Below are 243,793 nucleotides of genomic sequence, written 5' to 3'. Positions count from 1 at the left end.
GATGGCGATGCCAATGCGGGAACATACACCATGCGGCGCGCGAGCCTTTTAGCTTTTGTTTGTAATGAAAATTGACATGTCCTTCGCCGAATTGCTGCACTGACAGCCGTTTCAGGAGCAGCCTACAGTTCCCTCCTTTACCATTCTCCCCTCTCCATATCCTGTTGTAGTTTGCTTTTGTTTGCGAGCACCGGCTCTTTGTCTCGCGATGTTCATTTGTCCCGAGGTCTAGGCACAAAATGAAAACAAAAAAAAAAAAAAACAAGAAACCAAACAGAACAAGAATATGGGCTGCCAGCCCATAGGTAGGTAGCCGAGTTGGAGTGTTGGCTGACTGGCTGACTGGTAGGTGCTTTTGTGATGAAGATGTATCGGCTTGTTTTCATTCTACCCGAACTTGTGTTCTGTAAATGTTGATGAATTAAAAATCAGCAAAGTGGCGGCGTAAAGGGATATATGCGGCAACTAAAGAATGATGCGCTCTTTCTTTTCTTTACTTTTCTTTTCTTTTCTTCTATATTTTTTCCTCACCCTCCCTTCATTTTCATGCTCTCGCATAAGACAAACAACACTCAACTGCCAGAGTTGGGTTCTTCCATCTACAAAAACACATCAAAAATGGGTTAACAAATCAAATGTATAAATTCTTTGGATCGTTTAAGCTAAGCGCAAAACTTTGTAGAAAAATATGCGATAATTAGTTAGTTTGAACGATTAGAATTTCTAGTGCATTTTCATTAAAAACAATTTTTGCCTTGCAGTGTAAAGTTTTCCCTTATGCATTTTAGCCTTCCATTTGCCCAACTACTCGCACTTGCCTCTTTTGGTTTTTGGTTTTCTTTTTTTGTTCCCCATGCTCCCGAAAGTCGTTCGTTCATTGTGCTTGGCTCTTAGCACTATTATCTTCATGTAAAGTTATCTTATAGTCACATCTTTCTTTCGTTCATTCCATCTTTTTCTTTTACTCTTTTTCTTGCTTTTCCATGCTTTTCATTCTTTCATCTGCTTCTTCTTGGCCACTGCCTGGGACAGTTTTCTTAATTGCTTGGCCGCGTAATTAATTTAATTTAGGAAACTTAAATCTGAACCCCAAGACCAAGCTATGTCATTGCTGCTGCTTCTGTCCTTGTCGCTGCATAATTAAAACAAAGCGTCCATCGCAAGTCTCTAATGAACTTTTATTAAAGTAAAGTGAAAAAAAAAACCAAAAAAAATCACAAAAAAATCACCAAAACGCCAAAAAAGAAATATCCAAAAATAAAATAAAAATAAAAGAAAAAGAGAAATTAATATGCCAATTTTTGCAACTTTTTTCTTGTTCAAAAAATAAAAACAAAAAAAAAAAAAAATACAGAAAAGAGAAGAAAAGTTTTATTACACGCTTCAGTTAACAAAGTCTGCTATTGATTTCCTCTCCTGGCTAGGTACGAACCAAAATATAAAAAAAAAAAAAAAACACAAAAACAAAAAAGGTTTTTAATAAAAATTAATTGAAAAGGAAATGTGTACTTGCTGCGAGGAGAGCGCGCAGAGCGGGCGGAGTGGAGTGAAGTGCCTGGAGTGGAGGTGCGGAAATGTCTGCAAAGTTTGATTTTGGGTCGAATGACGATGATGAAGATGATGATGAAATCAAAACGCAACTGGAAGTGGAATTGAGCGTAAGGAAGCTATTAAACTGATTAATTAGATGGTTTTATTTTTTTACTCTGATTCTCCTTTATAGAAAATATTGGATGGATAACGGAACAAATGCAAATGAAAGGAAACCAAAAAGTAAGTTAATCAATTTGTGTCATTTAAAAAGACAATTTTTATGACAATCAATGACCACACAATGTTTGACAACAAAAAAAATAAGCTTTATATTTCACATTATAAAATAAATTATTTGTCTGCCGATTCAAAGATTATCCATCTCATTGCCATACATAATCATTGCAATAATTAAAGATTATCAAATAAGACAAATTGGGAAACTTAAATTATAAATTCTTTGGAGGAACATCTCATAGAATTGGGAATTTGAAACTTGTAAGCCAGACATTTCTTTAGTTTCAGTTAATTCTTAGTTAGTTATTTTTCTTCGTTTTAACTCATTCTAAAATTTTAGTCTAATGACTCCAAAAAACAGACCAAAATTGAATACATGAATGATTCACAAAGGAATTTCGTCACCTAAACCGAAAGAAAATGCTTCATAAATTACCCAAATCAATATATAAATTTTAATAAAATATTTCTAGTTCTTGTTAAAACAAAGAACAACAACAATGTCAAAGTAATTAGTGAAAGAAATCATATGTACATAAATTTTTGCATTAGAATCTTTTGATGTGCAGCATTTGGTACATACATACATACATAAATTCCATACGCTTCTAAAGCGCATAACTAGAAAAAAGTGCTTACAAGTCCTCTTACTTTTAGCTAGTCCCATTTCACCTGAGTACACTGGCAGTTTCCTTTGCCGATTTTATGTTCTTGTTAGTCGTGTTATTCTTGTTGTTGTCAATCTTCCGCTAAATCCTTTGCCACCATTTGTCGCAGCACTCAGATCAAATTGTCTTGCCATTTCCCTTCGCTTCTTTTCCCATTCTCCTCTCTATGACTCCTCCTCTTTTCTATCGCTCTCTTTCAGCTCTTTTATCAAAAATTAATATGACGAACTACTCAGACAGAGCTGTGTCTGTGCTTTATGCTTTATGGAAAAGCACTACAAAGAGCATAAGGATTTTGCTGTCGCCATATTTTTACTATACTCTTGTTATGCTTAAGTCCATTTACTTAGTTACGCTTTACGTTAAAACTGCGAAGTACTCATCAATAGTTTATCGAGGGTCTTAGAAGTTTATTAACTAATACTTTAACTAAATTGAATCTAAGTCAATAATTCTTGCTCAAGATTCAATTTACACTTTGTAATTTAAAAGTGTAAAGAATTTTTAAATTTTTGTTATTAAATTCTGTAAGGGTATTAAAAATTCAGCAAATTTTGATATTCTGAAGTAATATTGTCCTAATGCTAGGGTTTTTTTTTTGTATTTTGCTTGTTTGCGCATAAAGATGCGACATCCGTATGATAGAATAGAATGAGAAAGAGACAGAGAACAAGACCGAAAAAAGAAAGGATAGAAAGGGAAAGGTTCATATTCACATATTCATTTATGCATTGGCCCATTGGCCCTCCCGCCCCCTTTCATAGACAATGGCAAATGCATTTGCCATTCTTACATAGAGAAACAGAGACAATCATATATACTGTTCTCATTAAGTCAGAGAACTTGTAGCACTCAGTGAGTGAGACGCCTTGTCAAGTCAGCGTAATGAAGCGATAAGCTGCTGACATATTGCCAAGTGCAACCTCAATCCATACACAAACCGATCTAAGCCCATTCACCCACTCATCCATCTATCCATCCATCCATCCATCCACCTTCCTTGCACATATTCTGCCAGCATATTCACTCCCGGCAATTACCACGCAAACAACAATAACACTTTTGCCATGCAGAAATCAACGTCAAAGTTCAACTGTTTGCAAATAATTTGGCAAAAATCGTTTGTTCTCCTTTGTCAGTGTGTGTGTGTGTGTGTCTGTATATGTGCATAGTTCATCTGCAGCTGCATTGTTTGACATACAAACACATAGATACTTCTACACACACACACACACACAGAGACAAACACAACCGCACACAGAGTCTTATCGTCGACTTCAAAAATACCATTCGCGTTTTGCCTTCTTGTCGGAGGTTCTCTTCAATTTTTTGTTCCACCATTCTCATCTCATCTCTTTCTCTCCCCACCCCCCTTGACACTCTACCACCATGGCACGCTAAGCATTTTGACTATGGCATATTTTACAATCGTACAAAAAAAAAAAACCGCTCCACCCAAACGAAACGAAAAACGGAAAACTACATATAGCCAAAGCAAAAGGCTGTGTCAGTGGCATAGAAATATGAATGGAGGAGTAAAATACATGGCAAGGCAATGGAAGAGGAGATGTGGTACCAAAGTCTGCCAGTGTCACCAACTAGAAAATACTCTAATCAGATCATTATATTTTGTGCATTTGACTAGGAAGAGTAAAGAAGTGTTGCCTCACTCGAGACACCGACCATTAGAGGCAGGAAAAGGCTGGAAAAATAAATATAGGATTAATTCTCCCATGGTTATCCTCTTAACCAATTCTTAACGCTCTCCCTCGGATATTTTGCCAGGAAACATTTTTTGATTGGCTTATACTTTCGGGGATCGATCATTTCATTAGCCCTCTTTAGTTTTAAAAAATTAGGTTGAGGACAAAACAAACTTAAAACTTTTATTTTAAGAATTTATGCTTTTTATAAGCATTTATTTTAGAATGTTCAGAAAATTTTATAAAATTAGATTATTGGCATTTAAAATATGTGTCTAAAAATTACCTTTAGGTGGTTTTAGAAGATTTGTCTTGGCTAGTTTGGATATTAAACAAAATGAATTAACTAATGAGATAATATTATGGAAATTCAGTTAAAACTTATAATCTATTGTACTTATTTATATAATCCTATATGCTTTTTTTGGGGCTGGCGATAGAGTATAGGAAGAAGGTGGTGAAGACACAAAGAGAGGGGAGAGGGTTGGGCGAAGGGAAAATGTTTTTCACTTCAACATCGTTGCGATGCGTTGTGATGCGATGCGACTCGACTTGGCATTTTTGCATGAAATTTGTGCCGCGCTTTCTATCGGAGGCTGCATTACCTCGCCCCGGCAGTCTGCCTTCAACTACCTACATACATATGTACGTACATATATAGATACATACATATGTACATACATCGACCTGCTACGCTTGATCCTTGTGCTACTGCAGCTTGTTTATGGCATTGGCATGTATGACAGTTGCATTGCATTCAATCAATATGCACGCACATTCAGACACACACACACGCACACCCACACACACACACATAGACATACTCATCATATGTCAGGGGAGTCAGAATCAGAAATCAGTAGGAGATGCAACTGGAGCTGCTAGAACCTAGAACCTAGGCACTCAAAATATGGAAAGGGAGCTGGATTCGATGTCGCCTTCAATGGGCTGACTTCCTTTCTTCTTTCCATCCATCGTTTCTCTCTTTCTATGCATTTTGTAGTCGGAACTGATATTGGATGTATTTGGATGGGACATTGCATTGCATTGGCATGCACTGCATTTCCATTGTACTGTTCGGACTCGTTTCGTTTCCTTTCCTCTAGTGCCTCGTCTTAGCCATTCTTGTTTCTCGTATCTAGCAAGAATTTATCAATATGCATTGCGTATGCCTTACGATTTTGCATTCTTTTGATGGGTGATCCAGCGGGACAAAGTACAGGGAGGTAGCGGCGATAGCGGGTAGAATGTTATGAGTATATGGCCTGCTTTTGCTTAACATCTCTCCTTTTGCTAGTTATTAATTTTTTGCAGTTGTTGTAGCTTTATGTTGTGTTGTGTGTTGTTGCCCTCCCATTTCGTGTTAAAGAACGTTTAAAAAATATCCCGCCCCAAACTTGTTTTTCTTGCTGTATTTTTTTTCCTAAGAAACAACTGTTAGGGTCCTTGTCCATTCTTATTGTGGTAGGACTAGGTACTTGACGACGCTTTTGCCCCCTTGTGTGTGTGTGTGTGTGTATGAGTGTGTCTCGCATTACTTTGGCTTACATTTTGTCGCTTTCTCACCCTTGACAGGGAATCTTTGTAATAAAAATAACACTCGAAATGCCAGCCAAGACCTCTTACCACTTCTCTCCTTCCGAAAAACCCCACTCAAGGTCAAGGTGAAGTGTGGAAAATTCCGTTTGCAACAGTTGGATTCTCAAGAAAGACAACACACACCGATAACGAAGAAAGTAAAAAAATACGTCATGAAATGAATCCGTGGGAATTGGAATTTAATTTGAAATGGGATTAACCAAACCACAACAAAATAAACAACTGGCCAAAATGGCATTCATAAAAAATAATACAAAACGTTTTACGATTTATAAATGAAAAGAAAAAAAATTATGGCCATAAATGAAAAAAAACAAAAATTGTAAATATAAAAACCTTTAAATTTTAAAAGATTTAAAGACTTAATATCTATATCTTTCTGTTGAGAATTTCTTTTTAATCGTTTCCGATTAGCTTAAAATTAAAAGCAAAAAGGCAATTAAACTGAGGCACTATTTAAATTCATTGAATTGTTACAGAATTGGCTGACATTTTAGAAATTTTGCCACATTCTATCATTTGTAGTGCCTATAGATTCAGTTGCCTACACATTTTTGTCATAGAATATTTTATGTTTCTGCTGTTTGTCACTTTTCTTACTCTTCAGCGATCATAACTACAACACACTGCGGCATATTTTTATGACCCAATGAAATGGATTTCCCTTGAAAGGGTTTTATGCCAAATCCCATGTAAGTAACTAAGTCCTGCTGCAACACTTGGTAAATGCAATCAATCTTTGATGATAAAAGCATGCAGCAAAGGCGAAAGGTAATAATTTAAGCATATCCAAACAACTACCTTATCCCCTCCACGGCACTTTTACACTACCCACGTCGGTAACATAACCCTTAGCTCTCATCAGGTCTTGGCTAACACTCTATACACCCAAAACCATTGCTCTCCCTATCTCTCTCTCGAATGCTCCCTCTCTCTAATCTTGCACTTTTGCTCCTTTAGCTATGGCTTGGCTACAAAATGGCATACTGATGCATCCTGGCGATATGAGAAGATAAGTGCTGTAGCAGCCGTTGGAAGCCCCAAGAACAATACTTTTATGCCTTTTGAATCTTTGGACCAGAAGCCGTAATAAATTGTTTTTGCATAAAAATTTTCTACAGAGAAAAATGGGTTGACAGGTGAGAGTGAGAGAGAGAGACAGAGGCAGAGACAGAGACAGAGAGGGAGAAAACGAAAGAGACAGGTGGTGGAGCAATGTAAAAGAAATGCATATAAAAATTCTGCACCTTTGCCACGATTGCATATTTATCATTTCAAGCTGCCATAGAGATGGGGGCGTTGGTAGGGGCGTAACTGAAGCCATAGTCATAGCCATAGCTGGGGCTCTCTTCGGCTTAGAATGGGTTTGCACAACATCTATGCAAAGGTTTTCAAACAAAAGCCACGCATGAATTGTCAACACTCCTCGGCATCCCCGGCAAAATGCCAATGCATTCAACAGCCATGCCATCAAGTGAGGCTGTCATTTACATATATTGTATACATCTTCTATAAAATATATATACATATATATACATACATGTCTGCATACAATCAAATGTATAACAAAATATACGTGTTTTGGATGCAGATATATATGTATATCTGTGGTAACTACTCTATAGATAAGTTTGTATGTGTATGCCATAGTAAAATCAATGCTATATAATACAAGTATGCTGCGTTTGCAGTTACAATTTTCCACACATTTGCCATTTGGCATTTGCTACTCGTTATTGTTAATATACTTGTCAGATCAAGCAAGGCATTAACAATATTCAAAAGGATTTGATAATATAACAATAACAATAATACAGAAAACTTGCTCTGAATATTTATACATTTTGTTAAAAATTCATATTCTTACGATGTTTTATAGTGTTTTTATATAAATATATCTAAAATGTTAATTTTATATATCTTTGTAAAATGATTTATTAAGAAAACATCCGAAAAAGGTGAAAGCAAAAATTAGACAAATATATAAACAAATGCGATTTATTAAAATTAGATAATCAAGCCCCTCTCTCGTGAGACAGATCCTATCAATTCTTTATTTTGCATCTGCATAATTAATAAACAACAAAAAAACAAAAAATAACTAAAAATCTATTAAATAAATAAAAACTTAAAGAAATTAACATTTTGCCATGCCTGTAAAACAGTTAAAAGAAATAAGGAAATAAGAAATAAATCCTGATCTCTTGACGCATATTAAGCCATTTAAACATTTTTGCTTTCTTCTTTTTATTATCATTAATTGTGATTCTAAAAAAAAACCGTTAAGACTTCGATAAATTCTTTATGCCTAGCTTTCTTTTATAGAGTATTTGCAGTTGTGCATAGATTTTTGTAATATTTTTCTGACAATTTTCCAAACTAGTTGTCATGACACGAGAGACAAAAGCAACGCACGCCTGATAAAACAATTTCAATTTGTTTGCACATGCATTTTGCACTGTTAATAGTTTATTATGTGATATTATTATTATTTTGTATTATTATTTTGTTACACATGTACACAATATTGGCATTGTACGTACTATGCTAGACATATAATCAACTGTGCATCTCTGTGTGTGTTCTTCCATATAAGTATTTGTGTTACATATATGTACCAATACACACCATTGTCCTCATTGTTGGCTTCATAAAATTGTCTTTAATTATAATTACGATGATGATATAACAATGAATATAGACAAAGAGCATTACTCAACCATTGAATCCAGTTTGAGTGAGTGACATTCAAAACTGCCAACAACTGATTATATAAGAATATAATTATGCATGGAATGCAGATAGATAACAATTGTAATTCGGTTTGTATTTGTGGGCGTGCATGTGTGTGTGTGTGTGTGCATTGATATTGAATTAGTTGCTTTGAGCACTTTTGAAATTATTATTTATCTTAAGATATACATACGTATGTGTAATAATATTTCAGCCAGGCAAAAGGACGAGAACAATAATAATTCGCTGACTAAATTAAATTGAAATGAGGAAATATTACAAATGATTAATTTCCTTTTAGCATAATATATATAGATATTGATTTATTTATGAGATTTTTTTTTTGTTTTCAAACTAAATATTTTAAAAATAAAATTTTAGAAAGCGAGTGTTGAATATCTTAATTTAATAACTGATTTAACAGAGTCTTTCTATAAACGCATAAAGTAAATTAATTTAGATTAAATTTGTAAACCATTTGTCCTTTTCAATTTCTTTAGCATACTTATTTGGGCTTACTAGTTCTATAACTCAACAGGTGATTAATTTTTCATGGCAACCCTTTTTTGGTAGCATTAATATAGCATACTTATTTGGGTTTTCCTTTATAGAACTATGTAGTGCATTGCAGCTGAATTGTGATTAAAGTGAACTATTGAACAGCGGCAAAATATACTCTGTTGCATAAATTGGCCTCGGCTGTTTGAAAAACGAATGAATAGCAGGCCAGCCTTTTGGGCTTAAGTCATAAGTATGCACTTTCGCTACAGATGGCTATTGAATCGCCCAATGGTTCACATGTTGCTATACTTTTTGCGTTCTCTTTCATTCAAATCGCCATTAAAGTCTTTATACGTTGCTTATTTTTTGGCATGGAGCACGTACAATTGGTACAATAGAATGCGAATTTCGAATGCTTTCCTAATATAAGCTCAATGCCAAAAATTTTTTCTCTGTAAGTATGTGTGTGTGTGCTTGTGTGAGTATGCTGAACAACAACTACAACCCCAAGCTCTACCTGAACTAGCAGCGAAATGTTAGCACGCCTTTTTCCGCTTGCAATTTTCCGTACGTCATGCAATTTTACGGGCATCTAAGCAAGCGGCAACAAATTTTCTGACCTTCCTGGGGGAGGCCTCACGCTTAGGGGTATCGGCGGCAGCATCTCTTTTTGGTTTGGGGTTTTCTTTTTTTTCATTCCCTTTCTTTTTTTTTTTTGTAAAATTTTCATTTTGCAATACGAAATTGATTTGGTCAGCAGTTTGTTAGTGTTGGTTTTGTTGCATTTTCCAATGAAATATATTTGGCCTTTTGGGTTAAAGGGAAAACGAGAGTGCGATAGAGAGAGAGAGAGACAGAGAGGGAGGGAGAAAGAGAGAAAATGTAAGACAGAAAGAGCAAACGAGTGAGAGAGAGATATAGAGTTTGGGCTGTGGCTTATCTTTGACCATGATTTTAATTACAATTGGGCCCTAAACTCACCAGTACTCACACACAGGCATCTGCCCACATATGTAGGTTACATATGTATGTATATCATATATCATAAGGTAATGGTGTGGTAGGCGTGGCTGACCAAGTTCTGTGGCAATTATTTACATCTCGCTTGATCCATTGTTCAACTAAAAGTTCTCCTTAAATAATTGACAATTGTGCAAGTGTGCGAGCGAAAGAGAAAGAGAGTGAGAGTGTGCGAGTGAGCGGGAAGAGAATTCAATATTCGGTTTGCTAGCGTTTGCAATTTTATTATTTATTATTTGAAAATGTTGCAATTTTCAAGTCTCTGAAATGTTGTTGACTAGCCTCAAATATTTAAATTTTGCTTCAAGTTGTCTGCATCTTTTCTATGCCACATTGCCTTCACCTCCCACATATTCACTTCTCTCTCTACCTTTAATTCTCTTTCCTGCCACTCTTCCTGCCTTTCCCTAACTCTATATACATACATACATATATATATATATGTATGTATATATATATATATATATCGTTTCCTGTGGCGCTTGTTGAAAATTGAAGAATGTGGCAAATGGCATAAAATTGCTTCCTGCTAACCAAAACCAAACCAAAAAAAAAAAAAAAAACATGGCAATAATTTAGTGCAGATGCTTGGCCTTTTGCTTTTACCTCTTATTGCTCTTATTGCTAGTGGTTGGCATTGAGTTTTTTCCTCTATGGGGTGGTAGATTGAAGAGTTTCTAATATCTCAGCATCTCAGAGATGTGTTCATTTAGAATTTATTTGAAACGCTTAACACAACTGCATATGTATTTATGTGATAAATAGTCTTCTATGAACAAGACTCACAGCCAATTTTTTAAATAGTGATTTTCGTATAATTGATTTAACACTGACACCAATTTCGAGCATTTATATGACTTGTATAGCATACATTTCTGGGCACAAGAGTATCCCTAAGACAGTTTTCAATTTTATGTAGCATACTTATTCGGGTTTTCGATCTTAGAATCAAATTGTTCACATAAGTTATAAATTTTCTTTAAAGTAAATAATAGTATTAAAACTTGTCAATAAATTTACAATTTATATACCAAAAGCTAGCCAAAACAACCAACTAAAAATCGTCAAGATATGTATTACTGATTATTATTATATTAGTTATGTTTCAAAAGTTTAAACAAAACCGTTGTGAACTTTGTTTCTCTTGCTACCTTCGTTTTGTGTGTGTGTGTGTGTGTTGGTTTTTTGTTAATACGATTGCTTTGAATGGAATTCCAACAGCATTTTTGGTAACGCATTTCATTTGTGTGGCATGTGTTTGGCATTAAGTTTTCCCACCTCTCGTTTGCCCCCTCTCTCTTTCTGCCCTCACCCACTCTGTCACACATATTTTTCCACTCTCTTTTATGCTGTTGGCTCTTTTGTTGCTCTGCTTGTTGTCTAACCCAGTTTCTTTTTTTGCTGTTGCTGTTGCTGTTCCTGTTGCTGTGCAATTGTGCAATATAAATGGATATATCGATCATATAAACAATTTCCATGCTTTCGATTTAAATCCCGCCTATGCATATTTTTTATTTGCCCCACTGATGTCGACAGTTTTTCCTCATGTTACTACTATTCATTTTGTTGTATGTGTGTTTGTGTGTGTGCTGGTGGCGTTGTTCTAGCACTGTCCTTATGCTGAGCCCTGGGTGAGGTTCCACACTCTCAGCACTCACTCTCTCTCTACTTCCACCTCAATCAATAAACAAACAAATCTGCATATTGCCCATCTATATAAAGATATAAAAGACAGTGTTTATTGCCTATGAAAGGTAATTTCTACATTGTAACAAATAAATTCTATTTTGTTGAGTTTCAAAATTCATGTGATTAGAGCTATTCATACAGATTATTTATATATTTGTAGTACTTCTGCCTGTTTGCCATTTATATATTTTATTTAATGTTGTTGGCAATTTATGTTTCGTTAACTTTGTTGATATTTCTAACAGAGTTTCGCATCTGTTTTAAAACCAAGCAGTTGTTGCTTACCTCAGTCAGATTAATTCACTTTTTAGGTACTTTATGCAGCTTTTGACTTGCCTCAGGCAATGAAAGGAAATCAAGCGATTAGCTTGACTTTTCTATACTCTAAACGGAAATCAAATTACTATTAAAGTTCCCACTACCACATAAGCAGTTTTAAAGCAGATTAAAGCTAATTAAAACCTAAGCAGTTTTGGGATTGAGTCTAACCGAGTGCCAGTAGTCTTTAAGAATTTGTCCTTACGGTTCTCAAAGTCGTTGAGTTGTCACCTACAAGTCTCTTTAGAAAAGCTCTTCTTCTTGGAAATCATAGTAAAACTTTGTGGGCATATCCGTTCAGTTTAATGTGTCTATACTGTAATACAATTGAAATTGAGCTTCCTGGTCGGCCCTTGTTTGCATTTTTACCTTGCCGTTTTGTCGCATTAAATAAACAAAAGAAGAGCAAAAAGAAAACTAACCAGAGAGGAAGAGAAGGAGATGAGGGAAAGCTAGACTAACTTTGAATGTTCTATTGATTCTATACCCTTGCCATCTAGTCATATTAGAACACTGAGTAGACAGTTAAGATTTAAATATCTTTTTTTGAAGTATTCGGACTTAATCAACGAAGAAGAAATGTAAAATTGGCATTGAAATTTGTGGTGAACTATAATTATCTAAATGTCCATAACTTACTACATACTGATCTTTGATTAGTATCAATTGGCATTGGCAATATGCCCACTCCTTGCAAGCGTATGGGAAAAACGAAAAAAAATTGTAATAAAAAAATTTGTTTGCCTTACTGGGGGCAGGCACCATTCGGCTTTATGTTCAGTTTTTTGGTTTTTTGGTCATTTTGTTTTGTTGATTTTCTATTTTTCTATTGCATTGCATAAAATCTGAAACGCTTACCTACAATTTTTGTTCCCTGGTTCTTTCTCCCTCTCTCTCTCTCTCTCTCTGTCTCTCTTTCTGTTTTGTTTTTGTTGTTTTGTTTGTTCATAGCTTCGGGGGTCTTTTTGGTCACTTTGTCTACTAGTGGGTCTCTTTGTGGGTGTATTTGCTTGAGGCGTGGCCAAGTGGGAGACCAAAAGGTATGAGTAAAGACCAAAGAGAAAAGGGGTAAAGGGTTTGTAATTTTGCTAGTCATACGAAAAGTTTTTTTTGCCAATTTGTTGCATTTTGTTGACAATTTTTGTGACATGGGAACGATGAGGACGACCCGCATATAGATACATACATAGTATTGTGGAAATATATAGCTATATCTATATATGTCTAACTCTCTCTTTTATTTGTTAGGGTTAGTTTCACTTTTGTTGCTGTTGTTTTTTTTTTTTTTTTTTTGAAAGGCCAAATCATTGCCTGCAGTTGTTGACTTTGAGTAGCCGTAAAAGTTCAGTTCAGTTGAGTTGAGTTTTTTTTCTCCCCTTTTTTCAAGTATACTAAACAGTTGGGCGTAGGTAGGAAAACGATATGTACATATATATATTTATATATATGTTATGCATGAATAGTTTGGGAGGTTTTGGTTTTTAAGGACACAACAATTTCAACTTTTTCAGTGGGTGTGCATGTGTGTGTGCCAAAATGCAGGTCAGTTAGTCAGTAGTAGGACGGACAGTTGCAAAGGACATTTTGTCAAACTTTTTGATTAAGACATCAATTTTTTTCCGTTTTTTTTATTTTTGTTGACTTCATAATTTATAAAAGAAAGCTTACAAGTTTTACTAGGACAAATGGCAAATGGTTATTTATTTTTTTTTTATAAGATTTAATTTGAAGGCAAAAGGTTAATAATAAAAAAATAGATTGGAATTTATCCAAAGCAATCAAATAAATCGCAGTGGTCACTCTTTTCTTTAGTTTTAGTTAACAGATAGATTGGTTAAAGTCAGAACAAATGTTTTTTAACTCGTATAAGTAAAAAAGGACTCGCCCTTTTTTTACATTGTTGGTTAACAGATGGAAATGAAAAAAAGAAGGATATTCATAGCAGGAGAAAAATTAATTCGAGAAAAGTGAAAATAATAAGAATTTAAGAAAAGCTCTAAATAATGAGTTTTTCTTTAAAAGAACGATTTGGTAAACGATCATCGGGAACTCTAAAATCAAAAGAATCTCTTATAATTTTCGTAAATTCCTTTCAATTTAATACTTTTTTTAGTTGAAATTTTTGTAATGTTTTCTTTATTCTCCGGTTTTTGTTCTTTAATGGGTCATAGAAGAAAACGTTCAAAGGTCGTTTTTTTTTGTTTATTGCGTTTCATTTGCTTCTCAATTCGTTTTTAATCCCTGGGCTTAGTCGTATACACATACATACATACATACATACATACATACATATATATCAAATCACTTGATCTGCTTGCTTTTGGTTTTTTGTCATCACCGAAATCCTTGTCAAGCCCCAGCTGACAATATCGTAAGCCCATGTAAGCTTCTTCTTCGTGTTCAATAAAAAACAACAACAATAACAACAAAAACGATACGAAAAACTTTACACAAACTTTCGAATTTGGCCTAAAGGGCGACCAGGCTCAGAGACTTTGGCTACGGCACCACTTACGAAGGAACTTGTTGTCAGTTTCGCACGCAGTTTAGGCCAAGTCGTTGACGATGGATGGCGATACTGCACAATGAAAAGGACATGCATGACTATGTCCTGTTTCTGCTTCTTTCACCATTCTCTTTCTCGTCCGCATTTTGTCTCTGTGTGTGTGTGTGTGTGTGTCTGTCTGTTTTTGTGTGTGTACAGTTGGCATTAACATAATTCATATTTTGTATGTATTTGCATAATAATAAAGCTGCTGATGTGCCAGAATCAGCCAGAAGCAGCCACAGCGTCTCATCTACTTATATGGCCTTTTGGCTGTCTCGACCAGTCTCACCACCAAGCTTCAAAAATGCTACTGCCATAGCTCCTGCTTCTGCTCCTGCTCCCAGATTGCTATCCTCTTCTACTGCTACTACTACTTCTTCTGCTGTTGACAAATGGAACACATTTGGGCTACACCCAGAAAAACATTGAAGCTAACGAAAACCAAACCAAAACGCAGAGATTTATACAAGAAAAGAATGGACACACACACACACATGGTCGAGGGAAAGACACACACGAGTGGTAAGAGGCGGAGAGGTTGAGGGTGTATACTCCGCCCTCATAAATGCATGAATACTTATGGATATTTCCCAGTACATCACAAACTGTGCTCTAGTCGTTGTAGTGCAGGCAACGTATGAGGGGGGGACTTGAAAAGGAAAGCCGGGGCAGGGCAGGGCAGGGCAGGGCAGGGCGGAGAGGCATTGTCATGTTTCTCGCTTGTACTTGGTATTGCACTGACATCTGGGGGACATAATTCGTTGACGTACACACACACACACACACACACACACACACATACACACACCCGCACATACCCATCCCACATACATGTACATATGTATATAGTATAACAAGCTTTCTACAGTTATATATCTTGTTTTGCGGATACCCAAGCAGCATTTTGCTTTGCACTCTCGTCCTCTTTATACCCCCCGTCAACAACCGCCTCTTTCCTACACACCCCCTCTTATCCCTCCCATTTTCGAGCTTTGGTTTGTTTATGTCAAATCTGCATTAAGTTTTTATACTAAAAGATATTAAAAAAAAAAAAATAAATAAATATATAACGAAAGAGAGGCTAAGAGAGGGAACAACATCAACAACAAACACAGAAAGAAAAAAAAACGACTGAAGCACTACAAATGTGGCCAGACAATTTAAAATTTTATTTCTTTGACAGATTTTATAGAATACATTTATATACATTGCAGTTTATAAATGTTTGTATACATTAGAAAACATCTGCCAGTTATTTAAATCTGTATTATATTTCTATCACCCATTGTCAGAGCTCTTATTTCGATTTAATCCGATTATTTTCAAGTTTTCTATTCGATTTTTTTAGCCATAAACTATTTAAATAGTGTGATAAATTACTTTAAGATAAACACTTGAGTTATTCACAAACTGGAAGAATATATTACAAAAAGCCAACGATAAAAGTGATTTTGTAATTAGTTTTGTTTTAATTTTGCTCTCGCTCTTAACAAAAATCTTGAATATTCTCTAAACATGTTTGGATTTTCATAGAGTTCCGCATTTTGTCCTTCTTGCTGTCGGTTATTACGAATTTTATGTTAGTTTTATAATTGTTATTTCTAACTTCCAAAAAACAATCAAAAATGAAGCAAGTAAGTCGACTCGTCGACTCGGGTATACCATACACCAGGTGAAACAAATTTTTTTAAATTTCGAAAACCAAATGTACATATGTATGTCTATTAAATTGTTTTTACATGTTTCATAGTATGTGCTATCTCGCTCACTCTACGAACACACGAGCACTCTAGCGCCGCTACTAGCCAACGGCCAATTCTGGCCTTGTGGACCGCGTAGTAAAATACGTTCATACGCATATTTTGCATGTTTCTAGTCCGATTTCAATAAAATTTGGTAGTTTTGTAGAAATAGATAAGATTAATTAGTCTGCCGAATTTGAATGCGATAGTCAAAAAACTACAGGAGAAAATCGGTTTTTTCTTAATTATGGAGGCGGAAGTGGGCGTGGCAAAATATGAAAATATATATACTCTGCGCGAATACTAAGCCAGTATACATACTAAATTTGGTGACTTTAGCTTTGTTTGTTTTTGATAAAATCAGTTTTGTTTGATTTGCGGGGGCGGAAGTGGGCGTGGCAAAATTTTTAAATAGCCAGTTTCTGCGCGTCTATTAAACTAGTCTGCATACCAAATTTGATGTCGGTAGCTGTCATAGTTTTTAAGAAAATCAGTTTTATGTAAATTCCGGGGGCGGAAGGGGGCGTGGCAAAAAGTTTAAACAATTAGTTTCTGCGCGCCAACTAAACGAGTATATAAACCAAATTTGATGTGTCTAGCTGTTATACTTTTTAAGAAAAACAGTTTTATGTGATTCCTGGGGGCGTAAGGGGGCGTGGCCGAAATTCCAATTAACTCTGAACATGTGCATACTACACGAGTATACATACCAAATTTGGTGGCTCTAGCTCTTATAGTCTCCGAGATCTGCGTGTTCATACGGACGGACGGACGGACGGACGGACGGACGGACGGACGGACGGACAGACGGACATGGCTAGATCGACTCGGCTATTCATCCTGATCAAGAATATATATACTTTATAGGGTCGGAGAAGCTTCCTTCTGCCTGTTACATACATTTTGGCGACTTTAATATACCATTTCACCCTATGGGTGTATGGTATAAAAAGGACCTTAAAGAACTTTAGTTGGAGTTTGTATGCACTCTTAAATTTCTTGTTAGATTTTTCTAAATTTTTGAAAAGTAATCTGCCATTCAAAAAATGGGCCAAACTTCTAAACAACTAATCAATATTAAAGATAATTTTGCTCTTCACTTAACATTCTTGCTAACACTTGCTAAGGTCTTACAATCAATTTGTTTTTTTCCGCCTAAAAAAAAAAAAAAAGTAAAAAAAAAATAAAAGAGGAACAAAAAATTAATCACGTTCATCCACCATCTCCCGAAAAAACCAAAAACAAAAATGAAGCAAAGTTCAGTTCACCTGACAATTTGCACGTATCCCCGAAGAGAATTTTGTCTGTCTGGCTGGGTTGTTTGCTCGCTGAAGCGTTAAAATGCCATCATTAAAAATCAATGTTTAAAGATTTATGAGCTTAACAAAGTGTTAATTACAAAAAACGAAAACAACAACACAACGAACAGAATAACAGAGAAAGGAAGTAAAAGACAAGTTGACTAAAAGGTTGAAAGGTTGAAGGGTTGTCGTCGTCGTTGCTGCCGCTGTCGATGACACAACAAATAGCTTTGCAATGAGCTATGAGAAACCCTCCGCACTTACTTGACCCATCGACCTTTATCAGTTATTTTCACGTTTTCGGTTACCCTCCCCTTCCCCATCCGCTTCGTCTAGCAAAGCACAACCAAAATAAATGTGTAAACAGAATTTAATAATATTTGCACAAAATAATTGAATAGTTTTTTAATAATTAAACAATTGGCAATTTGTTTTGTATACACAAAAGGCAAATGATTGAGATTCAATCTAAAATCGATAAATGGCCTCCTAAATAAAGTCGTCACTGCTTTTAATAAAAAAAAAACAACAACATAAAGCAAATAGTCAGTAGAATATTAAATAACTAAATTCTTATTAAAATATATTCATTTCTTATCTGTGCATTTTTTTATAATCTTAATTGGAAATTAATCAGAATTCGATGACCTCTTAAATTTAACTTCTCCAATTTAATCGTACAAATAAATTTCTATATAACTTTCAAACCATTGGCTACCTATCTGATTGATATCTAACTTATTGAACTAACATTCTCTTAGTTTTTATTCTTCAGTCTTTAAATGAGGAAAATTTAAATTGAAAAGTCTTTCTTTACTTGTTTAATTTCCCAGAGGAATGATCAAGTATCCAAAAAAAAAAAAGTTTTCGATCAAACGACTTTGCATAGAGACTAAAAAAAACAATTTAGCAAAATGACAATTTACACTTGTGTTTTTTCCCCAACCTATTAAAATAGAAAGAAAATAAAAGGTTTGCCATGCCCTTGAGTATGTAAGACTTTAAGTCAAACTAGAAATATTGCCGATGAATAGCAACAGCAACAACAAAAACTCTTCTCGCAATGTAACTTTTAATCAGACCACAACAAAACACGCAAAACAAAAAAAAACTTATAAAACTAGACGTCAAAATGTAAGAAACAAGAAAAGTGCCATGACTTTTAGATACTCTGCAAGTCAAATACAAAATTTAAAAATTTGGATGTCCTTATAGTAGGACCAATTCGAATAAAATCCTTTTATGTTGACCAGACCTGATAAACCATATTAACTAGCCATAAACCTAAATAAACCATATTAACTAGCCCATTATAAATCAAAAACACTTCTCTTGACTTGTCCATGAGTCTAATGATAAGTGTAAAGGAAAACTTCAAGGCGTTCTAAAACAACAACAACAATGACAAGAAGAGAACAATTTTCACATACATTTAATAAATATAAAAAAACATAAAATGCCTTTTATTTTTGCTCTTCTTTCTTTATGTTTTTTATTTTTAAAGCCAAAAAAAAAAGGAGGTGAAGACATACCGTAATGTTTCTCTCATTCTGCTGACAACGTTTTCATAATTCGAAGCAGAGAAGCAAAAAGCAAAAAGAAAGCGAAAAAATAGTAAAGAAACAAAAAAGAAAATAAAAGAAAATCAACAACATAACCGAAAAAAAAAACATTTACGTTAAAAAGATGGCAGGCTGAGCTGTATTCTCTCTCTGTCACTCCCTCTATAATCTAGGGCCTTGTTGGAGGTGGGGTAGATGGAAGGTGGGAATGGGACCAGTGACACACACGTGAGGTTTCAGCAGGGACAAAAATACAATATATAGTTTCCTTTTTGGGCTATATATGTTCTCTCTCTCTCCCGGTGTGTGTGCGTATGTGTGTGAAGGACGAGTCACACATATGCACACACACACACACACATATGGATGTATATAAGCAAACGCACGCAAAAGCCTTAAATATGCTACAACTGCTAAAGAAGCCATAAAGCAGCAGCAACAACAACAACAACAGCAACTTAAATAACGCAAAGGTGACGACGACAACGACGTCGACGAGGACAACATCTACTACTACGACTATGGCTATGACTACAAAGCACAAAAACCGAGAAAGACCAAACGTCGACATGGCCCAAAAGGCGTTGAAAACAAAAAATTTTGGTTTTTCCTTTTCGCCCTACAACATATGATTGAATGAATCTTTGACGCCCTACCTGATGTCCTTTGCGGCTTGAAACACTTTTAAGTTGCAGGGGAAATACTTAGTGAGGGGCAAATTTTAACAATTCTGTCAAAATACAGGACAGTAAGGGGATACTTTACTTTCCCCTAGTTGAATTTACTGTTAGATTGCTCCTTTTTGCTGAATATGGGTTTGTGTCTTGGCTTTACAAGGACCAAGGACTCGCATTGGATTGGAAGTTTTATTTAAGGGGTAAGTGGAAATGTTTAAATATTGGGATTTTCTTTTGAGTCCTTTTCCCCAAGCTTATACAAGTTAAGGGGCCTTAAACAATTAAATTGCAGTTTTGGGAGACTTTCTAAACAATGTTTCTGACTTGAGAAATTAATTTTTAACTAAAAATGTACTTTAAATAGCAAATAGAAACTGCTTAAAAATTCTTCAAAATTAATAGTTTATAAGCACAAAATTCTCATCCTTTTCAGGTTTTAATTCACAGATCTTTAGACCAATTTTACAAATAGACTGAATTTTATGTTGAAAGTTAGACTCGAAGGTCTAAACTATTACCTAAACTATTAACTTATGAAATTGTTTAAAGTTATAGTAAATCGACAATGATATTTGTTGTTTTCAAAAACAAAGTCAAAAATTTACTTGTCTTATCGAACGTGGTTAAAGCCTAAACAAAATTAAGAATTTCCCCGTTTACACTTCTACAAATTGTTTATTACCAGAATTAATCCATCATATAATCATATATTTCCAATGGTATTTACGAATTTTATCAGTCAGAACCAGAATTTAATAATAACGGAAAAAAACAGCGAATAAACTCGAATCTGGTTAATCTGGTAACACAACCAATTTAACGGAATCAAATAACGGGTAGCTAAATATACTACGATATGGGGAAACCCGAATATTCCGTTATTTGAATTTACTGTTAGATTGCTCCGTTTTGCTGAACGGAATCAAAGGCTTTGCTAAAGTCAGTATATATTACATCAGTTTGCTTACCATTTTTGAACCCCTTGATAATTTTTGATGTAAATTCTAAAAGGTTAGTGGTTGTAGATCTACGTTTCACAAACCCATGTTGGGATGGCGATATATATTTTCATATTTTGCCACGCCCACTTCCGCCTCCATAATTAAGAAAAAACCGATTTCCTCCTGTAGTTTTTTGACCATCGGATTCAAATTCGGCAGACTAATTAATCTTATCTATTTCTACAAAACTACCAAATTTTATTGAAATCGGACTAGAAACATGCAAAATATGCGTATGAACGTATTTTACTAAGCGGTCCACAAGTGCTGTGTTTGTAGAGTCAGCGAGGTAGCACATAGTATGAAGCATGTAAAAACAATTTAAGAGACATATGTACATTTGGTTTTCGAAATTTAAAAAAATTTGTTTCACCTGGTGTATGGTATACCCGAGTCGACGAGTCGACTTACTTGCTTCATTTTTTTTGTTTTTGTGTTCGTTCCAATTTCGAAAGTGTAAATTATACCCAAAATTTGCAAATGATTCATAAAAGAATAGCTATCTAAAGTCGTTATTATAATAGCCTTAAATTAATGGCTTGCGCCTGGAAACCTTATGAAACTTTAGTTAAAAAACATGTGCAAAAAATAAAAATATGATTATTAATCTATCCATTTAGACAGTTAATAGTGGATTACTTTCGATTGTTATCCCTTTCTAACCAAAACATTCTCATTTATAACAGAAGTTTTAAAATTTAAAATTTATTTTTTACACCACCTTGACAAGCCAAGAAATGTCCTTTTTTAAATTTAGGTTCAAAGATGCGGTAATAGTCCTAAGGGTGCGAGTAATTTTGAATATCGTATATTATGGCAACTTTTATGGTTAATTAAGCCATCTATGGAATGTTTCAAATCCTATTGTTTTTTTATAGTTTTAAAAATTGACTTACGCCATCTATGGAATGTTTCACACATCCTTTTGTGAATTTATCTAATGTTTTGTTTCTTTAAATATAACAAGTAAATTTAAAATCGTTTCAAAGCTTCTTTAGCGGCTTGGTTTACTTTAACGTAAGCTTTAAGTATGATTCATCGTAAATGTTCACCACAAGAATAAGCGGTAAATTTAAAAACAAAAACCAAAAACTCACTTTTTTGATATGCACGAAAAAAAGAATTAGTTTTCACTTTCGTTTCTTTCCTCGAGAAACCCACACAAATGAAATGCCTGATTGTTTTTTATCCTTCCTTCTTTAGTGTTTTCTTTCGTAAGGCTGCGCCGTATCTTTTCATCCTTTGCTTGTTTAAATATATTAGTATTCAGATTATCAAAATCTAGATCGAGAAAGATACTATAAAGATTCCGTTGAGGTAATAGGCATTCAGGTATCGAGTAACCCAAAGCCAACAGATGTTGACAACGATATTATCTACCTGGAACGCAATAAAATTAAATCTATATATAAAATGACCTGGATAAATTCCCCTTTTAAAGGGTATATAAGAAGTTTAATCTGTTTGTCGATCTGTCAATCAGTTGCAAGTACTTCAACATGCCACGTCGACCGTCGTATTCTCGTTTTATATTTGAAACAACGGAAACTACACGAACATTTCGCCATCAGCGCTATATAAATGATTTTTGTGTGGATTGTGATACCTGTGTGAGTGTTGTACATGCCCATGAACCCTACAGTCATCACTGGCTAACTGGATCAATGGGGGCGAATGTCATATCGCTGAGCCTTGAGGAAAAATTACTTTTGAAACGCATTGAGCGGGAACGCGTTGAAACGTTTCTACTATGCGATGAGAGTGCAGTGTGTCGAACAAATGATTTTCTACTTGAAGCTGGCATGGATGCAGTGCCCCAATTGTTACGCTTTCTCAATTATGAAGCATCCCGACTGGAAGTGATTGTTGGTTTCTATGTGAATGTCATCAGGCAGCGCATGTATTTTGAAAGCAGTGCCATTTATATTGATCATTACTTGGATATCGAGGAAACAGTGGATATGCTGTTCTCTATGCTGCTTGAGAAAATCAGCAATTATGTTTATCTACACCATCGTGTACCTCTGGAGGCTTGTGTGATCAAGAGAATGAAATTAATAGTCAAACGACATTCAAGCGAAAATTTTAATAGTAAAGCAGATTTACCACTTCAATATCGCCTCAAGCACGATGGCAGTGGACCTTCACTTGCCAAAAAAAAGTCAATAGATCACACATTTCTTCTGGATAGTTTTTTAAACTATCATGGTCAGAGATTTGGAAATTTTCCTGCATCGCTGCAAGTAAATCTTTATTGCTTTCGCACTTGTGCCAGTTCCAAGGAGCTTTATGCTGTACCCTACTTGCTGCGTGGCCAAGATACCAATAAGACGCCCACATATATCATTCAGACCGATGTGACTGGTGAATTTCGTGGCTTGCATGAGATAAGAAATGTACGGAAATTTCTAAAGACCGATTTGCAGGATCGGATCATTGAGTGTCGACAATGTAAGGCCCATTTCGCGGATCGTGTTCAATTTGCTTTGCATAGAAAAATCGATTGTGGGCGTAGCTTTATGGCCTGGCAATTAGGTGATGTCGATGGACCAACTAAATCAGCTGGCATAGAGCTACATGAGAATTGTTTGCCAATGCCAAAGAAATACTTTAAATACGCATGGTTTGGCCTAATTAATGGAAACTAAACGAAGGAATTATTAAAATAAAAAGTTTTTAAAGCAACATTAAGTAAATCTTTTTAATATAGAATAAACAACTGGGGCTTATCTTAATTTCAACTGGGAAAGATCTTTCATGGGGATTCCCAAAATGTTTTGCCACGAAAATCATTTAAATGTGTTAACATTTAACGTAAACGGTCACTCTAGAACTTCTGTTAATTTTAACAGCATCATTTGCGAGCCCTGTAAATGGACATGCAAAGAAAAAAAACAACAACACAAAGCGGAACAGACGAAAACAAAAAGAAATAGTTAAACCGGTAGGGTAAAATGAATCCTTTGGATAAAATACACGCCTTGGACGAGATTGAAAAGGAGATAATTCTATGCATGCAAAGTGCAGGTAATTATCGAATATACAATTGAATGACCCATAATAAAAGAGACTTTTCCACACGAACCAGGCCAAGCGCTGCAAGAGTTGGGCAAAGAGAAGTCCTCACAGAAAAATGCCGAAACGCAATCACAACAATTCCTGAAGAGCCTATCCAGCGTTGAATCCAAATTATCGGAACAGATTAACTATCTCACTCAAGTGTCGACGGGTCAGCCGCACGAGGGTTCCGGCTATGCATCGGCCAAGGTGCTCCAAATGGCCTGGCATCGCATTCAACATGCTCGTTCCCGTGTACGTGAACTGGAGGAAACCAAGGCAAAGCATTCGCATGCCGCGCGGCAGCAGCAGAAGCGTCAACAGGAGCATGCCGCTGCCCAACAGCAGCAGCAACAACAACAACAGCAGCAACAACAACAGGCTGCTGCAGCTGCCGCACAACAGCAGCAGCAACAACAACAGCAACAGGCTGGAATTGGACTTGGAGCCGGCAGCAACAGCGGTGTAGGCGGCACGAGCATGGACACTAGCGGGGGAGTAGGAGGAGGAGGCGGTGGTTCTGTGGGTGGTACTGGAAGTGGGAGCGATGGCGCTAATAGCATGGCAACCAATTAAAAAATAAATATAAATTTAGATATAAGTATTCCTAAAAAAAATCGAAGTAATAAAGAAATGGCGCACAATAGAAGTAAATTGAATTGAAATATCCTCTCCGACACAAGCCAGATCCACAAGCGGAGGATTTTTTGTTATCCACAGAACATTCCAAAAGTGAGTTCTTATGCTGCTAATTGCCTTCTTATACTTCCAACTTAAAAATGATGGCTATAGAAAAAACTAATTTTAATCCTCTACATTATGAATTAGCTATGTATAAGTCTATTACAGAATTCTTATTTAGACACATGAGAAATAAAAATTAAGAATGAGTGAGATGGCACTATGGATTTCGATGGTGAAATTTTCTTAATATATGTATATATGTAGGTACCAACTTAATTAGATCAGACAACACATTTAGTGTCAACTCGGATCAACATCAACATTATTGTTATTATTGCTTTGACTTCCAATACCAAAAAAGTCCTTCTCACATACATATCGAACACATTGCAATAGAATATTACGCTCATGCCTTATATCTGATTCTAACAATTTTGATAGCATTGTTGTATGTCTATATAGCTGTTTGGCTCGTTTATAATTTAAGCCACTATGGCGCTTGGTTTTATTTGGTATTGGGATAAATTGTTTAACTAAAGGCTTACTTGTTGAAGGTTTTGAGTCCCGATCACATTGAGATTTTTGTATAACTTGCTGATTCTCGTCACATTTGGTAATTACAAGACGTTCAATAGGCACTTCATCGGGTCCTTCATCATCATCATCATCAGTTGAAGGGGGAAGATGACTTTCATCTTTAGCCTCTAAATTGGCTATTTGCGTAACTTCTAAAACTCCATTTTCTTCTGTCAATGGCGTGGAGGATGTCGCAGCCTTTTTATCTGACAAAGGAGCAGAGTTTTGCTCTATGCCTTCCAATTCAACAACAACAACGTCTTTAACTTCTACGACTTTTTCATCACTCAATGGAGTTATGGTATTGGTATCCATTTCATCTTTACTTCCATCCTCAACTTCCTCCTGATCTTCATCGCTATCTGAGCCATACATGCCCAAAAGATTGCTTAATGCATTGTTTTCCGCCGATTTCTTATCTTTAACATGCTTATAATCTAACATTCCTGATGTACCACGAAACTTTTCCACAACTGATGTTGGTGCGTCCTTTTCCTCTTCCTCCAACTTTTTTGCAGAAGGCTGATCCGTTTCAACTTTTGGTTTCTTATGTTGCTGCTTTGATTTGAAAGAATTTTGTTTATGTTTTCTCTTATTTCCTTGAGCCAGTGGTGCTGTGGTTCTTGTTCGCTTACGATCTTCGATTTTACCAAAACGAGACTTTGAGGCCTCCAAACGTTCACCGCGTTTCAAACGCTGCTCTTTGGCCCGCTTGGCCAGCTCCACATTGGCTGTGGTTGGGAATCTAATGACAAGAAAGTACGTATACTACATTTGTTAATGAAATGCTGCCTTGTCTGGTTTACCGTTTACGCCGTTCCGCACGCCAGGCGGCTATATCCTCGGGTGTCCATACTTTTTTCACTTTTTGATATAATCCCGTTATGTGATTACTTTCTATATGACACTCTAGTATGTTTGACAAGGCCGAGAAATCACAATCCTCTGCAGGGCAAGTCTCATGTTGCTGCAAATGTCGTTTCATATCTTGACTGTTGGCCAATTCCATGTCACAATTGTTGCACGACTCCGGACGAGGTGGCGAATTGTAAACCGGTGGCGTTTCAATGGCGACCTGGATGGAAAGGAAGCGTTAATAAAAGGAGAGCGTAAAGGCACAGATTCTCCTCTAACACCCACCCACCTGTGCCTTTGATATCCCTTCGTTCAGATACTTTGCTGGCACTGTGCTGCCCCGTGCTCCATACATTGGTGGCGGTTGCTTATTGCGCGGCAGCAAAGTCATGCCACATGGTGTCAAATAGTGCATCGATGTTTTATTTGGTCCATTTTGTGGTTGTCTATTAAAATTCGGCGAGGGTAACGCGAATTCTGGAGCTCCTTTCTCTGCCATTTTTAAGAACAAGCATGTGCGCGAACACTTTGAGCCATTTGGAACTGGCAAAACAAAAAAAGACAAACTAGTTCTTTTCCAAAATCATAGACACTAGTTCATTTGCGGAACTATCCAGATCAGCAAGCCCTATTAGCTGTGAAAATATAAAATGAACTGGTTCAAATACCAGCCAAGCGTTTTTTATGACATTTTTGTTCGGGACTTTCAGTCACACTGAAGAATAGTTAAACAAAAAAAAAAACAGAAACGATTAAATTTCAACGTTAAACGGAGAAAAAAATTATTAAAATAGGTCTAACTAAGAAAAAAATGCAAAGCGTTTTGAATTCCGTAAAAGGCACAGCATTAAATGTTGCAGAATATTTGACGCCTGTCTTAAAGGTGAGCGAGAGTGAGAGAGATGATTTGTTGTTTTGCTATTATAATTCTTGTTGTTGTCATTCGCTGTCAGAGATGAGCAACCCGAAGTAATCATGTGAACAGTCACTGTAATTGTGATGTCTATGATATATAATAATCTTATAAGCTTATTTGCTCAATCAATGTGACTAATCACAGTAATTTATTGCTGCTCATATCTGCCTTGGTTAATCGTCTGCTGTTTTTTTTTTTTTTTGTGGGTGGGGGGGTGTGTCAATTGGCGCCCGTCTGACGCGAGACAGTTTTCACTTAAACTAATCAATTTTCCCTTGCTTTTATGTTTTCTTTGTTCGAAATAGGAATCCAAATTCCGTGAAACTGGCGTCTTGACACCCGAGGAATTTGTAGCAGCTGGTGACCATTTGGTCCATCATTGTCCCACCTGGCAATGGGCAGCTGGCGATGAGACTAAAACGAAACCATACTTACCAAAGGGTAAAACATAGCACACACACACACATACAAACTAAAATTATCACTAATTTAATTAAATAAAAAAAAAAAAAGATAAACAATTTCTGATAACTCGCAATGTTCCATGCTATCGGCGATGCAAACAAATGGAATATGTCGGCGAGGAAACTCTCGTGGAGGAGGAATCTGGCGATGGTGGCTGGGTGGAGACACATCAATTGAACGATGATGGCACCACACAATTGGATGAGAAAATCTGTGAATTAACATTGGAGGAGTCCAAGGTAAGTAAATCTCGATGAGCCTCAATTTGACCATAATCTCTCAATATTTTTTCCCTCAGGACGATATGCATATACCGGATAGCGATAATATTGGTAATATGGAAGATGTCGATGCTGATGGAAATGACAACAATGCGGATGATGATGATGATGATAACGAGGCCATTGATATGGATGATTTTGAAGAGAGTGGCATGTTGGATCTTGTAGATCCCGCTGTGGCCACCACTACACGTAAAATTGATGCCCATGATAGTAAATCCTCCAACTCCAATCCAAATGAAGCTACTGGCGATAGCGTAGGCAATGGTAGTGATTCTGTTCTACATACACGTACCTATGATTTGCATATTACCTATGATAAATATTATCAAACGCCACGCCTTTGGGTTGTCGGCTATGATGAGCAACGCAAACCATTGACCGTTGAGCAGATGTATGAAGATGTATCACAGGATCATGCCAAGAAGACTGTTACCATGGAATCGCATCCACATTTACCAGGCCCAAATATGGCATCGGTTCATCCATGCCGGCATGCTGATATTATGAAAAAGATTATTCAAACTGTCGAAGAGGGCGGCGGCGAGTTGGGCGTGCATTTATATTTGATAATCTTTTTAAAATTCGTTCAAACTGTAATACCAACCATCGAATATGATTTTACGCAGAATTTCAATATGTCATAAAGCAAAAACAAAATCGCTTTCCAAAAAAACCGATGCAATACTTCATACATACATTATTCAAGAATAAAGTTTTGAATCAAGCACAAGAAAAACACAAAAAAAAAAAACCAAAAAAATTATTACTCTATCTTCTTCTCGCTCATTCGTTTTAGAAGATTGTGCAACAATTTAACTTAAGAAAAAGGAAAAGCAACTATTTTACTAGGCAAATATTAAAATTTAGAAAGGGGATGGACAATTTATACTTAATTTCTTAATCATACATTTGATTTGAAGTCCTAGAATTAAAAATTAAAAGAAATTTATCTAAAATTCAAAAGAGATTATTCATTTTTGTGTTCTAGTTTGTGGCAGCTGCTTCCCCTGTCCTTATCTGGCTATGTCCTTATCAGTAGTAGTGTGAAATTTATCCAATTCTATAACTTACTCAATTATTTGTTTTTCTCAAACAACTTTGAATCAGAATCAAGGATTTTAGATTTTTTTTTTTTTTTTTGAATGTTTCGTTTTATAATTACTTTTTATTTCACGGTTGTTGGTTGGTTGGTTGCATCTCTGAGATGAAATTTTTATATGTTAACATAATAATAATAAACATAATAAATCAATTAATTCATTAATTATGCATGTAGTTGTTGTTGTTTGTTTGTTTTGTTTTGTTTTTTTTTTTTTAGGTAGTTTTGTTTCTAGTTAAATGATGTTTTTGTTTTACTTCTTTCTTGCTCTTTCTTTTGTTTTCAACAATTTATCAAACTTAAAGTGTGTGTGTGTGTGTAATGTGTGTGTATGTGTGTGTTGCTTGCTTAGGTTAATTTATATAACTGTTAATCCTTCTTCATTTTCCATTCATTCATTCATATATATATTTGTATATATATACATACATATATGTGTGGATATATATATATATATATATTGTATATATATATATAGATTTAGCTTAAGAATTAAAATCACTTTTCATTTGCAATAACAGGTTCACATCGTAATCAATTTTACAATAAACATACCTAACGCCTTCTTCTAACGTTCATATGCATATATCTATGTATATATACATACATATATGTATATATAAAAAAAAAATTATTCGTTATCCACAATCGTTTCCATTATCCCCGACGGAACTACCTTTCAGTATTGCTTCATCGGGGGGAAACTCCACCTATGTCGGGGTTCGAACTCGAAAACAACAGAATTGTAGTTTTAGTAGGTTTCCATTGAGCCACCGACTAGGCACATATATGTATATATGTCTCTGTGTGTGTGGGTGTGTTTATGTACAACAAAGTCTTAGACCTATGTACAAACAATCACCCACACACACATATACACAATCATATTTTAAATATATATATATATATATACACAGATATATGCAACCTTCTTCTTCTTCACTCTTGTTTTTAAACATCTTAAACCATTTTGCCTAAATCTAAAATCATTCTCAACTTTTTTTCCCCCTCTTTTTTTTTTTTTTTTTTTTTTTTTGCATTGTTTAAATCATTTTTAACATTTTGCTTGTGGTTTTTTGTTTTCTTGTTTTGTTTGCTGTTGTTGTTTTTATAAATTTTACAATACATACAGAATTAGTTATAGATTTATACAAACTAGAAACCTAAATACATATTATATATATACCTAGGCCAATCCTACACACACGCCGCTGCCATTTAAACTCGATTTGTTGGGTTGGTTTACTCTGTACTCTACATTTTCTGTTTTGTTTTGCTTTTTCCCTACCTCTTTCGCTTTCGTTTCGTTAATGTTTTTGTATTTCTCTTGTGGTTTTTGTATATTTTGTTTTTGGAAATAACATTCATTAAAATTTAATTTTGCTGCTGACTTTGAATTTAAATGTACTTTTTGCTTTACTTCTTTGTTGCTGTGGTTGTTGTAATTCATTTAAATATATATATATATATATATATATGCAATTTGAGTGTGTGATTATATATATATATATATTTGTTTGTTTGTTGCTTTCATTTTGAATTTTTCTTCTTTCTTTGCTTTTTATTCGTTTGTTACTTTATTGCATTTTGTTTTGGAAATAATTTGTTGTTAATTTTATAAGGTACGTTTTGTTTCAAGCGCAATGCCCAGCCAACAATTGGGGCAAAATCTGATGACGAAAGTTCTCTCGATCGGTGTGAGTGCATGTGTGTTTAATATAATGTTTTTATATCCTTTTTTTGTTTTGTTTTTGTTTTTATGCCATATTCGATTGAAGTATTTTTGTATGCTTTAACTTTCGTTCTCTCGTTTTCTTTGTCTCTTTCTGCCCCAATTCTTGACTTGGCATCCAAAAAAAAAAAAAAAAAAAAAAAAAAAATAGTTTCACATTCATTCATTCATTCTTCATTTCATATTGTTAGAGTAAAATTTGTTGTGATTTTCTTTCTTCTCATATATACACACATATATATATACATATGCATATTTTGGTTGTATTAATCATTCAAAGTGTACATTTATTCGGATTCGGTTCTTCGGTTTTTTTCTTCTTCTTTTAGTTGGTTTTTTGTTTTCCACTTGAAATTTACAAACAATTTTTATTTTATTTAAAGTTTTGCAGCTAAATATAATTAAATATATATTTATATTCATTATATTCATATGCATGTATAGGCTATAATATAATTAATTAATCATTTATTTTTATAATTTCTTTTTTTTTTTTTTTGTTTTTTGTTTTAATAAATTTTTTTTTTTTTGCTTTGCTTGTTGTTGTTGTTGTAGGTAGTTGTTTGCATTGTTTTTTAAACATTTACTTAAAATAACAAACAAATTATGATTATTTAATTAATTATTTTATAATGAACACCTAAAACTTTTCTTTGCTTAACATGCGCTTTTCACTATACATTAACTGTGTTTTACAAAGATATATACTACATATATATATATCTATATATATACGTATAGATAAGAGTTGAGGCAATACAAAAAAAAGGATAAAAATTGTCACACAGTTTAAAAAAAAAAACAAAAAAAAAAACCATATAATTACTAATTTAAAATAAACAAAGGAATTAAATTTACACACAAGTTGAAAAATGTTGCTTAAAAAATTACACCAATTTACATAAAGAACACATACACATACATATATATATGTTTATATATATAATTATATCTCTTTATATAAGTATATATAAAAATAAAATTTGTTACAATCTTTCTTATATTCCTTTTTGTTTATATATATATATGTATATATATATATGTATATAGTTTAACTTGTTTAGTGCTAAAAATAGAAAAAAAAATTGCTTTATCATCAGAGAAAAGGATCTAAAAACTAAACACGAATATTTAACTTAGGACAAAAAAATTGTTTCCTTTTTGTTTTGCTTTTTTAAAACTAATTAGTAAACATAATAATAATAATTAACATTGATTCAACAAATGTGTATGTGTATTTGTGTGTGTGTGTGTGTGTTTGTAGTGGTGTGTGATAGTTTGGTGGTGTATTGGTTGTGTTGGTAGTGATGATGCATTTTTTTTTTGTTTTCATTTACAATTTTTTAGAACTCTTCCTTCTTCGATAACTTTCGATCTTTGTTTATCATTTTCGCATAGCAATTAAAACTTTTGGTTTTGCCTTTTTGCTTCGTTTCTTACAATTTGTTGTTTTGTTATTTACATTTGCATAAATTGTTTAAGTATTTGCATTATAATATTATATGTATATATATTTCTGAATTGCTGCTGGTTGGTTGGTTGGTTTTCTTTTTGTTGCCATCTTTCCTTCTCTCACTCTCACTCTCTCTCTTACACCTTGCGTTTGGCATGCAACATCTCCATGAGCAGCGTCTGGGTTGGCGCACTGCCGGCACAATGCTTCGAATAGAGGTGCTCCTCGCCGCGGGCGGCCATGGCATGGATTTCCGGTAGTATATTCACTAGCCTACTGAATTTGTCCTGCAAGAAGATACAGAGAAGAAAACCATACATTAAAATCAAATCAATTATGGACAAGGTATAAAACGTAAAGGAAAGAAATATCGAAAAGGCTTTGACTTTTGATCTAGTAAATTGCAAATTGATAAATATTGCAATGAACTTGAAAACAATTGAAATTTTGCTCAAAAAGCCATTACATTTTTTAATAGTATCTCATATCTCAATTATTTGAGATCATAAAGAAAACTCTAAAGTACTTCAACAGAACAAAGCCTTTATAAGATCATGAGCTATTAAAATGAAATGCAATAGCTTTAGGTTTGCTTTAAAAAACTCAAGTTACACCTCAATTACATTTCTTTCTGGTATTGTTAAGTTAATCCTATTATAGATACTTACATTAACTGAAGGATAACATGTTAGCGTATAGTCCAAAAGGGCCGCTTGCACATTATCGTGTCCCTCTGAGACTGTCTTCTTATTGACAATACCTCGAACATCTAAGAGGATTGAAGAGAATTTGCATTTTACTCGTGTTGCTGGTTCATCAATTAGTTGAGGATAAAAAACTACTCACTTGGATTCAATAGAATTAGGAATTTCATGCATACATAATCGCCCATATCGAATTTCAAGTCTTGCAATTTATTTTGCAGCTCATTGAAATAATCACTCAATTGTGGTACACCCAATAGGCCAAGACTTAATAGATTAAAAACTTGGCCATTGTTCAATTGCGTCTCATCGGGCAGACCATTATGAATGCGATGATGCAGATGATCGAGCACTAACATATCCGACCAGGAGTGTTGTAAAAGCTTCATTTGATCATCCACCTAAGGGAATAATGAGAGAAAATAAGATATCGTTAGTTAAAAAATTTTAAAGAATGCCTTAAAAAATATTAAAAAGTGTGTTAGTTTTTAAGATTTGTTGTTGGTAATAGATACATTTTGGCCTCATAGTCGTTGTAGATACACAATATGGTCTAAGTGGGTATAGGTAAAGCCTAGCTTGGATGGGACGATGACGATGTCGATGTCTTGTTTTGGGATTACAACATGTATATATGTATATGCTCTCTCTCTCAGTCTCGATTTCAGTCTCAGTTTCGCTCTCTGCTTCTGTGTCCACATTTTTTTGGGTTTTTTAGTTTTTGGTTTTGTCTCTTTATGGCACTCTTTTGTTCCACTGTATTGAGAGATTGGTTGGGTATGGGTGAGACTCACGCTCAGTTGCGTCATTTGAATGAGAGTGACTATTATGACCGACGACGACGACGACGATGACGACGACGTTGGCAGCGACGCAAACGCAGACGCAGACGAATGCGACGACGACAATGATGGTGATGACGATGACGGCGTCTGACTGGTTCAGCTTTGCTGGCTAAGTAGGTCAGACACACACACACACACCAAATGAAATCGAAATTCAATGCAGATTTGAACACACATATAGACTAGTGTGTGTGCGCTCTGCTAACGTCGCTGCTGGCTGCTCTGCTCTGCTTGCTAGAGGTTTACATAACCATTCATGGCGGCGCAGACTTGGCCCCTAGCTTAAAAACTGGTTTTTCGAAAATGTTTTAAACACTATGTGCTTGTTGTTGTTGCTTTTTTGGGGGTTTTTTTTTTTTTTGGTTTGGTTTGCTGATTTTGTTTTTTGGGTTGATTTTTGTTTGAGTAGTTGTTGGTGTACCTTCAAATCCTTAAAGAAAACGGTATTTCTTGCCCAATCGACTTGTGAGAACAAATTCTGATCGAGCACTTTGCACATTAGCTCAAAGAGATCCACTTCAACTTGATTGTAAGTTTGCTTCTGCAGTAGGGCAAACAATTGCGTTTGCCATTCCCGATCATCGATGGATTGCACAAATTCACGTATCATGGGAGAGACTCTGCGAATTAAAAACAATTAAATTGATTTTGTATTTGCCTTTTTTTTTTTAATTCCATCTCATTTTAACTCACCTCAATGGCTCAATAAGCGCATCAGCTGTACTCGATGGATGTGTGCCGGAATCGAAACTTTATGGGCAAGCGAAAGAATATTGAAAAAGATAATAAGAAAGAGAAAGGAAGTCATAAAATCTGTTGTACAAAATACAAGTTGATAATTTCAAAATGATAGAAACCAAATTATGTGACACTTTGTGGCTTAATAATAATCAGTCTATAACTTTAATTTAACTATACTTTGGCCTTATTTAAGCTAGTCATCCAAATCTATTTGTACATCTTTAGATAATCTTTTCAAAGTCTTTTATATTAATTTTTGTAGTAAAAATGCGAAATTCGAGATATTTGCCCCCTAAAGTATGCAATAAACTGTCGTTAATTGGCATTTTCCTTTAAAAAAAATAACTTTTCGCATGTTTTGTAGATAAATGAAATAATCTTCGTTATGTGCACTATTTATAGACACTTTTGTGTTGTTTTTATGCCTATTGCATACTTTAGGGGGCACCCTTTCAAAAGTCCTTCCTAATAGGGATTCCTTGACTTCCTTCATTGCATTCTTTTTTTCGTCTGTGAGCAATGCTAACTGAAAATTTAACTTTTTCATAATCTCCTTCAACATTATTATAAATAAATGAATTTGAGGCAAAATAAACCTATTCCATTTGAGGATTTGCCATCTAAGTAAAGATTATGCTGTTTGATTTCCATTTTTTACTTATAGAGGAAACGACATTTATCTTAATGATTGTTTGTATTAAATCTGAGAAATTGTAAACTTTCACAAATAAATACTAAAACAGATGAAATACCCATTTTGAATCACATTTGTCAGATATTTTGTTTTTGAATAAATTTTCGATTTGTTTTTGATATCGAATTTTGAGTTTGCCGCTTTGGTTTTGGCATTTGAAGTTTTTTTCATTTTGATTTCATTTTTTTGGATGGGTAAATACCACAATTTCGATTCGGCTGTATTCTGCAGAGATCCTATTCCAGCTTCATGGCAATTGGTACCATTGCCACCGTTGCCGCTACCATTACGATGCAGGCCATCGCCGGAGTTGTTGCCGCCGCCGCCCGCATTGTTGCCACCACTGCCGCCGCCTCCTCCGCCGCCGCTGCCGTTGCCACCGGCTGAGCCGGTACCCGTGCTGCTGGTATTCTGATTGTTGTTATTGTTGCCGCTACCATTGCCATTGCCCAGAGAATTGCCACCGTTGCCATTGACGTTGCCATTACCGCCGCCATTGCCAGCATTCATGGGCGTGGCTATCACACCGCCGCCTGTACTCGCGTTCACTTGTCCCAATGCAATGGCAATGGGGCTGGGCGATGAGTCGGGCGATTGTGTAAGTGAGGATACCTACAATAACAAGAAACACAAAGGTGACAAACAATTCCATATGGAACTAAGTAAAGAGAATCCATGACTAAGCGCAGCAACTCTCTTACCTGAGGTATTTGTATTTCCTGCTTAATGTTCATATTTGGATATGCTTGCTGATAGCCTGGCGAGAGTGGTGAGGGTTTAATATCCGTACCCATGGAACTGCGCAAAGCTTGTAGAGCCAATTGCCTTTGTCGCATCACTTGCAATTTTCGCGCCCGATCTCGTTTATACATGGGTCCAAATTTGTTTCGACCGCCACGCATGCGATCAGCACGTACAGCTAAAAAAAAGGAAGAGTGAGCGAGAGAGAGATTAAAAAACAATGCAATTTTTCTTCAAGTATTTAGACAAAGTCAATCTATGTATATTAATAGAAAATACAAGTCAATCTGGTACTCTAAATGTACACAATAATTACAGGCACTTTAAAGGTGTTAAACTAGAGATCTTATCAACCTAAAAATTTGATAATTACTTTCAAAAGACAAGAGATAACTTTTGTTTGCATTCAGCAAGAGATTGCCTTCACTTTAAAAGGTTTTCATAAAGTGTGTGTGTTCGGAAATTCATTATGTAAGACTACACGGGGATTGAAAGCACTGCATTGCTTTAATCAGTGTTGGCTAGTTGAAGAATCAGTATTGCAAATGTTATCTAAATTAATCATTAGAAACCTATTCTGCAGTATTGTAAAATTCAAGAAATTCTAACTTAAAAATACATCCTGAGTTTCTAAAACTGAATCGAATTGCATTTTTTGATGCCAGTATTGCCAGCATTTCCCCAACCAGTGTTGCAAAATCAAGTAGCTAAAGAACCAGTGTTGCTAATATATCTTTAAATTGCAATGCATCTACTTAATTAAGCTAATGTCTCTGCCTTCTAGGGAAAGATTACAATCGAAATGTATAATTTAAATACCTATTAGAATATGAGTAAATAATGATAACCTAAAACTTTGTAAAGGATTTAACTTTGAGTGATTAGAAAATAAAAATTGAATGCACCCCAATGAGAATTAGACTTAGTGCCAAGTATTGGAAAAGCACAATCAAATACAAAATAGATGTGTTTGTGTGTGTGTGTGTGCGCGCGTGTGGGTGGCTGTGTGTGTGTTTGTGTTTTCAACTGACCCATAATTTTGCAAATGTGATGGGAATGGCGAGAGGTTAGGGGTAGGGAGGGGGAAGCAAAAAAAAAAAAAAAACCAAAAAGTAATACCCATTATAGTTACCCACAACCATCCATACAATGACAAAAACAAAAGCAAAAATACACACAGTCACACACGCATACAGAGAAATATATTGCGCATACGCCGCATCAAAACAAAAACTGTATTACATACATACATGTGCACCTACTATTACACACACACATACACATTACACGGACAGCGGAACACAACACACAACTAACTGAAACGCAATAAAAATGCGCTTCTTATGGCGCAGCACAGCAATCGCAAAAAAAAAAAAATACGAACAAGAAAAGCAACAACATTGGCGGGCGATAGAAAGAGAAAGCAACAGCAAAAAAAAAAGAGCGAGGGTTTGAGACGCAGATAGAGAGACAAGGCACGAGAGGGTTATAGGGGTTAGTCACAGAGAGATAGGGATGCAGAAAATGCATGTATCTACATGTAATCAGATCGATATTCATATTTGACCAAGTAAATGATGCAGTTTTTTGTTTCTTGTAGTTGTTTCTATCAAAGAAGACCTCCTCCAACATTCTAAACATTTGGTTAACTTCAATTCCTAGACATGAAACATGGAAATTGCTTTATCCTTTTTCATCTAATCAATACAATTGTATAATTTGATTCTGTTATTTTTTCTGTCAATCGATTAGCCTTCGATTTCTGCATGCTTCTGCTTTTAATAGATCAATAATTTTGTTTTACTTAATGAACTTTTTTCTTGGTATTAAATTAATTGTTTATTCTGATCGGATTTCGAATAAATAATAATAATTGATTGAAGAAAAAGATAATATCAATTAAAAATCGCAACTAAAACTGCTTAATGTTATTTGTCAAGATTGATCGATTGTTGATCGTTGATACGATTCAAACTGCTACAAATCCTTGGATACAAATCGTAGATATAGTTAAGAGGTGCTTGGGTAGGGAAGAGAGATAGGAAACACAATCCTATAGAATTGCAGTTTGTCTCAGATATCAGAAATAGAAATATGGGAGAGGACCGATTTGCAAGTTTTGATTTGATTTGACAACAAGAGCAACAGAAGTCATACAAAACCAAAGAAAGAGGTAAAATGTTAAAGGGGGATGCGGGGATATGCTCTGCCTAAGGGTGGGCAGAAAGAAAAGCAGTGTAACCGGCAGGTGGCGCGTCCTATAAAATGTGCATTTGAAATGCAATTTTTGTTTTTGACTCTGCTGCTGCATCGACGCTGACGACGCGTCGTTGGCTGCTGCTGCTGCTGCTTCTGTTCGTTGAACAAGTAACTGTAATTTAGGTCAAGCGTATTGTTTACAAATAATCAACATGCCACTCTCTATATATACGCTAGTGTGTGTGTGTGTGTGTGCTTGCCTGTGTCTATGTGAGTGTTTGCCGCTGTGCTCTCAAATGTTTGCTCTCTTTCACTTTACTCTCTCCTTCTCTCTTGTGGGTATGTCTGCTCATTATGCTGCTGCTGCTTGGCAACTTCGAAAAGAGCTTTCTATTACGACATTTCTTTGGCGCGAGCTCTCTCTCTCTCTCTATCACTCTATCTCTTCCTCTCTAATGCTCTCTCTCATTTGTCCCCATCTCTGTCTTTCACTTGGAAAAGAGGCGCTGTTAGACAACTTTGCTGAGTGGAGTAGGTCAAGGACAGTGTGTGCGATGAAAACTGGGACAACATGGGCATTGTTGTTGCCAGCCAACAAGCGAGCCAGCCAGCCAGCCAGCCAGCAGTCGGCCAACTCTCCCAAAAAAAAAAGGAAAAGAAAAGAAAAGGAAAAAACTCTCTCTCACTCACTCTTGCTATGGGAAAGTTGTTTGTACTTGTGTCTGTGCGTGTATGTGTGTGTGTGGTAAATTTACTTACAACACACATTTTGGTTTTTATTTTTTCTTCCTCCTTCTTCTTCTACTTTCCGGCTTAAGGCAATTTATGTTAGGCAAGTCAAAGGCAATGGCAAAGTCAAATAATATTAGGTTATTATCGATCTATTTGGATATGTAGATAGGAAATTAATTTCCATAAAGTGTTTACTTTTTATTTTTTTTGCTTTCTTTTTGTTAATACCCTGCATTTTAAGAGATTTATAATGGACAAATAAAAAACAAGGTATTATTAAACTGATACCCTGTAATTGAAGAGTAAAGTCAATGGTTATATGCTTCACGTTTGAAAACTCAATGGTAATTAACCTTAAATAACTATTAATGCCATTGACACCCTGTATATAGTCCAGTTGGTTTGCTCTTGTTAATACCCTGTAAACATTCATTTACTGAAATGGCAAGTTTTCTTGTATCTTTATTGAACAGGATCAATATCAGTCGAGCATTTTGCAGGACTCAAGAAAATTGACTATGCTTAACCCTTACCCCAGACAGTATAGTATAGGGTATTCTTAAATCGACTTGAATCAATTGTTTGATCAAAGCTCAATTTAACCCTACACCAAAATGCCGCCGCTTACATAATTTCCTTGGTTGACATTGTTGGTATATGTATGTATGTATTTTTTTATTTTATTTATTTATTTAGTTTTTGTTGTTCACTTTCAAAATGTTTTGTGATGTTGTTTTTTTCTGCTTTTTACATTTTCACTTTTTTTTTTTTTTTTTTTGGTAGTTTGCGGGGTTAAGTGGTTCACAATACGAACGAAAAGTGAAGAGTTTCATTTCTCACACCCAAATGGCCGGGAAATCAATAAAATGTATGAAAGAGAAGACTTGACTTGGACGCGTTGTTGTTATTTTTAAGCATTTGCATATAAATGTAGGTCAATGGTGCGTATGAGTAATTTTTTCCTTGTTTTTTTTTAGTTTTATTCAATTTTTTTTTCGAAAGATAACAAAGTTAGCCAACGCAGTAAAGAAAGAAAATTGAATCGCATTCGAATAAAAAAAGAAAATTTTTGTGGGAAACACACAAAATTTAATCAATTTTTTTTCAATAAATATTTAAGGACTTTGGTTATTAAAAATTCTTTGTAAACGACAACTGTTAGCAGTTGTGCCGCCTTCCCCTCAGACTTTTGACCATCAACCAACATTGAAATTGAAAATTTCGTTAAGTCATTACGTATACGTCATGTGATCCAATCAACATGGGCTACTTTTTTTCACATTTAAAATTTAAGTAGAATATAAAACTCGAAAAAATTTATTATAATCAATGGGAAATTTAAATGTTTGTTAAATCAGAAAGTTAATAGATAACAAATAGACAAACAAAATGATTTGCATATTACGTATACGTCAAGTGGTCAATCTAATATTTAAATTATATACCCACATTTATAACAAACATTTCAAACAACTCGAATGGAATCGAATGAAATTTCATGGTAATTAAATTGAAAAGTATGTCAAACAGTAAAAGAAGTATTTTGAAATTTTATCAAATTTAGTTTTATTATCCTTTTTGTTTTTTTTTTAAATGTATTAAGCCGAAACTTGTGAAATATACTTTATGAAATGAATTGAATTAAATGTTATAAAACGATAGAGAAAGGCACAGTTCCAAAGGCTGATTTCTGTATTATTGAAAAGAAGAAAGAACAAGAATTCTTTCAGTTTAGAGAAGATTAGAAGCCAATAAGTATCAGATATTGATCATGAATCTATATAAGAAGAGCGAAAGGGAGGGAGATCATTTCTCTACTAGCTGTGACTTTCTGCTCTACACTCTGCTATTAAGGCTAAAAGAATTCATGTAATAAAGATTATCTTATAAAATTGTTACACCTTTGAACAAGTGTGTATGCTGTTGGCCTCATTGTTGCAACATTCATTTCTGAAAATGATTCACAATAAAATAGTTGGCGAGTTTTAATACAATCCTGACTTATTTCCACTTTAAAGCCATGCCAAGTCAGTCAGTCAGCCAGCCAGCCAGCCAGCCAGCCAGTTAGCCAGATTTCTCAATACCTCTCAAAAGAGAGACATTACCACATTTTTCGTTTTACTGTTGTTGCTGGCTGCTAGTTGTTGTCGTTGTTGTTGTTGTTATTATTATTATTGTTGCTGTTGCTGTGTGCCCCAAATAATCTACCAATTTCAATTTGTAATACGCTTAAGTGTAATTTAAAATCCCTATTGTTAAGTCCGTCCACAAGCTGCACAGCAGCAGCAGCAGCAGTCGTAATCCAAAACCAAGTAAACTATGGTAACAACATATGGTCATACACACACTCACTCACACACACACACATCTAAATATAGATATATGGCGAGTGTGAGTCATTGGAGGGTTTAAGCCCAAAAAAATAAATAAATGTTTCAAGCTGACAAAAACTAAAACTAAAATAAAGCTTGGAAGACTCAAAAATACCCAAAAAAAAAAAAAAAAAAAAAAAAATGTACTAGACGAACTGACGAAAGCGTTAAGAGATTTCAACACACACACGCACACACAATGCTTACAGATGTTTCACAGAGAGAGGAGGGTGTGTGTAAAAGAGATGAACAAACGGAAGAAGGAGATGGAATGCAAACGGAACGACTAAACGAGGCGAAAATGTTCGTAATAATTCAGTGAGTGTTAAAAATACGAAAAAAAAAAAAAAAAAAAATGCCAAACACAAAAATAAAGCCAAATGGCGACAAGCAACTTCTCTACATGTTGCATTGATTACACACAGAGGCACACATACAATCGCATTCGCACTATAGCGGCACTGGCTCTGGGCACATGTATTTCTCCCGCTTTTCTCTCTCTCTCTCTCTCTCTCAGTCTCTGTTTCTCTGTGTGTATCACGTGCACTTATACACAGATACTTTAGAATCTAGGTCATGAGCGCAAGAGATGGCACTATAGGCCAAGTCCATAAAAGCGGAAATGAGATGGCAATACATTGATATATCCACACACACACACAAACATAGCGAGAGAGACTCACCGACACATGGCATACAGTTTGGTTTTTTTTTTTCCTGCTCAAGTATGCGTTGCATGACAGACAGAGAGAGCTAAATACAGAGAGACAGAAGGAGCAACAGAGCGAGAGTAACAAAATAAGAGAGAGAGAGAGAGAGAGAGAGCGATTTGTGTAAGTGTCGGTGAGCAAAAAAAAACCAAAGCAAACCAAAAAACACAAAAAAATGAAGAAAAACCATCATACACCGATTTTTTCTTCTTCTTCTCCTCTTATTTCCAAATACTCTCGTCGTAAATTTGATGGAAATTGCTATTGGGTCGGTCATGTGGAGCTCTCGGGGATATAGCGGAAGCATTATAATCAAATATCAAATTGCCAAAAAATAACTAGATATAGAATAACAAATTGATTTATAGCATGTAAATGTTACAAATAAAATAAAGTACATACATAATATGTATGTAGAATAACTAACATTTTAATTGTATATTTGAAAATTTAGCTACATACATATATGTATTATCTTTTGGTTTGTTTTAAATATATAAATGAGACCTACTTTTAGATAATCTTAACAAATCCATTTTAAAGAAAATGTTATACATATTTATACATTAAGATATTTAAAGTATTAACAAATCCATTAAAATAGGAAAGAAATTTCAATCCAAACAATTTACTTTAACCATTAATGTCCATATGCGACACCTAGCGGCGATTAAGCTTCTATAGGATATAAAAGTTATATGAAGTTTCCTTTGAAGCTGCTCTGATGGAACTCTAGAGGGCACACATCCTCCGAGAAATCCTTTCTCTGATAACTACTGTAATCCCTTAAAGAGGAAACTACAAAGTTCTCTATATTAGTTTTCTTTATAATTTTGAAACAGTTTTACTGTCCTGATATACCCTTTAAAAACTTTTTTTTTTATACACAGGGTATGAAAATCATATGAAACATTTACTTGGCCCCATTATGGAGACTGTTATCACAATATTTTGTTGTTTCTTTTTTTCTTCAATATTTCATATTTTTCCTATTTTCTGTTTCCATTTAGTTATTTGTAGAGATTACAATAACATATTATTTACAAACTTTTCACACTTTGCATAATAAATTTAACAAATTGCAGTTCAAAAACTAAGACAAAAATAACTTATTACAAAATTTAACCAATGTTTAAGAAAGAGCACGTCAAACATGAGCACACACACAAACACACACACTCATACACCGAAAGAGGGAGAGAGCCATAAACTTACAAAGCTAAGCTCAATTTGGTTTAGCTTTCGCTCTTGCTTCTCTCCGCTCTCCGCGTTGTGTGTCTCTCACTTTCTGCCATGCGGCCGCATTTTTGTATTTTTGTTTTTCAATTTAAAAAAAAAAAAAAAAAAAATTTTGCGGCCCGCCAACTGTCAGCGCCATACGCAATACCCCCATATCCTACTCCTCCTTACAGTTCTTTAACAAGAGGCCAACCCCCAAAGCAAAGGCAACTTGCACTCGCTCCCCAAACACTCTCTCACTCTCTGACCATGCACGCCTCTTGTTCGCTGCTGCTGCTCTGAATTCATTTTTAGAGCGCGACTTGTGGGTGAAATAGCAGCAACAGCAGCAAGACAGGGACAGGGTGAGGGGGAGCGTTGACGCGGAGGGCGTATGGAATTCATTTAGGGGCCGCCGGTGCATGCTGCACCGACTCTATAAATGTTGATGGCAAGAATGAATGGGCGAGAGGAGGAAGCAGAAGGAGAGGCAATATGCATGAGTATATAGCTCTTTCTTGTCTCTATATGTATGTATGTAGTAAAAGGCGGCATGTACATACTTGTTTGTGGGGCAAGAGGACCTCCCCTTCCCACCCCACCACTAACCCTTCCTTGACACCTCCCTCCTTACCATCTATAAGCTCATTTCACTCTCCATCTCTCTCCCACCCACCTTACACACACAGTTTGCCAAACGCGAAAGCAAAAGTTGGTTTATTACACAAAAAACCAACAACAAAAAAAAGCGAGAGTTGAATATAAGAGTATATAAGGTAAAAACAAAAAAAAAAAAAAAAAAACGTTTTCAAGATGAAAATTAATTATGCAAGTTATAAGGTTAAGGCAAAAACCCAAATATAATAATAATAAAAGGTAATACCCAAAGGAAAATAGGTCCTTAACACAAAATAAGTTCAAAGAGCAAAAAAGCAAGAGGAATTGGGTTACTTGGGTGGGGCAGGAGGGGTGGGACTGTCAATTAAAATGAGAAGCATGCAATTATGATATATATGTACATATATATAATCCTGGTTAAAGTATTATCTTTTGTGGATCACCCGATTATCATTAATGTTGATTATATTCAATTTATCACTCATTTTAGCAAGTTCAGTCAGAGATAAGATCTGTTAATAACTATTTAAATTAAGGTCCAATCACAAGCTTCTATAAGGAAATGGCAAGACAAAGATCTAAGATTGATTAATTTCTTGCCTTTTGGGGGCAGATTGAAGGAATAAATAAAATTATATAGGTAATACTAACATAATAAAGAAATTCATAAACATATTGATTCCGATTTATCAATTGATTTCCGGCTACAAACAAAAGTTTAATTTTTCTAATCTTAATCAATTGTTCATGACAAATCTGAATGAAACATAAGTGTATTTTATTCATAGCTTTTGTATATCAACAGGAAGAGTAAAAAAAAAGTATATGGAGAAACAGTTAACAAAAAAAGAAAAGAAACAGCACAAACAAACAAAGAGAAGAAAGAAGAGACGATGTGAATAAAATATAAGAAACCTTGTCCCGTATATAAACAAAAAAACAAAAAAAAAGAATAATAATAATTGTTGACACATCACGAGAGTCAGCAGAAGCAGCAGCAACAAAAACAACAACAGCAACCTGACAACGTCAATAAAATAATAATAATAATAAAAGTAATAAACAGAAGAAGGCAAAATAAACTCAAACTCGAAAATGTTATGTTGTCTCCCTCTCTCTGTGTGTGTGTGTGTGTGTATAGGTATTTCATATTGGGCTAGGTCGGGAATGAACATTTTGCTTTTTTCTCTTTTGTGTTTAATATAATAATTGGGGTCAAGAGAAATGAGAGAACCTGATATAAATATTTTATAAATTTACATAATCTTTTTTTTTTTTTTTCTTCTTTTGCCTAATTATTACACTTACTATAAGAAATACACTTGGGGTCGCTACACACACACACACACACACACACACACACACAAAAGCAAAGTTTCATATACATATATTTCCCTAAAGCATTTTGAAAGGTTTTTTGTTAGTTTGAGCTTCGAGTTGTTGTTGTTGCGCATTTATAAATAATAAGGAATATCGATTTAATTTCTGCTTTATTTTTATTTATTTCTTTTTTGCCTGCAATCGCCAAACAAGAGAGAATATATATGTATATATGTAAATCGACAGAACAAAAAAAAAGGGGTCATGGTTGAGGCTGCCAAAATACAGAGTGTATAAAATGTTGGCACATAACGTCAAAATGCACAAAAAAAAAACGTTGATGGAACAACAACAAGGTGGTAAATAAATCTATCTGTCTACTATATATACTATATGCATGTATAATCAAATTTGAACTCGTTTCGAAACAACTCGACAATTATTGAAAACTATATAGACGAAAAGAAGATCCAACAAGAGTTGGAAGAGTTAGTCTCGACTTGTAAGTCAAGGTTAACAAGTTAATGTGTTGCTCCTTCAGAGGCCAGATTTCAGCTCTTATGTGATAATATATAGTACTATAACTAAACAATGACCCAATTCATATCATTATCTTTTTGCAGGTTTACTCCAATTTCAATCTCTTCAAAAACAGAAAATCAGCTCATTTTCTTCATTTCATATCAATTAAGTGAGAAAAGGACACTTATATAGTATTCTATGTAGCCTTTCCAATGAGTGGTGACTTTTTGTTAAAAAGTTTCAGATTACTCTCTGCCAAACCAAATAAACCCTAATAATTCCAATGTTTACTTGTTATTGCCAACATATTACTCATACGCACCATGGTACGTGCCTTTATATATGGCTAATTGTAGTTAGACTAAACTAGAAACTGGAAAATGTCTAGAAAATTATCCAATGTTGCATGGAATGCTCATTAAAAATAGTAGTAAAAACAAAGTAGCAAATGAAACAAAAACAAATAAACAATCATTTCTGTTTTTTCGATTCTCTGTTGATCTGCGCATTGCATTGCATATTAAAAAGCCCCTCCCCACCATCACTCTTTCTATGTTTTCCCCCCTTTCCCCCGCCTCAAGCCACCACCATACACCATTGCCAGGGTCAACGAATATTCATCATAAAAACAAAAAAAAAAAAGCAAAAAACACTTGTACGCAAAATGTTGTAAACAACACATTTGAGGGTCAATGATGATGATGACAATAATAATGATTAGGATGGAGCGAGGAGTGGGGGCAGGGGCAGTAAAAGCAGCTTGAAGGATACCTAGAAGTTTCGATATTGTGAATATAATAATCTATTACCGACAACAATTCAATTCGTTGGCAGTAACAAGTGCTTTAAAAACGTTTTTCTTCTAGCAAGAAGATTAAGAAAAAAAAATAAAACTTATTGGAACATGGACTAAAACTCTTGTCTATAATGTAGCAAAGCTGTTTGCTTTTACTATGTCAAAACTATAATCGTCCTACAGTTTCCTCTCTACGGACTTAACCCTAACTGTCTTCAAAATGAATGAAATGAATATGTTCTTTCTGGGGAATCTATGACAAACTTATCACTATTAAAAATAATGTAATTAAATTTTGATTTAGTTGTACTCACCCTCCAGTTTCATGCCCACTTCAAGGCATTTTTGGAAACGACAGTATGGACATCGTTTCCGTTGCGTTTTATCAATGTGACAGGATCGTTCGGCCACACAGGTGTAGACTTTTTTATTTTGTACCGTTCGCTTGAAGAAACCTTTGCAGGACTCACAGGTTAGCAAACCATAATGATAGCCGCTGACTTTATCGCCGCATACGGGGCATAATTCTTCAAAGAGATGCTTGAAATCGATGGCTTCACCGGATGCATTATGTCCACCGCTGCTGCCACCATGACCACCGGAGGCCGATGCTGAGGTACCACCATGTGGATGATGTCCACCACCACCACCATTGTTGCCATTGCCGGCCGATGGATTTGAGGAGGAATTGCCACCACCACCATTACCGGGTGTGGAATTTTGTGGTCCTCCCATATGAGAGGAATTATTTGATTGTGGTAAGAGCATATAGCCACCGCCACCAGTTGAACTTCCTGAACCGGAGCTGCCATTTAAGAGATTGGCACCACCTCCACCACCACCGCTTTGTTGCGAGTGTGAGGATGTGGTATCTTGATAGCCTGTTGGGAATATATACTGTGAATCAAAATTGTATATATACGAATAGGATTGGGATGTGAATTGATTGTTGTTGTTGTTGTTGTTGTTATTATTGGCATTATTTGATAGATTCTGTTGCTGGTAATGTTGTTGCTGCTGCTGCTGATGTGCTCCTCCTCCTCCACTATTGCCGCCGCCGCCGCCTCCTCCTCCTCCTCCACCTCCTCCTCCTCCTCCACCTCCTCCTCCTCCTCCACCACTGCCACCTCCAGTCAGCTGCAACGTATAGGCGCTATAATCATCATCATTGTTATCATTATTGCTGCCCTGTTGTTGCTGTTGTTGTTGCTGCTGCTGTTGCTGCTGCTGCTGTTGTTGAGTTGCTGCTGCCAATGCTGGACTGGAGGGCTGCTGATGCTCCAATTGCATACTAAATGGCGACATACTCAACGACGAGATGAACTGAACTGTCGCCTGTTGTTGTTGGGGATCCATTTCTAATAACATTTCATGGAATTTCGATATGGAATTCGTTTTTGCAGGTTTGCTTTTTGTTAAATTTACTTTTTTTTATTATTATTTAATGTAATGTGTTTTTTCTTTTCTCTTGGACGGCGGTAATTTAACCAAACCAAACGAAACACAAAAAAAATTAGATTAGAAAACAAAACAAAAATTATTAATAATAATTTTTAGTTGCAAGTTTTGTTTTCTTGTACTTTTCTTTTGTTCTTTTGCTTTGCCTTCGTGTTGTTATTGTTTGTGCTTAGTTTTTCAGAGTTTTATTGTTTTGTTTTGTTTTTTGGAGATTTGTTTTAAATTTGCTCATAAAATAGATTTAGTTTATAACTTTGATTTTGGTTTGGATTGAGTTTATACGGTGGTCTGGCCTTTGCACTTAATTGTTGTTGCTGTTGGTGTTGTTGTTGTTGCTGCTGCGGTTTTTGTTGCTGTTGCTGTTGTTGTTCTTGTTGTTGATGTTGCTGTTGTATGTGCATCAACATTTTTAAGGCGAATTTACAGGCAAATGTTCGACATTTGCTAAGATTATTTTTTTTTAATTTTCTTTCTTTAGCAATTTAATTTTAATTAATTACAAAATTGTTTTTGTTTTTTCCTCTTGTTTTTTTTAGAGCAGTTTTCTCTAAAAAAAAATTTGTTTAATTTTATTTTTTAAGATCTTTTTTCTTTTAAACATTTTCTTTGGGAAAATGTTATTCATTTTTGGAATAGATTCTTGTAGAATTGATTATTTTATGGTTTATTTTTATACGTTCAAAACATAATTTTATTAAATTTTGTTTACTTTTAGAAAGTGCGAATAACTGTTTAAGATATATATATATATATGTATATATTTTTAAACTTTAGAAGTTTTGTTATCGAAAAATGAGTTTTCTTTTAGAAAACGTTTTTCTTTATATATTGATTTTTATTTATTTTTAAAAGTTTTCCCCTTTGAAATGGAGTGATGTGGTTTTTTGTTTGTTGTTTTGTATTTGTTCTTTATAAGAAATTATTAATTTTCATATCATAAGGTTTTAGTTTATCAACTTGGTTTTGGGTTTAACACACTTTTTGTTGTTGTTATTATTGTTGCTTTAAAACAAGAAAACAATTTTTGAAACTTTTCTTGATTTTGGGTTTTGTTGCTTTTTGTTGTAGTTGTAGTTGTTGTTGTTGAGGGAATAGAAAGGACAGGGGTAAGTCACAATATTTATATGATTTGGTTTTTTGTTTTATTTTAGATCTTTTTAAGATTTATTTTTATGTTTAGATATTTTTTGTTTTGTTTTGTTGTGTTTGTTAAATTTTAGAAATTGCATATGAATTTGAAGATATATATACACATATGTATATATATATATATTTATTATGTATATCCGGTTGACACTTTATTTTGTAATTCGTAATTCGATTTTCTTGTATTTTTGCAGGTACTTTGACGAGGTGAGTGAAGATATAATATACATTTATTTATATATATATATATTTAGAGATGTAGATTTATATAGAGACAGCAAAAAAAGGATGTTTCTTTTGTTTGTTTATTTTGTTTCTTGCTTTTTGTTTATAGCCTGTTTAGAGGTAGGGCTTTTTCCTATATACAAAGAGAGAGAGAGAGAGAGAGAATGATATATATATATATATTATATATCAATTTTTTGGATTTTGTCCGTTTTATTGATGATGTTGTTGTTGCAGTTGTTTGTTTGTTGTTGTCGTTTTGTTTGTAACACGTATACGAATTGCATATATCTTTTTATAACTTTATATATGTATATATTTGATGTTGTTGTTGTTGGTGTTTTGATTTTTGTTAATTTACACAGTAAATTGGGGTCACAACAACATTTATTGCAATTTATTTGTTGTCTTTCAACAAAAAAAAAAAAACAACAAAAACCAAAAAAAAAATCCCACAAAAAAAAATTTAGTTGCAAAGAATAAAGAACGAGGAATAACCAAAAACGAAGACGAGAATCATCTCATTTACACATTTATAGATCTAGATCGAGATCTATCTATATCTATATATATGTATACATATATACATATATATGTACATAAGTTGTTTATATATAACACAAATCTAACGCAGCAAGAGAACATAATCCTTGGGCTGTTCTGCTGGTTAATTTACGGATATGTGTTAGATATAATATATATAATTATATATATACATATATATGTGTATATGTATATTGTATGTTTTTTATATATGTATAAGGCCAGTTGCAGCAAGTTGCAGCAATTCTTATTTTCTTAATTCTTTTACTTTACAACAAACAAAAATGTAAAAAAAATATATATATATATTATTATTAACACACGCACAATTGTGATGATTCGTTGTTGTTGTTGTTGTTGTTGTTGCTGTTGTTGCTGTATGTATGCTATTGATGTGTGTGTTTATATTTTGTAGGTGTAACTACTTTTGCTTTTGGTGTTTAACGTTTTTTTTTTTTTTGGCTTTATTATTTTTTTGTGTTTTTTTTTTTTTTTCAGATATATAGTTTTAATTTGCTATGCGAAAAACACGACCAACATCAACCACGTATCTCGATTGACTAAAAACGCCAAGTAAAACGCCGAGGATACCGCAATACACTAAAAGTCGCTGCCAACGGCAACTGAGCAGCTGGCAGAGTAAGTAGCAACAGCAGCAGAAGCAGCGAACGAACGTCAGCAGAAGAGCACTCTCGCTCTCAATTGCATGAGCCCCCGCCGTCGCTGCTGCCGTGCCGCCCTTTACCAATACAAAAAACTACACTACATGAAAACTCACTCTCACTCTTCAATATGCCTTCTTCTCTCTGTTGTGCTCAGCGAGCAGGCAGCACCAGTTTCACTTTCAATAATAACAAGAGAGCGTCGATGTGCAGGCGGCGAACAGAGAGCAAAAGAGAGACATACAGTGCGAGGGAGCGCTGCGCGTTTAAAGCTCTCTTTTGACTGTGGCTTGACTTAGTGGCCCCCTTTTTTTTTTCTACTGTAGTTGTAGTAGTTGTTGGTGTTGGTGTTGTTTCGCTTTTGTTGAAAGCGAAAGTGAAACTTTTTGGCTTAGCTTTGAGCCACTGTTCCTACTGTGTGTGTTGTTGGTCGGTTGCTGTTGCTGTTGCTGTTGCCGTTGCCATTGCTGCTGCTGCCACAAGTCAATTCTTTCAGAGGAAATAAATATTATGAAAAACCTTTTGTAACTGGGAATTTTGTTGTTGTATTTTTTGTTTTCTGTTGTCTGTTGTCTTCTTCTTTAGTTTGCCAAGTTGGCGGCTCTGCTGCGACGCTGACGCTGCTGCAGCTGCTTGGTTTAGTTTTTGTTTTTGTTTTTGTATATCTTCTTTGTGTGTGTGTGTGTGTGTATGTTTGTGTGTTGCTGTTGCTTTTTTGTTGCTTGGTCTCAATTAGTTGTTGTTATTGTCGTTGTTGCATTTGTTCATGACACGGTTTTCATGTGGCGTGTTTTCGTTTCCTATTTCTTTGGTGTCTTTTGTTGTTGTTGTTATTGGTTTCTGTGTGTGTTTGCTTTTTTTCTTTTCCCTTTTCTTCTTCATCTTCTTCTTACCATACCCTACACAGCCCCCTTAAGTCCCTTGCAAAGCATATTAAGATGTAACAGGTGAGTTAGAAGAGAATCCATTTTCCATCTATCATACGCACTGTTGGCCGCTAAGAAATCTCTTCTCTCCTCCTCACCCCCCTAGAAATCAGCCATCTTCTGATTATCTTAGGGTCGGTCGCATCTAATCTTTGTCAATATTGAACTACAATTACTACGAAAATATTATTGTCTCCTTGGCTATTTTTATTTATTGTTGCTTGCTTTTTGTGCCGTCTGTTAGTTTAAGCTGGCAAAATTTTTCATTAACTTATTAACTTGCATGACTAACGGATTTATGACCATTATTATGTTTGTAATTTTCATATAAAAACTCATTTGAAATTTTAATTACATTTCATGGCTATTTCTTAGCATCAAATATACATAATGGAAAATAAAAATATTAAGTATACGCAACGTATAACTTTTTTTTAAGGTACATACTTAATATTTTTTTGGAAAATTTCTTCCATTTGATGTCAAATTTAGATAACGATTTGATTTAATTTAAAATACTTTGGCTTTTGCTAATTTTACTTTTATATTTCTCATTTATTTAATTTTATTTGTTTTGTTTTTTTTTTTTTGAGAATATGTATCTTGGATTCATTCCTTTTGATGCCTTACCCCACCCATGTCATTTTGACCCCCGTAGTTTCTTTTACTTTTCATTTCATATTGTTCCATTCATATATTATGTCTTGGAATTTGCATTGCTTTAAATTTTCGCTAGTTATTTTCGCTCTTTATCAATTTTGCTTTAGGTCCAATCAGTTTCTACAACGTATGCGTAATATATTACCCTTAATTACTCGGAACAAAAAAAAAAAAAACAACAAAGAAGACAAAAAATGGCCATTAAATAGCTTTAACATGCAGGCAACCGCAAGAGACGCCATAAAGCAGCAGCGGCAACAGCAGCCAAATAAGGATGTCCAAAAACGAAAGAAAAATGAATGGAAATGGAAGAGACAAGAGACCCTAAAAAATGGAAAAAAAACGGGCAAACATAAGATTACATAAGATCGAGATCCCCCACCGAAAGGAGTATAAAATAATATATAAAATCGGGGCCTGACAACGACAACGACGAAAAACTTTCACTCAGTTTTGCCTCCTTAACTAACCAAAAACGGAACTAAAGAAGCCAAAAACAACAACAACCATCGATGACACCCATTAAAATGCAACGTATTTCAGTTTTTTTTTTTTTTTTTGTGGGCAGTTCATGAATCACAAAAATGCCGCAAAATATTGCTACATTTTCGATGGCAGCGAAACAAGAAGAAGTTGACTGCTGACTGCTGACTGCTGTTGCCTGTTGATGGATGAGAAAGGGGGAAAAACCCGAAATGCAGTTACAAAAATGGAAATCACTTTTGTGAGAAGAAGATGCACGTGAAAAAAAAAAGTGAAACACGTTTTTGGTTGTGTGTGCCCACCTTCGCGTCATCATGTATAAGTAGGTAGAGGTAGGCAGATTGGATGTGGATTACAACATTTCAACGCTCAATTACCCTGAAAAGAAAAGATGACGACTCCTCTTCTCTGGGCTTGATGATTTTTTTTTTACCTCACTACAAGCACACACACTCTCTCTTTCTCTCTCTCTCACTCTCACTCTCTGTCTCTCTTGGCATCACACTCTCTGTGTTTGGTGTGTGTCTTTCTTAATATTGAAGAAGCACTCTTATGAAATCTATAGCCAACGCACTTCCCATTGTTTCTCATTTCCTGCCTTCATGAGTGTCTGTTTTCCTCCCACCTCAACATCCACCGCCCCGCCGTCGCCAACATTAGGCGAAACCAAAAGTAAATATGATTTGATATGTAGAAGAGTGTTGATCTTTAAATACCCTACATTGTTTAAACAGAAGTGAGTAATGCATTTTGAATTAATTAAAAATTAATTTAAAATTAATTAATTAATTAAAAAAACTAAAGAATGGCTTATATTTAGGTACTGTTAGATTAAACTTGTCTTGTATCTACTTTATTAGTTTTTGTTAAGTAGAAGATCGACAGTTGTCTTTTGGGTACTCATCGATACCACATTCCACATCATTGAACTTTGGAAATTGAAAAAAATTGGACTAAATGATAAAAGAAGATTCAATACACAAGGGTATTAAGTGTGAAAATCCTCCAAATGTGGCCTCTTTGTAGATTTGAGTAGGAAAGGTCATTCGAAATTCTCAAATAAAGTTATTGATCAAGAGAAAGAAACTGTAATCTCAATATACCCTTTGTTTTCACACCGTTTGCCGTTCAAATTGTGAGGGTATTCCAAAATGTTCGTGACCGTAGCCAACAAGACTTTTGGGATATCTGGTCAGGTAATGACAAAACACCCAAGAGATACAGACACACACACACACACACACACACACACACATGCATACAGAGAAGACAAATTTCACTCTCACTCTCAGTTAAACGAAAAAAAGAAAAAAAAAAACGCAAACAGGTTTCGAGACCTACTTCTGCATCAGCCTTAGCTAGCTACAGCTTCCACTTCGCTACTCCATTTAAATGCCTGTGCCACAATTTCTGTATGTGTGTGTGTGTGTGTGTGTGTGTGTAACTGTGTGTTGCCCAAAAGATCTGTTAACTTTTTGGGTTCCCTCGTTGTTGTTTTTGGGTTTTTGGTTCTCGTTTTCGTTTTGGTTTGGTTTCGCTTTTGCGTTTACCTTTTTGACTTGTGCGCATGCGCAATGACTTTTTCGACAGTTGTTTGTCAATCGGTTGGCAGGCAGTCAGCAACAGCAACAGCAATAGCAACAACAACCACACAAATGAATAAAACGAAATAACAAAAAGCCTCTGGTACAGGTCACAAAAGTTGACAAAACGTTGAGTGTTCAACAAATACAAAGAGAAAAAAACATAACATTTTAAGCCTTTCAGTAAAAGGAACCAGGATACCTTGGACCTAAATATTAATCTTAATTATTATTCAATCATCAAATCAAATATCTTTGCAGTTTTTCCTTTTTAAATCGGTTTTTAATTTGTATATAAGATCGAATATAATGGAAGTTATGTGTATATAAATTGTTGCTAAAAAAATCATTGACTTCTAAACAATAATAACTAACTTTACTATTTCTTTTCCTTGGTTTGACTTTAAATTGTTTTGTTAACTATAACTAAGCTAAATATTTAATAATGATAATAAAAAATATATATATATTTTTTAATTTTCCAATTTTTGACTAGATTTGTTTCTCATTTTCTCAAAAATTTCTTTAATTTTCATTCCCTTTGAGACATTTGACAATTTTGTCTGCTGATTGAAATGACGTGCCTCTGCACTGACGCCGTTGAAGTTGCCGTTGCCGTTGCCACTGATCGTCATTGTCCCTAAGTACCCCTTAACCCTCCTTTGCTCCCCTTACAGTGCACTTTGCTGCTGCTGCTGCTGGCACAAATGTTAAACCAAAGGCGACAACGACGATGAAGAGAAGAAGTAGAAGCAACAACAAAAAAAAAAAAAAAAAAACTCAACTTTGGACTGTATCTGGTATTCTGTTTTTGGGGACTTGGCACAACAAAAAAACAACAGAAAAACAGAAAGAAAAAAGAAACGACAGCACAAGGCACATGGCAATGTCCACGGCACACACAGTGTGTCCAAATTATTGTTGTTGCTGTTGTTGTTGTTGTTGATGGACATTTGATTTGCCGCCGCTTGGCCCAGGCTTAATTTCATAATAAAACATTAAAACGTATAAAATTTACTTGGAACGTGCAGAGAATAAATGCAACAGCAGCAGCAGCAACAACAACAATTGCAACAAGTCTCTCCTTCTCTCCCTCTCTCTCTATCTGTTTGTCTCCAGTACCAATTGTTTATTGTTATTGTTGTTGTTGCCTGGTCACTGGTTGGTCACTCGTCACTGGGAATCAGATTTGGTTTCAGTTGAAGTTTTTTGTTATTTTGTTGCTGTTGTTGTTGCTGGCTGGTGTTATTGTTGGGTCAGTCGAAGGTTTTGTTTATTTATTTTTGTTCAAAATTGTTGCTTTTGGTATGTTTTTTATTTTTCGTTTTTTTTCTCTATTTTTTACGCAATCCACAGTTAATTTTTATGTTTTGTGTGCTGCGGCTTAATTCTGGATGTTTGGCTTTTGGTTTTGGTTTTTTTTTTAAGTATTTTAATTTATGTGCCGATTGCCAAATGTTACTTGACTTTAGGTACGTACACACACACACACACACACAGTGATACATATGTATATAGTAGTCAGTAGAGTAAAAAACATTTAAGTCTTTCGTAAGTTGAGGTTTTTTTTTTTTTTTGGTCATATGTTAGAGGTTGACTGAATGGTCGGGTCAGCCAACAGTTGAATGAATGACTAAGTGGCTATATACATATATACATATGTATATGCCTATGTATTTGGCAAACAGAGAAGGGCTAAGAGCAATGTTCATAATAAGGTGCGAAAACAAGTAGTAATAATAATATTTGCATTTGCACTTAACTTTACTTAATAACTTTACATCCCTTCCAAAGAAGCTCTCAAATGTAAATGAATACAAATCATGACAATCAATTTGATTTCGTAAAGAGAATTCAACTAAAGTGATTAAACTGAACTTTATCCTTATATTTTCTTATAAATAAAACTTTAAATGTATGTGAATGTATTCTATACGAACCTAGGAAAATACCCTTTATGGGGCACTGCAAACCAAACAATCTAAACTCTAACCTCTTTAAAAGGTTCGAAAAAATCGACCTTTAAATATTATTTTAAGGGCTCACATAAAAATTCGTAAAAAGCTTGTGCTGAAGGCTCCTCGCAGCATCTGAAGAGGCGCTTCTCATCTTTTTTTTAACGATCGAACTGCTAAACAAGCACTACTATAAAAACAAACCTGTAACATATAAAATTATATTAAATAATTCCTTAGAAGAGGATTTAACCAATAAATTAATATTAAAAAGCAATTAGCATACCATTTGCTTTTGCCTTTGACCTAGTTTTTAAGTTGGCAAGTTCTTTCCATTAATTTAATAAATTATTTAACCGTTGATCCCATAACTAAGTAAACCTAAGGAACCTATTTATAGGTATATTTACTTATTTTCTTGTAGTTATTATCTAAAATTACAAGATCCTTTAACTATTTAAGAAAAGTTTACAGGAACTTTCAATAGTTTTTTAAATTGATAATTCTCGCCCAAGTCAACTCGAAAGGAGTTTCGATATCCTTTTTTTTTTTGGCAAATTCCGATAGCTTTTAACTGAGGCGAGGTAGTTTTCGAATGTTATTGAGGATGCTATTCCCATGTTTGTTAATTGCTCAGGTGAGATGAGAGATGATCTCATCTTTGCATTATTCTCCATGCAGTGTGTGTGTGTGTGCATCGTCGAATTGGCCACCCGCAAACAATTTTCAAATGAGGCAGGTCACTTATTTTTTACGTTTTTTTTTTTTTTTGACGAAACGCACAAAGCACACAAAACGCAGAAAGAGGCAGCGACTGCGACAGCGACATAAAATGGTGAAGGAGGGGGAGGAGGAGATGGAGAAGGCACAGAAAACGCGCCTTGATTGGCGTCGCTGCCGCCGCCTGTCAGTTGTCGTCATCGAAGCAAAACAAAAACAAAAAGAGAGAGAAACAAAAAAAACAAACACACATACAAAACAGAAGCTAAATTTAGAAAATACAAAAACAATTTTTTTTCATACATTTATTTATTTTTTTTTTTTGTTTTTGTTTTGTTGTATTTTAAATTTTTTCTTCTTCTTATTTCAACCGCAAAAAGACACCTAAAAACATGGAAAAAAAACCGAAAAAAAAAACTGAAAACTCGTCTTAACCTGAAACGAAACCTTGTAACATTTTTCCCCAGCTTGGCGACGACAGCGGCGCTGCTTTTAATTGACAAGCCGGCAAAGGCAGCAGCGCGCGCGTTTATAGAGAGGGCGGCGGCAGCGGTGTCGAGAGCAGGCAACAGCAGAAGAGAGAGAGAGAAGCCAGTCACTCTCTTTCGTTCAGGTTGTTTTTTTGATCACTTTTGCTTTCAATATGAAATAATCGAGACAACGTAACGAATGCCGCTGCGGTCGCTGCTGCTGTTGCTGCCGCCCGCCTTCTATGAACAAGTTTCGCCCACAAGTTTTACTCTCTCACAGACACACAACACACACACATACTCTCTCTTGCAGAAACTGCCGCTCTCTGGCTTAAGCTCTCTATCTCTCGCTCTCTCTCTCTGTCATCATTGAATAATGTAATAAGTGAAAGTGTCTTGTTGTGTGTGTGACGACGACGACGACTACATCATAGCAGTAGCAGCGACGTCGTCGTCGACGTTGTCGTTGCTGCTGCGCTGTTTCTGTTGACCTACTTTTTTGTTGTACAGATTCAGGTCTATGTTAGAGAGATTAATTTCGATTTCGTTTCCACAGTATTTTTTTTTCTTCTTTATATTCGTGAGGCCTATATGCTCTGCTGCTGCTGCTGCTACTGCTGCTAGTAGGCATGGCATCTTTGTTGTTGCCTATGCCTATGGCCCATGTTTCTGCGTGTTTGCCTCTCTGTGCGTGTGCTAATAAAACTATGTGTGGGTGTCGGTGTGTTGGGCGGAGTAAGGGGCAAGGGAATGAGCCAGGGAAATGGTGAATTGGGTGGTTTATAGTATTTTAAGAGAGTTAGAGGGGGTCGATCTATGTTCATTGTAATGGAAAACTGTTGCCATGTTGGTGTAGGTTGGTCACATTGTGTGGTTTGGTGTGTGTGTATGTTGTTGATTTTCTTGTTGTTGCGACTCCAACTGTGTTGGTCTTAGGATAGGTTGGTTCCGCACTCTATTTCTTTACAAACATATGTACATATACACATATATATTTTTCTCTCTCTATTTTTATACATTTCTGCTTTTTGCCACTGCGCGCCGCTTGTGTTTTCATGTTAATAGGTCAATGGGAAATTTAGTGGGGCGTGTGATGATGATGATGATGAAGATGATGATGTTGATGATGATGTAGATGATGATGATGATGTTGGGCCTATAAAAATGTGTGTACGCATTTGTTTTGTATATATAACCCACATATACATATGTATGTATGTACATACATACATACTTATGTATAGGTTTGTATGTATCTTGATATTAATTATATGTATGGTTGGATTTAAGGCTTAAGTTTGCTTGGACCCATAAATATATGGTTATTTCTCTTTCTTCTTTTTTGTATATTAACATCTGGCATATTTCTGTCGCTTTAAGCTGGATAAGACTTAAGTTATCACAAAATGTAAAAAAAAAAAAAAATAAATAAATTAATGAATCATAAGTAGGTACATACATACATTTATGTATGTATATGTATGAAGATTGCTGTTACATAAAAAGCTCCCAAGCAAAATGTATCAAAGTTGAGAAGAAAAAAATCACTCATACCACATGTTGACCCACAGAGCCTATAAAGCCAATCTTTATGTCAATACCTTAATAGGTGGCAGGGCGACGGGGATTTCATTTGAGGCAGAAGTTTTAAATTTTTGAACCCAACATTGCGTATACATATGTACGTAATATTTATAAAGTATGCCTCAAGCTCTTGATGCTCAGAACGTTCAAATTTGGAATCTTTGAAGTAAAATTGTTTATATTGAAACCTACCACAATATAAAATTTGAAATGGAAATTTATTAAATTGCATGATCCGTAGAGATCGTATATACCATATCTTTGACCTGTTTTCTATATATGCACATATGTATGCATATTCTTAATTATCATTATCATTGTTATCAGTTTTCTTGTTTCTTTCTTTTTTTTTTTTTTTGTTTGTGTTGCCATCTTTTTAATGAGTACACACAAAGAGGGTAAGAAAAGGGAAGAGAGATGAAAGAACGCTTGTTGATTGACAAATGAAGTCAGTTGCCGTCTCTCGTCATAAACCCCAATCTCAATTAAATTAAATTAACTAAAGACGAATCTATATGTATGTATGTATGTATGTATACACGAAAGTATGACAAAAATATCGCCAACAATGCACAATTAAATAAAATACAACAAAAATATTTTATTTTATATATATATATATATATTATTATAAATAAAGAAAAGAAGAAGCAGAGACCCAAACGAAACGATGACAACGTAAAATGAGCAAACACAATATACAACAAAGAGTGAGAGAGAGGGAAAGAGAGAGACAGAGAGGGAGAAACAACGGCGATTACAACAAAACGTGAAATGAAAACGCTACAAAATGATGAGTTGATGATGATGAGGTAGCTGGAGGAGAGAAGAAAAAAGGGTAGAAGGCGGGGGAGCAAACGGCAGGCGGGGGAGGAGAGCACATGAGCACGGGGAAGCGGTCGGCGGTGGCGTCGGCGGCAGCGACAGCGTTTTCTCTGCGCGCTGACGTCGCCGCGCACACACGTTAACGCTGCACAAAATATTATTCAAAAAACCTTGACACACTTTTGTATGCCGCACACACACACACACATACACATAGCAGAGAGAAGCACACACACACACACACAAACGTAGAAGCAAGCACAGCTACACAATTCGCCCAGGGACGGATTCGACCGCAATTCGCCGTCGCTTGCCCCGCATCGTGCCGACCGACCAACTGACGAACGGACTGTCGGACCGATGCCTGCCTTCGCCTAGTCCGCCGCTCGAGGAGGTCAGCTTAATGTAGATTTGTATAATTGTCTATATATATACACACACACACATACATATATAGATATGTATTTGTATGCATGCTGGTAGGTGAGTGTTTGTTTATGTATGTGTGTGTGTGTGTGTGCGCCTTATTTTGTATACATTGAGTGCAAACTGCAAAATGCAGTCAACGTCGACGATGCGCAATAAATTTGATTTCAAACTAAATTATATTAATTAACGCACTTTTTGGTTTTGTTTCATACACATTTTGAATTAATTTTTCTTTATTTTTTTATTTTGTTTTTTTTTTTTTTTTTTTGCTTGTGTTGTTTTTGTGTGCGTAATGAGGTCAGGCCACATGTTTGTAGATCGCTTGTCGGTCTGTCAAGCCAATATCATATCAATATAAAGCACAGGTGCGGCCCCTCCTCCTCCAACACCGACACCATCCTTCTCCCCATTCTGTTTAACCGCTGACGATTTGCGGTTTCTTAATAGTCGTGATCTTAATACACTGTATGTATGTATCTATTCATGGTGTCAGAGAGAGAAAGAGAGCTTGCCATTATGATCACTTAATCTACATATAAGAAACGCCCAAAATGATTTCCTCAGGTCTTCTACAACGAAAATTTGAGAAAAGGTCAATTTCCTTCTTATTCGAAAGAGAGAGTGAGAGAGAGGGAGGAAAAGAAGAAGAAAATTATATGCGAAAAGGATCAGTGACGGATCCTGTTTGTCAATTTCCTTCCACCAACAACAAAGTTTAACCAATTAATCTGTAGAAATATTGATTTTAAAGATCAATTTCGATTTATGTACATATGTACATATTTGAAAATGAATCCTTTTCATCTGCACTTGCCCCAAATAATTATCTTGAAAATCAGGACATTAATTTAAGCCAAAGGAGAGCAAAGATATATGTATGTATGTAAATATTTAAAATTAGATTATCTAAAATATAAAGTTCTTTTTTGATTGTTCCTTTTTTTTGAATCTCCTTACTCCCACCCATCATACAAAAGCCTTTCCCTTTCAACATTGACAGAAATGCACAAGCACAGACAGGCATTGAAATGTCGCTTTCCTCTTCATTTCTTTTGTGTGTGTTGGACTGTTCGATAATCGGCTGTCGATAATGTTATTCCAGTTTTTCTTCTTCTTTTGTATTGTGTGTGTGTGTGTGTGTTTTTTTTTTCGCAAAATATACAAAATAAACTTGTACATATACATACATACATATGTATGTATGTATGTGTATACAGTAGGAGAACTGCAATTCACTTAACTGAAACAACAACGTCTCACGCGCACTTCGACAAAGACGCTGCTGCTGCTGCTATGCGGCTGCTGCGCAGTTACTGCGCTGCTTAGCCATCGGTTGCAGTTGACGAAGACGAAGCTTGAAACTAGGTCACGAGGCCACAAAAACAATTGCAGTTGGTATAAGAGAGAATGAGGATGAAGTGAGGGCGGCAGTGTGGTGGGGTTATGGGGGGTAGTAAAGGTGGTGGTGATGGTGGGGTGTGGCAGCTTTTGGGGGATGGCAGAGTTGAGAAAAAAAGACAAGATGGGGGTGTTCGAGGGGGCTGCATAAAATGCATTGCTGCCCGTTTTTAGCTGCGTATTTTGGATTATGATGGTCGTCGGAAAGAGAGAAAGAGGGAGAGGGAGAGGGAGGTAGGCAGAGATGGTTGGTGTTTCATTTTTTCGTTGGGTGGGTCAGGGTGTCTTTATTTTTATTTTTTTTTTTTTTTACGCCGAGGAAGACACACAAACCCAACGGAAGGGAGAATGTAAGAGAGAGAGAGAGAGAAAGAGAGTGAGTGTGCGAGCAAGAGAGTTCCTGATGCGTAGAAAGAAATGTGTTGCCGGAGGGAGGACCAAGGGAGTGGGCGAGGAATTCAGCGAGGAGGCTGAATGGATTCTGCTCTAAAGGATTTAGGTCGGCACAAACAACGCAACTTGCCTAATTACAATAAAAACAACAATAAACCGTTAAAAAAAAAGTAATAATTTATTTTTGTTATCGTTTCATAATGAATTTTTTTGTTGAATAAACTTTTATGAAAATCCCTATTTATTTTAATTTTCATTTCTTCCTTTTGTGCTCTCCTCTCTTACTTGCTCTTACGATTTAAAGTTTCAGTTGGGTTAGGTCAGGTAGGTTTTGGGGTTAGGTTAGGTTAGGTTCTTGTTAAGGGGGAAGGGGCAAAGGGTAAGATGAAGTAAGAAACATTAAACATGCGCAGAATGACACAAATAAACAATAAAGATGCAGATAATGTGAGAATAAAAGACACAGATGTAAAAATAATTATGCAGATAATGCAAATGTGAGGAACAAAAATGATAGATAACACCAGAATAGAGAAGAGATGCAAAGAATGACACTAAAAATGAAATTCATATGTATCCCAACTCCAACTGAACCTAAAAACCGTATAAAAATCCGTAATTCTACAATTTTAAGAGTTAAATTCTCCTTGTAGAAAGGACTCAATGGTTGCCAAGACTTACATATATCTCTCTATCCGCCTCACTCTATCTTTCACTTGGGACACTCTTACAGAAATCAAATCAATTAACTAATAAAAAATGACACCAAATTTAAAAAAAAACTCAAGAAAATAGTAGAAAACTAAATCAACCAAAAAATACATCATAATTACGTTTCGATTTGTATTTTTTTGGCTCGCTCAGCATTGGAATTTCAGCGATTTGTTGTGCCAAAAACCCAAAAACAAAAGAAAAAAAAAACATTAAGAAGAAGAAAAAATATTATTAAAACCGCAGCAAAAAAAAAAAAAAAAAAAAAAAAAACAAATCAGAGTCTTACATATATAAAATATTGCAGAGAGCCACCATTCAAAATGTTAATATGTATTCGTTTCTTTCTTCTTCTTTATATACCCTGTACCCAAATTATGGTCTAAAGAAGAGTTTAAGAATTTGTTAAATTAATTCATTTAATTTTATTAATTTTCTAAAACTAAACATAAGTTGTGCTTCTAAGTTTGGTTCTATTTCTATTTGAATAAGTTAACAATTTTTTATTTAATAAATAATAAATTTAATTTAATTAATCTTAGACTTGGGGGAAGGTAAGACTTTTAAAATTCACTTTGACTTTTGGTTTTTTCTTCTATGATATTAAATATTTAAAAAAAATGGCACATAAAAAGTCAACTAATTATGATTGTTTTAACATTAGCAGTTGTTATGTTTTTATTTATTTGAATTTTAATGGAAATTGCTTTTTTTATTTATATTTATGTATTTTGCATTTCTTTTCGCTTGACCTAACTTTGTAGGTAAAGATTTAATTGGCAATATGTTTTTATTTTTTAATCGAATATCTTAATTTTTAATTTCTGAGTGATTTTTGACCCACATTTCCTTATTGCAGGGTATTTAAAAGTCGTTTCTATCAACTAATAATAAAAAAATTTTATGTGTTTTGGTTTTGGGTTTTTGGTTTTTAATTTTTTTTATTTTGCTGTTTTTGTTTCTTTAATTATGGTTTGAAGTCCCAAGGTGGCTGCAATCCAAATTCAACAGCCAACTCATGTCTGCCTAATTGGTTAGATTTTTCCTTTTTGTTGTTGCTGCTGCTGCTTGCCAGTGACTAACAACAATTAACATTAAACATATAAATAAATTTAGTGTTTGACCAAAATGTGAAGACAATGTACAATACAAGAGAGACAAGTTAACATACACACAAAAAAAAAAAAAAAAAACCGCAACAAAAAATGAATAAAATATAAATAAAAAGATAAACAAAAAGAAAAAATTCATACATACATAATGTTTAGATGCAAAGATAAAAGACCAGAGAGAAGAAGATGCAAAAGGCAGAGTGGGTAACCCAACCATCGTAATGCTTTAAAGTTATGTAGTATGTATTGTAATTTTTAGCTATTTGTATATGCGGGTTGGCTGACTAACTGACTGACTGACTGGCTGGCTGGCTGACTGGCTGTCTCCCAAATGGCAAATCAAACTTAACTTGTTATACACACACACACACACACACAGACACAGACACACAATTAAAATCATTTACCAAACATTTTAAACAAAAAAAAAAAAAAAACAAAAAACCGGACTAACTGCAAATTTCTGTAATCTTTTGACTATAATCCCAATCGATTTGAATTAGATTTTCAACTGATTGACTACTACACCCTAACAAAAAGTCCAAAAATTGAAATTGGAACTAAATCAATGTTTATTTCCAAATGGTTTGTAATCAAGGGAAAAATTTGTTACACATTAAGTATCCGCCATGTTGTTAGACTTTTTAACATTAAAATTTCTATCTCTTTTTCAATAAGGAATAATTAAAAATTTAATGTTTATTCATGTCATCTATAAGAATTTTAATTCTTATTATCTTTAGTTTTGAAAAACAACAAAAAATTAAAAATTTTCTTTTATACTATAATTATAGAAAATATTAATGCAATAAAAAAGTTAAGAAAAAAAAATTGAATGAATTTGGAAACAGCAAGAAAAACATAATGAAAAATAGCAAGGCAAATTGTGGTATTCTCTTTGATATTTTCTTGATTGAAAAATTCCTTTACATTATCCATGCCACACAAAAAACAACAACAGAACGAAAAATAAAAGTGAATAAACAAATCACAAAATACCAAAAAACAAAAAATTAAAAGACTCAAAAACGATTAATATGCCAAAAACAAAAATAAACAAAAAAAAAAATAAAGAAACTATTTTAAAACCAACAACAACAACAAATTTTGCACTAAAAGTTTCGTAAAAGAATCAGAGACAGAAGAAAAAAAGAAATCAGACCAGACAAAAAAAAAAAAAAAAACTATATGGAAGCAAAATCTCAAGAAACGCAGCCAACAACAACAACAACAGCAACGAGAGCTAAAAATTTGCTACGTCTGTCTGGCTCAGCTGACGTCTCTGTTGGCGTTGACGCCGACGTTGTCGTCGGCAGCGGCCCGTTGTTAGATATGGTGACCCACTAACCTACTTTTCGCTTTGAAAACGCTCAAGCTTTTTTACGTACAAACATACACATTATATACATATATATATATGTAGGTTTTTTTCTTTACTGCTTCTCTTTTTTTGTTTTTTCTTTTTGATTAAAATTATATAAACAAAGTGGAAATATTCAACAACGCAATCGACACAGAAACAAAAAAAATAATGAAAATGAAGACAAAAAGAGCCAAGAGAGCTCAAATACGCTGCGAGAAATAGAGAGAGAGAGAGAGAGAGAGAGAGGTGGGGCGATGAGAGGGGGGATAGGGGGAGTAGTAAGAAAGACAAAGCGAGAGAGAAGCTTTTTTTTTGTTTTTGGACTGCCTCAATGAGAGGAGATTCCCACACACGCACTAAAATTGTGTGACTACTACCCAACCCGCCCTCGTTCCCTCCACCCCCTCTCGCACGCATTCCCAGCCCCCACACCCTTCATTTCACCATCATCATCCAACAACAACAACAACAAAACTATTCAATATTGAACCTAACCCAACAAAAAATGCTGAAAACGAAACAAAACCGAAAAAAAAAGAAGAGAAGAAACAAAAAAGAAAAAGAAAAAAGCTCACGCACATTGTATACTTTTTTTTTGGCAGCTTTATTTCTTTTTTGTTTTTTCTTTTTCTATACCCTTTGAATACCAAGGGGGTGTCGACAAGGAGGTACATAAATTGGAGTGAATGAAATGTTTCTAGCATTTATTTTTAGTTTATTTTCTCCTGTTAATGTCCTTTTAATCATTTTCATTCATATTTCCCTTAGCTATTAATGGTTACCGCAATCCCAAGCAGTTGACAAGCAGTGGTTTCTCACGAATTCCATGAAGCAGTTGAAACAGTAAAGTGTAAAAGCAGTTAAAGCAGTTCGTATACTAAAAGTCCTTCTAACATGAGAGAGATCAAGGCGGTTGAACATTTTACAGGGTATTCTCAATGTCGACACCTAAACTCATTGATTTTTCCCATTGGCTGATTGTGCGTACAGCACAGTAACAACAAATACCACTACAATGGGCCCAAAAAGTCTCTCAATTTCGTTTCGTTTAGCTTATTCACGATCGTTTGCGCAATTTTGCTCATTCATCGCACGCACTTTCGGTTTTTTTTTTTTTTTTTTTCGTTATCTTTTTTGTTTTTTGGGTTGGTTTTTTTTTTTTTTTTTTTTGTTTCTCGCCCTCCTCCACCTCCCGGGCCACTCTTTGTTTTTTTGGAGGGTTTTTGTTTTTGTTAATTTTGAAATAAATTTTGGTTTTATTTTGCTTGTTGCTCGATTGTACGTTTTTCCAATCGAATTTCATCAATTTACGTTAAGTTTTGTATGTTTATTTCATGTGGTTTCCTTTTTTGGGGGAAAGTCAACACACAGAAATGGAAAAGAAAAGTAAAGGGGAAAAAAATTGTGTCCGATTTGGCCATATGGTTGACTATATTCATGTATGACCTCATTTTAGGAGTTCAGTGGAGCAAATGATGTGATCATATTTAAGGCAATTTAATAGTCCTTTGGTGGAGATTTGCTATCCAAATTTGAGTGACACTTAAGTGTAACATTTGGCTTTCATTTTTAAAAAGAAAAAAATTGGAGACCCTACAAAAAAATGTTTAATTTGATGTTCAACAAAATATCAAGCAAATGTACTTTAAGGTCCTAGGTATCCTGTTTCGTCAACACTGGCCCTTAATGTGTTAGCATAAAGGATTCCCAAAATAAAACAGTTTAAGTGTTAAACTGTTTCGGTAACGAAAATCGATTTGAATAAACAAATTACTTTCAGCTCTTTCAGGACGTTCTTTTTAAATTAATTTAAATTCTTTATTAAAGGCCAGTAGGCGCCAGGGTTATCATGTGGTTAGTATTGTGAGTCATTAATGTATATTTATGTATATATTTCTTTAATCGTAAGTTCTTTAATTTTTTATTGTATATGGTAATTACATATATATTCTCTTATATTTCATTCTGTGTAAGTATTATGGTCCTTTTGTCGACCATTTCAATTGAATGTTAACTTACTAACATGTATGCAAACATAATTATACATATATACATAGGTATACATACATTCATATATGTATGTATAAACTTTATAACATCGGCAAAGCAACAACGCGACCCATGGCCCCCATAGAGCCAAGTGGATTGGCTTGGCTTGACTTCACTCAACTCAACTCGACACGACTCGACTCGACTCTTGACTCACACACACACACACACACACACACACATACACACTGTGACTTGACTGACTTGGCTCTGACTGTTTGGTAATCAAATCTAGGTGGTGACCCAAATTGCATTGACCTAGTTCAGGCAAGGCGGTCATCAGATCCCCCTTATCCACCACCCTCATCTCTCAACCAAACAAAACCAACCAACCACCCAACCAACCAACCACCCACCCACCCACATACACGCGCACAATTAATATGTGCTATCTATATACAACAACGTCCTTTGAGATCATATGCAGCAACTTGAGTAAACTGAAAATTAATTGAAAGCAAGAAAAGTCCAACAAACTAAACTAAAGAACAACTATTTTAGCATAGTTATATCAATCTCATAAAAGGCCTAAACAAATCATAAACCCGCAAAATATCATGTTTTTCCCTCCTCCAAACTGAACGACAGACAGTTGAGATTATGATGACGATGATAAGACAACAAAACTTAATAAGCAAAAGATGAATGCTTTAATCATGAAATGGCACAAAAGTCAATTTTAAATAATTTTTTTATTTTTGAGAAAGGAAAATGTGGGGAAAAACCAATCAGCAATAAAGAAATAACAACAAAAATTGACATATAATATATTGTTTGTGTCTCTGGTTTTTGTTTTCCTAATTAACCATTTTAATTGATCATAAAATGTTAATTAAATAGCCGGAAGACAACAACAAACAAATATGTATATAATCTCGACTCAACATTCCTATAATGAAAAACAATCACACTGTCATTGCAAATTTTAAAAACATTATTATTTTTTGTTTCTTTTTCTTCTTTTAATGAAAAACCTATACACAATAGTTTCGAAAATCTAGGTAAAATGTTAATGTCAAGATTGACAATTAACTTTGACATAATTACAAAAATTTAATATCCATTAAAAGTTTTAGGATTTTAATTCATTTAAATTCAATGAGATTTTTTGTTCAACATGGCAAAATTTATAAGACACATTAATGTAAAAAAAAAACAAAATGATGCTTTTAATATTTTTAATTGTCATTTGATTGTCCCAGAATATAATTTTAGTGATCTTACAGAGATTGAGAGAAGGTCAAAAAATAATCGAGTTTTTTGTTCTGTGTTTAAGTTGAAAATCTTTAAGGTAATATTTCGATAATTATGGCCAAGAATGAAGTTTTTAAGGAACGTAGGTTAAGAATTATGTTTTCAAATCGGTTCCCGTTATGATCTTCTACATTACTGATGCCTAATTTTTGTTTTATAGCCCAGTATTAAGTTCCCTGTAGATGTGTTAGTGTGAAGGATTGTAAACACACAAAAGTTACATCCTTTTCCCAGTCAGAAATCAATCAAAAGGGTACGATGAGGCATCACAGCACTTAACATTTAACAGTTACCCCCGAAAAAATGCCAACAATAATATAGTTTGTATTTATATTCATGACAAAATTTGCCAGTGCTTAAGGCATACAAAGGTATTCAATTGTTCAACAAATAATTTCTATTTGATGTAAAAAAAAAAAAAAAGTGCACAAATTATTTCATAATTCTCGGTTTTTCTTTTCTTTCTGTTGAATGTTAAGCTACTGAAAGACCTTTGGGCAAAACATAAAAATGATTACAGCAAATAATAAAACTTAAAAGCAAAATGGAAAAAAAAAAATTAATTTACACCCAAAACAAAAAAAAAAAAAAATACTCAAGTCAAGTTGACTTGACGACGCAACTCGAGTTGTACCTCTAAATATTATGAGGCTGTGTGTTGAAAAGTGATGCAACATTTGGTTGTTTTTATTGTTGTTATTTAAATAATTTTTTTTCTTTCTTTATTTTTATAATATTGCTTACAATTTTTATTTGCTATGTGTGAGAGAGAGCGAGTGCAAACAAGTGCCGAATAAACGCACGAGCAAAGAAACGAAGTTGAAAATATTTTGCCGTGCGACGCGCGTGTCTCACACACACACACACTAACAGAGAGAGAGAGAGAGAGAGAGAAGCGGCCATGTTGTTGGGGCCAAAGCTGACCCACTTTGGGCCTCTACTATATTTGCATGGCCTACTGCACTTGGCCAAGTTTTTGTCTCACTTGCACGCACAGCCGAAAATACAATGAGCAAGCGAGCAAGTGCGAGAGATAACACACAAAAAAAAAAAAAAAAAAAAAACAACCAACAATAATAAAACACATATTTCTTTTTCGTTTCGTTTTCAGTTTTTTTTTTTCCTTGTTTTTGTTAATAATACGTATTAAAGAAACAACAAAAACAAATGCGATTAGTTGTACTAGGGATTTTTGTATTTTGTTTTATTGTCTTTTGATAAGCACAGCCCGAAAGGTGAGCAAAAGGCAACGAAATATACCTAAATGAGTCTTATCGAATTGGCTATACTCTTTCCAAGTATTAAAGTCAATTAAATCGGATATTAATCAACCCAATTAATAGGAATAAACCTGTCAAATTGTAAACTATATCTACATAGTTGTGATTCCCAACTAGTTTTGGCATTGGATAAAGATTAACACAAATAAAATACTTAAATAATTAGCTGATGAAAGAACTTGTTTTAAATGCTTTAGATCCAGCTCGAACTTTTCATCTGATTTCGCGTAATTTTCATTATTTGTGTAAAAAACCATTTCAAATTTTCATTTTTCGCTTAAAATAATCCTAAATACTAAAACAAACTATTTAAATAAATACTGAAAAGAAAATATTTCAAAAGGAATACAAATTTCTATATGCTAACATTATCCAATTTGGATCCCTCAATCTATTCAGCCACAAGTCTTTTACTAGTTTAGAAACATAAAATAAAACAGTTTTGAATAGGGATTTCGGAGAGAAGGAAAATAACCCAATCTTCATTCGTTGAATTCAAAATATTAACTCATTTTATTAACAAAAGTATAGAGTTTATATAGGGAATCTTAGGCTCTAGGAGGTAACAATTGTTCTTAAAATATCTTATTCTAATGACCTACGTTTTTCGGGGGTTGAAAATTGTTTATATTTCATGCTCAGCGTCGGTTACTTGATACTCCGCCGCTGTTACAATCTTAAGTGTTTTCCACAGAGTGTGGATGCATGTTTTTGTTTTTGGAATTAAGCAATAATTGTCATAGGAATCTTTATGACTTATTTTTCTTGTGTGTTTTGTGTATTTCTTTGTTCAATCTGATTTGGTGAAGCCATTTCAGATGAACACGATGTTTATTCTTAAACAAGTTTATTAATTTCGAATCTGAATTTCCAATAATTTCCCACTATAAAAGGATTACACTCCTTTATGAGGGTTTTTTAGTATATTATAAAATAGTTTTCTAGTTTAAAGTTTTTCTTCTTTCAATTATTCCCAAATATTATAAGGACTTTAGAAGTCGTTATTTTCATTTAAAACAATTTATTTAAGAATTGTTTTCCACTAAAAAGTACTTTTCAAACCCATTGCTGACATTGAAATACCCATTTTCTTCAGTTAGAGCATAGGTACAATTTTTTGGTTTGTTTTCTTAAACACGTAAATATAAATGTATGACAAAAATTACTCATACGCAGCATTGTACAAATTTTGCATGGCTTTAGGTTAGCTAGTTGGCTGCCGTTGCTGTTGCTGCTGCCGTTGCTCTTGTCGCAATAATTAGTTGGGAAATTTAGATCATGGCAGCCATATAACATTGTAATAATTGCCAGCCAGTCAGTCAGTCAGTCAGTCAAAAAAAAAAAAAAAAAAAAACTACAAAATATATAGAAGCAGAAACAGACATTGAAACCATGCCTGTCTCCCTCCCTCAATACCACATTATATTACACCCGGACCGCCCCTCCCCCCCTTTCGTCTCTTCTTCTTGCTTGGTTCCTCTCCTTAGCCGACAACATTATATATATATATGTATTTATATTATATATATTTGTTGTTGCTTTTCACGTGCACTTACATAATCGTTTTAAATGTATGCTTGTGTGTGTGCATGTGTATGTAAGTTTGTCTCTGTGGTGTGTGTGTGTACGTACATATCGCATACAAATTGCGTAAATTTTTTTTTGTTTTTTTCTTCTTTCTGGTGCGTTCATTTTTGAAATCAATTTTTATTTTATTTTTCAAGGGGCGGAGGGAAAAAGTAGAGAGCAAAAGCAGGGTAAAAGGAGGAGGCGGGTAGAGACTATGTTGTAAAAGATTTTTGGCACTCAATTTGTTTATTGTGCAAATGCGTTTTCTCTGTGTTGTTGTTGCTGTTGTTGCTTTGTTTCAAATTGTATGTGAATATTATGAGGATGGATGGAAATGGAAATAGGTATGGTTATGGAGGGAGGGGGATTAACTCGCATTCGATTTGATAATCAGTTTCTTACGGATTAAAGTGGAAAATTGAAAATTGCAAATTATACAACCTTATAAAAGAGTACACGAATAGGAATAAACTGGGCAAGAGTTGAAGTCAAAGTTCAAGATTACGAGGAAAAAAAGATCGGTTAAAGGCAATTCTCCTCAGTGTTCTCATCATTTGTTATCTTTTTCTTTCCTTTTATTTCGCTTCCCTCTCTAAGGACTTGCACTTCCACTTACAAAAGACTCACCCCAACTTTCAGCTATCAATTCTCTTTTTGCTCAAATGTTTTTGATCTTAACTGTCAAATTCAAGAATGCCAAGAAAATCAAGTTAAATCGAATTCTTTTATTCAAACAAACTTAAAATTCACAATTCAATTTAATTTTCTTATTTCTTAATTTTTCGAAGCTTATCATCGTGATGTTTATAGATCGATTTAAGGAACATACACAAATTACAAAATGTATCAAAAATTTCCTTGCGAAACTGGTAATTTTCCAACATAAAATTTAGGTTTTCGATTTCTCTCTTAATTTACTTAAGATTGAAGTCATACAAAATCGGGAACTAAATATTTCAAAATGAAAATAAAAATGTCTTCAAAAAGACTTTTTCTTTTATGTTTTGATTAGTTTTAGGAAAGACATTGCGTAAATTCATTCTTGGAAGTGAAGAGTCCTTTTTCAAAGTATAAACTAAACTTTTTGGCAAATCTTTCAACATAATCTACGGTTCGTAAACTTTCGATAACAAAAAGAAGAAACAAAAAATATATGACATAAGTTCTAAGTACTTATTTAAAAGAGTTTATAAATAAAGAAATGGATAAATTTCTATATCCAACAAGAATCCGTCACGTATTTATATGTTCTTCTCATGTCAAAGCCTTTTTTGTATTGCCCTTTTTGTTTTTTTATGCCAAGATGACGAGTATAAACAAAGTCATAAATTATTGTAAATAAACTCTCCCAATTTCACCCGAAAAAACTTGGACCTGCCTTAACAATTCCAATCAGACAACAAAAAAAAAACCAAATGTAAATAAAATATCAACAAAAATACGAAAGAATACGAGAAAAAAAAAAAAAAATTAAATAAAACAGGAATGCAATTTCAGCAATATTTTCCCTGTAATGGATCAAGCAAATTAAAAGTCTGTGGGCGATAAGGTGGGTAATAAATGGCAGCACCCGCCCCGCCCACACTCGTCTCTGCTGCTGCTGCTGTTGCCTGATGGGCGGGCAACTCTCATTGAAAAGTTATCAGCCAGGCATCAGCATGCGTGACGCAGCAGCAGAGCAGTTGCGTCGCTGTTGGCGTCGTTCTATTTACCTAAACTGCACACACACAAGTTGTTCTTGTTTTGCTTGTTTTGGGCGACAAACTGACAACGCCAACGACAACGACAACAACTACGACGACGACGACAGAAGAAGCTTTAGCGCAGAAAAAAGCTCACATTAGGCTGCTATTCTTTTTGCCGTTGTTGTTCTTGCTGTTGCTTATTGTTGTTGTGGTTGTTGCTGTTGCTGTATCTGTTTCCTTGTAGTTTGCATTTACGCTTGCACACAGAGCTTTTTTCTGTATCTTTATTTACTTTACGCTATTATCTTTTCGCCCAAAACAGAGAGAGGGAGAGAAAGAGCGACGGCGAGAGAGCAAAAACGAGAGGATCGCTTCTGCTGCTGTTATTTGCTTTTGCAGCGCAACGGGCGGCAATGTGGCGCCTCAACTATGCACGCGCAAAACTCTTATAGACACACACACACACACACATTTATATGCATAAGCTGCAAAAGCTCTCCCATAAAACGAAATGAAGTAAGGGTAAATTACTGCGTCGACTACATTATACCATGCAACGAAACAAATAAGTATTTAAAATAAGACTGAATAAAGTTGTTAGAGTAAATTCTTCTTCGAAACATCAGTTAAGATTTTCAAATTTAGTCAATCTAACTAGTATACTCTCTAAGATATCAGTTGCTATATCGATAAGTCCTTTTGCCTGTTACATACAATTGAGTGATTTTAAAATACCTTTTCTCTAGGGTATTGCATGGTATAAAAAGCTTTCAATGCGTGAGGGTTTTCTAGTTAGTTGTGTGTGCTCAAGTGTGTTTGTGTTTGTGAGTGTGTGTGTGTGTGTGCGTGGATGGGTGCAAAACATTTTTAACTTTTTTTTTATAGGCACATTTGTACAGATATATGTATGTATATTATTGTATTTGTATGTGTGTATATATGGATGGCGAAAAATTCTAGTTCGACTTTGACGATTATTGAATCAGCTACAGTATTTCAAAAATATGAAAGAAAAGCTTTTATTTAAATTGATCTTTTCAAGCCCTTGATGAGTAAAATCAAAATTTTTATGGCTCTTGAAAAATATTTAAAGGTTTTAGCCCAGATTATTGACATTTGATTCAGTTGCAGAATTGTAAACCAAGGGATAAGACGATACTTATATAATTTCATTTTAAAATTATAAAAATACAGACGAATGATGGTAACAAGAATAATAGATGATTACAAAGATAATGCAGTTAGTGTAAGATGTTAGTCGAATTGATGATACGTTCAGGGATACAGACATTCCTTTGACATGTGACATTTCTAATATAAATCATAAAATTGATAATATTTCAACATTAAGCTAATTTATTGCCACTTCTTAAGTCAACTATTGTTAATCAGAGAACATATAAATATCATTTATAACAAGCCTCTAAATTGGCTTTCAAATCTAAGCCATATTGTGATCTTGACTCATCCAGTTATATTGATATAGATTTGGAAATGAAAATCACAACAATGCTCAAACAAATGATTTGTATAAAGAATTTATATGAAAAATCATATATGTAATATTGGTATTAACTTTATATAGGGATAAAAAATTCAGGTTAAGTGAATAGTTATTTATACATCTGTATACTTATATGTATGTATTTGTATGTAATTCTCTTCTCTTCACTATCTAAGAGTAGCGGCATTTATTTAGTTGTTATATGTGTACACATGACGTATGCGTAATATAAAACAAAAACATTCTCATCATTACGTATACGCCAAGAGTGATAAGTGAAAACACACAACCTTATTAGCAGATAAGAAGAAACGAAGCGAAACGAAACGAAAAAAGAGTTTGGACAATTTGTTACAGCGCAAAAAAATAAAAACAAAACTAAACAAAAACACCAAATCAAGCAAAAGAATGAAAACCATCAACAAAAAAAAAAAAAAAAAAAGGAAAACAAAACAAAGCATCAAAACAGAAAAAAAAAACTGGACAAAATACTATAGAAAAAGAATAGAAAAAACAAAAACAGACAAATAAAACGTGTTACGTATTGAGCAATTACAAGTTGCAGATATTTTATTGTTGACTACGACTTTGGTATACCCTTTGGGCATTGTATAAAAGAACCAATCAGCTAGTGGGTCTAGATGGAAATCAAGGGAGCTTGGTAATCGGTTTTTGCACTTGTTTTTATGATAATGCCATTCTATCCGACTCAATTTGATCAATTAAAAAGTCCAGCGAGATCTAAGCGAGTTCTTTTGAGAAACAAGAGACAAGCAGGGTGGTCAGAAAACAAGTTAGTTGTTCAAACTGTTTTCTGTTTACCAATTCCATGCTTGGGATCTGGGAATCCACACACATCTACATACTTCTCAACTATTATAAACAACAGCTTACATAAAGGGGCACACAACAAGAGATGAAGAGTAGAGCAAAAAGGGAGAGATAAAAAAAATTAATTGTTCTAAAAATTAATAAAATTGAATTAAATTAAATGACGCACCAGCCGCTGAAACTTTAACTGTCAATAAATCAAACAAATAAACAAGATGCAAAAAATATATACAATATAAATGTATTTGTATATATATATATATATATAAATAATGCATAAATGTAACTAGGTCAGGGTATATACACACACACATAAGAGGAAAATCAATGTGCGCTCTCTCTCTCTATCTTTCTCTCTCTCTGTTTCCCCATCAATTGTAGAGCTGTCGCTATCTCCGTCTCGTCCATTGGCTGAAAATTGCAATTGCAAATGCAAATGCATAAACAGAATGCAAAAAAAAAAAAAAAACAAAAAGCGCAAAAAGGAAAAATAAAATTAGTACAAAAGCAGCAACAACATCAACTCTCTGCCCAGAAATATGTAGCACAGGGTCAACTGGCGACCCATTAGCACAGTTTTTCCACTCAGAAACTCAGACGAAGAACGAGACAGAGATGGAGACAGATAGAAAGACAGAGAGAGCAAGAGACATGTTGGAGACGCCCGCCCCAGACACTGAGACTCATTCTCAATGGCATATTCAATTCGCTTTTGATTCAACTTTAAGGTTAACAGCAATCAAAATGTAATACTATTAAAAATAATAATGCAACATGCTACTACTACAACAACAACTACAACTACACAGACTAAACTAAAATGCAAATCATACAAATTGAAAATGCAAAAAAAAAAAAAAAAAAAAACAAAAACAAACAAACCAACATATAAAATTTAGTTCAAGTTTCAGTTTAATCGATGAGAGCAGAGAATTTAATTTAAGATTATAACGGTTAAACGGTTATTTGAAATAAAATTTATCGATTTAATAATCAATTATCAAAAATGTCACTATTCAAAAAGAAAGAAAAAAGTCTTGGAAAGACAAATTTCTATAACTATCTTCCCCAAGTTCTCAGGAAGACTAAAATGTCATCTGAAGCATTTTCTTTTTGAATTGTTTAACACTGACAATCATGGATAGAAATGGGAAATTAATCGATTGTCACTGATCCCTAATAGAAATCTAAAGAAATTTGTGTACAATCAAATAGAAATTCCAAAGAAAAGTTTGCATAACCATTTCCAAGTTCTTTTTCTTAGTCAAACTGAATAATAAATGCATCAAATATGTATGTAGAGTTATCCCAATTGAAACTCTTTCTTCCACTTTGATGAAATAAAATAATGTCACCAACACTATACCTAAGACTGGAATACTTTCGATAACTTTTCCGGATAGCAGATGACGAACATTGTATATGAATCATATGTCGGCTATCAGCTATGGAATATTGAATTAAACCATGATTATTTGCCTTTATTAGAACGTCATTAGTAACTTAAATTATAACTGAAAGTACCAACTAAAGACTGGTATAACAATAAGATAATCGATTACCTTTTGGTGACTAATTATAGCATCATATGATGACTAACAAGAAGGGAAAAATTATCAATGTGCCCTTTTTTTTATTGTACAATTTTTAGGATTATAGATTGTTCGAATATTTCGTGACATTGTTTATTTCTTTTATCTCTTATTATTTTCTCATTGAAATAATAGTAATTTTGGTATTTGTTGTTTTAAATTAAAAGTTTAACAAATCCAATTAGACAGCAATTAGCAATTAATTGAAATTAAAATGAGACAACAACAACAATACGACTACAAAATAAAGAGAACTTGAAACAAATAAAAATCCCTCACATTCTATTTATCCTCCAGTTTGGTCATTCACTTTTCTATTTTATTTTAAGTTCTTTTGTTTCAATTCTCACCAAGTTCTTTACTATAACACACAATGGCAAACCGCAAATTTGTAATTGAACACACACCTAGCCATACACACACACACACATTATTTTGGGTTTAGTCAAGCGATCAGAAATCTTGTAAATGCAATCAAGGATGGAATACTGAATATCAAATTGGTTAAATTCGACCGCCCTTCGCCTTTGGAAAAACGCGTTGAAACGAAACAAATGAACAATAATAATACTTGGCTTCTAATGGAAAGCAATTACCAATCATAAGGTGGAGTAGACGAGGAACAATCGAAGGCGGTGTGGCTAGTTAAGGCTGATAAAAAAAAAGGGCGGTGGGGCGATGGAACGTTGAGGCGGCGGCGGGGATTCATTCTAACATTTTGTTTGTTTGCAAATTGTTTAACTAAGTGGGCATAGTAATTGGGTTATTAGTTGTCTCTCAACCTTAATGACTGTGAAGTTCCTCCGCTTTACTTCAATCATTTAATGCCCTATGCAATCAATATAGGCTAAAACTATGAAAAATCAGGCAACAAATTTTTGATCTTCAAATGGGACATCCCTTTCCTATTAACTTTCTATCTTAATTGACCTTTAGAAAATGCTTGCAATAAGCTCCATTGCATATACATATATACTTATATGTATGTATATTAGGCATATTCCAGTCTAAATGAACAATTTGAATAGCTTATAAAACGTTTTTTAAAATTTAATTTCCCATTTTAATAGCCAATTGTTCTTAACATTTTATTTCTTACATTTTACAGACAAATGCTCTTTAAAAACTATTTCCAAGGCTAAAATAAAATACTAAAAAATGCTTTTTAACCTTATATCTTAAAGTCAATAGTAAACTGATAGTATTCAGATTTATTTTTCTGCATAAAAACTTTAGACATAACTGCAGATAATAAAATAATCCTTAATTAATCAATATTAAGTACTACCATAGTTAGAATTAAGTATAGTTGGATCGTTTTTAGAGTTTTTGTGAGCTTGCCCAGCTAAGTAAACTATAAAGATAGAAACCCTAACACCGAATCTATTTATAATATTAATTTAAAGAGAAATAAGTAAAATGACATTGCTCAAAGATTTACTTTGGTCTCAGGGTCTCGTTTTATCGGCTTATAATATCATACTTAGGACATAATAAATGTGACAATGTTTCCCAATAAAGACAGATAATATAATGTTTGAGTAAAACAATTATACGTAGTCATTTATACGTAGAAAGCATAACGAACCTATAAATTTAGAAGTTCACATTCTTTTTGACAAAAAAAAAAAACCTTATTCTCTGACTTCTTTTGAAGTTTACTTGGAGTTTTTACGATTTTTAATTTAAAATAAAACATGTCAATGTGTTTTTTGTTTTGTCACAAATAATAAGCTTAAGACATTAATAAATTAAATGAAAAAAAACTGTTCACTGCATACTTTTGGGCGCCTACCAAAAGGACAACCTTTTAAAGATAAGGGCTTTAAGCAAAATGCGCCATGTAGAAGAATTATCCAAACATTTTTAAATACCTGGCCAATGGCAAACAGTTAAAGAAAAAGCAAGACTAAACAACAACAAAATCCCCATTCAAAGTCAAATCAAAGCTGGAAAGAAAGTAAAGTAGAAACGAAATACTAACCAGCATATATGTATGTATCCTCTCGTCGATATTAGCATTGGGAAGGTCAGACATAATTTGCATATATATTTTTTTTTTATTTCAAACGACCTTAGAAGCAAAACGCACAGCAAGGACGAAGACAGGATAATGCAATATACATACATATATGAATGTCGTGGTCCTTGAGTTGGTTGTAACCTTTAAACAAATAAATTAGAAGAACCTTGCAACACACACACACACACATACACACAGCGAAAATCTATAGTCGTCCAATGTCATGCCCCAATTTGCGTCGTTATTGACCTCGTTTGCTATATAAAATGCAACAAGCTGGCTGACTTTGACCCATTTTAAATCCTTTGAGGTGCGCATAGACGACGACGACGACGGCGACAGCAACAACAACAACGGCAACAGCAGCGACGCTTCGTTGCAATCTATGTCAATGTCAGCCGGCAAAGCGCGACGCTGCTGCAAGTGGGCGGCGGCGGCAAATAAAATCAACTGAGGCAGAACACACACACACACACACACACGAATAGAGAAAGAGCGAGAGAAGGAGAGTAAGTGAGTTAGCAAACAAGAAAGAGAGAGAGAACTTGTCTCGCTTGTGTTGATGCACACAATGACCTTCAAATTTCTATGCAATTTCGCTTTTTTTTTGCTTTTGCTGTTGTTGTTTTTGTTTTTGTTCGTTGTTGTATACGCCATCCTTGTGCCCAATCTCCAATATTAGAAAACAAGCAGCAACGGCAGCGGCCACTGCAACAACAATAACAACAACTGCAACATCAGCGGCGGCAACATGAGCTCTTGACCTAAATTCTAACGCCTAAACGCCAAGACCTTGCTCCATATTTCTTGCCTCTTTCGAAGGATGAATGTAACTAAGCTGCACTTTTAGGTATGCACACACACACACACATACAGAGAGCCATGCCACATAATTGAAGTGTGGCATTGAAGGTTGCACATAAAATATATCTACTTAAACAGCAGCAACGAAAAAACCAAACAGGGCAGAGGAGGAGGGTGACGTTGTGGGGACTGCTAACTGACATTGCTGAATGTCAGCAAATTTTTTATGGTGTGTGTGTGTGTGTGTTTTTTTAAGTTTCTTTTTATTTTTGTGCATTTTATTTTTGCATATATGACTCAGCAATTTATGGAACTGCAACTGCAACTGCATCATCAACAACATCATGATCTATCTGTCTGTTCTGTTGATTGTTGCCTGCCTGGCCCGCTGCTTGACAGACAAACAAATTGACTAACTGACTGACTGACGGACAAACAGACAGTCATCATGTGTTTTGCTTTTTTTCTTACTGTTTTACATTTGTATACTCTAAGAGTTTGACATAATATCACTAAACATTCTTAGCCATAATTCAAAATTACTTCCAAGTTTATTGCTACCAAAGTTGCGGTTTTCAATCATCGATAACGATTATTAACAAGAGAGATAGATTAAAAAACTAAATGGTTTATTTATCTAAATACAAGTGAATAAAAATATACAAATTTAATGTTTAATGTGTATCGAAAACGTTTATGACTCCTTATGTTTTAGAAAAATAAAAGTTGCCTAATTAAAAACCAATAGAGAAAATAAATTTTTGTGTTTTCTGCACTATTTTTTAAAGATTTAAGTTTATCGACAACGATTATTAGGGGTTTATTTTTTTTAATAATTAATTTTCAGTTAAAAAGAAATGGGAGAATAAAATTTCTTTCTTAATTATCGATAACGATTATTAGAAAGCTATATATTTTTGACTCTTAATTTCATAATCATAAATGTATTTTATGATTGAAAAATGTTAATTTGATATTAAATTGATAATTACACTATCAATCACATATAAAAGTGTATATAATTTGTCGATTCGGTAAATGGATTCCTCCACCCAACTATGCATATATAGTTTCTTGTTCATTTAGCATTCCAACAGAGACAGATAGAACCTCCCCGAAAGTAGGTTAGTTGAATTTTTTGTTGTTTCGTTTTTTTTTTTTCTCCTCTTTTTTTATGTGTTTGCTTTTTTATAGACATTTTAAATGGATTTTTATGGCTGCATCCGATGACGACGACGACGACAACGACGCCGACGACATGAGGCACATATGTACAGAAAAACTAAAGAGGAATACACTATAAAGTGGTGATGATGGTGGGTGGGTGGATAGGTGGAAGAAAGGAGGGAAGGGCTAGGAATACGAATGATGCTGTTGATTTTCTTTATATCGAGGAGACAACCGAGTTGCACTTAGCAATGCACTTGGCGCTTGCAACGATTGAAGACGATCAAGAACCATGAACAAGACATCAATTTGATGTCTAGCAAATGTAAATAATGCTTTAATTATAGATCAAATATTTATATAGATGACAAATTTATTATCATCGTTCGAATTGTGTTATTGACTCGAACAAAATAAATTGAGGTAAATAGAAAAAAGTAGAGAGTTTCAAGTTTCTCGGACCTGAGCCATAAAGTAATCTTTTGTTTATATTTTTCAAATTGAACCAATATAAGTAAATGGTCTGGTAATTGAATATAAAACCAAAGCAAAGAAACGTTTTAAGGAAATATGTATTTATGAGCTTTAAAACTTATGTAGCCTTATCCATTATTTCGATAGATACCACAAATCAATGGCAATCGATAATTCATTATTTCGATTTCGTTTATCACGACATGAAATATACATATATAAATATTTCTATATTATATGTTTTCAATGCATTATTTTTGCTTTTAATGTTACACGATTTGTAATTATTGTTTTGTTTATACTTATTAATTTTTTATCATTATTTATAAAAAAAAAATGCATTAAAATTGGTTAAAATTTCATTTTTGCAACATTATTGCAAATGTTTTTTCTATATAAATTTATTTTATTTGTATTTTTTTATGGCACTCCTTTTATTTTGAACTCCTTTTCAATTGGTATTAGTTTTGATATTTTTATTTATTTGAATATTTTTCTTCAACACGATTCAATTGATTTTCCACGAAAACGGTTTTTTTTTTTCATTCGATTTCTTAATTTGTTCTTTGAAATATCATAGCTTTTTTGTTTTAGTTTTCTTTTTTCTGTCGTTTTAGTTATTGATAAAGTCGTCGTAGTTTATATTTATTTTTGTTTTAATTATTGAGAAACAACAATTCAATCAATTCAATCCCAAAAGAAAGTATAATAATTGCGATTACTTACCTCCTTGATCATCGATTTCTAAGCCGAATTCATCTTCCGACATGGATTCCTCATCGGAGCTAAGATTAGAGCCCGAACCACCACCAGAACCGCCGCCAATGCTATGTGAACCACTTTGTGGCAATTGTTGTTGTTGTTGTTGTGATGATGTTGCTCCTGCTTCTGCTGATGTTGTTGTTGTGGTTGCTGTGGCAATTGCAATTGGTGTTGTTGGTCTGGCTTTCCCCGCTGCTGAGGGGGCAGCAGCAACAGGACATGAACTGGCTGCCAATTCCTCAATGCTGTGTAATGAGCAACGCATTTGTTGATTTTGACTTCTATTCAAATTATTGTTGGCAGTGTTTGTTGTTGCTGTTGTTGTTGATGGTAAAGATGTTGCTAATAACGCTGATGCTGTTGTTGGTGGTGGTGGTGGTTGCAGTTGTGCTGCTGATGCGCCTGTTGCATTTATTGTTATTGCTGTTGTTGTTGTTGTTGTTATTTGATTATCATCTTTTGGCTGCTCAAAATCTAATAACTGCGCTGTTGTTGATGTTAGAAAATTTGTATTTGTATGAACCACTTCCATAGGTTTCAATTGATGATATTCTATTGATGGTCCTGCAATTGCAATTGTTGATGCCAGAGCTGAAGGAACTTGTTGTTGTTGTTGTTGTTGCTGCTGTTGGTGATGCTGCTGTTGCAATTGTTGCTTTTGTATTAGAGCTGGATCAATGCCAGTTAAAGCCTCACTCGTTGATGATTGTGATTGTTGACGTGTTTGTGGAAATAATAGATTGGCAAATGAAGGCATTGGAACAGATTCCAATATAACAGCAGAACCACTAGTAGATCCTACTGCACCGCCACTTGCACCACCACCACCACCAGCAACAACGATAGTTGATGAGGTGGCAATTACTTTGTTATCAACATTATTATTATTTGTATTATTATTATTATTATTTAATGACATATTATTATTACTATTACTATGAGGATTTGGACTGGCAAACATTCTTTCACATAGGCCACTCAATGAGATGCCACCATCTTCCAATTGACTCCCATCTATAGAGTTGGAGAAATTTTCGGTTGTTCCATTAACATTATCCTTTTGATGATGTTGTTGTTGTTGTTGATGCTGCTGCTGATGTTGCTGATGATGCTGATAAAATGGCATTAATGTTGGTGCATTGCCAGCAGCCAACATTTGATCTTTATGATGATGGGGCATCAATTGTTGTTGTTGTTGCTGTTGCTGGGCATAATTACTGGCATTATTGCTGCTGCTGCTGCTACTCTCCGCCAGCAAGGGCACATTAAAGCTATCCATTTTCTATATAGTTTTTATTTTTTTTTTTTTAATTATTTGTGTTTTTGTACAATTCGTTGTGATGCGTAGTTTGTAGTTTCCGTAATGGGCAGGTAACTGTAGTAGTTTTGTAATATATCTTTTTGTAAAACTCTGCAAATAAAATTGGATAAGATACAGGGAAAATGAAAGAAGAAGAGAAATTTATTAGCAAAAAAGTTGTCATTGAATTGTTAAGGTCAAGTTCTAGGCCATTAAAAGTCAATTTAGCTGCTAGTAGAAGACATCTAGAGCAGTAGGTCAAGGTCAAATATGGCATGGAGTCATGTAAACAGGAAAATAAACGAAATTGGGTCAGGGTCAAGCTTAGGTCAAGGTCAACGATTTATTTCTTTATTTTTTAGCTATTACATTACATTTCAACTACATCACAGCTTTTGTCTATACATACATATGTACATATGTATTTATTTTTATATTTTTATCTAACCATCCTAATTATCGACTTTACCCTTTTCAAAGTTGTGGAAAAGTTTTTTAGGGAGAGTTATTTATTCTAAATGTATAATCATACATATGTACACTCATGATGAATATAATAGGTACACCCTTTAAAATTTAATTTAAATTTGCACAACTTTTTTTCTATTACCTTAATCACCAAAATTTAAATGCACATTTCTTTATTGTACATTTGTGTATTCTTTACCTTAATTTGGAAATGAAAAGTTATTTTATTCAAAAGTTACAACAAAAATATGAAATTTCAGAATTTCGTGCTTGATGAAAATAATAGGTACACTTTAATTGACTAAGTTTTATTTTTTTTTTTTTGGTTTTCAAATCACTGAAAATCTATTTTTGTTTCATTATCTGATTAATATGGAATGTATCCACCTTATTTTTACCATTACTTTTCCCATCCGGTTGGGCATATTCCTAACCAAAGCTTGTCAGGACTCTATCGATATCTTCTTCGACGCACTCCCACAATTGTCGATTGTTGCCACTTTTTTCTGTTCGAGACTGATCCTATAGCTCACCCCACAAGTTATCGATGAGATTCAGATCACGAGACTAACTGGGTCAAGAGAAAACCACTCCTAACCTAGGAAATTCGGACACTTTCCAGTCCTTGAGAGCCATTGGATCCAAAATGGACAATGATATTAATGTTTTTCCAATTAGGATATGACTACAAATGGCTAATCTATCAGTTCGTATCGAAAGAAGGGTTCCTTTGATGCGAACCAAAGATTTGATCATGTAGCAAAGATTTCTTAACGACTACTTCACATGGGCAGCATCTGAAGTTCAAAAAAACCTGCATAATATCCTTCTTAGCAACGAAACTAAAATTTATCTTTTCGGAAATGACTGTTCCTAACATTTAAGGCGCCCTATAACCAAAAACTTTGATCACCGCTACAGTGGTGCATGGTGTTAAAAATATTATAGTGTGGGGTTGTTTGTCTTGGTCAGAACACTATCCAACATTCCTAATATCTGACATGATGGGAGCAGCTGACTATAGGGATGTCCTGGAAAATATTATGCTAGCATATTTAGAGGAAAAAAAGTCCCTGTGGTGGGTTTATCAACAGGATAACGACGTAAAACACACCTCAAAAATTTTAAAAACTTGGTTAGAGGTCAATATAGTGGTCGTTCTCACCTAGCCCACTTAGTCCCTGGATCTGAATCTCATCGATAACTTGTGGGGTGAGCTATAGGATCAGTCTCGAACAGAAAAAAGTGGCAACAACCGACAATTGTGGGAGTGCGTCGAAGAAGACTTCGACAGAGTCCTGCCAAGCTTTGATTAAGAGTATTCCCAGTCGGATGAGAAAAGTAACGGCAAAATTAAGGTGGATACATTCCATATTAATCAGATAATGAAACAAAAATAGATTTTCAGTGATTTAAAAACCAAAAAAAAAAAAAATAAAACTTAGTCAATTAAAGTGTACCTATTATTTTCATCAAGCACGAAATTCTGAAATTTCATATTTTTTGTTGTAACTTTTGAATAAAATAATTTTTCTTTTCCAAATTATGGTGAACAATACACAAATGTTCAATAAACAAATGTGCATTTAAATTTTGGTGATTAAGGTAAAAGAAAAAAAGTTGTGCTAATTTAAAGTCAAAAAAAATTAATTTTAAGGGGTGTACCTATTATATTCATCATGAGTGTACATATGTACATATATGCATCTTATTGACTAAAAACTCTCTCAGATAAATGTCATAAGTGTCCCCAACAATAATAACTTAGAAAATCTGTACAAATCTTTTTGGAAAAGGTTTGGAATGCAAATTATGATATATTTCGGAGTTTGTGTAGTCAACTTACATATGTACATACATATATGGGATAATGATAGATCCATAATATCTATAAAATATTAGATTTTAGGGAACACTCATTAAACAACAGTTGAAAGTATCAAATGTTTTACTTTTCTGTAATTATTTTATATGTATTTAAAGTTAAGAAATAATTTTTAGGAAAGATTTAGTGAGATTTACTTGGAATTGAAATTTATTGTCCACCCAGAGAAGCTTTCATTGTAATAGGAGTTCCCTTATTTCTATATTCTAACTTTAATTTAGGAACAATAAAAAGTCCCTCAAGTCTCGTATAACCTGGTTATGAGCTTCATTAGCATATAAATATTTTTTTAGAACAAAGAAACGCACAAGAAACTATTCCTTCCCAGATCTTTCCAACTTAAACTTAACCAAAAAAGCTTTTCGATTAAGTTTCCTTCTCTCTCTCTCTTTATCTCGCTTTAGATCACTAAAATTTGTGTTCCAATTATCATAGAAGATCTGAACATATCCTGTTTTCTCACATTGCTGAACAATCTGAACGAGTGCCAACTTTTTCCCCCCTTTACACATTTATACGGGCGTATCTGTGTGTGTCTGTATCTATGTATGTATGTATGTATGTGTGTGTCATGATGTTTCGTTATAAAGGGCTGACTGGTTGGGCCTGGCGGGTCATCATTAAATTTACTTCACTCGAAAACTTTAATTAACTTCATTCAACTTCAATTCCAACCCCAAGGAAAGAAGAGAGAGAGAGAGACATCGACAGGGATCTTAATGCATAGTGGTAAATTTTTAAAAAGTTTTTGGCGTAAATTAAATTTGAAGCCCTTTCGTTAGTAACTTCGTTAATACTTTACAATTAAGAAATTATCATAGAAATGGAAAATATTTATTAATAAATAAAAGTATTTCACTTTTTTTAATTTTAAAGTGATAGCATTCAAACGATATCTAGGTAATGTCTTTTTTGCCAGTAACTGGTCACTGTGCGACGCTCAAAAGCTCAACCAACTAGACAAAAGACTTGGTTATTGGGATGGCAGCAGAACCAACAGAGGACGGTCGAAGGGAGGTTGGGGGTTAGGGGAGAAAGAGACGCAGGAGTTTTACCTTTCATGCAGTAAGCAGCAGCCAGACGATGTTGTTGTTGTTGCTGTTTTTGTTGGAGTTGTTGCGCATGCGTAGCCGGTGGCAGAATTCCAAGACGAACTGGAAGTTAATTCTCTTCTCTCTCTCTCTTGTTCGGTGTACGAAAAACCAGTTGGAAGCGAAAGCAAAAGTGCTATTATGTTGTGGTTGTTGTTCTGTTGATTTTCTTCTTCCAATTTGTTGCTGTTGTTGTTGTTGTCGCTGTTTTGTCTGTCGCTTGTCTCTTCTTATTTTGTTGTGCTTTGCTTAGAATTCGCAAAATATATATATACAAAAAAATACAACAAGAATTTTGCGTGTTGTGTTGTTGTTGGTTTTGTTTTTATTGTGTGATTCATAATGTTGAGATGATCTTGCTCTCTCTCCGTCTCGCTCTCTCAACGACAACGACAACAACACCAACAACGCCTGCAGCAACAGTTTCCGCCTGTGCTAGCAGCTGCGACGACGAAAGCTTTTTCAGCATAATATATTGTTGTTGTTGTGTGTGTTTTTTGTTGTTGTATTTTTTTTTTTGCTTATTTCCTCTCTCTCTCACTCACTCACTCGCGCGCGCTCTCCTTGTCGTCGTCGTTCCCCGTTCTACACAAACACAGACGCACACACATTGAGACACACAGATATAAACGTTGATGCCGAACGCATTTGCGATTTTTTTATACTTTATATTTTTTTTTGTTTTTGTATTTATTATTATTTTGTGTATTCGCTTTTGTGGTGTTCTTTCGCGCACAAACACACACACTCACAAAACCATATACTTCTATATTTATAGGGGGCAGAGAGAAAGAAACAGAAGAGAATTTAAAAAAAAAAATTGATTGCAAATTGTATTTTTTGTACATTTCTGTTTTTTTTTTCTCTCTTTTTTTATTGTTGTTGGTTTGCTTGGTTTGTTTCTCTGCGATTCTTATTCGCCGACTTTTGCTTCTTGCTCTTCTTCTTCCTTAGCAGCACTCACGTCGCACGCGCGCAACAAGCTAAAAGCTCTTCCTATAAATTGCAATTCCTCTATTACACACACACACACACACAAACATGTGTACATACATATATATGGGGGAGCGCACACAAACACATTTACTTTACAAATGTTGAGATATGGTGCGTTGTAGGCAGATGGTTTGGGTGGCGCGGTGGGTGAGGTGAGGTGAGGTGTGTGTGGTGCGAACTTAACTTGTTGTTGCTTGCTCTAATTCTCTATGACACAACAAAAAGGCGCAGCAGCGGCAACGGCAGCAGCACGACCAGCACCAAGCAGCAGAGGTGGTAATGGCAGCAATTTTGTCGTATTTCAATTTCATCCAGAGGAAAAATTGCACATTTCTTTTTTTTCTTTTGATAATTTTTAGGTTTGCAGCATTCGCATTCTCATTCCCGTTATGATGCCATACACATATAGACACGAACACACATACGCATACACACACACCCACACACACGACGAAATTGTTATTGGGTTCTCTTCTTCTGGGTTCTTTTGGGATTCACTTTCGCTTTTTTGTTAAAGTTGTTGGTTATTCTTTCCCTTTCCCTTTTCTTGCCTTTTTTCTATTATTTGTATTTTACACTCTTTCTTTTTGTGTTGATTTGATGTGTAAGGGGGAAAAACTATGCACGGGAGCCGCTCTACACAAACGCACGGCGGAAAAAAAAATTAGGTCTGTAGGCCAACGCAAACGGGAACACAGTAAAGAGTAGCAAAAGTTGTTGGCGTAGGTAGAAGAAGACGAGAAAAGCCCGCACATACACACGAACATCACACACACACACTGCCATACACTGGCATACACGCCGCAATGGGATAGTGGGATAGGGCAACGCAGGCATGGCGGGGCCAAGGACAGGGCAAGCAAATTATTCTTGGCCTTTAAACGTATTTGATGAACAAGGACGGCAATCATATGGCAAAGCACAAACGTACACACAAACATCACACACATGTGCAAACTAGAAACCAGATGGCACCTCTGTGCAGCTTCAATCCCCCCAGGTGGCAGCTGTGAGCGCTTTGAAAAGCCAAGCGCCAAGCGACACCAAGCGACATTACCGCAAAAGAACAGAACACAGAGTTGTCATTGCGAAACAAGAACAAACGGAAATTGCGACAACTCTAATGCTTCTGGGGGGCGTAATTCGAAAATAAAAAATGATTTTCGATTTTCCATGTATTAAAAGTTTAAAAACTTACAAATACAAAACATGTTCCAGTGCAAACATCTTTTAAATAACAAGTTTCTAGAACAGAATTTGAGGAATTTTAAATTAATTAATAACAACAATCATGTTAATTAAATTGCCAAAAAGTAATTTTTCCTTTATTTTGTTTTTTTTTCAATCATTTCTCTTTTTTCGATTTTGTTGGTTTTTTTTTGTTTTGTTGTTTTTAGTTTTGCACAAAAACTTACGTACGAATATTATATAGAAAATTACAAACCTATCTGAAAATTGATTTACATAATATTTTATATTTTTGTATACATATACATATATATATATATTAAGTATATATATACATATAGATATATTCATAGATAGACATAAATGTATATCTATATATATGCATGCAAGTGTATATAATCTACTATATTATATTAAATGTTAATAATTTCATTTAAAAATACATAATACATAAATACGCCTTTCTTGTTGTTTCTTTTTTATTTTTGTTTTGTTTTAGTATAATATTACAAATATTGATTTTTTGTTGTTTTTTTTTTTTTTTACTAAGATTTTTTTTTCGTTTCTTTTTGTTGCTTTTAAAAACCATAGATTACACATTATTCCTAAATATATATATATATAGACTTGTTGTTTTTTGTTTTAGTGTAGTTGTTTTTGTTTTTTGTTTAAATTAGCTGCTGCTTGTGGCTGGCATTTAAATTGTTGTTAATATTTTCTTTTACGTTTCGTTTTTCTAAATTGCAGCCGTTCCCTTAATTGTTAAAATTTTTTTTAAATAATCCTTTTATCCATTTATCAGTTTTTTGTTTTTTTTTTTTCCTTTCTTTTGTTTTATTGGATGGGGGTGCTGGCCCCTTTTTGGGGGGCCGCCAATGCAATCAATATACATATACATATACATATATATCATTTGTTTCTCTCAATTCTCTAGATTTTTCTCACTTTTCACTTACCATTTTCGTTTTCTTTTTTTTTTTTTTTGAGTGTGTATAGCACCTTTTTATCACTTTGCATTAGCTCTAATTTTATATAAAAAATTTTCCTTTTCCGTTTTTTTTTTTTTTTTGCATAAAAAGTACTTTGTCTTCCAAAGACAAAGACATTTAACTAGCTTTTTAGTTAGTTACTCTCTCTCTCTCTCTCTCTCTCTTTCTCTCAGTTTTCTTTCCCTTTATATATATATGTACATATATATGCATATATATGTCTGTGTATATATGCATGTATATATAATCTACTTATTTTCTATATTCGTACTAATAGTTAATTTAGTTTTAGAGCGACATACATATACATATACATATATAATATATACATATATTTTTCTCTGTATCTCGATTTTGCTTGCTGTTTTTTTTTGTTTGTTTTTCGACTCTTGTTTTCTGTTTTTTGTTTTTTTGTTTGTTTGAGGCGCTGCTTTAAAATTTCATTAAAATGGTTTTAACGCCTAATAAGTTCTTGACACTGTCGTTGTATTTGATTAGCACAACCTTGGAGGAGCTAAACATATTCAGCTTCTCGCCGGCACATAGCAATTGCAGGCAGGTGGCCTTCTCAAGAAAGTCATCGATCTTGAATTCCCGCAGTAGTTGCTTTTGTGTATTTGTGTTGTTGTTGTTACTGTTACTGTTGTTGTTGCTGTTGTTATTGTTGCTATTGCTATTGTTGTTGTTGTTGTTGTGGGCCAAAGCATTGTTGTTGTTACTATTATTATTGTTGTTGGTCGGACAAAGCTATACAGCATACATGATAAAGAAAGAGAAAAAGAATATATTAATATACTAGAATTAATCAATTGATTATAAAATATATATGTATAAATAATAACAAATTATGGTCAAATAATAAGAACTTAACTTATTTTCTATATACTTCTTTTCTTTTATTTTTAAACCCTTTGTTGTCTTTTCTATTATACCTTTACCTTTCTCTTTTTTATGGTGTTTTCTATACTTTTGTCAATATAAACAACAATTATCATTTACTTAAATAACTTTTTTTTCCCTTTTGCATAATTTTTCTATAAGATTTTCATTTGTTAATTTAACATTGTTCTTGCAACTTTATTTATATTATTTATCTAATTATTGTTTCTACTATGAAGCTAGCCTTAGTTTAAAAATGATCTATCAGATACAATACAGAAAATACATAATATCAAAGAATGGCCCTAAAAGGAAATTGTCTTGGAATTTCTTAGCTCAAATAACTATGATGTATTCATATATGTATAGTAGGAATATTCTCTTGTAAAGAAATAGCTAAAACACAGAAAGGCTAAACTGAAAAAGTTTCCAAATTTTTGTCTAAAAACAATGTTTATCACGAGGATACGTTTCTGATCGATAAAACATTCTGAAAATACTTTAATGTACTCTTAATGGCATACTTTAGGGTGCCATTTCGCAGGTAGAGATTCCCCAGTGCTTCCATTTGATATATTTTGTTGCTTTCTATTCTAAAATTTAATTTAGTTTTTGTTTCATATTTGTTGTCTCTTTCAGTTTTGGTTAACTAATTGATTTGTTTTACGATAACTTAAATCAGTTTTTGATATGATCTATTGCAAGTAAATTTGAGAATCTTATCTAGTTAAGTTATATCCTGTGTCGCTAGCTCGCTGGCTCACCTTATTAAGCAGCGTATCCTTTGATTTGACTTTAAGTAAATTGCACAAATCATTTAATAGTACCCATTTATCACTGCCCTCATCTTTGAGCAAGTACAGTGGTGGCAAGGGCACATCGGCCTCTTCAAATTCAAAAATATCACCATTCAATTCATCGTTATCATTATCATCCATTGTTTCGCCATCCTCATGAGGATGGAGATGGCGTTGTTGTTGATGTTGCTGCTGATCGCGATGATCATCATTGCCATTGCCGTTATCATTAATATTGTTGTCGTTGTCGTCGTTGTTGCTGTTACTGTTGTTGTTGTTATTGTTGTCATTGTTGTCGTCGTCAGCGTCGGCGTTGTCGTTGTCGTCATCATCTTCCATTTCCATTTTAACCTCATTCTTGACATTCACAACATTTGTTACTACCACATTATTCTCAACATTTGCATCATTGTTTTTATTATTATTGCTATCTTCCTCGGTACCGGGCTCCAATTTCACCATCATTGTTGTTAATGTTGTTGTCAGTGTTGCCGTTGTTGTTGTTGATGATGATGATGATGTCGTTGTTGTTGTTGTCATCGTTGTTGTCGTTGTCTGTGTCGTTGTCGTTTCGGTTTTAGCTGTTGTTGCTGTTGCAGTCTTTGTTGCACTTGTTTCCCCATTCTGTTTTAGCATTGCTGCTGCTGCTGTTGTCGTCGTCTTCACATCTGCTTTACTCTCCTTCTTCTTATCCTCATTTTCCTTTGTTTTCCTCATTTTGGTAGACATTAATCCATTACGCACATTAACCTTTCTTTCTCTACGTAGAGCTCTGCTCATATCACAAGATGTGTTCGGTACATTATCGAATATATCATAACCATATTCCTTAGCATCTGAAAACATAACAAAAGAGGATGAAATATTTCCATTTAAGAAAGAAAAAACTTCCATTCACTTACCAAATATCTCCCAGGGTCCCTGAAAACGCATCGGTTTGATGTCAGCGGCAGCACTTTGTGCATCGCTGAGATGGGCTCGCAAAATGCCACGCATCAACTTGCTTGAAGCTAACATTAGCGGAGTTTGACCTAAATAATAGAAAACAAAATGAAACCAATTAGTTGATTATAAACCATGGAGAATAAGGGATGGGACAGGGAGAGGCCAAATGAGCTGCATAACTGTAACCGAAACCATAAGCCAAAAATTAAGTTTACTGCATCATTTAATATTCGAGAGTATGTTAAATTAATTTCAACACAAATTTGGCGTATCGAATGTTTAAAACAAATTCACGCATCGTCTTCTTCAATACCCTACATGCAATGTGGGAATGGAAAACTCACATAAGATCAAATTCTTAAATTACGGTTTACTTTCTAGAAACTGAAAATAAAATATCAAACGACTATCGTTTTCGAAGTGTATTTTAAAGTAAATCGCTTTTGGTATTGGTAAATCTGATTAAAATATTAAAGTATGTTTTTTTTTTTACTTCATTTAGTTGTAATTCTCAACTGGTTGTAGCGTTGAAGATTTGGTCATTTGCCATTGCAATTGGGAACATCTTTAACTATGTAAGTAAGATAAACTCTAAGACGTCTTAAACACAAGGTTTAATACAGTTTCAAGTCTAGACTGAAAATATATTTGAACTTTGTTGGGCTAGAAATAGATTTCAACTTTCACATTTTGGCCAGTTAGAATTTTGATTTCGTTTACACACACTATCTATTTTTCACCAACTATACCTCACCTGAGTACGTTGCCAGCAACGGATCAGCTCCATAGGACAACAATAGACGTACAACCTCTTCGTGATCATTCTCGATGGCGCCATGCAATGGCCTAATGCCCGATTGTGCGGCCTCCGAATGATTGGCACCAAATTGTAATAAAATTCTAGCAATTTCCAGCCAACCCTGCGTGCAGGCCTCATGCAATGGTGTATAGCCGGCATTATCCTTCTGATCGGGATTCATACTCATACGATCTAGGCAATAGACCACAACATCTATGAGTCCTTGACGGGCGGCTTTATGCATGGTGCTCTGTCCCACACCTTTATTGAGTACCCATTTCTGTATCTCACGACATACATCCATTTCAGTCTTAACCTTGAGAGGCAAATGTGAACTACTGCCAGCAATTGTGCTGTCCGTATCATCGAGCCGTTCATCGGCGGCACTTTGAGTCGATTGCTGTTCCGAGGTATTTAGATTTGTAGATTGCATATGATTATGTTGGAGCGGAGATGATATATTTAGCTGTTGCTGCTGCTGCTGATGATGATGGTGATGGTGATGGTGTTGCTGTTGTAAATGATGTTGTTGGTGGTTGTTGTGGTGATGATTATGATTGTGGTGATGTTGCTGCTGGGATTGTTGTTGTGTGGTCTGTGGACGTTTCTTTTTACGTATATAATCGAAACCAGAGCTTCCCTTACGCCGTAAATACTTTCGCTTGCTATGCGGTGGAACTGCTGCAGCAGTTGCATTAGCCATTGCCGTGGCTGGTAGCTCGGTAACAGCTCGTCGTGCCAATTTATTATTATTAGCACTTACAATACGATTCATTTGATCGAGAAATTCTTCATATTTTTGATAACTTATCGTTGTATCATCATCGTCATCATCTCCCGCACCGCCGCCTACGCCCTTATCTTGACCCTGGCCACGTTCGGGTGGTGCCGAAGCTGGACGTTCCGGTCCGACAAATATTTCACGTATAATCTCACGACGTTGTTGCATCTTTGATTCCGTGCGAGTTTTACTCGACAAAACTTTGGTATCGAAAATGCTAAAATGTCGCCGACTTAGATCATCGATATTATTTGTGGACGATGCTGATCCAGCTCCTCCTCCTCCTCCTGCCACATCCTGTTGTTGGGGCTGTTCATAGAGGGAATTGGAGGCAGAGGTTTGTGATAGATCACTATGCACTTGCAAATGATTATGAGACGATGATGCTGGCGCTGAGACTGATGACTTTGTGGCATTGTTATTAGTTGTGGTTGTTGTTGCTGTTGTTGTTGTTGTCGTCGTCTTCTTTTGACTACCATTCGTCACCCGCAAGTGTAGGACATCAATTATGGATTTCGGTGTGGAACTCTCTTGCTGTTTGCTTGCGGCCTTCGTCTTGGGACGTCCGCCACGATTCTTAAAGCAAGCCAACTCTTGACCCAGATCACGTTGCTCTAAATCGGGCAATGAGCTGGCCACTTTATTCAACTTATTGATGGAGATCAAACGATGTGGAATTTTTAAAGCTAATTTATAGCGATATTCTTCAAGAAATAATTGCTGCTGTGGTGAGGTTTTCGTGGCATTTGTTTGTTTTCCACTGGCACCTGCTGCACCACCGGCTGCCCCCTTGCCACCCTTAAGTTTCGAACGTCCTCCATTCATTAGCTGCTGGCCAAGGTCCTGTTGTTTGTTCCTTAAACGTGTGACCATCATTTCTTTTTTACTATCTACCACTTTACGTACGTATTTACGTTTGATTTTCGTTGTGGAATTGCGTATGATTTTATCATTACGCAACACTTTACTATTGGCCAGCTGCAGTTCGAGTTCCTTTTTACGTTTCGAACGGGTCATTGTGTTGAGATTATGACCAATGCGATTTTTAATCGAATTGGTTGTACGTTGCTGTTGTTGTGGTTTATTATTAGATGATGAACCTCCAGTTGCAGCTGCAGTTACTCCGGCTCCTGTTCCTGTTACTCCTTTAGATGATTTCTTTTCATTCTCCTCATCCTCCCCTTCCACCTCCTCATCCTCGTCATCGTCGTCGTCATCGTCGTGGTGGTTGTCATCTTCTTCTGAACTACTACTACTACTATTGGATTCCTCCTCACTTTTACGTTTTGTCAAAGACTTTGGCGTGCTAGTGACTTTAGTTGTTGCCGCTTTGAGAGCAGGAGTAGTTGGTATTGGAGTCGCTATGGTATTAGTTGCCATCATTGTTGCAGTCTTTAGTTTTGTTTTCTCCTCACTGGACTTGCCACCGCTTACTTTCTCCTTCTCTTTTATTGATTTCACCTGCCCTCGTCGCTGCTGCTGTTGCTGCTGCTTTGACTCCTTCTCTCCATCTTCATCTGGTTCACTGCTTTGTGTTTGTTTTTCGCTACGTTGCTCATTGACTATGGCTTGCTTTCTGGGTCTACCTTTACGCATTAGCGGTTTCTTTTGCCGGGCTGTCTTACGTTTATGCAATTCGGTGGTATCACTTTCCGAACTGCTCGTATGTCCTGCCGCCGAGACGAGACGTGCTGCAATACGTTTCTCTTGTTGCAAGCGTTTCTTTTCGCGCTCCATTTTACTTAGCTTCTTTTGGGCAGCAGCAGCGGCACCGCCACCACCACCACCCATCGATGAGGAGATGCCATTTGTTGTGGTTGTCAATTGGGTGGTGGTGGTTGTTGTTGCCGCTGATTCGGGATCTGCCGCTGCTCCTGCTGGTGGCAGAGTGGGCAATAGGGGTTGTCTTTTCAATATTCTTGCCACTGGTAAATCATCTTCACTTAATTCCAATTTAATTGTGGCTACCACAGCAGTGGATGGAACTGGTGATACTGCTCCTGGTACTGCTGATGGTGGGCCTTTAGTTAAACAACTATTGAGCTGCTCAACAAGATTATTACAGGTACTGCCCCAATCCAAAAGGCTATTGCTATTAAAGCTCGTTGTTGGTGGATCCAATTCCAAACCCAATTCTGTAATAGCTGTCATTGATTGTGGTGGTGCAGTCACTATTGTTGTTGGCTGCGATGCTGCCACTGGTGGTGTTAATGGGGGAGCTGGTTCCAACTTAATTTGTATATTATTGGTTATTTGATTGGGCGGCATCACCGACGTTGATGTGGTGCTATTGGTGGTGGAACTAACCAAAACAGGTGGATTAAAGGTGAACCCCTTGAGCTCAGCCTTAGTTCGTATGCGTTGCTCTACCTTTATCATTGGTTGACTGGAGCTTGGCATTGGTGGTGGTGATAATGATAATGACGACGATGTGGTTGGCATTATTATGTCCACTTCACGTTTAAGCATTTCACGTTCTCGTTTGGCGGCCAGCGCCTGCTCATTGATGGCTATCACTGGTACAGAGGCGGCAACAATTGTTGCTGGTGGTGGTAGTGGTGGTGCTGCTGATGGTTGTGATGCTGTTGCTGGTGCAATAACAACTATTTTTGATGGTGTAAGTGCTGGCGGTGGTGTCGTTGTTGCCGTTGTTGCTGCTTCCAATTTGGCCAATTTAGCTGCTGCCTGATTATATTCCTGCAGATGACGTTTTCTACCCAAATAATTGGGATTACTGCTATTATGGAGACCAGGACCAGGACTCGGGGTAGTCGATAGCGATGATGTGGCCGATGAGGAAGTTGTGGGCAGAGGTATAATGATGGGTGAGGTTGATATTGAGGGTTTGTTGGTTGGCATTGTTGTTGTTGTGGTCTCAACAATTGCTGGCTGCACAGCTGGTTGTGATGGTGTGGGCCTCTTGGCATAGGGATTCGTTTCCAAAACACTGGGACGCATTTGTTGAACAGTTTTGATAACCAACGCCGGAGCTGCTGGATTTTGTCGTATAACATGTGTTGTATGACTTGTTGGTGGCGGTGGTGGTGGTGCTGCAGTTCTTGTGGCTGCCGAGAAATTCGGTGTTATATCGAATCGTGGTAAACCCAAGCCACCACCGATACCACCACTTAAACTCGTTGAGGCAGCAGCAGCAGCAATTGTTGGAGGTCTCTGGTATTTGTATTCCGTTGAATCTGCCGTCTGTTTAACAGTACGCATTGACAGATCCAATGGTGAATGTAGAGCAGGTGCAGGAGCAGAAGCTGATGGTCCAGAAGCTGTAGCTGAAGGCGCCTGTATGACAGGCAAAGTGGCTGCAGCTGCTGCTGATCTTGTTGGTGGCGGTGGCGGTGGTGCATTTCTTAACGATGTTTCCATATTCAAAGTTTTCTTAATTATCTGTAGATTCAATTCTTGTTCGCTTGCCGTATTCCTTTTCAGCATATCATTGATCAAAGCACGATAGTTGGGCTTAGTTGCTGAAGTGGATTTCTTACTCGAGACTTGAGACGATGTTGATGGCGGCGGCGGCCCAGCACCACCACTCGATGGCTGACAGCAGATATCTGGACCATGTGGATAGACTTGCACTTGAGTGGAATAATTGCTGGCACTACTCGGCGCTGGTGATGGTGATGGTGGCACTGCTGTCATCGATGTCATTGGACCTTGTTGTGGTGGTGTCGGTGAAGCTATGGCTCCAGCCGCTGGCGAGGGTGTACCATGATGATAGGAATAGGTATATGCTGCAGCTGTTGTTGAACCACCTCCTCCTCCTCCACCTGGACCTCCTGCTGTATCATGTTGCTGTATCAATTTGCCATATTTTGTGGGATAACCATGCGGCGTAACCGATGATGAATTGATATCGTGATGCATCTCCTTATTATTTGTATCAGAATTTGGCGGGTTATTGTACGGATTGTGATAGAGCGAGGATCTGGTGGTTAATTGGGGTAAACTTGGTGTATGATGATGTTCCGGTTCTAGCTTCACATAGGCAGCAGTCGCACCCCCCACCACCACCACTAACAATTGATGGCGGCGGCGGCGGCTTGGCGGGTTTCGTTGTATAATAATGCGATGAATTGATTGACCTTCCCGCATATGGACCAGCAGCAGGCGGACCTGCAGCACGTGCATATTCTAAACTTGGACCAGGTTCACGTACATATTTCTCTATGGCCTGATTGACAGCCGTCTGGAACATGGGCATATATAGACTCTGATGTTGTGTCGGTGTGGCAGCTCTTGCACTACGCAACGGCTCGGTTGGCGTCTCATAATGCGATGGACATTTGCGTCCATAATTTGGACTTGGCTGCTGTTGCTCATGCGGTTGACTGGGATTCACCACCACATGCTCGACATGATCATAGCTACGTGACGACAATGTGGTGGATGAGGCCGCAGTTGGCTGCGAGGCTGATGGCGGTAATGCTGAAGCTGTGGCTGGAACTGATGACGCTGCTCCGGCTCCTGGTGGTGGTGGTGGTGCATAGCTGAGCACTTTGGCTGCAGCAGGTACTGAGTATTTCATATCCTCATAATAGCGATTGCTATTGCTTGGACGTGGTGGCAGAGGTGGTGCTGGTGGTGGCGGCGCTGGTGGTAGAGCAGCTGTGGCTTTGCCATAACCACCACCATATCTCTGCTCATCAGCTGGTGGCCAGTAAGCTGTACTATGAGGTGGTTGGGGTGGCTGTTGTTGCTGCTGCTGTTGTTGTTGTTGTGTGGGTGGTGGATACATTGCGGCAACGCCATGATATTGATGCTGTCGTGGCGCTGGCGCTGGTGGCGGTGTCTTATAGGATGACCAATGTGTTGGTTCAAGTTTTTTATTAACCGCCGCCGTTAAATCTCGATTGGAGGTATAATATTGTAAATGCGGATCACCTGAACCACCACCACCACCACTACCACTACCACCACCAACAGCAGCAGAAGATGGAGTAGCTGGTGAAGATGATGCCACCATTGTGCTTGAGCTGGCTTGAGCAGCACCTGTCGGTGGCTGAACAGATGCTGCTCCTGATCCTCCTGTTGGCATTATATTACGATGAGTTGTCATATACATGGCCAGATTTCGACGATCCTCAGCTGTATGAGAATGCGTATTATAATTGGCGGAGGAGGAACTGGAGGAATTGGAGCTACTTGGAGCATGTTGCTGATGATGATGCAATTGCTGATAGTGTTGCTGCTGCTGCGGTGGTGGCGGTGGATGATGCTGCTGGTGGTGATGTGGTTGCTGCTGCTGCTGGTGTTGATGATGTTGTTGTTGGTGATGATGATGCGGATGTGGTGAATGCGTTTGATGGTGATGGTGGTGTTGTTGTTGCTGCTGTTGCTGCTGGTGGTGGTGGTGCTGCTGCTGCTGTTGCTGCTGGTGATGGTGGTGTGACAATTGCTGATGTGACTGCGGCAAGGGCGCTGCCGTATGATGATGTGTTTGATATTCGTGATGTCTGTTCGGATCCATTTTGATCTGTAATCAAAGAAAAACAGAAAATGAATCACAAAAGTTTCTACAGAATTCTAAAGTTGGACTTAATCAAGAGATAAATGTTTAACATAAATATTACTCAGACCTTAACCCACATATACATTGGTTCACAGTTTATTCGATTCACTTTAAATTATATAAATTATGTCATGTAAATAAATATATATACTTGCAAAAAATACAAAATAAATAAAGTTTTTTTAGGTATTTCGAAATTTTGAGCAGTTTCTGCCCAATTTTCCTTTATATTCTTTTCCCTGGATCTGTTTTTGGTGCTAGTTTTTCTCATTTTAATATACATACATGTGTGTGTGTATGTACATTAATGACTAAATGAAAACGTTTAAAAATCATTTCAAAATTGGTTTATACTTGTATACGATTTTGTATAAGGATCAAGTTTAGTGTTGCATTTCTTAGGACATCCGATATTCTAAGGATATTTCCCCATTGTATCATTGCTAATGCCAAACTTATTGGTAAATGGAAATGGAAAATTATATCCTGGGATATTTCAAAGACGTTTTAAACCTTGCTTCAATGAAATATTACTCGAGCTCAACTGGCCTAAAGTCTCTTAATGATTTCGTAGTATTTTTATCAATATGGAAAAACACTTGAATGTTTTCTCTATTTATGTATGCAAAACCTATAAATGTAAAACAGAAATTCACTTGAATTTTTAACGTTGACTTTGCCTTCAAATTGAATAAATATTATTCTCAGGAAAAATCTGTGGAATTTCGTGCATTTATTACAAGAACCCAAAAACCCGAGAAAATGGGGAGAGTGAAAGGGAAAATGGAAATTCTCTATACTAATATACAAATTAAATTTCTGCGAAATTGTAACTATGTAAATTTTATTAACATGCGCACACAACAACAAACAAATGATATAGATTAGACAGTTTAATGGAAATTGCTGACTATTTGTAATAAATATAACAACAATTTTCTTGTCTTATACATAAATAGATTTCGAATTAAACGTTTTAAACAAATTAACAAACATATTTTTTACAGTATCTCTCTTTCTCTCTACTTTGTCTCCCACTGACATTGTATAGACAAAATGACAATTAACAATGTCGAAACACGCCCACAAAAAAAAAAAAACAACAACAAAAACAAAACAAAATCTAAAAATATATATTTCAGAATGAATAACAAATGACAGATAGACAAACGGATAGTCTAAGCAGTTTTGTAAGCAAAATGAAAAAGTTTTGGTTTTTTTTTCACACAAAAATAAATAACTACATATATTTTTGTTTTTACTTTTTGTTGTTAGTTTTGTGTTCTCTATCGCATTTTGCGTTTTGATTTGTTTATATTAGAAATTAGATTGCCGAGGCCTTGCCTTGAAGCGGGTATTCTCACTAATGTTTTTTTTTTTTTTTTTATCTACGCTGATTATTTATAAATGCCTTTTGCTTTTGTTTTTATCAGCAACACGTGAGAATAGTTTTTATTTTCTCTTTCAAATACGTTTTTATTAATAGTTGCAATAACAACAGCAACAACAATAAAACATAGACGCAAAGAAAGGCCGGGCCCATTTTTTTTAATACATATGTATATGTATGTATGTATGTATAAAGCCAAATAATCCAATCAGATCATTATCAATATGCCAATTTATTATAACTACAACTTTATAATAAATACTTTTTGAATTTTTATGATTTATATATCATATTTTATATCAATACATATAGAATTAAGTCATATTAAAAACCAAAATTTAACAAAATTGAAATTTTTAATACAATAATAATAATAATAGGGACATTTATTTCAACAACCTAATTAATTTTAATCTTTCGTATGAGCAGGCTGGAGGTAATTTGTAGGAAAAAGAAAAAATTACCATAATAGTTTATAATATTTTAGAATTTTACATCCTTTAATTTCAATAACAAATGTAAATACTCAACGAATTAATGATATACATATGTATATAAGTAAATCAATTTTTTGGCTATGTATTCTCCTATAACTAACAGATGCAATAATTGAATTGAAATACATATATGAAAACATCGAAAAATCTCCTGTAGAGCACCAAAAGAAGAAAAGTGTTGAAATATTCACAAATACATCGCAACATTACAAGAACGTTTCCCAAGGCAAAACGACAACAACTAACACCTATCGAACACCTATTGAAATTTACCAGAATCAGACTGTGACACACAAATATAACCCACAGCCATATCCTTAACAAATCCCCTCCTCCAATATGTACACACTGCAACGCACCAATCAACATTTCTCATTTACATACATACTTATTGATTGCCCGTTATTCCAACAGGAGAGATCAAAATTTCTTAAATCAACAATAAAAGAAATAACTATTGAATTCCTAAATGCTACCAATATCTACCATCTAATTTAGCCATATGGTCAATACAAATGTAAATGTAAATAATAATATTAATTCTAGTTTAATTTAATTTAATTTAATGTTAAACATACACACAATAAGCCTAAGGCCTTAGTTGCTATAGCTTACTTTCTCAAGTTATGTGAAACTTATAATTTCGGGCAAATTTCTTAATAATAATAATTTTCACAAATCGCCAAATTCCACCTAGAATTTTATAAAATTTCTAGTCATAAGTATTTGATCCCTCGTTCTAATTAAAGTAGACATTATTCAGCTAAATTTCTAAACACTCCAATGTAGAGACATGGTCCCTCTTTATAAGCTGCAAATTATCAATTTCGAAGCCTTCAATTTACACACATAAATCATATTTTAAGCATACAAAGGAAGAGTCATTCTGAAGTATGAATGAAAGCTCAAAATGGCAATTACTGTATTAATTCTTTTTCTTAATATTTTACCAATTCTTTTTACCTTTCTTTTGATAAGGGTAACAAATTGTTTAAGAAAACACTCTTCAGATATTTTATTTGCCTATTTCATTGTTGAATAATAAAAAAAAACTTTAAAATTGACATAAAAACTAAAATGAATTGCAATTAATTGAATCTCTTCATTCCGAAAAAGTATGTGAATCACATGAGTCTTTGCGGAGTAAGGGTATAAAGGGTAGCTAAATAATTGGGCATTATTTTCTTGGCTTATATGTATCAGTTTGTTGCTGAGCGCTAAAATGTGTTGCTTTTTTTCACATTTCTTAAATTTAAATACGTATCAAAATATAAAAGAAACAAAATACAAAAAAAATGTGTGAACACGCGCCTTGACTTTCATGGCTTATCTCATGCACCTTCTCTCTCTCTCTCCCGTTCTTTTTCTTTCAGTTTTTTCTTTCTTTTTTTTTTTTTTTTTTTTGTTGTGAATAACATATGGTTGAAATTTCAAACTTAACACGAGCTCCGGCTAAAAAAACCGCAATGGAAATGTTAAGAATTTGAGAACTTCGTTCTCTTATCTCGCATATAAACGTGGAACAATTTGTAGCTACATGAATATATATTAAATCTATAAGCATATCCATATATGTACATATGTATGTTTGTATATGTATATGCTCATGTATGTATGTATGCACTTTGAAGCATTACAAATCTTATAAAGAACAAAAATTGTAATATTTGCTTAAAATATTTCCTCATTTTGGTTCTCATTTTTGGGTTTTTTGATTCATGATTCACTTTTTCTCTCTTTCTCTGCGTCTGTCTTTCTCGCTTTTTGGTTCATTGGAAAGTCGATTTATTTTTATGCATGTTCTGTGTCTTTAGAAAGTCGTTGAACTGTTTGTATTTTGCTGTTGTTATTGTTGTTAATATTGCTAAGTGTTCTCCTTTTTTTGTTTTAACAATTTCATCAGTTATTGCAAATACGAAAAGACATTGAACGATAACATTGACCCAGAAATAGAAATCGATGAATGAACGAATGAATGCCACACACTTCTATTCCATTTTACCCCATTACATGTTTCTAGGCTTTAGATTTATTCCTATTATATGTATTTACATATGTATGTATGTGTATTTCCTTTTCTTTATAGTTTGATCTTTTTATTCTTTTCTACTGTTGGTTCTTTTCTTTTATTCTCTTTATTTTCATTTAAAAAGGTAAATGTAATAAATTCTAATATTAATGTCAAAAAGAATACAAAAAACCAAAAAGTTTACCTTAAACTATAAAGATATGGTAACCAAATCGTAACAAGTCTACCAGAATTTATCAAGGAAACGTATATACTTAAGTTAAACAAAAAAGAAAGTTTAATTTATAAAGAATGAAATCAAAACGAAACGACAACTACAAAACTTTATCGCTTTTGGTTTGCTTTAATTGTGAAATTAATCCTTAATACAAAGTTCTTTTTAGTGAGTCATTAATATTACTAAATTTAATCATAAAGAATTGGAGCAAAACTGAAAAAAAAAGTAAAGTTAGAAGCTAACAAAATTTCAATTTCTATTTATTTATACAAATATACATACATATATAAATGTATATGTATGTACATGCAAAGGTTGTGAATAATTTGATAAATTTTTGTTTTGTTTTGAGATATTTGAGGTTAATAAACTTAAATTACGATTAACAGACTAATTTTTGCCATGTTAGTCATTAAATTTTCACGTGAAACCAAAATTGTTTTCCCTTTGCGTGTTTATTTTTTGTTTTTATTCAACTATTTGGTGTTTCCTATTCAAGAAGAGTATATTAACTAAGTCATCAATTTGGCTTATGGCCAATAGATTAAATATAGAATAGGTTTCATTAGAAAACAAACGTGTTTTAGTTATTAATATTTAGAAGAGATCTTAAAAAGAAGAATGAAATAATGCAGTATAGGTAATAAAGATATGCAGAAAATGGCTTGGGAAATCCACAGGATACGTTTGGGCGATAAAGAAGAGTATCAAAACGGCAAATGTTCTTACAAACACAAAACAAACAAGTGACAAAGATGTATATATAAACAGAATAGACTAGATTCAGCAAAGATTAAAAAGATAAATGATGATGGGAGCAGGTGAAAAAAGCTAACAAATAAATACTTTTTTACAAACTTACTTATTAAAAAAATTACAAAATCTTATTTAATGTTTGAACATAAAAAACTATCTAAATATTAAATTTGTTAGACTTAAACTTGTTGACCGATTGTTCTTATGTACATATATATAACAGAAGACCGATCCAGCTAATTTGTATATACTTTATCTCCTAATTAAATGGACTCTGCTTTTCAGATTGATCAAGAATACATATATTTACAGTTGGACCCCAAATATCCCATTAGCCGGAATGAAATTGAGTGTGTTCCTTTGTCTCGATTAACCGTGATAACATCTAATTTCCGAGTTAGAAAACGAAAAAGTTTTCTTTTTTAAATTAGCACAATGAAATCGGGATTTTCCCGCTTTGGGTCAATATATTTTGCCGGTTAATTGGAGTCCAATTGTATTTTAAAAAGCCAGAAAATTCATCTTCTCTGCTTTACAACAATTGTAAACAATTTTTAAACACACTACTATTCGCTTGGAATAGTTGACAAACTATGCGAAATTCAAATAATTAAAACTATTCTATTTAGATAGTAAAAGGCAACAAATCAATTTACTTTAAGAAGACTCTTTCAAGCGAAGACAAGAACTTAGCTCCCCCATAGTTTTTTAATTGCTAACTGCATTTTTCCCAAGAAATACGACCTTGGTTTATTGTTGTTGTTGTTTTTGTGTTTTTTTTTTTTGTGCTTTTATGACAAGACTTTTGAGTAAAGTATGAAAAAAAAAAAAAACACCAAGAAAGAGAAGAAATAAAGAAATGATCCGCAAATCATATAGAAATAACAATAACAAATAATCAACTGGCAATGATTGCTGTTTATATTGTTGTTGTTTTTGTTGTTGGTGGTGCTTTAGCGCTTATTTAGCATTTAAATTTGGCATTTGTTGTTTTATAATTTCTCATTTGGCAAAAGTTCGTTGTGCTCTTACATACTCAACGACGCCGACGACGACGACGACAACGACAATGGCAATACGAATGGGCATTGGGATTGGAGATTGGGGAACTGGGTGGGAGGGAGGTATGGAATGGATGCGGTATTCGCCTTCACATTTGCTTTTTGCTTTTGCTTTCGTATTTCAGTTTAGTTCGCGTTTTTCATTTTCGTTTGTGTATTTATATCATTTGCAATAACAAAAACGAAAAAAAAAAAAAAAAAAATAGCAACAAACATATCAAATAAAAATGCGTCACAAATTTATTTGCACTTTTGTTTTTGTTGTTGTTGTTGTGGAGGGTGGAGAAGCATTGGATGCCATTGGCTGGGTGGCAGCAGAAGGAAAGGAAGGGAAGTCATCATTATATTAGCCTTGACCTCCACAATCTATGGAAGAAGAGAAGGAGGAGGAGGAGAGCAGACTGATGGGGTCCCCAAAAATACAGCCTGTGCAAATTGTTTTTAGGAATAAATATTTATATGTACATATGTATATGTATATTTAGACATATATGTATGTATATATATATTTGTTCTTGCTTTGCCATGGAAAAGTTAATTGAAATTTAGTAGATACTTTTTTTTTTTTTTTGGGGTCACTTCACTTGATTGTGTAGAAAGTGGTTTTTTTTTTTTTTACTCTCTATCTCGAATTCGACACAAAAGTCTATATATATGTACATATATGGAAAGTGGGCTAGGTTAAATAAATAGATAATAGATTATATTATTTATCTTTACACTTTGAGTTGTGTGTTTGCTAATTGATAAGACAACATTCACAAATGTGATGTAAAACAATCAGAGAGATATAGTATACATATACTTATATTATATACCTCATGTTAAGCTGATCAAGTAGAAAACGTTTCCCTTTATACCTATATAAAATATTTATTGGTATAATTTATATGTATTTATTTAACGGTGGCAAATTGACTTTGTTTTATTTAATTTTTTTTATATTTAGTAACTATACTAAGAGGTTCTTAAGCTCTACTACTACTTTGCTAATACTGAAATGTTGTTAAAACTATTTAAAATATACTAAAAGCTTCTTAAGTAAAACAGGCTGATAAAAATTAAGATCCAGATAACAATTTTTCAAAGGATTGTAGTGACCTGTATGTGGAAACCGAAATTCAAAGTTTCGTTGTGTTAAGAAAAACTATTTAGTAGTTTTAACTTGATTACACTATGTGACAGCATTTCACATTTCAGTGATCTTTAAAAGAAATCACATTTTCAGCTGAAATTTCTGTGTGACAAATGTTTTTGTTGATTTAGGCGTAATTTAAACTCGGAAAGTTTTCTTGTTATTATTATAACATCGAAAAACAAAGAAGGAATGCCAATCAATAATATCGAATAGATAAACATTTAATTCTCGATTAAACAGCATTTTCTTTTTCTCACACACATTTCTTGGAATCGATCGTATTACACACATTTCGAGGTCTGTAGTTTATAATTTGATACAAACATTTAGACTCTCTTTAGATGGAGAAATTGCATTTGCAGCATTTTATCTGTTTGGCTTTCTTCTCACATTTCCGTTGGCCTCTTTTTTGTATCATGATTTGCTTTGGTATATGTAGATTGATTTACAATTGAATTCAATTGTTTTTTTGCTGTTTATCAATTTATTATTATTTAACACTTATTTGACTTCATTTATTTCCTCTTTTCTCAAATGTTCTTTTCTGCTTTAATTTTATCATGTAATCCAAACGTTTGTTAATCTTGATGTAATCTTGTTTCTATATGTGATTTGTTCCGATGTTAACTGTATTTAAGAAACAAAAATGCGGGCAATGAAAAATGTTGTAACGATGCAAAAACTAAACTAAAAACAGGCAAAAAACTAAAAAAAAAAAAAAAAAGAAAAGAAACAAGAAAAATGAACTCGAAATGAGCGCGAAAAGATCCAAACCAGATGATGATGATGATCATGATAATGATGATGATGACGAAGCCCCAAACGATCGTTGAATGTTTCGCCTTTGGGGGCCAACGGCATACGAATGTGATGTGAATTGCCGTCGACTTGGTCGGTCGTCGTCGTCGTCTCGAATCGTTTATGTATATCTTGTATTTGTATTTGTATCTGTATCATTTAGTTGTATCTGTGAACTGTATTTGTATCTGTATCCGTAGAATTTATGTTGTAATACACACAAAAAAACAAAAAAAAAAAAGTGCGCGTCGAGACGAAACGGACAGATGTTAGTATGCTCTTTTTTTTCTTTCTATCTTTCTTGGTTGGTTTCTTTCTTTCTTTCTTTCTCTCTCCCGCTAAGATGATGACAAAATCAACAACAACAACAACAACAAAATTGGTACACTTAATCCCTCATACATATATCGTATAGTTTCGTCCAATACCCTTTAATAACAAATTCATTTCTCTGACCTCAACTCTGTTGACTTTGTCAAGTTTTGTGTGTTTTCGCCCCGCCATGAAATTTTAATGGCCTTGAAATAGAAAAAAAAATGGTTCATAGTTAATTTTTAATATATAAGAAACTCTACTCATTCAACGGAAAAAAAAAACCTATGGAAGACCAATGACATATCCGTCGACATTAACTTGTTGACGACTTCTGGGAAATACTGAAAAAAATTGGAATTCTCCAACTGACGAAAGCATATTGGAAAATTTGTTATGAATATTGGAAAAAATAACTATTTTATGATGATTTCTTGGAGAATACTTATTGATAATAACAACAAACTGTATTAACACACCCTTAGCTGGCCAAAGCGACTAGGCCTATGGCTGTTGAGTTTATTCCTTCTTTTTTTTTGTGTATTTGGGACAATTAATGCTAATAAATTGAAATATTTACAGTCAAGAATCCGAATTATGAAATGAGGCGAGTTATATATTTCCCATGATCAATTTGAATGCTCTTGAACTTCAAACAGATCTCTATTGGTGAGAGATTAATTCGTAAAAGTATTTTTGAGTGATAACAACTCAAGTTTCACGAGGTCTTCTCTAAAATAAACTTTAAAGCTAATAGAATTTACTAAAGAGATGATAGCTTAGATTGACCGAATGTTTGTGTATATATATTTACATTTTTAATGGTATACTTGAAACATTTTTGTATGTAGTTTAGTGGACAGTCCTCCTGTTCTATATAGAAATTGATATACCCTTGATATCAGGCTAATGCCTTTTTTTTATAGGGTATAATAAAAAAAAAAAAAAAACAACAACCAAACGAAGCGGGACAATTTAAGATAACAATGTCAACGACTGTGTGTGAGTTGTGTATGTACAGTATCCCCTAACTTCCCCCCCCATGCCTCTTCTCGACCACTTCATCACCTTTTCGTTGTTGCTGTTCTCCTCGTTGCCCCCTTTAATCATGCAACTAAAGTAATGTGAACACACACGTTCAATATCAAACGACAAATTTTTGTTGTTGTTTTTGTTGTTGCTGTTAATTTTATTTCAATTTATTAGCATTCTTATACATATATTATTGTTGTTGTTGGATAATTTTTTCATTCCCGCCTTTTTTGCTGTTGTAGTTGTTGTTGTTTGTAAGTTGTAATTTGTCGTACAAAATGATTTAATTGCCACAAATTATGAATTGTGAAATGTTGTTTTAAAAGAAATAAAGGCAAAAAAAAAAAAAACAGAGAGCAGCCAAAAGGAAGCAACTCAATAAAAAACAAAACGAAAAGAGTAAAAGAAAGAAAAAAGGTAGAGACCGAGACACAGACACAGAGAGAGATAGGAGGAGTGACCTGAATAGCCAGGCATTTCAATTGTTCAAAGTCGTCTTGGAGAAAGTTTTTGCTCGTTGTTTCGTTGCGACTATGTTATAATACACAAGAAGTCAAAGAAAAAGAAGATGAAGAAGCGGCGAAAGGAGTTACAAATAAGAAAAAAACCAGAGGGCCGGGGCTAACTTCGACCGCGTCAAAGTTTGTATACCCTTGCAACCTTTTGGTAACTCTTTCCTTACCTATTAGCCATCAATGTGGAAGAACGTTTTATCTAAAAAGGCTTATGTTTGCGAAAGAATGGCCTACAATCATAGGAAATAACGAAGATATTAATCAAAGTCACTGTTTTCCACCGATCGTTCCTATGGGAGCTATATGATATAGTCACCCGATCTTTATCAAATTCGACACAGTCATTAACAGATATATTAAATTAGGAAACGTTTAATTTAAAAACAATCACGTTAAAAGTAACGAAGTTATTTACAAAAGTCACTGTTTTCGCCCGATCGTTCCTATGGGAGCTATATGATATAGTCACCCGATCTTGATCAAACTTGGCACAGTCATTAACAGATATATTAAACTAAGAAGTGTTTAATTTGAAAGCAATCGCGTTAAAAGTAACGAAGTTATTTACAAAAGTCACTGTTTTGGACCGATCGTTCCTATAGGAGCTATATGATATAGTCACCCGATCTTGATCAAATTTGGCACAGTAGTTTATAGGCGTAATAATCTCTCTAATATAAAGTTTCACGATAAGAACATAGAAAATAACGAAGTTATTGAGAAAAGTCACTGTTCGTGACTTTGGGGTTTGTATGGGAGCTATATGATATAGTGGTCCGATCCGGCTGAATCCGAGATATACAACGCCTGCAGTATATACAAGCCTACGTGCAAAATTTCAGCACTGTAGCTCTTACGGTCTAGGAGGAGTTTGCGTTGATCCAGACGGACGGACGGACGGACGGACGGACGGACGGACGGACATGGCTAGTTGAACTCGTCTCGTCGTGCTGATCAAGAATATATATACTTTGTATGGTCGGAGATGCTTCGTTCTATGCGTTGCACACTTCTGACCAAAATTAATATACCCTTTTTGCAAGGGTATAAAAAAAACACCAATGCCAATACAAATCATTCAATAAAATTGCATGTTTTTTTTTTGTTTTTTTAACAAGAACCTGCAAATATAATCCAGTTAAGAAAATGGCCAAACGAGTTCCCTAATAATAATTTCGACACACTTTAAAGATTCAAGCAAATCCGTTTATTTTTGCAATACGATTTTGGCCCGAATCATTTGGAATCAGTTGCTAAAAGAACTTGAAATTTTGTCCTTAAAATCACTTCACAAATCAAATTTCCAACACTAAACACTAAGAAAGTACAATTTATTGAATTAATCATCGGATGAGGATTAGGGTTATTAAGGATTACCAGTTATACCTCAGCATTTACTTGAATGTCTTAAGGGGTAAATTTTTCCTTCAAATAAATATTTGAGTATGTCCTAAATGAATCTTGTCTCTATATCAGTCCGATAATTAGATAGCGATAAGAGATCATTTTTTGAATTGTTTTTTTAGTATCTTATCCCATATAATCATCCATTCAATCAAGACTTTTTTGTGAGAGTTTTCTTTTGATATGTTGACACATTTAATTTTAGCAGATTGCTTGATATACATTTGGGCTATGTTGGGTTAAAATGTCACACAAATATCTATTTGAAGGTTTAATAGGTTTTCCAAGAACCTAGAAAAGATTTGAGATTTTGTCGTAGGGTCGCTGATCATTTACCCAAGTAAGTTTTCATGTTTCCGGTTTGTGGGTTTTGTAATAATCACGTTTTGCATTTCATTTAAAAAACAGCAAGGTGTCGTCGGTAGAGGGGGGAGGGGGCCGATGATTCTCCCCCATTCACTTGGGTTTTTTTGTTTTTCAGCTACCTCATTTCACCTATCACAACATAAAGTTTTCCTCACATGGAGCAACCGTTTTTCTCTTTCTTTTTTTTTCTTTTCCTTTTTGAAGTGCGACTATGAAACTTACATGAGATCTGGTTTTGGGGGCCCTTTTTGCCAACAAATTTGTTTACATAGTTTATTTTTAGTGTACACACACACACACACACACGCACACACTCACAAATAGAGCCCACAAGTTTTTTGTTTAAACCATTTGCTGACTAGGCAAAAAAACAAAACAAACTTCCTCACATTTCGTTGTCATATTTAAATTTTCTGTTGTTTGTTGATTCTCAAATAAAAGCAATCTATGCATTATAATTTATCATCTATTGAAATGAATCATTGTCAAAAGGAGGGATGAGGATGAAAAAAATGATAAAAAAAGATGACTTTCTGGCAAAGATCTAATTATTTGCTTAATTATTCAAATGTTTTCAAAAGGGGAGCTAAAATTGTTTACTCAATGTTATTTCTGTTAAATTTTTTTTAAAGCGGCGCAATCACAGAGCTATCTATCAAGGCTCTTTCCCTTCTTTCCCAGATAACTGAACTATAGGTATAACTATTTATGATATTTATGTTATTAATAAATGCGAATGACCCTTCAAAAGGACAAATGTACAAAAAATAAAAATATCTAAAGAGAATCAAAAAAAAAAAAAAACTTCATAAATCCGTTCCTGCTTTTAAATGTTTTTGACATCAATTTCTAATAAATTCTTTAAGTTTGTAGTTGCTAAAGTTTTAAATTCAAAGTTGTTCATATGTATATATTTATTTAATTTCTTGTACTCCGTTATAATTATTCGTTTAGAACTTTTAATAATCTATGTTTTTAGAGTGTTTCTAAGATGAAATATACAATTTGACAAATGTTTTTGAGTATTATTATACAAAAATCTAATTGTTCCATACACCAAGTTGTCGAACTTTTTGTTCTAATCTAATTTGAAGTAAATATGTTTATAAACTTACTTCTTATAAGATTAATTTTAAGCAAATTTGCAAAATTTTTATCAAAGAATTAAGAGACAAACTAATAGAGATGGATAGATCTTTCATTCAAGTTAAGATGTTTTCTTTTCTTATGTTTCTTTTTTTTTTTTTGCAAATGGACATTTGACTAACCAGTTAACCAGCTGGACTGAATACCACATAAATATTTCTATGGATTTTAATTTGAAATTAACATTTTTTCTTTCTTTCTTTCTTTTTTTTATATACCTATATATATTTTACACCTAAAACCGAATAACTGAACGCTCATTTCTCATATAACTAGATTCTCATAAAATAAAAAAGAATAATTTTCACAACCTTCACTCCTCTTCACAACACATCAAACAAAATGATAATTCTCACACACAAATACACACACACAGACACACAACATACACACACACACACATCTTTCAGGCAAATCTTGCTGCTCTCTGTGTGTTTGTTTCGAAACAAACCGGTTAAATGCTTTAACAAAAAAAAAAATAATAAAAAAGGGGGACGATATTGTGATATAGCCGATTAGAAAATACCCTACCCTAATCTAAACGGTTATAGGGTATCTGGTGCTTCAATTTGAAGAGGCTTTTGCTTTAAAACAAGACTTTTTATCATTTAATAAATATTCTTTAGAGTGTTTTCTTTTTTAATTGAATATGATTTTTAATCTTAATATACTCTAACTGGATAAAGGGTATTAAAAACAGAAACCGTTTAAGCGTACAATGGGGCGTAGAGAGATACGGGAAAAAGGTAGTTAGTTGTAGGAAGCAAGCAACGAAGAAGCAGGTAAGGGGGCAAGGGTAAGAGGAAGAGGTAGGGGGAAAGGCGGGTGGTGGTTGACTGACTACAACTACAACTAAATAATTATCAACCTCAACTCAATTTCCACCAATACACACACACACACACAGAGAGAGAGAGAGAAGGAGAGACAGACATTGATACATTAGTTTTTTTTTTTCAAACATTTTTTGTTTTGTTTTTGGGTTATCAATTTCACATTTGATTGAATATAGATTAAACCATAGGTTAGTGCTTGTTGAGTAATTTATACATTTTTTTTGTATTTATTTATTTTTGGCATTGTGTATAGAAAGGAACAGGGAGAGAAAAAAAACATAAAATTGATAATGGAATCAATTCGATTTTCAATTGACCCCCAAGCAAAACGTGACTTCTGAATGGTCAATTAATTGGCTTGGCATTTTTTTTTATTTTTCCCCCAAGAATTTCAGAAATTTAATAATACCTAACTGTCCGATTATTATAATTATAAGTAAATGAAATACTTCACATTTTTGTTAATAATTAAGAATCATATAAAAGAGAGATCAAAAGAGATTTGAAAATCTATGTAACTGTTTTGTAAATCCCAAGTTGAACTAAATTAAATATGAAAATTGTTTACACAAAAACTTTATTCTATAAGTAATTGAATGGTATATGTATTTATTTGTAATATTTAATTTTATTTGTCTTATTTCATTGAAATTCATTTGCTTAATTACGAAATAATGATTCATCGAAAAGTTCTTTTTTCTTTTGTGTATTAATATGAATGATGTATTATCTAATCAGTAATTAACTTTACTTGACCTATAAACTTGCAATAATAATTCGATATTTCATTTATAAGTGGTTTATAAGTAAATTCATTTATGTGTACCTATAAAAAATTACAATATTAACCAGATGTTGAGCTTACATCATGATGATAATGATGGTGATTACACACTTGTTGATTTTTTATTGCTAAAATATGATTTCGATGTGTTTTTTTCCAAAAATTCCATTTGGAAGTATGTACATATACAAACTGATTAGAATAAATATGTATTTAGTGATTCTGATTGGATACGAGAAACAGATTTAAATAGACAACTGAGTTTTTAGATCTATATGGAATATAGTAGGTACTAATTCTATGATTTAAATTGTATGAGATCCGATTTTGCATATTTATCTAAACTTTTAGCCGTATTTATTATATTTTCTTCTTTTGCCTGCACAAATTGTCTCTCTGACCTTGCAGCTAAACTTGACTAGGATTAGAAAGTAAGACTCATTTGATTTCCATCAGGGCAGAATGTTGAAGTCCTTTTGAAGAGACAAGGTGAATACAAATTTGAAATGAGAACTTTTATTACTTGGAACGATAACTCATATATTTTCGAATACCAGTTGGAGTTTAACTTGGTTTACGTTTACGAATCAGTTGAACTCAATTCTTTTGCTTTTCGTTTGATTAAAAAATACCAGGAACTTTCTTTTCAAGGTCTCGTTTCATTCGTTTAAGCATCAAATGAATACAACTTTAAGAGTTATTTGCTTAATTAATGTATTCATGCACCGCTCTATAATCAACATCGATCCTATACACAATATGCTGTAGTTGGACTTAGTAGCTAGTTCTAATTGGATCAACATTTTATCTTATTTCACATAAATGAATATAATTCAAGTTGCTTAGAATATATAAAGTCTAGCTTTGGAAAAAACATTCATATTGCCGGCTTATAAAAATGATTTTTAATTTTTCTTTAAATATTTTCAAAAAAGTGGGACAAAACACAAAGGAATTTCAATAAGATAATAATAATAGAGGTCATTGCATTTATTTTTTCTATATATCGGAAAATCATTCAATTTCATATAAATAAATAGAATTTGTCGGTTTTAAAAATATTTAAAGTTAAAATAATAAATAGAAATTGATGAAATAAATTCTCTTCCAACAATAACATACAAAAATTCTATTTAATTTAGTCAATTTCAAGTACAATAACTAAACAAATCTAAATTTTAAACAAGTAGTTAAAACTATTCCCACGCTCTAGAGATCTTAGTACCGTTAGGTATTTAACTTTTATTTGTTCTGAAATTTAAATTAAAATCTGTTTAGCACATGTTGCTGCATTGACAAATCTTTGACCTAATTAAAGTTTCAAATTTCTATTTTATTCGTAAAAAATGTTAACTAAAGGGATGAAGAAGTAGAAGAGTGTGTGGGGGCAGACAGCAGCTGTTATCAATATTAAACAACAGCTGAAAAAGTAACTGTAAATAAGCCACCTGTAGCCATTTCGCAAGCCACCAAAAAGAAGAAAAAAAACCATAAAAAAAAAACAGAACACAAAAAAATACAAGAAAAAAAGGCGTTTATTCTATGTAGCTCTGTTTCACTCTATATACCATCATTCCCTCTCACTCTCTTTCACCCACACACATGAATACACACACACACATACACAGAGTGATACGCACAGACACACGCACACAGGCACCGCTTAATTAAAGCTCAAAAACGCAAAACGTGTTTAACATTTTTGAATTTTTTCGGTTATGTATTTTTTTTTTTGTTTTTACATACCTCAAAATATTTGTGAATAAAAAATTAAACAGCAATGTTGTTTTTGTTGTTGTCCGTTGATTATGATGTGAAGCAGTAGGAAGGATGATGGGCAGAAGGAGGATTACGGGGGGCGGCGGTGGTGAGCCCTTGAAACTCAATTGCTGGTGCTGCTGCTAACTCCTCTGCTCCGTTTTAGAGTAGGGACACCCACGCTATGATTGCTTCTTCTTCTTCTACTACTGCTGCGTATTTCTTTCTCTCTCTTCCTTCTGACTTGTTTTTGGGTTGGTTGTTTTGTTGTTTTTTTCCTGTTGTTTGTGTGTGTGTGTGTGTGTGTGTACTTTTTTCTCTCACTTTGACGTCGATGAAAACTTTTACTGTTAGTCGTGCGTAGTTGCTGTTGTGGTTGTTGCTGCTGCTGTTGTTGTTGTTGTTGTTGTAATTCCTTTTAGCATTGCTTTTCACTTTAACTTGACTTGATTTTTTTTATTCACTCACTCACACACATACATATACGCAAAAAAATGGGGAGACGCTTTGTATGTATGTATTTATATGTATAAAAAACCAGTATTTTGCCTTCTTTCACTTATTAAACAAAAAAAAACACAACATAACACAAACACAAACAAAAAAATAAAAAAGAAATTGTTGAATAACGGTTTCTTTTTTTCTTTCTTTTTATTTCTTCTTTTTTTCTCTTTTTTTTTTGAATTTCACTTTGTTGGCAGAGCAGCCGCTGTCGCCGCCGCCATGGGAAACCTGTCCAGCAACAAGAGAGTCTCAATGTTGCCGCAACAATGTTGCCAAAATGAACATACAATAATTTTCTTTTTTGTGGTTTTCCGTTTCGGAAAACTTTTTGTAAACTTTTTCTCTGTTTTTGTTGCTGCTGATCCTTCACTTGTTTTTGTTGCCTTTAATATTTTTTACATTTTATTTTTAAATGAAAAGCAAACACAACACAGAGAAGATACAGATATATAGATAAATATGTATATATATATATATATCTGTGTCCGTGTGTGTGTGTGTTTGTTTGTCTGTGTACGACGCAAAAATTGTTTTAATCCAAAAATGTATAAAGTTGTTGCTGCTGCTGCTGTAGTTGTTGTTGTTGTTGCTTTTGAATGTTCATTGCCACACACACAACAACAAAAACGTTGTTGCTTTTGCTGTTGCTGCCACTGCTGACGTCGGCGGCGACGCTCATGATTTCGTTTCAAGGCAACTTCATTTCTTTACTTTATTTGACTTTTTTTCAATTTTTCTTGTGAGACTTGGCTACTTGCCTCCTCCCCCGCCGCCAGCCACAAGCGACGAGCGTCGTCCCAATCAAACGAAACAAAGAAAAATTTCACTTGTCTCCTCTTTTAGTGAGTTGTTGTTGTTGTTAGGGTGAGAAGGATGATGATGTCGACGCGGGGTGTTGGGGGACGGGGAATCCGGTGGTGGTGGAGTGCAGGGGGCCACAGCAACAAATTCTCAAGCGAGAGAGAAAAACGCAAATTATAATTTCAATTTAAATTCATTTTTTTTGCTGGTCGTTTTTGTTTGACACAAATCACACTCGACACTTGGACAACAAAAAAAAAAGTTTTCTTTTTTAGATTTCTTGTTGTTGTTGGCCTACTTTGTGTGTGGGGAATTTTTTTTGTTGGTTTTGCGTTTGCTGCTTCTCGTTTCGTTTCTTTTTTCGTTTTCTTTCTTTCACACGCGCCGTTGTTGTTTCTCGTTCTCTTCTCGTCTGTCTTTACGTAAATAGAAATTCTTATAGCACTTTGTTTTCTTTATGTGTGTTGGTGTGTGTGTGTATACGTTGCAATATATTATATTTTTATATACATTAATTTCTTCTTTTTCTATGTTAAATGTAGTTTGTATTTCAATTTCAACAAAAACCGACACACAGCGTGAAAAACCAAAACAAGAAAATCCGCAAAAACAACATCCGCGCTCTCTCTTCTCTCAAATGCAACAACAACCACAAGGCCGAATTCGCCCGAGCCATAAAAAAAATTGTATATTCGCTGTAAAAATTGACTATTCGCCGTAACTATTTGACCATTCGCCGTAACTCTTTGCCCATTCGCAGTAACTTTTTCGACATTCGCCGTAAAAAAAATTGATCGCTGTGAACCATATGTTATCTCCCACTTCGCCGCGGCTCTGTTCAATTCGACCGAGCCATAAAAAATTGAATGTTCGCCGTAAATAATTTAACATTCGCTGCTAAAAATTGAAAATTCGCCGTAGGTATTTATCATTCGCCGCAAAAAAACGGTCGAACATCGAGCAATTGATGCCAACTCATACCGATGATCTGGCAACCATCGAACTTGCCGAGGCGGTTTGACGCACAACAGTGTTGCCAATGTGTTTTGGAAAAAAAAATCGATAGACTTGCAAGCATTTTATCGAGCGTAGCACCCTACGATATTTTTGCGTTACATCTGTGTATCTCTCACTAGACCAGCTGTTGAGTCGCGTCTTTTTATCGAATATCTAAAATTATTAGGCGGGAGAGACAACGCCGCCAGTTTATTGGAATTAAATTTAAATTTAACGATACAAAACAATTTCCTAAAAAGATGGACCAACCAGTGCAAGCTAAAAGGTATTGTGGCCTGGGCAATCATGAACTTACTGCGCCATACACAACGATAGAGGATAGCTCAATGTTTAAATTTGCCAAACGACTCAATGTGGAAATGCGGCCCAGCACTTTAATCTGCGGCAACTGTTTGGAATTATTGAAGAAAGTGTACAAAACAAAAGTCAAAAACGCCGTCCGCCATCGTAATCAGCGGCAAAAAACAAGCGGCAATAGTATCTCAGATGTTAGCTCCAGTCAAAAGGCAGGGACGTCTTCGGAATCGTCTCAGAGTCAATCCCTTATGCACGCCCCAGGGCCTGAGAGCAATGTGAATATGCGAAAGCGTCGTGTGGATGAGGAGCCCTCGAGCACAACTACTACGACAATAGATCCCAGGGGACATACAGCCTCAACAAGTGCAGCAGCCTTGGCTTTGGCATCATTAAAAGCTGCTGCCCAGCAGCAACAACAACAACAACATCCGCCTCCTACTGTAGCTGAATTAATGAGCCAATCTAGTGTCACTAGCACGGACGACGACGAACCCTTATTGAGTTTAAACGCTGTTAATGGAACCAGATTACCTCACATTCAGCCTATTCCAAAGCGACGACAGATCCAGTTAACTGGACCACATTTGGACATATATTTGGCTGGCACCACCGGCGGCTAAGCCATTGAATCGAAAGACCATTTTAGAAAACTTAATTCATATAGATGACTTTTAAAACGTAATTTGACAACCTCTTTGACTTTGTTCAAGATTTTGGAGAGAGCTTTATGTACTGACTATGTGAATTTGTTTTAAGGCAGGAATCTTTATTGGAATCCGAATTTTGGTTTCCCCTTTTCAAATTATGCTGGATAATAATTTATTAATTTTGTGCTACGTCTTAATTTAAATTTCACTATTATTTTTTTGTTGTTTAAAAAAAAATTTGACTTGTCAATGGGATTGCCGTACAAATATAGAAAAATTTATATAGATTTTGTGATTTTCGAATGGAAATCGTTAACTGAATGCATAATAGTAGGTTAATATTATGATGTAAAAGTTAATAAAGTTCCAATTACGGCAATACAAGAATAATACCCATTCATGCAATTTTTGAACTGATTTTTAACTTCAAATTCTTGTTTTCCAACTATGTAGGTATACGGAAAAGAAAGAGATATCAAGCTTGCATGAAAGTGACAGAGAGAGAAAGTTACCTGCTTTCTCCAAGACATCTTTGATATCCTATTATTCACTTTTAAACAAACCATCTTGACATTATATTTAAAGGATAAACTTCATTTTCCTACAAATTCAAAGCCAAGCCACATATATATGGAAGTTTTTTATTTGACTCTAAGCAATTATTGTTTATATTTAAGGCAATGTTGAGGTCTTGTTGTTGGCATAACGTAATTTGTTTTCAATTTAATGTTAATACGTATAATTTGGAATAAAAATTAGCTATTTAAAAGTTCAATTTCAATAAATTGCATAAATTTAATAATGAAAATTTAAAGGCAACTTCACAAATTGCAATATCCAAGTTAGGTTTTTAATCTATTCCTCCTTTTGGTAGAGATAAAAACGAGCATCATCGGGCTAAAAAAAGGATGTGAGATGTGTGAAAAATTTGACAAATTGTAGATGCAGGGAAGGTATTATGCTAACCGAGCGGAACCAACGGGAAGAGGGTCTGAATATCCATTTGGACAAAAAGCCCATATCGGAGCGTGGTGCGATGGCATGCATATGAAGATGTCTCACTGTGATGAATGGCGGCAAGTGGAATCCAAACAGAGCCTCATTCATGTCAACTCCTTGCTGAGCCAATAGCTGCCGCAGTCCCTCCTCCATGCGTGTGACTTGAAAGAAATTGAAGGTGATAAGATTAGAATTATCTCTTGGAGTCATTATCCACAATATAAAGGCAGCTTACCCAATCGCTCATGGGATTTGGTGAGCGTGTTGAGGCTTTCGTAATGCAATTTTGGCACTGCGAGATAATGGAATTTCGCTGCAGGTTTTATATCCTTAAATATAACATATTCATCAGTTTCAACTTCCAACTTGGTATCTGGCACTTTGCCGTTGGCTATATCACAGAATAGGCATGACTGCGACATGGCTAAAAAAATTATGGAATTTCTCTTATTTCCCAAAATTAAATTTTATTTCTAAAATTTTTTATCGAAACGAATTTAATTCACATTTTTAAATGTCAAAAAGGTATAATTTACAAAAGTACAAAGTACTCAACTGACAACAACAAGAACAACATTGTAAACAGCTGTTTGCCACTAGCAAATGTGCTCGCAAATGATAATGTTAGTTTTTAACAGACTCACTGTGAGGCATTCTGTTATTAACAGACTCACATTGAGACGACCAGTCAGTTAACATATTTCTTTTATTTATATATTTTTTTTTTTTTAGTTTGTTGACTATTTGCTATAAAAACAAATGTAACTGCGTTGCAAGCGCTTTAGTTGACAAAATTTTTTTGCCGCTTCAACAGCAAACGCCAAGCAAACAACATACACACACACACACACCTTAAAAAAATAAAACAACAAATCACCGATAAAAAATAAATTTCAAGTGCTCTTAAGATTTAAAACGCTCCAAATTCTGGTTATCCATAAGATACAAGAAAAACAAGTGCAAAAATGGCTTCACGAGATGCCGCATCGAATCAATTAATTGACTACAAAAATTCCCAAACGGTAAGTGTGCGTAGGGACGAGGCACTTTGTCTAATGTGGGAGGGGGGGTCAAGGCAAAAGGGGCAAAGAGCGTGCCGGGCCCCAAAAAAAAAAAAAAAAAAAACAAAGCAAAACAATCAACAACAACAACTAACAAAAAAGAGAAAGGCAAAAAGGAAAGAAAAGAGAGAAACAAATTATATTTCAGATACAGAGTTTGCTTTGTTATATATTTTTAAATTTATCCACATATATGATATGTATCTGCCGAATAAAGTGTAATGCAACTGAAGTTAAAAGGCTCAAAGTTCAAGTGGATTTAGCTATCTCTCTCTCAATCTGCTTCTTTTTTTGTATTAACCTTTCTCTTGGATTTGTACTAAAATCTTATCACCAAAATATAAAACTGTTAGCTTACTGATAAGAGTCGAACTTTGTTGCACAATTTTTGAATTTAGAATTCGAATTTGGTCAATCGTCGTGTGAACCTTAATCTAACTACATACATATGGACATATGTATGTATATGTATATATACATTCATTCTTGATGATCTTATCGACACTTGAAAAAAAAAAAGAAAAAACAAAATGATCAAGTTAAAATTTCATTACCCATTACCCATGTATGTATAAGTATATAGAATCTTGATTAGGTCTTGATTGAAATTTGCTGATTTTCTGGTTTTTGTATTCCATTTCTTTTTCAGTTTTTGCTTTTTGTTAATTATTCTTCATGCTTTTGTGTGCTAATTTATTTGCACTTTCGTTTTCATTCTCACGATTTGTGTTTTTATTTTTTTTTTTTTCGAAATTGCATTTTGTTATTTGCAAAAATCTATATTATATATCGGTTTGTGCAAATCCAAATAGATTTCACCACATAAATAGCTATTTGTTCTTCTTCTTCTTTTTTTTCAAATGTCTATATATTGGGTATACATATTAACGAATCTTTCATAATTTTGTTTAAACACTTTTTGTGCTTATTAACGAATCGTGTTTTCAATGAAGCATTTCACAATATTTTGATGCAATTTATCAGGGAATTTTTTCGAAACTTAATATTTCGCTTTAATATTTTTTCAAATATTTTCATAGCGAAATTCAAATAGAATGGTTTTTTCTTTTCAGTTTTCAAATAAATCTAATTTAGGCATTTTAAAATTTTCAGTAGTTAAAAGATATAGAATGAAAAATATGTCAAAAATGGAATTGAAAATTCCAATCCTTAAACAATCTAATTTTTTAAAATCTACAAAGTATTTAGTATCCTGATTACTAGATTGATAGAATCCTTTCATTGATATCAATGCAAAATATTGGGATTCGAGTTGAAAAAAGTTTTTAATCCCTATGAACTATATCTCTAATTTAAGTCCGTTTGATGGTATTTTGAGTCTGTTGGATTAATTAATCTTCTGTTTTTGATAAATTTGAAATATATTTTAAACTACGAATAGAATTTTTTGACATTTGTATTTTTTTGAGGGAATGGAGTGATCAGTTTGATTCAGCCCATTTTGTGAAAATTCTCAAAATCAAATCTCAATATTTCTAAGAATAATTCGGAATGTGCTTACTTTCTGAGACAAGGACCTATTTAATCTTTCAATATTTCTGAATTTTTTAAAACCAAAATGCTTGTTTTGAATTATGTTCCTTGTCCCTTGAGTATTTCAGAATCATATTTTGAATTGCTCTAAGCCAAGAGCCTTTGAAGTCTTTCGAATATTTCTAAGTCAAAAGCCCGATTGTTTTGTGAGTTAGTGTAAATGATTTCAGGTAGTTGGTATTTAATTTCCTTCTCAATTTAATAAACATAAAATTCGGAAACTAAATGAGCATATCGAAATACTTATGGCTCTTCTTATCTTTTGAAATTTACGTGCATTTAACTAAAACGAGTAGATATAAAACTGAAATTGCTTCTTGGCAATAAAAATACATTTAAGAACTTGACAAAGTGTTTTTAATTTTATTTTTAAATACCTTTAAAGTTTGTAAATTAAATTACCCTATCGATACCATTTGGTTTCACTCCATTTCATATTCTACGACTATATAATTTTACTCAAATTGTTTTCTGGCAATGAAAAATGATTTAAAGACATGAAAAAGTGTTTGATTTGAGTTTTGGTTTAGGCAGTGTTAATTTTCACAAATATTACTTAGATTTTGAGACTTGACACATCTTAACAAGTTGAATAGATGGTGTAACTGACCTTGTGGGTGATCCAATGGATCACGTAAACTAAGAGAAGAAGTTTAACTTCAAATGACTCAAACTAAACAAATTATTGTAATGGCTGGGTGGGCTTGGGCCGAAAGCACTTTGATGAATTGGCAATTTTGATAAGTGAATTGGGGCAAATAGATTATCATATGTGTATAGTGTGTATTGTATATGTATATATATATAGGATGATGGGGGAATTTATTTATTACTGACGTCTTATCGCGTACATTTTATCTGACAACAATGTGGGAGTGTGTTTTGTATTGGCCCATGACTTGTAGGAAAAACAGAAGAGAAATTTCCAGTATACATATATTTCATATTTTCAACTATGTTAGTCAGTTCCGCATGATTTGGCTCTAATTGAATCTAACTAACTAACTGACTCTAATTAAAATCGAACAAAACAACAAAAAACTTTAGTTTTATAATGTTTAACCAAGGCTTCATTTCGTCATTTCGTTGACTTCGACTTTGATTCAAGTGTTGTTTGTGTGTGTGTGTGTTGCTCATTGAAGTCAATAAACTCAGGTGAACCTTTAGGCCTCATAGTTGTCAGTGTGTGTGTGTGAGAGTGTTGCATAAACTGGTTGCACGATCCAAACTCGTTCAACAGGCAGTTCGTACAAATAAAACTGCAACAGGCGTGGCAAGCCAATCGCAACTCTCTTTGGCTCTTATGTCATTCAAAATCAATCTATATACAAGCATATTATGTGAGAATATGTTTTTGGATATATCAGATTTCGCCCCTGATTTGCCCCTACTCCACCTTCACCACCTGACATCATCGCCGTCTCTGGCCAATTGCCGGGTTGTGCAGTTCGTGACCTTGTTTTGGTTGGTTAATAATAAAACATTGCAATTTTATAATTGCAGGAATGTTTTTATTTCAAATTTTTGTGAATGTGCTGCAATCTTTGTTTTCGTATAATTCTGTTCTGTTTCTTTGTTGTATGTATGTAAACATATAAAAGTGATTCAAAATAAACAACTCAACTTAATTTTTAAGTTTTAATGAGCTAACATTTGATGTGATCCTCTTTATGTTCCCTTCTTTTGGGGGTGTGAGCAATGGAATTACTTTTTTTTTTATGGATACAGTCGTCAAATGTCTGTAAATACTTAAGCCAGAATTTCAATCATACTTGGAAGTTGTTTTTTTTTTTTTTTTTTTTCCTTACAGTTATAACATTTGAAAATTCCAAAAATCTCTTTTAACTACTTTGTACTTTAATCTTAGATACATCTAATCTCTTTACCTAATCAGTTCGCTTGAAAACTTTCATTTTGATTAATGAATCAATGTACTAAAAGTTTAGCAATTTAATGTTGACTGTACTAAAAATCAAAGGGTGACAAAACTAAAAAGAAAACCCTATTGACCAATACGATTTCCTTCAAAAATTTGTGTTTAACTTTTACACTAACATTTTATTGTTTTTAGTACAGTTATTACAGTTGGTCTTAATTTGAAACCAAAATCCATTTATTATTATAGTTTGTTAACTAAAACGTTTCATTTTGAAATTATTTTAGCAAGGAATTATTCAATTGTAGGAAAACATGATTTAATTAATATTTTTAATTGGTATTTATTAAAGATTAGATCAAAATATTATCTTTCTAACTAAAACAATTCAATTTTATGTTGAAATCTTATAACAAGGAATAATTTCTAATTTTAAATGCTAAAAATTGGTCAATAATGTTCTATTTAGTACAATATTAAAGAGTTTTTTTTATTTTTAATGAAATGTTGTTCTAAAATATGACTCATTTTACATTTTTAGTACTTGATCTAAATACAGAAGGCAATCGTTAACGTTTATTCAAACCGCTTGCTAACTAAAACAATTTTAATATATGTATATATTGGGAATATTGTTGAAAAAATTTAATAATTTAGCATGTTTATTACTTCATCTAAAACTTTTCATCTGTCTGCCTTTTATACTTTGTATTCTTTGGAGATCTATATACTTCAGGTTAATATCTTTTAGGCTGATAAACCCATAAGGTACATATATATATATATATATATGTAAACATTTATGATGACAACACCTCATTTACATTTTGTTCCTTCTGTTTTTGCTTTGTCTCTCATCTCTCCGTCAACATGATTGCAATTAAATGGAATGTTCCCCTCTGTCCTCTTGTTTGTTGCCAAGTTCTTGGTCTTGCATGGCGTCTTATCAAGAACTCGGTAGGAGGATAGATAGATAGAGGACTGTTTTTTTTTTAAATTGGCATTATCTAGCCATATACATATATGCATATATGTACATGCATATATGTATCAATGTGTGTGTGTGTGTTGCCCTCTTAAGTGGCCCCACCACATTGTGTTGTTGTTTGTTGTTGATATTGTTTTGATGTCTCAAAGTGCAAACAATTGTGATTGCAAATCACAAGAGACAAGAACAAAACTTGAAAGTAAAAGCAAATTGTTTTTTGGGAAAGAAGAAAAATGTTTGAAAAACCTTAACCAAAAGTCTTCTTTTGATCATGGATAGAATCAAACAAATCATCTATAAAAAGGTGTATCATATTAGTTTTCCGTCAATTAAAGGAAATCTTCCGGCATTTAAGCTATTTCACAATTATTGCAACCGATTTGATACTATATATATGTACATCGTACCACTAACTTATCAGTATTCTCTTGGTGCCCAGAATCTCCTCTTTCTGTGAGTCGTTTACTAAATACGTACGCACACCTCGCAAATGCAATAGCTAATATTTGAAGTGAAATGATTATTACATCAAACAGCAGAGATCTCCAGAATATACTATATTCTGTTATTGTGTATTGCGATTAGTTTTATCACAAAGATAAATTTCAGATGAAATTGTGAAAAGTTTTTAGTCATCAATTACAAAGTAAAGGAGAAGCAACAAAAAGCGGAAGACTAACAAAATGGATCAACAAGTGAGAGAATTGTTGAATACAAAATAGAAGCAGAAAGCCCTAAGCTATTGGAGAAATACTAAGGATTGGGATAACAAGAGTCATAATGATGATGAAAAGTTACAAAAACAAATATTTAGATTTAAAAATAATAATAAACTTGATAAACATATTTAAGGATAACTTGAGAAAGGGATCAAAAAAATAATATCAGTCGTTCAGCCTTGGAAAGTTTTGTAAGAAACAAACTACAACTTAATACAGAAAATAGACAAAAGGGAAAGAAAGATATGATAATAGGACAATAAAACGAAACGGAAGAAAAAAATTATTAAATAAATAGAAGAAACAAGAAGGATATAATTAGAAAATAAATAAATAATGAAATAGAAATAAAAGATAGAAATATACATAAATATAGATAGGAAATTGAAGAAGAAAAAGTATAGAAATACAGAAGTAACCAAAAAGAGAATAAAGAGAAAAGATGAGAGAAGAATTGAAAAGTAAAAAGAAAGGAGAATTAGATTAGAAAAGGAAATTTACGAAGATTGGGGAAAACTAATTGGATAGAATAGTAATCAAAAAGTAGAATAGGAAAAAATAATGGGAGCAGAAAGAAAAGAAGAACAAAAGGATGAAAAAGAGAAGAGAGGAGGAGAAAAAGAATAGAATAAGAATAAAAAGAATATACAAAGAACAAAAGTAGAATAAAACAAGAATAGAAAAAGAAGAGAAGAACAGAAGCAGAATAGAAGAAAAATAGAAGGAAATTATAAGTAGTATAGAAAAATAATAGAAAAATACTATTATTCAATAAAATAGAATGACAGAAAAAAAGAGAAAAATAATAGATAAATGCTATAGAATACTTTTATATATAAAAAAGGGTATTACAAAGACAAAAGAAGAAGAAAATAAAAATAAGGAAAAATATGAAATGAAGAAGTAGGAATAATGAAATATGAATGCTAGAAGAATAATCGATAGAAATAGGTAAAGTAAAAGAATTAAAAAGCAGAAGCAACAGTCGAAGGAATAGAAAGTGAATAGAGAAAAACAGAGTAATCAGTAATGATAATAGAAACGTGATAAAACGAGTTAACAAATTAAAGACAATTAGATAAAGAATTGAATACAAGAATACACAAGGATTAGCATTAACTGAAGAATCAACAATGTAAAAGATAAAGCAACAAAATATGACAAAGGATGAAAGAAAGAAAGAACTGGAAAACTTACCAAGAAATAAAAGAAAGTAAAAGTTAAATAGAATAAGTAGAATAGCTAAAGTGAACGAGAATTACGGAATTTATGGAAAACTTAGACCCCCACCTGAGAACGTGGGGTGATAAGAGGTTTCATTTGTTTTTAGCCGGTTCTATAATCTTTATGTTTATGTTTGTTGTTTTACTTTTTGCAACTATAAATAAATATTGTTGTGTGATTGTTGTTTTTGCTGTGTGTTTTAAAAGAAAGTGAATTTCGATTAGATTAGATGACATTTTGAACTTGAAACGTTTATATAATCGAAAGTTTTTTTTTTTTTTTGTTTTTACAGGTGGCACCGGGAGCAATTACCACTGGAAATGGTGCACCAATTGGCATTAAGGATGCCACACAATCGGTTGGACCACGTGGCCCCCTGCTACTGCAGGATGTCAATTTCCTGGATGAGATGTCTCACTTTGATCGCGAAAGGATACCCGAACGTGTGGTCCATGCCAAGGGTGCTGGAGCTTTTGGTTATTTTGAAGTGACGCACGATATTTCGCAATATTGTGCCGCCAAGATATTCGATAAGGTTAAGAAGCGTACCCCATTGGCTGTGCGTTTCTCGACGGTGGGCGGTGAGAGTGGTTCGGCTGATACGGCCCGCGATCCTCGAGGATTTGCCATTAAGTTCTATACGGAGGATGGTGTTTGGGATTTGGTTGGCAATAATACACCAATTTTCTTTATTCGCGATCCCATACTGTTTCCCAGTTTTATACACACCCAGAAACGTAATCCGCAAACGCATTTGAAGGATCCGGACATGTTTTGGGATTTCCTCACCTTGCGCCCGGAGTCGACGCATCAGGTTTGCTTCCTGTTCGGTGATCGTGGCACTCCCGATGGCTATTGTCACATGAATGGCTATGGTTCGCATACATTTAAGCTTGTGAATGCCAAGGGCGAGCCAATCTATGCAAAATTCCATTTCAAAACGGATCAGGGCATCAAGAATCTGGATGTTAAGGCTGCCGAACAATTGGCATCGAGTGATCCAGATTATAGCATACGTGATTTGTATAATCGCATCAAGAACTGCAAATTCCCCAGCTGGTCCATGTATATCCAAGTGATGACCTTCGAGCAGGCCAAGAAATTCAAATATAATCCATTCGATTTGACCAAGGTCTGGTCGCAAAAGGAATATCCTCTAATGCCAGTGGGTAAAATGGTATTGGATCGTAATCCCAAGAACTATTTCGCCGAAGTCGAACAAATTGCATTCAGTCCGGCTCACATGGTGCCTGGCATTGAACCATCACCCGATAAGATGTTGCAGGGACGTCTATTCTCCTACTCGGATACGCATCGTCATCGTTTGGGACCCAACTACTTGCAGATTCCTGTAAATTGTCCATATCGTGTCAAGATTGCCAATTTCCAACGTGATGGACCCATGAATGTGACCGATAATCAGGATGGAGCACCCAATTATTTCCCCAATTCATTCAACGGTCCCGAAGAATGTCCCCGGGCACGTGCCCTATCCACCTGCTGTCCCGTTTCCGGTGATGTCTATCGCTTTAGCAGCGGCAATACCGAGGATAACTATGGTCAGGTCACTGATTTCTGGGTCCACACACTCGACAAGTGTGCCAAGAAGCGTCTTGTGCAAAACATTGCCGATCATCTGAGCAATGCCAGTCAATTCTTGCAGGAACGTGCTGTCAAGAATTTCACTCTAGTTCATGCCGATTTCGGACGCATGTTAACCGAGGCCCTCAATCTGGCCAAATCCTCCAAATTCTAAAGACAAGAATAAAAATCGAAAAAAGAAAAATGGGTGGCTATAAGGATATCCAATCACACACACACACACAGACACACACTATATTTAGCCGACTTCCCTGCTCCATCTGCTTTGAATGGTTAAATGGATGGATAACTTCTTGACCAATGTGCATCATCATCTTCATCTTTATCATTTCCATCTTTACATCATCTCTCGGCTACTTTGGTTGCGGGCATTGTTTTCTTTTCTTTTTTTTTTTTGCACTTTGCACTTTTTGTTTGTCAAAATTAATTATTTGTAATAAAAAAAAAAATATACAAAATAAATTTGTACTCTATTTAATAAATTTATTGTTTTAATATCTATGAGGCAAAAGTAAGAATTGTTAGTGGCCTTCCGTCAGTTAGCAAAAAAAAAATAAAGTATACGCCAAGTGTGACAGCTAAACTGTTCAATTTTTTACGAGAACTGTCAAAATAATGTAAGTATGTAAATGATAAAGATGAAGTTAAAGAAAATTGGAGGAAAAATCTGAAAACATTATGAATCCACAAAGATATTTAAAAACTAAATGATCATTTTGAAAAGACTTCCAAGTGTTCTGTGTAGCAGTCTGTGGTTTATATTTTTATGCAAAATTATTAAATTTTTAGGCAAAAATGTTGCCAATTTTATTTATAAATTTTATTTTTATAAAGTTTTACTCATTGACCGCAAAACAAAAACAGAAATTAAAGGTTTAAATTTAAAATTTCAATATAAACCGGTTTCGACTAATTTATCGACAATGCACTGGTCATCGATATCCGATAATAACATTTAACCAACCATTTATCGATAAGCAATAACACCCACGGATCGCATCGATAGCTGCGAATTTATCGATTGCGAGAAATAACAACGTCGATAACTTATCGGCAGTGTTGCTAAATTTAGTTAGGTCTGCAACAAACTGCACGCAATGGTAATGTTAATTATTAAAATTTTATGTAAATAAACAATTCCAAAGCGGTTAAACTTGATAATTTGCCCGCCCTTCTTAAAACACCACACACACACCACATAGATGTCAACTGGACCAAATAGTAGCGGAATTCGTCTTCAGGCTTATGGAAATCTAGTAAAAAAGACAGACGAAATCTTTCTTTTGTATTCATAGGATCACATCGTTGGGATTTGCTGGTGTGGTAAGTATGTGTAAGTTGGTGTGTGTATTTGATGGTGTGTGTGCGTGTGTGCGATAAGACAACATTAAGATTAATGCGCATTACGTTTCCATAGAATCAACAAGCTACTACGAAGACGGAGACCAACGAGAAACAATATAATCCACCATGGCGGGAAATTCGATGGATTCAACCAAAGATATTGAAATATTGATGAATCAACTAAATCATCAGCGGAGACAACAACATCCACAACAGAGCTCAAACAGTACTGCCAATGCTAAATATGCCAGCTCAGCTGCAACGGCGGGTTCCACGGCCATAAGAATGTGTCCATCATCAGCGAATAAAACAAACTACAACAATTACAACAACAACAACAACAATAATAATAACAATAGCAAACAATTTAATGAATTATGCATGAAAGCCCAAGCTGGACAAAAATTGATGATCATTATGCGTGGCCCACCTGGTTGTGGTAAATCCACATTGGCTGATAATTTACTAAGACAAAGTCATCTCCTCGATAAACAGAGCCAGCACCAACAATTGACCGCCAAAGATTTTATATTCAGCAGTGATGATTATTTTTTCAATAATCGTCAAGTGTATCAATTTAATCCAAATCAGTTACCCGATGCCCATGCCTGGAATCGTAAACGTGTCCAGGAGAAAGCCTCCAATGGCTGGAGTCCCATAATTGTGGATAATACCAACATAATGATATGGGAAATGCAAACATATGTCCAAATTGCTATCCAATATGGCTATCTAATCGAATTACTTGAACCACAAACCACTTGGTCCAAATCGGCCAGTAAATTGGCCCAGAAGAATATCCATCAGGTGCCACGAGAGAATATCCAACGTATGTTGGAACGTTTTGAGAAAACCACAGTGCCAGAATTGATCAGGGTGAGTGCAGAGCAATTGTTTATCAATTCTAGTTCTTAAAATCACAGGAACGAATTCGCCTGCTCGAAAGGGCTAGAAAGACTTTAAAATGAGTTGTATTTTTCATGATCTTATCATAAAGATAGTCGTCAATTGAGTTTCCAAAAGATTACAGTAGTTTATAGACAATAGATTATGTAGTAAATGACATCAGAGACAGCGCAAAAATAGGTTCGATGGTTTATTGAATAAATATTTAATGTTGGTGCTTATTTTATGCACAGATAAGTTTGTAAAAAGTTTAAATTATTCTTTTAAATGAAACTGGGACTTGAAATGGCACGATGTATTGAATGCCCAGTTTTTGGTTGGTTAAATAAAGATTTTTCTGTCTGTCAGTATAAGGATTTAATGAAAATTACACGATCACTTTGAAGATTCTCAGATTTGTTTTTAAAAGAGCATAAGAAGTACAAAATTTTTAATTTCTTGATATTCTCCATCGTTTTTCGATTTTGGGTAGCCAAGTATTTTGGTCCACTGTCTAAATTCAATCCTGGCTTTTCGTATACATATGTATATTAAATCTAGCATTTAGTGATTTTATTAATTTGTTTTCTATTATTTCAGTCTATAAAAAATACGAAATACACGGTGCCATTGCCCCAATTGCGAAAGCAGCCACCATTGCTGGCATTGCCAGCAGCACCGCCGCCTGCAGCACCACCTACACCAACGCCAACGTCAGCTACTACAACCACGCCCACCATTGGTACCACCAGCAGCAACACAATCAATTCAAGTGCCACAACGATTGTTGCCAATGAGGAGAATATAAGTCCAAATTCAAGTTGCTTTAAACTAAATGCAAATGCCACCAGTTGGTTACCTTATGAACAGAATGCAACCAATTATTGGTCCCAAAATGATAGCCAAGTGGCTCCAATCCCTGAAATATTTCCACCGTTAAGCAGCAAATTGAATAAATCATCAAGTACACTAAACGAAACATCTATACTCGATCTATTGCGGAATGATGAAGAGAAGAAGCAAACCGATGATGATGAAACTGCAATTTCAAGTTTATTGCAACGACATTCTTTGGATTGCCCGAATGAGGCAAGTGGTTTTGTTATACTACGGCAAATGTATGCCAATAAACATGTCACCGGACTCTGGGATCTCTATGTCAAATGTAATGGCGATGTGGATTGGGCTGTTGATATTTTAATTAAAGAATCTGAACTAAATGCGGAAAGCACACAAGATTATGAAGATGATGGCCTATCCCCGGATGAGTTTCAATGCGATTGTTCTAATTTGGCCACGGGTATAGATGGATTTGTAGTAGCAACAACAACCGAGGATGATGTGATGGCAGCGACGGCGACTCCATTGCCCATTCAATCATCAGCAGCAGCTCCGAAAATGATGCCCAAGCTGCAACGTCAACAACGTTGCCGACGCAACAATGGTTCAATGGCAAATACAAATACTAAGGAATTGCAACTGCAAATACAAAATTGCTTTACTTTAGGTAACCTTTGATCTATGAATGAAAAGAATTAGAAAATTTAGACATTTTGTGGTCTCTAAACTTCTATTCAGAGAGATTGAACGATCATTTAGACAACAGTTTGTGCCAAGTTTTAGCCCAAATCAGTCTATACTGAAAGATAGTTCAAATGGGGGGATAATGATAAGGATTTCGGGCCATGGAAAAGTGAAATGATTGTGAAATTTGTCAAATTTGTTGATTAGAAAAACTATTGAATAAGACTTAATCAAGTTCTGAAATGGATATTTAAGAAGAGCTGCGTATATTTTAATATTTTTTAATTCTAAGGGAACAGAGAAAAGCTAAGAGCTAAAATGAGTGTATTCGAGACCTGTTGATCTAAAGCTGTCCAATATTATTTTTATATCAGTATTTTTTCTTGTTGGGGCTTGAAGATATAGACTTTCTTTGAAGCAATATGAAATGGAATAGGATGGAGATAGATAGATGCCATCGAATATGATTGGTGGAGGTAATTGAATAGGTAATAGGTAAATTATTGTTCTTAGAGATGGACAATTTTAGACACGAAACCTTTTTTTTTTACCTAAATCAAAACCTTTTTTTAAAATTGCGCTTCTTTTTCTTTTAGGTGATGATCAATACTCGGAACATACTCGTAAAATACGTGATATACGCAATGGAATACTCGATCTATCATTACCATTGCCAACAGCAATGATTGCTAATGCGCCTGGTGGAGGAGGATCTGCTACCATGGAAACACAAACACAACCAACACAAGATGATGACGATAACGAGGATCCTGAGGAGAATACTCTATTAGAAATTGATTTGGGTGAAACTTTAATTAAACAATTGCGTACACATTGTCACTATGAGGGTGAAATGTTGCCACCCGAACAGGAATTGCCTCATACGAAAGTGTTTATACCACGACATTTGGTTAAACAATTGCATATGTTATGGATGGAATCGGTATTCAATCAATTGGAAGAACAACGGCAACAAACGAAACGTGATGACGAGCAATTCGCTCGTTTATTGCAAAACCCAAAATATGCCGAATATACCGAATCGCCAAGTAATGTTAATGAATTGCTCGATATGGAGATGGCATTGACAATCTATCAAAGTGAATTATTGGCTGAAAAACAAGCTGCAGAGCAGAGGCAACAGCAGCGACCAAATGATATAGCCACACACTTAACTAAAATGAAATTATGTGAGAAATTTCCAGATATAGCGAAAAATACAATGCTTGAGATATTTGAGTCAACTGGTTGTAATTATGGTAAAACTGTTGAACTGATCGATAGCGAAGTGAAAAGTGAATTGAGTGGTGCAGAACTCTATAAACAGGTTGTCCTAGAAAGTGAGAAGGTAAGCCGAACACGAAACTAATTTCCATTATATCGAATTGTTTATACATATCTGTTAATCTCTTTAGCTAAATGCACAAGTGGCACGTGGGGAGAATCAGCCACAACAACAACAGCAGCAACAACAATCAAGATCTAGATCTTCGTCTTCATCAAATCGAGCTACGTCAGTTCTTAGCGAGGATGCAAAACGAGCCGCATTACGTGATTTTGAAGAGACACGTAACATGGCTGCCCATCATTCCCAATTGAAGGCCGAATGTTATTTAAAGGCCAAACAAGCCATACAACAAGGCAATGGCAGCGTAGCTCTCTATTATTCAGAAATTGCACAATTACATAAAACCAAAATTGATGCATTCAATCATCGTGCTGCCAATTCCATTATAGAAGTCCACAAGCATACTCAAAATAATCCCGATCTATTGGATTTACATTATCTACACACCGATGAGGCCATCAGTTGTTTGGATATATTTCTCGATCATCATATAACTGGTCTACGTAATACGACACGTGTCTATAAGCATGTATTTATCATTACGGGCCGTGGTCTGCATAGTGCCAATGGTGTATCGACCATAAAGAATAAGGTCAAGACCAGATTGGGTGAGCGACGTTTGCGGTAAGTCATTGAAAATATCAACAAGCACTCTGAATCAAAAGATTAAACATTCGATTTTCCTTTGTTAGCTGGCAAGAAGTCAATCCTGGTCTATTAAGAGTGAAAGTTTTTTCAGCCTCTCGTCATGCGAAGAATATTTGATTACCCCCAGACAATGATAATTGGATGATGGATCATTAGCAATAAACAGGCAATTGAACAGAATACAGGATGGGACAGTAACCAACAAAGAAACGATTGGCAAATAGTAATCTAAGAAAACAACTAAAAATTAAGCTACCTCATCATCAACATATATCTATGAAGCTTTAGTTTTTCCGTTTCTCCTGAAATTTACTTACTTTCAAATTGCAATTGATTTTTCTATTTTTTTTTGTTCTCTTTAAAAAAAAAAAAACTTTAAAGTGGGTGCCCAATAAAATGCCCCTCTCTCGTCCCCTTCTATCGTCAATCCACAACCCACAAACTCAATCAAAAAGACACTGTATTATTTGTGTGTTCTAAAAAGTAAATAACATTCCCATTGTAATTTTGAAATATCTCTATGTCCCCTTAAAAAAAAAAAAACAAAACAAATCTAAAACTAAAACTATAATAAGATAATGTGTATATATTTTAAATTTTTACATATAATATTGAACAATTTGGTGCTGTTTTTCAACCAAAAAAAAAAAAAAAAATGGCTAAAAAAAAGAAAAAAAAAACAAAAAGTTAAATCAAATTCAAAACAAAGAAGATCTTCCAAAGAAGAGTTAGAATATATGTATGTATTTTTATAAACCATAATATATGTATATAAAAATTGTGTATATATATATATATATATATAAACTATTAGCATGTTTAAGCACTTAGTTGGTAAGGTTTAAAGTAATAAGTTCAAATATAGTTTGGTAAGAGAAACAACAAACAAATTGCAGTCAACATTTTAATTTTGTTTGAACAAGAATTTAAGAAATGGTTTTCTCTACCAATATTAAGTCTAAGTATGTAGTGGAATCGAAAGAAACCAAGCTTAGATTCTTTGGACTTTAATAACTTTCCCATTTAGTCCAGAAATTGGAATTGGAATTGTTTCATCTAATATTTTGACTGAGAATTTAGTTTCATGCTTAATTGGCCGACAAGTATGACTTTAGAGGCATTTTTTCCAGAAACTAGTATTTTGATTTGAAATTCAATTTAAAAAACATAAATAATGAATAATGCCTCTTTTCCATTTATTATTATTCTTTTAAAGGTCAAAAAATTCACAAAATTTTCTTTAATGTTCATTCTAGTCTAGAATTTTAAAAATTCATTAGTTACGATGTTTAAAATGTATTCCCTAAGAGTCTTTGATTCAATGGTCATCAAACTTAACAATTTTTCATCGAAACTAATTTTCTGTCAAGACTAAACTTGAAATCTCAAGGCCAATTGATTTGAAATTGTTTTGGAATATTTATTAGTTAAAATCTCAAGTTATACTCGGTCAATTGATTTGAAATATACCAATTTCGCATGATTCATCAAAAACTAAACAAGAAGTTTGAAAATTAATGAAAAAATTTATAGGATTAAATCTATAGAAAATCTTAATTTGTAGTCGGCCTTTGATTAGAGTTTTCTTTATATATCTAGTATCTACTTGGCAGGATATATCAAAAACTTAAACATTCTCTAATTGACTTTCCTTAAAAGTTCAAAAAATTAGAAATCGAATTACATTTTTTGTTTTCTGTTGCTGTTTTCAGATTTTGGGGTTTAATACTTAGATATTTACTTATGCTAGAAATATTAATTGAATTTTCTGATGTAGATTAGAGTTAAAGTTGAAGTTTTCAGACTAGGGAATCTCTAACTGATTGGACTCTATTCAACCGACTGAAGATCTCTTTTCTAGTTCTAGAAAACCCTTTTGAGATTAGATTTCCATTTAATGGCATGAGTTAGAGCAGTGGAAAATTAGTCTATAGACTAGAAAGAGTTGGATATACATACCACAAAGATATAGATTTAATGTTGTAAACACAATGCTTAGGACTAGAAATTGCCAGGACTCAAAGCCAGTCCAAGTGTAATTGAATAGATGGCAAACATTGGTCCAGAAACTGACACGGGATTACCTTGATACCAAAAATATCTGTTCCTTTTATGACATTTCAACAGCTGCGCAGGCAAGTTCGAAACTAAGTTCAGGTAAAGATCACATCGAAGAGTCTACCTGATCCGATCGATCCAATGAGACCAATAATCATTTTCCAACAATTCTGCTTAATGTTTAAAACATGGAAAGACAATTATGCTTTGTTTTATTTTTCGTTTCGTTTTTTTTTTCTCTTGTTATCTCTATGTCTATCATAAAATCATTGTGTTCTCGTTACAAATACACAAACTGTGTGTGTAAATGCATTATAAAAGTAAAAAAAAATAGAAAATAACAGAATAATAGATGGCAAATGGAGAGAGATGTTTTGGAAAACTTAAGTCTAGACTAAGAATGGATTAGGGATGCAGTGGGTTGTCTTTAAATGAGGTGGTGCTGGATAGGTGGGTTGGACAGTCGTCATTTATGGCTTTGGTTCTTAGGAATTTTTTTGGGATTTATTTTGGAAATTTACTGACAATGCCATTTGGTAGTGGGAGATAGATTCTCTTTGCCGTTTTGTATACGATTCATGGCCACAAGTTCCATGAGATTGGCACGACTACGTTTCGGTGTAAAACGTAAGGAGGAGGAGGAGGAGCCCGGACTTGTTTTTGGTGTCTTCTCACGCGGCGGTGTTTGCAGAAAAATGCCCTCGAATATGGTCTCTAGATTGCTCTTCGAATCGTTGGCATCGCTGGGAGGACTAATTTGAGCATTTATCTCATGTAGAGCCACAAAATCGGGATTACTTTGTAGATGGAGCTGTTGATTGGCCTGATCATCTTTCGTTTGTTGTGACTGATGCTGCGGCTGTTGCTTGGGTGTCTCAATATCGGAGAGATTTAAATCGTTAATGGGCGACGGAGTGCGTCCATGCGGAGAGAGGGCACGTGTATCGAAGGCTGGCAGTTCGTCACATCCACCACCATCCTGATGATTATCCTGATCCTGTTCGAAAGCCAATGATAGATCACTTTCGCTTTCCAGCGATGACATTGAACACTGAAGGAGGCGGAATGATCCATTTAATTGTTGTGTCTCAATACTGCACATTGCATTTGTATTTGTATTTGAGTTTGTTTGTGTGTTTGTATTTGTGTTAGTTACCGCATCCGAAGTTGTGTCCATATCCATAGACAGTCTTTACATTACTAATACTTTACAAAGAATGCTCGAAGAATCTTTGAAAACGAATCTAGACAAGCAGACAGGCAGGCAGGCAGATAAAAATTTATGCCGCGTCCCACCAGATCAGCTGATTGCGGCGTCCCGTCTTTGCGTACAAGAGAGCAGGTAAATCCTATGGCTATTGCGAGAATGTTTGCTTGTCTTAGTCCTTAATTTTAAATGTTCGTCTCGACTTGCCGCTTTTGAGCGTTCTGTAGGAAAAACCACAACACGAAAAAAGAGGACCCGAAATCAGCTGTTGATCAGTGTAAAAATACCAGATAGAATACAACAAAAAAATACTTACAGCATAAAAACGGTTAACAGAGTATGCACAAGCGCTCTGTTAACCGCAAAACGGTTAAATATCAGTTGTATATTCATTTTGGCTGGACGAAATTACGATATCTTGAAAAATTGGATTTACGGTTGTTGTTGCATTTAAGCGCCCCGGGCGAATTAAAGGGATTCAAGGCAAAATGTCTGCCCTGGTGCAGGTATCCTGTTATTCGTTTCTATGATCCTCAGACAGGCCATTGGTGTGGCACTGCAGGATACGTTTAGAGGATTAAGCTCCATCAAATTTTCATAAAAGTTACATAAAATGCCCAAGGTAAATTTTTAGCATGGATTTATTTACATATAAATAAATATTTTCAAGCCTTTTACCGAGGACGTTTCGTAGAGTTGAAGCTTGCCGACTGACACAACTCAAAGTCTGGCAACTCTTTTCAGTTTACCGTCGGTTTTTTATATTTGCCATTTTGTTTAGCTCCCAAAAAAATATTAATTATTTCGCAAGTGCAATTCAATTGTTTATTAAAAATGTGCAAATAAATTCGCCAAAGCAAATGCTACACAGTTATCTAATTTGTATTCAACTGCGTTTCGGATTCACCAAGATTGAAAAGGGGTGCTCCGGCGTAAAGTCCCCGGCGCAGCCTCAGAATTTACAAAGCAAAAGAAAAAAAGAAAGAATTCGTCGGTGTAAGGAGCGGCTTGCATTTGTGTGTGTGTGTGTGTGTGTGTTTAAGTGAAAATAAATGGAAATTCTAAAAAGCAATTATTCCAAATAATTCCCCAATGCATTTCTTTTCAATTTGTTTTTATTTTCTTTTTTTTTTTATGTGAGAGTGAAGTAATGAGCTTTTTTTTTTGTGTGTTGGTAAATGTATGTAAGTAATTGTCAAATTAATTCTGATTAGGGCTAACTTTGATTTCTCATCTACAACAGATGTTCCAGATGTCCGCCATTTTTATTGCCATTTCTCTTTCGTTCACTTGCTTCTATTGCTTCAGATGCTTCATTGGCCCTGGTTTTGCTCCATTAGGCTCATCATTGCCTCTGCAGGCCTTCAAAGGACATTTAGTTATCTCGCCCAGAAGATTCCCTGCGCCTGCGTCTAAGTGGCTCTAACTGATCTAATTTTGCTGCTCAATGAAGCATAAAGAAAAACTGTAACAAATGTCAAAAGCATGAAAAAGGAATCACTCTTTCTGACATCTGTCAAGACGAGGCTTTGAGTTTTGCTGACCATTTTCAAACTGTCAGAACTTTAAATCTGTGAAAAAGTAAACTTGTGCTTAGGTTGATTGCCTCGAAGAAGCCATGAAGGGACTGAAAAATACTTTCGATTTTTGGCTTAGGAAATTCATCAATTTTCAAGGTAGCTCTTTTTTGTCATTTTGCAAGTCAAATCTGCAGCCGCCATCCATTAGGCTCATCATTGCCTTTGCAGGCCTTCAAAGGACAACCAGTTATCTCGCCCAGAATGGGATTGTGTTTTCAAGTTACTCAACCCCCACTTAGCCACTTATTCTCTCGGCCATATAGTAGATGCAGATCATTTCACTGAGTTTGAGTGTAGACAGCGTATCGGTTATATAATTGGCCTTATGTTTATTTTTGATCATCGGTCTAAATAGCCCCAACCAAAAGAAAAATATCAAGATATTTCTTAATTTCTCCATATATATGTATGTATTAATATATATATATATTGTGTACATATATATATATATATATATATATAAGTTTCCATAACTTTTATTTGAATTGTCTTTTTTTGTTTGTTTTAAATTTTTTTATGTTGTGTATTTTTAGGGTTTTGCTTTACGTTTTAATTAGTGAAAATTTAATATATATGCACACACACACCCACACCGACACACTTAGACATATGGTGTGTGTGTGTGTGTGATGCATATGTATTGCATATTGTATACATAATATTGCATAATAGTTTTAGTTTTCACGTTTTTTTTTTTGGTTTTGGATTTTGTATTTTTTATTTTTAAGCTTTTAGCTATTTAAATTAGTTAACCAACGAAAAAAAAAAACATTCTTAAAGCGCCTTTTCTAAGTATACATAAAGTTGAATTATTTTTTGTTTTACCTAGAATTAAATACAAATATTTAAAGTAATTTTTTTTTGTTGGTTTTATAGTTTTTCCTTTTTTTACTGTTTTTTGTTGTTTTTTTTTTTCTCTTTGTATTTTGGTTTTGTTGGAAGTTGAGCTCACATTGAATTTAACTAACATTTAATCTTTATAGGTATTTTTTATTTTTATATGTAAGATTTGATTTTATCTTGAAAAACATGAAAGTTGTTTTTGTTTTATTTTAGTTTTTTTTCTTCTTGGGCTGTGTGTATGTGTGTGTGTGTATTTTTTTTTGCAACAATGTTTGTGCCTAAACATTTAATTAAATTCAATTCGCTTTATGTTTTTATTTTGGGTTTTTTATGTTTGATGCTGTTTTTTTTCGGTTATACATACATAGTAGAACTTTTAAGGGGACATTTCCCCTTTATACCATTTTCTATCTTTCTCTCCCTCTCTCTTTCCCGTCTGTCTTGCTGTCTCTTTTTCACATTTTATATCTCATATTTTTTGGTATTTTGGTTTGTCTTGTTTTATGAGTACATATATATATATATATAACAGTTTACATTTATCTAAGTGCGTCCAGACATGTCCTTTGGAATGGCTCTTTATGGAGCAGTCGAACACAAAAAAAGCACACACAGACACACACGTAGAAACGCACACTTATACACATATAGTTTTACACACACATACACATAGACAATAACAGAAAGAGAAAGCAAATGTAAAGATTTTAGTTACTCTATTGAAACCTTCAAGAAAAGGATTCAAGTTTTTTTTGATCTCTCAGCTTAGCATTTTTTCTTTTGTGCTGCACCTTAGCGCCCCTATTGGTCAACTTTGACGGTGTCAGTTATTACATTTTGGGAGGGGAAGATACATGTAAAATGTTATTTATTATCAAAACTAAAACTTGTTTAATTTGGCGATAACTTTAAAAGTTATTAACCGATCTTTTTGAAATTTTGCTCACAGCTTCTTAATGATATTATTTCGCATCTTTCAACATTTGAAAACGAAACGAGAGCTATAGAAGCTCGTTTCGACCTTAGAAGAATGTCTTTTAAATAAACTGTATCTCTCCCCTGTAAAAAAAATATTGTTGATAGAGAAACACGGCCAATTATATCTTATTTTGATATATTTTTTTAATTTCTGCTTTTGTTCTGTTTATACTTTTATCGAGTGTACATCGAAAAAAAAGTTATATTAAACAAACAATAAAAAAAGACAAATATTTGTATTGTTGTAAACAATTATTTCTTTTTCTACTTTGTTGCTGCTTTGTGTGTGTGTGTGTATGTAAGTGTGTTGATTCATTATGTTTGGCACAAACTTTGAGTTACACTTTCTCTTTCTCTATCTCGCCATCTCTTACCCCGCCTACCAGCAGCAGCAACAGCTTTGGCATCTGCTGGTCCTCCGACTCTTAGCCAATCTCACTTAATGCCCAATAGTCTTTTGAATGCCCGCCTATAATCCAAATTGAATATGGTATAGATAACTGGATTTAAACCAGAATTAATATAACCCAGCCAGGTGATGAAATTCTTAAACTTATTTGTTGGGCAGCAGCTCTCGCAAAATGGCAGAATGACATACATTAGGAAAAATGGTAGCCAACAGATGACAAATACGCCCATTATAATGCCCAAAGTTCGTGCGGCTCGTCTTTCCTTTGATAATGAGATCTTTTGTTTCTCCTCAATGAATTGATTAACACCGCTGGGTTTTTTTGCAACGATGTGGCAGCTGTCACAGTTGTTGTTCCCGCCGCCGTTGCCGTGCCTGACGCAATGGCGATTGAAGTGCCACCAGTCGATGACTGAGGCGGTGTTAGCTTTAAAGATGTTTGCTCGGTCTGGGTAATGCAAACCTGCAATGAAGGTAAAAAATTACAAATTATCAAAAAAAAAAATGTAGTTTCAATGAATTTTTTCTTTAAAATCTTCTGTAGGATAGGTTAAAATAGGTTAGGATGGTTTGGGATAGTTTAGATAGGTTCCCCGTCGTAACGTATAAAAGTATGCTATATTTTGTTGCTTACTCACCTGAATGCAACCCTTGGGATCGCTGCCGCTCTCTGTGCTTATTTCAGGATCTGATTTAGCAGCTCCGCTGCTTGGCCCACCACTTCTTCCCGATGAGGGAAGCAATTGCTGTTCACCATGCGGCTCGCAAGTCGATGATGATTGCGATTTGCGACCACCTTTGGCCTTGCCATGCTTTATGGAATCCTTGATCTTGGAGCGTCGCGATTTTTTAACCAAAACGACAACATGTTGTTGCTGCTGCTGTGGATCATTTGCTTCTTGCTGCTGCTGCTGCTGCTGATGTTGTTGCTGCTGCTGCTGATGATGATGTGGATGAGTCTCACTGCTAATACTCTCCTGATCATTTTGTATCATGGGCGTGGTGAATTGAAAACGTTCCCCAGCTACACGTCCACAGCATAACCAATTGGCCAATTGTCGTGATTTACTCGAACTGGTTGCAACTGGTGATGATGATGAATTCTGATGAATGGTATCCATCTCGGTGGATTTTAATGCAATTGTATTTAATTTATTGGCCTTGGCACGCTCACGCAAACGTCTGCGTGTCGCTATGAATATCTCAATATAAACTATAGTCATTATGGCCAATGGTATGAAAAAATGAACCCAGTGCCGAATAGATGACATAGCCACGTTGTGATGTTAGCTCACATGGTGTGGCACTGGTAAATTCATCGGGCCAATCATTCCAACCAATCAATGGTGGACTACTTATTAATAGAGATAATATCCATACGCCCGATATCAAGAGAAGAACCCTGCCCACAGTACGCTTTTGAGCATAGTTAATCGGATCTGTGATGGCCCAATAACGATCCAGGGCAATGGCACACAAATTCAATATGGATGAGGTGCAGCAAAGGACATCGCATGTTAGCCATAGTTTACACAAGTGTATACCGAATTCCCAGCGACCCAGGATCGAGTAGGCGACATTAAAGGGCTGGACGAGTAAAGCAACCGTTAAATCGGCCACCGCCAGCGAAACAATAAAGAAATTCTGGACTATCCTTAATGGTTTGTATGTGAATACACTTAATATAACTAAAATATTGCCTATTATGGTTAAAACTATAATTATGGATAGAACCAATGCGGTCAGCAATGCCTCCCATTCGGGTACAGCCAATTGTATGCCCAATATGCTTGAATGAAACTCTTCCAAAGGGCCGCCATCGTTGCCGCAGTCACCTGCATCGTTGGACAGTGTTGCTATTGTTGTGATGCCATTGCTGCCGGTGGCTGCCGCTGCCGCAGCGGCCACTGTTGTCGCCAGACTATCGACCAAAGCCACTGTTAAATTCGTTTCACCTATCCTATGACCAGAATGAACACCACCAACACCAATATCGTCCACGACCTGATGATGACCACCAATACCGCCAACAACGCCGCCAGTAATCTGATGATGAATACTTATATCAGTTTTACTCGTTGTGCTGGTTAATACAAAACCATCGGGTGTTATTGCTGCCACTCCAGAATGGCTATAACTGTTGCCACTGCCGGCAATGTTGCCGCCGCCGCCGCTGCTGATGTTGCTGCTGCTGTTGACAGCAACGGCCGCTGTTAATGCCGCTGCTGCCACCGTTGTGGTGACATTTATGAACAGAATTTGATCTGCTGATGGCATTTTGACATTTTGACAAATTTTCCTTGGAATTTTCGACTCTTGACCTCTTGGTTTTTCACTTGACTTCTTTGTTTCTTGCTCTTTCAGTTGTTACATGAGTTAATTCTGCAAAAGAAAGATACAAATAATTGTTTATAAGTCAAGCAATTGGGTTTTAGGTAAAATTATGAATGTATTCTGCGGTGTGTGAGAGATGGCAATTTAATTACTCTGATGAAATGCATTCAATGGAATAATTAAATTTATTATTAATCTTTCTGGAGGTTGTGGGTAAAAGGGATTGGAATTAACCCTGGGTCCACTTCCAATCTAATGCAATCAGAATGTCGTCACGTCATGTCTCAAAAGGCAGCTGCTCATACCTGGCTACACCCTTGCTCTTTACAGCTTTATCAATCACAATTAATTACCCAGTGTGCCACATTTGATTAAGATCGGGTGACTATATCATATAGCTCCCAATCGGTGTCAACAATCGGTTGAAAGCCGTAACTTTATCAACCACTACGATTCTATGTATCTGTAAATGAGGATGTCCAATTTAATCAAGACTATATCACAGGGCCCTACATATGTCGCATTTTCCCACTTTGATTCTTGTGGGTAAGGCAAACGTAACATAACAGTTCGGCGCGGGAGGAGTTAGTCCCGGTCCCCTGGTTTTGTATTTGTTTAGGCCTCAAAAATCAAACAAGTAGAAAAGAAGCAGAAAAAAAAGCAAAAAGACCGCAAAAAATGCATAATTTTCCAATCAATTAAATTTCATTTAAAATTCTTGGCTGGTATAAAATATATATATATACATATATATATATAAAAAAAAATAGAATGAAAGAAAAACACACACACTTACAAAAGAAAATGTGATTCAATAAACATTAAGTACATTTTGGAAAATCAAAGGAAATATTTGAAAAATCAGCTTTGCTTCTCGCCTCTTTACCCTTGCCCCACCGTTTGTTGTTTTTCTCTGGCATTATGAATTTTCATTTGTAATTAAAAGGCGCCACAAGAATTTTCTTCCTACAAACCGAGGGTCAAATATGCGTGTGGGCGTGCCCCATGCGCCTCCCAGTCTGTATTTTAATTTTTTTTTTTTAAGGATGGAGCAAGTAAGCAATTTCTACGCCACATTAATCATGCAAATGAAATGAAACAGACCGAAGGTGATGACCAGTTTCCCCTCAGTCTTCCGACCTGTCCCTCACGCCAAAATTTCCTACCCATCTTCTGCTCTTGTATTCTCTTTTCTCATTTCCCCTCCCATCATACCTACCAACTCTGTGGGTCTCGTCAATGCCAATTAACAGAAATTGTTCAAATACATATGTTTTCATCTATATTCTATTGTTTTTCTTCTGTGTGGCAAATTTGATCAGCATCAAAGCAAATTTCTGTCTTTCTCCCTCTGTTTGTGTGCGTGTGTTTTTTTTTTTCCTCTTCTATATATTTTTAGCTGGCCAAGTTCTTAATGTGGTGCTATAAATAACAGATAACAAATAATACAAGAGGGGGGCAAAAACAAAAAAAAAAAAACGCTTAAGGTGTAAATTGGATGATGCGTGTATCTTACAGATACTTCTCGTACACACACACACACACACACACACAGACGAAATAGAAATGAATTCTTGCATATTCAATAAGCATGACTGAGCACAACGAATTTCTCAAGTAAGATTGAAATAACTACGCTTATCTAAATAAAAATTTAAAGCCAAAAAATAAAATAACCTTTAGCTTCACCTTTGAACCAATAAAAAAAAGTTTTATTAGTTTTCCTAAATTAAAGAAATTAATAAATTGTCTCAAAGTGAAACGAGTGATTTAGGGAAAATCGTTTGATTTGTTTGCCTACCATGAGACAAGCAAAATAAAAGTTGATTTGCCCTTTTCATTTAGTAAAGTGACATTTCAGTAATGACACTTTTACCATAGACACAAAAAGACAGAAATAATGCAAAAATCTTGTATGAAATAGAAGGCTCCCACACAAAATTTTGAGCAGTTTTCTCATCTAGTGAGAAAGTCTTATTTAGTATTAAGTCTTAGCACAAAAACTATGTTTAAATTATTGAACATTGAGAAAATGCGAAAAACTGAAGACTACATAGATATATATATATATGTATATGTATGTATATTGCATGCTAATGACAAGTTTGCTTAAAAGGCCAACTCACACACACGTTTTGTGAGTTCTCGAAAGTGTGTGTGTGTAAAGGGTGTAAGAAATTGCATATACATATGTGTAAACTTGTATGCGTTATCATGTCTAGTCAGCCACACATTCGAGGCATGGCAAGGCTCTGGTAAAACTTTTTCTGAAACGAAGAAACTAAACTCAAAGAAAAAGTCATGACCAAAAGCAAATATCTAAACGCTGTTCATTTGCGCAAGTTTTTGTGCCTTTTTTTCTTCTTGTTTTTTTTTTTTTTTTTTTGTTTTTCTTATTATAATCATAAGTCCTTGTTATAATCTTATCGCTCTACTGTAGAGAGAAATGAAAACTTTTTCAACTACACGAATTTTCGATTAAATTGAATTCAAATAATAATCAGTCCAAAGATCTCAAATTGCAATTGAATAACAATTTGAATGCAACTTAGTTGGGATTTAGGTATATCAAGATTATATTTAAATCGTTCCTTAACTTTGATTGGCATTATTTTTCTTATTGATATATTGACTTCAACCAGTTTTATAGTCTTTTCTTTTTGTGGGCTCCTGCCAGGACCCTAGAGCTAATTTAATTATTTTACAACAAATCAGCTTATCGTTGGAAAAAGGAACTTCTTTATCAAAGTTTCCTTTTTACCATCTTTTCCCTCCCCCGACAAGTTTCTAATCTTTTCCTACACACACAAATGTTATTTAAATCTTCCCCTCTTAATCTCTCTTAACTATCACCCCATAGCTTTCTGTCTCTTACGCTCTCCCTTTTTGATAGTCGCAACTAAAAATCGCTTACAACTTTTTGGCGACTATTTGTAAAGCCCTTTCATCCACTCTACTTCACTTTGCTCCGCTTCGATTCGCCTCCCCACTAAACCAGCATTCGCACAACTTACCAAAAAAAAAAAAAAAAGAAACCTTTCCATTTGCAGACAGAAATCAAGGTGGGTCCTCTGCAGCCAGCAAAGGGATGGACGGGACAATCCTCGGGTCTAAAGGCTTGGGGCGGGCAAAAAACCAAACAATTTTTGGTCTGAATGAACTTTTCCCTCCTCTCTTTTTTTTTTATAATATTTTGAACGACGCTCAGTTTATGAGCGGGTTATTTTGATTAATGTTCTTACAACTGGCAAAAAAAAGGACGTAGAAGTGCAGTTTTAGCTGGATACAGTTGGCATGAGCTCAGCCGAGCCAAACAAAAAAAAAAGCATAAACAAACTAACAGAGCTAAGCAACAATTTATAGGAGTTTGCTGAGTTTATAATGAGGCATCTTTTCATGATAAAGAGCTGCAAAAGGTTTAGAAAAACTAGCACAAAAAGCTCAAACAAACAAAAAGTGATTGAATTTGAAAAGTTTAATTGCAACAGAGACAGTAAATGACAGTAAAGCGCATTGGGATAAGAAGCTAACTCAAAATTTTGCTGTAGGGCTTACCAAAAAGCCATTTTGAAAGCTCCTCTTACAAAATACCGCTACAAAGTGAATAATTGAAATAATGTGGTTTTGCTTTCAAAAGTTCAAAGATCAATAACTAAAATATGGAAATCCTTGACAATTTTCTTTGACAAAGAAATTTAGCTTAATAAATTGCCTACATGCATGAGAATAGCTAAAGTGCCCTATTTCTTTGGGATCCAATCCTAACAACCCAAAAATAATGGGGAAAAAGATTGAGTATGCTGATCAGGAAAATATATACATATATCATCCTGCATGCTGTGTAATATTCGAGGCACACCTAGATTACCTTTGCTAACCTTTTTTCTAATTTTATTTTTGAACAACTGCCTTGAACGGGAGCATCTTCAATTACAAATTGTTTGTCCGGGTGTCTCATTTTATGGCTGGCATTTTTAATTAGTCGTCAAGAAAAGACTCTTCAGGATAATATATGTATATGCTAGCTGTTTCGTACAACAATTTGTCATTTAAATTGTTAATGTCATTTGTGCTTCATTCGTTGACATTGTGTACCCAAGTTGACCCCTAATGCCTTAAGCTTGGCTCCATCAACTTGATCGACCTTTTTTTGTGCCTTTCGTTGGTGTTGTTGGTTAGGACATGGCAAAATGTCTTTTGGCATTGCGAGGACATTTCCATGCTTATTGACAACTTGTAAATAATTTGGACTTGACATGAGAGCCTGCCTGACTGCCTGCCTCTCAGGCTGACTAGCGGACTGGCTGACTGACTGACTGACTTGGACTTGCTGTTGGATTTGATGACAAAACTTCGACTGCTTAACTTTGGCTTTTGTTTGGCGGATTTGTCAAACTGATGGCTGACTGAGATAAGGTCTTGACAATCATTTTAAAGAAGGCAAAAAAAAAAAAAAAAAAAACGAAAAAAAAATGGGTGACAAATTCTGGAGATTTGTTGTCCTAAAGTTGTAGGGAAGAAAGTTTTATATTCAAGTTATACTAATTCGTCCATGCAGTTTATTAAGCATTATACGCACGAAGCATTTCTTTCTTATGCCCAAAGCGAAGACACGCTAGAATCCAGTATTTCCAATTTATCAACCCGAAGCTATAATTATATCTGTAATTGGCGACCAACGTGGAGCCATGCTAGAACCTGGTATTTCCATTTATCTGTCACAAGTTTGGCCTTTCTTTGACTAAATTTGTTCGTAATTACCGCCCAAAGTGCTGGCACCAGTTCCCCAAATAATAGTCACCCTGTGTGTAAGCTCCATGCGTTTTCCAACCTATTAAAAGGTCCATTATCCCCAAACAACTCTCATTACAAGTCAAAAAATTTTCATTTGCTCCATCAACCTGTCCATTTGGCAAGGAATTTCCATTGGACACCGACCTTCCCTTTGCTTCCATTGTCATTCTTCACTGCTTGGCAATATCTCCTCACTCCTATTACATGTGTTTGCATATATGTATGTGCACCTGCGAGAAGGGTAAAGTGAAGTGGGTGGCAGTGGCTAAGAAAATTTTACACATGACAGGCAGATAACAGCAAAGCAGCAGCCAGCCGGCAGCAGGGCATCCGAACCAGGACATCCAAGGAAACTAAACAAAAACCTCGACAAGGAACACACATGTACATAGATAAACAAATTGTTGGCAACCGACCCACCGCCCCCTCTCTGTCTTTCTGTAATGCATTAGATCTGCAAACTCTGTGGCAAAAAAGTTAAATAAAGCAACATTAAATATTTAACACCTTGTTGTTATTGTTGTTCGGAGAGACCTGAATTGGTATTAAATATTGAAAGTGGAAAATTGTTTGCATGCTAATCGAATTTTTTTGTTTAGTCTCCTAGACAAACCTTTGTCTGATCCAATAGTCGCGCAGTAAAAGCGTAAAATTGCAATGCAATATTGTTGGAGGTCTCATTTTGTTCTCGATTCCTGTAGTTCAATTCTATTCGCATCCTCCAATGAAGTGCGTGGCATACTGAATAGATGTAGAAGGTTCGCTTTCTCTCTCTCTCTCTCTTTCTCCCTTTGTGTGTGGATAAAGGGTTTCAATAACCGTTTTTGCATTTTCATTTCACTGAACAATCGTCGACCAGTCCATTCGCATATCGCTTTTATTGAATACAGGTTCGACTTTCATTTAGAAATTGAGGGTGAGGTCCTAGTCCTAGTCCTGGTCAAGGCATAGTTTTGCAAAAAGAGCAATGGTCATTCCATAGAGAAGAGAATGGCAATGGCAATGGCACTGGCAAAGTCTCTATGTCTAAAATTGCCTATTGGGAATACCTATATGAATGCGTATAGTGCATAGTGAAAGGTGCAGTGGGTGATGGGGCTTGGAGAGAGTCTTATCAAAAGACTGCATTTCAGTTGTTTCGACATAATTGCATGAGACAAGATTCCCTCCCCAAAAAGAGAACAAAAAAAAAAATCGTTGAAACCAGAAAGAGGTAAAATGCACACTTTTAAGAGGAAAACCAAAAATTTAAGCCATTTAATGGGCTAGCAAATGTTTCATCATGACATCATAATTTTAAAAACTTTAATGTAAAAACCATTTTCCATGTAATTTCGAAACTATCTCGTTTATATTCACAGCATGCCGAATGAGGATATGGGTTTGGGTTTTTGCTCATAAACCAAATTTGCCACACAATTAAAGTTAATATTTCTGAGGGAGAAAAAAAAAATACGTTTCTACTTGAAATCGCACACAATTTTCTCTTGTTTTTAGCCCTTTTTGGTTTTTACTGGGTTTTCTTTTTTTTGCTTTCTTTCAGTTTTGTTGCTTACGTCAATCATTTTGCACTCATAGCAAAAATGTCAGCAATTTTCTCTTACTACTTCTTTTGCACGTCTTTCTAGTCCTTGTCTATACTGTCCAGGACATGGTCTTGGACATGGACGTGGACATGTTCTACAGGGCAGTTAATGCGGGGCCAAGTTTCTTTCGCTATTTTTTATATATACATATATATATTTTATGTGTGTGTGTTTTAACTGGAAAAAATTGATGCACAATCAGAGCCATTGACAGCAAAAAATAGGAAAAAAGGTAGAAAAAAAAAACAGACAAATGGGAGATAGAAATAAGACCCACCACCTGACAGACTGACTGACTAACTGACACATTGACAATGAGAACGAGGAGCACAATGGAGTAAAGCACTGCTGATAAACATGAGAATCATCGCTTCATCATAATCATTTTTAGTATTTTTATTATCATCATCATCATCATTATGGTTGTCGTTATTATAATCATTATCATATGCTGCAGCTGCCACATCCTCCCCTTGTCAGTCAAAAATTGCACTCGAATGCACATTTTTACTTTGGTTTCAAATGCCTTAAGAATGAAATGGCAAAACGGCCAGCCAAGCAGTCAGTTTGGCAAACATTGTTGACACGCCGAGGCAAATGGGGCGGCCCAAAATTGTCGAGGGCAGGGCAAATGGTTGGAAATGCATTTTCCTTGGCACATATCCAGTTGCGTTTTGGTGGTTTTTTTTTTTTGGTCAAAGATTTATTATTACATACATATAAACATTATTCAAGAATCAAGAATAGCAACAAGACAAGAAAAGAAAAGAAGATTTTCTAAAGAGCTGCAAGCGGAAAACTTTTTTTTGTTTAAGATTATTTTATACAATTTGACACAGTTAAGTTATTTCAAAACAACTAATTTATACGTCTAAAAAATGCTTTGAAATTGTAGTATTTTGCCCACTGTAGCAAATTGTAGAAAAACAGACAGTGAAAGAAAGGGTAAAAAACAGAAAGAGATAGACAATTCTTATCAATTTATTTTGCTGTTATAGCCAGGCATCATCAGCAAGCAAATTTTATGTACGTGTGTCCGTGTGTGTGTTCAACTGTGCGTATGAGCAATACAGATGATTGCATAGCCTTGCAACGACAGTTTTATTTCATATATTTCTTATGCAAAACAATATTTTGGCTTATGCAATTTTAATCTAATTTAAGTTTTAAATAAATTGATAAGAATAAATTAAAAGAGTTTTTAAATTTAACTTAAATAAAATTTATAAATATACATATTAGAAGAAAATCCATCTAAAGGTTCATTTCAGTTGAGGAAATAATTCAAATAACAAATAACAAACAAGGGTTAGAAAATCATAGCCTGAAAATTGACGGCATAATAACCTAACCCAACACAATTCAATCTTATGAGCAAAGAGTTTTCTTTTCTGGAATGATTTTTACTCATTTTCCCCAATGACTGACCTTTTCCTCTGACTCTATCCTCTGCTCAATCTGCTTAACACATGTGGGGGCAAAATAAAAGAATGAGTCGATCCGGCTGCCTCTACCGTATGTTTTGTTTATTTCCTGTTTCCCTTCCTTTAATCGTTAAAGTTAAATGACCTTGAACGTTTAACTTAATATTGTTGTTCCTATCCACGTTTATTGATTAAAGACTTTCGTGTCACGAATTTTGTTTACTCTTACAAAATATAAATTTTAAATAGAGCGTTCTTTTTTTTTTTCGTGACTTGCTATAGGATATTTGAGAATTCGACTAAATGATTTGCCCATAGGGGGAGGAGCTTTCTGTAGTTAAGTTAATGTTTGTTTTCCATTTGTGCCACAAACAAAATCAATTTGTTCAACTAATTAATGATATCTAATTTTGTTTTCTGGGGGTCAAAAGGAAAGAAGGCGCTTGGCACAAATTCGTTTTGTGTCTCATTTAATTTGCTAAAAGCTCAAGTGAATAAAAAACAAAACAAAACACGAAACATTGGCAATATTGTCTAAGCCAATTTGTAGGGGACTCACAATTGTGTTTTTTTTTTCACTTTAGTGTTTAGATTTCATACATGGTTTGAATTTGATTTGATTTGATTGATTTGCTTCACTTTGCTTTCTCTCTTTACCTCTCTCTCTCTCTCTCTCTCTATGTATATTCTCTTTGTCCCTCTGTCGACCATTTGGCACTAGAATTTGAAACAAATCAGAAAGTCGTTTTTGTTGTTTTGTGAAATTGCTATGCAAGTGCCTTTTGTTTTTGTTTTTTTTTTTTTTTTGGTTTTGGTTTTCATTTTTTTTTTTTTTATGTTGGCAATTGCTATGCCATGGCATTTAAAATTGCTTTCGAGTGGGTTGTTTGTAAAGTTTGCAAATTGCATTTCCATTTTGTATGTATGTATATGCATTGTTCAATAATTGATTGATTGATATTGACTGACTTTATTTTTTTTTATGCACATATTTATTTGTCAACCATTTTATTTTTTACCCATACCCATAGAGTGAATCTTTTTTGGAATCAGATTACTGAAATTTAATTTTCAAGAATTCCAAACTTTTTTACATTCGTTGAAATGTTTTTGTTTTGGTTTCAGAATGTTTTTTTCAGCTATGTGGACAATAAGTAAATTAAATGGCGAAAATTTAAAAAATATACAAATTTTAGTCAATTAAAAGTTTCAACTGAATTCCTTATGCATGTTTAGGAGCATTATCAGTCTATGGAGTTACAGTGTATGGAAATCATTGACGATCTTAGATTTACTGTCAACCAAGCCTCTTTCCTTTTGGTCATGAGATGGGCTTTCCCTGTGTAATTCATTTTCAAATAAATCTATTGAATAAATTCCATTCAAGACAAAAGACAGAGTTTTTAAAGCCAACAAATTTTATTAAAGTACTTTTACCATATATGTAATGCTTGATTTTTTATTGCCATTTAGATGTCTTCAAGTATCTGCCATCTATTTCCATTCTAGTCTCAAATTCCATTTAGTTCTTCAATCATTTTCCCATTTTTACCAATTACTATTTGAAGGAATAGAGCAAAAAGAAAACCCCCAAAACTAACCAGAAACGTTTTTGCCCCTCTATGTGTAAATCCATGAAATTCTCAATCAACATCTAATATAAACTAATGTTCAACTTGTGCTGCCACTCTCACCATCTGTTCGTCGGTAGCAAATCAAGCATTTTTGCCCCATCTGTTTCCATGCATCATTTTGGTTTGCTTCTGCTGTGGCACTTAATTAAACATTTCCGTTTTCAAACTGGCACGACTTGGCCCAGTCAACTGGCAAATCATATTGGCCCACAAGATTAGCGTCTCAATATTAGAGAAATAAAAACCTTTTATGCGTCCAAGTGGCGAATACGCTAACTCCCTACTTCACCTCACTCCCCAACCCGCTGGAAAAGCAAAAAAAAAAAAATGTAATAAGCATTGTTATGGGCTAGAAATTTGGCAGTTTTTCTTTATTCCTTCTCTGACCCTGACTTTCTCTCTTGCGCTCGATTCGTTCGTCGTCGTGTACGTGTTGAGAGTTTGATTGAAAATCTATTGCCTGCCAAACCCTTACTACCACAACGTACCCCACCGCACATCCTAACCGTCATAAAAACTAAAAGGACATCAGCAATGGCATCGGCATCGGGATCCAAACTAAGTTCAAATATATATGTGTAGGTATACATATATAGTACACACCCACTAACCCAAAACCTCATTTGTAGGCAAAAGTGCTTAGTCCATTGGGTCAAAGTGGCGCCCTCAAGTGTTGCACTGTGAGAAAAAACTAATAGTCTGGTCTTGACTACGAAAGCCAACTGATAAGGAAACGTTTCTTATCTTATTGTATATTGCAAGGTTACCAAAATTATAAATGTTTCTATACACTGAACTTAATTTATGAATTTTTTAGTTCTATTATTGCCACAGCCGCTTTCTTGTCCCTAAAATCATAGGGAATTATTAGAATAATTACAAAATGGAAGGCATTGCCACCACACAACTTCTTACTTCGGCAAGCCGTATCCCTAAGTAGATTAGACTAGAATATACTAAAGATAAAAAGCGTAAGCTTAAAAACTGTAAATTCAAGCCATAAACTCCGCGAAGTGCAAGATGTAAAGTAACAAAAAACTTTTAATCAAGCTAAAAGAGAATCATAAAATATATATTTTAATAGAAGTAGGCAAATTTCAACGTAAAATATTATAGGTAATCATTACTCGAATTGTTTGTTGAAAATTAATTTCCCAAGTTTTTTCATGATATTTCTCTACAATTAATTAAAAGAAAAACTTCTTAACAGGCTTCAGTTTCATATTTAAAGTTGACTTAATTAAAAGCGGCTTCAACTAAGAAATAACCAAGACCAAATAATTCTTGCCAGCGATTAAAATTACAATTTGAAGCTTAAAACTTAAATTGATTTGAATTATTTTAATTTTTTGTTGCAGTGCGTTTTCAATCCCAATACCAATCTCAATTGCAAAACGCAACGATTGCAATTGCGAAAAGTACTAACAAATACACAAAACAAACCCGGGAAACAGACGTCCATTTGTTCAATATGTATATGTATATATATACCTATGTATATGCGTGTGTGGGTGTACATCGACTATGTATGTATGTACATATATAAAAACTTTCGTCAGGACTCAATAAAGTTGAACTGTTTATGGACTTTGGCATTGATTGCCGGCAAGGGAGAAAGTCACAAACTGGGAGAGAAAGATGGGGGCGTGTCTCGCCATCATTTGCTATTCGCCATTCGATTAGATGCTATTCGATTATATATAATACATATATAAAATTCTTATATTTTTTTTTAAACTTTGATTGCTGCAAATGTTGCGTAAAAATGTAAGAAAAAAAAAATTAACGCTTAAGAGTTTTTCCATTTAAACCATTTGGTGATTCCTTCAAGTTTCATAATTTTGTTTGCTTGGATCTTGAATCGGCTACATTTTAAAAAGATGAGGAATGGAGTTTGGTGTAGCGGGTAGGGGAAAGTAGATGGAGGGGGGTTTGTTGGGAGATTGTTTCCATGAATAAATTCATCAAAATCAAGTGAAAAGTTTTGGGTAAGAGAAGTTGCTTTAAAATTCATTGCATTGCATTGCAATCGAGTCGTCGTTTCATGTTGTTGTTCTGACTAGGAGTAAGGGGAATGGAAAAGAAGGAAGCCGTTGCGATGCGATACTAGTCGATGGTTGATGATGTCTCATCAATATGAAGGGCAAGACTAGTAAAGGATTCTCTTTCACTCTCTCCATCCTTCTTGTTGTCTTTGTCTCTCTGCTTTCTCTGTGTCTCAGCATGGTAGCATCTCCCATAGTGGCTTCAGCTTCAGCTTTCGACATTGAGGGTATTTGTCAGAGACAGACTTACAATTCCCCAAATGATAGTCATGCGGCGGTGATGGTGACGGTAGAACGGAGGGCTGTGGGGTCACATGGATTTTGCTTTGCTACGTGCCTGGATATATAGCCAAGTCTGGACTTTGTTGCCTTTAGCTTTGGCTTTGACTTTGACGTTGGGTAACTGCATGCGCTGCGGCACAATTTACTTGTTCACATTTATTACATGCAATTTGGTTGGCCCAGTGGTGTTGCTTTATGTTGTTGACTCTATCTGCTACCCTCGTCCCCCCCCCCTCCCTCCAATTCCCCATCGCGCCACCCTATCCTTCTATGCCATCACTTCCCTCAGTTCTGATGTGAAAAATACCATAGAGATGTGATAACTTTGTTGGCCCGAAAACTACGCTGTGAGTGATGGTAACAAAAACATCAGATGCAGTAGGGAATTCTACGCTGAAACAGATTCTCAAATTGTGGTTTACGCTTAAACTTAAGTAAATATAGATTAAATTTCTAGCAAACCTTTTCTTCAATTGTAAGCTTATTTGTTTAATATTTAAACTATAATTGTTTACTATTATATATTCTTTGCTATCCCGCTGGCTCAAATGAGACGCTGACCACACTGCTTTAAGTGCTAAAGACTTGCCCAACTAAATGGTGACCTTGCGATCCCAAAAAAGATCTCTGCTAGTGGTTACATAGTTCCAATATATACCAAAATCTAGTTATATATAAATATGTATATCTATCAAAGTGTACCATGTGTAATCTATTCATCTGGGTTGACAGCTGTCAATGTCCATTGATGAATGGAACTCAATAAGCACCTCTATAGCCAAAGAAAATGTGCGAGATATCAAAATAGATAATACACATACATATGTACATCGGTATTTTTTGGATTAAGTGGTAAACTCAAATCAGCATTTCCAGTTAATTTTGCAGAATTATAGATAATCTAACATACCCAATCTACTTATAACTTTATTTTCCTATTTTTCGTTTTATTTGTCATTTTAGTTCTGGGAAAAAAAATAAATATATATTGCATATATTTCGTATGTCATAGTTATATGATATATTTAGATAAATCTATTTGTCAGTTCTGTTTCATTTGATTCAAATAAATCTCCATGTGTCTGAATCTCTCTTTTGGCACATAAATTTCACCCAAACCAAACCAAACCAACCCAACGCATCGCCTGCTTCTCCCCTCCAAACGTTCTTTGCCATTTATCTATATTATAGATATATAGAGAATGTTTTTTACTGTCATATTTTCTACTTTGCTAGCCATGACATCTGCATATAAATCATATTTGGCAGGCCACTTGACGCGTGAGAATTTCACAAACTGACACAGTGGCGTAGTCTTTAGTGTTACCTTTGAAAAGGGGTGAAATTGTGTATGTGTCTGTATAGAAAGCCAGTTGTGAGCTACAACTTAATTTAGCGAAAATATTGGAAAAATGCTTACAATACTAGAGTTAACATTCTTAATGTTTTTTATGTATAGTTAGTTAAATAGCTTATGCATGGTGACTATGATCTATTCTTAATAGAAGATGGGTATCTTGGAGCCGTTGCCCTGAACTCTATTGTAGTACATTCCCTTATTTAGAACCAGCTGCATGGCCTGCAATCCTAAATATTGTCTCTTGAGTAAGACAAGAGAGAGAGAGAGAGAGAGAGGCAGAGAAATGTTTAGAGAATTGTCCAGTGGCAATCACAAATCACTTGAAATTTCAACTCAATGGGATGAATGGCTTGCACAAGCTTGGAAGAACTCGCAACACTCATCTTTTCCAACACTTTCTACTTACCAAAGATAGAGTAGATGGAATATGCAACAAATTTTGTATGCATCATATGCAAATAAATATTACACAATCATACACACCGCACCAATTGTTGTTTATTGTCCCCACATGCCAAATGCATGCATACATATCACGTAGTTTTTTTTCTTTCTTTATATGTATCTATTTTGTTTTTTTTTTTTTTTTTTTATTTATTGAACCAAGTTTCTCTTAGTCTCTGAGACTCTCTTTTGGATTAGATTTTGATTCGGATTCTATTATTCAATTGAACAGCTGCAAATGTCATAGCCATAGAGCCAGTGGCCGCATTTGTATTTGCAACCATGTATGCATATTGAGTCGAGTAGATGGAGGAAGGGAGGGAGGAGTTCACAATTCGTTTCAAGAACGTGTGCCAACAAGAAAACTGTTGGAAAAATACATATAAAAAAAAAAAAAAATAAGGAAAAAAAGTAAGATTCTGGATGAAGCTTTCCACTTTTTGTTGTTCCTCGCCTCACCTCCTCTTAATGTTTTATTTTTCTTGCTGGTTTCCTTTACTTCTTTTGACACGCTGTGGCCTTCAAAAAAACAAAAAAACAAAACAAAAACAAAAAAGGAGAGCGCGTGTCGAGCAACAATTGGAATTGGTCGAATTTGTTTGTGAGCTTCAAAATTGAAATATGTATATTTGTATTTTTTTTAGGCCTGCTCTCGTTTTCAAATTCCGTTTAAATTTATTGAAAATGGAATTGATATGATCTGCTTTGGCTTCGGTTAACAGACAAACAAAATTTATTAACTTTGTAACCTATTTGCCTTTTAGACAATTTATTAAAAGAAAAACTTTATAAGTTTTTAGGGAACGAAATTAACTTTTACCAACATTTTGATAACATTTTCTATACAGAGAGATCGTTAAGTTAAAAAATTTAAGCTTCTTTTGCACTTAATCTTTTCTGCGTTTATTTAAAATACATATCTTATATAAATAGACAAAAATTGTTCATTGAAAACAAAATTGCATTTTTTTAGAGAAAAATAGACCAAAAAATAAGTACATTGGTCTTGGAAATTCAATGGAATTTTTCATCTTGTTTTTAGGCTTTTGTATGCCTTTTTTTTCGCTTCTTTCTTTCTTTTTTTTTTTTTGTTTTTGGTTCATAAACTAAATTTTTTGGCTTTTATCTTATGTACGAAACTCAACTAGCCTATTCAATTCAATTTGTGCGCTTCCTTTGGGGGCCACCTTTAGGTGATACGCTGTCCATTCATAAAACTTTTACTATGTTTGGTACAACAACAATAAAAATGAACACAATTCGGACATTATGCTTTTGTTTGTGCGAAAATAAGAGCCGACTAAGAGATACCTTAAGTATAGTATACATATGGAGGGTCAAAGTTTAGTTTGAAAGTTTTTTTAACTATCTTGGGGATTCTGGCAAGACAGAGAGAGTGGTCTATTTTTGGCGATTTAGAGTATTGCAATTGATATGGTTCTCTTTTATGAATGAACTTAAATCATTTTAAATATAGGGTAACTAAAAAAGTGGCAACAATTTGTTAAAGGACTGACTGGCTATTTTTTCATAAAATATTTTCACAAGTTTTTTTTTTCGCTGTTTTTTTTTGTGGTGCTTTTCTCATCTTCTGTTCTTTAGTATTTAGTACATCTGTGGGCCCACATACAGCATTATTTTGTGTCTGTCTGTATATTTAGCGCAATGTATTTTGTTTTTTTTTTCATCCTCTTTTGTTGTAGTTGTTGGTGTTGCTGCTTGCCTTTTGTGCAAAAGAAATATCCATAAATAACTGCTTCGATTTCTTTTCTTTAGATATTGGGGCAGCTTTAAGTAGTGTCGACAACTTTATGAGCCCCCCATGTGAAGGGGCGGAGAGAAAGGCTGACGGGGAAACAAACGGGAAATAAAGTGATGAAGGAGGTGCAAGGTGGAAGATGAAGACGAAGACGACAGCAAATGTATGTAGAAGGTAAGCAAATGCTTGTGCTTCTGAAAACAAAATTTTCTTTTCGTGATGAATTCGACAAATATTGACAATGTGCGTGCCAAATACAAAATAAATCATAGTCGTTTTTCTTTTTTTCCATTTTCGTTCTTTTTTTTTTTTTTAATTTTTGTTTTCTTGTTGTAGTATTTATTTACATGCCGGAAGAACGACGAAACAAAAATGAAAATGAAAACGATGCACGTCATCAACAGCTCGTTTTTCCTTCTCAATTTTTCGAAGAAGAGGAAAGCAGACGTCTTCGTGTGTGTGTGTGTGGGCGTGGAATATCGGCTACTGAGCTCTTCTACTCTAGGGAAATGAAATGAATTTAGATTATATGGCATGGCAACTACTTTGGCAATTGCTTTCTATTAGTCTTACCCTCAGTGGGGAAATAAAGCCAAAGAACAAAAAGTTTGAAATATTTGAGTTCAAAAATGTTTTGTATATAAATTTTATTTTTGGCTAATGACTTTCTGGCTTATGACTTTTAAATCGCGCCACAAATTAGCTTGCAAAAATTTAAAAAAAAAGATCAAAATTAAAAAAAATAGGTGGAGTAGAATGCAAGCTGTCTAAACGTGATCATAGATTCGTTTTTTGATTTCAATTTTCCTCTAAAACAATAAGATTCAAATCGTCGATAAAAATTGCTCGAAGCTAAGAACTTGTCAAAAAAATCTTTAACTACAAATCCCATGCATAAGTTCTATGTTTGCTTCATATACTAACTTAAAGGTGTTTCATTCGTTTTACCTTAATATTATATATTGAACATCTTTACTTATACTTGTCTTCTTTTTTGTTTTTTTTTTTTCATTGCCCATGACATAAGTTTCATCATAAAATTAGCTAAATTGACTTCTCAATTATCGCAACCCAATATTAATTAGTTTTGTTAGGCCACTTTAACTTTGAGTAATCTCAAGTGGGCATACTTATGGTGCTTGGGGTCTGGTGGCTTTTCGTTACTTTTTCCGTGTGCCTTCTTTTCAGCTGTTCAAAGTTATATAGCGAAAATTTCCCTTGAGTTCTCTTCTGTGTTAAGTGTGTGTGTGTGTTTGAGTCTAATTCTCAAGTCTCTTACCATCTCAGAAGCCAACAACCGTATCGTCTTCAATATAGCGAACAAAATCAATGAGCCTTGAATGTTGCCAATTTTATTGCGTTTCAAACTCAAAATTCATGTGAGAATTTACCATCATCTCTCACACTTTCACACTTCCTTGACTGCGACTCTCCCTCTCTCTGTCTCTCTCTCTCTTTCCTTCCCTCTATCAATTTGAATACAAAGCAAATTAGTTACGCCTAATTTGCAATTCATTTCAGGCAACAATTGACTTTGCTTATGATACAATTTGAATTTGAAGTTGATGTATGAGTCTCTTCATGTACATATGTATATGAGAGAATGGGGAGAGCGACGAAGCACAAGAGGCTTATGTAGCTGATAAAATTAAAGCAGCCTGACAGTCGGCGTTAAAGAAGGCAAAAGCACGAAGAAAAAAAAAATGAATAAAAAAACAATTGATAAAAAATTAAATTAAATTAAATTAAAAATGCTGCTGTGACACCAAAGTCAAGAGAAGAGAAGACAAAGACCAAGAAACAGACAAAGACACAAAGCAGCAGGAGCAGAAAGAGAAGGCGAATGGAGCGAAGGCAGAGGCAAAATGGGCGACAGCAAGGAAAATGAAAGGCGCAAAGTCATTTTAGCGTTTTGTTAAGAATGAAAGTTGAAAAAAGGCCAAAGCTCTAGCCTGGGTACTTTATATAATCTCGGACATTTAACCCTCTAAGTTATATAAATACAAAAAAAAAAAAAGAAAAAGAAAGACAGGAAACGAGGCAGGCTGTTTTTTTTTTAATGTAGAAGAGTTTACACTCATATTCTAAACCTTTGCAAATTGCAAGCGAAGAATAGCATTTAAAATTAGTTTTTGCAGGTGAAATTTTATTAGAAAACATTATTTATTAACATGAAGAAGTTGGATTTCATTTGACAAGTGAATCAGAGCTTAATTTAGTGTCTTTTTTTTTTTTTTTTAGAAAAGAAGGTATTTCATATTAAAGTTAAATAACATTCTGCAACCTAAACTATTTAAGACCAAGTTCTTCTTTGCCTTTGAATATTATTCTGGGATAAATGTCAGCTGAATTCAGGTATATGCATATATTCACCAACAATGAGCTCTAATTTATATGCCTTAAATTAATTTAACTCAATGGCAACACCCAAAAACTTATCATTTGCAACTGACAAATGTAGAGAGAGGCAGAGAAAGAGAGTAAGGGCGGGCTTGGGAACAGAGAAGGAAACAAAGGGCACAACAAAAGCACAGATGAAAGAGAAAAAGCCTTGAGGGGGTCGTCTTGCATCTACACTAAAAGTAGAACTGCTGGGTACATGTATACATATATAATACCTATATATGGTGGGTTAGGTTAGATATGGGGTATGGTTGTGTACCATATATCTAAGAAAATGCAATTCTCATTGGTGTAGTTGTAATATTTAGCTAAAATATGCCACACTTTAACATTCTGAGACAGCATCCTCTTTTACGGTAACGTAACGGCCCCTCTCCAGGCACTCCTTTTGTTATGCCGACCCGTGTGTGTATGTGTTGTATAATTTAATAAGGTCTTCTTGGTGAAATGTATTGGTAAAAGGAGGAAGTTGCACACTAACATACATACACCGACATACGCATTGTGCATGTTTCGTACTCGTTTTCGACAGGTGGGCCACCAGGTGGGCTTGCAAAGGATACATAATTTCATTATGCCCTTGCAGTGAAAGGGTTGGACTTGTCGTAACTCCAGCAATTCAAAAGGAACAAAAAATTATATGTACCTAGTACATACATATTTGAAATTTCCTACTAGCTATATATAGATTTCTTTATTTATTTTGAAATATGCAGCCACACTAATTTGGTTCATTTACATGGAACAAGGACGGCCACACTTATTTGAAATATATTTGCAAAAGCAAAGAGTATATCAATTCTCTATAATCTTGTTTTTTCTATTAAAATTTACAGCACTTAGTATTTACTTATAGTACAGATACATATGTATATTTGTGTATCTACATCATTCCCATATGCGGTTAATGCCTTATTTTTGCTATGTGGCTATACATTTGCTGTTGTTGTTGTTTGGCCGTCTGTGTATATGTATTCGGTCTTATAAATTACTTAGTAGCTTTTTAGTGCTGAAATGTTTTGTCGGTTAGTTTTGTTGTTATACATTATACTCATACGTATATGTGTATATACATAAGTATGTCTGTATATCTTTGCAGTTAGTTTCTTCTTTTGACTTCCTAGACGGGGCTCATAAATTTCAATTTATCTTTTAGCTTCATTTTCTACACTTTATTTATTTGCAGCTGTGTTGACAAGTGTTACATTAAGTTCAGCCTTTACTTGGTCTAAAGAAGCTAAAAGACGTGTGTCCATTACAAAATGCCCTTAATAAAAAGCTTGTGTGTGTGTGTGTGTGTAGGTTGTGGCGATTGTATAAAAAGCTAAGCCAGACTACAACAAGTCAAGAAAATAGCAAAAAAAAAAAAAAGAGAAAAACGAAGCAAAGAAAAGAAAGGCCAAAGTAAAGTAAAAGGATACACAAGGCACTACCATGATGTATCTAAATGGTTTTCTATTCTTTTATGAAATGTAAGAGGTGTAATGCGTTTTAGCACAAAGCAGGAACTGCTCTTCAAAAGATTTTTAAATGACAGGCAAAAGACAACATTTTCTATGGTACGTAGATCCTTAAAATGATGCAACGAAATATGTTCGTATATGTATCAATCGTTATTTTTGAAAAATAGAGTGAGATATCTTTTTTCTACATATGACAATTCAGACTTACCATAATTGGAGTCCAAGTTCCTTTAACTGAAAGCAAAGAGAAATATTTTAGTTATTCATGTTAAATTAAGAAACACTTTCATAAAGTTTTATAATCTCAAAATCGTGTTGGGGTCTTAAACTTAAACTTTCAACTAAAATGTCAGCAAGTTAATCAATTTTCTGGTGCCAGTCTTACATCATCAATAGTTTTTCTTTTCGGCACCTTTCCATTCAGCTTCCCATTACCCCGCACCACCGCTACAATCCATTAAAGAAGTTTTTCATTAAAGTTAGATCCATCTGGCCAACTGCTTCTCTCTTTTGCGAGTGTGTGTGTGTGTGCGTTTTTTTCTAGGCACCTGCTCATTCAATTCGAGGCAGCTGAACAGCATCCATATAGAAAAGTTCTACACTAGACAGACAACAGGCGGGAATACTAAAAAATGTGAAGGTAGAAGGAAAAGTTGTACTCATTAGCATGCGGCTAAGAGCAAATGAAAAGGGGGGCAGTGTGGGCGGGGACAGTCGACGTTACAGAAGAAGCAAGAGGGATGAGTACGAGAAGGAGTCCTAGTGGATGTCAACTTCTGGCTGCTTATGCGTGAGCAACTTTCAACAGCTGACAACAGTTGTGGGAGGATGACGCTAAAGAAGAAGGAGGCCTTTAACCCGATACCCAAAAGCTAAAGCGAAAGCCAAAAACGAAAACCAAAAGTTTTTCTAACCTACACACAGTCATAGAGATGGAGGATGCTAAGCAAATGGGAATGAAGGAGAAGAAGAAGAGATAAAGAAGGACTCCTTCACCAAAAAGGAGAAGACCCTCTACAGATGTCGTTTTGCGGTTGCTTGTCCTCTTGCCTGAGTATGTACATACATATGTATGTTTGGATACTCTGACAAAACTGTCGTCTGCTCCAATGAAAACGAAATCTGTCGCCAACAGTTGAAAGTGACGTAGCTAAAACTTAAAATAAATTGAAAGGGAATCACAATTATAAATGATAATAGTCCAAATGATGATTCAGAAATGAAAGCAATATATTCTCTCCTAAAAGATAACCATATTAAAAGTGACAAAATAGAATGTTAATAGAAATTTTGGAAAAATAATTCAATAGCAATTTAGTTGAACGAAAAAGAGAAAAAAATCTGATAAGCGTAAAGAGATCTTATTTTATATGCAAATTTCATCGTTATTGATGACTACACCCATGGTCAAATATGAATACACTGAGAGAAATATTCCATAACATCCACATAATGTGGTTGCAAAGAACTAAAGTTGGCCAAATTTTGATGTTTGTTTATTTGTCTAATATTTTTGGTCAGTGTATTTTCTCCTGTTGGTGGCTGCTGCCAGACAAGTTGAGTGCAATTCAGATGCATAGTTTTTTGAGTGCAATTAAGTGAAATTCCTATTAGTTAGTTAGAGAAGACGAAGACGAAGCAAGAGCAGAGAAAGTGGTACCCAAAAAGGGAGAAGAAGCAGAAACATGTGCCAAGCAGCGAAAAGTATTAGCTAAAGGATGAGATGAGATGACACACACAAAAACCAAAAACTTGGACATGTGCATGGGAGAAGAAATGAAGAAGAGATGCCATTGCCATGTTAGAGCAATGATTACGAAGGCGGATGGGTGGGTAGTAGTAGTAAGAGTGGGTGGTTCTGTGGATGGGGGTTTTGGGTGGGTTGTTTGGGATTAGAAAGTTGTCGTTGGCTCTGGTCCCAGCTTGATATGGTGAGCGAACATGTAACACGCGTTCGCATACAAAGCATGTCATTAAAAGTTCCTTCTCCTCGTTTGGTTTTTTTTCTTCAGTTTTCCTCGATTCTATTGGATGATTGCCTGAAAACAACCGACAACTAATGCTTTGGTAATTTTCTTTGTAGTTAAAAAAGAAACACAAAAAATTAAATAAAAAGAAAATGACAAGCCATGAGTACATATAACTAAGAGAAGAAGAAAGAAATCAAGATGGAAATTTTCCCATTTTCAAAATGGCATCATAATTGTGGTCTTCCACATGTTTAAATACAAAATTTATTATTGTCAACACACAAAGAAGAAAACTAGAAAATTTCTCTTCTTCTACTTTTACCACTAATTCTAAAAGATTTGCTTTGAATGCATTCATTTTGGGATGTTTTTTTTAAAACATATATTTGGATGGCAGAAAATTTGAACAGGATATCCGATTTAAAGGCCACAATGTGAAACCAAGAAACCAACACAAAAACTGGGCCATCATATAAAAAAGTAAACGACCCAAGACAAAATAACACGAAAATATGTTTGCACAACTGGGTCGGGTTTGCTTCGCATCGAACTGGTCAACGCGTGGAAAGCGAGGGACTTTGGTGGAAGGGGGGCTGTGGGACCCGGTTCATGTCCATTTTCATGGCACATGGCAAGGCAAGGCATGGCATGGCATGGCATGGCCTGGCCTGGCCTGCCACATCCGTGGCGGACATTCTCATTCAGTATATCCAATTCCATTAAAATCAATTTGTCTATTTATTTAACCGATAATCTGCTAAAGCTCCGCCCACTTTTGTAACAGCACACCTCCTGCCCCAAAATCCACCCACTTTATATTGCCTTCTCCCCATGTTGGTTAGGGTTGTAAAATTTTGCACCATCAAAAACCTCTTTCAAAAAGACTCAATATGAGACTCGAGTTCGTGTCCAAGTCCCGTGTCCGTTGAGTAGGGGTAGAGAACAGCGGGTCATAGAAAATTGTACATGCATTGACAGAGTCTACCCTGTATTTGTGTGTGTGTGTGTGGATGTGTGTGTGCATGATGGGTGTGGGTGTGGCTGATGGCCAGACCAGTTGAACACCTTTCACCGTAGCTTCTAATTTGTCAACATCATGGTCAGGTGAAATGTTTTAATTTGCTGCTGCTGTTACTCTTACTGCTCTGTCCTCCAAGTCGATTTATTATGGAAAGTCTGTGGTCAATATTTGACACTAAATAGACTACACAAAGGAAATCATTAATATACATATACACCAAGATTTATATATGTAGGTATATAGACGGAAAGTCAGGTGCTTTTGTCGTAGTTTTTATGACACTATTAACATCATTGTATGCGTGTGATTTATATGCCAAGGTGGGCAGTTTCTTTCCGCCATAAGCTTGTCCGCTTGTGCCGCACTTGAACTTTGATGCCTTTTCTTTTCTCTGTTCCTAGACTAACATTTTTTTATGGTCGACTCATAAAAATTGACTCAAGCGGTAGCGGCAAAGTAGGTCTACAACAACAACAGCAACAACAAAAGAAAAAGACCATTACGCCAGTTAACCTTCCACACACACACACAAACACCCAGAGAAATATAAAAGGTCCAAAGTGGCAAGCAGCTGCGTTGATTTTGACATACGAGAAGCATTTACTTTTATATATTTAAGCATGTGCTCCTTAATTATATTTCGGGGCGGTAACAACACTCTATGGGCATTCTTTTTGTTTTTGTTTTTTGATATTCAATGCCTTTTCCGTCCATTAAATACTCGAGTTCAGTTTAGATATATCCTCTTAGCCCCTTTTAGGCTACATCATTTGGATCTAAGCTGGATTTTAGTTTGTATTTTTATGTTATCGAAATCAAATATTGATTTGTGTTTAATGAGAATATCGTACATAAATTGAAGATAATCTTATCTGTTTTGATTGTTATTGGTTTGTATTTATGGTGAATCGGTTTTTACTGTTTAATGAAAGTGACTTTTTAAGCAAGTACAGCAACTGAAAGGATTTTACATTGTGACCATAAATCAAATGGAGATTGAAATCAAATTGCATTTTTATAACCTATCACACGAAGCGTGTTGAAAAAGGTATAAAAAGTGTTAGAACATAAAGCAAACCAGTCGTTCTTTCCATTCACAAAAAATGGGTTTCTCTTACATAGTTAAGTTCTATCCAGTCTTAAGTATATATTTACCACATTGCGTAGATTTTTGGCACTTTTGATGGACACTTTGTATCTATGTATTGAATTTATTGCAGAAAGTGTAGGGAGTTTGAAACCAACATAATTTGACTTGTATGGGATTATTAAAAAGTTCTATTGATATCATAATAAGGATCTATACAGAATAATGATTCACAAATCACTGGAAAGATTTAAGTAAATAATTTGCCAAAAATATGGCTAATTATGTGTATATTAAAAACCTTTTTTTTTGATTTAAACATTAAAACTAAATCTAATTGTCTTTAGCTTTCTTTTTATGGTGAATAATTCTAGAAACTCCTCAAACTGTTAAACAATGTAAAAAGTGATTAATCCAAATCACTAAGTTAACCCTGTGTCTATATTTCTTTTTGTATATTGAAACTAAAATTGTCATTGTTGTTGTTTATAAAAAGAAGAGAAAAACCCATTAAAAAAATTGTGAAAAAAATGCAAAGGCATGAAAATGCAATTGAATAGAAGTTTTCTTTTTCCATTTTTCTGTTGGTGTGGCCAAAACCAATTTTATAGCAATCAGGCTATAAATGTGAATGCAAAAAAAAAAAAAAAAATGTGTTGCGTTTTTGCGTCTGTCATTGAAAGAGGCAACTCAAAGACGATTTGATCTCCAATCAGCCCATACATATTGCCTTTTGGCATGTTTCTTAATGGCCTAACGGAGTTTTGTGCCTACGTTTCAAGTGTGGTAGTCCGTGTTGTCTCTATACTCTCTATCTCTATCTCTATCTTTCCCTCTGTCTCTCTCTCTTCTACATCAATCAAATGGGCGTTGGAGCCACTTAACAACCGCAGCAGCAGCAACTCAAAAATGAGAGGAGCCAGTGGGCTTTGGCCAGAAGCCGCTGTGTAGTAGCCTTCTCCTTCTGGTCCAGTGCGTTCGTTAGTTCGTTCGCTTGTTGGTTCGTTCGTTCGTTCGTTCTAACGCTTTTTGCAATTCGTTTCGACTAAAGTTGACAGAATTTTTCCTCATCTTTGCCACTTTTCCTCTCGTCTTAGACACGGTCTTGGTCTTGGAGTCTTGCTGTCCGAGACTTGGTCACTTGAAGCGCAAATAATTGAAATTAATAAATTGAATTTAATTGAAAAGCATTTGCGAGCCAACTTCAAGGCACTTAAAGACAGACTCGCCAAGAGTCAATGAGTTGTGAGTTTTCAGTTCAGTTGAGCATTATTCTTGGGTTTTCCGTTGCGTTCCGTTTCGTTTTGGTTTCTTTTTGGTCTCTTTTTTTTTTTTTGATTTTGTCGCTTTTCGTTTTCTTCATCAATTTCATTTTGTGTCTCTTTAAGTCTTGAGGTCCTGCAAGTGGCGCAATTCGATGTCCTGTGCTGGGCTAGGCTGGTTTGCGTTAGGTTTGAGTTTTGGGCTTAGGCTGGGGGTGTCTCCACGTTTTGCTTTCCATTTCAATTTCCGTTGCACTTGGCTTTTTGCATAAATCTTTTATAGTCTGGTGTGGATATTTTAGGGAACACTGCTTTCTAAATGTTTGCTTGTTGTTTTTGTTGCTTTGAGTTCTTTTTTTTTTTTGTTGTGGGTTGAGGGTTGGGGCTAAACGAAACGAAGCTAATCGTCAGCTGTGCTTATTCAGTGAGCCATGAGTGGACCGACTTGTATGCGACTTTCACTTCTCTTGCCTCTCTACATTCTAGTTCCATTCATCCAGGCTTTATTCAATTGTGCAATTTACTGTTTATTTTATGTTAAAAACAAACCAAACAAAAAAATCAAAACCAAAACAAGAAAAAAGAAATGCTAGCAAGTGAGTGAACTCACAAATGAACTCACAAAAAGTTGACTAACAATTCACCCATTTCTCCTTCCTTATGTACCCAGCTTGTACAAACTTGTTTAAGCCCAAAAATTGTTCTGCTAAATTTAATTTATGCACTTGCATCTCGTGCACACACACACACAGACACATACACATACACAAATAATAATATGAAAACCACAAGCTGCACAACATGGCGTATGCTTAATATGCGCGTGTGTGTGCAAGTAAGTAACTTTATTTTTGGTTTTGCTGTCTATGTGTGTGTGTGTAAAGCAAAATAAGTTAAGTTGAAAGGATTTAATCTAGTGTAAAGAGGTTTCATTCTTTTTGATTAATCCATCTCAGTTTTCTTTTTCTTCCTCTCATTTTTTTGTGCGTTTCCAATTAGCGGGAAAATTGCTAAAGAAATCACACCCAATATTCAATTAGTCGCAGGGCTATCAATCAACGCAAGTTTCATCTATCAAACTAAAGCACAAAACGAAAAAAACATCTAAAAAGCAAATGCTTTTCATCAAGTTTATATAAGATGTACTTCTAAGGAAATGAAATATCTTATTTTATTCATTAGCAAGTCTAATATAGACAAATAGATTTCTCTGTTCGAAGGCAACTGAAATTTAATGACTTTAAGTCAGTTGATTTTTTACGATATGATACGATACGATATGAATACTTTCGAATATATACTTAGAGTAAGGACAAACCAAAATAATATGTTTTTTTTATACTTATTCATGAGAAGGAAAAAATTAAAAGCAAAGCTTGCATAAAGACGAAATAAAAACATTCGAATATGTTTAGATTAATAGAGAAGCAGAAATATTATGAGAACCTACGATTAAGTGACGTTACGAATGAGATATAGATAAGTTACTTGAATAACTTGATTAGCAATGTTACCAAGATATACAGAGAAAAGAATTACTTGATTTTGTTGAGGATCTTTTTCATTTCACTTTACTCTCTCACTCTGTTATTATTTTCGCCTGCATTTATAAAGCTAAGACCTCCAATGCACATAAGTATACGTGTGTGTGTGTGTCTATCCGCTTCTTTTACAAGGGTTAAAACAAACAAAAGTCAAGATAAAAACGAAAATAGCATAAGCTTATTAACTTGATATATTTATCTTCATATTTCGTGTTTTTTTTTTTTTTTTTTGGCCACACAAAATTTTTGCAACATAATTTTCAACATTCTTGACAGCTCATAAGCTGTCTCATTTTAAATGGTTTTATTCCTTTCTTCACCCGCTTTACGCAGGGTTGAATCAGTTAAGTAAGTTGAGGCATATCAGTCTGTCAGCAGGCTTGTCTTAATTATATGAAAATTCTTTTTTTTTTTTTTAATAAAAGAATCTTCTTAATTTCACCGTCTAGAGGTTTTTATTAATTGTTTGTGTTTTTTGTATATTTGTTTATTATTATTTGTAGGTATGACACATAGTATGCAGCGTTTGCGAATATATCTGTGCGTCTATATGTGTGTGTGTGTGTGTTTAGTTATCTAAAAGCATTTTTGATTAATCGGTTTTGAAGGACGCCAGGAGAAAGGTTCGGTGATTTATTGGCCAGATTCACCTGGAACGACAAGGAATCGGTTTAGCTTGCTCAGTTTCTTTCTTCTTCCTTTTATAAGCAATTGATTGCCTGAACTTTATCATAATGCCGCGTGTGTAAAAGTATGTGTGTGTTGGTGTTGGTGTTGGTGTTTAGTGTGAGTGTATGTAGGCCGTAGAAAAGTTAGCTCTCTCTCATTCCCATCATCTTTCCATAGAGTGGCGACAAAAAGCGGCTTGCCGGAAATTTTGCAGACAGGCAAAAAAGTTTTTCTTGCAACCATCATCGTCTTGGTTATATTCATGAAAGGAAGGATCGGGGGTACGGCTGCTAAGCAAAACTTTTTGCCAAATTTCAAATTGCCTCTTTCGCTTCCCCACCTTTCTTTTTGTTTGTGTGTGTGTGTGTGTGTTTGAGAATCTTATTTTTGGATAAGGCCTCTCTCTGCCTCTTTTTTCCCTCCTTACGACGTTCTCGCCCAAACTAAAAGCATTGAAATCTATTCGCATGTGGGCTTAACAATTTAAATTTTTGTGTCTTTGATAAGTACGAAAAGAGAGAAAAAAAAAAACAAACAGAAAAGAAATTTGCATTAAAATTTTTCAAAACAAAATTTCAAGTGAAATGTAATTTTCGGTTTATCTCCCCCTTCTCCCCATAATCTCTGTCAACTTGAAATATCTTGGGATCCCTTTTCGGCCCAAGACAAAATGTGACTAAATTAAAATCAAACGTTTGCCAAATGTCACGCACGTTTACGGAGTAGAAGTATTTTCTTTTTTTTTTTTTTCAGTTACACTCACTTTGATTGCAGTGCAGAGTTTTCAGCAAAAATATTTTCCCCTTATTCTGCCTTTTTTGACAAAGTCATCCACATACGCACACTCACACACAGACACGCGAATTTTTGATTTGGCTGAAAAAGTGAAAGCCATCAGTTTTATGACACAGTCAAAAATGCATGCAGTCATGTGTGAGTACTTCTTGATCTGACACTTAAATGTTCCCAAAAAGGTTGTGAGTGAAATAAATATATTTGCATTTTATTCCAAGAATGTTTTTTTTTTGTCTTTTATTCAATTTTTATATAAATTCTTTGACGATTAGCATTTAGTTAATATAAGAGTACAGTCTGGGCGAAATAGTATCTGGGCTTCGTGTCTTAACATAGCAGATTACATCTTTCATTATAATTTTTATATTTACAAAAGCAATCTACTGTAAATGAAATTAATTTTCGATTAGTTTGTAAGGCTCAACTTTTTTCTAGGTCTTACCTAGAAATCCTTATAATTTGAGTAGTTTTCCTAAGAACTTTCCAGCAAAAGATATTGTTATCTTATTGTTAGTGAAAAAGGTATAAGTGATTTAAATGAACGAACGAATCGATATTTAAGTGAATGAACGTATGAAAAATAAATATTTTTTTTTTATTTATAATACTTGTGCTTGTTTTCTCTGACTACCACAACTCAAAACTTTACAGCAGTAAAAGTTTTTGTTGACTAAGAATTTAGATTTGCAGTCTGCTTCAATTTTAGTCCCAAAAGATTTTTGGGGTCGATGTTAACAACTAGTGATAACCGAAAATAAAACTTCTTCTTCCTTACACTTATTTCGCTTGGCTTATTTGCATAGCTTGAATAATATTCCTTTAGCTTAAGTGTAAGTTTTACTATCATGCATAAAATTGCTTTAAATAATGAAAATATTTGCCCATATTTTCGCCAGTGGACAAAGGGTGAGCAATAAGTGCTGAAATAGTACAGGAAGAGCGAGGGAAAGTAATAATTGCCAAAACAAATAGAAAAAAAAACAAACACACACACACCGAGGAGTAAATACTGAGAAAAATAAAACACAAAATGAATGGAGAGAGGGTTTGGTCCCAAAGAAGTAGAAGAAGAGTAAAGTGCTTCAAAGTGAAAGTCTTACTTATACTTTGATACTTTTCTGTATTTATTTATTGTACGTTATTGAAGCGAACATTTTATCGAGTATTTATTTTGGGTAACTCTTTAGAGTCGGAAACATGGACAAATGATGTGCCCTGGAAAATAGACTATGTCTGTGCTTTTCTTGGCAAAATTCAAGTTATTAGGAGGTATTTGATAGTCGTACTTTGAGGTTTACTTGAATAGATATCTTGCATTTGTTTTTGCTTATTTCTGTTTATTTGTTCTTGTTTGTCAACTTATTCAAGCACAATAATTAGGCAATTAGTTCAAAATGATTGTGGGAATCAATTGATGTTTAAGTTTATTGTGCAAAATACTTAAGAAGAAGTTTTTTTTTTTTTTTGAAAGAGAGGGAAAGTAAAAGTTTGTATATATTGGTTGTTGTTTTCTCTCTTAACACTATCGTATTACAAATTCCACTCAGTCTTCTTTTGGCCAATTAACTGCTGATTACCACAAATAAACCTTGCTCTCTTGATTGCCAGAGCTCCATATTATTGCGTATTACTCTTATATATTCACGTATTCTTCACACACACACACACACATCCTATAGAAGACTCCACCACCATTCGTGACTCGGTTGGTCTCCTTTCTGCGTGTTCACCAACTGATGATAATCAGCTCCATTTATATGCAACATCAAGCAGCAGGAGCTGAAGGCAGAATCAGAATCAGAAGCAAAATACCAACAGCAGGCAACTGGCAACTGAGACAGCCAAGTTGGAGAACGTTGGCAACAATTTTTAAAATGAACATAAATTAAATCATAAATTGCAACAATTTCCGGTGAAAACATTTTACTAAAGCAAGCGAAAAAATGCAAGGAAATCGAAAGGGAAATTGATTTTCAATAGCTGGCAAATAATTATTATTGTTGTTTGGGAGAGGGGGGCAAGGCCAGAAGCTTGTTATATAAGACAAAAAGAAAAGAAAATTAAAACAAAAACGCCATCATATCTGAAATTGGGACTAAAAAATATAAAAAAAAAAAGAAAAACTCATACCGTTTGACAAGAGACAATGCTTGGCTGCTGAAGTTGACAGGAAAGAGGACATATGCTGGCTTATAGATGGACAACACCAACCAACTGACTGACCGACTGACCAACCAACCAACCATCCCACCCGAACCATCCCAACTACAACAACAAACAACTAGGTTTGACCCATTCTTCACTCGTCTAGGTGTCACTCATTTTGCATGTTGCCCATCGTCGTGAAAAACAAGAAGAACAACAACAGTTGCAACCATGAGGAGTCGAAGCAGCCAACCAACATAAATCCCCCACAAACAACATTGTCCTGTTTGCTTGTCTCTGCTTTTGTTCAGTTTTTTTTTTTTTTTTTTTCGTTTTTTATTCTGTTTATGGATGTGGGGAATGAGTAGAAGGCTTTTAATGTATCCGTATCCTTTCGATTCACCTGCCATTTTATGGGGTATATGCGACAGCAGATAATAATGGAAATTCCAGATAATCTTAAATATGATCAATACAAATTGATGTTCATCTTTAATGTCCAGGGACAGCAATTGTTCTCGTGAAGCTTGCAAATTTTGATTAATTTTAAAAAGTTAATTGAAAAATTTTCTTAGAATTTTTATAACTGATTGCATTTTTGAACTCTTTATTCTCTTTCCAATTTCAAGTGGTTTAAGGTTCTTATTATGCAAAGAGCTATGGTAGAGTTGTCAAATCATTCTATCCCATGAAGTGCGACTACTCTAAAAAATATCGGTTTTGCCGAGTAATTTAAATTTGTGAATACATACAGCCAAAAAGTGCTTTTGATATTATTCATTATGATAATTTATTGTTTTTGCTTTGATTTTCAAACAGAAAGATTAAAATTCAGTTGTTTTCTTTTTTCTCATTATGAAAATTAAGTTTGTGGTATTTTGCATAAATTAAACAAAGTTTAAAATCCAAACAGCTGAAAATATCAAATAGTCATTTTTCAAAATATAATTATGGCTTTAAATAAGAGTTGAATGAATCAAAAAAAAAAAAAAAACGAAAAGAAAAAAAGTGGTTACAAAAGCGTCGACTTCTTTGGATTATGGACAAACATCAACATCATTTGAATGTTGGCCAACAAGTAGCAATGATGATGGTTGTCGTAACTAGTGTCATCCTTAGAGGAGTAAGGATGGTTTGGCTTGCAAACCTCGGCACGCCCCCTTGCATCTCTATAGCCATCCCACTCCCTTGTTTGTAGTTTGCTTCATTGTTTATGTGCCCTGGTCCGTAAGTGACTTTCTGATTGCGGAAATTAGCTGGTTTCGAGATTTCCAGCTCAGATGTGCTTTTCGTTCTGGCTCGACTTGGCTTGTGTTGCCTTGTGCTGTTTTATTTTTTTTTTTGTTTTTGTCTCCACTTGTCTCCCCTGCCATCTTTCCTTTCTTTTTTTTTTTTTTTTTTTTTTAACTCTCAGTTGATGGATATGCATGGAAATTGCTTGCTCAGCTGCAGTTGCTGTTGTTGCCAACGACGACGATGGCATCCCATTCCATTCTTAACCCAACTATCCTCAATCCTTCACCTTTCGGTGTTGTGTTGGCATTTAGCGCTCGTTTGCGGTTAGCTGGTGATGGTATTTATGGTTTTGTGGTTATTAAAAGTGTCAAAAGCTTGCAAATAACCAACGATGAGTGGATGGTTTTTTGGGGGACTAAGTGTGAGTGATGCCATCGCCATTGCCATTGCCATTCAAATGTGTCACCAGGTGGCATGTCTGATAGTTGGCTTAGGGTTGGAATTTTAGATTTTAATTGCTTTAAAGCTGTCAACGCACACCCACAAAACACACGCATACGCCCCCTACCTCTTCTCGTCTTCGACCACCTGGTTGGAATATTGGCAAAACAATTTGTGTGTTTTGCCTGCAGCGATTGAGAGACTTCGATAATAAACCAAACTGTTAAGGTAAAGGAAATATTCACTCTAAAGTTAAGATACTTTTGTTAAATTTAATTTCTAATTCTTCGTCTTGAAATACAAAGCCTAGTAATTAAGGTTGAGTAAAGCTATTCATTTTATATTTTTATATCCATTCAAGTTCTTTGATTTTCTTATGTTATTAACTAATTTACTACACAAACCTAAATCAACAATATCCATGAGTGTCAAATATGAAAAAGGTGTCGATCAATGATCAATATTCTCAATAGGTAACAAACCTTAATATTGTCCAAGAAACTACATAGCTAGTGATATACATAAATGAATAGACTTCTTTGTCAACAAGTCAGTCAGTTGGTCAGTCAATCGTCAGCAGTCTAAGAGGTACTTTCTCTTTACAATGATTCCAATTTATAGACTCACAAAAGCAACAGTCGATTAACATGTGATGTTATGTAATAACCTGGTTATTGATGATGTACCAATTATAATTCTTTTCAGTATTTAATTCTTTGATTATATTCTTTCTTTCTCTCAGTTCTTGGCATCTCTCTTAATTTTAGACTTTCCCTTACTCCTTACTCCTGTCAATCATTATATATGTTTTCCATCTACTGGATTTGGATAATTTTTAGACGAAAGTTAATGAATTTCCATTTTTGGCTAGTCCCCGTTTCATCTTCATCATCCTCATCATTGAGCTAAATTTCTTTTGCCACATAAAAGCAATTAAGTCCTTGACGTACGTGTCGACCTTCACTTTCCCTTTTCAATCTGGATTTTTTCTTTATTTTTGGTAACAAATTTTGCCAACGCGTTGGCTGTATCGCCGTGTGCGTTTTAGTACCCTAAAAAAGAGCTCAGCCAAGAATGTTCACGAATAGAGTAAATGTAGTGTAATATATAGAATGAAATTTGTTGTTGTGTAGCCAGTTTTTAAATCACATGAAAATTAAATGTAAAATCAAATATTTACATATGTATGTACATTGTACATATTTATATGCATCGGCTGCAGATGTTGATTTCGTTTAATAAAAAAAGAATATTTTGTATATGCAAATTTTTCATAGCTGTGCCCAAGCCAAAGGTATGCAATTAAAATGAAAAGCGAACATTTTTTTCTTCTCTTCTTTTCGATGGCAATCAAAAATCGCTACCTTTCATCACTTTCATATATACATACATATATACATGTATATTGGGGTCCAGGGATAATATAATAAGTCGTCCTTTCCTTTTAGCCCTCTTTGGGTGTGGTGGTGTGGTGTAGTGTAGTGTATCCCCGCTCCTTTCCGACCTTTTAAGCTGCAGCTGAGATGCCTGATGGGATGCCTTTGACTGCAGTTTTGCCGTTGCCGTCGTCGACATATTGTAAGTCCCTACCCCCCACCAAAATGCCAAAAAGAAAAAGAGTGAAAAGCAGCTGCCATCAACCATGTACAGCGTGTGAAAGAAAGAAGGGAAAAGAAAAGGAGGAGAGGTGGCACCAGAAGCGAAACAGAGGAGAAAAATGAAATGGTTAAAAAATAGGGAACTGAGTGATGCAGCAACAATTTTTTTTTTTTCGTGCGTTTGTCGCAAAAAAAGAAAAGGAAACTACAGTGAAGAGTGATCAACAAAGAACATAGAACTGGCATCTTATTAGTTTTATTAACAATTCAAGTCCAATTATTTGTGTGTTTGTTTATTTCGAAATCTTTATTTGGAACAACCTTAATCTCCATAAGATCCTTGTTTGATTTCAATTCACAAAACATTTAGTAGGAATCAGATATTTCTTATTCATACAAAAAATTATCAATATTAGTTGTTAAACCGTTCTGTTTATGACCTAGTTGCTTAATTAGGCTCTAAATTTCTATAACTTAAATCGAGTTCTAGTGTGTATTTTACAACCGAGAAGATAAATAAGTTGAAATGTGGTTTTAATGAAAATAAAACACTTTGAGAGACTTTTTAGTGATAAATACAGATATTTCTTTTGTTACTCTATGAGTTCTATGAAATATCATTTGTGAAAATTAATTAAGATCAACGAGATTATGTTATCCCAAACGATTTTTTACCATTTAGTCAATTTTTACTGTATCTCTTTTCTGCATAAATTTGTATACATCGTCTCCACTCACCAAAAAAAAAAAAAAAATGAAAAAGAGCATTAAAAAAAAAAAAAGGAAAAAAAAAAATACGGAGAAGTGAAAACGAAAAATTAAAATCTTAGCACAGCAAATTGCGCGCATTGAGGCGACAGACGACGCCTGAAAAGTTCATGGACTAATTGAAGAGCGGATGTCGAGCGGCCGCTCTCGTACAGTTTTCTCTCATTTAGTTAATTTTGTTTTCTTTTTTTTTGTTCGCTTTTTATGCTGATAAATGAATGATTTATGTTTAGGCAAAAAGTGTGTCATAATTAGCATATTATGCAGATTAACAAAAACCAAGCCAAAGGGAAAGTGCCACTGACCTTCAATCTTTTAGCTCTCATCCCATCGAAACTTAACCCCTATCTCTAGGGATAGCTTACTATAAATGCGGGAACTCCCAAAATAAACGGACAAACGGATGGAAATGGATAGAGAGGGAGGAGTCGAGAGATTAAGGGTTAACTGTCAGTTGAGTTTGTATTTTCAATTAACATGCAGCACGCTCCATTTACTCAAGAGTCTGATAAGCGGAAAATAGAAAACATTTTTCTCCTCCATTTTCCCAACTTACTGTACGTTCGCTCATAAGTATGCAATGGTTTTTTGGCTGTTTGCTCTTCTACAATTTGATTGCTTTGTTGTAATTAAAACTTTTTCTTGTCAATGTTTACAATGAGGATTTCTGTAGACTTATGCAAATTGCTATGAAAACAAAAATCTAGAATCAAAAAAAAAAAAAAAAAAAAAAAAAAAAACAAAGAAACAAAACCAACCAAATTGTAGACCGAAAGAGTTTAAGTTAGCTTAAGCTTAAGACCCTTAAGCTATTTACGCAATGCAAAGACCACAAACACACATCAAATATATGTATGTATATACCTTGCTCTTTAGCGGTATATATTTACGATATCTCACCTATAATCCAATGAACTTTAACTGAACTCACTCACAGTTATTGCAGCACGTTCACAAAGTGCTAGAGTGCTTTAGTATGTGCTAGTTGCACTGCCAGTTGACTTCAGCTGAAACTGCTTTGCTTATTATTATGCATAGAGCAGATTTGAGTCAAAGAAAAACTTTTTATGCGATGCTCATTTTTTTTTCTCTTTCTTTGGTTTGCCTTTATGCTATATAAAATAATTTACATCACGTTTACCGTTAGCCGATTGATTGATTAGTGCGATTGAATATGGATGAAAGCTAACCTAAGCGATGCTAAAGTTAATACAAATGAAGCTCTCAACGACATCAAGTGATAAAAGTTTAAAAAAAGTGGCGAAAAACCAACCACTTATCAATTATAATTGTTTTGATAGGATTTGCCATAGATTTCAAATGAAAATTGTATGGCAAACTCAATTAGCCAGCGAACCAAAATGCGGTTCTTATCAATTAATTGCCAGAAAAATACACAACAAAAATTCTAAAGCAGCAATTCATTCATTATAATTTTCAAGTGATTGCTAATTTTAGCAAGTATTTACTTGTTTTTCACAAAATTATTATTTGTATTTTTATGGAAAAGAATAGGCTAACATTTCTATGGAATCAATTATGAATCAAATATGAATGATGGGGGTTAGCTAATTCGATTTATAAAACGACGTATTGAAAAACAAAAATATACACATACATATGTACATATATGTAGGTATGTATAAATCCGTAAAAACTCACTTGAACTTCTTTTGTTCGAGACTTGAGCCAAGAACAATGGAAAATTTGTTTCATACATACATATGTACATACCAAAAGCGTTATGGGGGCGAATGTGGTATGGTATAAAAAATAATAATGTGAATATAATAGGTAATTTTGTTTTGTTTTTGTGCGTGTATGTTTATTTTATGAATGAGTTGTACACACAGCGGGAGATTTAAGAGAAATTGAAATTGCTTGGCAAATGCCTAAGCAGAAAAAATATATATAATTATTGAGAGGCGTATACTTAATATGATCATAAAGTGTTAAAGAAATAAATGTTTAAATTTTTGTTTTTACATATGGAATGAAAAACAAAAGTGCCATAAAAAATGAAACTAAAAAACAAAAAGAAAAAGTAAAGGTATACGCTCAATAAATACTACTCTGTCATATAAAATCTGTCAAATGGGCGTATACGTAATATTACAGAAATGTATTTTTATGTGCTTTTTTTAATGGAATTTTTATGGGAGACTTTAAACATTTTTAAATGAAATATTTTCATTTGTATTTTTCTTTACACCTTCAGTGTTTTTTTTCTTTCTGTTAATTGTTATTTTTATTTAAGGTTCTGTTGCCGTTGTTGTTGTTGCTGTTGTTGTTTGTAGTAAATGAAGTAAGAGTTTACCGATTTACATCAATTTCCATAATAATAAATATCAACCTTGTGCTACTTTGGCATAATTTACTTAAGCAATCCAATTTAATTTCAATCAGTTTCCACTCACCAATCCTCCCTCCGCCCAGCTCCTGTCATTTCTCACTTGGTACGTTTCTCTTCATTCAGTTCATTCACATTTTAACCACATGGGCAACAATGAGAATGAGTAAAGTGAAGTAAGCAAAGTATATAACTTACAAACAAAAAGTGAAAGAGAGACAGATGGAGAGAGAGGGAGAGAGAGAGAGAGGGAGAAAACGAGAGCGATAGAAAGAGAAAGAACAAGCAAGCAGCAAGCTTGCTGCTTACTTAATTTGTATATTTAATTATGTTGAAATTACCATTTTTTAATTGATTTATCAGTGGGCATTTGGTCAGTGTTGGGTGTCATTAATTTCAGTTGCACGAGACAACACAAAATTTGCAACAATTTCTTCGGCCCATGTAAATCATAGTCAATTTAATTGAAAAGATTAAATATGAAATATATCAATATTTAATCGATTACAACGAAGGCAAACAGCACAGCCACATCACATCACATGCAGATTAACTGCATTAAATTGACAGCCGAAAAAAAGAGAAAACAGAAAAATAAATATAAATATTATACTTAAAACCGCCAAAAACTAACTTTAGGGCATCGAAATTTTTATACCCTTTGGGGGACTATTTAACTTCTTTTGAAAACTTGTACGTAAGGTAAATACCTCAACGGAAAATTTACAAAAATCTAAAAGTTTTTAATGGATTCCCCTAAAAATGGTTTAATCTATTAGCTCTGCTTTTCATTGCCTCTGAATAATTATTTCATTAATCTTTGTACATAGAATGAACTGTTTAATGCTTCCACATGGCTTATAATATGTAGCTTATTTTATCTAAATATTCTTAATTTGTCTTTGTAATCAGATTTTGAATTTATTCTTAGGTCACTTTACCCTGTAAAACTTTTTCCTCTTGCAACTGATGACAATGTAATGTCTGTAAGTTGTTTCTGGTATCGAGATCGTTCCCTCGAGTGCTTTCGCTTGGCTATAAACTTATTACTGGTTACAACTTACCTGGCTCTTGTTGTGTGTGTGTGTGTGTGCCCCCATGTACGAAACGGTCATCTATCAATGTTGATATTTAGTGTACAGGTGGTAGGTAGGTAAAGAGCAAGAGAGAATTTCAGTAAATGACTAGTAAAGTTTTTCCAAACTAAATTTTCTGATTTTGTAATAGTTTATTTTACGGCAGTTTATACTTTGGTCCTTTGCTTTTCTCTTCAACTTTATATGATAATGGATAAATTTTCCTTAATTTGCTTATTTTTTTTTGTAAATGCAATAATTAAAGTGTTTGTATTATTAAGTATTGTTTTTATTAAATACAAAATTGGATTTTTGATTGATTCTCTCAAAGAAACCACTGCATTTTGGAATTTCAAAATGTTATTGTTTGTGTTGTTAATCGTTTGGACAACAGAGAAGTTATTAACGGCTTGACTCCAATATATATGGAGTCCTATAAGTAATAAGTTAACGATATTGGATAAAAATAAAGATAACATGTATATAATATTATATATTCTGATAATCAATAATAGATGCAACTAAAAAGCTACAAACTTTAAACATAATTTCATTTGTTCTACATTTTAATTGCATAAGGGACAAATACTTATTTGGCAACTATTAAATTGTATCATTAAAAAACACATACATATATGTACATACATACATACATAAATATACGTATATGTACTTGCCTATATACAAATGTATAAAAATGAGTACATATCGTTTTATTCATTTCGCTCTTTTGTTGTGGTCGCTGTGACCATATGCTTTTGTTTATCAGAACCACACACAACAACAACAACAACGGGCGGAGGAAGGAAAAAAGACAAGCAAAAAGGCAAACAAAATGCTTAAAGAGTTGTCAGTCAGACCATCAGTCCATCAGTCAGTGAAACTGTGAGTGAGTCAGTTGTTTGGCTGATGTGACAGACGGGCAACAAGACACACGAAAAAAAAAAAAATGTATAACCCGAAACGAAAATTGTTGTGAATTATTAAAAATGCTTTCAAGCCGGTTAAACTCTCGAGCCAAATAAATTAAGGTTTAAGTGCAACATCTACGACAAGGATAAGGATTGAAATTTTCATGAGTTTCGGTTCAGTTCGGTGGCAGATAATGTGCATGACTTTTGATTAGATTTTATGTAAATACTTTGCGTGCGGGTTTTTAGGTGGGGTTTGACTCTTTGTTGGTGGGGTTGGGGGTAGAAGGAAACAGACAGCCCAACCGCATCATAAAAAACAGCTGGGCAGAGGGGCCAGCAACAAAACGAAAAAAAAAAAGCAACACCGAAAGGAAAAATATCAAATAAATATATAATAATGTGGCTAAAGCAAAAGTATGGCGCTTTTTCTTCTATTTGTCCGTTCTCCCTCACTCCCTGTCATCTGTTGTTGTTGTTGGTTTTGCTGTTTAAATTGGTATAAATGCGGCACGCGCTGGGACAAACACCAACAAAAATAAAGAAATAATATCAACGGGTATGTGCATAGCAGATTCACAATATTAAGATACCCTTTATCATTAATTGTCATATGTATTTGAAGCAAATTAAATAATGTAGTCAACAAAAATAGTCAGCAAATTTTATTGGCTTGCATCACTTTACTTGTTAACCCTATTAAAAAGCACGCATTCGAGGGTTACAGGATATACTTTACTTTCACCTCTGGGTACAGGGTATGAAGAGGCACAAAAAAATCTCCCAAAAGACTTGCCGCCTGCGTTCCTGCCTCTCCCTTGGTTCCTCATTACCTTTGCTTGTTTTTTTTTTTGTCTCTCCGCTGCTTTGCCTGATTTCGCTGTAAGCAAACCTCAAAAGACGATGATGCTATGCCCCGTCTCCAACCACCAAGCTATTCTACATCATGTGGCAACCACCTTGAATGCTTTTTGGTGGGTAGACCTGTGTGTGTGTGTGTGTGTGAGTGTGAATGTGAGTGTATGTGTGGGTGATGAGTGGATTCCATCCATGGTAGCAAGGAGAGGCAAGTTTGCTTCTCTTACCCGCACTTCTGGGAGCTATGCTGTTTAATTAATTAAAGGTGTTAAAATAAAATAAAGAGTCGCACTTAGCAAATGGTTCGCCTTTTCCCTTTTAACATCTGAAACGTACGACCCAATGTACACGAAAGTCTCTCTGTGTGTGTGTGCCTAATATTACTTGGCAGGAAACCCATAGTTATTCCTATTATTTTCTTGTTAAATCTTGTTAACATAATGTTATAGAAAAAAAAAAAAAAAGTCAATTTATACGTTGTTGCTCTTGTTGTTGTCAGTCGCTTTAACTTAATAATAAATCAAATACAATCTATTTTTATAGCAATTTAGAAGTCACAAGTCATACCCAGTCTAACTTAGGCCGCCCCTCAAACCTTCTGTGTACCCTGTTGACAATTTTGTCACAATCTGCCTATGGGACTTGTTTCATACATATCTTTTAATCAGATCAAATGTACATAGTGGATATATATCAAGCTCAGTACTGTCATATTTATAGATATAATGGAATGTCGTAAGTGTCGTTAGGTTATTTATATAAACTCTTACCGAAACTTATAGAGCTCAAAATTTCGGTATAAAATCTCTCTTCATAGACATTTTTCAAGCAAAGATTCTCTATGTGAAAACTAACGAACATAAATATTCTAATATTTAGTATGACGTAGAACTTGTGACTAATTGTTTTCTAATAGATATCATCTGTATAAGAGGGATTAATATGTATAATGTATGCAGTATTTGTCTCCCTATATAGACACTCTAATTAAACAAATTGTATTCGCAATAGCTTCTGTCATTTCACATGAAATAGAATCACAACAATAACATTTACATTTTCAACAACGTTTTAAGTGATTTGTCTTGTCTCCTGTTGCTTTTACCATAACCGTTTCATATACATATGTAAAGATTTGTATACACTTTGAATATTAATTGACATAAATTATTAGTAGTCGTAGGTCAGCACAACAAGTTTATTTTCATCCAGGTTATTTACAAGACTAATCAAAAATCAATACTTAATGTACAATTTTACAATTTTAGAAAGGAAAAGTGTGTTTGAAATAAATTAATTTTTATGTCTTGCCCAATGTTATTTACGTTTATTGAATTCCTAACGCATTTCAAATTGATCAGACATTAATTTGTTCCGGTGGAACTGTTTTGATTCAATATTATTTCTTTGCTGCACAATTTGATTGCCACAGAAGGATGATGTTTTTTTTTTTTGTTCTTACCTGTTTTATTGCCAATTAGTGTTTAAGTGTGTTTTGTGGTTTGTATCTTTTCTATATAGTTTCTTTGGTTTTCTTTAAGGTTTCCTCTTCTGGGTTTCTTCTGCTCGCACTTGATTTATGTTCTGTTCCTTTTTATTTTGCTATGCAAATTTCATAAACATTTTGCATGACCATTATATATGCATACATATATGATTATTATTTGATTTTATGCTTGACTGGAAATTGTTTGCAAATTTATTTATTACACAAGAATAAATCATTTAATTGGTCAAAATCAAATAGAACAGGAAAAAAAAACTTCATTTATATCAGAAAAAAAATAATGATATATATAAATAACATGTATACGTGCACTTTTCCACTATATTTTTTATTATATTAACGATCGTAACGTCGAATTGTGTTTTTGGTTATGTTTATTTGTTTGTTGTTTATTCAGTTTAATTTGAAATTGTCACTTGAAATTGGCTTGATGGCGGCTTTCGTAAAAGCTGATGGCGGCTTTCCTTTCTTCTAGTTCCTTGGCTTTTTTAACCACAACACAACGTTTAAATTTTTCGGTTGAATATCAGAGACTGTTCGGGGAGAAATATGGTAGAACTGCAACACGTCCATTCACATTGACGTTAGAAACAGAACTGAACAACCATTCAGAAGCATTCGTCCGTCCTTAAACTTCAGTGAATAAACGAAAATGTTTGCCATTCGTGTATCTTACGAGGCCCGAATACCCGACCGACTTAACCATTCGTTTCTCTTTCGGCATTGTCGGTAAAGCAGTGCTAACATTTTCCCATTGTCTCTTAACAAAATATGTGCTCTTTAATGCCAAACTGTTGATTCCTTTTGGATTGGAATAGCACATTTTTTTTTTATTGTTGATGCAATTTCAATTTGATTTCGTTCCGGACTATCATCAAGAGAGAATGCAAGAAAATTTTCGCCTCTATCTGTTTGTCTATCTATGTATCTGTCGGTCGGTCGGTCGGTCTGTCTTTTCCTGATCCAATTATCGGCATCAACACATTTCATATTCATGACATTATGATGACTATATACATAGTATTGTATAATGAGAAAAATGAACTTCTCCTTGACGATAGATTCTCTGCCACTGTGTTGGGCATTGGCAATGACACAACAGATTTCTATTTTCCGAGAGACAACCGACTCTCACATCCATGTCCAAAATAGAAATTTGATGCTCAATTTGTATTAGGCAAATGTTTTTTTCCTGTTTGCGTATATCTTTCTCTATATACATATGTATAAATGGATTATTTAGATAATCATAATGAATTCGCCTACGCTACATACTTTAATTAACTTGTGATTATTTTTTCAATTAATTTAAGGAATACGTTCATATCTGCTATCAATTTACTAGTGCAGTTATGTATTTGTTTTTTTTTTTTTTTTTCAGTCATTTAAACCTACAACTATTACTAATAGAGAACTTCTAAGGATTGAAGAATAAACTAATATTTTTAAATAATTATTCACATAAATCTCTTAACACAAATAAAGTTTTTTCGAAAAAAAGGATATTTGGTAATTTTCCGAAAATTTTGCTTAACTTTACTCAACCTTTAAAATCTGCAACGTTATAAACCAATTTTGAAATCTTTTTTAAAATTTTTCCATAAAATCAATGTATTATACAATGATTGTCGTTAAAGATCTAAGATATGTTACACGGGGGAGTAAATGGATGAACTGAAATTCATTTTGATGTACGGGTCAGTCCTAGTATCGTCCTTGAGTGCATAGCAAATCGATCCTAACCATGTAATAGAAAAAATTTTATGCTAATCTAAAGTCAATAAAGTTAAATTTTAAGGGATTTACCTATTATTTTCATCATGCATAAAATAATTGCATTTTTTCGTTGAGATAGTTTAAAACTTTTAAGGTAGGAAAAATACAATATGATATGCGAATATTTTTCAAGGGAATACTTACCTTAAGGATATTTTAGTACTAGTTGAAATTTAGTTAGTTAAGCTTCATGTTCAAGTTTATTGTAAATAGTTTGTAAATTAAGAGCGAAAATTCCACACACACACACACACACCCAAAGAGTAGAATTCTTTTCACATAATGAAAATTTATAACCAACTCTAACCTGATGGTTTTTCTGTCTGTTCTTTTTTGTTTCCTAGGTGTGAGTGTGTGTATGGCCATTGTCAGAATTCTTCCTGTTGTTTTGTGTCTGGCACTCTCTAAAGCCAATTAAAGTTTTCATAGTTGCATGTCACAGCAAATTATCCTTCCTGCAAAAACACACACACACACTTACACGCATACATATATAGGCACCTATTTGTGTGTGTGTGTGTGTGGTTAGTCACATATACATACATATGTTGCAACAACAAATTGACAAGCATTTCGAAAAGAAAAGAACAAAGAAACACAAAACCAAATGACAAACTATGGCGGTTACAAGTCAAAAATACAACACACAGACACACACAAAATGCACTTGGCCTGCAAGTGGAAAAGTTTACACCAGACACGGAAATAAGCAGGCAGCGAGCCAGGCAGGATGAACAGGACAACTAGAAGGATACAAGAGAGATGAGAAATGAGCAAAAAAGAGACGGGGACTATTACTACTACTACTATGGTTTTTAGGTTAGTTTTGCTCTTTCTTCATCATAAACATGAATTTGAGTTATGGACATGTCCATAAAGTGTATGAGATTCATTTCAACTCAGGGCAGGGCATATACCGTTGCCACAGGGTGTCTTATATTAATTTACATATTTCATTTTCATTCCCATTGCCTGGCTAGACCACATCAAACAAAGTCATTGAAGGCTGACAATATTTTTTGGGTCTGTTTTTGCTGCCTAGTCGTCGTAATACATTTTGGTTTGCATTTTTGTTTCTTTTTTCTTTTTTGCTGGTTTGTTTTACCATTTTCAATCTACCATTTGTTATTAACAGTTCAGTTGGCGCCTGGCAACAAAACCAGAAATAGAAAATAGTTATATGGATACAGAAGAGATTTTTATTATTATTATAATTTTTTATTTTTTTTTTGCTAGATATTCGAATGCGGTTTAACAGCAACAATTTTTTTTTTATTTTTTGAGAAAAGATTTTGAATAAATTTGGTTTCTTGAAGAAAAATGAATTATGCAAAAGTCTAAAGAGCAAAATGTAAATATGTAAAAAGAAAACTATCTATTAATCAAAAACATTATGAAATGAAATACACACAACTCTTAAAATGCAAGGCAACGAATGTCCAATGAAACGGTTCAAGAATTTCGTGTTATTCCACTTAATTATTAGTCATGCATAGACAGAAATACTTTCCGCTGTTTGTTTTGCATAACAAGTAACAAAAAGAATGTATACTTTATCCAAGTTATAGCTCTTTGCATACCAAATGTACAGTCATAACAAATTTTTGCTTTAAAACCGCGGACAAACACAAAAAAAAAAAATGACGAAATCTCTGGCATACTTTTCGGCGCAATGCCGGAAGCGGCCATGGTGGTGGCGGCTTACGGAATGCCATTTTCAAAAAAAAAAAAAAAAAAAAACCAACGAATGAGAATGAGAAAAAAGATCCAACTCATTGGCATATCTACATATTTCTGGTTCAATGCATCAGCAAAAAAAAAAAAAAAAAGACAACACACACACACACGCAAACATACTCAGAAGCCAAAATACACCAAATATCTCTGGGCGATTATGCAGTGAAAACATTGCTGGAAAGAGAATGAATAGAATAACGAGAGCACGAGAGACAAAAGGGAGAGATAGAGGAATACTCCGCAGGCTAGACACCCAAAAAACATTCGAAAGATGCCAATTCATTTGTGCCATAAAGTACAGCAGCGAATGAAAACAACAATAAGAACAGCAAAAGCAGCAACAGCAAACTACAACAAAACGTTCGTTCGTATGCAATAGAGTCAGTCTACTGTATGCAGTAGCCACATATATCTACATATAGATATATACATATATATATGTATATGTGTGTGTGGATATATATATTGGCCGACTATCGACCCGTCTAACTGCCTGTCTAACTGTCTCCCCCTTCCATTGTCTGTGTGATGACGCCATTGTAATTTGCAAATTTTCATTTCACACATTTTTCTTTTGTTTCGCAAAATCTTTTTGTGACTTGAAACAAAAGTTTAGTTTGCCTTTTGGCGGACAATTAAGAATAGGCGAAATTTATATGAATATTCAAAATACTATTCCCTTAGTTTTCATAGTTTTTTGTGGTATTTCAATTCAAAGTTTAGAACTTAGTATATTAATTGTCAAAGGAAAAAATATTCTAACCCTATTTTAAGGTCATTGTCGGCATCAAACTAGCATAAAAATTATACAAAAACCTTAGATATTATCGATCTGAGGTGTTAAATGAAAAGAAATAATTTAAATAACGATATTTACTTAATCATTTCTCAATTGTTTCAGATTCCAATTCAAATACAAGGATATGCTTAATTACTCTCGTGGTTGGTTATGCCCATTATTTCATCAAATCTGGTAAGCGGAATTTTTATAACAATAAAAACCAAAACCTATGCCATTAAATAAATAAGTTTTTTTTGTTTTGCTTCTTTCTAAAATCTTCTACCAAAGTTTTAAATCGAAAAAGCTAAGAATAACTAGCAAATATGTATGGAAATTATACTAATTTTTTGCTCTTTGTGTCATTTGTAGCTCTTTTTAAGATATATTAAAAACTGGATGCTAAAAATGGATTAGATGCCAGTTTTCTAATAGTTTAGAAAACTTAGTTACAAATATTTAACACTCTCTGAACGGATATACCCGTCATGGTTTTGAAAGTTGCCTTCTTTACTCTGCTTTCCCTATTCCTGTTGCTTCTTCGTTGTCATCTGTAGTGCTCACTTTAAAACTCATTTGAATATGATGCCACACTTTGTCTAAACTGGGCTATAGCTTTAGTTTTCCATTCTTTTTTCTTATTGATTTTTCAATCAATATATTACAAAAGCTATCTTAACCCTTTACCAACGAACCTTAAATGTATCTATCGGCACCGTCGATTGTTTCTGTTTTTTTCTCTCTACGCTTTTTACCAATCAATTTTGAAGCCTTCTCCAGCCTAAGCTAAGCAATTTAGTTGCCAAGTAGTACAATTTATTCTTGTTCTTGTTCATCGCAACTCAACTCAACTCAATTCCAGCCATGCCAAGCCAAGTCAATCCAACCCAACCCAACCCTAACCAATCTACTGCCACATTGAATTACCCTGACCCTGACCTAACTCAACATTATTTGTCATGCTCAAACAACAGTTGTCAGTTGAAGTTGTCAATTAATCGTCCGTCGTAGCCCATGTGCCGCCTTTTAACAATTCCTTTTTGGCCCTTCCCAACCCTGGCAGCACCTTGGAATTAGTGGCATATTTAAGCGGCTTTAATAATATTAAATGTGTCTAAACAAAAAGCACGCAAAGGTCATCCCATATCCATTATTGTTATTTTTTTTTTTCTTACTTTTCCGTTTGTCATAATCGAGGTGAAAGGTAGAACCTAACTCAGCGCCAAATGCTTTAAATTTTAAAACTTTTGTGACGTCAGAATGCGTCTGCATTATTTAAGATATCAATTAGCCATGGGTTAACCTTGACAACTGACTGGCAATTATTATCTTGGGCTATTAAGTTTTGGTTTCTTGTTTATGTTTTTTTTTTGGCATTTTTTTCCCTATGAACTTTGTGACTAATTTCGACACACTTACATATATTGAAAAGTACCTACTCTTGAATTTTCACTGAGGGAGAATGCTTGCTCATTCAAAGTGAATGCGCTCAAATTTCCTTCCCAAAAGAAAAGAAACTGCAAAAAAGAGGATGAAAAGGCAAACGACATGATCTCTCGGCAGGCGGCATGGAAACAAACAGCAGACAAACATCAGCGGCGGCGTTGCATTGGTAAGAAGTAGAAAGGAAAGTGCAATACTATAAGAAACGTTTTCCACATAAACACATAAGAGATTTGTGCAATCTCCCTACCGTCCTACCTCTCTCTCACTCTCATTTCCTATCTCTGTTAGTCCTGGATGCCTGCTGCAATTCAAATTCAATCATTACAAATGCCCTAAGCTGCCTTTCAAGTGCATCGGCAACCCAACTTGAAAACCATTCCGGGAGGATAACGACGATGACGATGACGATGATGATGATGATGATTATAGTCCTGTTCTGCCCTGGCATTTTATCCCTTTTTGCTGCTGCTTCTTTTGAGCAACAACATGTGTTGTGAGTGCAGCTAATAGTCAAGGATGATTTTGCTGCTTCTGGTAGGGTGAAATAGAAGTACTCACATATGTATATGTACAAAAGTCCATCTCTATATGTGTCCATGTCCTCCCCAACCCTCTCATGTCTATGGCAATTTGCGTTCAATCATTGTAGGCCACCTACATATATTGCCCGTAGCCCATAGCCCAGTCGACTCGACTCAACTCGACTGGGTTCATATGTATATCACCTAAGAGCTTCCGCATCCTGGTGATAATTCAATTTCCTTTGTCTCTCTCTCCTATAAATGTGCATGTGCGTGTGTCAAATAAAGCAAAAGCCATTATACTATTTTATATGATGTCATTTTAAAATGTTTCACCTACCTAGTACCTACTGCACTTGGGTGGGCAAAATAATGGCCCTTCCAATGACATTGTTAACACATTGCCCCATTTACAAGCAAAAAACAAATTGCTTTCTAACAATCATAAATGATTTTGGTTTGAAAAATTCATATGGGCCGTACTAATAAGAATCGTTAGACGTTAAACTGAATCAAAAATGAATGAAAAGAACATTTAAATTCTGGCATTAGCAGACTTTGCTAAAGAAATTCAGAATTCTAATGGTCAACCAGCTATAGGGTTGTGAAGTATAACCAAAAAACAATTCCAAAATTATAGAAATATTTAAATAATTTAACTTTCTTCTCGTTAGTTGAATGCGCAAACAAAACAAGAATTAATTTTATAAATACATATAAGATCACAATTTGAATTAAAATTTATTTTAAACTGTTTTGATCAACAATATCAGCCTTTTCCTAATGGAGTAAACAATAGCCATTTAGGCCAGGGCTATGTAGATTCATATATGTATATATGTACCTACATATGTCTGTGAATATCGAAATTTATATCTTTTCTGTTCATTTTAATGACACTTATGTACGTATCGTATGTATCTGGGGCTAATTAATCATTATTTGAATAACACTTAAAATGCATACATACATTCATACTACGATTGAATCCTGGCATTAGTCCCAATTAGTTGTGAATACAGAGACACTTGGCCAGCAACAGGATTGACCGAACCAAAGTTTATCCGACCAACCAACCAAGCCATGATGATGATGCATTTGTTAAAGTAATTCCTTCTACTCATTTAAGTTGCCTAATCCCACTTTGCCAGGTAACTCAACAGTGAGTTGTAGTCCATAGTCGGTAGTCAGGAGGCAGAGTCCTTCAATTTCGACAAAACAAAGCCAATTAGCAAGGTAACAACCAATTCAAGTTGCTCGTTCATGATGATCATGATAATGATGGTGATGATGGCAATGGCAATGGCAATGACTACAATGACGTGGAATGTAAAATATGTGTCTCCAATAGCAACCAATCTGTCTCTTTTTCTCCGCCTTTTCAATCTGTTGAACTTACTTGCTATTAATTGCTGGTGTATCTAACACAACCATACGACTACACGGCTCCCCCTCAAACTCCACCCGTTTTCATTCACTTACTTGCTCAACCAAACCACCTGCCTAGTTTGACAGGCACGTTTCCCTTTGGGCTCAGTGAATTAGACGTGATTTTCCTGCCAGCGAGTTTAGCACGTGTTGAAGTTTGTTTTTGTTACGGCTAGTTAATAAAAAAAACCCAAACGAAACCAACAAAAAGAAAGGCAAAACAAAGAAAATGATAAAGAAAAGGTCATGACGTCGTCATCGTCTAAGCTGTCAAAGCCTTTTGATATGAGTTTCTGCTTTTTTTTCTACTTTCTTTTCTTTGTTGTTTGACCGTATATATTTACTTTTGGGTTACATAATCCTCTTCGTGTCAATCACTTCCTTTCTATAACCCGGGCACATAGAGTTAAGTATTTTGAAGTCGGTAAGGTAAATGTAAAAGTAAAGTAAAGTTTAAGGTATGTATGCACCTTTACCCTTGGACACCAGACTGAATTTCTTATTAAACTTTTCTGTTTATTATCTAACTAGACGTGCTACATTAATAGTCTCTTTCTACACCTTATTCTATCTTAAGAAGCATCAAACATTTAAAATAATTAGCTCAATATATAAGGTTTGATTCGCTAGTTAAATCTTAATTCTAGGCAAACGTATTTTTATTTTGACTTCCACAATTTTAATCTAAAATACTTGTAGGGTTTCAGTTTTTCTTTCTTTTTTTGGCTATAGGCAACCAAACGTATTGAATTTTAACAGTTTGAAGGAAAATTTCAAATTGCTTGGGCAACTTAAAGTCTATGTATTGTGTTTATCTTGTCGGTTTCCCGTACTTAGGTTTGTTATACGTTTTTGATTCTACCTTGTTTAAAGTGCTTCTCATAGATACTTGTACTTCTTGTTGGTCACTTAGCAATGTTGGGCCTGTTGTCTGACCTACTTGAAAGTCAATTTCAATAAACAAACATATAGCAACAAAAATATCTATGGCCAAAAAGGCAAACAAAGACCAAAGACGCACACACACCGTGGAGAGTGGCCAATGAACCCGAGAAGAGCTTTTCCTCTTCAAAGATATGGAAAAACTTTAGTCCCAAAAAAGAAAAAAAAAAAAAAGCAAGAAAAATTTATATACAGAGCCAACATTCTAAACACATGCATAAATCACCACACACCACCATTCAAGGGGAGAGGGTGAGAAGGACTGCGTGAAGAGAAAATTTTAGAGAGCTTAGAGTAAGTGAAAAATATGTAAACAATTTTTAAAGACAAGCTTTTTGTAAATGGTCAACAAATTGTTCAGGGTCGACGGGAGACAAGACACGAAAGAGATATTGTTGGCGTGAATGCGTTACGCAAGATTTGCTTATGTTTGCTTTCAACACTAGTAAACAGGACTATTGCGAAGGATCTTCACAAGTGTCTCAATGGAAGAGGCCGCCTGAAAGTGCCAAAATATGCCACATCTGTCTACTGCTTAGTTGACTTGCCATGGATTTTTGGTTCTATTCTTTTGATTTGCTTCTGTTCTTTTCGTTTCTTTTCTTTTCTTTTTTTTTTTTATTATATTGTGGTTTATTTGTTTTCATTTACTTTGCTCAGAGGCTCACATAAAATTTAATTAAATTGTTTTATTGCATGCAAGCCAAAATGGAATTCCTGGACGTCTGCCAGTATCTCTCCCAGTCCGAAAAAAACGCACACACAACTCGCAAACGAAGATGGAGAACTTTTGTCCTATGTAATTAAAAGGAAGGCGCGACAGGCGCAGCTTCTTGGCATTTTTGTGGCTAATCTTTTATGAGATTTTCCGTTTGGTTTTAGTCTTTTATTCTCAGTCTTTTGGTTTGCTTTCCTTCTTTTTTTTTTTTTTTGTGTTGGGACACATTTTTATTACCCGAGCCTAAAGATATTTGATAACATTCATCAACTGCCATCAAGATTTGTTATAATTGGAATGCTTTTCACCGATTTCGTCAAGCCTTAGAAAGACAAAGATTGATTACACAGTCACAGAGCCCCAAGTGAATGTTAAGCAATTGAAACAATTGCTTTATGTTATTATTAAGAAATTTATGCATTTTATATTGTTTAAATTGTGAATCCATTATTGACAACTTATTATGTATATAGTTAAAGCAAATCTCTTGTTTCTTGTTCTTTTTCGATCTTTGACATTAAAGCTGATAATTACATATTATACCTATATTTGGATTGAGTGATCAAAAACATCAACTTTACGAGGCTCTCACTGCTGTAGAATATTTCTCTAAAATTTTGTAAAAACTAAACTGAAATTAATTTTCTTTTTTCAGTCAGAATGTGAGTTAAAAAGCTAAGAAAATCTTCCGAAATTGTTATTTTTTATTTAATTTAATTGTTTACATCATTTGCGATTAATTTTATCTTCATTATCTGCATTGTTGTTGATTGTTACTCGCCTTTTCGAATTTAAGACTGTCTTTAGGGACAAAACTTTTTTTGATAATGTAAAATTTTTCTTATAAATTAACAGACTCTAACCATTAAGAATTTTTTTCCTACGTATCAATTTCGGCTTTGCTCTAAATTTCATTCGGTTAAGCAAAATTCCCCATAGAACACACTTTTTTCGACATATTATCAAAATTAATAAATATTTTTTTGTGGTTTTTGCTTTTATCTGTACCAACTATGCTACCAATTGATCCGCAAAACGAGACTGCCCATTCATTTGTAGTGTTTGGTGCATCCGGTCGTCTAGCGAAAAGAAAAATCTTTCCGGCCCTTTGGGCGCTCTATCGTGATGATCGTTTGCCACAAGGTACAAAAATATTTACCTTTAGTCGAACGAAACTTCATGTGTCAAAATATCGCTTGCAATGTGTACCGTATATGGGCTTGAGTAAGGAACGCGATCAAAAGAAATATAATAGTTTTTGGACCAATGTGCACTGTGTGCAGGGTGAATATGGTAATGCAGCAGACTATGTAATGCTTGGCGAGGCCATGGCCCTTCAGGAGACAAAACATAAAATGATTTACGCCAATCGAATATTTTATTTGGCCATACCACCAATAGTATTCGATAATATCACATTGAATTTGATGCGCAAATGCAAGTCGCACAAGGGCTGGAATCGAATTGTTATAGAGAAGCCATTTGGTCGTAACGATATAACATATAGGCCATATCAATTGAATTTGTGTCAAAGTTTTAATGAGTCACAGATCTATTTGATTGATCATTATTTGAGTCGGAAAGTAATGCAAAATTTATTTGCTCTGCGTTTTGCCAATCGCATATGGTCGGATAGCTTTAACAATAACCAAATAGCCGCCGTTATGATCACCGTCAAGAATGAGAAGCATGTGAGAGGGGATTATTTCAATATATATGGCATTATAAGGGATGTGATGACAAATCATATGATGCAATTGCTCACAATGGTGGCCATGGATCAGCCCTTTAGCAACGATGTCGAAGAAATGAGAAACGAAAGGTATCGTGTGTTGAAAGATATTTTAACACTCGATATGACCGATGTGATACTAGGGCAATATCGTAACAATTTTATGGAAAGTGATCCGGAAAAAGTTGGTTACACCGAGCATAGTTATATACCAACTGATTCATTGACACCAACATACGCTATGGTAGTTTTGAAAATTAATAATAAACGTTGGTCAGATGTTCCATTCATTTTAAGAGCTGGCAAAGCTATGAATGAGACAAAAACTGAAGTGCGAATTCAATATAAATCGGTTGAATCCGATCTATATAATCCCAATGAATTGGATATCCGCAACGAGTTAGTTTTGCGTTTAGCACCTTACGAAGAGATCTTTATGCGTGTTCAATTAAAGAAACCAGGCGAAGAGCTTTGCCTTCAGGATACCGAAATAAATATGTATATGAATGAGAAATCATTGAAATCGTCATCAAACTATGCCAGTCTTTTGCTAGACATATTTAATGGGAATCAAGAATTTTTTATGCGCACCGATGAGCAATGTGAAATTTGGCGAATATTCTCCGGTGTTCTCAATGCCATCGATGTGGAGCGTCCGAAACCGTTTCTGTATGATTATGGATCAAGGGGACCAATACCTGCATATCGGAAAGCAGAACGTTCCGGTTTTGTATTCTTTGCCCCCGAAAATTGGCATGAAAGTAAGGATACATTAGCCTACGGTGAAGAGCAGTAGGCAGCCCACTATGAACAATAGCCGATTTTTATCGGCAAGGCCGAGTCGTATGGACACACCCAAGGAATCAAATTTGAAATTCGATTAAACAAAAAAAAAAAAAAAAAACAAATGTGATGTGTGGTATCGAATAAAAAGGAAAAGAAAACAAAAACAAAAAACTCGAATAATAAAATGCGCAACAAAAAAGTTTTTTAATTAACCATCCAACCAAGCATGGCCAGTTCAGGTCATGCAGCAGTTTACTGCAGCAGCAGTTGCAACTTGAGTTGTTGTTGTTCTTGGCCTGTTTGCCTGTTGGCTTACAAACTTATCAACACTTTCTGTTTTGTTTTCGTTCGCTTTTAGCTTGAGCTTTGAGGCTTTACGAGCTTGGAGGGTATAAATAACACGCATGATTTGGCCATTGTCCTCTCCCGGAACTACCTAGACTCCCTTCTCTAGTTTACTCGTAAATAACCAAAAGTTTGCGGCAAAAGCAAAATGCAAGTGACTTGCAGATGCTCTGCAAATGGAATGGTCGTTAAGATTGAGAGGAACTTGGTATTTGGCTAGGGCGAAAGCGGACTTTTTGGGGTTAACTACATGGAAAGCTTGGAAGAAACTAATGACAATTGGCTAAGAAAAAGTAAGCAAAAAAATACATGTTAAAACCTTGATGCAAACAAAATTTGAAGAAATAAATTATTAAACAATGCGAGGAAAATATGGAGTAAGGACCAGCTAGAATAAACAAGTTACTTCTATTACGAGAGCTGTTTTGATATTAGTGAATAGAAACATAATTCAAAGTAAATAAAATACATAAATTTTTGATCGACTTTGCTTGGTTAACTAGTATCAAGTTACCCCAAAATGTAGGCAACACTTTTAATATTTTCTCTAAGTGCCAGGCAAATTTAATGTCGTAGTGAGTAAGCCCGTTTTGTGAAAACAATTGATGGTCAACACACAGAGAGAAAGAGAGAGAGAGAGAAAAAAAGAAAGAGAGTGTGTGTGAGAGAGAGAGGGGGAGAGAGAGACCAGTTGTTGGCGGAATTGGCAAGTTGCTTCGTCTGGCTTTTGGGCAAAAGTTTCCAATAAGTGAATAGCCAGTTGATGAAAAAATCTAAGAAAGGCAAATGGTCAAATGCTGAGCGAAGAAACAGAGAAAGAGAGAAAGAAAGAAGAGAGGGAGGTAGAGAGTGAACCTGCAATGGCCAAAGAAAGTTACTTTGATTTCTTAACGCAACTTTTGCTTGAACTTTAACTTTTTTTCTTTCTTTCTTTTCTTCTACTGGCTCAATCACTGGTCTTTGACTTGTTCTGTTTTTATTATTTTTTTTTTTTTTTGGCTCCCGTTTTAGTTTTCTTGTTTACTCGTAAGTAAAGTTGGCATTTTTTTTTTTTTATTTTTGTTTATGTGTGGTCATTTGGTATTTTGATGATTTCTCGTTGAATGTAAATTGGTTCCGAGAATATGTTGCAAAGTGATTGAAGCGTATTCACAAGTTTTTAAATTGCCCTCATTTCGATTTAGCTTTGATTTAGTTTTCCATTACATGTACATATACGCTTGAATTTGAAATGAAATGAAACTATAATGGATATTAAAGTGGCTTTTATTTTGATGAAATATTTCTATTATTATGAAACTAGGCAATTTTGTTAATAGATTTGCATTGTTAACTGTATATAACATTAAGTTAGTTGCTTTTATCCTTTAGTTGGTACAAAGGATGTTTTTAGCTTGTTAAAATGAGCTATCTTTATAGGGAAATAAGTAACGTCTTGATGTTAAGATTGTTTATGTGAAAGGAATGGATTTGATTTTACAAAAGGGGGGAGAAAAAGTAAAGGGAACGTTGGAAAAAACATAACAGTTGTATATAATTTACTTGAATTTGGTTCTCTCAAGAGTTTTGGAAAGTGTCTGAGCACATAAAGAGCTCTTTTAAGTGCACAGCTTCCAAAAGGATACACAATATGGCTGATAAGTGTTTTTGTTTGCACTCTTGACCGTCCAAACCAGAGTATCTTTGTGGTCGGATCCTTTTTGTTGGAATCGTACTCCTGTTGGCGATTTTTCTACCATATTTTCCCCATTCATTGCCATTTTATTGTTTCCCTTGAAAATACTGGCACGCATGTCTTTTGTATTTTTGGTATGTTTTTTGGGTTTTTATTTTCCTCCCATTTTTGGCAGCCAAAAAGCCAAGTGAAAAGATTTTCACAACAAGATTCCAGGACTAAAAGACTCGTTTATGTGTTTGTGTGTGTGTTTGTGGGTGGCTCTATATATATATTCGTATGCGTGTGTATGTGTGTGTCTGTGTGTTTGTGCCATGAAAATCATTAAAAACAATATTGTCGCCCGCAATTGAGATTGCGTTCAAGTTTATTTATATTTGCCACCGACGTCTGCCTTTCTTCTCTTATTTCTCTTTTTTCGGCATTTATATCATATGGCTTTTTCTTTTCTTTTTTTTTCTTCTTTTTTTTGTTTCGCCTTTCTTTTCTTTGGTTTGTTTTGGTGTTTTCTTTTTGGCTGGGAGCTCTTTATTTTTCTTTCGTGCTGAAAGCCCACTCGAAATGCGTTTTAAATGGCTTTACATGATTGCCTATTCAATTTCTCATAAACATAAAGATTGAATAAATTCTAGAGGTTTTTCACCCAGGAGAAGGAGCCAAGAAAACGATAAAGAGGGAAAGAGAGAGAGAGAGAGAGAGAGAGAGAGAGAGAGAGAGAGAGAGCGATGAGGCGTGGGGTGAAAACATAAAAGCGATTATGTCATTACGATAAATTGCCTAGGCAATGAGCAAGCCATTGGGATTATACAAAAATATGAAAGGTATGTGTGGGTTGTGTGCGATTATAAATTTATAAAAGGCCGATGGAAAAACCAAAAATTGACTGTCAAGTTAAGTCTTAAAATTCATAATCTACAATTTTTCAGTGAAAACTAAAGTGATTTTTTAATGCCAAACAAAAAGCAATATGACTTAACTAGCTGAATATGTATATGTCTGATACACGTTTTCATTTTAGGCCAAGTCATTTCATTTTCATATTTAATTCTTAAATGTTTAATTTTTAGTTTTAAATAAATTGCCACAAGTCTGGCCAAAAACATTTAATGAAATTACAAATCTCTTAGTGACCATCTCTCGTCATTTGCTTTAACATTTTTGGCCTTTAATAACCGGTTAAAGAAATGTATACTTGCGGGGTTTGTGGACTCTCATTCTCTCTCTTTCTCTTGTTGTTTGTTGGCCCTCTTGACAAGAAGCCAAAGTCAAACCTTAAGTTCAAATTGCGTATTTCATTTCAAGATATTTGTCTGGATTCTGTTCTTTCTGTTGCTCTGTATCTGTATCTCAGCTTGCCTTCGAGCTTAACTCGAGTTGCCGTTTACCTTTGGCGTTCGTTTTCCTCTTTTGTGCAAATCGTTTTAATTTCTTACACATTTTACACGCTCTATCACAAAAGGAAAAATCTTTTTCATTTTTTGGGGAAAAAAACATCAAAATAAATAAATATATAGTACAGTTTGGGTAGAAAAGAAATTTTTTTCGCGATTGCATTTGGGCGATGGTCTGTGACTTCAGGGCAGGCCAAAAGTGCTTGGTGTCCGTGTCAACGTAACTTTTATTTCCCCTGACGAGAGAGAAAGAGATAGGGAGAGGAGAGTGAGTGAGAGTAAGAGGAAAAGAGTGTGGTGTGAAAGAGCAGTGTAGAGTGAAGGACCCTCCTACCATTTTATGCCATTGTTGTCGGTTTTTTATGACAAAGAGGCGCTCGAGTGCCCATGAAAACTGAAACAGTTAAATGGCGTGGGTTGAAAAGGCGTGGAAAAAAAAAGAAATGGTTTACTAAAACGGAACTAGTCGCCAATGTATGTGTGTTTGAGTGTGTGTGTGTGTGAGAGCCATCCCCATTGCCTCCCTCCTCTCTTGGGATAGCCGAGATATGCAGATATATGTATGTATGTATGCATGTTTGTTTGTTTGTATATTTTGCATGTGGTGGGTACCCACGTAACCAAATTTATGATGTCGTTATTTACATGGCATAAACTTTTGGTGCCTGCCGCCTGCTGGCCTACCTAACCAACCAACCTGCCCAGCAACCTACTCTTTCGTACCTGCCTGCCATCTAGCTGCAAATAGATTTTATGCTTTGTTTTATTTTCTACCCCGACACTCTATACTTTTTCACGCCACTTTTATGTTTAGCCAAAGCAACGGTTAGTGTATAAAAATGAGGTGGCTCGATGGTGTGATAATCTTCGTTCTACTTGTAATAAATAGATCATATGCAAATCCACAAAAAAAAAAAAAAAAACGGAAAGAAACCTATTGAGACGTTAAATCATAAAATACAGTTATGAGTTAAGCTAACATCTATATATAGAAGAACATAAGTTTTACTATTAACTGGCGTCCTTCTTATCACATGTAAGTGACTCAGAAAACCTTTGGGTTTAAATTTGTGTTACATTTAAAACATGTTTTCTTGAATGTGTAAGAGAAATTATGAAAAATTAGGGAAATATGGCGAAGTAACCAACAAATTGGGTTTGATGGTCTTGAAAAGTTAAAGGTTTCAAAAAACTATTTTCAACATGTCCCGAATGTTTTTCATTTTCAAGTATCTCGGGAAATAAAAAAAAAAAAACAAGCTGTCACATTTAAATGCTGATGAGATATACCTATTAATGAAATATATATTTGTGATTTAGCAGTCCTCGGTAGACGAGTTGTCTAAGTGACCCAGTCATTTGAGCAACTGAACAACGAGGATCCGGGTTCGAATCCCAGGCTAGTGTATGGATGTAGTTTTCGTCTAAGCCGAAGGCCTTAGTTGCCAGTGCTTGTAAAATATAGTTAGGTTGATAGTTTAAAAAACTATATCCTATACTTATAATAATAATAATAATATTTGTGATTTCTACAAGTATTTGATAAATACTTTAGTCAAAGAGAGCATTTTTTTAGTCAGTCAACTCTTGGGCAAAACCAATTTTCTCCCACAATATTTGCCTTCTGTGTGTTTCTTTTTTTTGTTCGTTTTTTAAAGCTTCTCGCTGTTTTAATTGGATTTTATCTTTCTGCTGCCATTTTTACTCGCCCCACTACGCTCTCTACCAGCTTTTATTCTGGTTCTTACTTTCTTTTTTTTTTTTTGTGTGTGTGTGTTGTTTACTCTGTTCTTTTGCTCACTCTCTCTCTCTCTTTCTATCTCTCATACCGCGTTGATTTAAGTTGGTGAATAAAATTGGCAAATGAAATGCTTCAAGTAAATAACTGACAGTGAAAAAGAGCAACCAGGGCCAGGGCCTGGTAGTATCTAGACTAGTAGTAGTGGTAGTAAAAGCCGCTGTGGCTGTAGCCCCAACTGTTGTACATTGCTTTGACATGTTGAGGCAGGCCGCAGGCAATTTCCACTAGCTCAGCCCCCATCTGTGTGGGTATCTCCCTCTTCAGTTTCTGCCCCAAAAAGAGAATGCCAATATGCTGAGGGTCGATTGAATAGCTGGCGTTAAACCGCAAACACGCACGAGCACGCACCAGGTCGCCTCATTCCTTACTCCTGCCCCCACCCCCCGAAAATGGTAAAAGATAAAGTGGAACAGCCGGGTTGAATGGGACGATCAGGCAGGGAGGTGTATAAATGAAATACAAATCAATTGGCCAAATTATTCGACTCTTTCCCCAAAAAAAAAAAAAAACTCCGCCGCACTGCTCAACCTTTTGCAATAAGCAAAATTTTACCCCAAAAACAAAACTTTTGCTCTTTCAAGTTTGTGCAACTTTTCCTTTGTGTCATGATTGTGCCATATGGAGGTTCTTAAGCTGTTTTTGGCAATATTATTGACAATTTGGTTAATAAGTGTGTATGCCTAAAGAATTCAAGTTAAACTGAAGTGTACATACTATGGCCTGCTACTGACATTTCTTCTTGGCAAAAAGAAGAGATCAAGTAGCCAAGGCTTAATTTATTGAAACGAAAAAACACGAAAGAGAGCTTACATTGTATGCATACATGTTGTATGTACATATGTTGTATATATTGCAAAGAGGAATCTGCTCATTTTGACTACTATTTATAACATTGGCCCATCAACTGCTGTATCTCATCACTGGTCATAAACGTGCTGTCAACCTGTCACGCCCTTTCCCTGTGGGTGTCCTTTGTCCTTTGCTGGAGGATGGACTTACATACATACATATACATATATCTCATAACTTTAGCATATTGACAAATGTCCTTTGTGTCGCAAACGCAAAACCAGCAAAGGCCAAAGGAAACCACATGTCAAACATTCCCGGGCAATATTATTACGCGCAAGGCTTTAGCTGGGATTTTAATGGCGACCACATGTGTTGTATGCAACAACAATAACAAATGCAAGCAAGAGCAGCAGGGGTAAAAGCAGTAGCAACAGCATCTGCCATACAAGTATACTATCAAACAGAGCAATAGCAATTAAGTTATATATTAAAACCATCAAGTGTCCAAAACGTACCACCTACTACTCCTCCTCTTTCTTTATCATCCTTTGCACACAAAGAGAAAGACAAAGAGCCCCCACAAACCGCAACATGCGCGCAATAAAAACACATTTACTCACATTAAAGTTCCTCCTTCATCTCTTGTACCCTCAGCTCAATTCGCTTCGATTGAGGAACATAATAAATGAGATGATAAGTAAAGTCATTTGCAAAGAAATAGATGGAAGCAGCACCAACACACGACAGACAGAAAGACCAAAAGAGAATGAGAAACGCGGCCAAGTCCACTTAAATTTATACAATTTGTTTTATTTCGAAACACCCAAAAAAAAAAAAGGAAGAAAAAAAATCGACACGATGTATAAGAAAAAAAAAAAAAAAACGTAAGAATAACAACTACAACAAGAGAAAGAAATTGTTCAACTCAAGTAGACAAATGTTTCTTTTGTGCGTGGGGCATAAATGAAATGAAAATGGTAATGACGATGAAAATTTCCGTAAAGATGTTTAACAAAATGGTAAGGGGAAAAGACATGCGGGAAAACTGTGAGAAAATGTGTTCAGTAAACATTTGAACATTTGCTGTGTGTGTGTGTGTGTGTCTTGAGCCCACTTCCTCTCTCCTTTCTTAATGGACAAAACAACAAGAATTTTAGAGCTCGAAGAGCTGGGTCAGCAGCAGAAGAAGCAGCAGCAGCTGACTTGTCAGTCCATCAGTCACACGCCCTACACACACACACACACACACACACACACACACCCATTCCAACACACACCGAGACAATCTAAGGACTTTGGCAACATTTTTGGGAAAGTTCCTTGACTTTTGATCACTCTCTCTCTATCCCTCCCCTTACACTTTTTGTCCTAATTTCATATATATCTGCATCTTTTTGCTTTGTCTGTCCTTCTCTAAGTATTAAATAAGTTCAAGTGTTTGCCAAAGATTTAAATATACATATCTAATCGATTTGAAATGAGAAAACAAGCGGATAAAAGTCCAATAAGAAAACACTTTTAATGGATGGGTTTTCTTTAATGTATTTCATATTCAAGTCTTTATCGTTTGCCATGATGCAGCCATTAGGCAATCCTTTTGCCAAACTTTTTATATGTAAATGTAGCTCATAATGATTTTAGGTTATCAATAGTCGAAAATTTGCCAAATTGTGGGTAAAACAAAATGATAAATATTAAATTCGGCTTCACCATTAGAAAAGAAAAACTATTTCAATTACTTAAACCAAATTTATTTATTAATTTCATCGTAAGATACACAGTCCATCTCGGTCGAACATAGATTTTTGGATCAATAGCTTTCTTTAAGTTTAATATTTGTCGCTTGAAAACATCTTTCAACATTTGTGCCAATTTTAACATCAAGATCGGACTACATTATTATAAAAGTTACTATAATAATAGTTGGCTTGATTTCGTTTTGAATAACTCTTTGGTTTCTTATGCAGAATTTCATAAAAAAGAACAGTTATAACTTTAAACATCTGATTAAATGGATTGCTAAGAAAGACGCATATTATTGTGACTTTTGAAAAGGGTACTAAGAGTATATCTTTGCCGATATGTATTTTATATGGAATTGGCACAATTCAAATTCATTAAGTAATTGATGTTTATATTTGTAATTGAGGTTTGGTTATTTGATTGTATAAGCCATCAAACGAATTTAGCTCGTTAAGTTATATATTAATAATAATCAAAAAGGAAACCATGAGAGGAAAAATTGAGAAGGGAAGGCGAAACAAAAAATCACATACGAATGCGTGCGTAACCAATCAACAACAATAGCAGGAATAACAAAAGCAGCGGCAGCAGCAACTCCCAGTGATGTGATGTGGATGTGGATGTGTACACTAAAATCGCACCACACATATTGGTGCCTGAGAACCACAGCAAACGCCTCTAGCGCCTCATGGCACGCCCAGGAATTGCTCCACCTCACCTAGCATAGCCTCACATCACAGCTCACAGCTCACAGCTCATCTCTCATCCGCCCTAACGCCTACTTTTTGTTTGCCTTGTTGCCACACACTCATTTAGCGCTGAGTTTGTTTTGTAATTGCTTTCCATTGTTGAACTGAAAATTGCAAAATGTTTGCACTACTCACAGGAAGAGAGTAGAACGATGATGACGATGGTGGCGACAATGTTGATGATGACGATAGTAGAGTCCTTTTTCTCCACCATTCCCTACTCCATCTCTTTCTCTCTCTCTCTCTGGCTCTTCCTTGTAGAGCACTCCCCTCATTTGCCTAACGGTGCACATAATTGTAGACTTGGCAACGCTAAATGGCAATTGTTGACAGTCAAACGAAGCGTTTTTCGGCAATCAACTCTAATAATAAGCACCTTTTGTGCCAATTTCTATATTAATAAATTCTAAACGACAGCTGTATGTAGCAGGTAGCAAGAGCCGAGAATGATGGCAGTGGCAGTCGTCAGTTTGCTTGCGTGGGGGGGAGGTGATACGAAACTGGGTAGAAGGCGGCAAAAACCAGCAGGCGTCTCAAATTATGCACAAAAGGTGTTTTATAATTAATTTTGCCTTTTTGTTGTTGTTGTTTTTTTATTGCTTAAACACAAAGTAAATGAAGTCCTTTGCCACTGCCACCACACTGTCAATGGCACACTTGACGATTGTTTTGTCATTGAGGTTAAAGAAGATATCCCATTAAAGGTTAAGTTCAATACAAGCTGACACGATGATGGGCCCCGAAAAAGGTTCACTCTTCGGGGTTGACAAAAGAGAGAATCAAGGTATTCATTCCTTTCAATTTCAATGGGATTATATTCAATTTAATGAGTGTTAAGCGTCATTAATTAATGGTTTTTGTTGTAAGCGATAACATACAAATGAACTTAATGATGTCTATGAAATTGAATATTTGAGGTTAACAGACTCTTTTTTATTTCGACCTTTGCGAATTACTCACAAATTACTAAGGGAGTAAAAAGGACTTTTGGTAGAAGCAGTAGAAGAGGAAAATTTATTATAAGATTTTAATATTGTATTGGAAAATTTTGAACTCTTTTGACAGTGACATTTCATTCAATATTCTGGTTGCCTGTTTAGATTTAAATAGTATTTCCCTTGCTATATTTGTCAGTTTCTGCAAAATAGTTGCCTTTTATTCGTGTAGTTCTCAACTGCTTTAAGTCCCATTGTTTCACTCACTCCCCTTTCTCTTTCTATTGGGCGTTCTCCTTTTGAGTCAAGTTTTGCCTGAAGTTCTACTCGGGGCTTTTGTAAATAACTTGTTGTTTTCTTTGTGGCCAGAAGCACAGGCTTATTAACATTACCTTGGCTAATAAGCCTTGCTAGCCGCCCTTTTGTACCATCCTTGCTTGCTCCAGCTTGGGTCTCCTTGTCTGGAGTTGATCCTGCTAGTTATACACAAATTGCGTATACGCCCCATGTGTTTGCTTGTTGTTCTCAGGCCGTTTCACATTCTAATTGCACAGCCAACTCGCCAATTTCCCTTCATCCACCAACACCACCACCAGCACTACCAACCTCCAACTACTAGTTGGCAAGCAACTAACAATGCATTTTTTCGGTTTTTTTTTTTTTTTTTTTTGCTGGGAGATTTGCAGGTGCTGGGCGCGCGCACGTTCCACGCTTCATGTTCTGTTGTCGGCCCTCTGACCCCGGCCAGGCAAATTAAAGTCACTGAGCCCGCCAACTAACTAAATATGCCCTGAAATGTTGCCAACGGATGTCGTACTTGTCCTCGTCGCAGTCGTAGAGAGAACTTTATACTAAATTCAAGCGTCGTTTATTGTTGACTCGACGGGTTGCCATTTCCGGCATCCGGGATACTAGAGCTAAAGTTGAAACTAGAGTTGCAACCGGAGCCAAAGCTGAAGCTAGCTGCTCTCTTAAACTGGAATTGTAGCACCTTAACTCTCAGACGGCAGTTTGTTTTATGATTGCGCGTTGGACTAATTCGCCTTGCAATTTTACAATTAAATCGTATAAAGTAACGCGCCAACCAGCCGTGCCAACAACTACAAGATTGAGGCGAATTCTTTTATTTTCCGCCCTGTATAAGTTTGTTGGCAGTTTTGTATTGTTTGTTTAGTTTTTCTCTGCAATTAGTAATGAAAACTAGTTAAGAAGTTACTGTGCTGTAAGTAGTTTTTGGCTTTGACATAATATCATCAATCATTTGATGGGCTAATTGACTGCCAAGATAGACAAAAATATTGTGTGTATGGGCACAGAAACATGATAAAGCTCTTACGACACGTATTAGCATAATATAAGACTTTACATATTTAGATTCATCAATCAAATAAGAAGTTAAACGACAGCTTTTATTAATGCTCTAGTTCCAAGTTATTAGTCATTTTTATGAAGAGAGGCTGTTTATGAAACATTAGGTTGAAGTAGAACTCTATCATGAAGTAATAGAAATAAAAAATCCTGCCTACACCAAGGAAATATCACGCATACGACATATTGCCGTTGATAAGATAAGAGAAAGAAGTTTGTTGTTTAGAACAAGATTTAAATTAAATTATTAACAATATATTCCCCATTTTAACTTGTCATACCATGCACCAATAGAATATAGTTATGTATTTCATTACTTATTATTAAATTGAAGCTATCTTAGGTTTCTTTGATTTGTGAGTAGAAAAACTTGAAAGCACATTTTGGACTCAATTATTTCATATGCCAAGGTGTGTGTGTGTGTGTGTGTGTGTGTGTTGTTGTTGTTGTTGATTTTTCTTTTACCTATTTTTCCATGTGTGTTGTCTGTGCATTCCTTTGCAATTTGGTCTTCCAGCACAAGTATAAAAAGTTTTTATTGGACACTTTACATGGCAGGGCAACATGAATTTTCATAGGAATTGTTGATGCTGCTGCAGTTGCTACTTCGGTTGTTGTTTTTGTTGTTGATGGCACACAAAAATTTGTATTTCTCTGCTCGGCTTTATTCGTTCTATTATACACTTGCCCCAAATATGGGTATATAGGTATTTTGATCCCAAATTGAATGTGTCTACCAAGCAATTTTCTTTGACATTAAACTATACAAATTTTCTTCTGTCAATTTAGAGTCCAGAACCCATAGTAATAGAAAAAGCACCATCATGTGCAATTAAATGATAGTTTCAAGTATTAAGTTTGTCAAAAAAACAAAGTAAGCTTTAATATTTATGTTCTTTTTTTGTCCCTTCTTGTTGTAATTCTTTTGCAAATTTTGCTGTACAAAATATTTACTTTGATATTGGAAAAGGGTACACACAGGTACCAAAAGTCTGAGTTGAGCTTAGTGGGAGAAAACAGAGCGATAGAGAGAAGGAGAACGAGTGTAGAGAGTAGCCCTTTTCTTGTTGTTCTTTTTATCTGAATGTCCCTTGCTGTCATATATCATGCACAAGGATTTGCAATTAAAACGTTGTCAATGGCGATTGGGCCATAAAAAAAATATGAATATAAACATTTTTTGTTGTTGGTCTTCTTGTTGTTGTTATTGTCGATATTGTCTGCATATCTGCACTGCGCCAGAATATAAATTTTGACTTTTTCTTTTCAATATTTATAATAGTTTTTCAATACTTTGCATACCAGTGGTTGTTATTCGTTTCGTTATCCTTTTCATGTATCCTTTTTGTGTATAATAAATATTTTTGCCTCTATTTGGCGGTGCAATGCTTTTAAAATGCCAAAAATGAACATGTACTTGAGCACTAAGAAGACAGTTCCCGATGCTTTTTGCCTCTCTCCCTCTCTGTGTTGCTGCCTCTCTGCTGTCCAACCGTTTCATTTTGGCTTTCTTTAGCTGAGTTGGGTTCTCCCTCATTTCTGCTGTTTGCATAAATCCACAAGCTCTGTTTGTGTTTGCTGTTGATCTTCAAGCTTGATTTTACTTTAGCTTCATGCTTCTGCTTCTCCTTTTGGCTCTGCGCTTATTGCTTCTCCTGTTCCTTCTTACTGGCACCAACCAACCAACCAACCAACCAACAAACAGGCAGCCAGCCAACTCAACAAAATCACACACTGCGCTCATTTTTATGCTACACTTTCTGCATATTGCAAAAGGATGAAGAGAATGACGGTTCGAGGGGTATGTGGTTGAAGGATATAGAGGAGATTGGGGAAGAGCGGCACTTCAACAGCATGCACTGTGCTGTTTATATTTGTTGATGTTAATGCCAACGCCAGTTGTGGAAAGGAAAATTCTTACATGTATATGTGAATGTGTATGTATGCATATGTTTGTAAATATGTGTAACTGTTTGTATGTTTGGAAGAAAAATGCATTTTTATCATAATTGGATGGAATTTACTTTTCATTCGGCTTTTCATACACTTACAATAAGGTTTATCAACTATTTTAGTAACTACAGTAGAGAGAAAGACAGTAAAAGGGACAGAAAGAGAGAGGGAGAGAGAAATAGAATGGTGGGGTAAATTAATGGTGGTGATTTGAACGCTGCATTCGATTAATCAATTGTTGTATACAATATCACATAGAACTATTTGGAAATTGCTTCTATATCATATAAATCCAATTGTAACTGGGCGGGAGTTTATCCAATGATGTTTTAAGGGCATCTAGACTTCTGCTTTACACATACTATTTTTGTGTGTTCTTCTCGAATGCATTTGAACCATAAATTAAGCATTTTACTATAATTAAGCAAGTGTTTTCTAAAAGCAAAATTCTTTTAATACTAATTACATGACAACAACTAGCATAATTCATGGTGACAATTTAATTAATGCCAGGCAGCAACAATTGGCTTTCAGGCTTTTCTAGTTAAATTATACGTATATTTCTCTACACAATATTGTTAGTATTTTTGTATTATTTTTTTGTTTGTTTGGCTTGATTTTCGAGTTTTGATTGCATGTTTGGTTAAACATTTTAATAGGCAACTAGACCATAAATAAGCACGCAAACGAAAGCTTAAATAATACTTTGTGCCAAAAGAAAAACATGCAATTCGAACATATATATGCTGAATGTGTTTTTTTTTTTTTTTTTGAGGGTGCGGAGGGGGCAAAATAAATTAAACCATGAGAAGCATGAAAATTGAAGGCCAGCTATTCTGATTCCCGGTGGGTTCAAGAAAACGTGTTTTAATTGAGCTCTTAATTTGGCCAACTGTGTTTGTGAGGCCCTAAGACAATTTCGCCAGCCTTCCATCCCAAGCGCAGTTAACCATTTCCTTTTGCAGCTCTTTCTCTAGCTTAATGCGGCCATTTCATTTGATCCCATAAGAAATAAATGTGCGAACATCCTGTGCTGTCAAGCATTAGTTAAGAAGGCTTTAGATTAGGATTCAGCTAGCATAGATAAGATTTAGGGCAAATGCTCAGTAAATTGGACTAAAGTTTCTGTGTTTTTTGTTTTTGCTTATTTTTCTCTTAGGGTAGAGCTATGTAAACATACATAATTAAATATTGAAACATCATATATTGTTAAAGACCATCATCAGGGATTGTCTAAGGTGAGAAATAATTATCACGTCTACCAAATACTTATTCTGAGTAATTTGTTAGTTTTTGAAATAGGTTTTGACTAGAGGTTGAGTAATTACTCAAGTGAATGCCAAAACGAAAGATACGCATTATTACTCATACGACATGTGATTCCATTAAAGCTAATTGATAGAAAATAGAATGTCTTTTACCAAAGGGTTTGCTGTGATAGATTGAAATGTTGAATTCAATTAAATTAGCTATTATTGGTGACAAAATCTATAAAACTCTTAGAAAATTGATCAAACTTTGGTAGCCATAGGCAATGCCAAAAGTCAGCGGGTTATTCTTAAAGCTAGTTAATATTAAACGTTTTCATTTACCAATTACGAACTCTTCATATTCCTATCAATTCTCTTTTTTATTGAAATGCATTAAACTCTTTTTTATGCTTACGACTAAGATCAAAGTGAAAGCTCATTTATGTGTAAAATGCATTATTCCAATTCAAGAAGCCGACTTAAGCCGACATTTTTTTTTTTTTTTTTAATATTTTATTGTACAGATTCTATATAGTTTTATTATTCAATGAACTGTGTGTGTGTGTGTGAAAAGGCTTCTTTTGGCATTTTTCATTGAAAATCCTTTTGCTATCGGTTTATTAATCCAGCGGTAGCTAAAAAACGACAACCAACAATCAACAACAATCTCTATCCCTCATGTTAATTAATTGCCACTGCATTGAGTGGGGTACAGCAGCAACAGCAACAGCAACAATATCGTTTTTTTTTCTTTCCTGTTTTTAAACTCCTCTTCACGAGAAGACCCCTAGAACAGCAGCCACATCATCATAATATGAAACCATATTAAGCCCTTCAACAGCAAAAAAAAAAAAAAAAAAAAATGGAAAAAAAAAAGAAATAAGGCAACGAAACATGGTTAAGCTGTAAAAACAAGCAGAGATCATGGTCATAAACAAAAAAAAAAAAAACCCCTTATATATACATTTATGTATAGTATAGGTATATACATATATACAAAAAGTGTTGTAGTGTGTGCCACAGTTTTTCGTATTAAGCTTTAATAAACGCTTGGCCATTATTTATGCTGGCTGTGGGTGTTGCTGTTGCTGTTCTTGCTATATGAAACTTAAATATTTTTAATTGCATTTCGCGTAATCACCAAACACCTACATACAACAGCAGCAACAGCAACAGCTCGAATCAGGCTCAGACTGGCAGTCAGGCCAAACGAGGCGAACATTTTTCCAATAGTTAATGGCAATTTGCTGTTTTGCTATTTACGCCAATTATCCAGCATTTTACAGCAAAAACAACAATAACAAAGAGGGAAAAGTCAAGCCAAGCCAAACCAAGCCGCTTCAAGTCAAGGCAAAAACAGCAACAACAACACCAGAAGCCCCAAACTCAACACCAACACCAACACAACACAACACAACAGAACACAACTCAGCCATGGTAAAGTGCAAGTCGCGTACACAGCTGCGGTTGCACTGCATCGCCTCAACTTGGCTATAAAAATATCAGCGGCTTAGCTCTCGGAAGGGGCTAAATTAAGTTTGCTTGATCTATTAAATTGTTTAATTATAACTGAATCGATTGTAGCAGTTACCAAAGTAACTACTTAACGCCTACCTTTTATTTTTTACAAAATATTTAAGCATTGTCCCTGACTGGCAAATTTAATATGAGAAAAACTTACTTCTTTATCTTTTAAACACTTAAATTTTTTTTTATATTTATAAATTTTAATTGATTTTTTATGTATTACCAATCAAATGGAGGCCTAAATGAGAAATGAAATGGATTAAATCGCCTTTAAGAGAATCTAAAACTTGATAATTTTCATTGTATTTTGAAGCCTTGATTAGTCTTTTAATGAAGGAACCAAGAAGAGTAGTATTGAAATCTATATTTAAAACATTCAAAAGTTTAATCTAGAAATAGAATATTCATTTCTTGTTTGTACTTAAAAATATTTTAAACAATTTTGTTTGTAATTTTAAGGGAAGAAATATTTGGGCAAAGTACATTTAATATTAGCAGGAGTAGAATTGAAATTGTTATTAACCCCTTTGGAAATAATATTATATTTCAAAGTCTGCCATGGTATGAATGAAATTGTGTGTGTGTGTGTGTGTGTGTGCACGCTGGGTAAACTCATCATAATTGAAGCCTTCAACAAGTTTCACATACAATTACGAACACCTTGGCAAGGTGCAAAGTACACGAACTGCCCTGTTAAAGGTCCATGTTGAGTAGGGGGGACCCAGTAGAAGAACGGTAGGAAGAAGGCAGCCAGCTGTTGGCACTTGCCGGCTATAGCGATGTCGATGGCGATGGCGACGGCAATGGCGATGGCAATGGCAACAGGCATGTCCATACCACCAGGACAAGCTACAACAACAACACGCATCTCAGTCTCCAGTCATTGGGATCCTTTTAGAGACTTTGCTTTTGTTCCAGTGCGTGACATGGCCAGCTAACCGAGGAAAATTGCCCTTTTGTCATTCATTCACTCTTCCTCGCTGTCTTTCTCTCTGTGTATGTGTTTGTGTGAGTGCGTCTGTGTATTTGTCGGCAATTGTTATAAACCATTATAAATGATAACAAAACTTGGAAAATATGTTTGAAAAAAAAGAAGTAATTACAATAACATTATAATTTGTAGTAAGCCGATGCGTGAGCGTATAATATGAAATTTGCCCATTAAGTCTCATTTAATTTGCATTTATAATAATAATAATAATAATTTAAATCCATGATTTATTCTTGATGAGTTGACCTTTAATCCGGTTTCATGTGTGTGAGCTCTTTTGACAAGTCTTTCCACCCACCGAAACAAACATCAACCCGCTCGCAACGACTTGCCCACATTTACACACACACACATACATATGTACATATATTATGCATACATACATACACAAATTCACATTCGCCTTCACATTCATTTTAATCCACTCATAATCCTCTTGCCAGCTCTACTAATTGCCAATTTGCGTCAAGTTGGCAGCTCAGTTGGCCCACTCTGCCGCCAGGGCTGGAGCACAAAATTCAGTTGCAACAATCCCTGCAAAGTAATCTAATTAAAGCATTTCAAGTTTTTGTCTTAATTTGTTAAGCATAGTTGCCGCCTGCTTCTAGTTGTTCCTACCAACAAATACTCTTTGCTCTCACTATCTCGCTCTCTCTCTCTCTCTGTTTCTCCTCACCGCTTGCTGTTTAGTGATTTTATTAGCATTCAACACAGAATGGCAATTAAGTCCATTAGAGGATGGGTGACAACTACAACACCAACAACATCAAGACTAACAGAAGCAGTAGAAACAGCAGCAGCCACTGTAACAGTAACACCAAGAACGACAGCAAACGAAGGATTAAGGATTGAGGATGACAAGCGTGTACGACTCCTACCATATTTTTGCACCATTTAGAGTCACAATGATCCAGCCCCCTTAAGGATGGGAAGGAAATTTGATAGCATTTGCCAGCATTTGAGTTGATCAAATCAGTTGAAACGATTTGTGGCTCACACACAAATCATTTTAACTTTTTAATTGCCATAATTATTGTTTTTACTCAGCCCTGGCAGTCTGTCTGGGCAAGGGACATTCATGCTCGTAGACTCGGAGAAGCTTTGGCGGTTTCCACCAGTCTGCTAATGTGATTAGCAGCCATGGGCCATAAAAGTTACCAGTTCGAGGTACAAAAATAGCTGGTATATACATGCATAAGGATTGGTGGCCAATGGCAGTAGAAAAATTGTAAGGACACAAAACAAGCTTCTGAAAAGCAAATGAAATTTTGTTTTTGTGCCTTTTCTGAGCCTTTTTTTTTGGAATTTATTCTATTTTTTTCCTTTGAGGATATTGAAGCAAAGCCATGAAATGTCTAAGGTTGTTTATATATATACGGCGAGGGTTGATCCAGGAGTTTTTTTTTTTTTGTTAATCAAATAGATAAATAGATGGTAAGAACAAGAGGTAAACCGTCATTTAACCTGTCTTACTGCATTCAAATTAAGTCTCTTATATGTGCGGAACAACATTTTGGTTTATCAAACAATTTTTGTCAAGTTTGCATTAAAAATCTAGCAGAGTGATAAATGTCTTTATCTTCTCTCTATCTTTTTAGTTTCTTTTGAAACTTATCTAGCCTCCATTAGTTGGAAGGAATACAGCAAAGTCTTGGCATTTGCTCAAGTTCAATAACACCTTTTGTCTGGTGTCGCTTGGAATTTATTATTCCTTGATTAGTGTTATTTATTTATGCGGCCACAAATGACAATTGTTTGGCTCGTGTATCATAATTACATCATCTGACAGTAGGCAGCTTGTACACGTGTATGTGTGTGTGTGTGTGTGTGAATTGTGACTAAATACTTTTAGTTGCCAACATTGGTCCAATGTTGTATTTATTTGCATAAATAATTTATTGCTTTCGGAATACTACACATAAGCCAATATGTGTGCATAAATATCTTCATATATTTGTTCATATACATACATGTGTATATAAATACATATATATAGGTTTGTTGCAATTATCCGCAGGGTTTGCAGTTCAAATTCAATTTTTGATCATTCCCATTGGCAGACAATTGGGCAATGGCTTTTTATTTGACAAATGTATTTTGCTGTGACATCAATTTGTGAGTTATATATTGAAAGCAAATGGTACAATAGGCCTTGAATACGACAAATCACATTCTACTTGACAAGACGAAGAAGAAGAAGAGACACGCAAAGGGACAGAGGGATATAGAGTGGTAGCTGCTCTATTTGATTTCTAGCATTTATTGAACTGTGTAATTTATGGCATTTGTTGTTAATTTGTCTTGCCAATGTGTGCCTAACTATAGCTAGACTTTTGCCAAACAAAAGGACCAAAGCACATGCACACACACACACACAGACACACACACGAAGTAAGAGAGGGAGGTAGTGACCGAACGAGTACAGTGCGTATACTTGATCTATGAGGGCATACAATGGAGCATTTACAGCTTAGTTGTGTGCCTTAGTACTATGATATGCTTACGCTTATTTAAACACCCATTGAATTATGGCCATCAAGCGTAAACCACAAAATAAACGACTTATGTGGGCCAGTACTTAGTAAACTGAACATTTTAGGCAGTTTACCATTGAAATTAAAGCCAACTAGCCAGTTGAATAAGAACTTGCCACACACACACACACACACACGTACAACACTTTTGTGCAATTGACGATGTTTGTTTGTGTTTTTACCAACTTGGTGGAAATTAACGGGAAATTGATTTTCAATTGCAGTTACAATTTTCTTTTAAAGGTAAAGTCAAAGGCTCTGCAGCTGACAGGCAAAAGAAAAATTTAATTTTAAAATTATACAAGTGTAAAAAACATGTAATTAGCGAGTTAAGTGTGTATGGGTGCGTACGTACACATATGTATGTGTTGGTCTGTGTTTGTGTGTGTGTGCTTGAAAAGTTTTCCTTGAGTTTTATTCTGCCTTGCACTTTTCATTTATAGAGTGCCGTTGTTTCTGTTCTTGAGTAGAGAGTAGAACATATGCATAAAAATAATATAAAAGAAAAACTTAAAGTGAAAGCGAAAGAGTGCAAGAGGGTAAGTGAGTAAATGAGATAGAGTTAGAGTGCGAGAAGAATATGGAGAGGTTAAACAGCGCAGACATAGCCGGGAAAAATTGTTGTTTGGCATTTGTTTGTTGTTGCCCCTGCCCCTTTTGCTGATGGTCTTCACTCTACTCATTTCCTCACTCTGTCCCTGTATCTGTCTTTCTCTCTATGTATATGTATATGGATGCAACAGTTTTTCCATGCATGCCCTAGAGAAATGTTGAACAATGTTCTTGATATTGTTCAAGCCATGTATGAGTGGCATGCAAATGAGAGGTGAAAAATATGTGGAAAAGAAAGAGGTAAACCAAACAAAAAAAAAAAAAAAAAAACAAACCAACACACACACACAGAAGAAAAGAAGCAAAAGAGAAAAACGAAACTAACTTTGTTAAACCATAATTGAGAACTATGAGTTAAATTTGTTTTTCTCTTTTATCGTCATGTTCAAGAGGAAAATCTCAAACTGTGTATATAAACCAATGCTAAACATCTGCAGATGCTCGTCTTTTATTTGATTTTGTGAATTTGAAAGGATGTTTTGGTTAAGGAGCAAGCGCATGAAACAAAAACATTAATAACTGTCTGGTGTCGGTTGGTATTTTTAACACAATTTCCATTAAGTCGACATTTGTTTCAAAGGAAACCCAAATGATGATTTTATTACTTTGTGTATATGTACAAAAAATGTTTAACCCAAAAAGTATGCTATAAAAATTTTACTTTTTATATTATACGTATAATCTGATTGTGCCCAAAAAATATGCTATTATTATAAAATCACTTCGCAGACACAAGTTTTTGACCCAAAAAAGTATGCTAAAAAAGTTATTTGGATATACAAAATGATTGATTCCATAAAAAAAATGTGATGACAATTAGATAATTGCTTAATTCATACTAAATTGCAACTAATTTGCTAAGGACGTCGTAACTAAATAGATTTTAGCATAATATTTTAATTAAATTTCTCTGCTAAAACAACTTAAATAAAATAAAAAAAATATTTTATATAAATGTAATGGAAATCAAATTTAATCTCGGTAATTTTCAGATTCATCAATTTCAAGCCAAATTGTTTGAAACATAACCAATTTTGATAATTTTCAGAGATAAAGCAAGCTTCTTTATAAGTCCTTTACTAAAATGAAGGAAGGGGGAATTGAATCTTTTCCGCTTACATTCACTTATGCCACACACCTTGCTTGACTTTGCATAGTTTAACATAATTTCAATGTAAATATTATTCCAGAATACTGAAGAATTAGAATAAATACATACATATATGTATGTATGTTTGTATATTTAACAAGAAATGGAGCGTGGTGGAAGCGGCTGAGATGAGTTGGGGGAGTAGAGGTAGGTTGAGTTAAAAAAACATTGCATAATTTGTGGCGTAGCCGTCATAAGCGCATTTTAAAAAGCCTCCTCAGGGTTGGCAAAAGACATTTTGCCCATTTGCGTTTTGCCAACTTGAAGCTGAAAACACACGATGGTTATTATGTTAATTTACATGTCTGATGCCGGGTATAAGGCTATGTTTGTAGTGGGCGGACACGGAGGCGTGGAAGGTGCGACTAATGCATAAATTCACTCTACCTCTCTTTTGCCCTATCACTCTCTCTCTCTCTCTTTCTCCTTCTATCGTTTCTTCTCGGCAGGTGTATGTATTTATATATATGTGTACATATATGTATAATATGTAAGTAGGAAAAAAATATGCAAAGCTATGTGAGCCTATGCATTTTACTTCTCGCATGAGCAGCCGCGCGTGTTTTATTTTATACCAAAACAAAATGAGTTTCTCGCATGCCTGGCTAAAGGGGCAACCGAATGCAACTGCATTAGTGCGACAAGAGACGAGAGATGGTAGGCATAGTACAGCTAGGAAGGCAGTTAGATCATACTGAAAATGTAGAAAAAAAATTGCGGCGGCAGTGACGACGGCTGCAGGTAAATTCCGTACCTTAATTGAGCTAAAATAGTTTTGCATAAAAATGCAAATTGTCACATATCCTGAGCCGCTTTTGTCCCTATTTAGTTTTAAACATTTTGTGTCGCAAATTGTTTGCCGCTTATCCTGGCAATGAATCTAAATCTAGCTTTGTGCCCAACCCTCATTTTAGCCACATCTACACACAGACACATATATACATACATGCATATATGCATTCATGAGATACATATACATATATGTATGTATGTGTGTGTGTATGTAAGAGCATTGTTAGGCCAAATGGCAGGTAATTTGTTTTCAGAGCTGCGGGAAATAGCTCAATGGCGATTGCTGCTACTAGTTTTTATGCATTTAGCTTGCAAATGTTGCGTTAATTGAAATGCAACCAAGCGTTGAGGAAAGGATTTCTCATACCCTATATTGCACAATGTCATGGGGCATACAAGGCAATTTCCAATAAACATCTACAATTGGCTTAGTTATAAATGAAAGGCTTCCTAATATTAAGTATATAACTCACTTTACATATATGAGGATTTCTATGAGATCTATCTGGCGATCTATCTCACCTCCCTCTCTTTAAACGCTCCTGCTGGAAAATTATATTCTCAACTAAAAATAAAAAATGGTGACCTCACAGTCAACCCAGTTGTCCATAGCATTCAACTTGTGCTAAAATTGAGTTTAGATGGTGGCTTCTGGCCAATAAATAAAACTGTACAAATTTAGACTTAAATTTCTTATCTCCATTTGTTTTTTATTACTTACAAATCTAACAATAATCTCAGACACCATAATCACAAACAACTTTAACGAGTAGAAGCCAACAAAAAGAGAGAGAAAAAGAAGGAAAAATAAACTATGAAGGCAATAACTCTGTTTTTCTTATTGCTTTTGCTTATTTTTGCCTCTAATCCTTTACCAAAGACACTCACAAGACAACAAGAGAGACGACAGAGATGTAAAGTTATGAGAGACGAAAAGAGAAAAAAGCGAGTAATGAAAAGTCAAAGAAAATATTTTCCATATAAAGTAGCTGTCAACTTTTTTCATTTTTATTTATATGTTTGCTTATATATATTTTATACATTTTCTTTTTTTGTTAAGAAGCAGAACTTTTTTTTTAAGAATTTAATGAGATAAAATTTTTGATTTAAATATTTTTGCAGTTTTTTCCCAACCAGCTAGTAACCACACGATGGGAAAACTATTTTCATTTTTATGGGATTTTATCTGATTTAATTTAAGCATACTTTCGTTTACCCACCAAAACTCCATTGACTGTCGCCCTCTCCCTCTCTTGCTGTCTCTGTCCCTAACAATATATCTATTTCTTTCTTTTGGTCTTTGCCTTTTGGCTGCAGGCTGTCAACGGCAGTAACAACAACAACAACAACAGCAGCAAAAACAGCAACAACAAGAACAAGAACAACGGCATTCGAGATGTCGTTTTTTGCTCTACTTTGTCTTTTGCTTTTGCTACGAACAATTTAAAGACAAAGTTACCAAAGTATTAAAAACTTTTCTAGTTACTTGTTAGTTAAATAATAATGCGTAAAAGGAATCCGTAGTCCTGCAGCAAATGCAATTAAATTGAAACCGCACCTGCAGCAACAGCAACAACAACAATAACAATAAAATGCAAAACTTGTAAAAGATTTATATGACATCTGCACAAGACCAAAAAGCAACAGCAAAAACAATAACAACCACTTGAACAATTTATTGAAAACTAGAAAAGCTCAGCAAAAAAAAAAAAAAAAAAAAAAAAAAAAAAAAACAAAGTATTTTTTTTCTGCCAAAATAAATAGAACTATTTAACTCATCACAAATGATACAAATTTATTAAAACTTGACTTAGCACAAGCCAAATTCTGTTCATTTAAATACATATTTAAAATCCAAGGTATTTTGGACAATCAAAAAATGAATTGAAGTTATCAAAAGTATTTTTTTTTTTTTATATTTTATTCAAGTAAGTGTAAAGACAAACAAAATTAGTTAAATATTACTTTTTGATTAGTACAAATTTTAATTTATTTCCTAGGAACTAAAAGTATATATTCTAAATAAATTCCAGTAATTATTTCTTTTCAGAAGTAAAGCTGTAAATAGTTGAAAATGGTTATTTACAATTATTTTATTTTATAAAGTACCTATTTTTACATAATTTTTGTAGGGTATAAAAACTGCGACAATGGCAATATAAGATCGGCTTGTTGGCTTTTTATACCCTTGCAGAGGGTATTATAAAATTGGTCAGATGTTTGTAACGCACAGAAGGAGACGTTTCCGACCCCATAAAGTATATATATTCTTGATCAGCATGAGAAGCTAAGTCGATATAGCCATGTCCGTCTGTCCGTCGGTGCGTACGCGTTTTACTCAGCCATCTTAAGAGCTATCGGGATGAAATTTTTTTGGGAGCTTTTTTTTACCCGGGTGAGATAAAGTATGAAAATCTTTGGGATCGGACTACTATATCATATAACTCTGGAACAAAAATTTTTGCAAAAATTGGAGTATCCCCATGAAATTTACCAATATAATAGAATTTGATATAAAATCTCAGATCCCAAAATTTGACCCTGATCGGATAAATAGAACACAAGTTACAGTCTATATAAATCGGTTCAATCGCTGCCGGCAGCTCTGCTTGCTGCCTACTACGTCATCATCAAATCAACAGAGCACATGCATACACACACAGACGCAACGCTACATAAACTGTATGTGTATGCGTGCGTTGCTTTGCTTAGGGAATGAGGGAAGAAGAAGAACAAATTGTACATAGTATGAAGAGTAAAATTGTTTTGTTTGTATATTAATGAATTGAGTTGCAGAAAACAAATTTTGAACATGTGATATTATTATTGTCAAGGACTGCAAGGGTATATAAACTTCGGCATAGCCGAATTTAACTTCTTTGATATTTATTATTATTATTATTATTTTCTTTTTGTTTTATTTTGGAAAAGCTTCTTAAAAGGCGGCCAGAGGATAATCAGTCTGAATGTCTACCAATTTTTCTTTTCTTTTCGTTGGCTCCTTATTGTTCTTCTTCATTTTTGGTCTAAGCCACATATAGACTTATACACCCACACTTATAAGTGTGTGTTTTTTTGTGTCTACTTGTCTGGGCTTTCCTTGCTGTCGTTTGAATGGGTTCCCTTTTTTTTTTTTTTTACTTTGTTTGGACCTCTGTCAAATGTCCCGCGGCCATTGCATGTGTGTCCCTTTTATTTCGGTTTTGTGTGTGTTTTTTTTTTTTTGGGATATGTATTTTGTCAAATTTATGACTTAAATATGTTAATATGCAAAAGTGAAGCGGATACGAATAGTTGTAATTTATGTAAACTAATTTAAAAACTGAATAACTGTCTATAAATCTCAAGGACATATGGAGAGATTTCTTTGCTAATAAAAAGAGAGAAACGAAAGAACGCAAAACAACCAAAAAAAATGCAAAAGGCGGTACAGTCTTCACTTCACTATGGTATCTTTTTTGTAACTAAACTCTCTCTTCATGCTAAATATCACTATCCTTCACATTCAACTGTACTCAATCCATCATAGGGCGTTTTGTGACTTAGCAGAATTATTATAATTTTTGAAACGACTATTCTATTCACCACAGTTCGTTGCACATTTGTACATTTTGTTCGCTGGTGGATTTTAGGTTTGGGGTACTGGTTTGGTTCCTTTGCCCGCGAAAATAATGACAATTTTGAGGGTATATGCAAATGTGCATTCGGCTCCTTAGTTCTTCCAAAGACTTTAGTTATGGCCTGGCATTATAAATTTTAAATGCAAAACCGAGCCACTTCTTGGCCGGGTTTCTCCTTTATTCTCCTGTGTTCGTCCCCCCCGTACCACGTAAGCGAGTCCCATTTGTCAGGGTTATGTGTTATATGCGCTTGCATACGTTGCGGTTTATGCACATGGCAATCTCTGCGGCTCTGCTTCAACTGCTACTAAGGATTCGTAGTTATCCTTTGCCACTTTCACTTCCCCCCCTACTGTTTTCTTCTCCTTCATACGAGTTACTCACCTAGTCGGTGTGACAATCGCCTTGTCTGGTTGGCTGCATTACGCTAATAACCTGAGCCCTGTGAGTTATGTGCGACAAAGCACATAGAAAGGCAAATTTCCGAAATTTCATGAATTTTCCCCTTGGAATTGGTTAGATAAAGTCAAATGCTTAATAATAACATTTAAGGAAGTTGATTTTCCGTCTTAGTCATTCGAATTAATGTCAACTAAACATGGGCAAACGTTCAGACAAAAAGTGGAAAAAGAAATAGAATATAATGATGAAAGTTTTGCTTATACAAATTTTATATGATAAAAATGTCTACTATTTCAATATTCTTTGCATATTTGAAGGCGCAGCTAAAATGTTTGTTTTATAATGTTCAAACTAAATTGATTTGGCTTTGTGATATGATTTAGTTACGATACTTTACGAAAAATTTATTCAATTTGCCAAACAAAATTAGAGCGAAATTTGTCTTGCAGTTGTTCGTTTGTCTTTGCTATTTTTAAGGCAAACTTTTCAAAGTGATGGGGAGGAGATATACTTTTATGTACATAAATAAGAAAACTGTCTCACACCTGCCATTGGCATATGCCAGGTATATTCATGTGTGTTTGTGTGTGTGAAGTACGTGTAACTTTGGCCAGAGTAAATTCAGTCTCACAGCGGGACGCAGCTAGGGACTCTTGAGTGGAGTTTGTGTCTGTTGACAGCATTTAACTGCAACTTTTGAGCGTACTTCCGGGCAAGTAACAGCAGCAACAACATACACACACACACACACACCCGCCTTGCTTTATACACTCATCCATCTCCACATGGCTTCCCCTTCTCTCGTCCGCCAAGAAGCGGAAGTTGACCAAAGCGCCTCGAAGGACACACCAAAGTCTCTGTGTGTGTGTGTGAAAAGAACTTCCGTGGTATGTCCTGGCCAAAGCATTTCCAACTGTGCCTCTGGTCAACCTAGACCTTTTGACTTGTCATTGTCATATGCTTTCCTGGTCAACAACGCCGTCCCACTCCTATCTCACATCTCCGCCATCCCTTCTCCGCTATGCATATTTGCATTTGACAGTTTGTTAGCATATCAATGACTTTTCAGTTTTGACCAAAAAGGTGCGCGCCCTTAACAATTTTTGGTATCATAAAACTAAATGACATGGGTTGTCCTATATGTACATGTAGAAATATGTGTACTTTATCTATTTCTATACCCTGTAGATAAGTTGTATATCGGTCTTCTTGTTCAACATATCAAACAGAGTTGTTCAATAATTTAGCTAGAAATCTAGATTTAGTGTAAAGATAGACGTAGTTGTTAGGGTATTAGGAAATCGGCTACACAAACTTATAATAAATACTGATTTTGTTTTCTTCTTTCAATGGAGAAGCCCATAAAAGTTGATGATAACCACATAAATTTTTCGCTTGCCTCTCTATAATTTTGTGTGCTGTTTTTTCTCATCATAACAGCAGTCGGCTCCCACTTTGCCACCCTCTCCTGCAGCCACAGTGCTTAATTAGTGGTGGACTTTGGAATTTTTTTCTTGTTTTTTTTTTTTTTTTTTCGTAATTTTGCATAGCAAAATTGTTGGTACTATAGCTGAAAGCTTAAAAGTGCAAACAAGTTTTGCATTCCTGTAAATGAAGCATCATAAAAAAATATGTTATAAAACTGCTGAAAATGCGGCAATAGCTTTTTAAAGTAATCAAATCAAGAAAGTTGCAAAACAGTAAAAGTAAAAGCAAAAATACATCAAATTCCTAAAAATAAAAAGAAGAAGTGAATAAAATGCTATAAATAGAAATGGATATAGATTTATGAATGGTATGAGAGAGCAAACACCAGCTGCAAAATAAGATATTTGCCTTTCAACTAGTTTATGTACACAAAACCAAAAGAGCGCTGAAAAGAGCATAAATCATAAACATTTATTTACGATCCCACCACCAGCAACAATAAATGACAAATTGGCGCATAATTTTTGTTTACGAATGACATGACAAAAAAAAAAAACATTCACACACACACACACACAAAAAAGGGAGATCAAATGAAAATGAAGATGACTCTTTCAAAATATTTGAACATTTATTCATTCTCATTCTCTCAACTCATTTCATCCTTATCCCCTTCCGCTTGCTAATAACGGCAATGTCAAATGCCGCCTTGCAGTTGACATTAATGTTCTTATTCTCTGTTGATAATAAAAATGAGAAAAAAAAGGAGAAAAAAAATTAAAATGACAACACACAATAAAATGTTTGAATGATAAAGACCAGAAGGATCAACTTTTTGAGTGCTTATAAAAATGTATTTTGCTTCTTCCTCTGCTCCCTAATGACATTTGGAATCGTACAAAGAAAATAGAAACATAAAAAAAACATCAACAACAACAACTGCATCAAGTAAAGTAGATGAGGACATTTCTTTATGGCTTAATCATGACAAATGCCATCAAATGGAAAAATATGTGTGACTTTTAGTAGTAGTCGACCACATCATATGCAAAACAATTTCCATTCAAATACATCTATGTAGTTTATGGGGCCGACTTGCCAATAACCAAGAAACTGAGGGAAATGAATTCGCCACTTTACAAATTCTCAAGTGAAGACAAATGTCAGCACTTTGAAATAAACTGCACAGCTTTCAAGTACTTAACAATGATATGTATTTTGAATATAGTATAAATTTTTAGTGGTGATTTAGTATTTCAACTACTTCTGATTAAAGTAGTTCATGGTCTTGAATGAATCTAGGACGAAGCAGGGATTGGGCTGGACACCTCCAGATATATCGCCATAGTTTTTTCCTTTGAATGTATGTATTTAAATTTTTGTTTTTGTTTTCTAAAACTGTTGTAGTTTTTCCTATTAAAGTTAAGTATGTATTTTCAAATAAAAATATTTATGCAAAATAAATGAAGAGAGGGAGAAATGCACCGAAAAGTACTGACAATTTGCATATGTATGCATAGCAAAAATGTCATGATATTTTTTTTATTTATTTATTATTTTTTTTTTTTTTGGCAAGCAGAGAAGAGAAAAATGGAGACAGGAAGTAAAAGAGGGTTAAGAGGGGCTGGGGGTTCTGGTAAGTCAGAGGCAGAAGCACCTAGCTCATATTACGACATCTCTACGCATAAAATGACACGTTTTAACACTTGCACAGACACACACACACACACACACACATAGAGGCCATGGAGACCAGAGAGAAATGCATGCGGCTATTGTGTGTTTGTATATGTGTGTGAGTGTGTGTGTGTCTGTACTGCACTGATGCTGATGAAAAAGTCTGGCGCCTGAGCTGGGACCCGGGACCCCAGTTCTCTGTGATGGAAATTGGAGACCGAAACGCAGACGGAGATGGAGACATGCCGCGAGTGCACATGAACTATAAACCGCATTTTTACGTGCCTGGCCAGAGATAGAGAGAGAGAGAGGGAGAGGAAAAAGAGAAAGGTAGAGAGCTAAGCACATGAAAGTAACCTAAAAGAGGGCCGAGAGGCACGACGGGGGGGGGTCATGTCATCATAAAAAGTGCAGTCAAGTTTTAAATTCATGCCCCGGCAACCTTAAAGTAGGTAATAAATTTTGTTCTTTCAACTACCTTATTTCTATCTTCCACTATTATTTCATTCCGTTTAAAAGAATACAAAAAAAAAAAAAAAGAACGAAACCATGAAAAAAACTGGACAAGACAAACAAGCAATTATTTTGCTATATCTGGGAAATTAACAAACCTTTTCCTGCTGCCAATTTACTAACCGGATTGAACATGGTAGAGGCAACTAAAAGGCAAAAAAAGAGGCAACCAAAGGAATTGTGGTAAGGAAGTGACAGCAAACCAAATGTAAAACAGAGTGGAAATACTACACAAAAAAGCAGAAAGAAGTAGAGATAACACAGCGAGGGACAACGAGAGAGTGAGAGGTTTGTTTGAAGAGTTAGAGAATTAAGAGAAATGAACCAAGGTGTTTGTCGTGGCAAACACCATTAACCTAGCTCATTAACCTAGCTCAATTTAAACGTTCTTAATCTGGGCCTAATCTCTACTTTCCAGAAACTCTGCTCTCCCCATCCCACCACAGACTCTTGGGTGTCAAATTTAAAACCAAACACAAACACGCATCCTGTCACATTTTCCATCTTACTCACACAGTCTGACCCTCTCTCACACTCATTGCACATTTTAATACCCACGAAAATCTAGAAAAACCCTCCGACCCCCCGTAACAAAAAGTTCTTAAAGTAGAGAAAGGGTAATAAAAAAACCTGGTCCTGGTTACACCTTACATATGTATGTATATGTACATAGATGGTGCTTCTGCCTCTGCATCTGTGTGTGTAGTGAGAAAAAGGATTTCGTGTTTGAAAACCGTAAAGTGAAATTAAAATGGTTGGCTATGGGTAGCTTTGCGGGCGACTGACCAAACTCACCTTGCAATCAAAAAAACACCAAGCAAAACACACACAAAGGAAAAACGAAAAACAACAAAAAAAAAAAAACAAAAAACAGGAATACTGGTAGTTAGTTGGCCATCGACTCATCCACAATCCTTTTGCCTCCAGCCACCTGACTGCTGCCTTGCCATGGCTCTTCCGTATGTTTGTTGCTATCTTTACGGCTGCTTCTGTTGTTGCCACTGACCAAAATGAAACATCCACCTACAACTAGCGATTACAACCCGTGACACTCTACACAAGTTTGTGGGCCAACGTTTTGCGGTTCGGGCTGTGATGCCAGCCCCCCCCTCTGGGTAACCCGCTGAGGCTGAGCGGGCCCAAAGAACACCGATTCTTCTCTGGGCAACATTTCAAATTGCTTAATTTAAAAGTGACTGGTAAAAACCAAAAAAAAAAAAAAAAAAATATAAACCAGGAGAGGGAAAAATGTTGAACTGCAATGTGAGACGACAGAACCAGAGAAATAGAGAGAGTGAGAGAAAAAAAATAGTAAGCTAAATGCTGACCCACTCAGTAGTTGGGATTGCGGCTTTTAGAGGTGTTACTACGGGAATGGAGCAGGGAGAGTGGGCCTGGAGTACGGATATGGTTTTTCAGTTTTCGTTGGTGTTTTCCCCTTTGTTTCATTCCTGTCGGCTTCAACATTCGGAATATATCTTGTAATCAAAGCAAACGAATTGGGCAGATTTTCAACGCCATGAAAAAAACATCTAACCACAGAGTAAGCGAAATATGAAAGTAAACAAACACAAAATACCAGTAAGAGTTTTAAATGCGTTAAACAATCAATTTTAGTTTTTAGTTAATTTAGTTTTTACTTTGATTTTAAATTATGATGCTTTAAGATTTGATTTTATTATTATTGAAAAAGTTGTACATTTCAATACATTTAGGCAAAACTTAACAACAGTTTAAGATTAAATGTTTAAAACTAGTAACAATAACTTTGAGGTTAAACGAAGACAACATTCGATTGAAGTTGAAATGGGGGATTGCTATCAAACTGTTGGAATTTGAAAAATTAAATTTCGTTTTTTATTTTTCCACCTGGAATCTTTATTGTCCTTTATCGTTCTTTTGGCAAAGTTCAGGTAAAGTGCTTGCCTGTCTGCCCGTCTGTTTGTCTGACTCTTGCCTCTCCTTTGGCATATCGATGCTCTCTTATTGTTTGCTTATTTGTTTTAAGCTTTTGCCTTTGCCGCTTAGATTTCAATTAGATTGAGTGGCTATCGCATGCCAAACATAGCCAGGCATTGCAAGCATTGCTGCTTCGGCACTCTAGAGGAAGGAACTTTAATTGAGATTTACAATGCAAGTTAAAATGCCAACAACGAAAATAGGAAATTTGTTCTTGCTTAAGCTTAGCCTTCTTGCCCGCCAGACAGCCTGCTTAATGTTTAGCCCGAAAAGGCAAAACGGGGTGTGGCTGGGTACTGACTGTGGCGACTTCTTCTTCAGGGGCCTGGAGGACCAAAACTCTGAGGGTCATAAATTTTCGCTAGTAAATCTTTTTTATAGTCGACATTGCTGCCTGCTGCAAAATCTGTTCAAAAAATGGTAAAAGGAGTCTCACTGTGAAACATAAGAGACACCAAGACAGACAGATAGTCAGAGAGAGAGAGAGAGGGGAAGAGGGAGATAAACCACCGTGTAGGTCGCTCGGTCTGACTGTGTGTTTATTTGTTGATGTCGGTTTCGTTTTTTTTTTTTTTTTTGGCTTGCCGTCCTACCATTTCGGTTCCCCGTTCTCATATTAAAGTTAAATTGCGTTTAAGTAGCTGACTTTTATGGTTTTGCCTGCAGCCTTTTATGTATATTCAACAGTTGTTGTATCCTGTGTTTCTTCTTCTCTTCCATTTCCATGTCCTTGCCTTTTGCCACTGATTCACTTGCTCTTAATACTTCTTGTTTTGCTTATTTGCAAATTTCAGCGTACAAAGACACAGAGAGCAAGTATGAAAAAGAGAGACAGAGAGAGCGAAGGTTGGGTACAATAATAGCAACAAAAGTGAATTGGATAGCAAATATAGCCACGAAAACATTTTGTTGATACCCTCTACTCAAAGTTCACTACTCAAAGCATATTATGCTGGGAAGCCCTAAATGAGTAACTGATAAATGATAATAGACAAAGAATTTTTTTGGTATCCTAATCGTGAACCATTCTCGTTTTCGATTCCCTTTTTTGCCCATAAGTCAGTGAAAACATCGATTAATAGCTGACGATAGGAAAGGATAGGAGAACCGGATAGGATAGGAAAACCTCGAATGTCAAGTTCCTAGGTTCCTATATAATTTGTAAAAGGATTATCTTAAAATTTTAAAATTTGACAACCCTGTAAGCTTACAATCTTATCTTTATGAACAAAAGAACGATTGAGACATTAAAATTGAATTGGAATTGATAAAGAAATCCTATTTGATCAAATGTATGCCATAAGATATATCTTTGAATAAAGGGTTTCAAGGGTATCGCTTAGTGTCCTTCTTAGCTTATAGATGCATAGATTTTTTTGTTTTGTTATATTTTTTGGCTCAAGAGCTAACGAGCTGTTATGGTTTGGGGGGTGGAGTGAGACTGGGCGTGGTGTGTGTGTGTGTTTTTTGTGGCGGGGGGTCAGACAGTCACGAGTACTATATATGTATATAATGTCCGCTCGTTGTTGCTGCTGTTGTTGTTGATGTTGTTTCTTTTGCTGCTGCTGTTGAAATGATAAGCATGTGTGCAATTAAAATGAAAGCGTGCTCCAACATTTGGTCCATGGCTGTAAATGTCGGCTGTCGACAAGGCGTTTGGCGGGGACCATTGTGTATGTGAGTGTGTGTGTGTGTGTTTGAATGGACAATGGTGAGAGAAGGTAGTATGTGGAAAGGGGGGATTGTGTTGCAAGTTAAAAGGAAACAAGTGGAACAGCAGCAGCCCATGACAATAAAACAAATGTTGCCTATTTTACATAAACGTTGTGTGCAAATTTGTTGCCTTTGTTATTGCAGTTGTCGCTTTTGTTGTTGTTTTTGTTGCTGTAGGCACCCCAAAAATGTACGAAGAATCAAAAGAGACAAAAGAGTAAAGAAGACAGATACATAAATGTATATATATTTTTAGGTAAGAGATTCAACATAAATTCTCCTAAAGTCAAAGAGAGAGAGAGAGAAAACAGAGACGTTTGGGCAAAGGGGAAAGACAATGACATAGCAAACAACAGATGTGATCTCAATCAATTGAGATTATGCTAATTTAAGTGAGGTTACAATAGATGACAAGTTTTTTGTTGTAAACATTTATAAATTTAATTATTTAAAAACTTTCAATGAAATCAAATAAATTTAAATTAAATTTTAATATTAATTAAATTAAATTGGATACCAAAACTTTGTAGAGTTGCCAAGGGATAAATTATATTTTGTATAAAGATAAAAGAATGTAACAAAAGTAAGTTCTAATTAACTTCATGGAAACCCCGTTTAAATTCATTGCGAAAACGCCTCTGATCTGGTCATGGAAATTATTTACGCTTTCTGTCTAGTATGTAAACGCGACCTGCACATTAAGTGTTTACAACCAACAAAGTCCCGACGATTCAGCGAATTTTTTCTCTTCTCGTGTTTTCGTATTTTTTTGTTTTGCGTTCCCGTTTGGGTCTATCCGTTGATATTGCACCGCAGGGCCGGTGGCATCCCTGAGGCTAAAAGAGAGTTATAAAAACGCTGCAAATTAAAAACACATTAAATTTTGTTGCCCCGCCATCAAGAGTCAGCCACGTGTGGGGCAATTTCAGATAGCCCCAGAAGTCCCTTAACTCCCCTCAAACCTGCAAAAACCATTAACCAAAATTCTAAAATGTGCAGGCAAATATGTATCTATGTACATATGTAGATATATACATAAATCAGCTGCACTTGCAACCAATAATAAGGGTGAGGTCAAGTCATCTGTAAGTGAGCAATTAGTTGCAATACAACAAACCCTGGAGACGACAATGTCGACCAAATTGCCAACGATAAACGACGATGCGCACTTAATTCAAATTGCAGAAAGACAAAAAAAAAAAAAACAGACTAGAAAGACAAAACAAAAAATGTGAACCTAGAGCTATCTTTCCAGCATGTGCCACAGACCCCAAATAACCAGAAAAATACACAGAGATATTTGCCCTCTCATATACTCACACACAGACAAATAGGCGTAAAATTAACACACACTTAGCCGAGACAGGACACAGAATGGTCCGACAGTTAGGACCACAGAAACAGCAACAGCAACAGCTTAGACATGCAGCAAATGGCCGAGAAATGGTAATCGAGAATACCAAACAAGAGTGTTCTGAGAAACAAAACACAAATCTCCAAAAAAGCAAAAGTTTTTTTCAATCGAAAGAGATAAGATGAATTAGATTTTTTTATTTATAATTCACTTAAACGTTAATATATGTATGTATGATATTAAGAATGCTATTGGACAAAAGGGGTGCGGGAAAAATGTATGTTTTTTTTGTTGTATTTTTTAAATGCAGCCTACGCTACTTGACTGTGCTTGGTTGTCTGCATTCGGCTGATGTACTAGTGCTTTTACCACCAGACAAACAAACAGACGGACAGACAAATAGACGGCAGGACAGCAAAATAGGAAGACAGACTGACAGACAGAGAGACAGCCAGCCAACTAGAAAGATAGACAAGCAAGCACACAAGCCCAAAACAAACCAACTAACAGACTGCGAGAACAAGAAAAAAGAACAGAATGACGACGATTGCAACAGAACTACAGACTATGCCTCTCCTGGCTACGTTTAGACAGGCGTCATGTCAAAAAAAACTCACAAACACACACAGATACACTAAAAACAAAAAAAAGTAACTTTTTCCTGTTGCCTACTTTTGAGCTGAGCCCTCTTTTTGGTTTTTTTTTTTTTTTTGGGAAAAGATTTTCATGTTGATTTGCTTGTGTTTTTTGGCGTTTCCGTTTTCATTTAGCCATCGTCTTTACTAACTTTTTCGCTTTCGCTCTCTCTTTCCTTACATTTTTGGCGTCCATCTTGCATATAGCTTCGCATGTGTGTCTGTGTTTGTCTTTTGCCACACCTGCTGCTATTTGTCAGTCTTTTGCACACACATTTGTGTTATTATTATTATTACTATTATATATTTTGTTGGCCCTGTTGCTGTGTTGTTGTTGTTGTTGCTGCTCCTGTGTTTTACTGCATAATAACGGGCACAGTAGGTTGCAAGTAGGTTTATGGGACTCGGTTTTGCTTCGTTCTTACATTTCTTTTTGGATGGTTTACCCCACTCAGCGCACGTGTATGTGTGTGTGCGAGTGTCAGGTACAGGCAACCGGAGCCGGCATTTCCGGGATCAGCCGCGACGTCACAGACAGCCATCACACACACTTATACTCACCCACACACACACACACTCAAACAGTCGCACATCTACAACAATGTCACGTTGTGCCTTTTTACATAAATAAATAAAAGTGAGCAAGCATTGCGAGCATATAAATTTAGGATACAAATCATATAAATAAGGTAATAACTGAACCGAGCTGAACTGAAAATAACTGAAGCACAGATACTCTAGATATAAAAGTGAATCGACGAATCGATTGTCTTGTCATCATTGAACTTTAGCTACTCCAAAATTGTACAACAAATTTCCAACTTTGCATCTTTAAATCTACATATCTAGACATAACTTGTTTAGAGATGTCTATTTATTTATATTTTTCTTTATGAAAACTGGCACAGGTACTTAATCCCTATGTTTGGGCATATATTTGTTAAAAAGAATCGTCCTAATACCTCAGAGTTCAATTTTAGTTTACACTTATATTAATAGTTATTATATTATAACAATATAAAAATTTGATTATTGCTAAAATAATTTACAACCAATTAAAATCAATAAAAGAAAAACAAACAAAATTCGCCATCTATATAAGCTAAGGGTAGTTTTCGAATAAAAAAAGTCGTTTGGAATGGAATCATTCGACATCAGCAATCGACATTTATATCTTTTGTGAATGTTAATAAAAACATAAATTTTTCATTTCCCATCTCAAGTCATACTTATTTGTTTATCAGTTAGATATTGCATTCATTTCCAACATTTTCAATACAAATTTCATCAAATTACATTTAGATACTTGCATATTCCACCCTTCTAACATACAAAAAAAAAAAAATCAAAGTATCGGCGTAAATAATGAAATTTATGTATATTCCTTCCTCTAACCGGAAACGAAGCGTAACCAGCAACAAAACAGACCTCTTGGCGTGTTATGAGCTAGACTTTTATAGCGAATTGTGAACATTTTCGATACCCTCTTCCCCATGGAGTCCAACAAGATGTGAAAAGATGTTAGTCATTTGGTTTAAAAAATATTTAAAGGGCTGAATTAGCTTAGCATATTAAATAAATACTGATAAGAAATGTTGCTCTAGTTTTATATAACATTTCTTGATTATTGGTTGAAACTTTGTTCATTATGTGACACTGCTATCAAGGGTATATACCTTTCGGTTTTTGTTAATTTCAATTTTTAGGATGTCGTTTTGTTTTTATTTTATTTTTTTTCTGTTGTTTTCTTGTATGTTCTATCATTCTGTTGTTCGTTCTGTCGGTGATTCGTTTGTTACGTTTTGCCTTGTTTGCGTTTGCTTGTGTGGCTCATTTTGATGGCAAACGACAAACGGAAGTTGCTTGTTTGCCAGTGAGCCTTAACCTGAGCCGAGAGTCTGAACCTGAGCCTGGGTCGCAATTTAAGTGTTTACGTGGCGTATTAGTAATAAATGTAATGTGCATTAAAGTGTCAAAGTTTGCTTTGGTGTATTGCGAGCCCCTGCCTGGTTTTTTTTTGTTTTTTTGGTTGGTTGTCGTCGTAAAAGGCAAATGTTTACAATGTGTTAAAGCTTTATAGATTTTTCTTTTAGAACTTTATTCTGTCCATCAAGTGGCCGCGTCAAATGCAGGCACTTAATCAATCAAAGAGGGAGCGAGATAGTATGTAGAGTTAGAAAGTGGTGTGGCGAACGAACAGATATATATACATAGATAGATAGAGGGTTTGGTTGGTGACGAGGAGAGGGGAGGCAGGGACGCAGTAATAGAACGAACCTAGCCTTATTAGAGAGATGTCTATGTTTGGGCATAAAGTTGTTTTTGCCTTTTGCTTTTGGCAGCACAAATTATGGCTAACATTGACCGCCTGTCCATCTCTGTTTTCTATTTTTTTTTTTTTTTTTGCTGTCCCCCTGCCTCTGCCTTTTCCTTTGGCCTTGTGCGCTAACCATTTCAAGGACTTTCATTTGATGGAAAGTTGGGCATTTGCTTTTTCCCACCCTCCGCTTACTCACTGTGCTCTGTTTATATCTGCATGTATAAGTGTGTGCGTGTACGCGTGTGTGTTCTTTGCTTACTTCGGTGTGTATCTGTGTACGAGTGTGTTTAAGCTAGGCATAAGAGAAATCCTTATTTAATGCATTGCCTGCATAAGCTCAGTTGTCTCTCACTCTGCGACTCTTTGTCTATCTCTCACTTCTCTGTCTCTCTTTCTCTTTCTGATAAGCCATAGAGTCTTAGATTTAAGACTTGAATATGGATATGGAGAATTTCGGACTGTCAGAAAGTTGCACAAGGCGGAAAAAAACTCAAATTGTTTAGCTCATGGGTAAATAGTAAAACTCTTATTTAGCATCATCCAAAAATGACACCAAAAATATATACATACACATACATACATATGTATCTAGATATATTATATAAAGAAGACATATAAGCTGCCATATAAATGTGATTTCTACAATTTTGTCTAGAATGGGCTTTCGATTTCTTTTAACATTTGTCTTGTATTTCAATTTCCTTAACTGCTGCACCCTAGCAAAGCTATAATAAAAAAAAAATCAGAACAATCTCAAAGTGTTTCCCCTTATATCTGAATTCTTAAATCTCAATTTCCTGACCAACTCATAAAGTATCATGACCTTTAAGCCCTTCTCTCTAGCTTCATTCTGGTTGTTGTTTTTTCCCCCTTTTTTTTTATCTTCCTCGTCTTTTTTTCTGCTTCTCTGTTGCTGTTGCTCCGGACCAAGCAAACCAGCAAGCAAGCAAGCAACCAACCAGCCAGCTAGCCAGCCAACCCAATTAAAATACCACAAATTCAAGCAAAGGCCTCAGCTAATATTCCCAACAGACATCCTTGAGCAATATTCTATTATTATGCCTTTGCTTTACACTTTTCTTTTCCTTTTGCCTCTTTATCTGCTTGATTCTCAAACTCTTTCTCTCTATCTTCTCTTTCTCTTATGATTTTTCCTTTTGTCTAGTCTGCCCACAATTCACAATTATTCTTCAACTTTAACCCCTTCAACTGCAAAAGCAAAAGAAAAAAAAAACCAAAAAAAAAAAAAAATGGAAAAAAATTCATTGCAAATACTTTATGCTACTTAGTGAAAAGGGTTTTTTCTTTTGTTAATTAATTATTATTATTCTTTGCTGGCTAAAAATAAATTTTCCCGTCGTCTTCTCTGCTGTGTCTTTTATTTTAACTCTTCTCCACATTTTGTTTGGTTTTTTTTTTTTGTTTTTTTTTTGGTTCATACCGACATAAATCAGGCTATATTCATGCATTCTTGTTTTTTTTTTTTTTTTTCTACACATTTTCCATTTTTGAAGTTAAAGTTTTGGACAACTTTGTGAGTTTTTTCCCCCTTTTTTTTTTTGTTGGGAGGCATTTAAATTTTGCGCTTGCTTAGTTTATTGGTCAGCCAATTAAGCCCAGTTGAAGCATTTCACTCAAGTGCATGAGAAAAAAGGTGGGGAGTCTAACAGATTGCTCAACTTGAGTTATACCCTTCGTTTTAAAAGTTGAGATGATTTGATTATAGGTGACAATAACAAGAATATGTTGCTACCTTCATTTGTTTTAGACATTTCAAATGTAAAAAGTTTTTAAGTCTCTTCAATTTATAAAGTATTCGAGAGTTCATCTTAAGGCCAAACCTTCTTCTCTAGTCGGATATACCCACATGGTCTACCCTGTCTTGGACACACCCATAAAATAAAAATGAAAACTGCAGTCAGGAAATTAAAAGTGTGCTTCCAAGTGTTCTGCAGTTGTTGTTGTGGTTGTTGCTTTCAAGTGGCTTCTTAGCTCCCAAAATTAACTTAAACAACTGAAGTTGTGCCTTTTTTTTATAACACACATACATACATCCATAGATATATATATTATATGAGCTACTTCTTTTTATTTGGCTTTAACTTGCCAATTTTATTTAGATTCAGGCCCCTGTAAGTTAAGCCGAAGCTTTTATAAATTTCATGCCACAGACAGTTGCTGTTTGAACGAACAGCAAAGAATGAATAAAAAGAAGGATGGTAGAGCTACAAAAAAAAAAAGAAGGAAAACGGGGGACCTTGCGGGGCGTATGCGCAATATTGTTTACTTGCAAGCCAAGGCAAAGCTTAAATGTTTGTGTTTGCTAAACATTTGCGAATTTGTTGGCATAAAAAGGCTCGAAATGCTGAGAGCCTGAAGCAAAGCAGCAAAAAAACCGAAAAGATTATTTAAGTGCAATGGGGCGTATACATTTTTAAGTGGGAACCTGATGGCGAAAAGGTAAAATAAATGAGAAAGTATTTGTAAGATTACAAATAAACACACAGACACACACACACACACAAGAGCACAGAGACAAGTATGTGCCAAGAATGAGAGAAACGCAGCGATTCGTGTCAAAGTATAGATGAATAACTGTGATAAATGATTAATCCCCGATAATCTATTATTTAAGAAAGCCTCAAAGACGCAAGCAAAAAAAAAAGAGGGAAAGAAAAATGGAGAGTCAATGAGGCACAAAAGTCGATGTGAAGAGATGAGATATGTATGTATGGCTTTGGCTAAATAATAAATAGCTTAAATTTCGATCAAACTGCAAAAACCCAAACAAAATGTTTAGCATATTAATAAAAATAGTTCAATAAAAGGCAAATTTATCATGGCCCATTCAACTCCTGGACAAGTTCAATATAATCCCACTATATGAAAAAAAAAAAAAAACAAACAGATGAGTTGCCTAACAATGCACCACCGCCTAAATACCCTTTTTTTTAACTCTAGAGTTATTGAAATTGATTTTTTCTATATTTTTTTTAACAACTTGATGGGCTCATTGAATTTACAAGGGCATTTAAGTATTGATTGATCTTGAGGAAATCTCTAATATGACTTTAAGGGACACTTCGAATAATTTTCGGTGAAGAATTGATTGTTTACTAAACGTTATTTCATAACAACTTCCATAACAATTTCCAAAAAAAAAGTTCCTAACTATTTTCTAACTATTCCTTTTTTTAATATAATGGTTTCTTGCTACATATTTCTTTCGACTAAATAAAACGTTTATGTTTATTTTACACAGTTACTCTGCGTTACAGACCACCACACGAAATGCATATTCCCCAGTCTGAATGAAAATAAAGAACTTTTGTTAACTAATTGCCAACACGTGCTACTCACATTAGTCTCGTATGTTTTTTTGTTCTGTTAGGTTTGGTTTGGTTTTCGGCCATATCAAAAGCCAACAAACTGTGCCCGTACATGAGCCTATAAATTTCCAGCGACATAGACATAAAAAAAATACAAAAAAAAAAAAAATATAAAACAAAAATTATAGAAAACTGTCAGCCATTTGGCCAGTTTATAAATAACAAATACAGCAAATGAAATATGCCCGCTTAGTGGAAATATTCATAAATATTTATGCAGCAATGCAAAATAGAGAAGGGAGAACACAAAAGGAAAAACAGAAAAAAATTGAAACGAAAATTTTTGACACAATGTTTACAAATGATTTTAGATTTGTCGACAAAAAGTTTTGGAATAGCCACGCCTCCATTTATTTGTTTTATTTCTTCTTTTTTTTTTGTTTTTTGTTTTTGTTTTTGTCTGTTGACCATTATAAATGAGCAAACAGAGAACGTCGCGCAGCATGCAAATGCAAACGAGCAGAATAAATGCCGGTGAAAGTCAGTAAAAGAGCGAAGATTGATTGCGTCAGGATATGAATTATGAGTGAAATTCGAGAACGAGGCCACGTGGACTAAAAACGACTACACTTAAAGCACTTAATGAACTCTTATCGGGGCAAAGAGTTTGGCTAAAGAGTTTCGGGTCAACTGAATTAAGTCTGTAATTAATTGCCATTGAGTTAGACACACACACACACAGACCACTTGTGAATTATCGCATGAGAGTAAGATAAAAGCACATTAATTGATTTTTGTGGCATAATCAAATGTAAATCATATTTTCATTGAATGAGAATAGAAACTAAATGGAAAGAGTTCTTTAAATTGTGGCCAATTGAAGTCTAATTTAAATATTCAACTAATAGTTGTACTAGCGGCGGCACTTAGTGACACTAACTAAAGTGCAAACAAATTGCCGATTAACTGCAACACTTTGCTTTTTATTTAGATTGTTATTTTGTGTTCTTTTTCTTGTGAATTGCAAATTTAATTCGCATTTGAAATGCATAGAAACTATGTTATTCTATTTACTCTCTCGCACATATTGAGCAAATATTTATTGTGGAACCCTTTAAACAAATATTTAAATATATGTATACATACATATATATTTCAATTGAAATTGCATTCGCACAATTTTTAATTTTATTGCTGCATTGCAATTCTATTGAATCATTTCACATTCATTGAACAATATCGAAAGGTTATTTGTTGTTCATTTCTAATTGGCTAAGTTGATTATTTATGTTTTTAGCATTGTTAAACGAAAGTAGCAAAAAAAATATACATATATACAGATATACATATATGTATATGCACATATTTGAAATATTGTATTGCTTGCATTATTTATGATGTGTTTTTTTTTTTTGTTCACTGGTTTATTTATGAATGAATGTGAATGTAATGAAATGAAGCGATTTATGTGAACGTGAGGGATTCGCTTTTCTACACTTTTTTTCCCCTTATTTTCCTTTTTTTTTCTGGTTTTGTGGCCTAGCCTGAAATATACATACATTTGTATTCCCAAGAGAGTTTTCAATGCATGAAAATTGGCACCACGTGAGCTTCTTTGTCTGTATCAAAATAAATATTTATTTTTTGATTATTCATAAATATACAAAATACAAACTCATGTTATATGAATATTCTGCCTTTTGGCCATGCCTAGTTTTAATCAAACAAACGTCTTCATCTATTGCCAGACAGTTGTCTGATTGCCTCAAGTTAACGGGAAAAACAAATCAGTGTTCGGTTCATTGACTTTAAAATGGCCTTCAACCAGTAGGGCAAAATTGAACGAATTCACAATCATCATAATGATCCGATTGCTACCTTATCGATATTGCATGAAATTTGTATTTCCATTACGTATACGTAACATTCAATGTAATTCTGGCGAATTTCTTGCAGATCACTCTAAGCTGATCATAAGAACGTTTCATTCTCTCTTATTATTTTGCTCTTTCTCTATCTGAGAGTCAAACGCTACATATTATGTGGGGTAAGGGTATTTTACCTTTTGTTAGGGTAAAATTATATTTGTATATATTTTGTCTTTAAGTCATGGCGGCAGATGCTTTAGTCAGCCATGCTCTTTTGCTCTCTGAAGGTCTTAATCATATACATTGCGTATACGCAACGTTTGCATTTCATTAAAAATGATTACAAGCCACACACACACACACACACTCGCAATCCACCGAGTTAAGAAAAAGAGGCTGAGAGAAGTGACAACAACAACAACAACAACAAGCAAAAAAAACAGAGAGAATGCACATGAGATTTACAGTGAATGAAATTACACCATCCATGTGTCTTCTCTCAATGGAAATGGGGTGCTATCTGTATGAAAGCAAAAAAGTAATCAAATAAATATAAGAAAACGAAAAACGAATAAAAATATGAAAATCACATATTTAGTGCTAATCCCAAGAAATAAAACAAACAAGAACTAACTGGCGGTCATATATGAAATTTTCAATTTACATTTTCTCGGTTCATACATCATAATTTGTCATTTTGCAAATGATCCCATTTAACATGGAGCCGCCTCTGCTGCTTTTTTTATTCGCCCCCATACCATTTCCTGTTCTTAATTTTACCTGAAGCTCATGCAACATTAAGCATTTGTCTTTACCTCACCAATTCCAATTTCAGTTTCAGTTTCCTGCTTCTGTTTAATCTACGTGGCAAGAGCCTTATGATTTTTTTTTCTCCTCTTTTTTTTTTGGTTTGGCACAATTCACGCGACTCGTTTTTTCCTTTTTACCGTATGCATGAAATATACACATACATAAATTTTTACGCATTTTCGCGGTATACATAATTAATACTACTATTAATTTATTGTTTCAGTTTGCTCTTCTGCCTGTTGAACGAGATGTGATACAAAAGTTAAGCAATTTCCTATGCACAATGCAAAACCGGGTAAGTATTTGCAAATTTGTATGTTATCTATATTACGTTTACCAAAAATTGGTGACCCCTACGAGAGTAAAAATTGATCTTTAATTAAAAATTATAATTACGACCTATTAAGAGAATTACCTTACAGTCTACCTCATTGTATGCTAAATTATATGATGACCCCGACGGTTATGAGTTTTTTTTTTCTATTTTTACCGCAAATTCTTGAACTTAATCGATGCGGGGAACTTTTCTTATAACCCCATGCGGAGTTACGTAACTTGTATAGCGCATCTGTATATAATTCATACACATCCTTAACTTGAGTGGGTGTGTGCACAGCGAGAAGAGAAGCTTTTCACTTCTGTACTGTACTGCTGATGCCATTCGTTCCTTTTTTTGTTGTTTTTGGGTCTGGCTGGCAGTCATGACGCATGTAATGCAAATGATTAAACTGTTACAGCAAACAAAGTACAGCAAAAGACACTGACGAACTGTGCCTGAGTAGCGCAAAAAAAAAAAAAAAATGAACAAATTGCGCGAGTTTGCTTTATAAGGTGTAGGAGAAGAAGGAGAAAAAGTGTGCAGGGTTGAGAAAAGTAGTCCTCAATTCCCCTTAGGTTGTCATCATTGCATGTTGTATGAGTTAATGTTGGAATTTCTGGCAATTGTATCATCAGAGTACATCCTGCATCACTGTTCCATGAGTGTGTGTGTGTAAGTGTGTGGGATGAAATATGCAAAGTAACTTTTTATGGGTTACAGCTGTCATTGGCAGTTCCTGGCAAAAATACCTTCAGACGTTAAACACCTACACACATGCAGTTACAGGTGCATTTACGTTTCATCATCATCCATAGGGTTTGCGTTTGAACCAAAAAACGGCAAGACAAAGAATCGTCTATTTCTCTTTACTCATCACTCCTTCGGCTAGTAAAAATGTTTTACTGTGCGTTGTGGGAGTGGGCCAATGACTGAAACGAGCCAATTTCACTCTCAAACTCTCTAGGCCAAACAAATTTATTTATTCCTAATCGATTTTCCTTTTGGTATATAGTTAAAGACCCTTTTCTTATCGGGATCAGAAACCATCTATCTTCAGGCACAAGCTAGCAAGCGTCTCTCCCTGATTTAGTGTTTATTGTTGCTGCTGCTGCTGTTGCGGGTGGGCATTTCCTTCCTTTGTGTGTGTGTTTTTTTTTTTTTTGTTTTGTAGTTTTCCTGTCTTTTTGTCTTTATTTCCATCAATTTGAACATGTTTCTCCTCTCTTGTTTCCTGTTTATATGTTCGTATGTTGTGTGTTTGTGTGTGTGTGTAATTTGAACTGGCATGTTGTAATTATCATTTGATGGGCAACTACTCAATGTTAATTGCACGTTTTTTTCCCCTCCTATCATTTCTTGTGGCCACTCCTTCTTCTCTTCTTCTCTGCTTCTCTGCCTGCCTGGCAGTCAGTGAGACAAAAAATGATGGAAATTCATTTGACTATCGATTAAAACGCACATATGTATTTGAACATTTTTGTTTTGTGTTTTTCGTTGTTTTTTTTTCTTTTTGGTAAAACTTTTCTCCCAGTTGAATTCGTTTGCTAATTGCATGCTTTTAGCTTTAATATGACAACAAAAATATGCACATATACATACATATAGATGTAGTTTATATCCATATGTATATACTTATTTGTATATGCTCATGTATGCTTTATGCATTTGATTTCATGTTTTTTTGGTCGAGTGACAGAGAGACAGACAACTGACTGACGTAGAAATTTCAGTTTTTGTTTTCGGTGGCAACTGCAGCAAGGCTGCAAAAAGCGTTAAAAAAAAGGAAAAACAAAACAAAAACTGAGAGTGGATACAACAAAAAATTGGAAAGAGCAAAGCAAAGTATTGCATAAAGAAGAAGGAAGAGAGGCAACACACAAAAAAATATCTGTTATTATGATTGTTTAGTGCTGTCGCCGGAAATTTCATTCAAGTGGAAGGACAAGGCAGTCAGACATTGAGACCTAAGGACAGACAGACAAGCCAGTCAGTCCCTTAGTCAGTCATCCAGTCAGTCAGTCAGTCAGACAGTACACAATAGGCAGGCAGCAAACAAAATGCAAGGCGACAAAACTGCAGCTTTTAGCGAAAGAAACAAGATAAATGCAGCAACAAATAGCAGTAAAAGCAGTTAAGGGGGAAAAAAAATTATAACGAAACAAACACGAAAAAGAGATTCAAAAATAGTAATAACTTATGCTTCAGGCAAAAACAAGAAGAAAACACAAAAAAAAACCAATGGAAAAGACACAACTGCAAAAGAAGATAAAGATATCGAGATAAAAGATACATCTATGTATAAAAACACTCAAAGACCTTTTTTTTTTTTTTTGCTTTACTGCATTATCTTTGACGAAAAATATGCAAAGCGAATTCGGAGTGATCAAATGACAAGCTGCAACAAAAGAATTTCATTTGTGTGGGAAATGGTATTGAGAGAGAGCAATCAAAAGTGATAGAAGAGAGGAGACAAACGCGTAGTGGCCGAACATTCTAGTAGTAGTAGAGAGAGCAGGGCATAGGATCATTATATAAGTTGAGAGAGAGCTTGTAAAAGAGGCCGTGGTGCATTCGCAGAGAGACTGTCAACTGAGTCGCACGTCAAGGTCCATAATTCGTTTAGTGTTATTTCAATAAGTATGTTTAAATTCTATCAATATACTGAACTAAATTGTCATCAAGCAATTAAAATATTAATAAATAAATAAATACGTAACGATCGCTAAATAAACACTACATTTTTGGGGGCTCGTCCGGGATATTGTTTAAAGAAATTAACATACAAACATATAACACTGCGTGAGTGAAAGAGACAACAAATAAAGTTCTTCGAAGTGACAAAGGATAAACTTTTTGTGTCGGCATCATTGTGTAAGAGCAAGCGAGATAGGCTGTGCTAAATTTGTTGCATTAAATCGTTGGTGTCCAAATACGTTACGACGCAAAACTACACGCACGAGCATGTTTGGTAACGGACGGCGATCAGTTAATCTTTCTAGAACAGTCTAGAAATATTTGGACAGAGCGAATCAAGAGGTAAAACGTCAGCAGAGGCAGAGGCAACCCGTTGGCAGAGGCGAACCGTTGGCAGAGGCAACCCGTTGGCAGAGGCAAAGCTGGACGTAGCGTGAGGCAAAACGTCAGCAGAGGCAGAGGCAACCCGTTGGCAGAGGCGAACCGTTGGCAGAGGCAACCCGTTGGCAGAGGCAAAGCTGGACGTAGTGTGAGACAAAACGTCAGCAGAGGCAGAGGCAACCCGTTGGCAGAGGCGAACCGTTGGCAGAGGCAACCCGTTGGCAGAGGCAAAGCTGGACGTAGCAGAGGCAAAACGTCAGCAGAGGCAGAGGCAACCCGTTGGCAGAGGCGACCCGTTGGCAGAGGCAGAAGCTGGACGCGGCAAGAGACAAAACGTTAGAAGAAGACAGACAACCTGCTGGCAGAAATTAAACGAAGACTTCGTGGGACAGGAGCGGACTTGGGTAAATTTTTTGGGGACTATATGTATATACATAGTTCTAACCTTAATTGAATTTACTAAAACTAACCTTAGCATTAATTATTGGTATTGAACAAAGAAAATATTGTAATATGGAGCTTGACGAGGTTATGGCATTGCGAGTCGCAGATTTGCGAAATAAGTTGGCCGAATTGAACCTAAGCACAGTGGGAAGAAAACGTGATCTACAGAATAGACTTCTTACTCATTACGATATTCAAGACCAAGATAGCGAGGATGAAGAAGTAGAATCAGTAGTTACAGCTAGAGACGAATTGCCCATAAACAATTGTAGTCGATCTTGGTACACCTTAAAAGATGTTGAGGGCAGTGTATCCTATTTTTCCGGCACAGGTAGTCCCGACATTGATTCGTGGGTACAAGAGATAGAAGAGTGTGCTATTACAGTACAATGGGACAAGTTACAGACCTTTATATACGCCAAACAGTTGTTAGCTGCGGCAGCTAAATCATTTATTCGGAGTCAACATGGTATAAACAATTGGGAGATAT

The 243,793-nt window shown here is 34.8% G+C and overlaps 13 protein-coding genes across 15 annotated transcripts; 7 read left to right on the top strand and 6 right to left on the bottom strand.

The window, feature by feature from the left end:
- Positions 1 to 22,331: 22,331 nt before the first annotated feature.
- LOC137574030 (protein terminus) lies at positions 22,332 to 23,480 on the top strand. Its single transcript, XM_068286134.1, has one exon. The coding sequence runs from the start codon at positions 22,332 to 22,334 to the stop codon at positions 23,478 to 23,480; it is 1,149 nt and encodes a 382-aa protein (XP_068142235.1).
- Positions 23,481 to 23,718: 238 nt separating this feature from the next.
- Positions 23,719 to 24,797, top strand: MED11 (mediator complex subunit 11). The gene is made up of 2 exons (XM_068286197.1): positions 23,719 to 23,859; positions 23,921 to 24,797. Exons 1-2 carry the CDS (start codon positions 23,787 to 23,789, stop codon positions 24,463 to 24,465), a joined length of 618 nt encoding a protein of 205 aa, XP_068142298.1. The 5' UTR covers positions 23,719 to 23,786; the 3' UTR covers positions 24,466 to 24,797.
- On the bottom strand, positions 24,677 to 26,554 carry Nufip (nuclear FMR1 interacting protein 1). The gene is made up of 3 exons (XM_068286194.1): positions 26,294 to 26,554; positions 25,956 to 26,224; positions 24,677 to 25,894 (listed from the first exon to the last, which is right to left on the bottom strand). Exons 1-3 carry the CDS (start codon positions 26,501 to 26,503, stop codon positions 24,874 to 24,876), a joined length of 1,500 nt encoding a protein of 499 aa, XP_068142295.1. The 5' UTR covers positions 26,504 to 26,554; the 3' UTR covers positions 24,677 to 24,873.
- A 153-nt stretch (positions 26,555 to 26,707) lies between these two features.
- Positions 26,708 to 28,542, top strand: Atg3 (Autophagy-related protein 3). The gene is made up of 4 exons (XM_068286196.1): positions 26,708 to 26,887; positions 27,226 to 27,361; positions 27,434 to 27,624; positions 27,684 to 28,542. The coding sequence occupies exons 1-4, from the start codon at positions 26,816 to 26,818 to the stop codon at positions 28,311 to 28,313; spliced, it is 1,029 nt and encodes a 342-aa protein (XP_068142297.1). The 5' UTR covers positions 26,708 to 26,815; the 3' UTR covers positions 28,314 to 28,542.
- Positions 28,543 to 28,814: 272 nt separating this feature from the next.
- ftz-f1 (ftz transcription factor 1) lies at positions 28,815 to 88,246 on the bottom strand. Its single transcript, XM_068286193.1, has 10 exons — positions 86,514 to 88,246; positions 81,770 to 83,216; positions 46,480 to 47,046; positions 35,639 to 35,856; positions 35,140 to 35,549; positions 34,196 to 34,252; positions 33,924 to 34,122; positions 32,800 to 33,058; positions 32,622 to 32,722; positions 28,815 to 32,240 (listed from the first exon to the last, which is right to left on the bottom strand). Exons 2-10 carry the CDS (start codon positions 83,082 to 83,084, stop codon positions 32,091 to 32,093), a joined length of 3,276 nt encoding a protein of 1,091 aa, XP_068142294.1. The 5' UTR covers positions 83,085 to 83,216; positions 86,514 to 88,246; the 3' UTR covers positions 28,815 to 32,090.
- A 1,201-nt stretch (positions 88,247 to 89,447) lies between these two features.
- On the bottom strand, positions 89,448 to 117,436 carry LOC137574315 (mucin-5AC). Its single transcript, XM_068286581.1, is given in 6 exon segments — positions 89,448 to 90,469; positions 91,366 to 92,234; positions 92,301 to 92,429; positions 93,098 to 97,949; positions 97,951 to 99,411; positions 115,475 to 117,436. Coding segments are annotated over 5 exon segments (7,620 nt in total). The 5' UTR covers positions 99,406 to 99,411; positions 115,475 to 117,436; the 3' UTR covers positions 89,448 to 90,154.
- A 611-nt stretch (positions 117,437 to 118,047) lies between these two features.
- HipHop (HP1-HOAP-interacting protein) lies at positions 118,048 to 118,725 on the top strand. Its single transcript, XM_068286133.1, has one exon. The coding sequence runs from the start codon at positions 118,048 to 118,050 to the stop codon at positions 118,723 to 118,725; it is 678 nt and encodes a 225-aa protein (XP_068142234.1).
- Positions 118,726 to 119,522: 797 nt separating this feature from the next.
- Positions 119,523 to 120,305, bottom strand: LOC137573838 (adenosine 5'-monophosphoramidase HINT3). The gene is made up of 3 exons (XM_068285891.1): positions 119,987 to 120,305; positions 119,719 to 119,912; positions 119,523 to 119,649 (listed from the first exon to the last, which is right to left on the bottom strand). The coding sequence occupies exons 1-3, from the start codon at positions 120,171 to 120,173 to the stop codon at positions 119,608 to 119,610; spliced, it is 423 nt and encodes a 140-aa protein (XP_068141992.1). The 5' UTR covers positions 120,174 to 120,305; the 3' UTR covers positions 119,523 to 119,607.
- Positions 120,306 to 120,457: 152 nt separating this feature from the next.
- Cat (Catalase) lies at positions 120,458 to 129,257 on the top strand. Of its 2 annotated transcripts, none has more exons than XM_068285700.1 (2): positions 120,458 to 120,773; positions 127,466 to 129,257. In XM_068285700.1, the coding sequence occupies exons 1-2, from the start codon at positions 120,717 to 120,719 to the stop codon at positions 128,927 to 128,929; spliced, it is 1,521 nt and encodes a 506-aa protein (XP_068141801.1). In that variant the 5' UTR covers positions 120,458 to 120,716; the 3' UTR covers positions 128,930 to 129,257. The 2 variants fall into 2 exon arrangements, with proteins under 2 accessions (XP_068141801.1, XP_068141802.1); XM_068285701.1 differs by lacking the exon at positions 120,458 to 120,773 and adding an exon at positions 125,870 to 125,925.
- Positions 129,258 to 129,842: 585 nt separating this feature from the next.
- On the top strand, positions 129,843 to 134,832 carry LOC137573700 (uncharacterized). 2 transcript variants are annotated; one of them, XM_068285698.1, is made up of 6 exons: positions 129,843 to 130,098; positions 130,193 to 130,995; positions 131,605 to 132,511; positions 133,125 to 133,876; positions 133,944 to 134,500; positions 134,569 to 134,832. In XM_068285698.1, the coding sequence occupies exons 2-6, from the start codon at positions 130,246 to 130,248 to the stop codon at positions 134,639 to 134,641; spliced, it is 3,039 nt and encodes a 1,012-aa protein (XP_068141799.1). In that variant the 5' UTR covers positions 129,843 to 130,098; positions 130,193 to 130,245; the 3' UTR covers positions 134,642 to 134,832. The 2 variants fall into 2 exon arrangements, with proteins under 2 accessions (XP_068141799.1, XP_068141800.1); XM_068285699.1 differs by having other exon boundaries at positions 129,843 to 130,108.
- Positions 134,833 to 136,756: 1,924 nt separating this feature from the next.
- Positions 136,757 to 138,039, bottom strand: LOC137573924 (uncharacterized). Its single transcript, XM_068286010.1, has 2 exons — positions 137,739 to 138,039; positions 136,757 to 137,633 (listed from the first exon to the last, which is right to left on the bottom strand). Exons 1-2 carry the CDS (start codon positions 137,763 to 137,765, stop codon positions 137,100 to 137,102), a joined length of 561 nt encoding a protein of 186 aa, XP_068142111.1. The 5' UTR covers positions 137,766 to 138,039; the 3' UTR covers positions 136,757 to 137,099.
- A 2,376-nt stretch (positions 138,040 to 140,415) lies between these two features.
- On the bottom strand, positions 140,416 to 184,942 carry Oct-TyrR (Octopamine-Tyramine receptor). The gene is given in 6 exon segments (XM_068286213.1): positions 140,416 to 141,938; positions 141,980 to 142,062; positions 142,238 to 142,843; positions 142,845 to 143,981; positions 163,336 to 163,361; positions 184,321 to 184,942. Coding segments are annotated over 4 exon segments (2,034 nt in total). The 5' UTR covers positions 143,877 to 143,981; positions 163,336 to 163,361; positions 184,321 to 184,942; the 3' UTR covers positions 140,416 to 141,625.
- Positions 184,943 to 194,627: 9,685 nt separating this feature from the next.
- Positions 194,628 to 196,380, top strand: LOC137574111 (glucose-6-phosphate 1-dehydrogenase). Its single transcript, XM_068286231.1, has one exon. It carries the CDS (start codon positions 194,725 to 194,727, stop codon positions 196,237 to 196,239), a length of 1,515 nt encoding a protein of 504 aa, XP_068142332.1. The 5' UTR covers positions 194,628 to 194,724; the 3' UTR covers positions 196,240 to 196,380.
- Positions 196,381 to 243,793: the final 47,413 nt, after the last annotated feature.

The sequence above is a fragment of the Drosophila tropicalis genome, unplaced genomic scaffold (assembly GCF_018151085.1).
Source record: "Drosophila tropicalis isolate 14030-0801.00 unplaced genomic scaffold, ASM1815108v1 contig_443, whole genome shotgun sequence".
NCBI classification, from domain to species: Eukaryota; Metazoa; Arthropoda; class Insecta; order Diptera; family Drosophilidae; genus Drosophila; species Drosophila tropicalis.
This window is presented reverse-complemented; position numbering and strand designations above follow the sequence as displayed.

Bases quoted from the DNA above. Each gene is read 5' to 3' on its own strand.
- LOC137574030 (XM_068286134.1), top strand. From the start codon at position 22,332: ATGCCACGTCGACCGTCGTATTCTCGTTTTATATTTGAAACAACGGAA.
- MED11 (XM_068286197.1), top strand. From the start codon at position 23,787: ATGAATCCTTTGGATAAAATACACGCCTTGGACGAGATTGAAAAGGAG. The intron at 23,860-23,920 runs GTAATTATCGAA...CACACGAACCAG, and splicing joins TCTATGCATGCAAAGTGCAG to GCCAAGCGCTGCAAGAGTTG.
- Nufip (XM_068286194.1), bottom strand. From the start codon at position 26,503: ATGGCAGAGAAAGGAGCTCCAGAATTCGCGTTACCCTCGCCGAATTTT. The intron at 26,225-26,293 runs GTGGGTGGGTGT...CTTTCCATCCAG, and splicing joins AAGGGATATCAAAGGCACAG to GTCGCCATTGAAACGCCACC. The intron at 25,895-25,955 runs GTAAACCAGACA...TCTTGTCATTAG, and splicing joins CGTGCGGAACGGCGTAAACG to ATTCCCAACCACAGCCAATG.
- Atg3 (XM_068286196.1), top strand. From the start codon at position 26,816: ATGCAAAGCGTTTTGAATTCCGTAAAAGGCACAGCATTAAATGTTGCA. The intron at 27,362-27,433 runs GTAAAACATAGC...AAAAAAAAAAAG, and splicing joins GAAACCATACTTACCAAAGG to ATAAACAATTTCTGATAACT. The intron at 27,625-27,683 runs GTAAGTAAATCT...TTTTTCCCTCAG, and splicing joins TAACATTGGAGGAGTCCAAG to GACGATATGCATATACCGGA.
- ftz-f1 (XM_068286193.1), bottom strand. From the start codon at position 83,084: ATGGATAGCTTTAATGTGCCCTTGCTGGCGGAGAGTAGCAGCAGCAGC. The intron at 47,047-81,769 runs GTAAGTAATCGC...TATTCCCAACAG, and splicing joins AGAAATCGATGATCAAGGAG to GCTATCAAGATACCACATCC. The intron at 34,123-34,195 runs GTGAGTTAAAAT...TTTAATTCGCAG, and splicing joins GCGCTTATTGAGCCATTGAG to AGTCTCTCCCATGATACGTG.
- HipHop (XM_068286133.1), top strand. From the start codon at position 118,048: ATGGACCAACCAGTGCAAGCTAAAAGGTATTGTGGCCTGGGCAATCAT.
- LOC137573838 (XM_068285891.1), bottom strand. From the start codon at position 120,173: ATGTCGCAGTCATGCCTATTCTGTGATATAGCCAACGGCAAAGTGCCA. The intron at 119,913-119,986 runs GTAAGCTGCCTT...ATTTCTTTCAAG, and splicing joins CAAATCCCATGAGCGATTGG to TCACACGCATGGAGGAGGGA. The intron at 119,650-119,718 runs GTTAGCATAATA...TCCTTTTTTTAG, and splicing joins CTTCCCGTTGGTTCCGCTCG to CCCGATGATGCTCGTTTTTA.
- Cat (XM_068285700.1), top strand. From the start codon at position 120,717: ATGGCTTCACGAGATGCCGCATCGAATCAATTAATTGACTACAAAAAT. The intron at 120,774-127,465 runs GTAAGTGTGCGT...TTGTTTTTACAG, and splicing joins ACTACAAAAATTCCCAAACG to GTGGCACCGGGAGCAATTAC.
- LOC137573700 (XM_068285698.1), top strand. From the start codon at position 130,246: ATGGCGGGAAATTCGATGGATTCAACCAAAGATATTGAAATATTGATG. The intron at 130,996-131,604 runs GTGAGTGCAGAG...CTATTATTTCAG, and splicing joins CAGTGCCAGAATTGATCAGG to TCTATAAAAAATACGAAATA. The intron at 134,501-134,568 runs GTAAGTCATTGA...TTCCTTTGTTAG, and splicing joins TTGGGTGAGCGACGTTTGCG to CTGGCAAGAAGTCAATCCTG.
- LOC137573924 (XM_068286010.1), bottom strand. From the start codon at position 137,765: ATGGATATGGACACAACTTCGGATGCG. The intron at 137,634-137,738 runs GTAACTAACACA...CGCCTCCTTCAG, and splicing joins TGGACACAACTTCGGATGCG to TGTTCAATGTCATCGCTGGA.
- LOC137574111 (XM_068286231.1), top strand. From the start codon at position 194,725: ATGCTACCAATTGATCCGCAAAACGAGACTGCCCATTCATTTGTAGTG.